This window comes from Pteronotus mesoamericanus, unplaced genomic scaffold (genome assembly GCF_021234165.1).
Source record: "Pteronotus mesoamericanus isolate MK-2021 breed Mesoamerican mustached bat unplaced genomic scaffold, CSHL_Meso_final contig_78, whole genome shotgun sequence".
NCBI classification, from domain to species: Eukaryota; Metazoa; Chordata; class Mammalia; order Chiroptera; family Mormoopidae; genus Pteronotus; species Pteronotus mesoamericanus.
The window spans coordinates 4,465,564-4,675,300 of record NW_026555258.1 but is presented as its reverse complement, the minus strand read 5'-3'; the positions used below and the strand labels follow the sequence as shown (position 1 = coordinate 4,675,300).

The 209,737-nt window shown below is 59.9% G+C and overlaps 2 protein-coding genes across 2 annotated transcripts; both read left to right on the top strand.

Annotated features, from left to right (window-relative positions):
* The first annotated feature begins 15,380 nt into the window (after positions 1-15,380).
* NCS1 (neuronal calcium sensor 1) lies at positions 15,381-58,354 on the top strand. Its single transcript, XM_054584226.1, has 8 exons — positions 15,381-15,491; positions 37,816-37,840; positions 43,713-43,851; positions 45,051-45,129; positions 46,666-46,754; positions 47,095-47,172; positions 49,583-49,696; positions 54,250-58,354. Exons 1-7 carry the CDS (start codon positions 15,428-15,430, stop codon positions 49,679-49,681), a joined length of 573 nt encoding a protein of 190 aa, XP_054440201.1. The 5' UTR covers positions 15,381-15,427; the 3' UTR covers positions 49,682-49,696; positions 54,250-58,354.
* A 13,616-nt stretch (positions 58,355-71,970) lies between these two features.
* Positions 71,971-204,823, top strand: HMCN2 (hemicentin 2). The gene is made up of 99 exons (XM_054584723.1): positions 71,971-72,001; positions 72,367-72,804; positions 86,741-86,811; positions 87,944-88,102; positions 88,937-89,059; positions 95,617-95,788; positions 96,433-96,539; positions 97,394-97,514; positions 99,513-99,776; positions 102,390-102,534; positions 103,125-103,246; positions 105,050-105,322; positions 106,407-106,548; positions 106,989-107,116; positions 107,759-107,872; positions 109,623-109,772; positions 116,197-116,385; positions 117,037-117,132; positions 117,369-117,496; positions 118,849-118,993; positions 120,986-121,098; positions 121,220-121,379; positions 122,758-122,923; positions 131,444-131,571; positions 133,491-133,745; positions 134,392-134,478; positions 137,310-137,504; positions 138,193-138,323; positions 138,618-138,765; positions 139,154-139,280; positions 139,972-140,126; positions 141,352-141,630; positions 142,666-142,947; positions 143,463-143,571; positions 143,807-143,976; positions 144,776-144,930; positions 145,347-145,443; positions 146,000-146,095; positions 146,850-147,026; positions 148,433-148,590; positions 149,440-149,563; positions 150,847-151,022; positions 152,058-152,154; positions 152,307-152,426; positions 153,487-153,648; positions 154,317-154,598; positions 155,646-155,813; positions 156,826-156,939; positions 157,447-157,533; positions 158,163-158,354; positions 159,191-159,364; positions 159,460-159,573; positions 160,082-160,224; positions 160,570-160,720; positions 161,560-161,784; positions 163,550-163,663; positions 164,040-164,227; positions 164,859-164,955; positions 165,770-165,931; positions 166,071-166,184; positions 166,970-167,172; positions 167,829-167,910; positions 169,448-169,579; positions 171,211-171,354; positions 171,444-171,603; positions 171,695-171,819; positions 172,198-172,381; positions 175,058-175,155; positions 175,608-175,874; positions 176,367-176,557; positions 176,971-177,052; positions 177,142-177,278; positions 177,893-178,034; positions 178,119-178,263; positions 179,055-179,182; positions 179,763-179,919; positions 180,697-180,818; positions 181,640-181,804; positions 183,262-183,369; positions 183,669-183,803; positions 184,161-184,295; positions 185,441-185,631; positions 186,342-186,555; positions 187,611-187,745; positions 188,737-188,927; positions 189,918-189,999; positions 192,033-192,302; positions 195,278-195,427; positions 196,756-196,893; positions 196,992-197,113; positions 197,368-197,605; positions 198,681-198,743; positions 198,841-198,984; positions 199,631-199,765; positions 200,717-200,845; positions 201,270-201,581; positions 202,398-202,517; positions 203,389-203,515; positions 204,481-204,823. The coding sequence occupies exons 1-99, from the start codon at positions 71,971-71,973 to the stop codon at positions 204,821-204,823; spliced, it is 15,456 nt and encodes a 5,151-aa protein (XP_054440698.1).
* The last annotated feature ends 4,914 nt before the right edge of the window (positions 204,824-209,737 follow it).

Sequence of the window (209,737 nt, the reverse complement as noted above, 5' to 3'; positions counted from 1 at the left end):
GTGTTTTGACAAATGCATATACAATTGGCAGCCTCCACCATTAGAGACACGGGACGTTTTCCATCACCCCAGGAATTCCCCTGTGCCCTTTTCCATCGATGCCCCCCCGCTCCCCACTCCCGCCACGCCACTGCTCTGGTTCCACACTGCAGGTGAACGTGCGCCTCCCGAACCTCACGTGTGGGAGCATGCACCGTGTCCTGTGTGTGCAGCCTCTTGCACACAGCCTGCTGTTTCTATGGTGTGTGTGTCCACGCAGAGCAGCGGCCACAAAGCTGCAGATACCGGGACCTGGAGGAGTCTGTGAGACACACACCAGGTCAGCCAGCCAGTGAGTGTCAGAGCCGAGAAGAGAATCCAGGTCTCCGGACTCCAGCCTGGTCAAGTGTCGAGTCAGGGGCCTGGCCCAGCGCCCAGCACCGTGAGGGCTCTCGGTCACTGCCACTGTGTTCATGATGTCAGACTGACCCTCAGCTCGCCCTCTCCAAGGGCCAGCACAGAAAGGTCCGGTGTCCGTGTCCGGTCACCGGCGTGCTGTCCCCAGCCCCTGCCTGTCCTGAGGTGCTGCGTCACCCAGGGCTTCCCCGGTGAAGCAGCAGGAGCAGGACGGGGCCTTGTGGGAGCGGGGAGCCCAGGCGGCAGGCCCGACTCCCAGCGTGGAGACCCTGGGGCAGCCGGGGAAGGGGACCCTCTAATCTGGCATGGCTCAAACCTGAGTGGGCGTCAGATGGAGAGCCCGGGGTCCCTGGCGCCGGAGGTCTCCGTGGGGCCTGAAAAGATGCTTTTTTGCTCATGAGCTCCCAGGCAACACCGGCTCGCCTGGGCCAGGAGCGCACCTTGAGAACTGCCCGTGGGACCGGCTTTTGGTCTTGGCCCAGCCGTTGAGCAGGACTGCGCCCTGGTCCCTGGCCTGCCTGATGGGCGCAGTGCTGGGGGGTCGGGGGAGGGATGGGAGGCAGGGGCTCGCGGGGTGCCTGCCTGAGCTGCTCCCTCCATCAGCACTGGCTGCTTCCTCCCCACAGCCGGGCTAGAGTTTCCCCAGTTACAGACACCGCCAGCCATCCGGGAACCCTGTGAGCTCTCTCACCCACAGAGCCCTTGTCCCAGAACCTGGGCTCGGCCTGGGGGAGCCCCGCCTGTGAGTTTGACCGCAGCTCCCTCGCCTTTGGTTTCTTTAATGAAATGGCAGAGCCCGCGAAGTCAGGAGCGGGCATCTGACCCAAATATGCCTCGCCGAGGGCAGCCGGCCACCCCTCCCCCGGCCCCCAAGCCCCAGGACTGGTGTCCAGCCCTCCCTGCGCCCACGTGGGCTCCTCACCGTGGCAGCTGCCTTTGGTGTCCTGTCCTCCACTAGGAATCTGTCGGGTCAGCAGGCTGACAATGAGGCTGGTGAAGACGAGGTGTAAGGAAAGGGCTGACTTCTTTGCAGCCGGCGCAGGCTGGTGTCAGTCCTTGTTCTTCGCCCTGCAAAGCACAGGCCTACTGGGGTTTCTGAGAACTCTCAGGAGCCCCTCAGCCCCGGCCGTACCCCTATGCGAAGAGAAGCTGCCCCCACACGTTGGGGGCTGGGGCTCAGCGGCCAGTGTGACCCTCTCGGGCTGTGCCTTACACGCTCGCTCATGCCCACGTTGTAAGGCGATGCTGACCTGCATCCCAAAGAGGAATCTGCTCGTGGAAACATCTACGGGAAGGAACTTGAGGCTCCTCACCAGATGGAACATTCTAGCTTGCTTACGTAGGACAGCGCCCCTTACAACCCGGATGGCTCGTTGCTAAGGGCAGAAAGTGGTTCTGAACTGGGGTTTGTGGCGCCATCTGGGGTGAGTCTGGCTCACACTCCATGGCGGGAGAGTGGTACCCGGGTGCACTGCGGGGTGCGGACTCGGCTGTGGGGAGGGACTGAGCGTTGCCTCCACTTCCTCTCCTCCTTCCCTCCCACCCTTTCCATTTTAACTGGTCCCTTCCCATCAGCAATGTAGCGTATTCAAATTTTTCCTATTAAAAAACCCAAATCTCCCTAGGCTAAGCAGCAGCCCCGCCCCCCACAGGCCACACCTCTCAGGTCAGCTTTTTAACTTTCCCGAACTCACTGCAGTCTGGTTTCCATGTGCCAAAGTCACCTGCCACCTCTTGGGGCTTGGCTATTATGTGCTGTGACTTTAGCAGCTTATGACACAATGGGACTCTTCTGTCTAGGTGCTCAGCCTGGGCTCCCCTGACGTGGTGCCCTCCACAGCAGCCGCATTAGACTTCCAGCAGTGTCCCCCCATGTCCCTTCCTGTGGTTCCAGCCGACCACCTCCCTCTCCCCGCTACCACTTTCAGGGCCACCGCCCCACCCCTCAGCTGGATTACAACGTGTCCTGTCGTTGCCACCTTCCAGCCAGTGACCAGCCTTCAGTCTTGCCTCCCTCCCAGCCTTTGGCCATGCGTAAGGAAAGCAATCTTTTCAAAGTGCCTGCCTGCTGGGTTAAGCACGGGCACATGAAATTGAGCAAGAAAAAATGGAAGATCAGTATACAAAAATCAACCTGTTTCTATACACTTGCAATGAACAATCCAAAAATGAAATGAAAACAATTCCATTTACAATAGCATCAAATTCTTAGGAACCAATTTAAGGAAAAGAATGCAACACTTACACCCTGAAAACTAAAACACTGAAAAAAAGAGCTAAATCAATGGAAAGTCATTCCATGTTTATAGATGGGAAGACAGTATTGTTAAGACGAGAATACTCCCCAAATAGAGCTACAAATTCAGTGCGGCCCCCACCCAGATCTTGCCTGGCTGCTGCAAAAATTCACTAGCTGATCCGCACATTCACACGTGAATGCGGGGGATCCAGAATGGCCAAAACAATCTTGAAAAAGAATAACAAAGCTATGGACTTAACTTCTTCATTTCAAAACTAACTGCAAAGATGTAGTAATCAGGAGAGCGTGGTACTGGCCTAAGTATGGACATATATATCAGTGAAATAGAATTGAAAATCCAAAAATAAACCTAAACATTATGGCCAGTTGATTTTCAGCAAGGATGCCAAAACAAATCAGTGGGGAAGGAATCCTCTTTGTTTTCAACCAGTGGGTTCTGGGACAGCTGGACGTCCACGTGCAAAACTTAAGTTTGTAGCCCTGCCTCACCCCATATACCAAAATGACCTCAAAGTGCCTCATACACCTAAAACTATGAAACTCTTAGAAGAAAACGGGTAAATCTTCATGACCTTATATTAGGCCGCGGTTTCTTAGAAATGACAGCAAAGCACAAGCAACAAAAGAAAAAATAGATAAACTGGGCTTGACCAAAATTAAAACTCTTGTGCTTCCCAGGACATCACCAAGCAAGTAAAAAGAAAACTCAAATATTTGCAAATCATAAGGTTCTCATTTCCAGACAAGAGAAGCCTTACTACTCAATAAAAGGATAACCCATTTTTAAAATGGGCAGAGGGTCTGAACAGGCACTTCACTTAGCATGATCATTTTAAGGTTGCTCCAGGTTGTAATGTGTATCAGAATTTCACTTCACAATGTTCCATTGTGGAGATGGACCACATTTGGTTGGTCCGTCACCCATTGATGGACTCCTGGGTTGCTTCTGCTTTTTGGCTGCTACGGATGGTGCAGTTGTAAACATGGGTGTGCAGGTAACTGTTCAAGTCCCTGCTGTCAGTTCTCCTGTGTATACGCCCAGAAGTGGATCCTAAGATAGTCTTGTGTTGACGTTTTTGGAGAACTTCCCCTCTACCCTTTTGCACAGCAGCTGCACCATCGACATTTCTGCCAGCTCTGCACAAGGGTTCTGATTTCTGCACAAGTGCTTTTACCAACACATTATTTTGTTTATTTTTTGCTTTTTTTTTATTGTAGCCATCTTACGGCTGTGATTTCGTATCTACTGATCTTGATTTGCATTTCTCTAACGATTAGTGATCTTAAGCATCTTTTGTGTGCTGATTGGCTACTTGTGTTTCTTCTTTGGAGAAATATCTATTCAAGTCCTTGACCCATTTTTATTTTGTTTTAGTTTAGTTTTAATTATGGTAAAATATATAGAGCACAAAACTGCCATCTTGACCATTTTTAAGTGGGCAGCTCCACAGTGCTCAGCACGTTCACACTGCTGGGCGACCGCCACCGCCACCCGCCTGGAGAGCTCATTCATCTTGCAGAACTGAGACTCTGTCCCCATTAAACGCTGACGCCACCCCAGCCCTTGGCACCCACCATTCTCCTTTCTGTGCCTGTGAGTTTGACCAACCTAGATGCCTCGTATAAATGGGACTGTACAGTGTCTGTCTCGTTGTAACTGGCCTATTTCACTCAGCATCATGGCCTCTGTGTTCCCATTTTTGAATTGGGTTTTTTTGTTGTTGAGTTGCAGGAGTGCTTTATAACCTCTGGATACTACTCCCTTACCAGGCGTATGGCTTATAAATACTGTCTTGTACCCTGTGGGTTGCCTTTTCACTCTTGATAGTGTCCTTTGATGTGCAAGAGTTTTTAATTTTGATGAAGTCCAATTTGTTTTTTGTTGCCAAGGCTGGTTGGTGTTATAGCCAAGAAATCATTGCCAAAGCCAATGTCGATAAGCTTTTTCTCTGTTTTTTTTTTTTTTCCCTAAGCATCTTAGCTCTTTGATTAGATCTTTGATTCTTTTTGAGTTCATTGTTCTCCATAGTGTAAGGTAAGGGTAACTCCCTCCTTTTGCATGTGGATATCCAGTTTTCCCAGCCCCATTGATTGAAAAGACTGTCCTTCCCCATTGAATGGTCTTGGCATCTGAATGGGCGTTTCTGCAAAGAAGATACACAGATGGCCTGCAAGCACGTGGTGTATTGCAGCACCACTAGCCGTCAGGGAAATGCAAATCAAAGCTAGTGAGACACTGCTTCCCTGCCACTAGGGCAGCGAGAGTAAAAGAGACAGAACAGTGAGTGTTGGCAAGGATGTGGACAAGCTAGACCCTCATACGCTGCTGGTGGGGATGTAAAATGGTGCAGCTGCTTTAAAAGTCTGTCAGCTCCCCAGAAGATTAAGCATAGAGTTACCATGGGACCCGGAAATTCCACTCCTAAGTACATAGCCCAGAGAAATGAAACGTACGTCCACACGAAAACTTGTACTTGAACGTTCATAGCATCATTATTCCCAATAGCCCAAAATTGGAAATAACCCAAATGTCCATCACTGATGAATGGATGAATGAAATGGAATATTTATAAGAAGGAATATTATTCAGCAGCGGAAAGGAATGACGTACCGGCATGCTACCACACGGATGAACCTTGACAACATTACACTAAGTAAAAGAAGCCAGACACAAAAGCCACCTATTGCATGTTCCCATTTATATAATACATGTCCAGAATAGACAAGTCTACAGGGACAGACAGTAGATTAGTGGTTGCCGGGGTCCGGCGGAGGGGAGCTGGGAGGTGTGGCTGCTGAAGCGTATAGGTTCCTTTTTGGCAGTGGTAAAAAGGTTCTAAGAGGCAGGGATGGCTCTGCAGCTCTGTAAATACACCAAAACCCATTACATGTCCCCTTTCAGTGGGCGATTTGTATGGTATGCAGCCTATGTGTCACTAAAGCTGTTTAAAAAAAAAAAAAATAGTGATCCAAGCCAAGATGTGTGTGTGGGAACACAGAGCCGGTGTGCCAACCCTGGTGAGGTCAAGGAGGGCTTCATGGAGGAAGCGCCTTCCTGTATAGCTGAAGTAGGGGAACAGCATGTGCTAAGGCCAGTGGTGAGAGAGAGCCTGGCCCATTTGGATGAATCCAGTAGAGCTGGAATCATGAGTGGGAAGTGAAGAGAAAAGAGATGAAACAAGAAAAGCAGGTGTGGGCTGTATGGGAGGGGCCCTCTGCCAGGGAGTTTGGCCTTGACCATGAGGGTAGGGGGAGGACATCGGCAAGGTCTAACAGGGAAGTCACACGGTCCGACTGCACCAGCTTGGCTCCCTAGTAATCACGGCGCAAGGGAGTGAGGTGGGAGAGAACGGCCGCGCCTCTCCGTCTTCCATCCTGTCTTCTCTACCCCACTGGACCGCAGGTTTCTCAGCCTTGTGTTCTGGGTGGGACTGAGCCCACACTCCTAGCTCTTGGCTTGAGCCTTGATTGATTTAAACTGATCAGCCTACCCCTCGTGTCCCCACCCCCCTGCATTGATTGGTTCAAGAAGAGACACATGACCTCTTCGGGCTCTCGGGGCCAATGAGACAAGGCCTTGGAGTCCTGGTTGGCAAGGCAGGAGTGGGGAAGAAGTGGGTTGCCTTCAGCAAGTGTGAAGAGCAAGGGGGAAGCCCTGAGCTGCTCCCGCAGCCCGGCTGGAGAGCCTTCCTGAGAACGGCCCCAACACTGAGGAAGCAGAGCCAGAAACAGAAAGAGGAAACCCAGGTCCTCTCACAGCCTGTGCGCCTGGACCAAGCCTTGACTAAAGGAAGAACTGCCGGGCTCCTGGGTTACATTAGTCAACAAGCTCCCTTTTTTGCTTTAGCCAGTTTGGGTCAGGTTTTCTGTTACTATAAAGTGTGCCAGCTGATAAACCCTCGGACAGAAGAGATGCATGAGGCATCAGGGAACGCCGAGGGGCCTTTCCAGTCTCCCTAGAGGCTCCCAGAAGGCTCCCCGGAAGATGAGAAGGAGGTAGGTAGCAAAGGACATGGAAGAGCTGCCACAGGACAGGGGGAATGACTTATACGAAGAGTCCTTCCCAAGAATCAGCTAATGACGTTCGGTCATCATCAGTGTCCCGAGGGCAGGCATTGGGTGTGATTCCAGCAGCCTGTCGAGAGGGGGGTATGTGACCTCAGACCCAACGCTTGGAGTGTGAGAGGAGGCCAAATCGGCCATGGCCCCCACGAGCTCATCCTCTCGCTGTGTCCCACACACGAGGCATTCAGCGTGAGGCCCCAGGCCACGGACCCGCTCACGGCCACACAGCAAGTGCCGGACCTGGGCTCAGGTGTGCCCGTCTTCTCTGCCCAGCGCTGTGCGGCTTGCCTGGAAGTAGCCAACCTTCCAGGGCTGGGCCTGGGGAAATACTCATTTTGCTGTTTTTGAGAAAGAGCTCACCCACCCCACCTGGAATTCACATGGGGGCTCCTGAGCCTACCCTCCTTATGGAGTGTGGGGGCCTGACCATGGCTTCTTGCTTTTTGCTGTCCAGGCCACGTGAGACCCATCAGTGGGGGGCCCATTGATTTTCTACCATGTCTCCCCTCCAGGCGGGTCTCTCCAGGTGCCTGTGAACCACTCCCAACAGGAGCGTCCCGCACGCCGGCGCCTGCCCGTGACTCGGAATTACTCACACGGCTGCGTTTAGCCCCACTGAGGGGGCTGCTGGGAAACCGGGCACTGAGGCGTCCCGCTGGCTCCCACGGCGTCCAGGGTAAGGGCCAACATTGCCCCTGAGACAGGTTGACAAGGACTGGCCCATAGGTCACCCCCAAGCCCCTTCCCACGGAGGAGGAGCCAAAAGCTGCACCTCTCCTTCCCTCGAGTATGTTCTTTTCCCCAGGCCCCGCCGAAGGGTCCCCAAGGGGCACCTGGTGGCCACCAGGGCCCTGCAGTTAGCTTGGCATTGGCAGGTTTCCTTCAAATGGAGCCCAGGGACAGTCACCAGGAGCAGGAGCAGCTGGGTGGGTGAGAAGGTGGAGAGGCCGCTGTCAGGGACCCTGGGGTCTTCCCTACCTTCCTGCCCGCAGCCCGGGCACCGTGTAGGGCAGGACTGGGGTTGAGGGCACTCCCCTTCCTGCTGTCAGCTGACGTTTCACTAGAAGCCAGTGGGCCTGGGGCCCAGGTCGGGGCCTGGCTGTGGGTGGACTCCGTGTGAGGCCGACCTCAAGAGGATGGGTGGACTTAATGGAAAAGCCAGAGGGAGCTTTCGGGGGTGGAGAGTCACTGCACATGCGTCCATCCGCGTTGTCCAAGCTCCCACTCTGGGCCGGGCCCTGGGCAGGCGCGAGGGACAGGACAGGCCGCCCTGCCCTCGGGGGCCCCGGGCGGGCCCAGAGATGGCTGATGTATGGCGGGTGGGAGAGCGGGGCCAGGCCCGGAGGCCGGCAGAGGCTCCGCGGAGCTGCCCCTCGGATCCGCCCCCGGGAGTCTGCAGCCGGGCTCTGGCCTGGCCTCCCCAGGAAGGGCAGGGGCTGGGCCTGGCTCGGACACCCGCCGCCATCTTGCCGGTGGGCTGCGGCAGACCCAGAGCTGAGCAGCGTCCAGGCGCCCCGGTGGAGGTGGGTTGGCCCCCGCGCTTGGCCTCCAGAGAAGCTGCTCTCTTCCCTGCTCCCGCTCTGAGCACGTGTGAGCTGGACCCTGGGGGAGCGCACCACGCAGTTGGCAGGAGCCGCGGAACACGGTGTACCCCCTGCATAAGAAGCTCCGCCAGTCCTCGTTTCTCCCACCTGGTGATCTTCAAAGCCCTGTCTTGCAGCTCTGAGGCCTCTCGAATCCTGTGGTCACTGGATTTGGGGTGTCTGTCCAGCCCCCCTTTCCCTGAAGGTGGACCTCTGAAGCTGCGTGACCTGACCCTCGTTGGCCAGGCCTGCTTGGACCAGGGCAAACACCTGACTCCTGCTGGCCAATCCGATGCTCTCCCAGAACTGGGCTGGGGCTCACTGGTGGGGGCAGGCGGGTTGCCGGGGGTGGGAGACCCGGCCCAGGGCACAGGGCAGGTGTCTGTAGAAACAGAGGCTGCCTCAGAGAGGCGGGCTCCTGGGGCTTGACTAGATGTTGTCCCCAGCCCCACCCAACATCCATTCCCCATTCTTCTGGAAAAAGCGCCCACTTTCCTTTGGGAGGAGACACTCCTCCCCACACCGGGAGTGGCTTTGGAGGAACTGACCGGCAAGCTGCCTGCCCACCGGTCCAACGCAGTCCGAGGCCCCAGCGCGACCCACCAGACAGTCTCCCCAGGACTGAATTTTGAGCAAATGGTTGCAGAGAAGGGAGCAGCAAGAGGCCCTGCCACCTGAAAACAAGGCTCCTTGTCTCCATCCTGGAAATTCCTGAGTCAGGACCTCCAGCGGCTCCCTGAGCCCAGGAGCGCCCTGCAGGCATGTTGCCGAGTCTGCTGCAGGCAGCATGGAGCCAGGGTCAGAGAGGGCCCGGCCGCTCCAGGGGCACCCCTTCCTCAGTGCTGGATGTGTCTCCTGCCCTATGATAAGCCCCCCTTTCACTTCAGCCAGCTCAGGGGCAAGCAAGGATTCCCTGGCCCTCCCTCGAACCCGGGCAAGAACTCTCAGTGGGGTTGGAAATGACAGGCAAGCGCTGCAGAGCACAGCCCGCTCCCCTTTGCCTTTGGGGGATGCTGAGCTCAGCTCACGGTGTCCCCAGCTGGGACAGAGGCCGTGGCCAGCTGCCCACTCTCGGAAAGAGCCTCACCTGAGACCCCACTGAGAGCTTCACTGAGGAAGGTGAGGTTCAAAGGCAGCGCGTCTCCCCAAGCTCACTGGGCAGCAAGGGACTCTGGGGACCGGAGCCCTGCTGCTCACGGTAGTCCTGGGTGAGGCGGTCACAGCCCCAGGAACAAGAGAGCCCCTCTTGCTTCCAGGGCGCCCGAGAGAACCGAGCGGGGAGGGCTCATCCCCAGGCCAGATGGGCTTTGCACCTGTTTCTCATTCACAAATCTACTCTCTCAGCTGCTCTGTGTAATAACCGCACCTTCGGCGCTGGGGGAGCCCCACTCCAAGGCCCACAAATAGCCCTGTGAGGCAGGAGGCTCCCCAGCGTGTAGAGATGCTGACTTACAAGTGAGGGAACTAAGGCTCGGAGAGGCCAGGCGCAGGGCCCCAGGTCCCCCAGCCAGGACTAGTGCTCAGACTCTGGGGTTAGGGTTCCTTACACCAGGGGTGCCGGCCTCCGGGCCGAGGACCGGAATCAGTCCAAGCCTGTTAGGAACCTGGCTGCACAGCATGAGTGTCCTGTGCTTGAATCATCCTGAAACCGTCCCCCCACCCCGCCCCCATCGTGGAAAAATTCTCCCATGACACTTGTCCTTGCTGCTAAGAAGGTTGGGGACTGCTGCTTTACACAGAATAAATGATTTCTTTCTTCCTTTGTCAAATTATAATTATAATATTAAGACAGCTACATTATTATTCATCAATAATAATAATAGACAACATTTACTGAGTAGTGCTAAGTGTTTTACAGACATCGCCTCACTTGGTTCTCATCCTGTAGAGAGGTGCTATTTTTATTACACCCACGTTCCAGAGAAGCAAACTGAGGCTTCAGGCGCTTAATACCATACCCAAGGCCCCACGACCAGTGAGTGCGGCCTGCCTCCTGGGCCTGGGCCCGCCACTGCTCCCCGCTGCTTCCCTCAACGGCGGGGAGAGGGAGCGAGTGGCCACTTCCACCGGCCCCTAGAGGCGAGGCTGGCCAGGGGGTCTGGGGAGGGGTGGGCGGCTCTGCTGTGGATGGAAGACCAGCTCCTGGCCCCCCACCAGCCCTGTCCTGCCGGTCACCGTGCGCCCTGAGTGGGCAGGCACTGACTTGGGGTGAGCGGTGCAGCCTGCCGCCGGCAGGCCGGGCGGGTGGGAAAGCCCAGAGAGTTCTCCCTAGGAGTGCGCTGAGCTCCAGGTGGCATCCGGGTGCCGGCCGAGCCCGTGGTCACCTGGGATCCCCCCCAACACTCCAGGTCCCCGCCCAGGGCAGGCTGATGAAGAGTGTTGTGCAGACAGGCTCAGCGGCTGAGCTGCCTGCAGCACGTGGTGACCCAGCTTTCAGTGGGGAAGGATGTCTGGGACAGCGAAGGAGCTGATCGCCGGGGGCCTCCCAGCTACGTTCACCCTGTGCATATGCTCCCTGAGGGCGAGCTGCCTCGCCTGTGTCCCCTCAGCCCTCATCAGGGCCAGGGGTCCCCCTTGCCTGGAGGAAATGCTCTCACCTCCTTGAGTCATTTCCCGAGGGGAGTGGAGCTCATAAATCAGTGGGTTCCCTGTGGGCGCTTCTTCCACAGGACACTGGCCCTTCAGATGCTGACTGGAGTTAAGAAAACACAAGTTAATGGCTTTTTTTTTACTTGAATAATGCTTACTTAAAACAGATTTTTCTTGCAGAAAATCTCAGAGCCTTTGCGTGAATATGAATCAATGCGCGTGTGCGCTGTGGCTCTTGGAAAGAGTGGCGATCGTGGGCAACGATCCCCGAAAGCACGGGACCCGGGAGCCTGTCTTCCCACGGGGCATGTAAACCACAGGGACCTGTTTTCTTCTTTAGGAGACACTGAAACATATATTTTGACCATCTTTTTGATTTGAAGAAAAAAATTTTAAAAATTACAATGAAAATACGCAGTGATGTGCCCAGATTCCCCCCCTCACACAACTGGGATGGCTCTGCAGGTTTTTGAAACCCTTCTGTGCGCCCCGGGCCGTGCGCAGAGGTGTGTGTGGGAACCGGCTCCCAGCGCGCTAGCATTTCCTGCCGCTGTCCAGGACGCCGCGGTACGAAAGCCTCGCCCCTGATTCCGGATATGTAGGTCGCTTGCACTTTTTCGTTGCTGTTTTAAAGGCTGCTGCAGTAACGTCGCTGAGCCTTGACATTTGTACAGATCTCCAAGTGTTGGCTTAGGATAGTTTCCTAGAAGTGGAATTGCTGAGTCAGAGAATATGGACATTCACTGGCAAACTGCTCTTCGGAAAGGTTGCACTGAAAGCGCCCTGCCCGGCAGTCGGGACGCCCCGTCTTCTCGCTCCTTTGCCAATACTGGGTATTACCATTAGCTCTGTAATTTTTCCCCCCGTTGGTTCTGTGCTTCTTCAACTTATAAGGAGCATCTCTCCTGTGGACTGGTGGCTGGCATTTGCTTTTGTGTTACCTATTCAGGTTCTTGTCCCAACTTTCTATGAAGCACTCATCTTTTTCTTATGAGCTGTCTTTCTTTTTTAATTAAAGATTTTTATTTATTTCTTTTTAGAGAGGGGAAAGGAGGGAGAAGGGGAAGCAGAGAAACATTGGCATGCAGTTGCCTCTCGCGTGCCCCGCACTGGGGTCCTGGCCCGTAATCCAGGCATGTGCCCTGACTGGGAATTGAACCGGCGACCCTTTGGTTTGCAGGCCGGCACTCAATGCACTGAGCCACACCAGCCAGGGTGAGAAAGTTCTTAATAGGTTAAAGATAGTAACTCTGTCATGGGCTTGAGCAAAGTAGTTTTTATCTTTACAAACCCTCCCCATGAGAAGATGGGAAGCGATTTGCCAAAAGCCACAAGGTGCATGAGGGCAGCCCCGGCACTAAACCTGGGCCTCAGGGCCTCGCGCTCTGAGCTGGGGGCTCAGTGGGCCCCCCGCTGCTCTCCCACGCCCCTCAACTGGGCTAGCACCCGCCCTGCCTCGCCCCTAGCCCCTGGACACACCCTCCTTCCTTAAGTGACTTAAGAAGCTCTGTCTGAGGAAGTCCTTAAATCACATAAAATCCTGCAAAACCCCGGGTCTGGGCGCTACGTGGACAGGTGCAAACACCGGGCCTTGAGCTCACCTGGGGGACTGGGAAGGCGCTGCGGAGGTGAGGTTTAAATGGAGACTTAAAACTCGTCCAAGACAGTGCTGTCCCACAGAAATACAATGCGAACCACACGTGTCATTTAAAATTTTCAGTGGGCAGTTAAAAATATTAAGAGAAACAAGTGGACTACATTTTCATAATATAGCTCCTCTATATCAGAAACCATCCGTGTAATATGTAATCACGTTTTTAAAAATATTAATGAGCTACATTTTATTCTCTTTGTTCAACCCTTCGAAGTCCGATGTGTATCTTACGCTTACGGCCCGCGGGTCACCTTTCAGCGGCCACGTGTGCACAAGTGTGGAGGGTCCCTGCAGGACCCTGCGGGCCTGGGCGGCGCCCGGGGGGACAGAGAGACGAGGCAGGAGAGAAGGCGGCCTGAGGGAGCCTTCGGCACAGCCTTCTTCAGGTCCTCGTTCAAACTGGCGCCTTCTCAGGGGGCATCTCCTGTGGGTCAAACTCTCCCGCTCCCCACCCTCCTCCCCTCCCCTGCCTTATTTTAAGGTTTTCACCTCTGACATTGTATATTGACTCATGCATTTTGTTCATTGTTACGTCGCTCTCCCCTGGATAAATCGTAACCTCCATGGCAGCCCCCGGGAGCCGCCCTGACTCCCCCCACCAGGCGTTGCTCTGCCCGCCCCCCCCCCAGGGCCCTCTCTGTTCCCCTTGCGGAGTTGTCACCCCTGTGAGGCAGGCCGCGGGGCAGCGGGGAGGTCCGTGAGCTGCCAGAGGACATGGACCACGGTGGCCATGGCCGCGCCTGGCACCTGGGCAGGGAGGGAAATGCTCCGGAGCCCCTGGATGGCTATCGGTCTTTAATGCTACAGCTGTCACTGTCCTCCTGACAGGTCCCCGTGCAGGGTCCCCCACTCCCAGGCAGGATGCTCAGGCTGGCCTGGCCAACTCGGAGCCCCTCACCGTGGGTCCCACACTGGTGTCCATTCTGAGTCAGTATCCCTGCACCTGGGAAGTCCTGTTCCCAAGTGGAAACGAGGTCCCTGCAGCTGTGGCCCGGCCCCAGTTCTTGGGGCCCGTACCCCACCCCCCACCCCTGCCCCGCAACGCCCTTTCTAGAGTGAGCTCTGGCAGGGCGGCAGGTGCTCCCTCACCAGAGGGCCCCTGGGGCCTGGGGAAAGCTAGGAGGGAGCACGCGTGGAGGCCGGGGGTGGCGTTTGGGGGCTGGGAACCACTCCTGGCACAGCTCCTCTGTGCGTCCTGAGCCCCGGGGGCTGAACACTGGGCCACAGAGCAGAGAGCCCCCGTCCGCACCTGACCGCTGCCCCATCCGCCCGCGCTCCGGCCGCTCTCGAGCCCCCTGCACTGTCCTTCCCTCCTCATTCGCGAGGTTTGTGGAGTGGCCACTGCGAGGCAGGTGCCCTGTAGGAGCCGGGGATACGACTGCAACTGAGACGAGCCCCCGTGCACTCAGGGGGCTCCTGCTCTGGTGGAGGAGACCCAAGAGCACAAGGAATGAAACACGTGAAGCCTGTGAGAATTGCTAAGGACCAAAACGTTACAGCTGGGAGGACTAGGAAAAGTCGCAGGGTTCCGACGCTGTGGACGGGGTGGCCAGGGAGGCCTGGCAGGCTCTTTCCCTGGCCCGCTGCCCACCCCCCTAACCCACTGGCCTCAGTGCATCCAGCGGGAGCCCCGGCCACGCCGCAGGCCTGGCCTCAACCCCTGCCCAACGCCTGCTGCTTGCACACGCCAGCCGGAGGCCAGAGCAGCAGAGAAGGCAGATCTGACCCTGGCACCTCCCATCTGTAATCCCAGAGGCCCCACTCCGAGGGGAGGGGGGAGGCCTGTCGTTCCCCCCCCCCCACGGCCCTCCAGCTTCTCTCTGGCCTCAGATGCTACTCCCTGTCCCTGGAGCTCCCTGCAAGGGAAGCTCTCCCTTTGGGCCCAGGCCCCCTTCCCTTCTCCAGGTTTTCTGGACCTTGGTCAGTTTCCCAACCACCCACCTCCCTCCCCCGGGGCTTGGAGGTCACCTTCTCCGAGGCTGTGGTATGTGCCCCCACCGTAATATGTGACATCCTGCAGAGCAGTGCCCTCCCCCGTCCCTACCCCCCGTTCTCCTGTCCCGTTCACTGCTGTGTCCCCAGCGCCCAACTAATCCGTGTCGAATGAATGAATTTCGCCAGGCAGACACTTGGCCTCATTCACGCCAGATCTTCAGGGCCCGGCCCGCTCCTTGGTGTGTGTGTGGCGGGAGGGGGGCCCTCTGGAGCGCTCGAGACCGATTCAAGGTGGGTGGCGGGGTCACCTCCCGCTTCGGGCCCGGGACGCGATGAGGCAAGGGGGAGCCCCTCGGTCGCCTCGGCTTGGCGCTCACGGAGCTGAGGTTCCGCGGGCGCAGGCCCGGTGGGGCGGGTGCGGGGCGGGAGGTGGTGCCGGGCGCTGAGTGGCGGCTCCGGGTCCACCCCTGGCGCGCTGGTGCGGGCGGGAGGCGGGAGGCGGGAGGCGGGAGGCGGGGAGCGCAGGGGCGGCGGCGCAGGGAGCGCAGCAGCGAGCATGTGCCGCGGAGCCCAGTAACCAGGGACGACCGGGCAACACCGCGGCCGCGCCGGCGCCTAGCCCAGCGCAGCTCGCGCCGCGGCGCTCAGAGAGGGCGGCGGCCGACGGCCGGGCCTGCCCAGCGGCTGCCCCGCGTCCCGGGCCCCGCGCCGCGCCCAGGGCGGCTGAGGCGCCGCCAGCCGCGCAGCGCAGCGCGCCGGAGCCCCGCGCCCGGGCCGCGCGGGCACGGCTCAGACAAAGGCGCGGCCCGGGCCCGGCCCAGCCCGGCCCGCCGGCCTCCGCGCGCCCCGCCCCGCCCCGGCCGCCCCGGCCCGCGCCCGCCGAGCCGCTCCCGCTGGGCGTCCCGCCCGGGTCCGGCCCGGGGGCGGGGGCCGCGGCCGCCGAGGATGGGGAAATCCAACAGCAAGTTGAAGCCCGAAGTTGTGGAGGAGCTGACCAGGAAAACCTACTGTGAGTGCGCGCCCGGGACCCCCGCCCAGCGCCCCAGCCCCCTCCCCCACGTCCCGTCTCCCCAAACCCTTCGTCCTGGCTCCGGGTCCGCTCCCCACACCGTCAACGCCGCAACCCTCCCTCGGTCGTTTCCTGCCCTGCCTTCGCCGCGGCCCCAACCGCACACCTAGCCCTTTTGTTCTAGGGCATCTAGCCCCCACGCCCGGGCGTGTGTCATCTGTCAGGGAGCGCGGGGCCACCTCCTGGCCCGGAGGGAAAGCCCCAGTGCACCCGCAGCCCCCTCTGGCGCTGTCGAAGCGGGCAGGGGTGCTCCTGGGCCGGGGGCGGTGGTCCCGGCAGGGGGCGCCCAGTTGCGAGGTGGTTCCGGCTGCGGGGAACCGACAGGCACAAGCGTGGCGGGCGGGTGATTCATGCATCACGATGCCACTGCTGCCGCCGCCGCCGCCGCCGCCGCCGCTGCTGCGAGGATGGCCTGTCGCCCCCTCCCTGGCCCCGATCGTGAATGTGTCGGGGGTGGTGGCGAGACTTGTCAGAGACTCGTGGCAGCGGGGGCGGCCAAGGGTCCCGGGCGCCCTGCTGTATTTGTGCGCTGACTTCTCTGGCTCCCACGTCAGCCTTCCCCCTCTGTCTCTGTGTGCCACACCGGGAAATGGGCTTACGCAGCCGGGGGTGATCTGGTCATCTCATCACTGAACCCCCTGGGGGCCGTCCTGGGGGCAGTCTGTCAGCGTCAGATTCTCTAGGTCTGCCCCAGCGCGACGCCCCACGCCCCAACTCCACAGGCCCCTCGCACCTCCGGTTTCTCCAGACCACACTCCTCTCTTGCGGCAGCCTCCTGGGAAGTGCTCGGCAGGCTAGGGGCTGATGGCACTGGGTCCTGGCCCACCCATTTTCCTTTTGGGGGATGGGACGAGGGACAGCGCATCCTCTGGTAGGGCTTCTGCCCGTACGTGTGACTTGGAAGGGGGCTGTGGCCCTGGTCTTGGGTTGGAATTCAGAGCCCAGCCCAGCCCCTGTGCACCCTCCCTGGGTCAGCCGATTGACTGCCAGCCCCGTGTGCGGATGGAGGCTTGGGAGGCAGGTTCTGATGGTGCATTGCACAACCCCTGCTCCCCGCCCCCTCTATGCACATGCACTCCCTGGGTCTTCCGGGCACATTTGCAGGTCTGCCCAAGCCCAAGCTTCAGCCCCGTGCCCCTGGCCCCCATGTGCTTGGAACAAAGGGGGCTTTCCTGAGTGGGCGCTGGTATGCTGAGAGGTCCTGGCCCTTCCCCCGTGGAATTCTGCAGCAGGGAGCTCGTAACCCTGGGAGTCGCTCCTCGAACGAACGGGTGAGGCCTGGAGCGAGGACCAGGGGCTCCTTCCTTGCTGCCCTTAACCCTCTCGCCAAGGTGGGTGGGTGGGCCTTCCCTGTTTGGCTGCTGTTTTGTGAGATTTGCTTGCTGGGCCTTCCTTCAGGCTCGGTCCAGATGTGGCCCATGCCGTCAGCAGGCGGGCTGCAGGGGGCACTCCCCGGGCTCCTGTGCTCAGGGAGGCGGAGGGCACGGTGGGCTTTGCTGGGAGGCCTGGGCTTGGGCTGCAGCGGGGGTCTCCCTCCTGGTGGGGCAGGGGAGCCGCCTGTGAGCCAAATGAAGCCAGGCTTTCTGCTCATTGGGCACGGCACAGGTCGAGCTCTTTGCACTGTTAACGCATAGAATCCTTGCAACAGCCCTAGGCATGGGGGGCATTGTTACGATCCCACTTACAGATGGGGAAACTATGGTTCCCCCAGGTGAACGGCAGGCCCAGGATCCCACGGCCAGCCCTGAGGCGGGGTCAGGGCTTGAACTCCAGGCCTGTCTGTTCCCAGAGTTATGTCCAGTGCTCACACCTAGAAGTTGGTTGGGCAGCGGGGGGCGGGGGGGGGGGGTCTTCTCTTCTATGTGTCCCTTTTTGGTTACTGCTCTGAGCCACGGTGGTGGCTTCAGCCTGGGAAGGGGCCTTGGCAGTCATTTGGCCTCCTCCCCTTCTTCTAGGCACATCCATCAACTTTGGGAGAAGTTGAGTCAACAAGGCTCTGTTAGGAACTGGCCTGGGGGTGCGGGGCTGGGCTATTTTTAAAGGCCTTTGGAGACAGGGAATAGTTTCTATCAGGAGAGAGTGAGCCGGGTTCCCTTCCTAGACTCCTTATTAGGGGTGGTGTGGTGGTGAGTTCCCTGCCGCCCGTGTGTCCCTTGCTGACGCCAGCCCCCTTGGCGCAGGCCCTCGTCTGTTTGGTTGTGTTGGCACTGACCAGGTCCGCAGGTATTTGTTGAATGGGAGGCCTCCCGGCAGGAAGAACAGAGACAGCCTCCAGCTGGTTCTGTGGCCCCAGGCAGGCTTCCTTCTGCGGAGGAGCAGAGCCTCTGCTCCTTGTTCAGGGGACGGTGTGCAGGGGGTCGGGAGAGGAGCGAGCAGGAGGAAGTCTTGAATGTCCGAATCCCCTGAGAGCTTGTTAAATGCCAAGATGTCTGGGTCGGGTGGCCCACCCAGCCTTCTGATTCTTCAGATCTGGTCCGTGCCCAGGAACGTGCCTCCTTGACAGGTCTTTGTCCTGTAGATCTTGGTTTCGAGGGGCCCCAGCTGAAGACCCACAGCTGGTTCGGGGGGCCTGGCGTATGTCAGCATCACCTGGTGTCCGAGCCTGGAGGGAGTCGCCTGACTCAGTCCTGGCTCCCACCCTCAGCGGTGATCTCCTGCCTCTGGGAAAGGCTGTCCCACTGGCCTGTGTGTGTGTGAGGAAGCAGGGGACGGTCTAAAAGCTCCAGCTGTGTGGTCCTTGCTAGACACACCTGGACTCAGCTTGGCCGCGGCCCTCTGTCTTTCGGGCTTAGCACTTCCGGGCAGAATTCTCCCTCCTCTGCAGATGAGATGTTGTAAGTCATCAGCGCATCGTAACCTAACCAGTCCTGCCCCTCCCCGGCACGGGTCGCATCCAGCAGCAACAGGAGGTTCCAGAGAGGTGGAGCCCCCGCCCAGCGGAGGCTCAGAGCAGCAGCCAGTGTGGCCCAAAGGCGGCTCCTTTTGAGGTCTGGCCCACTTCCTCCCACCTTGTCGGTGAGACTGCCGTCATCCCTGTGTGCCCGGACTGTGGGACAGGCCGGCCGCTCACTTAACAGAGCCTCGGTTTCCTCATCTGCAGAATGGGCGTGCTCGTGGTGCCTGACTCCTGGGGTATATAGGCGTCGACAGGATAATTCACGGACAGCCTCCTAAGTGGCAGAGGGCAAGGAGCCACCCGTGACGCGTGGCAAACACTTGTCAAGGATGCGAGGAGGCATGTGAGTGATTGTTATGAATATTGTCGTTTTGACAACACAGTTCTACTTCATCATGAACTGGCCTTCAGTATATCTTGTGGATGAGTTCACTGGTCCCCCCGGTCCCGAGGAGCGCCTCCCCCTGGCCCTGCAGGGTCTCTGTGCCGGACACATACAGGAAGCTGGGCTCTTCAGTTTGCCCGAATCTTAGCAGGATCCAGTTTTATTCGCCGCCATCCGCCCCCCACCCCCCCGCCCCCCCGCCCCCCTGGTACTTGTTAATTTTTAGGCTGCCCTGACCTACCTGTCACTGACTGCCCGGGCACAGCTATAGAGATGTGACAAGAGAGATGTCATCCTGCCCTCAGGCAGTAACCAGCCAGGTAGACCGAAAAAACGAGCCGGAGGGCCGCTGGCCGAGCTGCATCTGTTTCGAGGCTTCTGGGCCCCAGTCAGCGCCCCCAGGAGACAGAAACCCCCACCCACACTCTCTTCCTCCCCCTCCCCCCGTGGTGCTCATGGTACTCCTCAGGGACCCTCTGGCCAGGGCTCCGAGGAGGCTGCCTCCTCCTTGTTGCTCTGGGGCGGCCCAGGCCCTGTCTTGACCTTGTCTGCCAACCTTGAGTCTCTTTGGCCTTTTTCCTGGTGCCCGGCACGGTGCCCGGCACACGCAGCTTGTAGAGGCGACGAGTGTTGTCCTTAGCCGGCAGCTAAGGCCTCTGCGCCCCAGAGCAGAGAAGGGGACCCCTGCCGGGGTCGGGAATCAGGTTAGAGATGCTGGGTGTCACTGGTTGAGCTCTAGGGTCTCTTGGGCTTTGGGAGGGGTCCCGCAAAGGCCCCCCCCACGCAGGATAAGGAATATTCTCTGATCACCGTTCCCTCCCCACAACTCTGCTCCACCTGAGGGGATGAGACGCTGCCTTGGCGGGAGGCTGAGCCAGGCCCCCATCTTGGAGTTGGGGTGCGGAGGGCCCCACAACCATGTGTTTTTTTGAAGGTGTGGCCTATTTTCTTCCAGCTTGTTGGGGAAGCCAGGGAGCCAGGGCGAAGCCCTCCGGGAGAGGGAAGGCCTGGGGGCAGGAGGTGGCGCCTGCCCTCCCCGCAGGTCCTGTGTACGGGGGGTAGGACATGGGAGGCTGCTTCCTGTCTCCAGGGGGCTCAGCAGAGCAGCAGCAAGAGGAATCGCAGTTAGACTCTAACACTAAGCTGGGCAAGAAACCTCAAGTCTGTTGTCAGGAAAGCTCTCCATATTCTGGAGATTGGGGCAGGGTCCTTCCTACTCAGGGTCTGTGACCTCGGGCAGGTCACTAACCCTCTCTAAGCACCGTTTGGCTCCTCTGTAATCCATGGTCACGTGACTCCAGGGAGCCAAATCGGGGAGGGCTGTGAGGTGCAGGGTGTGGGACAGAAACGGCCTGGGGACTGCTTGGCACCAGCCTCCGGGACGGAAGGAGGCCTCGGTGGCCAGGTGGGCAGGACTCTGGCGCTATCCTTGGGCAAGCCCTGTCCACGGAGCTCCCCTCGCCTTTTCTGCAAAATGGGGGTGTATCGGGGAACCCCAAAGATGGGGAGGATTTGGGGCACGTGAAAGGTTTAGCATAGTGCCTGGTTCTGAGGGGACCCTTTAACCTCTTCTGGTGGCAAGTGGCTTTAGGATGCCAGTCCTCTGTCCTCCAGAGCAGAACGGGCTGTGTGGGCCTCCATCCTGACCCCTTCCTTGTAGAGAGAAGCAGAGGAGGCCAGAGAGCGGCCGGGACCACAGAGCCAGCTCACTGCGTCCTGGCTCTTTCTCCCACCCCCAGCTCTACACTGCATGTGACCTGGCTCCTTCTGTCCCCTCCCCCACCCCAGAGAGTCCTGGCCTCTCGCATCTCACAGTGTCGGGTAAAAGCACTTTCTCCTGGCCCGGCCTTGGGACTGGACCGAGCGTCCTCTGCTCCCAAGGCCCTCGGGGGCAGGCTGAGGGCAGTGGGAGGTGCAGCCGGCCGCCCGCTGGGCCCGGCTCACGTCACCCCCCACCGGCGTCCCGTAGGAAGGGATTTGGACATTTTTCGAGAGGGGGGCACACGGACGGAGGTGGTGGAGACCTGTTAGGTTGGGATTTGGAGGTCGTTTTTGCCTCTAGTCCAAAGGATGGATTGGAGCAGAGGGCTGTCGTCAAGTCCAGGGGATCGCGGTGTCAGTGTGTGTGACATCAAGGACAGAGGCTGAGCATATTTAGGAGGAAGATGAAACAGGACTTGATATATAGAATTCATTATCTTGTATATTTGAGATTATATATTCTTTATCGCCTAATTTATGAAAATCTGACAATTGTGAGCCTTACCCATTCTTCTAAAAAATGATTTTTAAGGGGTGCCTCAGAGGAATGCAACATTTCATTTAATCACCTGCCATTGGACAGGATGTTGCTTTTATTATGTAAACCATGTTGGGACAGGCATCTTTGCACCTATCTCATCTTACAGATATATTCCCCTTTAACAGAGTTAAAGGCTGGGAATACCTTAAAATGCTTTTGATTGAAACATTGTTAAATTGCTCTCCAGAAAGTATGTTCCCATTTATATTTTCAGCAAAAGTGGACCAGATGCCCATTTCCCTGCATCCTTGCCAGCACTGAGTATTGGTGTTTTTCCTCATCACTGCCAACTTTGCAGGGAAGGAGAAAGTAGCTCACTGTTTTCAGTGTTCATTTCCTTGATTACTGCTACAAAGAATCCTAGAATCTTTGAGCTGGAGGAGACTCGGGGTCATGTAGTCCAATGCCCTTGTTTTACAAATGGGCAGATGGAATACCAGAGAGGTGAAATCTCTCGCCCAAGTCACATGGCAAATACGGGGCAGGAACCTAGGACTGTGCCTCTTCTCAGGGTGCCCCCCACTGTGCTGTTGGGGTCCAGGTGGGGATGTCTCGCTTTCTTCATTGAAGTTCCTTCTGGTGTGGTTCATCGTGTCCTAAATATCTCTTGCTGTCAGATAAAACAACAACAAAAACCCCAGATTGTCCCCTTTGCTATCATTCTAAGATGCCACACTTTGCATATCCAGGGTGCGGTCTCTTTACCAGGGCAGAGACATGTGAGTTCCCAGGTAACTTGAAATCGGGTCAGATTCCCCGCTGGGGCAGGACGGCAGTGCCGAGGGCTGGAAGGCCAGCCTGTTGCTTCCTGGCTGTGTGACTCTGGCGAGGCCCCTCCCCGCCCCCAGGCTCTGGGCGCCTGGTGCGTGAGATGGGGACAGACAAGGACGGTGCTTTTCCCGCAGGTGGACGCCGGGACCGGCATGCAGTCAGCGCTCGGCCAACGCTCCTGCAGAGAGGGGGCTGCTTGGCCTCCGGAGTCAGGAGCCCGTGGCCCCTGGTCCTGGGTGGTCGCAGGGCGACCTGTCACAGGTCCTTGGCTGCTTTGGCCGTGAGTGGCAGCTGAGCGCAGCCCCTGTGGCTGGCCTGGCTGGTGGATGGCCGCACTGGCCCACGTCGGCCCCGGCTCACGTGGTCGGGGAGGAGGCCCACTCTGGAGCGCTGGGTTCTGGGATCCGGCGTGGGTGTGGGCGTGGAGGGCTTGAGAGACACCTGTCTGGGCTTCACTCCCAGAACAAGCGTGGCCTGGGTCATGGCTTTAGAGTCACCGGTGCCCCCAGGACTCAGTTTCCCTTTCCGTACAATGCTCAGGTTGCCAGATGGTAAGACTTGTATGGGGAAGGTGCACCAGGCCCCCGGACGGCGTGTGCTTCGGCCTTGGCGTTGGCGACCAGGCTCTGGGGCCGTCTCCACCATGGGGACAGTGCTCAGTGTCTTTGTGCGTCGCATTTCTCATCCGTGAGCTGGGGCAGACAGAGCCTCGTAACGGGGCTGCCGTGTGTGAGCGAGGACTAGTAGAGGCTCCAAGTCGGGTGGCTCATGCCGAGTGCTCCCCTTCGCTCATCCGTGGTGATGGGGAATCTGTCATCCTCACGGCCTGAGTACCAGAGGCTGTCACCATGGTGAGAGTCTGCTGTGAACCTCGCTCGTGTGACCCAGCCTCCGCTGGGCGCTCACGTGTGTTTATCCCCTGCTGTGTTCATCCCAGGAGCCCTGTGTGGTTCCCATTTTACAGATGGGGACACTGAGGCTCAGAGGGGACCAGAGCTGGCCATCTGGGGAGTGGCGTAGCTGGAGTTTGACCCTGAGTGGTGGTGAGGGGTCCCCTGTGGGGGAGGGTGCTGAGAAGCCACTGTGGAGGTGTGCGGGTGAGTGTGAGCAAGTGTGGGTGCCTGGTGTGGGCGGGCAGGTGGGGTGGGGGCTGCGAGTCATGTGTGAGCCCCGGTTCCCGTGGGCATGCGCCGCGTGTGAGGGATGGGGTCGTGGCGTGTGTCAGGAGTGGGTGAGCTGGCATGTCTGTGCCCGCACCTGCGCACTGTGTGTGTAGCTCTGTGTGAATGTAGACATGCATGGAGGGGGGCGGGGCGCTTGGGTGGGAGGCACAGACAGGCCACGAGCCTGGGTCTAAAGCTGATTGCGCAGCCAGCTCCCTGTTCCGGGACCAGACAACGTGGCCTCCATGTCTGCCCTGGGCACAGCGATCCTCGGGCAGTAATGACGGTGGGTCCTCGGTGCCAGGAGTGCTGAGTGCGGGTCTCTCCCTCTGTGACCTTACCACAACCCTGGGAGGAGGGACGAGGTGCCCATTTCACAGATGAAGAAAAGGGGGCCCAAGCAGGTTCAGGGACATGCCCAAGGCCTCCCAGCTGGGGGCCAAGGTGGGGCTCAGGCTCAGATTTTCACCTGGACATTAGCCACGCTCTCCCTACCACATGTCCACCTCCCAGGATCTCTGTGAGCCTTGGAACCTTAGAGCTGCTGCATAGGGTGGTGAGCGCCCCGTCACGGGAGGCATTCAAGCAGCTGCTAGAACAGCAGACTTTGGATTCCTAGCACCCTGGATTCCTGGCAGGATGTGAAATTGGACAGTAGGTGGGATCCTTCTAGCTGTGAACACACAGCCCTACAGGTGCCAAATGCTCTGGTTGCTGGAGGGGTTTCAGCGCAGCCTCGACTAGGCTTCCTCTGGGGAGGAGGCGCAGCTGAGGCCTGTGGGAAGGCGGCAGAAGTGTGGCGGGAGGCAGGGGCGTGCAGGGGGCGGCTGCCTGGTACTCGGGCCTCTGCCCCATCCTGGCAGAGCCTTGGGTGCTGACCCCACCAAGTCCTCCCAGCCCTTGAACTTGAAAGCCTGCGCCCCCTCAGAAAGGGCCGGCACCCTCCCCGCTCCCGGGGAGCCTGCTGGCTGGGTCTAGGAGGCAGAGGGCGGTCGAGGCCGAGGCCGAGGCCGTGGAGAGCCGAGCCCCTGGTTGTCCCGGCCCGTCCTGCCCTGCCCTTCTCACACCTGGCAAGGCCCAGCTGCCTCCGGGGTGTCAGTGTCCTCACAGGTACATTGTGGGGCTCAGGCGCACGGTGCCAGATGGGACCTCGGGACATGGAGGTCTGGCAGCAGCAGGCTGGGCAACTGTAACTCCCTGAGGGTTGGGATACACCTGGGGTGGGTTTGGATTATTATGCGGTGCCCAGGGAGCCTCACACGGAGCAGGGGGAGGCTGGGAACACCCCTCGCTGGAAGGCTGTGGGCTTTCCAGAGGGCTCAACCAGGTGCTGCTCTGCTTTGCTCCTTGGCTGACCGGGACGGGAGCCCACCCGTGGGTGCCCCTGACCTGCAATCTGATGGGCAGGGGAGTCTCCAGGGAGTCAGAGCCTGGGGTCCGGGCTCTAGCTGACGTGCTGTGGCCTCCGGCGGCCCTTCTCTGGGTCTCCATCCCCCCTCTGCCCCACGCTCTGTGAGATGGGCCGTCTGCTTTTCTCAGCCCCGGGGAACCCTGATGGTGCCATCGGCGGGGAGGTGCCCCCTGCCCAGTGCGTCCGGCGTGGGGGTGCCCAGGAAGGGATGCAGGGCCCGGCCAGCTGTGGCATTCCTGCCTCACAAGGTGGCCTCAGGAAGCTGGCGGGGCGTCCAGGCCACCAGCTTGGATTCCCTGGCAGGGGAGGAGGAGGAGGGCCAGAGGAATGTGGTTTTGAGGAATGTTTAACCCAGGGCAGAAATAGCTTTCCGCTCTTATTTCAGGCTTTAGTTTTCAGCTAGAAACGGGCTCCAAGTCTCGCTCTCCCCCTGGCCTCCTCTGGCTTCCCCGCTGCTCTGGCCTTTTGGGGACAGAAAGTGGCCTCCTTTTTTTTTTTTTTTTAAACTCAGGAGCTGCTACGGGAGCCAGAGAGGCCCAGGATTTGGAGGCTGACCAAGCTGGGTCCAAACCCACCCCTCTCCACGCCCCAGCCCCGCGGCTGCTCGCTGCCGCCTCTGAACCTCTGGGGCATCGCGGCAGCTGTCAGGCAGGCTGCATAGTGTCAGCTCCTGCGAGGGACCCCCGGGCCTGCGCGTGAGCCCCTGCTGCTGTCCTCCACTCTGGGACCTTGGCCTTGCCCTTGCCCTTGAGCCTCCTTGCTTTGTCTGTAAAATGGGCAGACGATCATCCCGCCTCCCAGGATTGGGGTGAAATGAGTGAAAGAACCGGCCAAAGGCCCTGGCGTGTCCCAGGCTCTGGAATCCCAACCCTGAGTCCCGGTGGCCTCCCACCTCCACGGGGAAACGCCGCCTGTGGGCTGGCTGCCAGGGTGAGCGAGGGTCCATGCCCTGGGCGCCCCTTCCACTTGCCGTTCCCCACCGGGGGCAGGGCCACCCTCACCCACACTCGGCTTGTGCCAGCGCCCACCGGGCCCTTCCACGGGAGGTGACAATGACCACCCCTATCTGGTGGTGGGGACGGGTTTAACTCTCCCCCTTCCCATCCGCCTTGAGCCCCGTGAGGACCGGGCCGCATCTTGTCACGTGGTTCACTGCTGTATCCCAGGTCCTGGAATAGAGCCGGGCGCACTTCGTTGGAACAAACGAAAAATCGAATACATAAACGAATAAGCTAACAAAGGAACGAACTTTCTTCTCATCCATCTTGGGTCCTTGCTTTCCGTTTGCCTCCCTCCCACGCCTGCCTCCTGGGCTGGGGGAGGGAATGTTGGCTGTGTCCAGAGCCCCCGAGGAAGTCAGGTGCTGGGAGGCTGGCTCACAGAAGGACTGGCAGAGCAAGGGTCCCAGGCCCCTGTCACCTTCTGGGGCTGGGGAGACGAGGAGGGGTCCCGGCTGCCCAGCCAGCATGGCCCCTCCTCCCGGGCCCCTCCTGTTCCTGCCTCTTTGTAGGAACCAAAAGATTCCTGTTCAAAGGCGGGAGATGCGGCTATTTTTGGCACTGTGGGGGAAAAAGCGAAAGCCTCCCTTCTGTTCAAAAATACATGGTGCACCAGCCGGGCAGACGAGGAGCTCGACGGGACTCAAAGCCCGCGCTGGCTGGGCTCCTGCTCCGGTCCCTGCCCGCGGACCTGCCTGTTCTGCGTGGCTCGGTCGCCCACATGGCCACGTTGGGCAGTTATTGTTCCCAGCCCGCCTGTGATGAGGCCCTTGCTGGGCCTGAGCAGAACAGGATATTAATTAAAACTGTGAGCAGCCGTCAGTCACAGTGAGGGACAGGAGCGAGCCTGCGGCCCGCCCCCTGCCCCCTGCGCAGGCAGCTGGGGGCGGCGCAGAGAAATGTTCTGGGTGCAGCTCGCAGGAGGAGGACCAGCCCGGGCCCTCTGGCCACCCCGCACCCCCCTCCCCGATTCAGGAAGCGTGTGTGGAGCACCTGTCTCGTGCCCAGCCCGGCAGGCGCCAGGACGCAGGGCAGATGGGACGGGCGGATTTGCGGTCCTCTGGCATCCACAGTGTGGCGGGGGGCCAGGCGTCAGGCCAGGACGGACGCCCTGACAGCGGGCATCGCACGGCGCTGTGCGAGTCTGCCTGGTCTGGGTGCGGCTGAGAGCACCTGAGTCTGGGGCATATTGTCCCCGTGGTCCCTGAGCCCAGTGCAAGGCCTGGCCCACCGAGAGTGCTTGGTGACTGCTGGGTGGAGGAAGGGTGAAAAATTCAGCTTGCTCCTTCTAACCACCCTGTAAGGAAGGGGTTGTCACTGCCCCGCCCTCATTTGACAGGCGAGGAAACTGGGCTCAGAGAGGTGAATTCAAGTTTCCCAAGGTCACACAGGGGCTAAAGGATGACTCCGTTCAGAAAAAGCCCCTTCCTGTTGAGCTGGGGCGTCAGCGCCTCCCACAGCGTCGGGCCTGCGCAGCCGTTAGGGAAATGTTCGTGGAATTGGGCTGAACCGAATCCATGTCTGAGGGGTTCTCTGCCGGGAGACCTGAACAGGTCCCTTACGCCAGCCCTCCCCCAGCATCCCAAAGGAAGCAGAAGGTGTGGTTTACCTCCTCCAGGACCCGCTGTGCAGCGAAGATGGCTTGAAGCGGGGAGCAGAGCTTGGAGCCTTACCTTGTGTGTATGTTTGCATGAGAGAGAGAGAGAGAAGAGAGAGAGAGAGAGAGGCCATAAGGGCAAAGGCATTTATTAACCAGGAATAACTAAGTTCCAGGAAATAAAAGTAGCCATGCGTACTTGCCACTCACCCACTAAAACAAGCCCAGCACGTGCCTTCTGCAAGAACAGAAACACACGGAGCAGCTACTGTGTGTCAGGTGCTGTTATGTGGCTGTGATTGAGGCAGACACAGGGCCGGCCCCATGGAGCTCCCAGCCAGCAGAGGACGGATAAAATGGGACAAAGACGAGGACAAAGCCACTCACGTTGCTTCCCTGAGGTCGCTGTGATTAACACTTTCAGCCAGTTCCTTCCGGTCTTTTTCTGTCTGTGTAGCTATGGCGGGTTTCATCCTCCTCAGTTTTCTGACAAGGAAATCGGGGCTCAAGAGGTTAAGTGAGCCACCACACAGCTGGAACTCTGGGGAATCTGTGTGCCTTGGCGTGGGTCATTTGGCCAAAACCTGTCATTAATAGATCAGCAGATATTGAGGACCTTTGCTCTCCATCCCCAGTGGACCTTTGTTGGGCAGTCAGAGAAACCAGAGATTTGATGCCTCTTTGAGGGAACCCTCCCAGTCTGGGAGTTGGACAGGACGTCCATATAAAAGGTCAGCTCCCAGTGTGCACTTGTGTGATGGTTCAGACGCCTCACTTCTTCAACAATGGAATGACAGAGACACTCTGGCTCTGGTCCCAGCTCTGCCTTGGGTTGGTTGCTTCACCTCCAGGAGCCTCAGTTTCCTCATCTGTACAATCAAAGGCCTTGCCTCACTGCCCCATGCAGCGCCGAACGGGATGAGTGGGTGGAGTGCTCAGCCCAGGATGGGCAGGCAGTGAGTAAGCGACATTTCTTTCACCTTGCCGTTCCCAGGAGCCACAAGACAAAGTGCGTTGTCCTGCACTTCCCTTGAGAATTTTTTGGGGGAAAGTGTTTAACTTATATAGCAATTAAAAATCATTGTAATGAAGATTAGAGTATCAAAGCCAATCTGCTTGGAACATGAAAATTTCCCATAGAAGCATAGTTGCATTTTTAGAGCAATCTACAAATTGTCTATTGGTCTCTAACCTAACCCAGTGTGGTAACACCTACATTAACTAAATATTTGCTAATTTGAAGAACTGTAATAAATACTTTACATAAAAAAAAAATCAATGTCTTTTGTAACTTTATTTTTAGCGTAAAACAAACACCTATAAACGATGGAGCGGAATGCAAACTTTGTGGGGATGTTGGAGCTAGAACACCAGGTTTGGAACTGAACCTTGCTTTTGGTGGTGGCCTGGGACCCCGCCCCCACTTCCGGGGGCACCAGCCCTCTGCCCCAGGGGCTCTGTGGAGGGCATCTGTGGGGAACCTGCGGTCTCCGCGCGCGTGGCTCTGCTCCAGAGTGAAGCACTTCGACCTACCTGTGAGGTAGGTGGAGCGCACCTTCCTACTCAGATCGTCCGAAGGGCAAACCGAGGCCCGAGTGGGAAATGCTCCAAGACTCAGGCCACACTCGGTACACCTGAAAGTGAGAAGGGCCGCAGCTCCAGGAGAAAGGTGGGGCTGGCGGCCGGCTCTGTGGGGAGGTGCTGCCAAGGGCGCTGGGTGGACAGGGCGGCTGCTCCCTGCTGGGCTGTGCGCCCCAAGCCTCATGGACCCGTGTTTGCCGTGACCCTGGGAGGTCAGCGGTGGCCCCCTTTCTGGGGATGACTGCTGCCAGGCGGAAGCCTTCCTGAGCCCGGGCTTGGGACCCAGGTGGCCCTGGGCACCCCCCTCGCCACCGCCACCGTGGGCCACATGACCTCGGGCAAGTGCCTTTGCCCCTCTGTGAAGCCTCCTTTCCCCCCTCAGCGGTGTGGGCCGGGGTGGGCGGGGGTCTGCCTCTCAAGGCCGCGGTGCTGCACGAGAGCTCAGCCGTGGGGCGGTCCGGGGCAGGGGGTCCTGGGGAACTTGCATTGGGATTTGAGCGGCTCCGAGCTACGTCCCGTACCTGCATTTCTCTGTGTGTCTGAGCTGCTGTCCCTGCCAGCCGCATCTCCTGCTGCCCCAACGCGTTATTCTGATACTTTCGGTGCCCTCATGATGGCCCATGTCTCCATGTCGAGCACCTGTCACAGGCTGCGCCGCTGCTTTTGACCTGCGTCCTCCTGTTGACGGCTATCCCATGATGGAGGAGGAAACCGGGGCTCAGAGAGGGGAGAATGTTGTCCAGGTCACACAGCGTGCACCATGGTCCACGGCGGGGAGCGGGCCTGGCTTCTGAGACTACACGCAGCTCAGCCGGGCCTGAGCTCAGGGTGGCAAGGAGCAGGCCCCAGGGGCTGGGAGACTCAGCTGGCCCAGCCTGGGCCCCAGCTGTGACCCCCGTGCTCTGTGAGGCTCTGTGCAGCTCTGTGCATGGAGGGCTTGTTGCTGGGCCAGCAGCCACACAGCATCTCCCGGGTGGCATGTGGTTGGCCTGTGGATGGCAGTCTGAGGTCCTCAGGTCCCGCCTGCAGGGAGCGGGCAGTATGTGCGAAGCAGGCAGGGCCTGCCCTGCTTTCCTGCCAGTCCGGGGGCGAACGGTCTGTTGGGCTGGGCTGCTGCCCCCCACCCCATGGTGGGGAGAATGGGCCTGGAGCCAGGAGGGAGTAGCTCAGCCCTGAGTGCCCGGGAGTTCTAGGCCGTTCTAGGCAGGTGGCCAGGCCTCCTTCTGCTGAAGCTCAGGCTGGCCCTGGGGCCCTGCTACCCTGCAGCTGGGCATTTATGGAAAGCAGGAGTGGGGCAGGGGGAGGGCTGCCAGTCTCCCTCCCCGCCCTGGCAGAGGCGTCGAATACTAATCACAGCTGCGGCGACCTTGGTCCTAAGGCCTGTGCACGTGTGTGCGTTACGTCTGATCTTGGCAGCTCTGCGGGAGGGCTCCGTGTCACCCCTGAGCCTGAGGCCCCGTCCAAGGTCAGCCAGTGCTAGTGCATCTGGGAGCTGCCTGGGTTGTTTGCCTCAGCGCACGCACGCCCTCCTGTGTCCACAGCGCCCCTCGTGGGTGTCCACGGGCGGCTCCCTGGGCACAGGGACTGTGGGGCTCCTGGTCCTTGACTTGCCGCCTGCAGGATGGTATTGGGGTGCGGGGGCTGGGGCGTCTGGAGACCGTGGGAAGCGGCGTGGCCAGTGTGGGAAGCCGGAACCCCGGCCTGCCGGCCCCGGCCCCGGCCCCAGTGTGCGGTCTGGCCTCCAGGGCTGGGATGCGGGCTCTGCCACAGCTGGGGGAGGTGGGGTGATCTGAGGCAGGGGAGCTTGTGGCACCTGGAGGCTTGGACAGCTCCTGGGTGTGGCAGGACCAGGCAAGTGGGAGCCCCCCCCCCACAGACGCTTGATTCTCTTTCTTATCGTCCCCCCTCCTCCTGTGTGCGGCCCCTCCCAGTGAGCACAGCCAGGTCCTGTCTACTGTGAGTGGGGGGACGCGCCACTTCCTCTTTCACAGAGAAACTGAGGCCAGGGCAGGGGAAGCGACAGGTGACGCAGCAAGGGAATGGCAGACCTGGGGATCCAGGACCCATGAGACCACCATGCTGTGCCCCCTCGGTGGGGGGGCAACTGTCTCTGGGAGGGAGGGAGGAAGGGCAGGCAGTGTGGGGCGGGAGGGTGCGTCCTCGCCCGCCACAGGTCCCCCACCTCCTTAGAGACTTGTTAAGAGGACAAGGACATGAACTGAACCAGGGATGTTGGTGCTGCTGGTCGGGGGACAGATGGGAGGCTGGGGCGTGGTCGCTGTCGGGGACTGCGGGGCCCTGGGCAGAGGGGTGTCTCCGTGTTTTCCCGGCAGCCAGGCCGGTGGGACTGTCGGGTGGGGCGGGAAGAGGGGTGTTCACGGGATGGGGACCCAGGAGGGGAGGTCTGATCTGGGGAGGGCATCCCTTTGGGCCCCGTGGAGTGGGGGAAGCCTGGGCCATCTGACAGGGGCGTAGGCAGGGGCCGAGCTGGCAGGGGGCCCAGCTGGAGAGGAACCCTGGGGCGGTGGGTGCCAGGGGGCCCTGCAGCGCCCCGCGAGCACATAGAGAGACTTGGGGACCAGTATTGGGGGCTGAGCAAAGAAGCCCGAGGCTTGGGGAGGAGCTGTCCAAGGGGCGCAGCCCTTCTGGAAGGGGGACGGTCAGTGGTCAAAGCGTCCAGACTAAGGGAGTTAGCGACAAGGGGTTGTCGGTGGCCAGGAACAAATGACCATTACCTTCTCTTGTTGTCTTAATCGAATTCGAGTCCCCCTTGCTAACCTGTAGCTGTGATGGGGGTTTGGGGGGCATGTGACGACACTCGACGCTCCGTATAGCCTTTGTCCCTAGAGATGGAAATAGGGCCTGGGTGGCTGAAGAGGCCAGAAAGTGCTTGGAGTCTGCCCTGTGTCCCCCCCCGCCCCCCAGCGCTGCTACCGGCCCCTTTGGGGAGGCTGCCGGCCTCGCTCCCTGTTCCCACTGTGTTTGCGCTGAGCTTCAGTCGGGAGAGAGGTATTTTGCTTTAGGGAAATCAAAGTCAGACTTAACATTTATTCTGGGCTCCAGGGAGCGGCTTGCCTGTTCGTTCCTGATAGACAAGAGCTGCGTGGAAGGAGGAGGAGTCGGGGTCGGCCTCAGAAGCAGCTCCGGGGTGGGCACGGGGACGCGGGCTGGCCGCAGGCAGGGGCTGCGCCTCCCGCTCTGCACCCCGGGTTCCCCAGGTCCGTGGCGGGGCGGGGTGGCGTGGGTGTCCGGCCCCTCGCTCCTTCGGGCTCTGTGCCGCTCCGAGCTGGGAATGGTCTCTGCCTCTCCAGGAACCCACCCTGGGGCTCTGCTAGGGAGGGGTTTCGTGCCCCATCCTTCAGATGAGGACTCTGAGGCTCTGAGGCGTTAAGTAACTTGTTTGGAGTAACCCAGCCTATAAACAGCCAGGACAGGATGCCCAGCCACGTGGAGCAAGGCCGGCCCCCTTGCGGATGGCCGACACCTGGCTGGAATCCTGACTTCCTAAGGAGCTTGGCCCCCTGGCCCGGAGGCAGGAGTGGGCTAGAGGAAGGCAGCTCGTTTTTTATTATTATTTTAATTATTTTTATTGAAAATTTGTAAAAATTATTTTTCAAAGAAACTTGGTGCCCTCTTAAAGCTGGCTTTCTTTTTCTTTTTTAAAAAATTTATTTATTGATTTGAGAGAGAAAGAGAGAAAGAGAGAGAGAGAGAGAGAGAAACACTGATTTGTTGTTTCACTTATGTATGCGTTCCTTGGTTGATTCTTGTACGTGCCCTGACTGGGGATACAGCCCACAGCCTTGGTGTATCAGGATGATGCTCTAACCAACTGAGCTCCCCAGCCAGGGCAAAGCAGCTTATTTTTTAAATCGGCCAGATTTACGAGTAAGATTTACTCTCACTGTGATTGTGAGAGTAGTTGTGTTGCAAGAAACAGGTTTTAGGATGTGTTCCAAACCTGACCAAGTAGCTTGGTGACCACGGGGGTGTCAGCCGGGGTTTATCCCCGCCTCCGCGTGCAGGACACTGGCCGGGCTCCGAGGGTGATGCTAGGACGTGCCAGGAGGAGTGACTTGGCCTCTGGGGGCTTAGCGTCCAGCTGGGAAGATCGGGGGGAGTGCTTCTAATGAGGAGCTACTGGGTGCCAGGTGTTGTGCCTAGCACTCTATGTGCCCCGTCCTCCTGTAATACGGAGGTGGCCTGTCCCATTTTCAGGTGAGAAGCCAGGCCTCGGAGATGAGGGTCTCACGGTCAGCCCTGGCCGGGAGCGCTGGCTGGGCGGTCCCCGGAGCCCTTTCTGTGGGCCACTGTATTTTACCGCTGTCCCCTCCCCGTCTTGGCCTGGGTAGCGCCCTGTCTGACGCTCTGCTGTGGAGCCTGTGGGAAGACAGACTCCTTATAAGGCGCCGATTCCCAGATGTGAGGGGGCTTCAGAGGGGCCTGGCTCGGGCGAGGACGGTTCCCTGGAAAAGGGACGTCCCGGCTGGCATTAGAAGGCTGTGCAGGGGCAGTGGAAACAGTGGGTGCAAAGGCCTGGAGGCGGGGCCGGTGGGAGGAGCTGGAAGGGGTCATGGGGTTAGGCGTGGGCGGGGGACGTGGGTGGGGGACCTGGGGTGGGTGACCGTCCCTCCTGCCCAGCCCTCAGCTCTGACTTCTGCGCCCTGAGTGGGGCCCCACCCAGGGTAAAGGCTGCCTGTTAACGTTGGATGGCGGCCCCAGGGTGGGGCGGGGTGGGGGTGAGGCCCAGCGGGGGAGCCTGAGCCTCCGAATGTCACTCTGGTTACCTGCACAGAGTGTAGAGGCAGAGGGACCCCAAAATTGTCCCCTGGGTCCCTCCTTCCTCAGTGCCTGTGGTGGTCGGAGCGGCTCAGGGGACAGGACCCCGGCCCTTCTGGCCCGGGGGGATGGGGATGCACAGGGGGTGGGCTGATGAGAACGCACGTTTCCTCCCAGCTTTTTGTTTTGAAAAATCAAGAGAAACATTGAAATAATAGTGCAGCGAGCACCTGTGTGTCCTTCAACAACAGACAGTCCCCAGCTTCAGATGGTGTGACTTCTGAGTTTTCACCAACGGCGGGGAAGCGATGCCCATTCAGTAGAGGCTGGACTTCACGGTTGGAATTTTGCTCTTTTGCTGGGCTGGCGCTACTCGAGGCGAGGGTCTCCGGTGATGCTGGGCCGCGCGCACGCGGCGGCTCCGGTCAGCCACGTGGCCGCGAGGGCGAACGGCCGGCACCCCACCGCGTAGCGTTATACGCATTTTCAACTTGGAATATCTTCAGCTTACAATGGGCTTATTGGGATGCAACCCCACCCCAATCAGGGAGCATCTGCGGACTTTCCAGCTGTCAACAAATTTTCCACACATTTGCTTCCTCTTTCTAAATATTCGCTTGTGTATTTCTGCACCTGTCACAAGAAACAGCAGGCGTCCTGACCCGCCCCCCCTCAATACTTCAGGGCACATCTCCAAGGAAATAGGACATTTTCTCACACCACTTGCCTGGTGTTCTCACTCCTGAGAAAATCAACCGTGAGTCCTGTCAGGATGCCTAACGGCCCCCTCATTGTGTGGTGCACTAACCGCCCCCCCGCCACAACACTGTCCCAGCAAGATCCCTGCAGCTGGTTTAATTCCAGATCCCGGGCCCAGTCCAGACCTTGCAAGCTGCTTTCGGTGCCGTGGCTCTTTAGCCTCTTTCTGGAACAGTCCCCTGCCTTGTTTTACCTTTCAGGGCGCTGACTTACTGAAGTGTCCTGGCCACCTATCTGTAGAAGAGCCTGGATTTGGGCGATTGCATCCTCGTGAATAGGCTCAGGTTGAATCTTTTTGGCAGGAGCACTCCGTGGATAACATCCTTCCGCCGCGTCACACGGGGGGTGGGGGGGGGGCACACATCCGGGCGATTTATGATGCGGAGGCCAGGTTTGATCAAAGACAGGCTTCTTTTAATAGTTTGTCTTTATTGTGTTTGGAAAAGATACGACTAGCACATGTCACTGGTAATTTTACAGATGTTATTGCTTAGACTGAAGCTAGATCAGGCAGGTGAGTGAAAAGAAACATCTGAGTGAATGATCGGACAGGAGGGCAGGGAAGGGTCCAGAAGGTGTAGTGGGAATGGCTAGAAACCCAACTGGGTGGTGAGAACGCAGGTCTCCACGTGGGGCCGAGCCGGGTGGAGGTCCTGCAGCGCCTCCTTCTGGCCGTGGCCTTGGGTCCTTCCCCCGGCGGCCGCCCTGCTCACTTCCTTCCTCGCCTAAAGAAACAATGAGGGAGGCTGTTCAACTCCAGGTTGGGATGGGAGCAGGCAAGTGGGAGGCTGGGATCTGGACGCAGGCCCGTCTGACTCTGGTGGAGGCGGGGCGGGTGGCCAGGCCCTTGGGTGCTGCCCGCTGCCTGCCCCCTGCCCCCTCCCGAGACTCTCCCAGACTCCAGGCAGGGAAGCTGGGGAGGGCAGCAGGCCTTGGCTTGGTGCCGGGACACCAGACAGACTCATCTGTTTCCCAAAGGTTAATTAGCTGCTTACAGCCTCAGGTGGGGCTTGTATCCCTCAGCCCAGGTCACGTCCCCTGGAGGTTGGCCGTCTGCCATTCGCCCTGTGTTCTGTACTGGGGACTGGTCTAATGCGGGAGGGGTAGCCAACCATACTCCCTCCCCCGCTTGCCTCCCACGGCTCCTGCTTCCCCGGGGCACTGGGGAGGCTGGAGGCTGGCAGGCCCCGGGGGCAGGCTGCTGGGGGCTGTTTGGGAGTCAGGGAAGGGTGAGCACTGTGGGCTGGGAGATTCCTGGACGCCTTCTCTGGCCCTGTGTGGCCCCGCCACCCAAGCTCTGGTCACCCAGCTCCTGCTGTTTATGTCACATGATACCAAGGTCACACAAGGTCCCGGAAATCACTGAATGACTCAAGATGGGGGGAGGGTGGGACCTTAATTGGCAATCCCTGCTGGGCCCTGGAGGCACAGTCCTGGCCCTGCCATTTCCTGGCAGGTGACCTGGGGCGACTGTAGGCGAATTAGCTGACCCATCTGAACCTCAGCATCCTTATCGGGGAAACAGGATCGTACCCACCGACGGGATTTTTGTGCAGGTGAAGAGCACCGAGTACTTGACTCTTCACAGTAAGCGGGCTCGACGGATCAGGAAACTGAGGCTCAGAGAGGGCGAGGGGACGAACTTTGCCTGGGGCACACAGCTCGTGAGCTGTGGAGCGGGATCTGAGCCCGGGTGGTCCGGTCCGGCTCTGTAGTCCACGTCCCTGAGCTCCTGGCTGTGCTGCGAAGGGTGGTCTTGGTCTCCAGGTTCGGTCTTTGAGCCCCAGCCCCTCAGCCCCTGCTGCCCGTCACTGCCAGGTGCAGGTGGCAGGTCCAGGGCAGCCCAACCCTGTTAGACCAGGGATGCCCTCCCTCTGTGCCGCATGCCGGACCCCCTTCCCAGCCCCTACCCTCTGTCCAAACCGTCTTGGAAAATTGCACATTTTTACCCCAGGCCTGGCCGCTTCTGGGAGCCCACATCTCCCATCGGTGCCTGGCTCTCCTTTTGTCAGCCGCCTACTGGTGGGCAGGTCTCCCCCCCGCCCCCTCCCCGTCTGACCGGGCTTGAGGGAGGGGGGTGCTGATGCGGAGCGGCCTGGCAGAGGCTTCCAGGCCGAGGGTCAGGCGGCTGAGTTCAGACCCTCTCCGTACCACTTCATGTGCTGACCCCTTTGTGCCTCAGTTTCCCCATTTGGAGCCAGGACAGAGTAATGCCGTCATCCCTCAGAGCAGCTGTCAGGGCCGCTGAGCCAAAGTTCGGAGGCCCCGGGCGCCCAGGCACAGATCTGGCTCGCGGTGGGCGCTTGGTCCTTGGCACCTGTTAAAAGCTGGCTTTTAGCCGTTTTTGAAAAGCGGCCTCAAGTCTGATCAGGCACAGACAGTGCAGGGACACCCCCTGAAGCCTCTTTCTCCCTCCCCAGAGCTTCTTTACTCACCGGACCGTCACCTAACACCTACCTTTCCACCCATTTGTTTGTCGTGCATTTATTCATTCACTCACACACTCATTCATTTGTTCATTTATACGTTCATTCATGTACTCACACATTCATTCATTTGTTCATGTGTTCTTTTGTTCATTTATACATTCGTCCATGTGTTCACTCCTTCATGCATTCATTCCTTCATGCATTCATTTGTCCACTCATTTGCTCATGCATTCATTCATTTGTTCATTCATTCACCAGTGGGTTCATTCATTCATTCATACACTCGTTCCTCAAGCCTGTGTGGAGCAGGCGCAGGTGCCAGGCTGGGTGCTGGGTTTCAGGAGCTCTCACACCTGTTTTAATTGAATTCTCGGGACAGCGTCTGTGGCAGGTACTGTCACTCTTATTCCCACTTTCCAAACGAGGAAACTGAGGCACAGGAGCCGGAGGTGCTCTCCTGAGGTTACCCTTGCAGAAAGTGAGCGTGGCCTGGGAAGGGGTTTAGAGAGGACATTGGCTTTGTTCCATCTTGAACCAATTCAGTAATTAAAAAACAAAACAAAACATTTCTGTTCGTTTCGTGGTTCGGTTAAGAATGACTCTTTGGGCCTGGCTGGAGGTCTAGCCATTTTATTTGGCTCCTTCCAGCTTCTGGTTCACGTCTCCGTTCTCCCCCTGCTTGTGAGAGAACTCAGGACTGGCTCCTGCGAGGGGCGGAGGGACAGGCCGAGGCAGGGGATGCTGGGCGCTGCGGGGCCCGGGGAGGGGGGGCTCGGCCTTTCGCCGGCCCCCCATGTGCAGGCGGGACCACCAGGTGCCTGGGAAGCCAGCCCCTTGTCTGACTGTGCCGTGCCCGGGGCTGAGAGATGGGAAGAGTGTATGCTAACTGTTCACCCAGGAGGGCAGGAGGGGGCCTGGAGAAGCCAGCGCTGCTCGTGGGAGGCTGTTCTGGGCGCCCTGCTGGCAGCACAGTGGGTGTTGGGAGGGGGCGGGCCAGCGCTGTCCCCTGCTCGGGTGTCCCGACACTGAGCTCCTGACTGGGACTGCTCAGAGCCACTGGTGCCCGGACACAGGCGGGCGGGCGGGCCGGCCACAGGGTGGGGTGGGAGCACAGGGAGCGGGCGCCCGGTGTCTGCCCATCCCCTGGGACACCTCCCTGAGCTGAAAGGCTACTTTTCTGTTTTCTCTTGCAGTTACGGAGAAGGAAGTCCAGCAGTGGTGAGTAGATGCTCTTCCCCCGGTGCGGTGTGGGTCGGGGGTGGGGGCTTTGGGCTGGTGGTTCAGAAGCCCTGCTGCCCAGGGCAGGGGCACGGGGAGTGGCCTCTGAGCACGGCCCACCCACAAACCAGTCCAGGCAGCCTCTGTTCCCGAGGACGGGCTGACAGAGATTGAAATAAGCTGGGGGGGGGGGGGGGGGGGGGTTGATACCTCCTTGTCTTGTGTGACATCTGTAAGGATCACCAGGCCCTGAAGGTTGTTAATTCAGGCCCTGCTCACCAAAGAGGGGTGGGGTTTGGACCAGAAACAAGGATATAGGGTTCCCAGGCCCGGCTTTGTCACTACATCGTCCTGTGGCCTTAAGAAGTCCCTTCCCCTTTCTGGGCTTCGGCTGTCCCTCCATAATGCGATCGATTAGACTGGGTCAAGGATGGCAAGTAGACTCCCTCTCGGATGCCAGCTCTAATCAGTCCTCCGCGGCTGCCTGGGTGTTACTGAGGCTGTGTGTCCTGGTGCAGATGCAAAGCGTAGCCGTGAGGGATTGAGTCTGTAATGGATTAGTGATGCCTGCCCGGGCGGGGCGAGGAGACGGCGCGCTGTCTGTCACTGTGGGGTGAGGAGCAGCCAGGGTGAACCGAGCTGGGGGCATGGTGAGGGGAGCGAGGAGGTGAGCTCGCTGCACGTGCAGACCTTCGAGCAAAGTTTGCTGGTTCAGGGATGAGCTCCAGAGCCCTGGCTGTGCCCTTCCCATGCGAGGGACCGTGGATGACCTGAATCTGGAGCCTCAGTTTCCCTACGCGTATGACAGGAATGAGGACGCGTTGGGGAGTCACTTCCTACCCAGGTCACAACACAGTGCCCGAGACATGACAGCCATCGCCAACGGTCTTCCGTCCACCATTCAGGTGGGGAACCGAGGCCTGGAGACGTGTCCTCACTCGTTGCGTCCTCACGGCCACCTGCCCCCTCAAGGCACTTCATAGGCGAGGCCTCTGAGTCCCCAGAGATACAGGACCCACCTGAGCTCCTGCATTCTGCCCTGCTCACACCTGGGCCTCCCCCCGGACAGGCAGGAGGCAAAGTGGCCAGGTGGGCTCCAGAGTCAGGGTGCCAGGCGTGATCCCTAGCGTCCCACATCCTGGCTGAGTGGCCGCGGACAGGCTACTGAACTTCTCAGTGCCTCAGTTTCCCCATCTGGAAAGCGAAGGTAACAATAGTCAAACTGTAGTGGAATATCGTGAAGAATAAATGAGTTGATTTATAGAATATGTTCAGAACTGAGCCTGGTAATCATCTCTTCGTTGGTGTTGTTGAAACAGCAGCAATAATAATACTGGTAGCAGCAGCAGCACAACCCGCGGAGCAGCCCTGAGATTGGGGGCCCCCTCCTCATGATGCGGATGGGGAAGCTGAGGCCCGGAGGCTCAGCGGCGGGCGCAGGCTCAGCGTGTTTGGGGACCGGCTGGGAGGGCAAGGGGGTGGGCCTGTGGGGGGCCGTCGTTAGGGCTCCCAAAATAACACTGGGACCTAGGCCTTGTGACACCCTGTCCTGCTGCAGGGAAACTCTCTCTAAAGAGCTTATTAAAAAGTGATCTTTAATTTGCCAGAAAGTTCCATGGACATCACATAAGTGTCCCTGGGCTCATTTTGGTGGTGTCTTCAAGGCTAGGAGGGAGCTGAACCAAAGCATTCCTCTGGCCCTTCTGGGTCAGCCCACCGCCCACCTCACTGTTTATTCTAGAAAGGCCGCATCCCAGGGGGGTCTTTGGACCAGGGACGGTTGAACCATGGAGCTCATGCCGCCACCCTCCTTGCCTGGGCCCGCGCAGACGTGGGTAACGGATCGCAGAGTACAGCGCTCTGGATCGGTCTGCTGCCGCGCTCGGGACAGCCGCTGCAGTTGCTGCTGGCCTCCAGAATGGGCCCTCTTGTTACCCTTCCGTTGGCCTGCCTCACAGGTTCTCCGGGACTGTCTCACGAGCCCTTTGGATCAGAGGCCAGATCCGTGCAGCCCACTGTCCCCTCGTCCTTTGCACAGGAGGCAAATGGAACGGCCCCTGCCTCCCGATTGCTGGCCCATTTTCAGGGGACCCTTTCTCGCGAGGCTCCAGCCAGTGCCCCTTTGCACACTCAGTGGGTCTCAAGGCCCCTGTAGCTGGGGAATGCGCGATGCCTGCCCTCTCTTGGGAAAACTCAGGGTTCCTGAGCCCCGCCTATCAGAGCGGCAAAGAGTTTAGGACCAAAGTCTCTGGGGTTGGGTCTGGGGAAACAGGAGGGAGGGCCATGCCGTGGACAGAATTCTCCTGTCTCACCCACAAAGTTTCCAGGTAGGTCCAGCCAGGGAAGTGGCTTTCATTTCATTCTGTGGTTTTTCTTTCTTTTTTTTTTCTCTCTCTCTCTTGCTTAAAGTCTATTTGCGGCTTCCACGGCACTTACAGGAAAGCCCAACCCCTGGCCTGGCTCTCACGGCTCCCTAGTTCCGTGCTTGCTCCCTCTGCCCCCTCCCTGGACAGCAGCCACAGGGGTGTCCTTGTCCCTGCTGAGCTCATTGCAACCAGGGAGCCTCCTGCCTGGCTGTTCCCTCTGCTGCTCCCTCTGTCCCCGGGCCTTGGCATCTCCACTCCCCTGTACCCTGCTCGGGGAGGTCCGCACTGGCCCCCGGGGCCCCGTGTCCCCACCATGAGTCAGGGCTGTCTTGTTTTGTGCCGCCTTTTAGTAGCTGCTAAAAGGAGAGGAACCGAGCCCAGGCTCTTCGGTGATTCCATGATTTGTCCCCGGGCCACGCAGGAAGCAGAAGCAGAGCTGGGACTAGAACTCGGGCTCAGGGCTGGTCAGGGCCCAGGTGCCCCGGGAGCGCCCAGGCCCGGTCACAGCAGCGTGCCACCTGGGCCAGCACCCGCTGGGCGGTCGCCTCTTGCCAGGCCTCACGCTGGGCGCCACGCAGCCTGCTCTCAGCAGCCCCAGCTCGGGGCTGCTGGTGTGGCTGTCTGTGTCCGGCAGGGGAAGGAGGCTGCAGGCTTGGAGAAGGGGGGCTGGTGTTGGGTCCGAGACCAGCTTGGGCCACCTCCTGAGTTCCAGAAAGGCCGAGCCTTTGGGGGACCAAGGCCCCCAGCAGCGCCGGGGCTTCCCTGGGGTCCTCAGAGAAAAAGACACGGAGCAGGAACTAGAACTGTGCGTCATGGCGAGTGCTCACTCACTCATCCATTCATTCACTGCCGTTCATTTGTTCATTCATTCGTTCACTCAGTCATTCGTTTGCCAGTTCGTTTGTTCAGTAAATCTTTGCTGAGCACCTACCATGGGCCAGGCCAGTGCTGGGCGCTGGGGCCGCTGGGACGGAGGGACACGAGACAGGACAGGATCAGGGGCACAGGCCCCGCGCCCCCTGGGTGCCGGGCAGAGGAGCAGGATTCCTGGCGGCACCAGGTCTGAGGGAGAGCGGGAGGGGCCGGCGGGGGGAGGGAGGAGGCCCGGGCCTGTCAGAACCGGAGGCCCGGCCCGGCTGGGGGCGAAATTTCTGGGCATGAGCTTCATTACGAGGCAGCAGCTCTCTCGGGCGCCCACAGTTGGGGGTGTGCCTGGTGCGGGGTGGCCTGACTTGGCCAGCGGATGGGGGATGGGCTGCACCTCAGATTGGACCTCCAGGGTGTGGGAAGCTGGCCTCGGAGCTGTGATGACTGGCGGGGCGCGTTGGGGCTCGCGTCTGGGACAGCTCAGACCACCCGCCTCTCTGTTCCAGCGTGGCAGGGTATCCCCCGCCTTCTGATGACGAGCAGCGGGGTTGTGCCATGTCGGGGCAGCAGGCGCTTCACCCCTGTGCTGGCGCCCGGATGGTGCGGCCCGGCTCCCAGAGCGGCAGGCGAGTGGGAACCCGGGAGGCAGGAGCCTTGGGTCTGAGCCCTGTTTCTGCTGCTGACATGCTCTGTGGCTTTGGGCCAGGCTGTCCCCCTCTCTGGGCCCCCACTTCCCCATCAATCCATGGAGGGGTCTCTAACCGTCTGCAGGGAGCTCTCTGTTCTGGCCGGGGACCCTGGGGCTCAGGAAGAAGGTGCAGCCCATTTGGGCTCTTGCTTTCTCTGGTTGGCAGTTTGTCTGTTCACTCATTCATCCATTCCATTTGTTTATCTCACTGGACACTTACTAAGTCTCCATTATGTGCCAGACCCCAACCCAGGCGTTGGGGCACCACTGCATCTGAGAGCGTGCGTCCAGGTCGGGGCACAGCCTGGAGGCATGGTCCGTACCCTGCCGGGGCACACGGGCAGTGTGGGAGTGGAGGAGCCACGTGGGCTCTGGGCGGCCTGGGGTGACTTGCTGGGGAAGGGACATCTAAGCTGGGACACAGCGGGGAAGTGGATGAGCCCAATGAAGAGGAGGAAGACGCGTTCTGCAGGCAGGACGGCCCACAGGCACAAGGGTCTGGCGGCTGGCCATCGCACGGCAGGTTCTAGAAAGTGCGGCTGGGTGTGGGATGTGGGAGCGGTTGGCTTGTGTGACCAGCGCCCACCCCAGGCCCCTCAGTTGTTCTCCAACAGGTAGGGAAACTGACTTCTCCACATCTCCCTCCATCTGTGGACCCAGTTATGGTGCCACCAGCAACTTCCAGCACAATCCTCCCAGAACCCCTTCCTGGCACGGGAGAGGGGAGAGAGAAACCTCCGTACGGGTCTTGGTGACAGCAGAGAAGGGTGGGACAGGTGTGAAGGTCTTCAGCGATCTGGTGTCTCTGAGCATCTGGCTCTTCACCTTTGACCCCCACTCAGCTCCAGCCTGGGCTGCAGGACTGATGTCTGCCCTCTCGGAGCCTCCGTTTCCCCATCCTCACAAGGGGCCCCATGGTAGCGCCTGGCTCTCAGCCGTGGGTCGTTCTTCCCGGAGACGGAGGCTTGCCAGGCTGCCAGCCCAGAGCTGCCCGAGCAGTAATGGCCACAGCCGCCGACAGCCGCTCCCTGCCTCTGGCTTCCCTTTGCGCTGGGGATCCTCCTCAGAGGACTGTGCGTCCCTTAAGTGCGGAACGCAAACAATCCTGCCGTTGACTGTCCTTTGTGCCAAGTGTGCCACAGGCACCATCCTGGTTCCGGCAGAAGGGGTGTGAGAACTGGCCCTCTTTATGGATGAGGAGACCGAGGCTCAGAGGGGTGAGGATGCTGGCCCGAGGTCGGCAGCTTGCAGATGGCAGAGCTGGGATTTGGGCTGCCAAGCCATGCTTCCGTCTGCCAGGTGTCTGGAGCGTTCTGTGCTCAGCACTGGGAACACACGGTGGACAAGTCGCCTGGAACAAGCCACGTTCCCTCCACGCTCACACTGCTGCTCCTGCGTCAGTTACATGGTTCTCGGGAACAGAGGCTGGGGGTGGGGCGTGTACTGGGGTGCAGGCACGTGGTAGGACCAGCTGCCCGCTCCGTCTGGTGGCTCTGCCCACTGGCTCTACCAGTGTCTCCAGCCGCCCAGTTCTGTGGGGCCAGGAGGGGCTCAGTGGAGAAAGTGCAGGGTGGGGGGCGGAATAGTTTTGTGCAAGAGTGTGGCTTCGGGGACATTGTTGGGGTGAGTTAGCTTTTAGCCCCCTCTGTGGAGCACGGGCTGAGGGGCCACCTGCTCTGTGCACACTATCTGGGTTAATTTTCACATGACTCTTACTCCCTGTACAAATAAGGCTCAGAGAGGTACAGCCACCTGTCTTTGGTCGCACAGCTAGCGAGAGGCAGAGATGGGATGAGCCCAGGCCTGTGACGTCCGGGTCTGTGCCCAGGACCCCGTGTGTCACTGTCTCCTTGGACAGGGACCCACAGGCGTCGGGGTGCCAGGCAGGAGCTCCTGGCAGGTGGGTGAGGTGGGCATCTCTCACCCTTACCCGCCTGGTCTGCTGCCTCAGGTACAAAGGCTTCATCAAGGACTGCCCCAGCGGGCAGCTGGATGCGGCCGGCTTCCAGAAGATCTACAAGCAGTTCTTCCCGTTTGGAGACCCCACCAAATTCGCCACGTTTGTTTTCAACGTCTTTGACGAAAACAAGGTGAGCAGGGGCGGATGGGGACTGGCCGGCCGAGTCCCTCGCTCCCACGGCAGCCTGCCCCCTCCCGCGGACCCCACAGCGTCTGCGCACCCGCTGCTCCTGCTGATGTTCCCTGTGGGGGGAGGAGCACACAGGGGCACACACTCAGCCACGCGCGCACACACACAGACACACAGACACACAAACACACGCGCAGGTGCACTGCACCAACATGCACGCTCACAGATGCACATATGTGTCCCTCGATCTTGCCAGCACCAAATGCAGACGCCTCCAGGGACAGTAGTAACAGGATGTACGATGAGGACAGACATTTACTGAACATTCACCGTGTGCTGAGCCCTTTCTGTGGATTATTTTTAGTAGGACTTACAGCCTGTGGGGTACGGCCTTTTAATACCCCCGTTTTACAGATGAGAAAACTGAGGCCCTGAGAAGGAGACAGTATGGGGTCTGTTGGGCCTGGCGTCTCTCCCTGAGCATTCACGTTTCCAAGGCTGACCTGTGTTGCAGCGTGTCCCCTTGTGGCCACAGCCACGCCGGCCGTTGGCATGTCCACTTTTGAGGTGTCCACAGTCCTCTGGACTCTGTCCCTCGCCAGCATTTTTCTGGCTCCTGTGTGTTCACGGTGGATTCACTGTGGCTTGTTTCCACACTCCCTGCTCTTGGGCACGAGGGTTGCTTCTGCTCTGTCGTGCCCTGGCCTCCTCCCCAGGTGACTCCCAGCTGACAGTCACACTGTCTGGCCGTGGGGAAGGCTCTGCCCTCCCTGGGCCTCAGTTTCCTCATTTGTGAAACAAATAGGCAGAATGAAACTGTCCAGAGCCCTGTCCCGTTTGAGAGCCTCCGAGCCTGTGGTTCCAGGTTGGGGAAGGGGGCTTCCAGGCAGCTCTTGCCCAGAGACAGTGCGTGTGTTGGTGGCTCCCTGGCTTTCTCATGAGACGTGGCTTTGGGCTCTCCCTTTAGCGTCCCCTCTTCTCCCTGTCCCTCCTGCCCGACCTGTCCCATGTCTAATCCTACTCCTGGCCCCTCCCCCTTCCTGGTACTGTCCCTCATCCCTTCTCCCCACCTCCACCCCAATGTGGGTGTCTGTCTGCCACCGTATCTGGTCCCTGCTGCTGCCCGCCACCACCTGCCAAGGTCTGGCCTGACCAGGTGGCCCGGCTGACAGGGGCCACCCTGCCCCCCCCTCTTGCCAGGACGGGCGGATCGAGTTCTCTGAGTTCATCCAGGCACTGTCGGTGACCTCAAGGGGAACGCTGGATGAGAAGCTGCGGTGTAAGTCCGTCCCCGGGGCTCTTATTGGGCAGCTGCTGGGCGGTCCTAGGCCGGGGGGAGGCCGGAGAGCTGGGCCAGGCCATCTGTCCAGGGCTGAGAGAGTGGCCAGACGTTCTGCCTTTTCAGGTCAGAGGACGGTTCCCGCAGGTGGCCTGCGGCAGGAACATGGCTTACGTAGGCGGGATGGCAAGTGGGGCATGGGCCTAGGGGACCCCCGGGCAGGTGCAGACATGGGACTGCGGGCCGTGCCGCCTGGGGATAAAGACCCAGGTCCTGCGCTGGGCCCGCTGAGGAGGCCGCTGCTCTGAGGGTCCACCTGATTCATTCTCTGATTCACTCGTTCACCCAGCAGATCCCAACCAGGCAGGGCCCCAGGCCCGTGTGGGCGGGAGGCCAGGGGTCCCAGGGTCAGACAAGCAGGCACCTGCTCCCTCGGCTGGCAGTCTAGTGTGGGGACATGATTTTTTCTTAAGCCCCATAAAACCAAGACAGGAAGAGGGAGGTGAGAGCTGACCCGGCAGTGAGTCAGAGCTGAGCGGGCCTGGAGGGGGCGGGGAGAGGGTTCCGGGCCGCAAGGGCCTGTGCGGGGCCTTGCGGAGGAGGGAGAGAGAAGGGGACAGGGGGCAGAACACGCAGGCAGGCCCACGCTGGGACGGGGTGGCGGCGGGAGGGAAGCTGGGGACAAGATGAGAACAGCCGGGCCAGAGCTCACTGAGACCTGTGCCCTGTGCTGTGTCAACTGCCAGAACACCCCGCAGTTTCTTTCTCCTCTTCTTCCTCCTCCTCCTTCTCCTCCTTCTTCTCCTTCTCCTTCTCCTTTGAATAAAAGAGGATGTTATTCATGCGAAAGCTCCCCTGTTCTCTGGGCATATGGTTTTATTTTCTGAGGTGGCCCGAGGGACACCATGTGACTGGCTGGGAAGGGGCTGAGAAGCAGCAGAGGCTGGGGGGCGGGGGGAGCGGGCGGGGGGAGGGGCAGGGGGCAGTACCAGGACGCCCTGGGGCCAAATCCTCCCCCCTGCCAGCTCCAGCCTCAGGCCTCGAGCTCGCCAGTGCCCCCTCCTTTTTTTAATTTTTAATGTTTAAATTTTTATAATTATTTTTTAATCCTCCCCTGAGGACATGCCCACTGATTTTAGAGAAAGGGGAAAGGAGGGAGAGAAACATTAATGTGGGAGAAATAAGGATTGGTTGCCTTTCTTACATGACCAAGCAGGGACCAGACATGCAACCTAGGCATGTGTCCTGACCAGGAATCGAACCTGCAGCCGTTCGGTTTATGGAACGGTGCTCCAACCCACTGAGCCACACTGGCCAGGGTGCCCCCTCCTTTTTACTCTTAGTTTCTTTTCTTGTAGTCCTAGTTGAAAGGGTACGTGTGTGTGTCCCCGTCTGTCCCAATGTACACGTTCATTGGCCGAATGAGTAAGGAGCATGGGTCCCGGCTGCGTGTCGAGGTGCAGAGGGCAGAGGGTGGGTGGCAGACCTCCGCTGCCCTGGGCCCGGGGTGACTCCGCCCTGGCTGGTCGGTCGCAGGGGCCTTCAAGCTCTATGACTTGGACAACGACGGCTACATCACCAGGAACGAGATGCTGGATATTGTGGACGCCATTTACCAGATGGTGGTGAGAGGACTGGGTCCTGGGAGGGACCTGGGGCGGGGGAGCCGCTGTGTAACTCGGCTTGGCCTGGAGGGACCGCCCAGTGCGGCCGCTGTCCTGGGTGGGGCAAGAGCTGGCCAGGCGAGGGTTGCTGCCCGGGGTCACTATGCACATCCTGGGAGGAAGGTGGGGGCTGTGTGGGCGGGACGCCCCAGAGCCGAGTGGCAGAGATGACGGAGGTGCTGCGAGGCGGGGAGAGGCGGTCCTCGTCTGGAAGCGGCCCAGGTCTGGGGGGCAAATATCTGGCCCAGCCCCAAAGCCCAGCGTGCCCGGAGCCCAGCCCCCACCGCGCCTGTCCCCACAGGGGAACACCGTGGAGCTCCCGGAGGAGGAGAACACCCCCGAGAAGAGGGTGGACCGGATCTTCGCCATGATGGACAAGGTGAGCCCGTGGGGAGGCTGGGCCTGGCTGGGGATGGGGCCAGGACCTGGGTCCCAGCACACGGGGAGTCGGGACCTGTCCCCACAGCGGCTGCTGACCCCCTGTGGGCCTGGCTCAGGCAGGTGGCACGTCCTCTTGAGATGCTCACTGGTCTAATTGGCCACCAGCCCCATCAAACATGGCTTTCAAGTAAATTCACCCACCGCTTTTTCTTTTATCAACTGAGATTCATCACCACTTTTTTTAAAAAGATTTTATTTATTTATTTTCAGTGAGAGGGGAAGGGAGGGAGAGAAACATCGATATGCAAGAGAAACATCAGTTGGGTGTCTCTTACACGCCTTCAGCTGGGGACCTGGCCCACAACCCAGGCATGTGCCCTGACTGGGAATTGAACTGGTGACTTTTCAGTTCACAGGCCGGTGCTCAATCCACTGAGCAACACCAGCCGGGGCGATTCTTCATCATTTTTATTTTTTGCCATGGACCCCTTTGGCATTCTGGAAAATCTATGAATTTGTTAGAATAATGGTTTTAAGTACATCAAATGAATCCATAGGGTCACAAAGGAAGCTCATTATTTTGGAATAGTATGGTCAACATTTTTTATAAAGAATCTGTGATGTAGTACTATAGGGGCCTCTTTATGAACACTTTAAATAATAAGCTGTAGCACTGGCCAGGTAGCTCAGTGGGTTAGAGCACCATCCCCGTACACCAAGGATACAGGTTCCATCCCCAATCGGGGGACATACAAGAATCAACCAATGAATGCATCAATAAGTGGAACAACAAATCGATCTCTCTCTCTCTCTTCCTTCCTCTCTCTAAAATCAATCAATAAAAAAATTTTAACACTTACAAATAAATGACGGATAAGCTGCAGCATTGGGTTTAGCCACCCCATGCTTTCACCGTGTACATGATGCGGGCGGCAGCCGGGATGTGTTATGAAAGGGCCCGTGACCTCCACGGCTGACAAGGTCACAGGTACCGCGGGCTCTGTGGGGACCATCCCCTAGGTTCCTCGTGGAAGGACAAGCTAAATTTCAGTTAGAGGTTAGTGAGAAGAACCACCTCATTTTTCCCATCCGAGGTCACAGACCTGCTGCATTCCATCCACAGACCCAAGGTTAAGAAATCCTATATATCGAACGTGGTTTTTTGGCTTTTTTTTTTTTTTTGTAATTCATTTTTAAACATGGGACTCTGCTATCAGGGCGGAAAGAACACCCAGCATGGCTGGCCTTAAATAAAAAGAATACAAATGACAGCGACACGGGGCTTATTACAGCTACTGCAGGTACGTGCTGGCTGGAGACCGGCCCGGCCCTGGAGGCGTTGGGCCCGAGGCCGGTACTTCCTTAATTAAATGGGGAGCTCAGCCCTGGCTGAGGGGGTGCAGCCACGTGGGTCGGACGGCACTGGTCCCTGGGTAGCCGTCAGAAGCTGTGTCCAGAGTGGGGGGCGAGGAATGCCCGCTTTTCCACAGGGCGTTCCAGGTGGTTTAGCGCCCAGGCCCACGCTCCTTGAATTCCCTGATTCATGGGTCCCTTAGGCAGGGAAGCTTAGCCCGCCCTGGGGCCAGACTGGGGGCTTCCTTGGTTGTGGGACCTGGGTAGACGATGGAGCCTCAGTTTCCTCGCCAGTACAACGGGGCTAAGAGCAGCACCCCTTCTTGAGGCGGGCCTGAGGGTCCCCAGAGATCAGCAGGTGCACCCGGCACATGTGGGCATGTGGTGGGCGAGCCAGGAGGGTGACCTGCTGTGCTGGGGGACCCCTCATCATGCTTCCCACCGAGGCGGGGTGGGTGGTCTCCGAGGCCTTTTCTCCGCTCTCAGGGGTCTCCTGGAGAGATGCCCCAAGGGGAGAGATTCCGGCCCAGACCACCCCCTCCCCCAAGAGACCGACTCATGTCCCTTGGCATGAACCCTGCCGGCCTCCCCCCAGGTCTCCAGGGTCGGGGTAGGCTGCTCCGGAACCGTTTAAGGACCCTTCTAGAAGTGCCTGGGAGGCTCTCAGCTTAGGGGCACCTGTCAGGAAGTACAGCCGTGACAAGGGCAGCTGTGGAGTTGCAGGCGCCTCCTGTTTACTGAGCACGGTACACAGCTCGGGCTTATGGAGCGCTCACCCCTGTGCCCTGGGGTGGCCACGTGGCCACCTCCAGGCCCCTTTTGAGGAGGTGGACCCACAGAGGTGGGTCGCATGCACACGCCCCCCCGCCGGGACGTGCCCAGCCTGTCTGATGCCCGACTCTTCTTACCTGGTGGCGCACATCGCCTGGCTCCTCACCTAACTGTGGGAGCTCTCTGGGGACCGCCCGGGGCCTGGGGCCGGGGGCTGGGCCAGAGACGCCTGTCCTGGGGAGCTCACTGTCCCCTGCCTGACGCTGCCTCTCTCTGCCGCGCAGAACGCCGACGGGAAGCTGACGCTGCAGGAGTTCCAGGAGGGGTCCAAGGCAGACCCCTCGATCGTGCAGGCGCTGTCCCTCTACGACGGGCTGGTGTAGCCCAGGCCAAGCTGGGTAAGCTGGGTAAGCGGGGCGGGGCGGGCGGTGGCCAGCCGGGAGCGGGTGGGGAGAGGGAGGGACCCCAGGCCGCGGCCCCGGGGGCTGGCAGGTACTTGCCCGCCTCAGGGTCTGCCCAGGGTGGGCGCAGCCGGTGGAGGCAGGGCCTTCAAACAGCCAGAGCCACCCTGCTCTTTGATATACCCAGATTCAGCCTGAGGGTTTGCTTGGAGAGAAGCTTCCCTGGGTTGAAACCACTTAGACAAGCCGGTTCTCAGCAGGGACGGGGCCTGGGAGAGCAGCAGCTTCTCATCCCTTCTCTGAGGGGCCAGCCAAGCCCCTGGCTCTCTTGATCAGTAGCTCGGATGTGGTTTCTCATTTTGTGCAGTCAGCGTTGGGGCAAACGCAGAATGATAGCATGCCCCCTGGGGCCTCGGCTGCTGGCAGAGAACTGTCTTCCTCGATTCTCTCTCTCCTACATCTGTCCCGCCTCTCCCTGTTACATCCCCTTTGTTGGCCGGGGGAAGGGAGTGGAGGAACCCCCGAGGTTCTGCCCAGCCATGAACTTTGTTGCACACATCCTCTGTGGACAGATGGGATGTTCTCTTGGAATTTACCTAAGAGCAGAATTACTAGGACATGGGATCTGTTCACGGAGCTTGAGTAGACGTGACCAGTTTTCCAGCGCAGGTGGACCATTTCGCATTCCTGCTAACAGCGTGCGAGTTCATATCGTTTGGCCTCCTCGCCAACCCTGAACACTCTGTATCTTTTCAGTTTTAGCCGTTTCGGTGGGTGTAATTTTAATTTGCATTTCTCTGACGGGCATGGAGGCTGGGCACCGTCCTAGGTGCATCGTCCGTGTTAATGTCCCCTTTAGTGAAGTGCTGTGTCAGTTACCTATTGCCCCCTGCTGCGTGACCTCAAATCAGCAGCTAAAAAGAGCAAACATCAGGGATTTGGGCACAGCTCAGCTGGTGTCTTGGCTCAAGGTCTCTCCTGAGGATGCTGTCAAGCCGTCGTCAGGGTGACCAACCAGCCCAGTTCGCCCAGGACTTTCCCAGATTCAGTGCTGGAAGTCCCCTGCCTGGGGAAGCCCCTCAGTCTCAGGTAACCTGGGCTGACCATCAGCTGGTGGCCGGGGATGCAGTGTCATCGGAAGGCTTGGCTGGGCTCACCCACTCCCTCGCTCACTCCTTCGGTTTGGCAGCCTCGATCCCTCGCCCCGTGGGCCTCGGCACAGGGCTGCCTGACACCCTGGCCAGTGGCCTCTCAGGGTGAGCTTCCCAGGAGGGTGGGAGAGAGAGAACCCAAGATGAAAGCCGCAGTCTTTTTATAACCTAATCTTGGAGGTGACACCCACCACTTCTTTTCAAGATTGCCCCGGCTGCTTTAGGCTATCTGCATTTCTGAATAAATTTCAGAGCCAACATCATTTGCGCAGACATATATCTTACCCTCACCAGCAACATGTCCACGAAGAAAGGGCAGCTTCATTGCCATGACAAGCTTTTCAGAGTGACAAGACCCAGCTTTCTATAGCTCTTCCCCATCGCCCTCCCCTTTTCCTAAGGCTTTCCCAGAACCTACTAGACAGTAATTACATCCAATTTGTATTCTATCATCTTTGTGATTTATTTGCCTTCTCAGATTCCTGATGTATCATAACTCCTGGATAAATTACTGTTATAGAATTCACTGAATTATTCAGGAGCTGAGATCATGCATATTTTCTACATGGGCAAATGTTGTTTGAGACTATCATTTTTAAGAGCTGCATAGTATTGCCTTATGTATTAGCTGTGCCATAATTCAACCCATCCTGTGGTGTGGGACCCTGGGGTCGTTTAAATCTGGGGGTAGAATAAATAAACGTTTTATTCTGGAAGCGTTCACGCACAGTGGTGGAGAGAATGGCGCAACACCATGCACCCATCTCCCAGCTTCAGAATCACCAACTCACAGCCTATCTTTTGCCATCTCTGCCGTCCTACACACACTCCCACGCTGGGTATTTTGAAGCAAATTCAAGACATCATATTATTTAATACATAAATATTTCCAAATGTGTTCTAAAAGAACGATTGTTGAAAAAATCTATAATAGCCAAAAAATCAATATTAATTCCTTAATATTTTCCAGCCTTCAGCTGGTATTCCAGTTTCTTGTAACCTCCCCAATTCTTTTTCACTTTGTTGATTGGAATCAGAATCTGAATGGATAGGTCTCTGAAGTTGATTTTCATCTACAAATTTTCCTCTTCCCTTTTTTTTTTTTTTTGCTGTTTTGTCCAGAAACACATTCTGCCGTGTTTCCGCAATGTGGGGTTTGCTGGCTGCACCCCGTGGTGTTGTCAGCACGATCTTCTCTCCCCTGTTCTTCCTGGAAATGGGCCGTAGACCTACAAGCTTGCTGGGCGTTCAGTGTGATCCACTTATGGGGAGAACAGCGCGGGGGTGGGGTCGTGTGTGTCCACTAGGCGGCAGCACTGATGGTCTCCTCTGCGGATCATTTGTTCGTTCATTCATTCACAGGTGGTTCAGAATGGTGACGTCGTATGCTGCCTTCCCTCCCTCTTTGCTGCTAGCAGCATCGCTCCTACAAAGGCAAACTTCCAGTGTTAACTATTGGCTTACCCTGAGTCCTCGTTTTTAACAGGAAGGGCAGGAGACATACTTGATTCTTTCTCTTTACCAGTTTTCCAGATGAGCTGGATTTCTAACATCCTTTAGAGATGACCAATGAAGTTTAAAAATATGTATGTACATTCTGGATTTAAATGCATTCACCGAGCTTCCTATTGTATGCGGCTTTCACCAGCAGATACAATGCTGCTTCACTGCGGTTCACAGATCACAGCACAGGGGAGGAATGTGGCTGGAAACTCAGCCATACCCCCGGGGGTCGGCAGGGGGCGCTGGAAGGCAGGGAGGCCCCAGCCGCTCTGTGGGGGCGCTCTGTCCTCCCTCTGGGCATCTGCTCCCATCCTCTCTCTCCCGTTGCCCTTGAGCCACGTGGCCGCCCGAACGCAGGTCCTTGGGGGTCCTTCGGACTCCTCCAGGGCCACCGCCACATGGCTCCTGACTGGCCCAGAGAAAGCTGTTGGGTCACCTCCCACAAGTCAGGGGAGTGGCCCTCTCTGCGTCAGACACTGACACCTGTCCAGTGTGGTGGAGGGGACAGCGACACGAGATTTAACACGGATGTGGAGCAGGTTATGGGAAGGGCATGTGGGAAGAGCACACACCAACAGACTGTCTCTCATGCTCCCCTATTCTTAATTTATTGAGGTAAAATTCCATGGCATAAAAGTAACCATTTTAGAGGGAGATGGGTAGAGGGAGAAAAAGGTATGGGGGAATAAATGGTAATGGAAAATATACAATTAAAAAATAAAGCTGGAAACAAAAATAATTTTAAAAAGAAGTTATAAAGAATTCACAAAAGATAGCAGAGATTATATAATCCTATCATGGCCTTTTAATCCTAATTAAGTAATCTCAAAAAATAATTAACCATTTATAGGAGAACAGCTCAGGGGCACTGAGCGCATTCTCCCTGCTGTGCCGCCGCGGCCTCTGCCTCGGTCTACCAGATTTGCATCGCTCCAGGAACATGCCCGTCAGCGGAGCAGTTTCTCCCCACCCCCACCCCGGCCCCGCGCCGGCCCTGTGCAAACACTAATCTGCTTTCTATCTCTATAGATCTGCCTCTTCTGGAAGTTTCTTAAAAAAAGCCCACTTGCGCCTGGCTCCTTTTGCTCAGCGTGCTGTCCTCGGGGTCCTCCACGGGGCAGCAGGTGGCGGTGCTCCCTCCGTGGCTGTGGCTGAGTCCTGTTCCCTCGTCGGGGTGGACCGCGTTCTTACCCTTTCTCCTGGGTGGACATCTGGGCAGCTCCCACCTTCCGGGCCTTGTGCCTCATGCTGCCGTCAACATGGGTGACACGGATTTGTTCGAGTCCCTGTTTTCAATTCTTTCGGGTTGATACCTCGGGGTAGGTTTGCTGGGCCGTGTGGTAACTCTGTTGAACTTTTTGAGGAACTGCCCAACTGCATTCTCCCGAGGCTGCACCATTTACACGCCCAGCAGCCACGGATGAGGGCTCCGATTTCTCCCCACCGTGGCCAGCACTTGCTCTTCTTGGGTTTCTGAGGACAGCCACCCTGTGGGGTGACGTGGTGTCTCCCCTGTGGTTTCGATTTGCATCCCCCCGACGGTGCTGTTGAGCATCTCCTCACGTGCTTCTCGGCCGTTCTCCACCTTGTTCTTAGTGGCTACGAACGCTCTCCTCCTGGGGCGACGTCCTCCTTTACCCACCAGTGCCCTGAGGGTACGCCCTGGGCTCGCTCCCTCCCTTTTCATCGTGGTGTCACAGACGCTACCACAGGAAACCTTGTCTGCGCTCCTGAAGGACAACTACAAAGCGCCGCCACATGGGCGGGTGGGAGGGTGTGCACAGCGTTAGGACTTCTGACTTCACGCCGCCGTGCCCTCTCGCCGGCTCTCCCGCCTGCTCTGTGCACGTCCCGTTGGCCCGCTCCAAACCCGCCTCGCCTCCTTGTGTCTTCCAGATGCCTGGGAACCGCTCACGTCCTCCCGTGCCATGAGGCCGCCTCGGCCCCGACACCGCCCTCCTGTGTCCACCCAGCCTTTCTCCGCACCCACACGCAGCGGGCTGCCCCGGATGGCGAGGCCCCTCCGCCCCCTGCCCTGCACCCACCCGCCGCCTGAAGCCGCCGGCTCCAATCGCCAACAACCTCCGCTTGTCCAGAAAACAACACGAAACGAAAAAGGCTCCAGCCCTCTGCAAAACCAAGGACTCAGCTGCTTCGTGGGCAGCAGTTGGCCCCCTGCTCTCCCGCGCGTGTGCTTTTGTTTTTTATTTCAAACAGACATTGAAAAAAAAACCCAACTACCTTCTATTCTAGAAGATTCAGACTGAGCGATGGGGAGAAGGCCTCGGGACCTCGGAGAACTCTGCCTTGTCCTTTGGCCACCAGAGAAGTCATGGCCTGGCCGCGGGTGGGCTCACGCGTCAGGGGGCTGCCTGGTGGACGTCACCTGTCGTCCTGCCCTCGAGCCACCGACCACCTGTGTGGCCTGGAGGATTGATTATGATGATGATTTTCTGTGATAACAGTATTGTGATTTTTGTGGGGAAAGTGAGCTTTGTTTTTTTTTTGTTTTTTTTATACATATATAACTGATACCTTTTATTTATTGGTCCTTAAGTGTTGCTGCTGCCTGTGTGTCCGAAGCTCCCGGATTGCGGGGTCCACCGTTTACATGTGCAGCCCCCACCCACCTGTCCACGCGCTTGGGACGATGGTGGCCGGCAGCGGCCAAGAAGCCAAAAACTTTCTTTTTTCTTTTTTTCCAGATACTGTGCTTGATGTTTGGCGAGGGGAAAGGTGGGCTTTTTAACTGGCTGATGCACTGTTCCCTCCAGCCTGGAATGCCCCCTCCTTCCATCCCTATCCTCTGCTCCTTGTCCAAACCCTGCCCGCCCTCTGTCCTCTTCTGGGCCCATCACGTCTTTCCTGGGGACGAACACGGGACATCTTTCGGTTTCTCAGCTCTTGCTTTGGTGTTTGTAGCAGCGTGGGGAAGGGAGGGGCTGGTGCTGGGCCTGGGGGCCAGGGAGGGGGTTGGGTACAGAAGGAAAGAGTGAGGAGGCGCAGGCAGGTCTTTGCAGGCGGGTGAGCTTGCAAAGGCCTGCTGGGTTCGGAAAGCAGTCTCTCCCACTCTGCTTTCCTGTCTCCCCGGCTCCCTGGCCCAAACGCTGGGAGGGAGGGGCAAGAAGGTGCACGTCGTCCTGTTCAGGTGGTGGCCGCTCCTCTGGGCTGTGGCCCCCCGGCGTTCGTGGGGGAGGTTTTTAGCTTTATCTGTTCCTAGAAAGGGTGGCCCCAGAACGGCCACCAGGAAAGTCAGAGACCCGCGGACCCCAGGCCAGGAGCCTGAGGCTGGCTCTGGCTCTGAGACTGAGGGCTACCACCTGCCTCTCCGGACACCAGCTATCCCTGTGGCAGAGCCAGAAGGCCTGGCTGGTTGCTGTGGGAGCCCCTCCACACTGACGGATGTAGTTCTGAGTTTCCTGCACTTGGCAATTCTGTGATCTGGGGCTATGCGTGCCAGACCCCAGCCGACACGGGGACCGTCTGAGTCATTCTTCTGTCTCTTGGCACAAGTCTTCAGGGACATGGCAGCCACTGGTCATGGTGTGTGGGGTCAGATGATACACTTTGTCCCTCCCTGCAGTGCTTCCTGTTCCTCCTGGACCCTTGAGCGGTCTTTTTGGTCCAGAACTGGTCCTGGCCCAGGGGAGGCGGCTGGGGTGAGGAGCAGCCCCCCAGGCCTGTTTAGGGCCTGAGTCTACAACTCCTGCAGCATCTTTGCAAAGCCAGCAGCCTCCCCGCCGCTGCTTTCCCCAGCCCCAGGGCAGCAGTGCGGCCGTGGTTCCCACTTTGAATTGTCCTTTTGGTCTCCACTTTGCACTTCCCCGGGAGGCCGGAGCTTCTCCTGCTGATTAACCCTCAGACCACGGACTCTCCCCAGAGGGTGCCGTTTGAGAGAGGGGCCCTGCCGGTGGGGCCGCTCCCCTGACCCCAGCACCCGCCCTCCTTGCGTAGGCCGGCCATTGGGCTGCACGCTGCCTCCACTCTGAGCCCCCCAGATCCTGTGGGGACAGGAGCAGCCGTTCCATGTTCACAGGTGACTGAAGGCTGGACTCTTTGCAGCCCCGGCGGTCACCTTTCTGCTCAGGCTACTGGCCCAGGAGGCCCAGGACTCATTTCCACATCCTGCAGTTCCTTCCTGTGGCTCTGACCTGAGACCCTATGAACTTGGCCACCTGGGGTCAGAGGGGAAGGGAGAGGGGCCCTTCCCGGGTCAGATTGCTTTCTGGCCTCTGCCTGAGCCTCGGCTGCTCCTCTAGTCCATGGAGGGGATGCTGTTGTAGAGCCTGCCCTGGAGGCATCACAGGAAGGGGACTGTGGCTGAGCGTTATCCAAGGTTAAGCACGTGGACCCCTCAGGCTGAGGTATCGACTGGTTGCCAGCGTCGGCGGGCAGGACATTCCTCCTGCCTTCCAGGGAGGCAGTTTGGCCGTTTGGTTTGGAGCCATGGGTAGGCCTTTTGGCCTTAGCAGGTGGCACTGTGGACCCGTGCCTCAGGCACGCCTTGGGTACTTGCCCTGAGACAGCTCGGGGCTGCCAGAAGGGCCACCCCTCTTCCTGGCAGCGTGCTGGACACTGGCCATTTGTGCCTGAGTTTGCCAGGCAGGGACAGGTCTGCTGCCACCCCTCACCAGGCCTCTGGCTGTGGCGCGTTGGAACCCGGAGCAGCCTGGGGGCCTCCCTCCCCAGCACCCTGTTCCGCCTGAGGCCCAGCCCCATCAGATACTGCTCTCTGGGGACCCAGACCAGCCAGCAGCCAGGTTCTTGGTCCCAGGGCCAAAGAGCAGGGTCCAGCCTCAGGCCACTGTCTGCAGCGGCCCTGGCCTCTTCCTCGCAGCGTCTGCCCCCTACTTTGTGTCGATGGTACTTAGAGGAATGTCATGAGTTTCCAGGATTTAACCAGACAATGTTTAAGTCAAGGCAAACATTTGTGTTCCTCTCTTACCCTGAAATGCTTTTGACAGCCAGTGACCTAGACGACAGACGCACCTGAGCTTTCTGGGACATTGTCTCTTTGTGTAGGGGGAGAAACTGGGGTATGGAGTTTCCCGGGGAGAGCCCGGTGCCCAGGTGGGGAGCCACCCTGTTCCCACCGCAGCTTCAGCTTCTAAGGAATCCAAGAGAATGTGGGCGCGCCCCCTGGTGGCGGTGAGCTGCAAGGGCATGTGGGAGGGTCCCAACCGGCCAAACGGGTGATTGCCGAGGGCGGGAGGCTGCAGGTGGTGCGGAGGTGAGTAAGGGGCTGTGACCTCCCCTAAGCCGTGGGCCTCCAGCCCCACATTATTGACAGTGTGTTCCTCAGATGCCCCTTTTCTAGGTGAGCCCCGGGAATAACAAGTTAATTAGCATACGGACACTTTGGCGAGGAGCCTTGTCCCCCAACATTTTTTTTTAATATCTGCAGAATAAACCCAATGGTTGATTTTTGAATGAATAAAAGGCTTTTGTTGAATAAACAGCTGGTCCCATCTCTGTCTTGGCATCTAGGCTCAGGCTCTGTCTGCTCCCCAGGACTGTGGCAAATGCAACGCCCCCGTCCGCAAGCCAGATGTCGTCATTTCCCCCAAGTCTTTGCAGTGGCCCGTGGCCCCAGGGAGGGCCACACGCTCTCAGTCTGACTCAGCGACGGGGGGCTTTCCCCGGGACTCTGGGCAAGTCGCTTTGGCTTGGTGGGACTCAGTGTCCCCATTCTTCGGATGGAAGTGAGAATTTCTGCTCAGCCACCTCACAGGGGCATTGTGGGGAGCAGAAGTGAGCGCAGTCACCAAAGCACCTTGCAGAGGCGTAAGGCCAGCGCAGGGGTCGGAGCTGCCGTGGCGCCCCCACCAGGAGCCTGCAACCTGGGAAGGGAATTTGGATAACTCTCACCCAAACAAACAAGCAAGACAGGGCTTCCGGTCTGTGGTTGTTTTCTTTCTGTTTGCCTCCCCAGCCTGCTCTGAGCCTCTTTTTGGGGCACTGTTCTGTCTGAATCGGCTGGTGTATGTCTCTGGGGAAGGGGCAGGCCCTCACCCCGAGGGGCGGGGCAGGGCGCGGCCCGGGGCCGGGGTGGGGGGGTGGGGGTGGGGACAGGCGCCATGCAGCATGCCCAGGCCACCCCGTGCTCCTCTGTATGTCGTCCCTGTCGCACCAATTAAACACACCTCTGGACTTGTCCTTGCCTCCCTTGTGTGGACCTGTTGCTTTGTCTGTTTCTGTTCTTTTTCGTTTCCTCTTGGGTTTCTTCTTCCTCCTGTGACACCCTTTCTCGCTTTCGGTGTTGTCCACCCCGTGTCCCCCAGAGAAGCCACGTGCAAGGGGGCAGCCTTCGGCATAATGGTTCAAGCAGAACCTTTCAAGGAGTGTTTCCAGGGGGCCAAGGGCTGAGCAGGGTGAGCCTTCCACCCGCGTGTCTCGCCCAGCCTCTCCGTTCCTGCCTGTCTCACCTCTCCAGGGCCTCTAAAGGGCTTTTCTAAAGATTTACACATGTTTGAAAACAGTCGGCCCAGTCCAGCGGTTGTGAGACTGTGTGCGCCGGCGTCCCCGGGGAGCTGGGTCAAACCCACGTCACCGGCTTCACCGCCAGAGTTGTGGATGCCACTCTCTGGGGACCGCGCCATACACCCCTGGGGAGCTTGCAGGACAGGGCACCCAGCGGGGTCTTGAGGAGGAGTCCTGCCTCCATCTGCCCAGATCCAGGCTAATCGTCCACTCACCTGGTGTGACCTGCCCCCGTGAAGGGCCAGGCGCTGAGGACCCAGAGATTTGTTGCTCACCGCATGGAGGGGTGCATGGGCAGGGGAGCTCTCACTCAGAAAGGCCCCCCGTGATTCGGCAGCTGGTGTGGCTGCCCTCTGCCACGGTCCCTGCCCCCTGGCCTGGAGCCTGGGATCTTGGTAGGGTTCCCTCTTTCCCTACCAGGCAAGTAACCAAGTGTGTGCTCAATATGCAGGGGCCCTGCTGTGGGCTCGGTGTGCATGGAGAGGGGGGATCAGAGCAGGCACAGCCCCTGCTCTCCGGAGCTCGCTCAGGAAACATTCAGTCAGGGAACAATAAAGGCAATGTCACCTCAAGTGCATAACTGCCGGTGAGAAACATATTACTGCTCTTGAGAGACATGTGAACGCACAGGTTGATGAGATCAAGCAGCCAACATTAGAACAAGCCACCCACTCCCTGCAAAAATAGGTCACATTTCAGAGGTGGTTTTGTGAAAGGAGTTGTCAGACCAACACCACCCGTGAGACAAAGCTGGGGGGCCCAGCGTAACTTCCACTTGGGGCTGAAGCAGCCACAGAAAGGGGGTGCATGCACGGCCTCCTGCCTCGCTCCGGCGGGGCTGAGGCACGTGGGAGCCCATCAAAGGCAATGTGGGGAGGCAGTGTGGGGCAATGGTTAGAGGTGCAGGTTCCAGAATCAGACCTGCTTCCGCATGACGCTGGGCATGTGTTCTCACTGACAAGGTTTTCTGGTGAAAATGGCCAGCGGCTCAGTGGGTCGGAGAGTCGTCCTGCACACCCAAAGGCTGCGGGTTCGTTCCCCGGTTGGGGGGCGTACCTGAGACAGCCGATTGATGTATCTCTCTCACCTCTCTCTCTCCCCCTCTCTCTAAAATCAATAAACATATCCTTGGGTGAGGATAGAAAGAATGTGGAACCCCCACTTAGAGGCAGGCCGTGGCTCCATTAACCCTCTCGACAACAGTTGAGCAAAAGCAGATCTTGCCCTGACCAGTGTGGCTCAGTCAGGTGGGCATCGTGCTGCAAAGCGAAAGGTCACCAGTTCAGTTCCTGGTCAGGGCACATGCCCCGGCTGCAGGTTCAGTCCTCAGGGGTGTAGGAGAGGCAACCAATCGATGCTTCTTTTTTATCGGTGTTTCTCTCTCTCTTTCTCCATTTCCCTCCTTCTCAAACAAACAAATAAATAAATAAATAAGAAAAAAAAAGAAAAGGAATAAAGAAGAGGAAAAGCAGGTCTCACTCTGCCAAATGTCCAAATATTTACTAGCACACAGGTGCAAATGCAGTCATACACCTGTGTCTGTTCCCCCGAGGAGCGGGGGACCTAGGACCCGGGGGACGCAGCCCCAGAGCGCTGCTCTGAAGGCCTTGGAGGGACGGCGGGCCGAGCTCTCTTCCCTGGGGGGCAAAGGCTCTGAGCTCCAGGGATTCTTTCCAGACACTCATTTATCTCAATCACCTCACACTTCTGTGCAAAATAATTTCTAACATCCTTTTGCTCATGAACAGACTCTGTAGTGTAGGTTTTAATAACAGCATGTATTTAAAATGCTAATGTGACCCCTTCTGGAGAGTGGATTCCTGAGCAGGGTATTTCAAATACTAAGGGGCTGTCCCTGAAGCGGAGATTGGAGGTGATTTGCATGCACACGCACCTCCAATCGACAGAAGCATTCAAACTAAATGCGTTCCCAGGGACACCTCTCTCTGGGAAGACCCAGATCTGATTCAAAGAGCTCACGTGAGGGTGGTTGGGCCACTGATTCCCACGTATGGTGAGCTCACAGTGGGCGTTTGCTGTTACTGAAGGTGGCTCAGCCTTGAGAGGTGTCTATGGGGACAAGGTTCAGCGTCCCTGCTGCTGTTGGCACAGGACGGTCATTGTCTCTTGCTCTGGGTCAGGCTGCCCGGGCAGCTTACTGTGGGGTGAGATCCAGTGAAGGGCCACAGCACAGACCGCAGCACATTTGAGCCGCCTGCTTTGCTGGGTGGCACGGGCTGGCTGCCATTTCCTGGGTACGACCGCACGGGTGAACCCCAGGACAGCTCCGTTTCTCCCCACTGCGAGCCTTCCGCTCTGTCCCCCTGCTCTCCCAAACCGCGAACTCATATTTGCATGTTAGAAAGTACCTCCCTAAATGTCACTCCCCAAAGCCCGGCTCAGGGCTTCCCAAGATACAGAGAGAAGAAATGAGCGCGATGCGGACCCCTGCCCTGCTGTGTTCCTGGCGTGGGACCCCTGCAGCCTGCCCCGCCCCGGGGGCACGTCCTATGGTCATAGTGCCCAAGTCCCTGGATGTGGAGGAAATTTTATGTCCTCCAGGGTCCCTGGTCAGGAGGAGCCTCGTCGGGGTGGCATGCAAGGGGGCCTTGAAGGCCGCCTGAGTTAGGAAGAGCGAGCTCGCATAGGTATGGTAAAGCACTCTGCTTGTTGCCATCTCTTCAACCCTTTTTAGCAGCGCACAGGGCTCCAAGGAATAAAGGACTACATTTCCCAGCCTCCCTTGTAGCTGAGTATGACCACGTGACTCACTGCTGACCAATGAGGGGAGAGTGATGAGCACCACTTCCGTTCCTCTCACCCCTTCCAGCTGACAGGACCAAAGACTCGGGAACAAGCCTTCCTGTAACCTGGGTCCCCAACCCATGGAGCTGCCACTCCAGCCCTGAACCACTTACACTGGTACTGTTAGGAGGGAGAGAAACACACCTCTAACTTGATTAACCCATTCTGGGTCTCTGTGTCAACAGCCGAATTTATATTCGATCTAATATACTGAGTGATCCACTAGGTCATTTTAAATGACCAGGCGCCACCTACAAATGTTTCATCTGAACTCTCAATGTTTGCCAAAGTGATTTAATAAAAACCCGTACCATGTAACGTGCTCGCTGCGTCACCTCTTCTCGCTCTGTGCCCTCCGTGGGCTCAGGGTCCCCCGGGGCCCTGGGGGAGGCTTGCTTTTGCTGAAGGACTCAGGACCTTGAAGGAGGGGGCAGAGGCCCCAGATAAGCTGGGAGGCCCTGGGAGACGAGGCCAGGTGGATTTTCCCTGGGAAACCGGGCGAGGGTCCTGGGCAGCCTGGCCTCACGTTGGACTCAGGACCCTCCAGCGGTCTGGGGGCTGGGAGGCCAGGGCTCATTGTGGTCTCTTCAAAGTCCCGCCTTAGAAACTGCCCTTTCCTCGGCATAAGCAGATCTTAGAGGTAACAAATGTGGAGAAGAATAAAACAGCATTGTTCAAAGTGTGAGGAAGGGCAGGGAGGAGTCACTTCTTTTTTAAAAAAGATTTTATTTATTTATTTTCAGAGAGGGGGAAGGGAGGGAAGAGAGAGGGAGAGAAACATCAACGTGCAAGGAGAAACCCTGGTCCCATGGCCTTTTGCTTGGCAGGACGATGCCCAACCAACTGAGCCATACTGGTCAGGGTCTTTTTCTAGCTTCTTAAAGTAGAAGCCTAGATTATTGATTTGAGACCTTTCTTCTTTTCTAATATGAGCATTTAATGCTATATATGTTCCCCTTCATCCCAAATGTTTTGATACATTGTCTTTTCATCTTTCTTACTGATTTCCAGTTTAATTCCACTATGGTCAGAGAACATACCTGGTATATTTTAATCCCTGTAAATTTGTTAAGGCTTCCTGTGATCCAGATATGGTCCGTCTTGGTGACTGTCCCAGCTGCAGTAGAAAAGAATGTGTATTCTGACATTGTTGGGTGGAATGTTCTAGAAAGGTCAGTCAGGTACTGGTGGTGGATGGTGCTATTCTGTATCCTTGCTGGTTTTCTATCTGATAATTCTACCAATGACTGAGAGAAGCTGAATCACCATTATGTAGGTGTTGGCTAAGTAGGGGACAAAATGTCACTTATGTAGGACATGACGGCTTGTCACCAAGAGGTCGATTCTCACAGTTGCATCGGCATCTTCATGGCACCATGCTGGGAGGCAGATGCACACAGATTCGAGTCCCCCCAGGCCCCCTGTGCCGTAAGGGGGGTTCATGGTTAACGGCTGAGTTTCAGACACCACCTATGTATGTCCAAGCACACGCAGGCCCAGAACTTTGTCAGCGTTTTAAAAGGACTCATTGTTATTGGAAGGAGAAAAGAGTCGCTTTGGAGGGGTGAGAAGAGCTGGATTGAGGGAGCGGAAACGGGGCGTGGAGGGGGACCGGGAGAGTCAGAGGCTTTCGCGTGTGTGAAGGGACTGTCCGGAAGTGGGGCGGGGCATCGGGAGGTGTGAGCCCCCTTCGCCAACACCCCAGGAGTGAAGACCGACTTGACCCTGATGCTTCTGAGTCACCCTTGTGTTTCTTTTGTCTGTGACGTCCCGCTGAGCTGGGCCTGACAGTTGGACAGAGGCCGAGCTGTCCCGTTCAATGTGCTAATTTGGGGGATACCCTACAGGAGCTTGGGGGGGAGATTTTCTCTCTTTCCAGTCCCAGAAGGTAGGGGACTGTGTCCCCCTGCCAGCAGAGAAGGCTTGGCAAAAAACGTTCCAAGTGGAATTCAGGGAACTCCTTGATTTTGAAAGTCCTGTATTTAAAGTAGATTGTTTTCTCCAAGAACAGGTCGTCAACTCCCTCGATGAGCCGTTTTTTGGTTCTAATCAACAAGTATCTTCTTCCTTTTAACAAGTGCACAGGGCTAGAATGGACCACTCGCGACCTTCCTTGGAGAAGTTGGGAAACAACCGGGAAACAACCTATCCCGAATCCTGAGCCCGTCTTCTCCTGTCCCTCCCCTCCCCCAGCTCCCTGAACCGTAAACGGGAAGGAGAGAGCAGGGCCGACGTAGTAATAGCCTGTCGTACCCAGCAATTATTGAGTGTTTGCTGGATGTCAGATCATTTCATCTACCATGAAAGTGCCTGGCCAGGGCCTGGCATTAGGAAGAGGCCCGATACATGTTTGCTGACTAATACTGACCTGTCCTGCTGATGGTGTGTCAAGGCTCAGGGATTTTGCCCCCTTTAACTGTAAATCGGTTGCCATCTCAAGAGAAAGGCTCATGGAGCCATTGCCGGAATCAAGCAACATTTCTCCACCTTCAGCACTTAGGACTTTTGTTAATAAGTGGTGGAAACCCATCCAGCCCAAGTGAGCCTAAGCAAGAAAAGAGAAATGATCACTTCACAGAACGACACCCCAAAAAGTACGGGGAGAGCAGGGACTCAAAGGATGCCGGGCTTCTCTCTCTTCCTCTCCGCTTCTTGTCTCTGACGGCGGACAGCCTCCTCCCTGGGTGTGGGAACAGGGCTGCGGGCAGCCCCCATTCACCACCGTTGAGTCCTACCCCAGAAACAACAGAGACTTTTCCCCAGGAGAAACATCCCAGGGAAGGATGTTGATTGGCTCTGCTGGGGGTCACATGGACATCTCTAACCCAATTGCTGCAGCTGGAGAAACGGGAGGGCACCTTTTGGGGCAGCCCGGGTCACATGACCGCTCTTTGGCTGGAGACGGTTCGCTGGAACCCTTCCCGGAAGGGACGGAGCAGCGTTCTCCACCACGGACAGCCGAAGCTAACTTTTGCAGCACGACCGGGCGCGCACACCGAGCTAGAGAATTCTGCTTGGTGCTTCCGTCGCAGCCGTAGTCTGACCCCTAGAGACTGTGGCCGGTACTACTGCCCCTGCCAAGCCAAGAAGTTGATCTGGCTGCCACTGCAACCGAGGGACCTCCAGCTTCTTTGGGTCTGGCTCTGGACCCAAAGGCCAGTGCCAGTGTATTTGATGGGTTGGGCCGATGGCGCACCCGTACCTCGGCTGCAAGGGAGGCTAGCAAGTCCAGGAAGTGGCATTGTAGCCTTTTGGGAGGCCGCCGCTGCAGGGGATATATTGAAAATTTTGTGCAGAAACCACTAACCACTTGGTTCCTAGGGCTTTTGTTTCTGCGACGTAGGCCTGTTTTTATTAAATGTCAAAGGAGAGGTAATCAGATCTCCTTTTGCGATGCAGTCCACCCCGTAAATCTCAGCACTTGGCAAACAGCTGCTCTCCCTGCAAAGAAGGTCACGGCCCAATGTCTGGGCAGAGGAGCGTCATTTCTCTCCTTCAGATTTTCCAAACGGGGTTTCTGGGGAAGCAGCTCCAGGCACCATCAATTTAAACGTCTTTGATGTAATTCCTTGTGCGATGCTCTGCTTTAATCAAAGGTCAGCTGTCATGGTGCAGTTGTCAGTCTCCATCTGTTTTCTTGATTGACATCATGTTAGTGGCATTGGATCCTGCAGTGGAGATTTCCTGAGGGGAAATTGAGTTGGCAGGAAGTAAAGGGAGACTTGGGGAGTGGGCAGGGCGGTGGGAGAATCCAGCGCCCCCACTGCAGGGGCCGGGCTCAGCCTCTCCAGGGGCAGAGAGGCCCCAGCTGGCGTCCCTGGGCCTCCGGTCATGAGGAGTGCCTTACTCTGGTTTCCCACCCGCCCTCCCCGGGCGGCCACGCCCTGCGTTTTTCTTTTTAATTGTAGTGAAATACACACAACATAAAATCCACCGTTTAACTTATTTTGAAGTGTACACATCAGTGACATTTAGTACATGCGCAATGTTGCGCAACCGTCACCACTGTCTAGTCCCAGAATGTGTTTATCATCCCAAAAGGAGACCCCGTACCCACGAAGCTGTCACTCCCCATCCCTCCGATCTCAAGCCCTTGGCAAATCTGCTTTCCGTCTCCATGGATTTGCCTAGTTCATATTCTGGATCTTTCCAGATCCCATTTATGTGGCCTTTGGTGTCAGCTTCTTTCACGTACCATGATGTTTCTAAGTTTCACCCGTGTGGTAGCATGTATTGTTCCTTTTGATTGCTGAATACTATCCATTGTGTGTGTAGACCGCACCTTGTTCATCCGTCATCAGTGGTGGACACATGGGCCGTGTCCACCTTTAGGCCGTGGGGAGTGATGCTGCTATCAACACTGGGTTACAGCCTTTGCGTGAAGATCTGGTTTCAGTTCTTTGGGGTATATGCCTGGGAGGGGAATTGCTCGGCCACATAATAATTCACAGACGCTGTCCCGTCATATGTTCCCACTGTCCTGCTCTTCTTGACCTGGCATCTTCAAATGCTTGGCAGTGATTTTTCTTGGCCGTCATGCGTCGCTTCCATGACCTTGGAGACAGGCTCTCAGAATCTTTTGTCGACTAGAGCCAGCGTGCCGAACAGTCCAGGCTAATGTTCTGATGGGAAAGAGCTAGGATGTTGCATCTGAGCCAAGTGCTGCTGCGTTGCAGGGGCTTCTGCATAAACCCCTCTGCCTTTGCTGCTTAACACAGGGAAGCGGTGCCCAGTCGGAGGGGAACCCTAGCAGGGGCAGGTGGGGTCCTGATTTGGGGGCAGGTGGGGCCTTACAGAATCGCTGGCTTTAATGACTCTGTGTCCAGGACGAACACTGTCCAACTCTGACCATGTTCTTCAAACACCTGGGGCAGATTTCACATAGCAGGAAAGTATAAATTAAGCAGTAGCTTATTGTGTTTTAATTGCACTGATTGTAAAACTTACAAAACGATGAATGCCAGGCCTTGGGGTTTTCTGGTTTGATTCCTCATCATTTATTGAGCTCCTTCTCTGTGCCAGGTGCACTGCGAGGGCCTGGGGAAGCATGAGACCGAGTTGAGTGTGTTCTCTGTCCTTTGGGGACACTTCCTCGGGGGTCACTCCCTGCCATGGACAGTCACAGCTTTTTCTCAGGGTACCTCAGCCCCTTCCCTGGGGTTTAATTCCAAAGTCAATTCATAAGATGAAACCTAAGTAGAGAAAATTGTTTGACAACCCCTTAAATTACTCATGAAAAGGAGTACACTTGATTTTTTGTTTGCTGCCTGAGTACAAGACAGTGTGTAAATCTGTATACTACATGAGGGAAAAACAAAAGGACAGGCATGTCTCAGTGAAAATGCTTTTGGCTGCGACTAATTGAGAACACAATGCACCTGGCTTACCTCTGCAGGAAAATGCGTTGTTGCACACGAAGAGAAAGCCATCCACAGGGCAGCTCCAAGGCTCTCTTCTCTTCCATGTTCTCTTCTCGTCAGACTGGCTTGCTTCCTCATAGTTTCAGGCTGCAAAGTTCCAGAGATCCGTGCAGACACGTTAGGTGGAAGAACAAGAGCTCTTTCTCCCTTATGCCTCTTTTTTTGAGAAGCTTTTCAGCTTAGTTTTTACACTGAGGCCCGTGGATCATTGCGAATTGGTTTTTGTGTATGGCGTGAGGTAGGGATCGAGGTTTACTGTTTGTCTGGGTGGATACGCAGCTGCTCCAGCATCACTGGTTGAAAAGACTTTCCCTTCCCCATGGCCCCTCTGTCAAGAATCCAGTGTGTGAATCTATTTCTGGACTCTCTTTTTTGTTCTATTGGCCTGTCCCTCTTTCTTTTTGCCTGTACCATGCTGTCGTAGTTACTGCTGCTTTAGAGTAAGATTTCAAATAGGGTTGTGTGTGTCCTCTGACTTTGTTCCTTTGTGCCTCATCTGGAGACGCACTAGCACACATCCCTTCGTGTCCCATTGGCCAGACCTGCATTAAATGCCCCTTCCCAGCCCACAGGGGTAACCTGGCCCATCAGGACTTCCCTTGAAGAGGGGAAAGGGGTGGCCCTCCCTCAGGTCACATGGAAGAAGAATGGACACCTGAGCCAGAAGGTTGGGGCAAAGCCAGGCTCTTGAGGAAGCAGGTGGCAGGGGGGTGGGGGGGAGCCTTCAGGGTAAGAAGGCAACAGGGTCTGCCAAAATGTACAAAGCAATCAACTGGAATTTTCAATTATGAGAGAAAGAATGAAAGGGCCAGACAGTAAACCTTGACTCTGGATATTCTTTCCAGCCACCGATGACAATGATAAAGGTGACATCACGGCCATAAATGACAACAAGGCTTACTGCTATACAGCCCAGTGATCAACGACCACCTGCTGATGAGACTGGCTCCTTCTCCACCCAGTGACAGCATCAGGGGCTCAGGGACACATGAGCTCCATCCCGTGGCCGATGGGCCAGGTCTCAGTGGTGGGGAGCAAATCTTAGCTGCTGGCTCTGGTTTAGCTCATTTGTTTGTTTCTGAGAACATGGGGATGGGCAACAGTTCCTGTGTCTCTTGAGCTGCTCAAATATTTCTTGGGACGGCCTCAAACCATTCCTTATGGTACATGTGATTTGGAGGCTGGTCCCATTGAGGGATCAAATTCAGCAGTAAATCACTCGGAGCTCACACAGTGGTGCTGAGTGGAACTTCCTGGCTCCCCCCCCCTCCTCAGTAGCTCCTTCCCTGAGTTGTTTGTCTGAGTTGTCTGTCCATTCCTTTGTTCCTTTGACTCCCCGCTAGTCCTGTTCTGCAGGGCCCTCACTAATTTTTTTACTTCCTTCCTAGAGAAGAGAAGTGAGGCTGTGAGACTCTTTCTGTCTCAGGTCTGGCGCGTCAGCGCTGAGCGCAGACTGAGCGGCAGACTCACCTGCTGTCTACATGGTGGTTTCTTCCTCCTCTCATTTGGCCCGGGGAAGTTTGGTTAAAGGTGGGTAGGAGAAGAGTTTTCAGTGTTTCAAAGGTGCTAAATGTCTGACTCTCGAGTCCCAGTCCAGCCTGAGTTGCTGCTCCCCAAGAATCATATTCGTTCTAGAACTTCAGCTGCTGGGAACCCTGTACCAGCCACCCTGACGAGGCTGAGGCAGCATGGAGGGGTGGGTCGGACCACAGCCTCTGTGGAAAGGCAGATGTGAATGCGAAGTCCAGCCTGGACGCAGGACCCTCGCTCTCTGCCTCAGTTTCCTCATTTGCATGTGAAGAGTTAAGATTGACCTAAGCGGCTCTTCGAGGGGAAATACTGAGAAGGGTTTGTCCTTCAGCACGGCTGGTGCTCAGTGAGGACTGGGTGGATGCTCTCTCTCATCAATATTTGTACGCTTTCCTTCGGAGGCACAGAGCAGGTGCCCTCAGGCAGAGGGCCGGGTGGAGCATGGTGGGAGGTGGTTGACAAAATCTCAGAGGATCTAAGGTGTTGGAGACCAGGAAGCATTTAGGGGGCAGGACACACAGAAGCATAAGAAAGGCCCACTGGTAGGGAGGGGTCCCCTTTCCTTGACCGGCCAAGTCCTGGGTTCTGATCCAGCCCCTCAGCTGGTCTTGGGTCCCCAGTGTAGACAGAGTGGACAGGCCTGGATTTCCAAGCCAAGGCTGAGAGCGGCGGCGTGCGCAATAACACACGTGCATCCTTTCAGTGGACGGGCCAGGCCCACGGCGCTCTCCACAGCAAACATGTGGCAAGTTAGGAAACAAACAACCCTGCTGAGACCACAATTCTGGAAATAGGAGAAAAACAGGGATTGTCTTGAGTTCCAAGTGTGGGCCCCCAGGCGGCCTGGGGAGTCGAAGTACTGAGATGGAGTTGACTGATGGGGTTTGATTGTATCTTCTCTGGGCCTTCTGTGCGCGCACCCAGCGCTCCCATGGTTACGTTCTGGGAAAGCACTGAGCCCCTGGAGAGGCCCACACTTGGGCAGCTCCCCTGGCCACCCTGGACGGGAGGTGGTGCCCCCCAAATCTCCCTTCCATGGCAACAGGAGGAGGCTTTGTCCTGATGAGCTCAGATGGTCTTTTGCATCTTGCCTGTGTCTCCAAGGGACCCCCGGCGGTGGCTCTAGTGTGGTGGGGCTGCAAGAACCATGGGAGGGCACCTGGTTAGCCCCATCCATCTCTCATAATTCTACGAATGGGGGAGGGAAGGGCCTTGCGCTAGGTCACAAGGCTATTTCGGGACGCAGATTCATGACCCACTTGCCCTTGGGGTCAGTCCTAGGAGAAGCATCTCATTCTCTTTAGGGCCGGGTCTGCTCTTACATCCTCCTCCTCAGGGAGTAGAGTTATGGCTTCTTGGTGTTTACAAGATCTACCCTTTGAATTTTGCTGCTGGGACCGTTCTGAAATGCAAATTGGATCAGGTAGCTTCTCCGCCCCCCCCCCCCAACCACCCTTGCGCACGTTCCTCAATAGCTCCTCAGTGCCTTTGGAGAGATCCCACACCCTTCCCCAGACGTTCAAGGTCCTTCAGGATCTGGGCTCTGTCCTCCGCCCTGCTGTCACCCACGACCGCACTGGGCAAGCCGGAGGTCGCTCCTGCCCTCCTGCCTTTGCACATGCTGTTCCTACTCCTCAAATGCCCTTCCCCTCTCGTTGCTGACCTCTTCTCAGGCTCACTCCGCAGCCTCCTCTGACCCCTTAGGCTCAGACACTCCTTCCTTTGAGCTCCCAGAGCTCTTGGTAATTCCTCTATTAGCACTTAGGTCATTGACTTGGAATTATTTGTTTACATGTCTCTTCTCCCCAGGGTTGAAAGCATGTCTTGCGCATCTGTATGTCCCCCCTCCCCCAACAGTGCCTAGCAGAGTGCCTGACACCCAGCTTTGGCTCAGCCAGTGTTTGTGGAGTGAATGACTGAAGGCCGTGTTTGTCCCCAAAGGTCCCCTGTACTAAGCCTCCCATGTCTCTGTCTGTGAGCCCTGCCCAATTCCTGGCTCCTATTCGCCTTGGCCTTCCACAGCTGGGGCCTCTCTTCCCTCGCCAACAGCTGGCCCAGCCCTGCCCAGGTCCCGGGGCCAACCACGGCCTTCACCCAGGGAGATTTAAAGAGCCAGTGTCCAGAAGTACAGGTGACTCAGTCCCCCACGAGCTTGGCCCTGAGTTCTACTCTCACCGGGGGCTGGGCACTTGGCTCCCCACTAAGCCATGAGGCAGGCAGCTCCATGGAGACCATTTCTTCCAGACCCCAGCCTGGCCTAGAACAGAGTCCCCGAGGATGTGTGCGCCCCCCCCCCCCCCGCCAGGGCCAATGCTCAGCCTCCAGGCCCCTCTGACACCTGCTGACCCATTCATGTGCGTGCCTGCCTTGGGCACCTACCACATGCCAGGCACCTGATCTCAGCTGCCCCAGAGCGCACAGTTGGGGACAGCGTGATCAGTGCCCGACAAAGGGTCACAAGGGGCTGCGGGGTCACAGGGCAAGGTGCCGAAACAGCCCTGGGGGGAGGGGTGTGACCGGAGATGGAGGTGGAAGCAGGAAGGACAGGGTGGGGGCCTCCCTGGTTGGGGTTCTGGAAGGGAAGGGCTGGAGAAGCCTCCCCCCTGCACCCCAGCCGGACACCATAGAGCCCTCAGCCATGTATGAGGGGCTGCGTATGCCTTACCTGGGAGCCTGGCCTCAGGGAAGGGGCTGAGGAAGGAGGGGGCAAACTGCCCTGCCGCCCTGAACTCTCAAAACCTGCCAGTGCACAAAAGCTTCTCTCCTTTATTCAGGTAGCACTTGGTGAAGTCCCTAGCATGTGCCAGGGAACTGGGTTGGGAACTGGAGACTAAAGGGGGGTGCCGCGGGGACGCGGACCAAAACACAGTCCCGGCCTCAAGGGGCTCACAGGCCAAAGGGGAGAGAGGCCTATGGCAGAAATAAGCCAGGAGAGAGCCGCCTGAGGGGAGCAAGGGCGGCAGGAGGGTGCGCCGTGAGGGGGGGATGGCTGAACCGAGGGCAGAGGCACCGGCGGCGCCAGCAGCGCCTCACGTGTGTCCCAGAACCTTCACACGCAGTCCGTGGGGCCTGGTGCGGGACATGGCAGAGGGGCATCTCCCATCCTCCGGAGTCTTCAGCTGACCTGATCCAATTTGCATTTCAGAACGGTCCGTAAGCTATTGTCAGGATGGTCAGGAGGCGGCAGGGGCGAGGGTCTTTGGAATCTTTCTAGGCCTGGCTTCTAGTCCTACCCTGACCACTTGGGAGCCGAGGGACTGCAGGCAAACGCCTTCCCCTCGGTTTGTAAGTGACCAAGCCTCCGCTGGCTTCTCTGTAAACTGGGTTTAGTGTTAGTGCCTCCCTCTGGGGTTGCAGCGAGCACACAGTAGGTGCTCAGCGAATGGTGCTTGATTACGACAGTAACGATTGCGGTAACTGGGAAGCACAGATCCCTGCAGAAGGAAGAAGCACTGGAGTTCCTGCGCGGGGTGGGGCACGCGGGGAGCTGGCTGGAGGGAGGAGCCCGGCCTCGCGGCGGCCGGGCTCCGGCCCAGGGGCAGGCGCGTGCCCCCTCCCCCGCCGCCCCCGCGCGCGGCGCGCGTCCGCAGGCGCAGGTGTCCGCCGCGTCCCGCGCGTCCCTGTACGTCCACGTCCCTCACCGCGCTGACCGCGGCCCGCCCCGCGTCCTCCGCTAACCTCGGGTCTGGACGGGTGAGCAGCGGGGCCGGGAAAGTTTGAGTCACGGTGTGGGGAGCGGAGGAGGCGGGCCCGTGACCCTGAACGGGGTGGGCTCTAGGACCCGCCTCGGGCTCCCAGCAGGCGGACCCCGCCGCGAGCCCCTGTCGCGAGCGCACCGGCCGCGGCCCGACGGAGCGAGGCGCCGCGCTGCAGCCGCACGCCGGGCGGCCGCCGAGCACACGGGACGGCCGCGCTCGCCGCGACCTGCGCCTCCGCCGCCGCTCCCGAAGCCAGTCGGCCGCGCTCCGCACGATGCTCCGGGCGCTGCTCCCGCGGCTGCTGCTGGCAGTCTCCGCCGCGGCGGCCGGCGCGCCCAGGACGGCGCTGCCCCCGACCACGGGGGACGCCACCCTGGCCATCGTCTTCGACGTCACTGGCTCCATGTGGGACGACCTGATGCAGGTGATGGACGGCGCCTCGCGCATTCTGGAGCGCAGCCTGAGCCACCACAGCCAGGCCATCGCCAACTACGCGCTGGTGCCCTTCCATGACCCAGGTAGCGCCCCGCGGCCCCGCCCGGCGCCCTGCAGCGGCGCTCGCCGGCCCGCCCGCCCGCTCGCGACTGCAGCGCGGGCGCACCGCGACGCCCCAGGGCTGAGCGACGGCCGGGCGGGGGCGCCTCGCCACGTGCGCGCCGCCCGCCCCCGGGCACCCGGCACAGGCCTTGCTGCCGCCCCCACGTTCCCCGGGAACCTGCTGCGCCTCTCTCGCGTCCTCTGTCTTGCCGGGTCAGGCGAGTGACAGAGAATTGGCGGGGGCGGGGGCAGGGCCACGGCGTTCAGCTGCTGCTCAGCCACCTCCTGGCTGTGGTCGTTCGGCAGGTGACCCGACCCTCCTGAGCCTCGCTGCCCTCGTTTAGGAAATGGGTGAGAACTGCTCCCCAGACCGGCCGAGACGCTGAGTTGAGGCCTCAGGAGCAGAGCCGGGCACGCGATGAGCCTCTGCGGGGTTCGCGTTTTCCCTCGTTACGAGTCGTAAGGGTTCGCTCCCAGCATGCCCCTTCGGGGGCCAGAAGAGCCCGCAAAGGCAGGTGCACTCCCCGCGGCCGCGTCTGGCCGGCTCACCTGTTTTGCCGAGGAAAACAGCGGCTCCCCGGGCGAGCCAGGTCGCCTCCGCGCCACCCGCACGCACTGCCTGGGCCCCTCCGCACCCCAGCTCCTCGGCTCCCGCAGCCCCTAACGTTCAGCGCAGTGTTAGGGACCCGCCTTTGAAAAGGGTCCCTGGGAGACCCCACTGTGGGGAGTTTCGGAGGGCAAAACAGCTGCTGAGAATAATCCCCAACCTTCTGAGCAACAGGACTGCTTTTTCTCCGGCATTTTTTAATGAAGAAAAAAATTCGGCCGTGGAGCCCAGTGGGGTGGGGGAGGGAACACACTGCAACCTGCCTGTCCCTTCCCACGCCCCGGGGTCGTGTTTCACCGGTTGCTTTATCGCGCCTCACCATCTAGCCACCTTTCTAGCCAGAAGGATAGCTTTATAAAGCCAAAAAATAAAAATAAATTAAATTAACATGGCAGATTTCTTGGAAAATTGTACTGCAAGCTGTTTTTGTGCTGAGAAAATGCACACAGTGGCCCAAGGCTGTGCGAGACAGACCTTTCAGGAGAATTTGCCTTTATCAATCACAACGCCATTTGAAAAATGGGCCCCAGCGGGTGTGACACGGTCCTGCGACCTCGGGCTGAGGGTGGAGGGACGGCCCTCAGCTTCCAGGAGCTCTGGGTTCCGTCGGGTTCTGACGCCCAAGGCCCAGAGCCGGGGTCTGGAAGGGTGGAGAGCTCCCGCCCGAGCGTCAGCGGGCAGCAGGGTGGGGGTGGGGTGGTGAGCTGTGCGGCGTGTCCCGGGGCTTCAGCTCAGACGCAGGTGACAGACACGCTCTCTCCCTCACTCTTTCACTCCCTTTCTGGATCATTCTTGGACTCCCAATGACATCACCCTGAGAGAGCTTAGAGATCATCTAATCCACCCCCTGCTCTTACAGTTGGAGAAACTGAGGCTCAGGACGCGGAGGGGAATTGCCCAAGGCCACCGGCCAGAGTGATGTAATTTGACTCTAAAATGTGTTTGGCTGCCGCCACAGGGCAGGAGAGCAGCCTGCTGGAACCGGACATCAGCCCCGGGGCCCAGGCTGGGGCTGCCCCTCTCCAGCCACCGGCTTTCCCCAGCCCTCCGTCCACCCCCACCCCTCCTGTCCTCTCTGGGTGCTGAGCGGGTGCACAACTCTTCAACCTTCATCTTCTGTGAAACAGAAAACCCACCCCCCTCCCCTGTTCCCCAACCCCCCTCCCCACAGACACCCCCAGGTCCGGGCGTGGAGGGGACCCCATCGTTTATGGAGCGCCTGCATGTGCACGGCCTTGGGAGGCTCCCAGTGTGAAGGAGGCAGGGCTCATGCCAAGGGGCCAGCAGCCTGCTGGAGACAGGACCGGCGGAGGGTAGAGAGTGTCACAGGTGGCTCAGGTGCCAGCCCCTGACTTTGGGTCCGTGTGGGAGGGGACTAACCGAGGGCTCTCTGAGGAAGCAGCGTTGGAGCAGGGCTGGAAGAATAGGACTGAATGTCAGCTTTTGAGCGTTTCCCCGGGCCGATGCTGGGTCTGGGGACTCTGCGAGCTTCCTGACCAAGCCGGGTGGTGGCTGACAGTTAGGGACAGGTGTGTGTATGGGAGCCTGGTGGTAGGAGGGGCGAAATAGAAAAGTGAGGAGAGGCCAGACCGGTCTGGGCTGCGACTTCGGACGGAGGATCTGGAGCACTTAGATTTCCTTCTATGGGCTGTGAGCGGCCACCAGAGGGTTCTGAGCAGGGATTGGAGCTGAGGTTTAGATTTGGCTGTGTCTTTTGAATCAGCCAATGGAATCCCTTTGGTGGAAGAGGAGCTGGAGAAACGGGGGTTTTAGCCGAGGGTTCGGGCCCCCCAGGGCTGCACGCCTGGAGGGGCTTCTTAAAGGAAACCCCCATCCTACACCCGAGAACCTGTGTTTGCAGGGCAGACGCTAGCGGTTCTGGACCGCTCTCGCCTGGAGATAAACCAGGATCTGCGCGTTGGAAGGACTTTTAAAAATATTTAAATGAAAAAAGTGGGATGTTCCCGAACTAGAAAGTTAGAATTTTGCTAATGATTTCATTTTGGCTGAAAACTTAGATTGTTTTCGGTTTTTCTCTATTAAAATATTGCAAAAAGCATTCTCATGTAAACCTTTGCATCTGATTGGTTTTTCGCAGGATTAATTTTCTCAGAATGGAATTCGTAGGACGTCCTTAACACATGGAGTGGCTGGGCGACTCTTCGGATTGTTTTGCAGAGTGTTCGGGGAGCTGAAACCTCTCCCAGAAGCATCTGAGGGGCCCTTCTGAGAGGCTGCCCCGGATGCTGGGGATTAGGAATAAAAACATTATTTTCCCCCTAATTCAAAAGATGGAAAATGGTGTCTTCCTGTTTTAATTGCTAGTGAGGTTCAGTATGCTTCACGTGTCGCGAGACCGTTTTTGGTGTGAATTTCTTCTTTTGTAAATTGTGAGTTCCTTTGCTCATTGGTGTTTTATTGGTTTTCTTAGCAATCAGTATGAGGACTTGATATTAATGATATTAATCGGTTTTTGTTATGTGGTTAGTATTTTTCCTGGTTGTTGGCTTCCCAGTATTGTTTGTCATTCCAGATGTCCTGAAGTTTTAAATGTTTGTGTCGTAAATTTTAAATGGAGTGAGAGCTGCTGACTTTTTCCTTCTGTGATTTCTTCACTTTTATGCTTAGAAAAGATTTTTTTTTTCTATCACGAACTCAGCCTTTTGCATTTGTTCTCTCTTTTTCTTGTTATATTCAATTCTTTAACCTGGCATGAAAAAAAGAGATTGTTGCACGGTATAAAAAAATGATCTACTGTAATTCTTTTAGAACAGGATAATGAAAGTGTCAGGTACCCCTGGTTGAATAATCCTTTCTTTTTCATTCATTTGGATCCTGCCTTTATCTCTGATTACTTGATCTATTAAGAATTTATCTGGGTCTTTCATTGTGTTCTACTGCATGACAGTTCTTCTGCCAGGAGCATATTATAGCCATTGTTTGGCTTTGGAATATCTTCTAATAGGACAAACCCTTCTTCATGTTGTTTTTTCTTAAATTTTTTCTCCCTGCTTTACTGAGATATAACTGACACGTACTAGTGGGCTTGTTCCGGGTGTACAAGCGTTGACTCAATAGACTTATAAATTGCAAAATGATTACGACCTTCGTGTTGGCTAACTCCCCCATCCCATCACGTAATGAGCATTTCTTTTCTGTGGTGGGAACACTTCAGCTCTACTCTCTTGGCAACATTTAAGTATGTGACACAGTATTATTAACTATAGTCACGGTGCTATACATCGGAACTCCAGCACTTACTCGTCTTATAATTGGAAGTGTGTGCCCTTGACCGATGTCTCCCCGTGTCTCCCAGTCCCCCAGCCCCTGGTAAACACCTTTCCTGTTTCTCTGAGTTCAGCTTTTTCAGGTTCCACACGTAAGCGAGATCAGGCAGTGTTTCCTTCCTCTGCCTACTTCTCTCACGTAGCACAGTGCCGTCCCTGTTGTCACCAACAGCTGGGTTTCCTTCCTCCTTTTAGCTTTATCCACGCATCAGTTCACAGTTTACAAAATGTAATAAAATTTTAAATTTTAGAACAGCTTTAGATTTATAGAATTATTGCAAAGATAGTACAGAAAGTTCCCCCATACCTAACAATAGTTTTCCCTATTATTAACATCTTGTGTTATTATTGTACAGTTATCACAAAGGACCAGTTAGATATGCTTTTTATTACTAAAGCCCATCCTTCATTCACATTTCTCCAGTTTTTTCTTAATGTCATTGTTCTGTTCCGAGGTCCCATCCAGGGCCCCCCAGTACATTGAGTCATGTCCGCCTCGGCTCCTCGTGGTTGGAACATCTCTCGGACTTGGTTTGTGATGACAGGGACAGCCAGAACCAGCATTGCTCTCTTATTTTGTCCCTCAGTTGTGGTTTGTCCGATGTTTTTCCCCAGTGAGACTGGGTAACGGGAGGGAGACCAGGGAGGAACAGGCCGTTCTCCTCGCTTCGTATCAAAGGCACGTGCCATCGACATGACTCATCACCGATGGCGTTGACCTTGACCACCTGGCTGCGGCGGGCAGGCGTGTCTGCTGAGCAGTTACCTGGGACTTTCTCCTTTTCCAGGCCGTGCTCTCGGGAGAAGGCCGCTGTGGGCAGCCCCCCGGGCGACCAGGGGGTTGGGCTCTGCGTTCCGAGGGTGGAGTATGTGTGTAAATCACTCGGATCCTTCTCCACAAGAGACTTACGTCAGTATGAATCACGGCTATTTATTTTATACTGTATTTTGCCGCGTAGAATGCGCACCCACATTTTTGGCCCAAACTTGCAGGGAAAATATCTTTTGTTTTAATTTTTAATTCAATTATTTATTTATATTTAGATACTTGTTTTTTTTGTCTCATAAAGGAATATACATCTAAAGCTGTTCTGAAATTTAAAATTTCAGGACCTTTTTTAAACCATCAACTGATGCGTGGATAAAGCTAAAAGGAAGAAGGAAATCCTGCTCTTTGTAACAACATGGACGGCACTGCGCTACGTGAGAGAAGTAGGCAGAGAAAGAAAACACTGTATGATCTCACTTATATAAAGGAATGTGGGCGTTTATTTCTGAACATATTATGGTACAAGAAATGGTGACGTAACAAACATTTACAAAATACAAGAGCAGATACAAGGTACAAGAAATTTTAAGCACCGGCAACAGATTTACAATATTTATGCATCGTAGGAGGCCAAGAACTCTTCGACTGTACTAACATGTATAATGAGCACCCTCATGTTCCCCTCGAAAATTTGTGCAGAATGTGTACATTATACAGGCAAAATACGGTGCTTTGGACTATCATCTAATACTGCTTTATTTAGTTGCTCAAAAGTTTTCAGCTGAGGTCATTGGAAGCCCTTTCAGTTGCCTCTGGTGTGGCTGTGACGCCCCCACATTGTCGTGTGTGTGTTCGAGCGCTTTCTTACTCTGTGGCACCACGAGTTGTTCGTGACGCAGGGCTCTCCTGCCCAGTCCTGGAACCAGCGATCTCCCTCAGGCGCCCTGGTTCCTTTGATTGAAAAACAGTGTTAGAAACTAGGATCTGAGTGCTGGCTGTGTTTGTTGCTACTAGGGTGTCGCTGCTTCTAGAGCCTTGGCTGACAGAGCAACATGTTGCATATCTGACCCGTGTCTATCTGTAAATATTTCTCTATGTAACCATCTGTATCCAAGCTAAGCCGATCGTGAGTTCATCCCGATGTCTCCAACTCGGATTGATTACTGTGTGGATCATTCTAACCTCCCACCCTAGCTTACCTATAACCTTCCACCCCAACAGTGACAAACCTGGTCCCCGACGCCCATTCACCACCCTTTCACTTACTGTTCCCTCCCAGCGGGCACGGGTAGTGGTTTTTGCATTGTTAGCTCACACTCGGCTGGAAAACCGCTTTGCTAAATGGAGTCCAGTCCTTGTGCTGTTAGTCCTAAAACTACCCATTTCTGGAGTTACTGAGGTCAGGCCCTTATTTATATTCTTTTTTATTCACCCTCATTTTTAAAATGTTCTCGATCCTTTCTTCCTTCCAATGAAAAATAGAAAAACTCAGTCAGCTTCCCAAAAAATCCTCATCGTGATTTTGCTTGGAATTGTATTTAAATCTTGATTAGGAGAAGAAGTATCATTTTTTAAAATTGCGGTTGTTTCCTTCTAGGACACATGCCTCTTTGTTTATTCACAGACTTACTTCCTTTAGTACAGATTTACAGTGTTTTTTCCTCTCTCCATCCATTTCTTTTTAAAATCATTTCCAAATATTTTGGTTTTTGTTACTATTTGACCAGTAATTTCTTTTCCCTCACATTTTTTGCAAATGAGTATTGCTCGTATGTTGGAAAGCAATTCATTCTCATATATTTATTTTGCTTCCAACTTTCTTACTGAAGTTTTTTTTTTTTTTTCAAACGAGTTCTATTTTTTTGGTGTAATGTCTTGGGTTTTCTAGGTTGACACGCACAGGCTGTCCAAATTACAGTGCTGTCTCCTCTTTCCCAAGGACCTCACTGGTTTGAAATGTGTCACGGCGTCCCCAAGCTGGACTCTCGGGGCACCGACAGTAACGAGGCGGCTGCGGCCACTCTTCTCCTGCCTCTGGTCACAGGCGGTCCTGTGATGTCGGTGCCTTGTTTGCGTGAAGGAGATGCTTTCGTTCCTAATTCCTTAGGGGAAAACCAAACCATACCACCCCCAAACGGAAAGAATCACCAACCGGGATGGGTGCTGAATTTCAGCCAGTGACTTCCGGGCTGTGTTGCACGGTCCCCTGCTGACCTGTTGATGGGGTACCTTCCTTCTGAACTCTTCCCCATTCCTTGCCTAAGCCCTGCTGAGTTGTGGTGGGTCTTTTTTTTTCTTTTTAAGATTTTATTTATTTATTTTTAGAGAGAGGGGAAGGGAGGGAGAAAGACAGGGAGAGAAACATCTAGGTGAGAGAGAAACATCCATTGGTTGCCTCTCATATACCCCCTGATCGGGGACCAAATCTGCAACCCAGGCGTGTGCCCTGACCGGGAATTGAACCCTCGACCTTTCACTTTGTGGGACGATGCCCAACCCACTGAGCCCCACTAATCAGGGTTACTTCTTTAAAATACAGCTGGATTCTATTTTCCAGTGTTTTGTTTAGGAGTTTTGCATTTTATTTCAATATGTATGATCAGTAAATGATGTTCTTTCTTTGTGTTCTTTGTCGATTTAGTATCAGGGTTTTTAGCTCTTTCAGTGAATAGCTTAAATTAGTACTTTCCTCCCAAACTTGCAAAATTATTGCATGCTTGTAAAATATTCTAATAATTCTAGTCTCGAGGTGCAAACACTTTTAATAATTTTGTGTCCTTCCAGAATGTGTGTGTAATTCATTCATCTACATATACATGCACACTTACTTTTTCTATTACATAGAAAATGGATTGTACAATGCATTCTGTTTGCAGCTTGCTCCCCCCTCCCCCCACACATCACGTCATTGACCTCTTTCCCTGTCAGGAAATAGAGGCCCACCGCCCTGTTTTTAATGACTACGGGAGATGCTATAGAAGGGACCTCAATTTTTCTTAACCGTATCTTTATATACTCAGCCATTCCCATATTGTGGCAAATGGGTTGCTTTCCGGGTTTTTATAATAAGCACACACACATTTGCAAACAGCTACAGGATAGGGTCCCAGAAATGCAATTGCCTTATTAAAGTATCTGATCATTTTCAGTGTGGGTAGATAACACCAGACTGTCCTCCAAACGTGTTGGACCATCTCGGCTTTCTGCTGACAGAGTTTGAGATGGTGTTTTCCCCACACCCTGGCTGGCGTCTGGGGACCTCACTCTTCCCTCTGGCTAATTTGATGGGTGAGAAAAGGTGACTCTTTTCGATTTGCCGGTCTTTGATTGTGGGTGAGCTGGAGCACCTTCTCTGGGTCCCCAGGTCCACCGTCAGCTGTCCTTGGGGGTTGTAATCCGTCAGGGGCGCGGTGCAGGCAGGCGGAGCGAACGCGTTCGGCTTACAGGATTGTCTGGGGGCCGGGCCCTCGGCTTCGGGATGTTCGCTCCCCTGTGCGCACGCATGTGCGTGCACTAGGACATCGCTATTGACTAGACTCTCATCCTGGAATAGATACCCTGGGTCTTGCTCTGAGGGGGAGAATCCAGCCCCTGGACCTGGCCGCGGGGCTTCTCTCCTGGGGGACTCGCTGTCTGAGCCGTGAGCTGGATTAGGCACGTCTCCGTCATTGATCACAGTGCCTCCAAGGGTGCGTTCCTGCCTGGGCTTTCCAGGCACGACTGGGTGCAGGGCAGGGGGTGGTGAGGAGAGACAGGCTGGGTGGGGTGCCCTTGGGAAGGGCGCAAAGGTTAGGGCGCAGTGGGTCTGCGGGTGGAGGCTGCCCGGGCGGGGGGGGGGTGGGCTGGGCATATTAGTTTGACCTCACAGCACGAGTCTCCCCCAGAGGGATCCCCAACGGGCCCGTTCTTCACGCTTTCAGTGCTTGATTCTCGAGGGATCGCCATGGGCCAGGCAGGGGGCCAGCTTGCCGTGGCAGCTCCAGTGCAGCCAGCCCCACAGCCCAGGGTCAAGGTCACTGACCGCAGTGTGGTTCCTGTCACACGGAGGTGCAGGCTGCCCTGAGAGGTAGGGAGACAGGAGTGACGACATTTGAGTTGGGGCGAAGAGGAGCCAGATGGCTGGGCAAGGGCCCCAGTGGGACGGGGCCGTGGGCCGAGGAGCAGCAGAGGCTCTGAGGCCGGCAGGCACGTGGGTCCGAACCTCTCCTGGAAGCCAGGGAGGGGCGGCTGATGGGGACAGACACGCTGCACGGGGCCAGCATCCACTGGGTGTCCCGGGCAGGACTCCTCCACAAGGAGGCCCTCAGAGATGCCAGTTCGGGACCCTAGACACTACGGAAGAGGCCGAGGAGGGTTCTGGGGCCGTTCTGGCTCGTTGGACAGAACCACTTGCCCAGTTGGCTCCCGCGCACCATGTCTGTCCTTGGGAGGCGTCTTCAGGGGACTCATACAGACCTGTGCTCGGGAACTGTCATAATTCTAGAAGGCTCGACTTCATTTTCTCCAGCCCCTGTCTTAGAAATGGGGGAAGGGAGTCCCGGAGAGGGGACGCGGTGTGCCCAGAGTGTCGGCAGACTGTGGCGTCCTGCCTGGGTCCCTGCAGCTGGAAGCGGGGGTGCTGCCGCCAGGGTCGGCCCCAGATTCAAACCCCACCCTGGAGAAGGGCAGGTCCCCGGATGAGTCCTTGAGGTGAGGTCTTTTTGGACTGGACCCCGGGTGCCTGGTTGGGGCCTAGACCCCCTCCACGGGGACCCAGGCGGCTGGGCGAGGGGCCGGCGCACCCCCGGGTGAAGGGCGGGGTCCTTCCGCCCATGTGTGCTTCCCGCATGGCCCAGCGGCTCCCTTCCCGCCTCTTGTCGAGTGGAAAGAATCTGCCTGTGAAGAGATGGGCCAGGCTTCTGGGGCTCAGAGGCTTGGGGCTCGGACAGGCGGAACCAGGCTGTGCTCCGAGGGGCCGCACACCACGTCTGCCTAGCTGTTTGGCACGGGTGCGCCTACAGGTCATGAACCTTCCCCCTCACTTCCCCGCTCTGGCCCAGGATCAGGAACGAGGGGCTGGGGAACAGGTTCCGAGCACCTGCAGCTTCATGGGTGGTTGAGAGCTTGGACCTGGGGTCAGATGAACCCGGGTTTGAATCCCATCGCTGCTGCTTCCTTGTGGTAAGACCCCAGGCAGGTCGTTCTGCCTCCCTGGGCCACAAATTCGTGTGTGTGAAAAGGGGATAATAACATAGAAGGCTTCATAGGCTGCTATGAAGTCTTAGTAAGGGTTTTCTGAGTGAGTGAATGCCAAATGCATAGAAGAGAACCTAGTGCTGAATAATTATTGAAACAATGGTAGTGCCCTGGCTGGTGTGGCTCAGTGGATGGAGCGCCGACCTGTGAACCAAAGTGTCATGGGTTCAAGTCCCAGTCAGAGCACAGGCCTGGGTTGCGGGCCAGGTCCCCGGGAGGGAGTGCGTGAGAGGCAACCACACATTGATGCTTCTCTCCCCCTCTTTCTCCCTCCCTTCTCCTTTCTTTAAAGATAAATAGATAAAATCTTAAAAAAATAAAACAACAGTAGCTGCCCACATCATCATCATCGTCATCATCATCGCCATGGTGTGGCAAAGGGCACAGGCTTTGGAGCCAGTCATGTGGCTTTGGACGTTGTTCTAAGTTGAATAGTGTTCTCACGAAATTCAAGTCCTTTTTCTAACCTCAAAATGTGGCCTTATTTGGAAATAGGGCCATCGAAGATGTAATGAATTAAAATGAGGTCATGTGGGAGTAGAGTGGGCCAATGTGACTGGTGTCCTTATAAGAGGAGAGGAGAAAGTGGCCGATGCAGGGAGAAGGCACTGTGACAGTTGGCAGAACTGGAGTGATGATGTGTCTACAAGGCGGGACAGTTTATCCTGCCAAGTAGAACCGTGACCGGAATCAATTCCCTTCTTGACCTTCCACGAAAAAAAGTGCAGCCCTCAACCCTCAGCCCCCCCAAGTAGGAAGCACATAGACCATCGGAAAAGGGGGGGTCCTTCTGGCTGGAGGACGTTTCATTTATGATAACCCACGTTTCCACTTCGTCTCTCACATTGCTGCAAACGGGAGAGAACGTGGTCAGCCCGGCACAGGCCCAGCACTGGGGACCGCCAGGTAGTCCCCATGCAGTGACCAACCGGAGTGACAGCTGCGCACGCCTCTCTCAGTTTGCAGGCCACCAGCAGTGGCTGTTGATGCTTGAGCAGGGTCCCATGAGTCAGTGGGGCACGACGGTGGTGGCGCTACCTTGGCAGGTCGGCGGACCAGAGGCAGGAGCATCTGGGGACGGGGCGGGGGAATGGTTACGGGGTTACTGAATATGCATCCAGAGTCTCTACACATGGCCTTGTCGTGGGCCCAGCCATTCTGCTTCTGGGAATGTCTCCAAGGAGACGAACCAGTGCTTCCACGTGATGTATGTAAAGACATTCTTAGTAACGCTGTTCATGATAAAAATTGGAAACAAAACAAGATGGGATTGGGCAAGTCCATTACTAGACATTTATACAAAGGAAATCCTTTGCATCCATTAAAAATGATTTTGAACCAAGCGTTTGACCGTCTGGAAGGCTGCTCGGTGAAAAGAATCAAGTTAAAAATAGTAGGTTATGTATACTTAAATAGAAGTCCTGCTTATATAAGAGTCTGCATTTATGTGAGAGAGATGTCTACAAATGTGCATAAGAGTTTTGAAGGTTATATATGAACACAAGGTGGACGAGTTCTGGTTGGTAGGGTCCCCTCTGTTTCCACCGGTCAGGAATCCCTGTGTTCAGCTCACAGGGGGCAGCTGTCGAGAGCTCCGACTCGGGAGTAGTACAGAGCTAGGCGCCTATCTCAGCTCTGCAGCTTACAGGCTGTGTGACTCCAGGCAAGTGACTTAACCTCTCTGGGCTTCCATTTTCTCCTCTGTAAAATGTGCCTGAGACTTGACCCCACAGGTGCCAGGGAGGAGTCGGTGAACTAATACTCAGGAAGCATCTCAGCACATGGCCCCGGGCTTAGTAAGTGCTTAGTAAATGTATCACCCCTGTCAGATATTTACAATGAATGTGTATTATTATGTGGCGGGAAGAACAAAGGTTGAGTGTATCAATTGCTCTTCTCAGTCAAAGCAGAATGTGAGGACCTCGCGTCGGAGTGGCTGCGGCTGGAGCAGCGGTAGTTCCGTGTCCCCAGCAGCCAGTGGGGCTCCCATTTGCTGAGCCTTTGCTCTGCGCCCCATTCCCGGCCCGCCAGGCGCTTCGCGGCCTGGCTTCACTGATCTCTCAGGGCCAGGCCTCAGCAAGGAGAGATGCTATTATCTGCCTCATGTTACAGATGGGGATTCTGAAGCCCGGGACAGTGAAATCAGCTCTGGGAGGCCCCATGGCTGGTGCAGGACAGAGCCAGGATTCCAAACAGATCTGTGTGAGGTCAAAGGCCGAGAGTTTGGCTGCATGTGTTGCCGCAGAGTCCGGAGAGAGGGGGGCAGTGGGGAAGGCTCGGGGAGCGGAGCAGGCGAGGAAGGGGTGCTGGACGGATGAGAAAGCACAGAGCGCAGAGGCTGGGGCTCCCCGGGAGTGGGGGTCACCCTTCAAGTGTGTGGCAGGAAGGTTGGTGTCTAGACCCTTCTTTGATAACTGTGGCCGGGGTGCTGGATCGTTCCACGGGCTCCCTTTCTACGAAGGATGCCGAGGACTAGCTGCCGAGGACGGGAATTTTTTTAGGGTGACCGGAGTTTAGAATTCTTGAACTAAAAATAGCCTATGACTGGAGTTCACCAGGGGCCCGCGCGGACAATTTTCCGAAGAAATTGGGTGTCCGCACAACCTTGCAAATCCCCGTTATTCACGTTGCCACACAGTGAGTTGAAATTCTAGCTCCATTTCAGTCTTGTGTAGCTGTGGCTTCCAAGAACTGTCATTAAAGGAAAAAAACACAAGAAACCAAACCAAAAAACTTTTACTAGGAAACATTTCAAATGTATACAAAGTAAGCAGAAGAATGTAATGAATTCCCACGTGCCCATCGCCCAGCCTCGCTGAGTATGGGAACACACTGCCATTCTTGTCTATACCTCCTCCCACCCGCCACCCCCCACTCAACTGAGGATCACTTTTATATTCTTTTCTTATGAGCTGAAATTTACATACATTGAAATGCACAAATCTTTGCTTTACAATCAGACAAAGGGATTCAGCCGCGGATCCCACACTCCTATCACAATATAGGAATCTCTGCTGTCTCAGACGGGCTCCCTTGCCTCTTCCTGTCCCCGAGACAACCTCTGTTCAATTTGCTTCACCTTAGGCGAATTCTGCCTATTCCGGAACCTTCCGTAAGTGGAACTGTATGGCTTGCATGCCCGGGTCTGGCCACTCTCTTGCATCGTGGCGTCTGTGAGGGCCGTCCATGTGGTCACCTATACTGGTAGCGTGTTTTGTTTTCCTTGTGAGTAGTACTTGATTATGTGAATGCACCCGAATCTGTTTATTCGCCAGTGATGGACAGCTGGCTTCTTTCCGGTTCTGGGCGATTGTGAGTGCAGCTGCTACGAACATTTGAGCACAAGTCTTGCTGTGGACACGTGTTTTCATTTCTCCTGGGAAGGACTGGGTCGTGTATGGCAGGTGCATGTTTAACTTTCTGGAAGTTTCCATTTGTCTTCCAAAGCGGTCAAACCATTTCGCACTGTCGCCAGCAGTGGAGGAAGGGTCCGGTCGCTCTGTATCCTCCCAGCTTTTGGTGTAGCTAACCTTTGTGATTTAGTCCTGCTCTTTTTAAGTGAGCTAATGTATGGGCGGAGTTTCTGGATGACTTTATTCTTGTTGATCAGCCTGGTGTGGCACGGTTGCTCTGAGGTCCAGAACGTTATTTGCTCCATTCTCTGTGTCTTTGTCCGGCATTCCTTTCCCACCGATGATGGGGGTGGTGGGCTGGTAGAGTGGAGTCGGGGTCGCGAAAGATCAGGAACTGCGGTTCCGCAGGAGGAGCTGGGGGTTGCCCTCTGTCTCATCTCTGCCTTCGCCCGGAGCCCGGGGCCTGCGGGGAGCGAGGGACCGAGGGGCCTGACCTCCCGTACAGGTTGGACACTGGCCAGCCTGGGAGCTGCTCCCATACCACATCCCGTTTTGTGGGGTCTCTGAGGAGCCGACCCTGCTCCGCTCACCTCTGGTGGCACGTTGTGTGGCTGCCATGCATCTGGGGTCCACGCCCACCTGGGCCTCTCTCTCTCCCCCCTACAGATATTGGCCCCGTGACCCTCACAGCGGACCCAGCGGTGTTTCAGAGGGAGCTGAGAGAGCTCTACGTGCAGGTGGGCTGTCCTGCTCCTGGCGCTGCCTCCCCAGTCCGTGCCGGAGGCCAAGGTCCTCGTGCCACCACCCCGGGGCCCCGACGGTGGCTACCGCCAGCCGCCGGCACCGGCTCCCAGCTCCGCCTGTGGCCTGCAGCGTGTGGCTTGGGGATCCTGCAGATTCTGTATCTTGGGGCTCTTTCCTTTAGTCAGCAAGCCAAGGACCTGCAGGAGGCCCTGTGCCTGGCGCATAGTGGGTGCTTGTGATTTAGTGAATGGATGGGGGTGGGAGGAGGCAGTGGTAGCTGAGAGGGTCGGAGAGGGTCTAGCCCAAACCCAAGCCTGAGGCGGGTCACACGCCCCATGGCCTCCTGGGCTACTTTGCAACCCTGGTTCAGCATCTGCCCTTGCCCGGCCCCTGAGGCCAGCAGCTTCCTGCAGGCAGGGACCCCGCCTGTCGGTCTAGTTCACTGCAGGTCCCCCCGGGCCCAGGACAGGGCCTGGACAGAGAGGCTGAACGTGGGGTGAATGACTGAACCAAGGAGAGAGGCCTTCACTGCAAAGGAACCACGTGCAGACCTGCGGGCGACACAGGGCGGGCTCCCTTCTCCTGCGAGTGCCCGTCTGGTGGCAGGGAGGGGAGGCACGTGTGTGTGTGTGGGTTCCATCCCAGGGCAGGCTGCACAGAGACTTCGGGGCGGCGGCTTTGAATGCTTTCCCAGCGCCCCCTCTACCCCTCAATCCTCCAAGCCTTGTCGGACACGTGGCTTCTTCGGGGCATCTGTTAGATGTCCCCGTGGCTCCCATCCCTCTTCCCCAACTTGTAACACTCATCACAATGATAATTAAATCATCGTGTTGTACTTGTTACTGCAGCGTCTGCCTCCCGCACCCGAGCCCGTGGGCGGGGCGTGCCGCTCTTGCTTGGGTGGGTGACTGAAGGGCGCCGCTCGACCCAAGTGAAAGCTGCCTGGATGCCGCGCTGCGTCTGGGGGCACGCGGGTGACAGGGGGCCTGACCTGACCCCTGGGTGGGCAGGTCAGAGGCAGCTCAAGGGATTCCGCCCGCGCTTCCTGTTGGTTTCGGAGGTGTCCCCGGTGGTCCCCTCCTAGAGGAGGCGGGCAGCCGCCGCCGACACTCCTCTGTCCCCCAGGGCGGCGGCGACTGCCCTGAGATGAGCGTGGGGGCCATCAAGGCCGCTGTGGACGTCTCCTACCCTGGCTCCTACATCTACGTCTTCTCGGACGCCCGGGCCAAGGACTACCACCGGAAGGACGAGGTGCTGCAGCTCCTGCAGCTCAAACAGTCGCAGGTGGGCGGACTGGCCTCGGGGGCTTGAGTGTGGGCGACTCGAGGGGGTGCTGAGGAAGCTGGGGTCTCCGGACGCGCAGCCCTGGGCCCCGACGAAAGCGCAGTCCGCGTGCTTCTTGTCCACCACCTGGGGTCCAGCCTCCGCCAGCCGCGCCGGCCAGCCCCCGGCCCCCCGAGCCGGTCTGGTGACTTCCAAGTGTGTTCTCATGCTCGGTCCCCGCCCAGCAGGGCTCACGCCTCCCTGGTGAGGCCTGCTCTTGATAAAGACCACACCACCCTCGCCATTCACACCCTGTCAACGTCTGCGCAATCCATCTTCCTCCTGGCGTTGCCTCTGCTCCCCGTGTCTGCCCTGGACGCACGTCGCCCTTTTTCCGTTCTCTCAGGGTCTGGAAGATGTGCTGCGGCTTTTGCCTCCCCGAGGATGGTGGGGGAAGGGCTGTGTGTGGGGGGAATGCAGGAGGGCCGGCCGTTGGACATCCTCGGGCTGGGACAGCTTCTCTGTTCTCCTGTCTAGAGCAAGCTCGATTCTTCTAGGTCTGCAGCCTCCAGGGGCGGCTCGGAGCGAGGCTGACCCCCCCTCCACCCATCTTCTTTGTGCATTTAATAACGGCCCCGTTTACTGAGCACCTTCTGCATTCCCAGTCCTGTGCTGAGACCGTGCCTGCCCTGGGGCGGGCACCCTTATTATTCCCATTTTATAGATGCATCACCTGAGCCCAGAGAGGGGGAAGACCTGGCCCCGCCCACTCCTCCCTGGTTCAGCCCCTGCCGCTGACACCTGGCTAAGGTGGCTGGGGGAAGCCATGAGCCAGGCTGCGTGTCCCTCTTCCAGGTGGTCTTTGTGCTGACGGGGGACTGTGGTGACCGCACGCATCCTGGCTACCTGGCCTACGAGGAGATCGCTGCCACCAGCTCTGGGCAGGTGTTCCACCTGGACAAACAGCAGGTGACCGAGGTGAGCCTTCCTCAACCACCGCCTGGCTCTGGGTGGCTCCGCCAGGGGTGGGGTCGCCATCCCAGGTGAGCATGCTGGGTGCTCGCCGGAGGCAGGCGCTTGCGAAGCGCTGTGCTTCGGGCTTTACGATGCTCTCCCGCCGGACCCTCCTGCCCTCCCGCCGCCACCCCCCAGGACAGGTGCTGCGGGTTTCCCGATTTTGCAGGCAAAGAGACTGGGCCTTGAAGAAGCTTCCAGGCTAAAGCAGCCGGCCCATGCTGGCCGGACGGACTCGCCAAGCTTGGCAGAACTAGGGTTTGCAGCGAGCTTCTCCCCGGAGACAGGGGACTCTGGAGGATTAGCAGCGGCCACCAGAGTCAGGCTGTGTGGCTGGGACTGGAATTCCTGCCGGAGGACTTGGCCAGGAGGGGCACGCTTGTCCCCGCGGCCTGGCATGGGGGGCCGGCGGTGGTCTGGATTCCCTAAGGCCGGCACTGACCAGGTGTCGGCGTCCTTGTCCTTCCTCGGACCCGGTGCCTCCCCTCCCTGTCCCGCAGGCCCCACCGGCCGCCCGGGGCTCTCCCTGCCTGCGCTCTGCCCCACATGTCCATCCCTTCCCGGGAGCCAGAGCGGTGCTTCCAGGGGCGTGCCGCTCGGTGTTTCACAGCTACCTCCCTGGAAAGAGCGAGAACACTCATTTCTGTAGTGTAAATACGCCCGCCCTGGACGGCTCCAAGCTGCCGTCCTGGGCTCTCCCAGCAGAGCTGGAAAGTGGCGCTCACCCTGACCTCCTTGGGCCTGGGGGAGCTGGCTCCCGCGCACCACTGGCTTCTTCTAAAAACAAACCTGACCCGCAGGTCCCTCCTGCTGTCTCCTGGGGAGGTCCAGACCCCTGTCCGACCTCTGCCTCTCTAATCCCGTAGCCGGTGCTCACCCCCTTGCCCACTGCCACCGCCCTGCTGGCCTCTGATATTTCTTCAGGGCCCCGGGTCCTTCCTACCCTGGGGCCTTTGTTCACACAGCTGTGTTCTCCACTCTGCCTCGCGGGGCTCCTTCTCATCTTCCCAGTCTTAGCTGAAATAAATGTGCCCCTTCTGGGAGACCTTCCTTGATTTTGTTTTTCTTTTTCTCTTCTTTCCTTTTTTTCTTTTTTTGACCTTCCTTGATTTTCAATCAACATCAAGTCTCCTTTCCTATCCTCTGGAGCCCCGCCCCCTGCTGCTTTACATCATTGTACTTTTACGACTGTGAACTCCCTGAGGGCCCAGCCATTATGGGTCCTGTTTGCTACTGTAGCAGCAGGTCCTCACGCAGCCTCCAGCACATAGCAGGTGCTTGGTAAGTAGCTGGTGAGCGGACAGAGGAACGGTCCCTTGTGCCGGAGGCCCTGGGAGGAAGAAGACAAGAGAGGCCCCAGCCTGGAGGCAGCCCCGCCGGCTCCTCCTGGAGGGGGTGTCGTGTGTTATATATTTACGGGCTGAGGAGAGCCGTCCAGGCCATGTTGAGATTAGCGTGCCTTAACTCCTGTTGACAGATGGCGTTCATGGCTCTCTGCGACACGTGAGGCTTTATTTTTTGGCACGCCCGTCTGTTCTGGCACTGAGCCGGCGGAGGACGGGTGGAAGGCACTTCACAGCGCAGGGATGGCTCGGCCCCATCCTTGTTTTGGGGGAGACCTGTGTGGGCAATTGCACGGGAACTGGGTTCCTGCCAGGGGCCCACCGGACAGCGGGGCCACTGGTGGGCAGACGGGCAGAGGACGGTTCGCTGTGACCTGGGGTGCCCTGTGCTCTCCCTCAAGGTGGGGAAACTGGGGCAATTCCACCCGCCCTGGGCCACGGTGCCAGGTCTCTGCCCTGGCTGGGCGGCGCTCGGAGGGACCTCTGGCAGCCAGGACAGGCCGTCTCCGGGCAGAGGCCTGGATCCCTCTCCTTCCTGGACACGCAGTGCTGGCGTTACTTAGCTTAATGCCTTGGACCCGGTCCCTCCCAGATGGTCCCAGACATTCGGCGAGCCTGGGAAAGTGGCCGCGGCCGCCAGGGCCGTGGCCATCCTTCAGGAGCGGGGTGCCTGCGCCCCACCAGGGGTGCGTGGGCTGGAGACGGAGTTCTCAGAAGCTGCGGAAGTCCCCAAACCACATAGGTGCCGTTTAGTCCTTTTCGCTCTCACAGTCGGCCTGGTGTGGCAGGAGCGCCGTGTTCCGCGCTCTGGCGGGACTCCTCAGGTCACCGAGCGTCTGCCACGTGCCAGGGCGGCTTCAGGGGCTGGCACGGAGGCCACCCCGCCAAGCTGGGGTCCCAGCGCGGGGAGCGCTGTGCTTTTCCACTTGGGGGCTTGGCCTCCCTGGTACAGGGGTCCCCTTTGGGGCTCGGGGTAACTAAAGGAAGGTGAGGACCCCGTGCCCCTGGCAGGGGGCGTTTGGAGGCTTTGCCGTCCTGTAGCGGACAGGGGAGGCAGGCCACGCGCCCCTGGGGCCTGTCCCTGAGGTGAGCAGTTTCGATTAAGACTCAGGTCCAAGAAGCCGCTTGCCTCAGCACAGCTGTCCCCGACGCTCCCTCCCTGCTCACTGTATGTACTGTCACCCACCCCAGCAGACGGGGTCCGAGTTCCTGGGCAAACCCCATCAGCCGGCAGCCTTCCTGGGTCTTGGGAAGTCCCGTTCTGGGGACGCAGACCCTTCCCGTGCCTGGCACCTGCAGGGACAGATACGGTCAATTGCCCAGATTCTGTGCGTTGACTAGGGGAAAGGTGAATGGCCTTCGAAGACAGTGAGCGGTGGCGGGAGGTCCGGCCAGGTGGTTCTGATTAACAGCCCAGCAGGCAGAGGCCCCGGAGATGACTTCATCCTGGACCCTTCCCAGAGGGGCGGGGGCGGCGGGAGGTTAGGGCCGCATGCTGGCTTCGGACCGGCCCTGCCACCTACCTGCAGTGTCCCTGGGAGCGCCGTGTTCACGTCTCTGGGCCTCCGATGGCCCGCGTGCACAGTTGGGTCAGGAGAGCCCCGGCTTACTGAGACGACGGTGAGGGCGCAAGGAACCCTTGCTGGGGGCCGCGAGCCCTTGGGGAGGCTGGCTGAGGCTTCAGCTCCAGCTCCGGCGCTCTGACGGGGAGCCCAGAACGCGCCCCCGGGCGCCCGAGGAGCCCCCGAAGGGAACGCGTTCTCTCTGGACAAGGTTCTCAGGCAGGGAGAGCCTGGGACAAGTGCCTGGGGTTCCCAGTTGGCAGGAGCTGGAGCTCTCTCTCCACCAATGCCCACGAGCTCCCTGGTGCTACCGGGCCTCAGGTAGGGCCCTCAGTTTTCCGATCTGTGGCTCTGGGGCCCGTTCAGGCCCTGGGTTCCCCTCCCGCTTCCTCAGCCGCCTTGGTGGGCAAGTGAAGGAGGATCCTCGGGTAGGGGGAGGGGACGATTTCTCTGCCTTGCACAGCGGAACAGCAGCCAGCTGGCCAGGGTAGCATTCCCAGATTCTTTCATTTCTTCCTCATCAGTGACAGAGAGATGAGCCCCAATGTGCGGCTGGCTCCCAGGCGCCCCCGGTTTCGCTAACATCTGGAAGCCATTGCTTTCACCAAATAAACACTAACCTTGCTTGCTGAAGGCTCTCTTCTCGGAAGGCTCCCTGGATTCCCCTCTGAGCCCTGGGGGCTTTGCAGGGGCCAGGAGACCTCGTCCCCTGACCCGGGCCGACGGGGTCTGGCCTTGCCGTGGGCAGGAGGGTCAGCCCACCGCCCAGCTCCTGTGTTTACAGGGCAGGCCCATGGGGAGGCCGCCTCCTGGTGGGGTCGCTGGCATTCTGTCCCCTCTCAGCCCTCCCCATGGTTCAGTAGCCTAAACTCCTGGGCCTCTTCCCTCCCTCAGAACATTCTAGAATGAGCTTATAATGACTGTTGCAACACAGTAGCGGTGTGACTTCTCTAGGTAATTGTCAGCTGGTACTGCTACCACCCCCTGGCCGCTTTGCTCAGTTATGATTTCCTCCTGACCCCTGACAAGGCCTGGCTCGGGGGAGGGCAGCGGTCGCAGAGCTGTGACTTTGCGGCAGGAGGCGTTGCCTCACTCTGCCAGCTTCTGTCCAGCTGGGAGCCTTGGCCGCTGCTCCCTTCCAGCCCTCCCCGTCATGGGTGAAGAATCTTGCTCCCAGTCCTCGGTGAAGACAGGTGGGACCTTTTCAAGAGAAACGTCACTTAGAAAGCTAGGCAGAACAATGGAGGCGTTCCAAGCAGAAAAACAGATGCGTTTTTCAGAACATGGGATTCTTATCCTGTGATGACTTAAATGTAGCTATAAAATCTAGGCGCATGTGTTCTAGCTCAGTCTGAACAAAGCATACGCAATTTCTAAATCTTGGGCAGTTCTTCCAGTTCCTTTCCTTTCCACGGATGGTCACACGGTAGGCAGAGCTAAAGGACGATGACTTAGAGCAATGACGGTCAATATATAGCGGGCAAGACACCGCTTTCTAATGCCGTATCTATGGCAGACATTGCTAATCAATTGCAGAACTTTAAAAAATTGAGGCAGAATGTGGCTTCCCGTTTCTTCTTCCAACAGTATTCCTGGATGCTGCTTCCTGTTGATAAGAGTTGCCAAGCTACAGGATACCTCTAAGGTTGCTCAGGTAGATGCAGGGGGGGGGACCAAGGTAGGTTTACAGTTGTTCGTATGGAAAATAATACAGTGCACGTTCTTTTAAAGTGACTTTTACTTTAAAAATGTTGAAGGTACAGAAAAGTAAAGAGAATCTATGTACTAGCTAGGTTCAGCAATTAAATTTTGGCTCCGCCTGCTTCATCTTTCTCCATACTTTGTGCCGAATCATAGCACCTTACCCGTAAGTAATTCGGCACGCATTTTGAGAAAACAGTCTTCAATGTACCTGACAATGCCATCTCATTAATAGCACATGGCTGATGTCATCTGATGTTGAGTGCACATTCCCATGTTCCCCAGGATGCCTTTTCTAACCGTGTTGTCCCGTGGGGGTTCAATCAAGGGTGGGGGTGCATTTCACGTGGTGGTTAGGCCTGCTAAGCCTCTTACATCTGGGGCAGCCTCCCTTTTCTCTATGGCACTAACTTGTTGAAGAGGCATTGATTTTACAATGTCCCATGTTCCTGATTTACCTGATTGTTTCCTTATGGTGTTAACTTGTTCCTTTTTCTTCTGTTATTTCCCCTCACTGGGGAGTTAGCTCGAAATGACTGACTGATGGAGGCCAGCATTTTTGGCAGAGGGCTTCCTAGTTGGTGCTGTGTGTCTTTTCTATTACATCACACCAAGAGGCAAATAATGCCTGATTGTCCTACTACGGCTGATGACAGGTTTGATTACTGGGTTGGGGCGATGACAGCCAGCTCTCGGCGTGACAAGGCCACGTTTCTCCCTTCATGACTCAGGTGGTCTGAGGGGGAAGGCTGGGCGCCACGTGGACGCCCAGTTCCCCACCGGCCTCCATCGGACCGTTTTAGCACCCGCCGCGGAGGCGTGCCTGAAACGCTTTTTTCACTAAGGGGTACAAGGCGACGGTTTCCTAATTGTGTCATCCTGTCCACGTTTCTTAGCGGGCGCCCTTCCACGAAGAGGAGTGTTTGCTCAGCAAGAGGTGCGATGGGGGTTCTCTGAAGCACAGTCCCATCGAAAGGGCAGGGGTCGCCCTTAGTCCTTTCTCTTTAATGAAGAAGTCACCTGCGTAGGTGACAGTGAGGTTGTATTGTTTTGAATTTTGCTGTTCTTTTTGGAGCGTCACTATGGGCACGTGAACGGCGTAACTCACTGGGTTCCGATCAATCACAGCTCTTCGACTTGGGGCTCCAGGTGTTCCAAACTCAGCCCATGGCAGCTCCGGCAACCTGGCTCCTTCCCGTGCCCGCTGGATGTGTCCCTACTAGACTTAGGGAACTTCTTTGCTCGATGGGTCACCAGCCGTCCCAGGCTTACACTGTAAGTTGCCTGCCCTGGACTCAGAATCAGCTTCAAACGAGGAGCCCGAGAGGGGAACGGCACTAAGAAGCCACTGGGTTCTGCAGTCGCTTGGAGTGAATGGATATAGAAATAAAATACCTGTAGTTCTTGTACACGCTTGGCTGTAAGAGAAAATCTTGTTCAGAGAACATTAACATCCTTTCTTCTTTGCTTTATCCTACACGATACATGAAACCATATCGTAGTCACAATACTGATAGTTCTGCCAACTGAAAATGACTAAAGGAAGGTTTCTTTGCTGCTCCATGGCCTTCCCTGCGCCTCCCACTGAGAAAGGCTAGTCGCACCCCTGGATTTTCAATTCACTTGAAGTGATTTTGTTCTCTCGGTGGTTATGGTACCAGTTTGTCTTTCAGTCAGGTTGCTGTTCCGTTGTGCTTCAGTTTTAGGGTTTGCACAGGGTGCTTCTTGAAGTCACTTGGCCGGAAAAGAGAGGTGCTGACTACAAGACCCCTCCTCTCCCTCTTCCCTGGTTCTCTCTCTGTCTCTCTCATTTATTTTTAGAGAGAGCCTGTTAGGGACCCGTTGTGGGTGGGCCAGACACAAGCATGAAGTCAAGGTCACGCCCTGGCATCAGCTTCTCACACCTGCCTCCCAGGTGCTGAAGTGGGTGGAGTCAGCGATCCAGGCCTCTAAGGTGCACCTGCTGTCCACGGACCACGAGGAGGAGGGTGAGCATACGTGGAAGATCCCCTTCGACCCCAGCCTAAAGGAGGTCACAATCTCCCTGAGCGGCCCGGGACCTGAGATCGAAGTCCGAGACCCGCTGGGTACGTGCACCCTGGGGCTGGCCTCCTCTTTGCTCCTGAAACTGAACTGGGAGTCGGAATGGGACAAAGAGAGAGACCAGGGGTGGCAGGGGGTCTGGACACATGGCTCCAGGAGGCGGGATGCCAGGGGGAGGGCAGAGAGGGTCCCCGTGGCGGGTGAGGAAGCAGGGAGGCTGGTAGAAGCCAAGTGAGGGGAGTTAAGATCAGGACAGTCCTGGGGCGGGAGGCTGCCAGGGAGCCTTCCCCAGTGCTCTCAGGGGTCCCGCCGGTGGCCTGGCTGGTCAGTCGGGGCGAGCATTAGTGGCCCATTGTACAGATGGGCAGCCGGGATTCTGGGAGGTGGAGCGGCTTGTCAGGATTTCCCAGGGTCAGTGTGACTTGAGCCTGGCCACCTGGCTCCACGGTGCTCTGAGATGTCGTGCGCACCCCAGTCTGGAGGCCAGGTGCCCATCCCGCCCCCGGGGAGGGAGGAGGGCGGAGGGCAGAAGGAGGTGGAGGCCCGAGCACCACCTGAGGCCTTGGTCAGTTTCTCTGGGAAGCCTGAGGCTGGCGTTGGGAGAGCCACGGGTTCCTGGCGACAGGGTGGGGCCTCTGTCACCCCCAGGAAAGTATCAGGGACTGAGCCGTCACTGGGGCTTCCACAGGGCGGATCCTGCAGAAGGACGAGGGCCTCAACGTGCTTCTCAACATCCCTGACTCAGCCAAGGTTGTGGCCTTTAAGCCTGAGCACCCTGGGCTGTGGTCGATCAAGGTAGGGCCGCTGGACTGCTGGGCTGCGGGGAGCCCAGCTGCATGGAACTGAGATGCCGCCTGGGGTCCCGGGGAGCTGCAGGCTGGAGCGTGGGTGGTGATGTGGGCAGAGCAATGGCAGGAAAGGGTCGAGAACCGAGGAGAAGTAGTCTGTTTTGCATCAGTAAGAGAAAGTGCAGTGGTTTGGGTTAGTTAGGGAATGTTTAAGAAGGACTTGGAGAAGTGACCTGAGTGTCCCAAAGCACGTGACTGAGTCAGCTTGTTGTTCAGAGCCCTCCTCACAGGAGAAGCGAGGGTGACCCTGGAAGAGGGCTTCGAGGCAGAGGGCTGGCGGGCACTCGGGGGCTCCGGCCTGCACGGTGCTAGAAGCCAGGGGCTGGCGCAGGCTGGAGTCCCGATGGAGGGTCCCGGGATGGTGCTGGCTGCTGCCTGCTGCCTGGGAGGGACGTGTGCTTCTGCTGACGAGCACGGACTTGTGGAGCATGTGCTGGGTGCCAGGCGCTGAGCTAGCTGCTGCATCAACCCCTGCCCTTCACACTCTGAGCATCTTCGGGCCAAGGTCTCTCCTGCCCGCAGGGAAGGCAAGGCTGGGATTAGACATGCAGCGGGGACAGAGAGGTCTTGCGGGCACTGGGGACAGGGCCCACTCAGGACAGTGGCGTAGCTGGGCTTCATCCACTTCATGGGGGGGGGCATGCTATTTGGCCCCCAGGGAGCAGGTAGGCTGCCCACGTGTCTGCAAAGGTGGCAGGATTCCGGGCACTGGCCCCGGGCCGGGCTGGGCTGGCGCCTCCTCCCCTGGAGGCGGGTGCCGGCGTCAGGCCCCACAGTGAGGTACGCCTGGGCTTGTGCTAGGTCTACAGCAGCGGCCGCCATTCAGTGAGGGTCACGGGCATCAGCAACATCAACTTCCGGGCCGGCTTCTCCACGCAGCCCTCTCTGGACCTCAACCACACCATCGAGTGGCCCCTGCAAGGTACCTCCCCCTGGATCTGTCCTCTGAAGATGTGGGTCTAGCCTTTGGGAAGTGGCGGACGATCTGGGGGCATCTGTGAGTGTGGGCCTGTGGAATGGGCCCGCCCAGGCCTGGTTCCCACGCCACAGGACCTGAGTCCCAGGCTCGCCCCAGCCCAGGTGACACAGGGACCGTCACCTTTAGAACATGCTCCCTGCCCCTGAAGGCCGCCAGGGCCTTAGGCTGCTGCCATTACTAGCCAGTTCATCCCCACCCTTTCTCTTTGTCCAAGCTCCTTCATCAAGAGCCTCACTGCCTCAGTTTCCCCGTGGACGTCAGGCAGGGCCGATGAACTAACAGGTGCCAGGGGGTGGCTCGCTTCCCCAAACAGGAAGGACACTAGTGCCTTGCTCCAGGGAGCCAGCGTCCTGATGGTCGTGTTGGTGCCCTGGAAGCTGACAGTGTTGGTAGCCGGGGGGGCAGGGGGCGTTGAGTTGGAGGCAGAGGGTCAGTGTTCAGATGGGAGGCTGCCCCATGTCCCACTGCCACCCTGCCTGGAGGAGGCCAGCCCCGGCGCGGGCGGGGGCTTCTGGCTCAGGCTGCCAGAGCTCTAGGCCGGAAAATACTGTCTGCTGGCCAGATCGGGGTCCTAATGCATAGTCCGGAAGATATGGTCCCTTGGCACGGGGCCTTTGGGTGGATTTTGCTGGGACCAGCTCAGAAGAGAGGTGGGGAGGGACCCAGTCCAGGTCTGGCAAACTCTGGACCACGGAACAGTGACCCAAAATGGTGCGTGCCAGGCCCCCCGAGCTTCCTTCAAGCCCAGGTCTCCTTGGCTGTTTGTCCTTCTTACCAGGCCCTGCTGGTTTCCCTGCCAGGACCGGTAGTGACCTCTTCACAGCGAATAGGGAGGGGCTGCTCACTCATTTTGTGTTTGTTTTTGCCGACAACAGGAGGGGGAGAGGCAGTTTCTGTCCTGAAGCCAGGAGAGAAAAGGGGTCTGTAATGGGAACTCTTTCGTGGGCTCTCGAGTAGGGACTGAAAACTGAACAGGCCGCAGGGACAGAGCCCAGTGTAATCGGGGATGGGGTCACACGTGACCGACCCGCTGGGTTTCTCCTTTTGATAAAGATGTGGGTCCAAGATATTTTCTTTAGAAGAGAAAGATCAGGGCAATTGCAGATGGTACATTGTGGTCGGCACTTGGTCCCGGCGCCAGGAGCCCCAGGGGAGGCTGCGGCTGCCGGCACAGTGGGCGCGGGACTGCAGGGGCCGCCGCCGCCTGCCGATGGCCGATTGTTGGGACCCCGCGCCGACGCGCTCGATTTTTTAGAGGAACCTGGACTTCTCGATTTGTGTATGCCTTTTCCAGATTGTTCGGTGTTTCTTCAAAAATGTTAGGGCGTTTCCTGGGCCACACCAACCAGAGCCACTTGTTCCTGGGCTATGATGTCTGAGAGGGGAAAAAAAAATCAATAACTGGCTGAAAAGAAAGAGACCAGAGAGAAGTTTGCAGATTAACTAAGGAAATTGTGAACCCCAAGTCCAGTTCTGTGTTCTCCGGGGTAGTGTGAAAAGTGCTTTTCCAACAAGATAGGAAAGAAAAGCAAAGGAACGCCGAACGCGGGGAGAGGAGGGCAGGGGTCAGGAGCTGGAGTCCCTAAACCAGGGCGTACTGTCATGGGGGTCGGTCCCAGGGCCTGCCCGAGGCCGGCCCCTTGCCCAGAGTTCACGGGGGGGCGGGGGGGAAGGACGAGAAAAACACCCCCGCCCACTTACACTCCATGGGGGCTAAGCATCCTGAGCGGAGGGCGGCAGCCATGGGAGAGCGGTGGTGGACGAACAGTGGCCTTTCAGGACCACGGACAGTAGCAAGGCCCCCTCTCTCCCTGTCCACCCCCCCCCGCCCCCGCAGCGTGAATGCTCACGGCAGGCAGGTGAGGGAGGTGGAGCTCGGTGAAGGGGGCCCAGCAGGCTGACCCCTGACGCCAGCCCTTGTCCTCGCCCTCCCCTCTGCAGGGGTGCCCATCTCCCTGGTGATCAACTCCACGGGCCTGCAGGCTCCCGGCCGCGTGGACTCGGTGGAGCTCTCGCTCGGGTCGGGGCGGTCCCTCCTGACCTTGCCCACGCACCTGCTCTCCAACGGATCCGCCCATCAGCTGTGGGGGGGGCCGCCCTTCCATGCGCCCCAGGAGCGCTTCTACCTCAAGGTGAAGGGCCAGGACCACGAGGGGAACCCCCTCCTTCGTGTCTCCGGAGTTGCCTACAGTGGGGCGCCCCCAGGTGAGTGAAGGCTCTTATGGACCCCCGACTTCTGCCTTGCGAGCCCCCCCATTTCTGCTTGGAAGCCTTCCTTGACTGCGTTGGATTAGATTGGATTGGATTAGATTAGGGCGTGTTTGTCCGTAAACCTCTGAGGGCAGCGAGCTCTGCAGGGCCTTATGCTGAGTGCTGAGATGCCTCGGACGTAGCCCTCGCTCGCAGTCACCGTCCGCCCCTGCAGGCACTCATCTGTGTGCCACGCACGTGTCTCTCCATCCTTACCCGCCCATCCACCCAAACACCCACCCACCCACCCACCCATTCCTCCATCCAGTCATCCACCCGCTCATCCATCCATCCAGATACCCATCAGTCCGTCCATCCATTCAGATATCCGTCCAGCGTCCGTTTTGTCCCATTCCGAGTGCTGGGCACTGCAGACACAGCAGAGGGCAGGGCGGTGGGCTCTCCGTATTAGAGTCACTGTCACCACCATGCTCGTGGGGATGCTGTCCCCGCCATCATTTTGAGCGCTTCCCATGGGACGGTCCTGGGCGCAGCACTTGCCGTGCATTAGCCCGTGGAGTCACTGAGTGCTCGTAGCGTTTCTGAGATGTGTCCCCATTCTGTGGATGAACAACGGAGGCCGCCCCCTCACAGGGCTGCGTTGGCGGCTCCATAGCTCATGCCCCCAAGGAGGCAGCTCTCGGGGCCCTCGGAGTCTGCGCCCAGGGCGTGGGACTGTGTTGTGGGTCAGGGCCCTCCCTGCAGGGCAGCGGCCACGATGTTATGCCCGGTGGACACGGGTCACTGTGGGGTCGCGTCTTTGGTCATGCTGTGTTGGTTCCCACGTGTGTGGGCGTCCCGCTGGTTTTCCGTATGTCCCCGAGGTCTCGCGTCCAGGCTGGACGCTCGCCGAGGACAGGGTGGAGCCGCTGGCTTCCCAGCTCCGCCTCTGGTCCCTGCAGGGCCCTCTGAGTTCACTGCCATTGGCTTCCTGGGGGGCGCCTGTCCCTCGTCTGGCCCGCTGCCCCCTTCGCCGTGGTGGTGGCCTGGGAGCAGCTCATAGGGGCAGATGCCGCTGCTGTTCCAGCGTCTTCCTTGCTGGGGATCTCAGCGAGGGACGGACTCCTCTGCCCACTTCAGCAGGGCTGCCGGGGACACCAGGAGAGGGGAGGACTTGAGGACACTTCTATCCAGCCTCCCGGCCACCGCTTCCCCGCACTGACCCCCAGCCACCCTCTCCCTTGGTCTTTACAGCTTCAAAAGAAATTTTCAGAAAGGAATTTCAACAGAGTAACAGCCCTATTTCTCTCTCCCCTGTTCTTTGAGACTGATCCCAGAGTTTGGGGTTTAGCTCTGGCTTTTGGCCTCCACCTCCGCTCTGGACGAAAGTGTGTCTGTGGGGCAGGGAGAGTGTGGGCTGGCTTTTTGCTTCTATCTTTACCCTCCAGGTTCCGGAGGCTGGGAGCCGGGTCGAGAGCAGGGGGCTCCGGGCTCGGAGACCCAGGGGTGGTGAGGGCCGGGCCTGCGATCCCCAGGCCCTCGCAGTTCGAGAAGAGAAAGCCTGGGCTGGCCTAGCAGAGGCTTCCAGTGTGTGTTGGGGGGCGGGGTGGTGAGCGGTGGCTGCTTCGCACACAGCTGAGGACGTGGCTGGATGGTCTGCCACCCCTGTCCCCTGGGAGGGAGCCTGTAGTGTGATGTCACCCGCCACCCTCCCACCCCCAGCTCTGTTGTCAGAGGAGGTCTGGCCCGTGGTCCAGCCCTCACGGCAGCCCTGGTGGGGACGGGGAGAGGGCAGGACGGGGCCGAGTGCACGCTGCTCCCCCTCCCCCGCCAGGCCCAGGCGCGCCACCACCGACCCTGCGGGGCAGTTCCCAGACTTTTCCATTGAAGTCACTCCAATGGCCAAGGAGAGAGTATGTCACCCTCAAGACCGTGTCAGGCAAGGGGACAGCGGTGTCTGCTGGGAGCCCCAAGGGGCTCATCACAAGCTGCGAGATTCCATTGAAGCCTCTTATTTTATCTCAGAAATGTGTGCGATTTTGCGTCCACAGCCATGCTCCCACTCTGTTTATTTTTAAGTAAGAGAGGCTGCCCTCCAACATCCTTGGGTGGAAGTGACCCTGAAAGCGGACGAACAGTTAGTTGCCCAGCCCCGCCCCCACCCCGGGAGAGCCCAGCTGGGGCGGCACTTCATCCCATTGCGGATGATCCGACTTCTCTGTCTGATGCAAGTGAGAAGCTGGTGGCACAGACTGGCCCTTATAGGCCGGTCTCGTCACAGACCGTAAGAACAGCCAGAGCTTTCACTAGCCAAGCTGACTATGCTCTGTGCACAAGCCCGGCGCTTTCCACGCGCCACCCCGGCCTCTCCTCGCGGCAACACGGGCAACACGGGCAACACTGGCAACACGATGAGGTCAGCACCACAATGAGCCCGCCTCACGGAGGTGGCAGCCGAGGCTGGGGAGTGAGGCGGCCGCGCTCCACGACCGCCCGACAGAGGAGCCAGGGGCTGCCTCCCGGCTCTCTGGCTCCTGGCTCATCCCTGTGGGTCTCTGTCCCTGGGCATCATGAGGGCAGGCTGGGGGGAGGCGGGGAGGGCTCCTGAGCGCTGGTCCCTGCCTCCAGGTGCCCCCCTGGTCAGCATGCCCCCCCGGATCCACGGCTACCTGCACCGGCCCCTGATGGTCTCCTGCTCCGTGCATAGCGCCCTCCCCTTCCGGCTTCAGCTGCGGCGGAACGGAGCCCCGCTGGGCGAGGAGAGGCACTTGCAGTGAGTGGCCGATGGCCAATGGCCGGCCTGTTGTCCTCAGCCACAGGGCACCTGGGGTCCTGGTGCCCTTTAGGGATCTGAGGGGAGTGGGTGGCAAGAGAGGGACCTTGGTCTCAGTCATATAGCTCTCCAGGGCAACCCCGCCTAGCCACTGCCCAGCGTGGCCAGGGATGACGGAGTGTGGTCCCTAAGCTCCGACCACTGCAGGCTCATCGCCCCCGGGAAGGAGTCACGGGCCTTTCTGAGCTTCCAGCTGAGCTATCCGGGCACAGATGACCCTTCCTGAGCTTCCAGAAAACTCACCCCATGCAGGGCCTGGCTCCCTGGGGGTCAGGGCAGGAAAGACCCTCTGCGACCCTCCCCTGTATGGATGGAAGTCGCTTATCCAGAGAGGGGAAGGGGCTTGCTCGAAGTCACACAGCGTAACGTGGAATTTGCATGTCCTTGGCTGCCCGCCTCTTCTTACCCAGCTCCCAGGAGGACTTGGGGCCTCCCCGCCGCGCAGGGTTCAAGGGAACGGAGCCCCCGAGGACGGGACGAGGCTGGGGGACCCTGGCTGGGGTCAGTGCGGTTGTGTGATGTGTTCGCAGGGAGTCAGGCAACAGCAGCTGGGAGATCCCGCGGGCCTCCAAGGCCGAGGAGGGCACGTACGAGTGCGCAGCGGTCAGCAGGGCCGGGACCGGGCGTGCTGAGGCCCAGGTCGTCGTCACAGGTCTGTCCCTCCGAGGGTCTCCTCTCCACCACCCCCTCCCTGACTTGCCCCTTTAGAGTTTCCTCCCAGGGCGTCCCCGCCCGTGGTGGAGCGTGCCAGCCAGCGGCTGGGACTGTCCGTCACCCAGAGCCTGGCTGTGCACGCGGCCACCTGCCTGCTGGCCCCGTCTGGGCTGTCGCTCCGGGGTGGCCTGCGGGTCTCGGCGGGAGAAAGGCTGGGAACCCCGCCCGGCTCAGGCCACGCTCCCCCGCCAGCCTGCCTTCCACCCCTGACTCCTCGGTCTGGCCTTTGGGACTCGGCCAGTCCCCAGGCCATTTCAGGGGCCACGCCATCTTGCAGTCCCCATGCCTTGGGCCTCCACGTCCCCCCAGGGTGGCGCCACCCAGCTTAGGAAGGTTGGAAGTGCCAGACCATCTCAAAATGGAACTGGCTTTATTTTTAAACCTACGGGCCTCAGCTGCCTGGAGAAGAGAAGGGGCCGGGCAGCTTGGAAAGTTAGGCCCCGTGCATGCCCTACTGCACACGAGCCGCCGCGCTCTGGGGACCCGGGGTACAGACAGGCAAAGGACGCTGAACCACCTGGGCTGCCCCTCTGTGGCCCTTGGGTTTGTCCCCTTCCTCTCAGACCTCTATCCGCATGTGCCTTTCTCCAGAAAGGGGAGGACGGCGTGCACACGCACACCAGCGCAGGTGTGTGTTGCCTGCCATGCAGTGTGGCAGCAACGTGCTCGCGGTATGAAGTAACAGATTTACTTTTCATAAACGCTGAGCACGGAGAAGTAGAACAGGGCCAGGAAACGTGTCCACCCGTTACTCACACTTGCTAATCGTTTGCTATTTCTGATTTTTCTCTTTCTGGTGAAACTGTTAACCTCAGCTGAGGGCTTTCAATTGCAAGTCCCTGTCATTGTCTGATGCACTACAATCAGCTTCTACGCCAGGTTCCCCCCCCACCCAGCCCCAACACAGTGGTACCCCAGTACACATGTTGGCATGTTGGGGTGCATTGGCATCAATATATTTAAAGGCATAAATACACTTCGGTGTTTATCTCTTTTTTAAAAGTAGGTTTTCTTGCATAACGTTCTATGATCACGCCTAATCAAATGAACAGGAATGCCTAACGCTGTTGAAGTTTGTTCCTAGTCACATTTCCCCACGTGCCCCAGCGTGTCAACCTCCAGCTCATTTCTACGGTTTTTAGCGGCTGCAGAGGTCAGACGCTCTTCCTGCCTGGGCGTCACAGTCGAGGGCTCGTGTGGCCTGTGTGGATCCAGCTTTCCCCCTGCAGGTCCTCAGGCCCACGCCCCCGGTGAGAGGAACGGTCTCTAATCCTGTCACTTCTTGTGGCTTTTCTTGTGGAGACAGCGGCTTCTCGGCCCTCGGCACCCTCGGGCAGAGGCCAGCGTTCTACACGCGGGTGTTACAATGGCCCTGCTGTTTGCTGGGCAGAGAGCAGCTTTGCACTCGCTGTTCTTTCCCTCCTGAGGGTTATTTTAAACCCAAGCTCCACAACCAAGGCGCAGACATTGGCTCGAAGGGCTGTGGAGTGGTGCAGCTCTTGTTAAACGCTGAGACTGGGTGCTGGGTGCAGAGCTCATACTCGCTGCGCAGCCCTCGGGAGCGTGCCCTGCCCGGGGGGTCCCCGCCCCATTGGGGACCGGGTGCTGGTTAACGTCTCTGCTGGCCGAAGCGCCCCGAGGGGCACAGTGCTGAGTTTCGGCATCCGGGCACCGCCTGGGCCTGCAGGTTGGCACCCTCCCGCGTCAATCCCCAGAGCCTCCTATGTTCGCGTCCCTGCAGACCCTCCGCCGCAGCTGGTCCCAGCGCCCAACGTGACCGTGTTCCCGGGGGAGACTGCTGTTCTGTCCTGCCGTGTCCTGGGAGAGGCCCCCTACAACCTGACCTGGGTGCGGGACTGGCGAGTCCTGCCAGCCTCGACAGGCAGAGTCACACAGCTGGCCGACCTGTCCCTGGAGGTCAGCGCCATCGTCCCCAGCGATGGCGGGCGGTACCAGTGCATAGCCAGCAACGCCAACGGCGTCACAAGGGCATCCGTCTGGCTCCTGGTACGAGGTGAGGCTCTCCCCACCTTGGCTGTCCTCCCAGTTCCTCACACTATCTAGTGCTCACCCCGAAGCCCATTGATCAGTCCCTCTGCCCAAATGTCACTGGTGGCAGGAAATGTCACCTGTGGCAGTCAATGTCAACCCTTTCAGAGTTTACTGAACCTTCAGAGACAGAGGCATCTGAGGGTTCTAGCCTATGTTGGGGGGGGTCTCTCTTTTGGGAAGTTCATCCTCTTATCTAACTGAAGTTTCTACTGCTGTAGGCCAAGCCAGTTTCATTGTGTCCCGACCTTTTCCCGCAACTTTGAGCACCTCATTGTCCACCACACCCCAATATGCAGCATAGGGATGAATACTAGAAACTTCTGAAAGCCCGGAGCTCAGACTTGCTTGGTGGGGGTTGCACAGACTGACAAAGACAGAGATGGAGGAGACTGTTGAGGGGCACTTGTCTGGGAGTTTAGGACCTAGATGTGGCCTCCGGTCTACCAGGGCTTAGACAGCCCCTCCTCCCCGGGCGCTCTTTCCCCAGGTGTGAGGGGAGCGTGTTGAAACAAGGGTGCTCTCTGGTGCCCGTGGCGCTGGACTGGCCGCCTGGGTGTGCGGAGAAGGGCTCTGAGGCCATATTGAAGCCACTGGTTGGGGAGGGGCCTGTTGGCCATTTCTAGATGCGGGGCCTGTGAGGTCCGTTTGAGCCTGACAAGTCTGTTGTGCTTTGAGCACTCTGTGGGCCGGGGCAGAACCTCAGTTGGGGGCCAATACTGTGCGGGCCTCGCTGCCACTCAGGGTCATTGGAGGTGAGCGCCCTCCCAGCCCTGGCATCTCTGCCCGGTGGGAGCCCCAGGGAGCTCGAGGCTCTCCTGGCCGCGTTGGGAAATCAGTCCCCGTGTTGCCACCCCCCAGGCCGGGGATGTGCCTGGTCGGCCGCCTGGTCGGCCCCCGTCCCCTGGGAAGCCCTCGTGGGGATTCAGGCTCCTCGGGGCCTTTGCTTCCCAGGACTCTCCCCTGTGGCTGTGGGAGGGGCAGGGTCCCCGGGCTGGGGGTCTGGGACTGCCTGGCCGCCCTGACAGGCTCTTCTCCTTGCATGACAGAGGCCCCGCGAGTCAGCATTCACACCCGGTCGCAGCGCTTCTCCCAGGGCATGGAGGTGAGGGTCAGCTGCTCGGCCTCTGGGTCCCCTGCACCCCACATCTCCTGGAGCCGTGATGGTCACACCCTGCAAGGGGACAGCAGGTGAGGGGCCCGGGGTCTGGGGCTCTGGGACCAGGAACAGGTAGACAGGGACTCCCAGGGGACCTGTCCCAGCCTCAGTCTCCGGGGGTCATTTGAGACTCAGGAGCGTGGTCACCTTGGAATCATGAACGGTGCCTCGGCGTGGGCTCCGGGGTCAGGAGCTGCAGCCACGGAAGCCAGCAGCCCTGTGCTCGGATCCTGCCTCTGCCACTCAGGCTCTGTGACCTTGAGCAAGTCACCTTACCCCTCTGAGCCTCCCGCACGAGAAAAGACAATGTACGTAAAGTGCTGAGCACCCAGCTCGGCGCAGCGCAAGCAGCGTAGAGTGTGGTCGCTGGAGACGTTAACTAGTTTCTTGTTAACGACGCGTGGAGCCGCCCTCGCGCCATCCGCCCTAATCAACCCCTTGCTGTCGACTGTGTTTTACGGTGTGACTCCAGAATCCACGTGGATGGCCAGGGGACCCTCGTCATTCGGGGAGTGGCCCCAGAGGATGCCGGGAATTACAGCTGCCAGGCGGCCAATGAGGTCGGCACGGACGAGGAGACGGTCACCCTCTACTACGCAGGTACTCCGGCCGCGGGCAGCCCAGGAGAGGGGCTTCCCTCCCTCCCTCCCTTTTCACTCGCAAACCCTGATCCAGCACCCGCTGTGTGCCAGGCAGTGGGGGCACCGCCGTGAGCGCATGGTCCCGGCCTGGTGGGGAGGCACAGAGCAGATAAGGCACTCTGGGCGATGAGAGTGCGTAGCGCAGTGAGGGGTGGCGTGCAGGTGGGGGACCAGCCGAGGCCTCCGTGAGAGACAGGCATGGGACAGTGCTGCCGGCAGACGGGCCGGTGGGGTACAAGCCCTGTGGCCAGAGTGAGTGCTGGTACGGCGTGGGGGGCGGGGCGGGGCTGGCATCCAGCGGAGCGTTTGAGCACCTGTGGGGCTCCCGCGCTCAGGGCAGCTTCAGGGAGGAGCAGCCGCGTTTTGGTCAGGGAGTCACTGGCTCTAACTTGAGGTCCTGGGTGGGAAGCTTGTGAAACACTGGCTGTGGCTCAGTTTTTCTGGGGTGTCCGGACCGTCTGACTGGTGGGGGACGGGGAGAAGGCAGAGCACCCGGCCCCGCCCCTTTCTCCAGCCCCCTCTCCCCAACGGTGGGAAGCCACATTCTCATTCTCGGGAGTTTGGGGGTTGGTCCCAAATCCCCCCTCTGCTCCCCACACAGACCCGCCCTCCATCGCGGCCGTCAGTGCCGTGGTCCTCGCCGCGGCCGGCCAGGAGGCCCTGCTGGCCTGCGAGGCGTCCGGAGTGCCGCCGCCCCGGGTCGTCTGGTATCGAGGTATGTGGTGGGGGGAGGGGCCCGTCAGGGCCCTGGAGGATCACCTTTCCCGGACGGTCACTGGGGGGCCACTTTGAGTGAGGAGTCTGGGGAGAAGGGCTCATTTCAGCAGCCCCTGCCCCTCCCCCCAAAGCCCACGCTGCTGGTGCAGGACGGCTCAGGAGTTAGGAACCCCCGGGCGGCCTTGGGCGGGTGGCCTGGCGCCTGTGAGCTGGCTTCCTGATCTGGAAAGTGGGCAAACCCAACGTGGTTGCGTGAGGGTGAGAGGAATCCACATACACCAAGTGTCTAGAGCCAGCCCGGCACGCGGGCCCAGCGCTCAGGGTTTGTAGTGACAACGATGCCAGTGATGTGATTATCCGAGCGACCGGAGAAATAGCAACAGGGCTGTTTGAAGGCTCTTGTGAGTTCACGGGTACAGGGCGTTTGCTCTGTGCCGGATGCTGAGCTGAGGTTTGATTGGCGGGCGTGGTTCCCCTGCGCCCACCAGGGGACGTGGGTGCTCGGCCACTGCCTCAGGTTTTCTAGGAGCAGAAACTGGGCTCCTGTTGGCCAGAGTCCCTAGTGCTGCCCCCTCCCACCTGGGCACACCCCCTCCTGTGCAGCACCTGTCTGCGATCTTGTCAGAGCCTCACTTTGACTTTGAGAAACACAGGTATTAGCTGAGTCCCAGCAGGTGGTATTAGCTCCCCGTTGGAGCATTTTGTCCAAGGTCACCAGTTAGTGGGTGGCAGAGGCCTTGGGACCCCCTATTCAGAGGTGGTGTCACGGCATTTCTGGCCAAGAGCCGTACCAGCCCCGGGGCCTCTTTTTAAAGAGGGAATCTTTCAGTGGAATGTCATTTTCCCTTAAAAAGGAATGAAATTCAAGTTGTAGGGCAGTGTAAATGTAGTCAACGCCACTGCACTGTACCCTTAAAATGGTTAAGATGGGCTCCCTAGAGCACGCAAACCTGTAGGGACAGACAGTGGCTGGCGGCCACCAGGGGCCGGGGGAGGGGAAGCGGACAGTGAGTGCTCCGTGGGGACAGCTGCCGTTTGGGAAGATGAAGAAGTTCTGTGGACAGATGTGGCGAAAGGTGCACGACAATGTGAATGTGCTCGGTGCCACTGAATTGGATGCTGAAAATGCTTCAAACGGTAAAAATTTGTGCCATGTCTGTTTTACCACAAATGAAAAGTTAAGTGAAATTTTAAAAGAGGTTCGGAATCTGGGAGTCTGTCAGGCCTCGGGAGCCTGGGGGACGAGCTCCGAGGGGCAGGCAGGGGGCGTGTGGGGCACCCCTCCCAGATCTGGCCCAAACCTCAGTCGGGACCAGGGTGGAGGGCGGGGCCCAGGAGGGAGGCCCAGGCAAGGAGCACTTGGGTGATGAGCTGTCACATGTATGGGGACAGACTGGGCCTCACTCCTGCTCCACAGAGGGGCTCAGGGAACTAGCCCTGGCAGTACTGACTTAATTTCTTTTTTAATTGTGGCAAAGTACACATAACGTACAATATACCCTCTTCCCCATTTTTCGGTGCGCAGTTCAGTGGCGCTAGCTCCATTCACATTGTTGTACAGCTGCCACCGCTGTCCACCTCCAGAACTTCTTGCACCTGGCAAAACTGACACGCTGCCCCCCGACGTCTGGGGGGACCCTTCCGCACTGTCCCCAGGCCCCAGCCTTGTGAGTGGGGGGAGTCCAGGGCCAGGAGGTCGCCCGCGGCGACCGTGGCCCTCGCCCGATGCTTCCTCATCGTTGCTCCAGGGGTTCTTGAGATGATTCCGGGCCCCGAGGGCTCCAGCTCCGGGACGCTTCGCATCCCGGCGGCCCGGGAGAGCGACGCCGGCGTCTATACCTGCCAAGCTGCCAGCGAGCTGGGCGTCGCCTCTGCGGAAATCCGGCTGGAGGTTGGACGTGAGTGTGCACCGCTCCCCACTGCCTGCCCCCCTTCACGCCCCCTCCCCTGAGCAGGGAGGCGAGAACTCCCGCAGGTCGCCCGGCCAGCGTGGGGTTTGCGTCGCGTGGCTCCCGAGCACCTGGGGACCAGGGCGGTCCGAGGGAGGTGGTGCATGCGTTACCTGTTTCTTTTTTTCCTTCATATTGAATTTACTGGGGTGACGCTGGTGAACAAAATTGTACAGGTTTCAGGTGTGCAGTTCCAAACACACCCCCTGTACTCCGCACGGTGAGCTCACCAGCCCACGGCAAGTCTCTGTCCGTTGTCATTTATCCCCTCAGGCCCCCCCTCTACCGCGCCCCCCCCCCCCAGTGCATTACCTCTGCCGTGTCACGGTTGCCCCAACACTTTGTGGCTTAAAATGATAAACATTTCTTCTCTCTCAGCTCTGGAGGGCTTGCATTCTGGGCGTGGCTTAGCCCGGCGGTTTGGGCCCAGGGCCTCCCAGGGAGGAAGGAGCCACTGGTGGGGAGGAGCCACTCCACGCTCGCTCACTTGGCGCTGGTGGGAGGGCACAGTCCTCACCCTGCGGGTTTGTGCAGAGGGTTTGTGCAGAGGGTTTGTGCAGATGGCTTCCCAGGAGTGGGGAGGTGATGGAGAGAGAAAGGAGAGGGGGAGAGAGAAAGAATGAATCTGCGTCCTTAGAACCAGCTGCAGCCTGAGAAGTGACCCGCCATCACTTCTGCCAGTTCCAGTCTGTCGGTGGCACAGACCAGCCTCGGGGCACAGAGGCGGGAGGGCTCCACGGGGTGCGGATCCTCGCTGGGGCCGTCCTGGAGGCCGCCCACCACAGGGGCGAGTGTGGCCGTTGCTGTCCCGAGACCCGAGCTCTGTCCCGGTCTTGTCTCCATTGCTCACCGTCTACGTGTTTTGGTCAAGTTGTCCACCCTCGGTTTCCCCCAGCTGACCAAACCACTTTCGCTCCTGGGGGGCCCGTGAGAGCTCAGTGACGTCAGCACAGAGTGCTTAGCATAGGGTCTGGCCCATCGTGAGGGCTTAATAAACGGTGGGGCGGGGGGAGCGAGCGTCCCGGTTCACAGACAGGGAGTCTGGAGCCCCCGGCGGCTGGTCCAGGGCCTGGCGGTGAGCGCCAAGGTGTCGGAGCCCCAGGCCTGGGTCCTGGCCCTGGAGCGGTGCGGAGGTTGCAGGCGCAGCTCCTTGGCTCACCGAGTGGGCGGATTGGGCTTGGAGGGTTTGCTGCAGCTGCAGTGGGAGGGACCGGTGCTGGGAGAGCCGGGCGAGTGTGGAGAGTCGAGAATAGGCTTCTCTGGACTGTGTGGGCCGGGCGGGGCCAGGGCCGGGCGGGCCGGGCGGGCCAGCAAGGCGCTCCCCCAGGAGACAGAGCCCTGGGTGGAGCAGGCATGCCCAGCGAGGGGGGCCTGGCCCTGGGGGGACAGTGCCATCTCAGGGTTCCCCCCAGGTGCGGGGTGCCCTTCGCCTTCATTCTCTTGTTCCACTGTTCATTCCTCCAACACGCAGTGACCCAGTGACCAGGCCCTGTGCTGGGGACACAGTGGCATCTGCCTTTGTGTTGCTGAGGGGTCATGGAACATGCTTCGAGCACTAAGTGTTTGGAAGTGGCATCCTTGGTGTCTGCAGGAAGGGGGCCACCTCCATACCGGGGCCTTGGGAAGGCTCCTTGGAGGAGGTGACATCCAAGCTGAGCCCAGAGCAGTCAGTCGGGCGACAAACTGTGGCACAGCGTTCCAGGCCAAGGGACCCGCATGTGCAGATGCCCCGGAGACAAGAGAAGCTAGACAGGGAGCAAGCCTTAGAGAGGGTGGGGAGAGCGGCGGGGGGCGGCTGCTACCGGCCGTGGGCCACTCCTGGCTTGGCCTCGGGAGCGGGGCAGAGTCCCAGCTTTGTCTTGCGGGGGCGGCCAGAGGTTGTGAGGAGGACAGCTATGTGCTCAGACTTTCCCTGCGTGGCTGGGCTCTTTTGGGTAGGGTGGGTGGGTGTGGGGAGACATGGGTTTAGAGCTTTTACTACTATAATAGTAAAGACATAAGCTGACGCTTCTGTGAATGTGTCATGTGCCGGGCCAGCTCTGAGTGGGGTTCATGTACCAGCATGTAATCCTCTCAACCTTTTGGCATGAATGCTGTCGTTAACCCCTTTGTAGATGGGGAAAACGAGGCACAGAGAGATTAAGTAACCGGTCTATGGTCACACAGCCGGCAAGGGGCATAGCTAAGAGCTGAACCCGGGTCCCGCCTTGAGCCCTGGGACTTGACCCTAAGGCTCACCAGCAGGGTGAGCTCGGACGTTGCTTCCACCCTGAGCCGCAGGCTCCCTGTCTACACGATGCCTCAGATGCCGCGTGAGCGAGCCGCGAGAGGGGCCTGGAACTCTGCGGGTGTCCGTCAGTGCCACGGTCCTAGTTGTCAGTCAGTGGGGCCTGGGCGAGCGGAGAGGGTGCTCCGGGGGAGGGGGGACGCTGCCCTCGGCCTTCCTACGGGCAGTCGCCTGTTGCTCCAAGTCTGCTTTCTTGCCAGCAAGGCCTCATTTCTTTGGGGCCCAGGCTGACGTGCCGCCTGGTCCTGTCATTTGCCTCCGACCACCTCCCCACGACAGGGGTAGGAGCAGCTGGCACCCTAGAAGGGGTCTTCTGGGGGCGCCGGGCCACTGTGGCCTCTGGCCGCCAGGCCAGGGGAGGGTGGACCGCGGCCCGGCACCTGTGTGGCCTGGCGGCAGTGGTGGGAAATTGAATTTCCTGCCCATCTGGGTGGCAGCTGCAGTCCAGCCTTTGTGGCCCGTCTGGCAGAGCCTTCCCGGCCAAGAGCGGGTGGGCGCCAGGCCCGCTTCCTGCCACTGAACCGGAAACCGTCTTCCTGGTGGCATTGGGGGCCCCTCCAGGAGGGCAGCCCCCGGCCCCCCGCCCCGTACGACAGCAAGTGACTGCGTATGTGGACCAGCCCGCAAGAGGCTTTTGCATCGGCTCAGGACCTGGCATGTGGCCGCCGAGTCCTGGATCCCTGTCCAGGCCCTGCTGCTGGTTTGGTCAAGTGATTTCCCTCCCTGTGCCCCGCTGTCCTCAGCTGTGAAGTGGGGTGATCGGAGCAGAGCCTGGCGCACAGGGTTCTTGAGAGGTGTTGGGAGACCGTAGGTCCTGTCCGGGGCCTGCATGAATTAACACTCAGGGCACTGGCCGCAGGCGGGGGCTGGCGACAAGGCCCCGCTGAGGCAGAGCGGGAATGCTGACTGGTGCCCTGGCTGGTGACCGGGCCCCGTGGTGGCCACCCCGCCCCAAGTCCCGCGCCCTTCCTGTTAAAGAGCCGTCCTGAGGGGCGCTGTCTTCGCCCTGCTGGGCTTCTCTCTCAATGGACGTGTGCCTGTCCCTCTCTGCCCTCTGATCTCAGTCCCTGCTTCTTAGTCCCGACCTCTTCTGAGGCCCCCCTTGCCCATCCGTACCGTCTTTGGGCCTGAGACCGCTCTGTCCTCCTGGCCAATCGGAGTCCAGGCCGACGGGGCCCTCCTTCCCTCTGGCTCTGCCCCCGGCCCCTGAGCCGCGGAACCTGGCAGTGGCAGCGGAGACTGGGGGGCCACAGGGTCTCGGGTGATGAGGAAGAGCCCTGGAACGTTCAGGTATTTGAACCGGGGTAAAAATAAGAGTCACCTCTCTACAGGTGGGGAAACCGAGGCCCGGAGCAGTGAAGGGGCTCGCCCAGGGGCTCCCGGGCACCGAGGCGGTGCGGGGGCCCCACCAGGTGGTGGGCCCTCCTCCGGCCGGTGTCCCTGGCCCTGGGACTGAGTAGGAGAAGCGGAAGCCAGCACTTCTGTCCTGCTCACTTCCCAGCAGCTGTCAGAGCCCACGGAGTCTTTCCTGGGAGGCAGAGTGGCCCCGCCAGCCGGGTCCAGTTACCAGCAGCCCCAGCTCCCGAGAGGGGGGAAGACAGGGGGAGCCTGGGAGGCCCAGCAGGGGGTCCAGGGCAGCCCTCGGGGTGGCCAGACCCCACCGTCCGGCGCCTTCCCAGGATGGGGGCCGCATCCTTCAGTGGGGCCGATCTCTTCCCGGGTCTCCGGGATCCCCCCACGTAGCTGCCTCCTCACGGACATGCGGCTGCAGCCCTGGCTGGAGAGACCTGGGCCTACCCAGCTCCTGCCCCAGAAGCCTGCCGAGGCCACCACGAAAGGGCAGAGGGCAGGGGAGCCAGCTCACTGTCCCTCCCTGGGCTACTGTAGGGGGTTGCACCTGGGAGGCTTGAGGAGGGGGCTCGGAGCCTGAAGGCTGAAGTGGCTGAGCCTCGAGTAAGAGACCCCAGGAAGAACAGCAGGTGGGTGCCCAGCCCCCGACCCCCCACGTAACCCCCTCCTCTGGCCAACGAGGGGACCAGAGGACCTTCAGCTCTGGCATCCGAGGGTCCCGCCTTATTTGGGAGCTCCAGGTGAAGTGTGGGCGACAGCCGCAGAGAAGGGTGAGTCATAGTTTCCTGGTCAGAGTCTGAGTCTGGGATCTGGCACCTTTGGGTTTCACCCTGAGACAGGACAAGAGAGCTGGGTGAGGCTCTGGCTGGGGAGTGGCTGTGCTGACCCGAGCACACGGGGGTCGGGCGCAGCGGTCGAGGGCCCAGGCTGCAGCCGCAGCCGGACCTGGGCCCTGGACCCAGCTCTGCCGCCGGCCCTGGGGCAGGTTCTTTAACCCCTCTGCCCCTCGGTTTCCTCATCTATATGGCGGAGGTTGTGGTAGCACCACTTCACGAGCTTGTTGGGACCATTCATGAAATCGCGTTCCTGAAAGCACTGTCCCCGCGCGTGTCACTTAGTAGGAGTTGGAAATGCTACCCTTTGTATCTTTCATTTGCTTGTTATTGTGAGGGTCTGTCGCTTCTCCGGGAAGGGGAGTGCAGACCAGGGAGGAGGACGCAGAGGAGAGGGCCTCACAGTAGCCCAGATTTGGAGACGAGGCCAGGCCACGCGGGGTCTGAGGAGGGAGTGGGAGGTCGTCGATGGGAGGGCTGCCAGGAGGAGGAGGAGGTTTGAGATGGGCGCAGTGGGGAAGGCAGGCTTTGGGGGCGCCGTCCCTGGGGTTGAGCCTCAGCCCTGCCCAGGGTGGGGGTGTTGGCCGAGCTGTGCCCCCGGAGCCAGAGCCCTGCAAGCCCAGTGACCCCGCCTGGGGCGAGCCCAGGACAGAGGCTTTCGGGACTCAGTGCAGCGGCAGCCAGGCCCCGAGGAGAGAGGCGCGCGGGTGGTGTCTGAGGTTGGGTCCAGGACTGTCTTCCTCCTTGTTGTGAATCTTCTAGTTGTGTTTACATCTCCCCAGGACATCTCTAACCCCTGAGGCCAGGAGGGAAATCTGATGTCACGATTTGGAAGGGCAGGGAGATTGCTGGAAAGAGTGGAAAAAACGGAGCGGCGGAGGGTTTTCCATGGCGCTGGATGTGAAGCGATAGCAAAAGCCGGGGCAGGGCGGGGGCTTCCTGGCCAGGGGTCTGAGGACCGGGGCCGAGGCCGGCGTCCCGAGGCGGCGGGGGGGCAGGGCCGGGACCCGGCTGGGGCTGGACCTGCTTCTGGCCTGCCGAGGGCCGAAAGGGTCCTGAGAGTCTGTTTTGGGAAATAACTTATCTCTCTTTTCCGACTATAAAAATAAGACAACGCTTGGGGAAAAACATTTGGAAGAAGCACTGCAGTCTATTAACAGTGGGTAGCTTGGGGAGGGGCGTGGGATTTGGGGACGTGTGGAGCAAAAATGAAGGAAAATACTTGTGTGTGTTTACATTTATTATAACTCAGGCAAGCAGAGAAGCCTTGCTCGGAAGTGTCCCGGTGCAATTATTAGTACGGCCCTTTTCACTCTCACGTGTCCCTATTTGGACTGTAAAGTGTAAGGTCATGTTATTTATATAAAGTGTGTTTTGATTTCATAGTAGCGTTTTATGTGCTCGTTGCAAAAAGTGCAGCGAGACGTGCTTTTTGACAGAGGAAGACGTAGAGAAGCGATTAAAGCTCGCCTGTGGGTGCCCCACGGAGTGGTCCTTGCACTGGAGGGACCCTGGAAATGGTTGCTCAAGTCCAGGACACCTGCTGAAGGAAGTGCCCTGTGGCCTAGGAGGGGGGCAACGGGGTCTCAAAGGCTCCTATAGCCCCTCAGAGGTGGGCTTCCCCCGGGGCGTCACTGCCAGGAGCCGGAAAGTTGCCTCCTGTGACCGCCCCCCGCCCCCCGCCTCCCCCACCACAGGCCTGTAAGAGTGTCGGCAGCTTCACGCTCCTGAGAATTCTCCAGGGGCGGGCCCCCGCGTTCAGGGTGGCCTCGGAGCTTCGGGTGTGCGTCAGCCCCCAGGTTCCCATGGGCCAGGCTGGAGGAGGGGGAGCCTCCCCGCGATGGGGAACAGTCTCCGGGGGGCTGGGTGGGTCCAGCCGCCGTGACCGGTCACCTCCCTGCAGATGCGCCCCAGCTGATGGAGCTGCCCCGGGACGTCACCGTGGAGCTGGGCAGGAGCGCCCTCCTGGCGTGTCGCGCCACAGGCCGCCCGCCCCCTCTGGTCACCTGGCGCCGGGGAGACGGCCGGCCGCTGGAGCCCGGGCGGGGCAGCAGGCCCCGGCAGCTGGATTCGGGAGTGCTGTTCTTTGAAAGTAAGAGGTTGGAGCTGGGTGGGTGGGCAGCGCGGACAGGACGGCCTCCGACACCCTGAGCCCCCAGGCCGGGGGGCTGGAGCAGGACCCCGAGCCCCAGCGCTGACCATGGGCAGCGCAGGTCACGTTTAGCTGGGTGACCCTGGTCAAGTCATCGCGCTGCTCTGAACAGTCGTAAGAACGATGACTGTGCTACCGCCTGGGTTTAACAGCAGGCCACCGTTAGGGGCTGCTGTGTGGGTGACACATGAAACGCTAGCACAGTTCCCGACGCATGTTGTAGTGTCAGCCGTCGTCGGCACGACCATCTTCGTCGTCACTACTCCTGCCGGCGCCTCTGATGACTATGTGCCAGGCTGGATGCCGGGCACCGTATTCATGCCATCTTCTTGACCCCTCCCAGTCACACTGCAGGGCACTACAAAGTGCTGATAGAGGATCCCCATTCTACAGATGAGCAGGCGAGGCCTTCTGCCCCTCCCACGGCCCGGCTCTGTGCCCGTCCCTGCCCCTCTGCCGAGCGGCCCGCCCGCCTGACCTCCGCAGGGCTGGCTGTGCCGAGGGCTCCCCCTGCACCGGAGGACAGGGCCTGTGGGGGCTGGGGCCATGGCGTGCCCCCAACAGTCAGGCCTGCCTCTCCCCTCCCCCCAGGTGTGGTCCCTGAAGACCAGGCGCCGTACGTTTGTGAGGCTCAGAATGTTTTTGGGAAGGTGCAGGCGGAGACCCGGCTGGTGGTGACTGGACATGGTTCGCTGGGGGATCTGGAGAGGCGGGGGAGGTGGGGGGGGTGGGGACGCCCCAGGGGGTGCCCCCATGGCCACCCGCCTTTCGGGACTGACGTGCCCCTGGCCAGGTATCCCACGAGGAGCATCTGGGGGCCTGCTTCCTGGGCGGGTTCCCTGGGGAGGGGAGGGCGGAGCCTCTGTCCCCATAAGACCACCCACAGGAATCTAGCATGACCAACACATGTCCTCTCCCCACAGCCCCGCCACAGATCGCCAGCAGTGCCGCCACCGTCCGGGTGCTGGAGAGGCAGCCCGTGTCCCTGCCCTGCATTATCCTGGCCGGGCGGCCCTTCCCGGAGCGGCGCTGGCTCAAGGCCGGCCGGCCGGTGAGTACCGGGCTCCTCCCAGCGCGGCAGGGTGACAGAGGGGGCTGTCCCACGCGCGCCTGGCCTCCGCTCTGCTGGTCCCCTGTTCGAGAATAGCCTCTTCCCTGCGCCCTCTCTTTCCTGCCTCTTTCCAGCACCTTCCCTGATAACGTGCTGAGAGCACCGTCACCCTCCGAGGCCCTGCCGAGGCTGGTGTGGCCGCCCGCCCCTGGCACTCAGCAGGAGGCCCTGGCCTCCGGGGGCGCTGGGGTCTGGGAGGAGGGGCGCGCTGGGGCACGGATGCCATGCACCGGTCACCCCGTCCTGGCTCCAGGGCGCAGCTCCGACCTGGGCACTTTAACATCTGCCCCACTGCCTAGTGCAGCGCTGGGCACGCGGCAGCTGCCTTATCCCTGCGTATGGATTTGCTTCTCTCTGTTTTCCTCTCTTCCCTGTCCTGCTCTACTTTGCCACACTCCCCCTCCATTCTTCTGCCCTGTCCTCAGCCACGATGTGAGTCCTTGTGCCCTCGAGGCCGTGAAGAGGAGCCTCACCCCCATTTGACTTCAAGGCACCAGAGACACCGGGTACCTAGGGAGGCAGCGGCTGTGTGGCCGCCTTTCCGTCCCCGCGGCCCTGGTCGGGGCACCCTTGCCCCGGCCGCGGGGCGGTGCAGTGTGGAGGCGTTGCAGAGGCCAGCTCTGACAGTGGCCCAACCCTTGGTTAGATGTGACCCGGGGCAGGCCCGACCAGGGGGTAGGGGCTGGGCGGTGGGCGCTGACACGTCCAGGCGCAGACTGTGCAGCCAGGCTCATGGAATAGTGAGGGGGACGGGGAGGCCAAGGGAGCGGCCCGGCCTGGTCTGGCTGGACACGTTCATGGAGGTTGCTCGAGGCCTGTTTTGGATCCGTGTCCCCTGCCACCCTGGTGCTGATGGGGCGCTGGGCAGCCACCAGGAGCTGCTCTCCTTGCTTCTTTCACTGGGATCCCATCTGAAGTGGCCACGCCCCCGCTCTGTGTGCCCCTCCTCTCTCCCTGGGGCCTCGGTGTGGCGGGGCCTCAGGGCTCCAGCCCCTGTCCCACGCTCCCAGGAGAGGCTCCGCCGACCCAGCTGGGGTCAGGCGTCTGGCCCTGTCCAGTTGGCCATGCGAGTGGGGTGGGGCCTGCTGGGGGTCAGGCCCGCCCAGCGTGGGGGTCTGTGGGGGCGAGGAGGCCTAGGGAAGGGGCGGGGGCTGAGCGGTCCTGGCATCACCCCTCCACCTGCCTCCACCCGACCGGCGCCCCTGGGTGGGCAGTGTGGTCCCCGAGGGCTCTCTCCTAGCTGGCTCTGAGAGGGGCCGGGGGTCCAAGCTGGTACTCCCTCGCCTCCCCAGCTCCCGCCCGGCAGCCGGCACTCCGTCCGAGCCGATGGCAGCCTCCACCTCGACCAGACGCTGCAGGAGGACACGGGGAGGTACAGCTGCGTGGTCGCCAACTCGGTCGGCTCTCAGCACAGGGACGTGGAGCTCATTGTCCACGGTGAGTCCTGGGACCCCAAGGCTGTGGGGGAAGATGCTAGATCTTGAATACCTTTGTTTAAAGAGAAAATTGCACAAGTAGTAGTCACTGTAGGAAATTGAGAGATTGGACAAGTAATAAAAAATACTCCTATAATGCTAACAGCTAAGAAGAACCACAGTAATTTTACCTCTGGGTATGCATCTTCATACTGTAGACATCTTATCTGTGAGCTTGCCCACACACCCCTATATATAATAAATTGTACACAATATAAACTATATATTTTTACATCAGTCTTATATGCATCTACATTTCCATCGATCTGCAGATCCTTTAGAAACACGTACATATTTTAAAACCAAGCGGGGACCCCATTATCACATCCTTGTTTTGCAGCCTGAGTGCCTCCCATTGCACTTTCCTAACCATTTGCCGTCAATGAACCCCCAGAAGCATCTGTTTAAGACTGTGTGCCTAGCCTGTCTCCGCGTGTGAACACCCTGGGGATAAATGCCCTGTGCCCCCACCTTCGCCCAGGGGACCGGTTCTTTTCCTTAGGATGAACCCCTTAGTGTGGAATTGAGTTTCGAGTCACAGAGGTCGCACATTTTTAGGGCTCTTCGTGTGTTTTGCCCGGTTACCGTCCCATGCACAGCACGGGAGTCCCTGCTTACCTTCCCCCACCCGGCCAGGTACCACTGTCCTTTTCCATGAAATACGAGATGTTTGATTATATTTTGTAATTTACCAAGTATGTTAATATCCTCTTTTAAAAAGCTTTTGTTTCACAAACGCCCCAAAAGATGAGCAGGAATCCCATGTTCTTCCCCATTTTTTTAGGGGAAAACCAAAGTTCGGGAGGAGGCTGAGTCTAGAGCCCGGCTGTCTGTCTCCCCATAGCTCCAGTGGTGGGGGGGTGGGGCGCGGGCCACTCGGAGACCACTGTGGGGTCCTCTGCGGTGTCACTTCGTTTTCGTAACTGCTGCACGGCCTGGGTTTGGAAAGGCCCCCATTCTGGGGATGAGGAAGTGGAGGCCCTGAGCAGGGGGTGACTGCCTGGCCGCCCCGAGGGCCACCCCAGTGACGCAGCCTCTTCCGCGGGGCAGCGGGAACAGCTCTGCTGCTCTGGCTTCCCCTCCGGACTCTCCCCGCCTGCCTCCCCCTCCCCCGCTCCCCTTAGAGACCCCCCATCTGTATGCCTGCGACTCTGGATGGTGGCCAGAAGGGTCGTGGCACTTGTTTCCAAGTTTACTTGTGCTGTGACTATTCTCTGCCATTTCTCATCTGTCCATTCCCAGAGAGCGGGCAACGAATTGGGGTTCATGTAGCTTTTTTCGCTGATCGAGGAATACGGCTGCCCGTCGAAAACGGTTTTTCCCAAGGCCCAGGGCACAGAGAGGGCAGGGCTGGCCCGGGCACGGCCGCCCTCGGGGCGAGGCCTGAGCGTGCGCAGTGGCGTCAGGGAGCACTCTGCTCTTTGCCTTCTACTGTTGAAAGGGGCTTTTTCCCCACTTGTGGTGAAACACACAGAACAGAGAGTTCACTATTTTATCCACTTTTACGGGCACAGTCCCGAGCACTGAGGACCTTCCCGGGGCTGCATAGCCCTGCCCACCGCCCGTCTCCAGAACGGCCCCGCCTCCCCAGCCTATCCCCTGTCCCCGTGCAGCCCCGCCTCCCGTCCTCCCCGCAGCAGCTCCCCGCGGCTGCCGTGCGCTGCGTCCTGTCTCCAGGCATTTGCCTACTCCAGGCACCTCAGGTCGGTGGCGTCAGACAGTTTCTGTCCCTCTGTGTCTGGCGTCTCTCACTCGGCGTCATGTCTCTCAAGGTTCGTCCGTGCTATCGCGTCAGATTTGCACCCTCGTGAAGGCCGAACACTGTTCCCTAGGCACACACTGGGTACGGTTTGTCCATCATCCGCGGATGGATATGTAGATTGTGTCCATCCTTTGGCCATTGTGACTAACGTCGCCATGCACTTTGGTTTACGAAATCGGTTTGTTTTGAAAGTGCCACCTAGAATCCAGTCCCCTGCCACCCACCACGTCACCAATGAAGGGGTTCCAGCCTCCCTCCCCTGTGTCGCCTCAGGAGTCCCCACCCCCACCGTCACCTGGACCAAGGTAAGCGGAGCCTGTTACCACCTAGGGTGGCAGGGGCAGGCCCAGCCTCGTGGGGACGGGAATGATGCCACAGTGCCCCGGGGTGGGCGCTCTGCTGATCTCACCTGTGGCTGCACCACAGGAAAGCAATGCCCTCACCTCCAGTGGGCCTCGCCACAACGTGAGCAAGGACGGCACCTTGGTCATCACCCAGCCGTCCGCCCGGGATGCAGGGGCCTATATCTGCACAGCCACCAACGCCGTGGGCTTCTCCAGCCGGGAGATGCGGCTTTCTGTCAATAGTGAGTGATGGCTGCCTGGCCTGGGGGGCGGGGCCTGGTCGTTGCGGCCGCAGGCGCCGGGACCCTCTGACTTTACCTGCGTCTCCCTGTGCCCAGGTCGGCCCTGCTTCTAAATGCTTCCCATAGGAAGGACACATGGGCCAAAGCTCAGAGCGCTGTCCCTGGTCTGTGGGCATGCGCTGAGAGCAGTTCCAGCTCGCACGTAAATGAAATCATACGGCTTTTGTCTTTCTGTGTCTCAGCCCCGGGTAACTGTGGTAGGGGCCGCGTCACACCCACCGGCCTAGGTGACACTCAGCCCTCCCCTGGGCCCCCGCACCCTGCCACCGTGGCTGTCCCCTTGCCAGGCCCTCTCCCTGGTTCTTTGCGCCCAGACCCTGACTTCCCATCCATCTTTTTCGAAGTCCCGCCTGCCTCAGGGCCTTGGCATGCACAATTGCTGCTGTTTAGGGTGCCCGGCCCCCACCTCTCGGCCCGGCCGACTTCCCCCAGCCGTCCGATGCCAGCTCTCCCTGACCCCTCAGCCCAGGCCCAATCGTCACCTTGCGGCGGAGGGTGGGACCTCCGCTCCGTGCCCCCCATCACAGGTCTAAATGGACGGGCATGTGTGAGCTGTGCGGCACCGGTGCTCCCACTGAGGATGGGCAGGACCCGTCCTGGCTGCTCGGCCCAGCCGTTGCCGCAGAGCTGGGCACTCGGAGCTGTGCGGACGTGAGCAGGCGCAAGGCCCCCTTCCGTCCCGGGCGCTCAGAGCCTGTGCTCTCAGACCCCCCGACTCGGGGTGTGCAGGGACACGCATGAGCGCCCCTTGGGCCTCTGTGTCCCCAGCTGGCTGGCTTGGTTATTTGTTGGCGCTTGGGCATGTACTGGGTGCCTTCAGTGTATGAACACATGGCTGGAAATGAAGAGGGGAGTAAGAAGGAGGGGGTCGGGGTACTCTCTGCGATCAGGAGCCTTTCGCTTGATACGAGAGTGAGGTGATGATGGGCACAGATTAGTACGACCCCCCGATGGGGCTGGAGAAGGCCAGAGGGAGACCGGGTGCCGCCTGGTGGACAGGGTAGTGAGAGGAGGACAGAGCCTGCCCCCGTGTCCCCAGGGAAGGAACAGCAGGTGACGAGAAGCCAGAGGAGTGTAGACGTTGGGACCGGAGCAGCCACGTCAGCGTCGTTGCAGCGTGGGGGGCACTGGGAAAACCACGGGGCCCCAGCCCACCCCAAAACCGGCACCCTCCCAGCACGACAGAGCCACACCCATCTCCACACCTCCAGGGTGACGGTGCCACCTCGGCTTCCTGGGGGAGCTGTTCTGGTGCCCTCGGGGCCCCACACCATGGCGCCCTGACCTGCTCATGGCTTCTGCCTGTTTCCACCAACAGCCAAGCCCCGGATCCAGGCAAATTTCTCACACGATACAGACCAGCCCCTGAGAGTCACAGCCAAGGCTGGTGACGAGGTGACCCTGGACTGCGAGGCCCAAGGCTTCCCACCCCCATTGGTCACCTGGACCAAGGACTTCCGCCCTGTGCCAGCCGTCACGGACAGGTAACCCCAGTTGCACGGCTTCATCATGGGGAAGGGGAAGAACTTGGCGTTTAGCAGAAAACCAGCCTCAGGTGGTCGGTGACCTGGGAAGTGGGGGCAAGGACCCGGTGGATGCTCCCAGAGGGTGTGTGCTCACCTCTGCACACAGCGCTTTTGTCCCTGGGTCCCCTGAGGGTCCACGGGTGCCCAGGGCGAGACCCTTCGGAAATAGCAGGCCCCCCAGTGTTTCCCGCCCCGCCACTGGGAGCCACAGGCAGACTCGCCTGCAGCCTGCGCGGCAGCCCTTGTTGTCCGAGCCAGACTGAGCTCAGGGAGGCAGGGCGAGCCACTTGTGCTCCCCGCTGCAAGGCGCAGCGCCGTGGTGGCGGCGGCATCCCGACGGTGACTGGGGCTCCGTCCTCACCCGCGCTGCTGGCCACGCGTCTGGCGGCCGGGCTTTCTGACTCAGCGTCTCCCTGACTGTCACGTATCCTGGGAGCGAGAGGAGGTGGGCCTGGGTGTCCTTCAAAGCCAGGCCGTGCCCCCGCAGACAGGAGCGTGGGGGTGGCGGTTCCTGACAAGAGGGCCTCAGAACTCCGGGGGCCCTGGACCCGTGGGGGCGGGGGAGGACGGCCGCCGGTCTGGCCAGTGACATCAGCGCTGGCGAGGGCTTTGAGAAGTTCCAGACCGAGGAGGCCTGGGCAGCCCCCACCGCGCCGACACCCACACGTGGGTCTCTGCGTCTCAGAACATCTGTTGGGTGAGCCCTTCCAGTCCTCGAAGGCCGCACCTCCGAGTGCAGCTGGGGTCCCGTGGCCGGGCTGGGCTGGCAGCACCCCCACCTCCGGCCCTGCGGGTGTCTCCGCAGCTCCTTGTCCCACATGCAGAGCAGGGCAGGGGGTGGGGGCGGAGGGGCGGGAGCCAGGGGAGCCTGCCTGTGTCTCTCCCCAGAAAGCCTGGTCCCAGCCCCTTGGCTGGAGCGGGGTGGCTAGGGGAGGGTGGCCGGCGGCCAGGTGCACATTTATTTGGGACTCATTGCTGAAGTGGGAACTGCAGTTCCCATTTGTTCACTCTTCTTGTTGTGATGCATGGAGGTCGATCAGCAGGGAGCCATAAATTCACGAGAGCCGCTTTTGCAATCCTTGAGCTGTGTTCTGTTCCTTCTCCCCTGCCCCCTGCACTTCTTGCTGGCTTCCAGCTTTCTCTTGAGATTTATGAGATTCCGGGGGTTTATCTAAATGAGGAGGAAAAGAGGCCGGGGGCGGAGCTGGGCTGACAGCTCAGACTGCCGAGCCCCACTGGGTGCGTCTTAGTCGCGCGGCCTCAAGTCTCCGTCTGTAAAGTGGACCCCGTTTAAACGATGTTCACGCGACACAGCAATGCATGTGCGCTGCTTAGCGTGTCGTAAATCACTCCTTTTGACAACACTTGTCTGCTGCTCTTCACAAACCAAAGCATCATGTCCAGCTTTTCAAAACGAACTCATCTGTCATCCTATTTCATTCTCACTTTTTAAAAAATTCATGTGCGGTACAATTCTAAGTGTTGAGTACATCAGGAGTTGTGTATTCATCACAGTCAATTTCAGGACACGTCCAGTGTCCCAGCCCCAGCCCCTGGCGACCACCAGTCTGCTTTCTGTCTTCAGGTTTATCTCTTCTGCACGTTTCCTGTAAATAAGATCATACTGTGTGTTCACTTGGCATCGCAGTTTGTCGGTTCACCCGTGTTGTAGCGTGTGTGTCAGAACTCCATTCTGTTCCTGGGGCTGCGTAATACTCCACTGTGTGGACAGACCACCTTTTGCTGATCCACTCACCAGCGGAGGGCCGTTTGGGTTCCCAGTTGCTGCGACTGTGGGTAACCTCGCTGACTTCGGATTGCATGTTCACCGCACCTTCCCAGGCTCCGGGCCTGTGGTTCCTGGGCCTCCCCGTCCATCCATGTGGGGAGCCCAGCAGTTGTTGGGCAACTTCCCCACACAAGCCCAGATCAGCCTCCTCGCAGACGTAGCTTCCTGTGGTCTCAGGGCCACTTGCCCAGGAAACGGAGTGTAGGAACTGCATGGACCACACATACCCGGGGGTGGTGGTGCTGGCGTGGTGGGGGGCTAGCTCTCCTCGTCTTCCCCCCACCTTCCTTCCCCGAGGGAGTCCCGAGGCCCCGCTGCGGAGCTGCCCTCTAGAGGCAGGCGGGCTCTCGCTCTCCCCCTCTCGATGGGAGGTGCCAGCCGCCCACCCTTCTCCTCCTCAGCTGGGCCCTGCTCCCCCTACCTGGTTGAGCTGCCCCCTCCTCTGCGGCGGCCCAACCTGCAGTCCCCACTGACTGTGTGGTGTGGCCAGGCTGCGCACCACGAAGTGCCTGAGCCCCTGAGGCCGCCTCCGCCTCCGTGTGGGCGGGGCTGGCCCTGTGCAGCCCGGAGGTGGGTATGGGGAGCACATTGTGCCCGGTGCGCTGAGGATGAAGCAGAAACCCATGGGGTGGGAGAGAGCGGGGTCCTGGCCTTCCACTCCCCGGGCTGGGCCTGCCGCACAGCCTCCCACACACAGGTGTGCACAGACACGCACAGGTGTGCACACATACATGCACAGACACGCAGGCACACATGGATGTGCGCACATACAAACACGCACAGAGACACCTGGACATGCATGGAGGGACACACAGATACAGGCACACACAGATATGCATGTGGGTCCCAGCGGACACACAGACACACACACAGCAGGCTTCTGGGCCCACACTGCTCTCCCTGGAGGGTCTAGAGAATCCTCTGAGCACTCAGGGGTCCGTGACACCGTGGGAGTTAGAGTGGCCACGACGCCCTCCAGCACCGGCCGTGCGCACGACCCTCTGCCGTGTGCTCGCAAAGTGCTTCTGTGGAGCTAAACCTGGTGCATCTTCTGCGCGGTGCCCATCACGGACCCTTTCCTCCATTGACCCATTTTCGTGATTCATCCTGGCCCGTGTCACTTGCTTTCCACACGGGACGGCATACCGTTCCAGGGCGTGTGCTGCTGGGGGCTGCTAAGCCGCTCCTCCGGGGCACGGGCTCTGCGGCCAGCTTTTGGCGGGAATAAATGGGACTCCTGGGATGTCTTTGGTCAGATGCTGCTTTTTATCTGCTGGCCCGTTTCCTTGGGGGATGGTCCCATAGCAAAGGGCTGAGTCAAGGGTGGGAATGGTCACCGAGAACTCCTGACCCTCTGGACGGCTCTTTGTGGAAAGCCTGTGTGAGCTGTGAGTTCACAGCTGAAGGTAGCGGGGTTTCTTGAGCAACTCATGGGCTTGGGACTGTGGAAACCACGTCGCAGAGAGAGGCCATGAGAGATCAGGGTCAAAGACCTGGGGTCCCCTTGCAGCCTGGCCCCCACGCGCAGAGTGAACCTGAGCAAGACCCTGCCCCTCCCTGAGCCTCAGTCTTCCCATCTGAGAAACAAAAGGGCTGGACAGGCGGTGGTGGCCAGACAGCCCTCGCGGCCCTGGTCCCACGGTTGCACCCGGGAGTGCTGGGGCGAGGCGGCGTTTCTAGGCAACAGTGTTTGTTTGGGGCTCTGATGTGTAGCTGGGACAGCTGCTAGCACTCCTGGCCCAGTTTAGGCTCCCGGCGGCAGCCAGCCAGGGTCCCACATGGGGGCCAAATCCAGCCACATCGGGGGAGGGGGGATGAGGCGGGTGGGGCGGGGACAGCTGGTGAGGAGCAGGCCGTCGGCACCCCCAGCCCTCTCTGGCTCGGTTACCCCAGGGCGCAGTGGCAGGGCCGCAGCTGGCGCTCTCTGACCCAGCAAGGAAGCTGCTTGCCCACCGGCACGGCAGGGACTGCCTAGGGGCCCCTCGGGGATCTTCATCTCGGTGGACCCTCACAGCTCCTTGCCGCTTGCTGGCCTGGCGGCTCTGAGGTCTTGGTCTTGTCAGCCTATGGCCGGTGGCTCTCTTTCTGGAAAACTCTGCAGTGAATCAAAATTCTGAGCGAACCATTTAGGTCACCACAGTGGCTGGCCGGGCGGTGGCAGAGCGCAGGGCGAGTCCAGGTCTGCCCCAGGCAGCTGGGTGGCCGCGGAACGTCTGCAAACGGGACGATGACAGTAGGCTCTGCCTGCCGTGCAGGTTGGGATGTGGGCAGTCGCAGGTGAGAACGTGCGTGGAGGGAGCCCAGCTGCAGGTGGCACACAGGACGCGCCCCACAGCTGACAGCCACCCCAGTTAGCGCGGCTCGGTGGCCGTTTCACGGGCTCGCAGGGACGGCACCTTCTCCCGCTCTCTCATGTGTTGTCATTTGGTGGGTATCGGGCCCCTCTGCCTGAGTTTTCCAGTGGGACTTGTCCACGGGGGGCTTCCTTATAAGGGTCTGTGGCGCAGGTGAGGCCCCGGCAAGGGGAGGAGGGTCAGAGCGGCCACGGGTGGGCGCAGGTCCCCGCTGGCTGGTGGGCCTTGCCCTGCGCAGGCTGAGGCGCCGCCCCGGCCCCGGCAGACAGGGGCGCAGGGTGCGTGTCTCTGGTGGGCTGGGTAACTGTGGGATGGCTGTGCATCCACAACTACCGATCCTCCTTCTGGAAGTGTCTGCACCCTTGGGCTGAGGTTGTAGGTAGGTCTCTCAGAAATGGGGACAGTGCTACAAGCCACATGGGACACAGCAAGAGGTAGGCGCAGACAAACCAGCCGGCTGGAACAACCGGAGGACAGGAGCATTTCCTCAGCCCCTGCCTGCGGCAGCTGGCCCACCCAGACCCCCGTCTGTCCAGGGAATGGATGAATGTGTGAGCAGTCGGCTGGACCAGGCTCCATGCAGCCCAGAGCCGGGGGGGCTTCATGGAAGAGCGGGGGGCCTCGCTGCCTTGAGGGGGTGTGCAGGGCGGGAGGGTTCCTGAGATGGGCCAGGGGTGGGACACAGTGTGAGAACGGTGGGAGAGGGGTGTGTGTGCCAGGCCGCTGGGATTCGCTGCCAAAGAGTTACTGAGCACCTACTGTGGGTCAGAGCCTGTTCATTCATACGGGCTGGGACGCGGCAGGGACCTGGGCACGCCCGGCCGCTCCCCTCACTGAGCCACCTGACCGTGACAGGCGCCCACAGGTGTGATAAGTGCCGTGGTGGCTTTAGGAGCGTGTGACCGGGAGCAGGGCTGGTTTCCCGGAGCCACAAAGGATGAGAGGGAGCTGGAAAGGTGGCCTGAGCGAGAACGCAGGGAGGTGTGTGCTGGGAACCAGGGGCACGGCGTGGCCCGGGATCTGCGTCATTCCGAGCACTTTCTGTCGGGCGACTTTCGGTCCCTCTGGGCAGGTAGGTTCCCCCTTGGGGCTCACGGGACCAGAGGGACCACACGCCCTCCTCTGCGTGGTTGTGTGAATCTTGAAGCTGACAGCCAGCGAAGGCTGAAGCCCAATGGCTGTCATAAACAGGAAATTCCCTGAGAATCTGGGCGCCACACTGAGCCATCTGGACACTCAGGCCGCCACGGTGGACAGCTGCTGCTGATTACGCCACACGCACACAGCAGCAGCGCGTTCCCCACTTCTTCCCACTTCTCCCTGGCCCCCGGCCGCACCCCTGGGCTGCAGCCCCCACACCTGCCGGAGTTTCTGAGAAAGTGGAGGGGGAGCTGGGTCACAAGCCAGTTGCAATGGGGCAAAGTGCAGGCAGCTGTGGGAGTTCATAGGACGCACCTACCAGCCTTGGGGCATCAAGGCAGCCTTCCTGGAGGAGGCGGTGTCTAAGTACTGAGGTTTGAGCAGATGCAAGCCAGGTGAACAGGCGGTTCCTATCCTTTTAAGGGCTTGGTGAGGAAGGAAGCAAGGGGTTCTGTGGTCTTCAAAGTTGCAGCAGGTAACTCCTGAGATGAAGGAGTCCAGGGCTGCCTTTTTGAGTATGAAGTAATTGAGGTTCAGAGATGTTGCCTGCTTGCCTGAGGCTGCCCAGCATGGCTGTAGCAGACACGGGACCGCAGATCGGGAACCCTGCTTCCCAGCCCAGACCTCTTTGCACAGGTCCCCGTTGTCCCCGCTTTGCTGGCTGAGGTCTGCTGTGAAGTCCTGGAGGGTGCCGTGCCCCTGCCCCGAGCGCGATGGAGTGTGTGCTGCAGCCTCCAACCGATTGGCCCTTGTTCGGGGGATGTCAGTGTTCTTCGACTTAAGAAAAAAGCCACCTCGGGGGAATGCAGCCCCGCAGGGGACAAACAGGAAACTTGGAGCCTTTTTCTCCACTTGGGATCTGCCCAGGGCTGCCCAGCTCATTGGAGACTGGGGACGGGGGCCCAGACCCTGTTGGGGGGGGACCATTCTTACTAACAGCAGGGCTGTTCATTGACCGAGCGCTCACTGTGTTCCGGCCACTGTGGCTTTGTGTGCGTCATGTGACTCGGGGCTCACCACCCCCTGTGACTTCCGATGAGGACGCGCCGACTCAGGGAGATGCTGTCCTGGCCCCAAGGTCAGCCTGGGAAGGCAGAAGGCCGGTCCACGCCAGGGCCACCTGCCGCCACAGCCCCGCTCCCATCTGCTCTCTGTGCTGCTGCTCAGGGTGGGGCTCCCTTGTGTCCTTGAGCCGTGTTCCCAAGAGGTGGTTGCTGACTACCTGTCTCAGAGCCACCTGGGGTCTTGGCAGAACCCCCCTTCCTGGCCCCCCGCCCCGTCTGCCTCCGGGTGGGGCCTGGGGGTGTGCGTGTTTCACAGGCGGGCAGGAGACCGCGATGAGAAGCCGTGCCCTGCAGGGGAGGGCCGTGCCGCCTCTACCTGTAAGAGCCGACGGCGTCCCGGCGGAGGCCTGGGGGTCCTGCGGCCGTGCGCGGGGGCACGTGCCACACGGCTCTGTGTGGAGGGCTCTGGCGGTGACAGGGAGAAAGAACAGGAGAGTGAAAGATGGGAGGAAGGAAGGAAAGAAAAAAAGAAATGTTGAAATGTCCACCGAAAGGGGACGAGATCAATCAATGGCGGCATGCTCACACAAGGGGACTACTCTAGAGCAGTGAAAATGGAGTCGACCTACAGGCATACACAGGATGCCGTTTATGTGCTTTAAACAATACAAAACTGCATCACGTATTGTTTATGGATGCACTGTTGTCACCATGGTAACGGCTGACCTCGGTTGAGCACTACCCTGTTCCGGGCGCTGGGCTGCGAATTAGGTCATTCAGCTGTCTGGACAGTCCTCTGAGGGACGTGAGCACCACTGCTGTCTCTGTTCCACAGGAGACGCCGAGGCCCATAAAGGTTACGTGTGGGCCAGCCCCACACAGCAAGCACATGGCGGAGCAGGGTTGGCCCCGCGGCCGGGCCCACTGCCGGGGCTCTGGGGACCGCTGCCCCACGCACCACTTACAACTGGCCCCGGAGAACTTGCCCCAAGTGCCTACTGGCTGTTCCAGACAAACCGCAGGAGGGGGAGGCCAGACAAGGGATTACTGCCCCACTTTACAGATGGGACACGGGGGCCCAGCAGGGCAAAGCTAGTGGCCCACGGTCACACGGAGCGCCCACTGCCCGCCTGAGTGACGCCCAGCGCTTGGCTTGTGGCTGCCTGGGAGGTGGGGATTGCTGTCAGCCCCGTTTTGCAGAGGAGGAAACTGAGGCTCAGCAGGAAGGGGAGAAGGGGCAGGCCTGGAGCCTAGGCCTCTCGGGCCGCAGAGCCCGGCCGTGACCTGGTGAGCACAGGCTGGGGGTTGGTGCTCAGCGTCCCCGCCCCCAGCAGGCCGCCTGCACTCGGGGCCGGCCGGGGCCAGCGGCAGCAGCTGCCCTCTCCGTTTATGGTGGCAGGGGCTTCGAGGAGCCCGTGCGCGTGTGGGCGGCGACGTCATGTCTGCATGGGCCCCCTGGGGTCCGGCCCCGCTGCACGCGCTGGGCGGGGGTCCTGGGTTCCTGCGCGGTGGGGCTGCGTGACTCAGCAAGGTGGGCTGGCTGCGGGAGGGCACCGATCGGCTTCCACGGCTCCCCCGGGGCCCCACCCAGTGCTGGACAGTGGGACGCCACGGAGCCCTGGATTCGGAGTCTGGCTCGCCCTGGCACTTCGCTGCAGAGGGCCTTGGGCTGGTAGGTTCTCTCCCAAAGCCATGCAAGGGGCCTCCAAGTAAAGCCTCATCCCCCCCACTCCTCACCCCTACTCAGGGGAGGGCAGTGCCGAGGAATGGCATGTGTGTGCATCAGAGGAGGAGAGTCAGCAGGTGCCCAGCCGCAACCAGGTGCTGGGCCCTGGGCTGAGCCCGTGGGGGACCTGCCCACCAGCCCCGGCACCTCTTAGGATGTCCATTTTACAGACGAGGAAATGGGGGCTCCAAGGGGTGAAGGGGACTTTCCTCATCCAGCTAGGGAGGGCTCAGGGTTTGGACTTGAACCCAAGCTGGCAGACTCCCAATGCAGTGCTCCCCTTCTCCGGTGGGGATGGGGCCTGGCCTTGGCCTGGCAGTTCAGGGAAGTGGGAGTGGGGGGGAGTGAAGGATGGGCGGTGAGCCCTTCTTCAGTCCCAGCAGGCTTCCTGGGGGAGGTGGCGGGTTTGATTGGGCCTTGAGGCCTGGGCTGGCGGGGGCCTCACCAGTGCTCCCTCTCCTGCAGGCATCACCTCCTGCCGTCGGGCTCCCTGCGTCTGGCCCCAGCCCGGGCCGGGGACAGCGGCGTCTACGAATGCAGAGCCAGTAACCCCGCAGGGTCAGCCTCCCGACGCTACATCCTCGGGGTGCAAGGTAGGGCCCCGCCGGCGGCTTCTGTCCTTGTCACGCTCATCGGCCCGCCCTGCCCTTCTGGCCTTCCCAGTGCCCCTCCCCAGCTTCATGTGCCAGCTCTGCCACCTCTTCCTGGAGCCCCCCAGCACTTCCGTTGTCATCCCTACTTCCTGTCCGTCTCGAGCTGTGTCTCCCTTCCTCCCGCCTTTCCCCTTCTTCTGTCCCCCCTGGTTGGGGCCTGGAGATGTTGCTCAGAGGCCCTCTGAGCACAGAGGGCAAGGCCCCATGGGGGCCTAGGGCAGTGGGGACTTGGGGGTTGGGAGAGACCCATTCAGAGAGGCCTGCAGTGGTCACGCCACCAAAGAGGCAGGGAGCCTGTCATCTGTCTCCAGGAGCCCCGAGGAATCACGGTGGGCGGGGGGGCTGTGGGGGTTGGGGGTGCAAGGTAAGCCCCCCAAGGCCCTCCGGCCACATCCGGCCCACCTCCTGTTTTTATGTGGCCCAGAGAGGAGAATGGTGTCTACTCTTGTAAATGACTGGGGGGAAAGGACAACGTTTTGTGACATGGAAATTATATGAAATTCGAGTTTCAGTGTCTGACAGTACAAGCTTTATTGGCACGTGGCCACACACCTTCCTTTACCTGTTATCCGTGAGGCTTTCGCGCCGTAAGGGCAGAGCTGAGTAGCTGAGACAGAGGCCACCAGGTCTGCAGAGCCTGAAAGGTCTGCGCTCTGGCCCTTGACAGAAAAATCCAGCCCCGATCCAAGCTAACTCCCCACTTTACAGGGGGCAGGTCAAGGCTCAGCGATGGAGGGGCCCCAGGTTCCCCGGGGCTCTCCAGCCCCGGCATGAGGGACGCGGCAGCCGGGGGCAGGGCTATGGGCAGGGCCAGGTTGAAACCGGGCTCTGCTGCCCACGAGCTGTGTAGCCTTAGGCCGGCCGCTTGGCCTCTCTGAGCCTTCGTGCCCTCCCCTGTAAAACACCCGTCCCGCGGTTGTCACAAGGGGTGTTGATGATGTCGGACGCTCAGCCTAGCAGAAGCCGTAACTGTTTTCAGCGAGTGTGGGTGGTGTGGACCGGCGTGCACACCCTGGGCCCTGGGCCAGGGTCCCACACGGTGGTTTTTCCTGAGCTTCTCCTCCAGAGCTAGGAAGGGAGCGGGTGTCCCTCGGCTCCCCCCGAGGGTCCAGAACACTTGTCCCAGTCTCCTGTGCAGCAGGGTGACCTGGAGCGGGATGGCCCGAGGGGTCTGAGAGCTTCCTTGGACCCACCTGGTCCAAACGCCCAGGAGGCTGCCCGGGCCCCGGGTCACACACACCCAGCGCTGGAGCTACTCCGGCTGAGCCCGAGTTGCAGAACCTTTAAGAGCCTCAGGTTCATCACCTGCAATTGGGTGTGGCCTGACCTGCCCCGTGGGAAGGATCCTAAGAGATGAAGGGTGGGACAGTCACTTGAAAACACTGATGAGATAGAAACCAGCACCACCGCCAGCTTCCCCGAGCTCAGCTGGGGCCAGGTGGGGACGAGCGATGCGAGGGACCTGCCACCGCATTCCACGCGCCGCTAGGGGCAGAGCCCGAGGTGCTGTTTCCATCCCCGGGCGACTTGGTGAGGAGGGGAAACTGAGGCTCCGGCTGTGCGGGGTCCTGTGGCCGTGAGGGGCAAAGCCGCCTCCTCCGTGCCTGCTGCCTCCCTGCTGTGCCGTCTACCCCGAGTCAGTCCCGCCACCCCCTGGGCCTCAGTTTCCCCGTCCGGCTCTAACAGATTGCCCAGCGGGTGGTTACCAGATGGTGTTGGGTGCACTTGGGCCCGGGGTGGGGACGAGGGGTCAGGGGTGGGAAGGGCGAGAGGGGTTGGGGGAGTCTGCTCCATGGGTCAGGGCTCTGGGCCCCCCCACCCTGGGCCCCCGCCTTGAACCCTCCCCGTGGCCCTCTCAGTGCCCCCACAGGTGCATCCAGGCCCGCGGGTCCTGAAGGCCCTGGCGGGGGAAGCTCTGGACTTGAACTGCGTGGCTGAAGGCGCCCCGCGGCCCAGGCTGCGCTGGTCCAAGGACGGGCTGGCCCTGCGGGGCTGGGGGCCCGAAGGCTCCGTGCATTTTGCAGCCATCCGAACGTCCGACGCCGGCATGTACCGCTGCGAGGCCTCCAACAGTGCCGGGGTGGACTCCTGGGACCTGGAGCTCAAGGTGCTGGGTGAGTCCCTGAGCCCTGGAGCTCGCCGCTCCCCACCTCCCCAGCTGCAGCGGGGCCTCTGAGGAGGCCTGTCCGCTCTTGGGCCCAGGGCCTGCTTGGCCCTGGCCCTCCTCCCGGCCCCCAGCCCCTGAGGTGTCGGGGAGCCTCTGTCAGCCCTGTGGGCACTCTGTCCTCTGGGGTGGACAGAAGGCTCCGTGGGAGAGCAGGGGGTGCGCCCCAGTCCACCTCCCTCCGCTTACCTGCTGGACAGCCGTGGCCAGTCATTCACACTCTCTGCTCTGACCCTCAGTTTTCTCACCTGTAAAGTGGGTTCTATAACATGTGAGGTCAGCGAGAGAAGGTGTGCAAAGCGCCTGGTGCATGGGAAGGCCCAGACCATTTTCACTGTTATGAAGTTAAAACAAACGTGGGAAGCGCAGCTGGAGGGGAAGGGCAGGGCAGGGTGATGCTCACCCGAGGGGGCGAGAGCCCAAGCTCAGCCTCTCGAGCTCGCCCCACTCGCGCTGAGGCTCAGGCCTGGAGCATGGAGCTTGCACCCTCTCATGTCCGGCTGGGGCTCTGGACGGGGCGCCCTCCCCACGGCCCTGGGGGGAGCACCAATCTTTGGGCTCAAGGGTTCGAGTGTGGCCCCATCACCTCCCACCAGAGCCGCCGTACTGGGGGGCCGATGACACCGACGGGCTGCTGGAGAGAGTGGCAGGAGAGAACGCCAGCCTGCCGTGCCCTGCCAGAGGTGAGGCTGGGCCGGGTGGGCGGGCTGGGGAGCAGCTCCCTCCCATGTTCCCGTGCCCCGGGTCACACGCTGTGGGCAGTGCCATGGGTTACGGTGGGTTATGTGTCCTCACTTCCAGCCAGAGCCACACCAACCATTTCATCCCATCGACACCCCATAGAATGGATGTAAACATTAGTTCTTTTTTGTTAGGGGCAATCCAGGCCCAGAGGGGTTAAACAGTTTGCTCGAGGTCACACGGCCCGAAGGTGACTCACAAAGTGTGGTGCGGTTTGGCCCCAGCCTCAAGGTCCTTTGTGCCTGGGGATGGTAACAGCCAGGGCCCAGGAAGGCCCAAGGGTCCTTGTGGCTGGCGGCTGGGTGGCCCCTGCCTCTGCCCGCGCCCCAGCCTTTCTCATAGAGGGTGGAGTCACAGGTCCTGGGCAAACCCACTCCGCCCGAGGCCCGCTTTGGGGCAGCAGCTCAGCGTGGGGCCGCGAGAGCTGCCTCTGTGGTCAACTGCACAGCGGTGAACCCTCCCAGGCTGTGTGACTGGGGCCAGTCGACACCTCCGCCCTGTGCTTCCATTTGCTCGTCTGCACAGTGCGGTTGTGCCAGTCCTTCCGTGCAGGGCAGCTGCCGTGAGGGCTCTGTGAGGCCACTTGAGTATTAGGTGCCAGCCAGCCCCGTGGCGGGTGCCTAGCAGGGGCCAGGGAAACGCAGGGAGTGAATGAGTGTTGAGTGGCTGAGCGATGTAACCGACTGTACCTGGCCGATCGGCTCCCCCTGCCCACCCCCCACCCAAGTTGCTTCTGTTGGCTTTGGGCTCTTCCGAGACCGGTGAGAGGACACGTGTCTTGCCTGTGCGTGATGGCGCTGTCTGGGAGGCTGGGCGTCTGGCTGTCCGAGGGGCAGCTGGCAGCTTCCTAAAAGCTGGGCAGGAGCCAGAGCTGGTTCTGGTCTCAGCTGTGCTTCCTCGGGCCTCAGGGCCCAGGGAAGTCCCTGGACCAGGACCGAGGGAGAGGCAGGCACCGGGTCGGAGTGGTGGGAGCCGGCAGGTCTCTTCTGTAGAGCTGCCCAACTGGAGGGAGCCAGCAGCCTGGCCTTTGATGGTGGCGCCACCTTGTGTCGGTCTCTGGTAACAGTAAGCAGCTGGTCTGCAGTCTCGGGAGGTGGGACCCACCCAGCCTGGCCTGCTATCTTACGCACCTCAGGGCCACCCACAGTCCAGGGCGAGACTGCAGCCTCCTCAGCGCAACCGGAGCCCCCTCCGGCGAACACTGCCCTGCCCTGGCCAGCGCCTGCCCCTGGGCGTGGCTCTGTTCCAGCCCGCGGCTGCCTGGAGGGCAGAGTTGGGCGCTGGCAGTCAGCAGCCAAGCGACCATGGGCTTGGACGGCTCCAAGGGCTGCAGGAGGAGGTGCTGAGCCTGGAGGAGCCGGGACGTGGGAGCCCTGGTGCCTGTGGTGGGGGGCCCCACTCGCCGCCTCGTTGGGTGGGGTGCGGGCACAAGGCTGCTTCTGGCTTGGCCCCTGAAAAATGAGAACGCAGAGGTGAGGGGGGCACTTCCAGGGACAGCTCGGAGTCCCCCGAATCTCCCCCACACCCCAGAGCAGCTCTGTGGTTAGCGCCCCCTTGCAGGTTAGGGGTTCCGTTTGTTTTGTTTGCATTAAGAAAAGCTCCAGTTTAGGCACTTCTTCCCCACCCCCACCTCCACTCTCTAACCTCCATGCCGCCAGCTAGGAAGGCCGCCTCTCTGGTGTGCCCCCTGGGTCCCCTATCCTCTGTATGACTGGACTAACAAAATAAAAATTAGTCACATAATTAATGGGGAAAAAAGTTCCAGGTTCAAAACCCGGTGCCCCTTCAGGCCAGCAGCTCTAAGCCCTGGTCCCCTGGGCGACAGGAGGGTGGGAGGAGAGGGGGGCACTGTCAGAGAGGCTGAGAGTTCTGGGAGAGGCGTCTGGTGTGCCGTGTGTGTGCGCGCGCACGGCACTCCGTGTGTTTGCACATGGGCCCCCACCGTAGGGGAGCAGGCCCCCAGCAGCAGGACACTCTGGCAGGAAACCGCAGAGGATTCTACAAGGAAACCGACCCTCGGGCATGATCAGCTTGCCCCAGGTGCGCAGCGGGGGCTGCCGGCAGGGCCCCGGCACGCGAGGGAGGAGCAGCCGGTGCAGGGCGGTGTGGGTCCGGGGCCCAGGGTGTTTTGAACGTGTCATATCTTGATCCTGCCTCCCAAGCCCACCCCCTCCCTCTGAAACAGTGACAGAGACAGAAGGAGCGTGTCTACCAAGGGCACCCGCGCTGCCGGGGCAATGGCAGAGGAAGCGTGGGGTGTTGATGATAATTAGTATTAGTGACGATCAATCACGAGCCCCGATGATTAGTGGTGGCAGAGATGGAGACGGGGGGGTGGGGACGAAGGTGCCGAGGACGCTGACCTGTGAGTGTGGGGGAAGAGCGGTCCCGTGTAGCGCCCCCTCTTCCTCGGCACCTACTCTGCCCCAGGCACTGGGGGTGCCGCTGGGGGTGCAGCAGGGAACAAAGCAAAGACCCCAGCCCTTGTGGAGAAGGCAAGGGTGCTTCTGTCCCTGAGGAAGGTGGGGGTGGCGGCAAAAAGGAAAACGCCCACGGGCGAGGGGCCTGGGCATGCCGGGGCCTGCAGTTCCAGGGGAGGTGGGGGCTCTGAGGACGGCGAGCTCTTGGCTCCTGTTCTGTGGCCCCCCCAGGGCCCCGGGAGGCGGCAGCCTCCTGGGTGGAGGGGGCCAGTGATGTGCCCCCAGGGGACAGCGTGGATGTGGAGGGGGAATGGGCCAGGCCTTTGTGCTGATGGCTCCCTTTGCCTGGCCAGGGACACCCAAGCCACAGGTCACGTGGCGGAAGGGCCCTTCCTCGGAGCCCCTGCTCGGCCGGCCGGGCCCGGCGGTGCTGGACGATGGCTCTCTGTTCCTGGCCTCAGTCTTGCCCAGCGATGGCGGAGACTACGAGTGCCAGGCCACCAACGAGGCGGGCTCTGCGTCCAGGAGAGCCAAGCTGGTGGTCTACGGTGAGCAGGGGCCCCCGAGCTGGGCAGCCGGCACATGTCCCCGGCTGGCACCGAGCTCACCGGAGGGGCCCACGGGTGGGGAGGGTTCGAGGGCACTGGGACAGCGGCAGGCTGAGTGGGCACCCCTGGCCTGAGAGACTCCCCACAGAGACAGCGTGAGGGGAGAGCCTGAGCTCCACTAGGGGCTTTAAAGTGGTCCAGCAGCGACTTGGTTTTAAAACGATCACCGATGGCCTGCCTCTGCTGAAACCTGCTAGAAGTGACCTGCGGTCCCTCAGCTCCCTAGAGCTCCCCCCAAGCCCCTCCTTAGTGCTGCGTGCAGAGGGTGGGGAGCCCTTTCCCTCCACATGGCCGCCTTCCGCCCCCTGTGAACCGCCACCTCCCCAGCTTGCCCTGCGGTGATTTGCCTGGGACGTGGGTTACAGAGACACACCCAGGCCCCGCCTTCAGAGATTCCCACTCAGGGGGGCCTCGCAGGTGGCCCTGACCACAGGCTGAGTGTAGGACTGGATGGATTGGGCCTCTGTCATCCCGTGAAGCTGAGTGTCAGCCAGGGGCGCAGGGCCTGGGCACAGCCGGGGCCCCCGAACCTGGGGCTGCCTGTCCAGGCGCAGCAGAGCGGCCCCGATGAGGTGCAGCAGCTGGGGCTCTCGGGAGGGGAAGCTCCTTGGCCTCTCCCTGTTCCCAGTGCCCCCCAGCATCCGGGAGGACGGACGCCGGGCCAACGTGTCGGGCATGGCTGGGCAGTCCCTGACGCTGGGGTGCGACGCGAGTGGCTTCCCGGCCCCAGAGGTCGTGTGGTTCAAGGACGGGCAGCTGGTGGGTGTCCCTGGGCAGCCCGGCTGCGGGTGGGATTGGACAGGTTCCTGCGAGCGCCAGGGTGTGGCGGGGAGATGTGACAGGACTCCGGGGATGTGTTGGGGTTCCAGGCAGGGAGGACCGAGGGCCACGGTGAAGCCGGGGGGCTGCTGGTGGGGAGGGCAGGCACTGGTCCAGGCATCGGAAGCCCCGGGTTCCGTCACCGCCCAGCCCCTGGGCCTCAGGCTCCTTAATGCTGAGGCCAGGGGGCAGCCCGGCCCTGCTCACCGGCTCCCTCTGACCTCTTCTGCCCAGGTCCCCGAGGTGGGCGACCACCGCCTCCTGAACGGGGCCCGCGCCCTCCACTTCCCCAGGATCCAGGAGGGCGATGCTGGCCTCTACTCCTGCCGGGCGGAGAACCAGGCCGGGACCGCCCAGAGGGACTTTGAGCTTCTCGTGCTCGGTGAGTGGAGCCTGAGCCCCCAGCTCCCACGTGTTCTGCCCCTGTGGCCCCGGCCCCGGCCCCTTGAGGCGGGCAGGGGAGAACGGGGACACTGTGCTGCGGGCAGGGGCACGGAGGGGCCCGCACCTCACGCAGCTGTCAGGGCAGACGTTAGACAATCACGTAGTTACCCACGTAATGACTCTCGTGTCATGTGCCACCAGAGAGCAGTGCGGGCCGCTGAGGAAGCCAGCGGGGGGCCCGCTGCAGCCAGGGGTTTGGGGGCGCTGCCCAGGCAGGACGTGGGAGGAGGGAAGGGTGCACTGGGGTGGGGGCTCCACAGGCAAAGACTCTGCAGCGGTGGGGCTTGCAGGTTTGAGTGGGGTCGCCCCCTGCCCTGTCTCCGCAGTCCCACCTTCTGTGCTTGGAGCCGGGGCCGCCCAGGAGGTGCTGGGCCTGGCTGGTGAAGAGGTGGAGCTGGAGTGCCGCACCTCGGGGGTCCCCATGCCCCAGGTGGAGTGGACCAAGGACAGGCAGTGAGTGGCCCGCCTAGCGGACAGCGCGGGGGTGGTGCCCGGGCCTGGGCCGGGTGGATGGGGGGCCTGACGGCCTGGGCGCAGGCCGAGGGCAGCATGGGCACTCCCACCCCAGCCTGGGGTCTCCCTGGTGAGACCCTGCCCTCACCCATCAGGGTTTTCTCATCACCGCTCAGCCTGCCTTGTCTTTTTTTAGGTAAAATCCACATAACCTGAAATTAACCATCCTAAGGTCCACACTTCAGTGGCACTTAGCACATGCGTCACCTCTGCCTAGTTCCAGAACATTTCATCTTCCCAGAGGAGACCCCGTAGCCATTAGCAGCCCCCACCTTACCCTTCCCCGCCCCGCCCTGCTCCGCCCCTGGCGACCTCCTGTTTGCTTTCTGTCTCAGCAGATGCACCTGTATGTCACCTCAATTTCGTGCAGTTACACAACACAAGGCCGTTTGTATCTGGCTTCTTTCACTCAGCACATAAGTTTGGGGTCCCTCCGTGTCGTAGCAGGTGTCCACTCGTTTCTCTGAATGCGCCGTGGGGATCGGCCCCGCTTTGTCTCTTCGCCCGTCCACGGGCACTCGGACTGTCCGCACCTCTCGGCGGCTGCGAGCCTTCAGCCTTCCTTGTCGTCCATGCGGCCTGCCCCGCCAGCCCCTCCGCCTGACTGGCCCCGTTCTGACCACCCTTCCAGGCCCGTCTTGCCCGGAGACCCACACGTCCAGCTCCAGGAGGACAGCCAGGTTCTCAGAATCCCCAACAGCCACCTGGGGGACGAGGGACGGTACCAGTGCGTGGCCTTCAGCCCAGCCGGCCAGCAGGCGAAGGACTTCCAGCTCAGGATCCACAGTGAGCAAGGCGCTGCCCGGGCCCTCCCTGGGCCACTTGCCAAGCTTCCCTGGGAGGGCAGAATGCTCGCCAGGCTGCCCACTGCGTGGAGGAGGGGCAGGGCGGGACGGGGGCCTGAGCGGCGAGCCCCCGGTCCGGTGAGGTTCAGAGGGGTTGACAGAGGGAGTCTGGACCAACATTTCCCAAACCCCATGGGCCCATCCCAGCCTTGCAAGTTTTATGTCTCCCGATACCATGTGGGGTGACTGTTTCTTTAACTTTCTCTTTATATTCAAGTCACTTTCTTTACACCGAAGTACAGTTATTTAAAAAGACATTTAACATCACAGCTGGACGTGGGATACCAAGTCCACTTGGCCTTGATGGGAAGGAACTGTAAAATCAAATGCATTGAAAGAAAGAGACTTATGTCCTGGCTGGTGTGGCTTAGTGAGTGGATTGAGCCCTGGCCTGTGAACCAAAAGGTCACTCATTTGATTCCTGGTTGGGTCACATGCCAGGGTTGTGGGCCAGGCCCCCAGTAAGGGACGTGTGAGGCGATTGATCACCCATCGATGTTCCTCTCCCTCTCTTTCTCCCTTCCCTTCTGTCTAAAAGTAAATAAGTAAAATCTTTAAAAAAGAGAGACCTGGAGGCGCTCAGGCGCGAGCCTCCTGGAGAGGGTGCTGAGCTGTGCTGCTCACCCTGATACAGGGCACCAGGGAGAAAGTGCTAGAAAGGTCGAGTCTGTAGACCCAGCAGCCTTTTCCTTTGTTGTAACCCGGCTGGCAGGAGGTTGGGGAGGACGTAGCCGGTCCACGGTGAGAAGCAGTGCTATTCATGCTGTGCTCACGCACCCTGACGGTCACCGTGGTACCGCTGGTGGCCTGCGACCTGCCTTCTGGGAGCCCCTGATTGAGTTTAGCCCCTCATTTCACAGACGGGGAGGCAGAGGCCCAGAGAGGGGAAGTGGCCGACGGGGGCCTTACAGCCAGTTAGGGGCAGGGTGGGGCCCAGAGCCCAGCTGTGCCCGCCACCCTCAACCTCCACACCTGTTGTGACGGCCGGCCGGCTTTCCATGTCAGCGTGTCCCAAGCTGGCCTCTCCTTCTGTCCCCAGACTCAGCCTCTCTCCTGCAGTCAGAACCCGTGATGCGTGACATGCTTGTGATGTGCATGCCACCCCGGGAGGTGGGACACCAGCTGCCTCGGGGACTCCCCGTGACTGTCCCCTTCGTTGTCCTCAGCACCTCCCACCATCTGGGGCTCCAACGAGACAAGCGAGGTGGCCGCCATGGAGGGCCACCCGGTGCGGTTCCAGTGCGAGGCCCGAGGAGTGCCTGCTCCTGACATCGCCTGGTTCAAGGACGGGGCCCCACTGCCCCCCAGCCCAGAGGTCGTCTACACCAGGGGCGGCCGGCAGCTGCAGCTCGGGAGGACCCAGGGCTCGGACGCTGGCCTCTATACCTGCAAGGCCAGCAACGCCGTGGGGGTCGCGGAGAAGGCCACCAGGCTGGAGGTTTATGGTGAGTGGCCAGGGGCCCTCAGCGAGCCATGGAAGGGCTGCCGTGGCTTCCACCAGTCTCTGAGGGTCAGCGAGGGGCGTGGCCCTGCGGCCTTGCGCAGCTCGGAGCTCTCAGGGGCAAAGGCAGGTGTAGGTGGTCGGGGGTGGGGCCTGAGCGGGGCTGCTGAGGCTTGGAGGGCAGAATGCAGGCCAGTGGGCTCCTCCTGTCCCTGCATGAGGAGCCAGCTCAGGAGCTCTGGCCCCAAAGATGCTGAGGGCTTGGGGTGCTGGAGCCCGGGGACCCCCCAAGGGAAGTTGGGCTGTGTGGGGTCTGTGGGACGAGCCAGGATGCAGCTTGGGGACTCTTACTCGGGGATCTGCAGACTTCCTGGAAATTGATTGAGAAGTGTGTGTGTATGTGTGTGACAGAGATTAAGTTTTCAAAGGGGCTTATGACCCAAACCAGGCGGAGAGGCCCATCCCGGTCCATTATCGCCCTGGGTCCCTGCGATGGCTCTGGGGGCTGAGCCACATGGGGCCCTGCCCCGGGAGGGGGAGCAAACAGCCCTCCGGCGTGACTACTCCCGTGGCTGTCACTGGCCATCTGGGCTGGGCTCTGCCCTATTCGTCGCATCTGCCACCACAACCAGGGAGGGGACTTGTGGGAACAATAGCTTTGATCGGAAGCCTGGGGGGGCCCATCACTTGCAGTTCAGCAGATGCTGAGACCTACTGTGTGCTGTTCCTAGACACACACACACACACACACACACACACCAGTCATTGTTCTACTTACAATGAGCCAGGGGTCGCAGGGCAGCCCGGAGATGCAGCGGTGCCGGGGAGGGGGTCCCACCAAGAGGCAGAGGAGGAGAAAGAATGCTTCCAACCAGGGGTCCCGGGGCAGGCTCCTGGGAGGGGCTGATTTCTGAACAAAGGCTTTCAGTTAGTGCGGGGGAGGGAGGAGGCTTGTCACATGGCACGGGGTCTGCAAGGGGCTCAGCCTGGGCTGGTGTCGAGCTCTGGTTCCTGAGCAGCCCCCGTGCCCTTTCCCTAGTCCCGCCCACCATCCAGGGTGCTGACGAAGGGCCCCACTTAGTGAAGGCGGTGGCCGGGAGACCCTTGGGGCTGGAGTGTGTGGCCAGAGGCCGCCCACCCCCGGCCCTGTCCTGGCACCGTGAGGGGCTGCCCCTGGCGGAGAGCAACGGGACGCGGCTGGAGGCGGGCGGCAGCGTGCTGAGCCTGGAGAGCCTGGGGGCGGCGTCTGGAGGCCTGTACAGCTGCGTGGCCAGCAGCCCCGCGGGCGAGGCTGTGCTGCACTACGCCGTGGACGTGCAGGGTGAGCCCGGCCCGGCCCGCCGGGTCCCCCGGGCTGTGGCTGCTCCTCACACACCTGCATACTGTTTGCCAGGGCCGGCAGCCCCTTCTGGGAGCTGCTCCTGATCCCTGGGATGGGCGCTTGTCGAGGACTCCCCGAGACCCAAGGCTGGGTGGTGGGCGGTGGTCCCGTCTTCTTCCTCCCGACAGACGGTTCTCAGGCCTTAAGTCTGGGCTGGCCCGTGGGGCGGTGGGGCTGGGGCAGGGAACAAGGCAGGCGGGGTCCTGAGCCCTGCCTCTGGTGCCCAGACAGACATCGGATAAACAGGACGAGCCTCGTGGGAGGCCAGGAGACCACCCACCTTGTCTTGGGTGGTCCTGGAAGGCCTCTTGGAGGAGGGGCCGTTGATGGGGGAACTTGAATGGTGGGGAGTGGCTTGAGCCTTGCTCTGGGGACCCTGGGGACTCGGTGGGGGGGGGGGGGCTTTAGGCCTGGTTTGCTCAGCTCTAAACACCTGCTGGGGGACCTGCCGGCAGTGCCCCCACAGCTCCTGGTGGCTGAAGGCTTGGGCCACGTGACCACCCTCGTGGGACAGCCCCTGGAACTTCCCTGCCAGGCGTCCGGCTCCCCGCTGCCCACTGTCCAGTGCGTATGGGGTGGTGGGGGCCCGGCCGGGGATGGGGCTGTGGGCAGAGAGCGCCTGCTTTCGGGGTAGGTGGGGAAGGACACTCCACCCCTCCCCGCTTCCCAGAGGTGTGAAAGAGGCCACCAAGCCACAGACGCCTGAGCAGGGGGAGACCCGCCAGGCCTCCTGGCTCGCGCTGCTGGCCCTGCCTTCGCTGGCCTCAGGCTGACCTGTCGCCCTCCCCACCCACCTTAGGTGGCTGCAGAATGGCCGCCCAGCCGAGGAGCTGGTGGGGGTGCAGGTGGCCTCCCAGGGGGCCACGCTGCACATCGACCACGTGGAGCCGGGCCACGCAGGTCTCTTCTCCTGCCAGGCCACCAACGAGGCAGGCACAGCAGGGGCCGAGGTGGAGCTCTCTGTGCACGGTAAGAGGGCAGGAGGACCGTGGCCAGCTGTGCCTTGGGCGGGCCCAGGGGGCCTGGGAGGGACACGGGGCTGCTCTTCGCCAAGTAGCGCTTCTGGGCTGGACATGGCACGAGCGGCTGATCGTAGCTGTTCACAACGCTTGCCGTCCGCCCGGTCCTCAGGCCCTCACTGTCCTCAACCTGCCTTCATTCCCCACTGACCCTGAACTTCTTTCAACTCTTTGAATACGTCACCTCTCTCACCTGCGTGCCTGCAAATGCTGATGCCGTGCCTGGAATGTTTTCCTTCTTTGCTTGTTAGCTCCTCCTTATCTTTCATGTCTGTCTTTAAAAAAAAAACCCAAAAACCAAACACCTCTTCCTCCAGGAAGCCCGCCTTGATTCCACTGTGGTGCTGATCCGCACTGCCCACCCTCTCTTGGCTCTAGCTCACCACCCCCTGTATGGGGGGTGCTTGTCTGGTTGTCATCTCTGCAGCCCAGCTCTGGGAGTTCTGAGATGACAACACAGGGGCCACCATTTTTTGCTGGGTCCCTGTGCCTAGTACAGTTAGGGCACAGAGTAGATGCCCAATTAATGGATGGGCAGATAGATGGGAGGATTTTTAAAGAAATGAAAGGCCTGCCCTGCCGTCTCCCAGCCTGGCGCTCTTCCCCCAGGCCGGGGGGCTCGAGTCGGGGGAGGCACTAGGGCAGCCCTGCGAGATCACTGCTTATTCCCCGGGTGTTAAGGGGGTTGCTGGGTGCCCACTGCAACCCCCTGAACCTGACCTCGTCCCCCTGCCTCTCCGCCTGCCCAGAGCTGCCATCGGTGGTCATCATCGGGGGTGACAACATCACAGCCCCTTTCCTGCAGCCTGTGACCCTCCGGTGTGCAGGGACTGGGGTGCCCACCCCAAACATCCGCTGGTGGAAGGATGGGGTGGCCCTGGCAGCCTCGGGGGGGACCCTGCAGGTATGAGCGGCCCTAGGGCTGGCGGGCAGCCTTGCATAGGTGGCGGGGCTGCTTATTAGAGGCCCTGAGGCCCCCACAGGCAGCCTGGGGCCAGGAGGAGCTCAGAGCCCACCCAGCCTGGGAGAGCTCAGTGGACCCGGGTGCTGGGCCTGGAGAGCCGAGTCCCAGTCCCCGGCACTTCAGCTGTCAGAGGGAGAATGTGGGGAGGGAAGGGGAGTATCCCCAATATCAGAGGGATTCCCTGGAACTTAAGTGTGTGGCTCAGAACCCCAGCCCCAGAGCCAAATGTGTCCCCATGCCTCTGGGGTCAGCAGCAGCCTGGCCACTTGCCATGTCCCAGCATCATTGTGACTGACTTCCGGTCCTGGGCCCCGGGCCCCCGCCCCCTGACACACCTCTGCCGTCCCCGACCCCAGATTGAGAAGGTAGACCTGAGGGATGAGGGCGTCTACACTTGCGCCGCCACGAACTCGGCTGGGGAGAGCAGAAGGGATGTGGCGCTCAAGGTCCTGGGTGAGTGCGCGGGCGCTGGGTGGTGGGGATCCCTTGAGGGTGCTCGAGGCTGCTGTGGGGGTCGGGGAGGCACAGGAGGCTTTAAAATCGCAACTGTGCCCTCGACTTCAGAAATGGAAGGGCTTTTGCTCTGTGGCCCCTTTGGGTTGTATTCTGTGGGATTTTTAATGGACACTCTCGGCCAAAACCCTGCTTACCTTTGCCCGTCTTACTCATTGTTGTGGTTCCTTTATGCCTTTGCACTCATGGGCAGGTCCTTTCACTCGCCACATTTGGTGGCCGCTTGGGGTTCTGCCTCCCGGCTGCTAGGCTGGGGCTCGGTTGTCCCCGGTGGTGGGCGCTGGGGTGGTCCTTGGACAGTTGCAATGACGGTCGCAGCCCAGTGCTTTTGTTCTTGTGTGTGGGTCAGGAGTGGGGTTCCTTGGTCAGAGGGCATGAACCATTTGGGGGCTCCCATTGCCCAGGACCCTTTAGGAAGCCTGGGGAGGGGTGGGGATGGCTGAGACTTGACCTACTGGAGGCCACACCCACCGGGGACTCCCCTTGTCTCCCCTAGTGCCTCCCAACATTGAGCCGGGCCCGGCCACCAAGGCAGTCCTGGAAAATGCCTCAGTGACCTTGGAGTGCCTGGCCTCGGGCGTGCCCCCTCCAGGTAAGACACCCCTCCCGGCCGGCCCCAGGTCCCCGTCTAATGAGCCTGGCCCGTGCTGCCGGCCTCCCTCTGGCTGGGGGCAGAACAGGATGAGATCAGCAGGCCCTTGTCCCTGTTTCTTGCATCTCCTTCTCATCCTTCCCACAGCTGCTCATCCAGTGCCCAGCATATGCCGGGCACTGCCAGGGCCCAAGGCCTTTGCTCCGGTGCCTGGAGCAAACCGGCAGGGCTCCTGTCGGGAGGCGTAACTTCCCAGGGCTGGCCCAGGGCTGGGGGCGAGGGCTGGGGTCTCCGAGTCACTACCTGTCTGGGCCCCTTTTCAAGACCAGCAGTTGAGGAAAGGGCCAGGAGCTTGGGGCTGGGTATGAGTATGTGGCAGGCAGCCCCTATCCCCAACTTGAACCAGGTCCCACCCAGTTCTTCCTGGGGTCATGAGCCCTGGGGGTCATTGCCCCATCCCATGGGGGCAAACGCCCTGTCAAGTTCTGGGACGGGCCCTGCAGGATGTCAGGAAGCTGGACATACAGTTGGTCCACACCTATGAGGCTGCTGTTTTGGGGTGCACCAGGTTCTCCTCTAAAGGAGGAGGCAAGGGGGCCAGGCTGGCTTTGACTCTGCTTGCTCCCGGCTGTCCCCGCCCCTGCCCCCGGGGCTTCCTCTCTGCCCTTGGTGCTGTCTCAGGCCACACTGCCCGATGCACAGGCACTGTCTGAAGAGCTAGCAGGACCACCTGCATCTCCCTTCTCTCCCCCAGACATCTCCTGGTTCAAGGGCCACCAGCCCGTCTCGGCCCGGAAGGGAGTCACGGTGTCAACCGGTGGGAGAGTTCTCCTCATTGAGAGAGCCCAACTGTCTGATGCTGGGAGCTACCGCTGTGTGGCATCCAACATGGCAGGTCACACAGAACTGCAGTATGGCCTACGGGTCAACGGTGAGCTGCCCTGGACTAAAGGGGTCCTTGCCGAAAAAGTTGTCGTCTATCCATTTGCCTATCAGTCTACTCATCCATCCATCTACCCTCAACCCAATGTCTCTCCATCTATTCATCTGTTTTCCTTCCTTTCTTCCTTCTGCCCATAATCCATCCACCTTCCATCCATCCAGCCTTCCATTCATAATTCAACCATCCATCTATGCATCTATCCTTCCTTCCTTCCTTCCACCCATCATCCATCCATCCATCCATCATCACCCATCTATTCATCCATTCTTCCTGCCTTTCACCCATCACTTGTCCACCCATCATCCATCTACCTATTTATCCGTCCGTCCTTTCATTCATAATTCATCCATCATCCATCCTTCCTCTGTTCATCTGTTTATCCATCCTTTTTTCCTTCCTTCCACCCATCATCCATCCATCCAATATCCATCCATCCTTCTATCCATGCATAGAAATACCCAACTGTCTACCCATCGATGCAACCTCCATCCAATTGCCCATTCACCCACCCATCTACCCATCCATCTGTCCACCTACCCACCCACCCATCCATTCAACCGTCATCACCCCATCTACCCATCTTCTATCCAACCGCATTTATTAAGCACATGCTCTGGGGCAAACCCTGGTGCTGCAGCCCCAAAAAGACAGACCCAGGAGCTTTCTGCTAGTGGAGGACACAGCAATTAGGAAGTTACCCAAAGCACTGTTTCCTGGCTGTTGTGACAGGGGCTAGTAAAGGTAAGGTACCTATGTGCCTGGAGCCGGGCACTGACCTGGCCTGGGGCTTGCCGGAGGCCTCTCCGAGAGCCGAGTGCCCGCATAGAGACCTCCTGCCCAGGCCGGAGGCTGCAGTGGCCTGGGGAATCCGAGGAAGCGAAAGGAGGAGCCCGGGGGCCCGGAGATTACAGAGCGAGGGGAAGAGGGGTCAGGCGGTGCTGGCAGCCAAGTGGGAGCTGGAGGGGCCAGGCCCTTATCCTGAGAGCAGGGGGCAGCTGGCAGGAGCCCTGGGCATCCTGGCTTGTGTCTCTCACACACAACTGATTCGTCTTCTGTCCATGAGGGCTGTATAGGATAGTGTTTGAGCGACACCTCCGAGCTGGAAAAAAAACCTGCCCACACCGTCCCCATGATAGGCTGACCAGAGGTTCAGGCTCAGGTGCTGCTTCTGCCACGACCTACTGGTCAACCCTGGGCGGGTGACTTGCCCTCCCTGAACCTCCGTTTCTCATCTGATGGATTGGAGAGAACGAGAGCCGTGCAGTAGTGTGCCCACTTGGAGAGTGGCCATCCCTGTGCGTTCGCGGGGGGCCCGTGGGGCTGCCCAGCCAGGTGCCCTCTTCTTATTCCCCACCGGGGCTCAGCCTGTGTTCTGTGTCACCTCCGCCCTGCAGTGCCTCCGCGCATCACGCTGCCGCCCCGCCTGCCAGGCCCCGTGCTGCTCGGCGCCCCGGTCCGGCTCACCTGCAACGCCACCGGGAGACCCAGCCCCACTCTGATGTGGCTGAAGGACGGAAACCCCGTGTCCACTGCGGGGACCTCTGGCCTCCAGGTCAGTAGGGCCGGGCAGCCCCAGCTCACCTCCCCGCTGCCTGAGGAGATGGTGGGAGCAGAGGCCAGGCCCTGGGAGCTGCGAGGGCAGGGGAAGCAGCCATCGCTGGGGACGGTTGGCAGGAGGGAGGAAGGCGGGCTGCTGAGCAGAGAGTCTCGGGCATGGACTCCGGAAACAGAGCGCTCCACTCGAATGCGAGCCACACGAAGGCGGTTTAAAACTTTCTAGCAGCTGCACCCTGGCCGGCATGGCTCGCTGGGTTGGAGCGCCATCCTGTAACCGGAAGGTTGTGGGGTCTGGACGCGTACGGAACGCTCCCCATCGATGTTTCTCTCTCTCTCTTCTCTGTCTCTCCCTGAGAACAATTGAAAAAAATGTCCTCAAGTGAGGATAATGAAACATTTTTCCCTGGTAGCTGCATTAAAATGAGTAAGAAGAAACAGGGGTGAAACCAATTTTAATAATACATTTTAGTTAGCCCAAAAGTATGTCCCAAAAGTATCATTTCATTATGTGATGAGTATAGAAAATTATTAACAAGACATTTTCTGATACATTCTTGTACTGACTCTGGAGTCTGCTGTGCGTGCTCCGCCTGAGGACAGGCCCTGTTTGAAGGGCCCAGTAACCACAGCAAAGCTCCAGACGGCCCTTCGGAGGGCCGATGGGATTGCCCGCCGGTCAACAGCGGTCCTGAGGTCCGGGTGCAGCTCCCGGTTCTGCCACACGGGGGCTCTCGGGGTCTGGAGCTGGCTGCCAGGCGTGCCCAGCAGCAGGGCCAGCTTGGAGGGCGTGGTTGCTGGCCACCGAAGTGCACGGCCTCACGTGGGCTTCCTTCTGGGGGCGTAGGTCTTCCCCGGTGGCCGCGTCCTCACCCTCGCCAGTGCCCGGGCCTCCGACTCTGGCAGCTACACCTGCGTGGCCGTGAGCGCGGTGGGCGAGGACCGCCGGGACGTCGTCCTGCACATCCACCGTAAGTGTCAGGCCCCGGAGGCCGCCGGGCCCAAGCCAGCGGCTCAGGAAGGTGGGGCTGGGGGTGTGTCCAGCCACCTCCAAAGAGAGGAGGGGCGGCTGAGAGTGAGACATGCCGGCCTGGGACTGTGAGGGTCCGTTGGAGTGTGAGCTTCCCCCATTGTAGACAAGTGGGCAGGCAGGCAACCCCATGCAGCCAGGAGGTCCAAGTTCAGGGAACAGGAAGAAGCCCAACGTAGCAGGAGGGGCCCACGGCCACGAGTCCGGACCGGGGCATTGCCTCTGTGCTGGGTCAAATGGGGGCGACCCTCCATTAGGGAAAGGCGGTGTGGGGTGGTGGGTGGGGACACTGGCTCTGGAGCTTATGGACCTGGGGTTCAAACCCCTCCCCCATTGCGTCCAAGCTCCGTGACCTTGGGCTCGTCCCTGTGCTTCTCTGGGCTGCCGTTCCTTTACCTGTGAGATGGGAGAAGGTGGCTCCTACTCAGAGGGTGTCCCGGGGTCCGCCACACTCATGGAGAACTCAGTCACCATCGCTCTTGTTTAAACTTTCCTCGTACGGGGTGGTGTGGGTCTCCCTGGGGGTGCATGAGGGAACGCTGGGACGCGGGGAGCCCTGTAGCAGGGGGGAGACGGTGTTCCATGGCAGCTCTTTCCCATCGCTGTGGCCAAGGTCATAGTTCACAGGCATCGTGTGCCCCGGGGCTCACCCACCTGTGTCACTGCATTGGCTCCGGTGGCCCTCTGGCGGCTGCCTTCATGGTCCGCAGGGAGGCTGAGTATCGCCTCCCGAGCCTCACACGGTGACCCAGTGTTAGGACGCAGGACTCCGGCCAGGAGCTCTGACTCCAGACCCCGCCTTCCTGACCCCTACGCTGCGCGGGCTCGTTTTGACTTGGAGAAAAGGTGGCCTGGGGACCTGCTTTTTAAAAACGTTTTTAAAAATTAAAATATTTAAAAAGATAGCGAGAGAAGTGTAGGTCCACATGCAGTTGTAAGAAGTAATACAGAGAAATCCAGGGTCCCCTTTACCCATTGTCCCCTGGTGGTAACATCTCGGATTAGGTACAACTAATGTACAGCCAATCCAGAGAGGCGCTGTTGTTACCATCCACTGCCCCGCTCGGATTTGGGGCCTCCCTTGGAGGCCGGCTCTGGGGGACGTGGAGGGGGGGTGGGAGGACCCCGTCCTAACAGTGACTCCCGTGGCCTGGCGTGTGCTCCCGGCTGTGGGCCCCACCCACCTGCTCAGTCAGCCCCTCTCCCATCCCTGCCCCCCACCAGTGCCTCCCCACATCCTCGGAGAAGAGCTGAACGTGTCCGTCGTGGCCAACGAGTCAGTGGCCCTGGAGTGCCACAGCCACGCCGTGCCCCCTCCCGTGCTGAGCTGGCGGAAGGATGGCCGCCCCCTGGAGCCGCGGCCGGGAGTCCGCCTCTCTGCAGACAAGGCCTTGCTGCAGGTGTGTGGCTGCAAAGGCCGACGGCGGGGCCTCCATACAGAGCGGAGCTGAGCCCCCGGCTGGGCGGGGGCTTTGGGGACCCCACGGGATGCAGTGCAGCTGCCTGTGCCCCGCAGTGCCCTCCAGGCCCAACACCCAGGCCCGTCCTGCCGACCTGTCGGAGCCGCCTCCAGCCAAACGGGGACCGAGAGCGAGCGAAGCCCAGGACCGAGCCCTCGGCTCTCTTTCTGTTTGGCGCTCCTTGTTCCAAAGCCTCCTTGCCTTTGGGCATTTAAGTTCCTCACCTGATGGGGCCTCTGGCCCAGCAAGGCAGGGGGTGACTGGGGTTGGGGACTCGGGAGTCAGCCCGGATTTAGACCTTAGCTCCGCCTCCCCCTGGCCGGGCCACCTTAGGACATGCCCTGACCGCACGGGCCTCGGGTCTCTCGCCTGCGAGCACGCTGGTTGCCTCTCTCCTGGGGGGGCTGGGAGAATTCCAGGGGGGACGCCCGTGAGGCCCGGGCCGTCAGCGGGGGCGGGGAGGCCCACGCCTGCTGTCGGAGAACCCGCCGCTCCAGCCTGCTCCTCCCTGTCCCACCCGCTCTGCACCCTACGATAAGATGGTCCCCAGCGCCGGGCGCACCTCCGTTTGGTCCCCTGTGCCCAGGATGCCTGACTCTCCTTGTCTTCGCTCTTCAAAGCGGCAGCCGCCACCCAGTGCGTCAGGATCTGACGCCTGAGGACAGCGTTCCCCCCACCCCACTCTCTTCCTCGTCCCCCTTCTGCTCTGGGCTGTGGCTGTGAAGTGGGGCGAGGCTGGCAGAGCTGCCACTTCAGGAGCCCGTCCCATGCGCCCGGCCCACAACAGGCCAGCGCAGGCTTCTGGGAACGTCATGGTGCGGGAGGTGCTGGAGGCGCTATCATGCCCCCCAAAGTTCCAGGTGGGGAGGTTGGGGCACAGTGAGGGAAAGTGACATGCTCACGGTCACATGGTCTGTCCAGGGGGACCCCGTCCCTGGGCTGCCCCTGCTGACGGGTCGTGTGGTTCTCGGCCAGGTGGACAGAGCGGAGGTGTGGGATGCAGGCCGCTACTCCTGTGAGGCGCTGAACGAGGCTGGGCGCTCGGAGAAACACTACAACCTCAATGTCTGGGGTGAGAGTCGGCTGGGCTGGGCTGGGCTGGGCTGGGCTGGCGCCCCACTGCATGCCCTGGGGGAGGGCCGCCCCGGCTGGGACCCAGGGCGCAGCCCTCTCCACTCCTGTCCCTCCCCGCCCCCGCTGCCCCTCATACCCCTCTTCTCTCAGTCCCTCCAGCGTTCCCCTCCAGGGAGCCCCGCACCCTGACTGTGACCGAGGGGCACCCCGCCAGGCTGTCCTGCGAATGTCGCGGCGTCCCTTTCCCCAAGATCACCTGGAGGAAGGACGGTAGGGCTGCTGCCTGGGCAGGGGGCTGGGGCTCCCAGCAGACCTGGGGACCGCGCAGAGAAGGGCTGAGGGGAGCGTCGCTTCTGCACCCAGCACCCCCACCCCAGGGCCGCAAGCCCACTCATTTCACCCCAGCGAGGCCCTGGGGTGGGGCGCTCAGCGAGGGCGGGGAGCAGCCGCCGCCTGCGGGGCAGTGAGGGCGGGACTGGGCGAGTTCCTGACCAGGGGCAAAGGGGACTAGAGCGACGGAGGAGCGGGCTGACGCGGGGATTTGGCCTGCCAGTCGGGAGCACGGCGCCGCTGTCACCCAGACGGAAAGGCTGTGGGGGCAGGCCTGGGGGGCAGACCTGGAGGTGGGGGCGTGTTAATTTCGAGGTGACGTAGACACGCAGTGAGATGTCTACTGGGCGGTCAGAGGCAGGGGTGCAGCAGAGAGGAGAGGCCACGTTGAGGTCCCCAGGAGACCTCAGGGGGTGCAGCCAGGCAGCGAGGAGACTGAGGAGGGTGCCAGAGGGAGGACGCATTGCCCGGTGGCCGTGGCCGTGGCCGCAGGGCCCTGCCCCCTTCCCGGAGGGCTGCCGCTCTGTAAACGGGCAGGATTGGGGGACGTAGGGTTCAGTGCAGCACCGGGGGCTCACAAAACCTTCTTAAAATCCTTGTTGCTGCCAGGCGCACCCACTGCTTGGTCTCCATCCTGAGGCCATGGAAGGGTCATTCATTCAGTAGCCTTCACTGAGCCCTCCTGTGTGCGAGGCCCTGGGCTTCTAAGGATCCCGGGTGGGCCGGGGCGGGGGAGCGAGGCGGGGTGTCTCAGGTGGCCCAGGCTGGGCTGGGCTTCACACGGCCGCCTGCAGATAGATGTGTGGCCGGGAGAAGCTCAGGGGTTGGGAGAGTTCAGCAGGGAGCCAGGGTCAGGTCCGGTGCTCAGGGAGGGCTTCCTGGCAGAGGTGGCATCTCAGTGGAGACCCGAAGGGTGGGGAGGAGCTAGCCAGGATGGCGGGAGGACAGACGTCCCCGGTGAAAGGACCAGGAACCAGGGGCTTTTTCTTGCTGCTCCCAGGTCAGCCCGTGCCCGGGGAGGGCGCCAGCCTCGGGCAGGTGTCGGCGGTGGGGCGGCTGCTGTACCTGGGCCACGTGCAGCCGGACCAGGAGGGCGAGTACACCTGCGAGTGCAGCAACGTGGCGGGAAATAGCAGCCAGGCCTTGCAGCTGGAGGTGCTTGGTGAGCTGGCCAGGCAGGAGGGGCCGGGCGGGGTCAGGGGGTGCAGCCAGGCAGCCTGGCGGGGAGATGCCGACCCCAGAATCCACTCCAGGACAGGAACAGCGCGATGAGACTATTCCCATGGCCTCGCTTAGACCGGTGGCATTTTGTTAACTGCCCCTCCCAGACAGCTCCCTCCAGCTTCGGGAGACAGTTGGGGACTGAAAGGAACAGAGAATTTCTATGAAGCTGAGGCCCACAACGCAGGCCTGTCTCCAGCTGCTTGGCCTGCAGTGATGAAATATTTCAGTCTTATAAAAGTCATTCTGGAAAATAAAACCAGAAGCAGACTTTTGGAGAGAATAACCCCCGACCCCAGCCAGCCCCAACACTGTCTACGCTCCAGGAAGCCCCTGCTTCTGAGGAAGGAAACCTCCCACAGACCTTAAGGGCTGCGCTGTGAGCCTGCTTCCCAAACAGCAGGCCTCTCCCCGGGGTTCCCAGGATGGGGGAGGGGCAGGGGACTGTTAAGACCCCATTATAAGGATGGAAAATGGAGGCCCAGAGAGGTGAGGTTACCTGGCCAAGGCCATGCGGACAGTGAGTGGCAGCGGGGAACAGAGGCCAGCCTGGGGCCCCGTGTGAGTGCCCGGTGCCTGGCAGCCACAGCAGCTTTCGCTCCACCCCAGTTCCCCCTCAGATCGCTGGTCCCCGGGAGCCCCCGACACAGGTCTCCGTGGTCCAGGACGGGGAGGCCACTCTGGAATGCAACGCCACGGGGAAACCCCCGCCCAGCGTGACGTGGGAGCGGGACGGCCAGCCGGTGGGGGCCGAGCCGGGCCTGCGGCTGCAGAACCAGGGTCAGAGCCTGCACGTGGCACGGGCACAGGCTTCCCACGCCGGACGCTACACCTGCGTGGCCGAGAACGTGGCTGGGAGGGCCGAGAGGCGGTTTGTGCTGTCCGTGCTAGGTGAGGACCGGAGGCCGGAGGAGGGCGGGCTGGTGGGCGGGCTGGTGGGCGGGGCCCGGATTGGAGAGGACAAGGCCAGCTCAGTCTCCTGCCTTTTCTCCCAGGAGGCAGGTCCCTGGGGAGAGCGGGCTGTTGTTGAAAAGCCGTCCTGGCTCTCAGATCAGGACTGGCTTCAGACAGCCCTGCCTGCCCCACCTTCTTTCCTCCCCCTCTCCCTTACTACTGTCCCCTACTCTGTTCTGGGCACTGGGAAAATGAGCAGTCTCTCTCCTGTGTGGCTTATATGTGATGGGGGAATTCAGGAGCTCGGTCCCTGTTGCGCACGGGAAGTCAGGGCAGCTTCCTGTAGGAGACGGCCTTCCAGCTGCGATGTAAAAACAGAGTGGGAGCTAACCAGGTGCCAGCGTGAGGGCAAAAGGGCCAGGCAGAGGGGACAGGCTGCATGGAGGCCCGGAGGGATGACGCGTTCAGGTTTAGCTAGAGCAGCCCTGCGATGCCAGTCTTTTATTCAGCCTCTCCTGTGTGCCTCAGGGCACAAGCAGGGAGTGGTAAGAGGGAAGGTGGGAGAGGTGGGCGGGGGCCGTTTAGGGAGGCCCCTCTCTGGGACCCCCGCCCCTGCCCCGGCCCACTCATCCCGGCCCGAGGCGGGTGGCTCCCTTCGGGAATGGATGCGTCAGACCCCGCAGAGGACCACGGGACTCTGATGAGTGGGTCTAGGGGACGCATCGGTGTCCGTTTTTGTCTCACCCTCAGTCTCGTGTGCTCAGCTCTGGCTCCGTGCCAGGCACCGTGCCGAGCGCTTCACCTGTGCTCTCGTTCCATCCTCCCGGCCTCCCTCTGAGGGGCCGGGGAAACTGAAGCCCATGGTGGTGTCTGCCGGATGCCAAAGCCCGGCCTGTGGCCGCCACTCCCTCCTTTCTGGGGGAGCAGCTCTGATCGTGTCCCTTCTGCTCCTCAGACTGCTGATCGCGGGGGTGGGGGCGGTCGTTGGGCGTTGGGGACAGAATCCTGTCTGTACCCTGAATGAAGCTTCTTCTCTGTGTCTAGTGCCCCCAGAGTTCATCGGAGACTTAGACCCACTGACCAACGTCACCGCTGCCTTGCACAGCCCCTTGACGCTGCTCTGTGAAGCCACAGGCATCCCACCCCCGGGGGTCCGCTGGTTCCGAGGGGAGGAGCCCGTCAGCCCCGGGGAGGACACCTACCTCTTGGCAGGTGAGGTGCCAGCCCGGGGGGTGTCTGATGATGAGGCCTGGCCCCCTGCTTCTGCCTCTGCTCATCACACGCCCATGACCTCTGACCCTGAGCTGCCAGGCAGGCCTAAACCCTGTAGCTGTCGGTCCCCCAAGAGGGCGCCCCCGACACTGGCTGGGTGTCAGGCTCCAGGACAAAATGCTAGATGTAAACAAGTTTGGAAACAGGCCCCGTTCTGGCTCCCCCACAGAGACTCACAGTGACCGATGACAGAGCCAAGGGTCTGCTAAGTCCTGCAGTGAAAATTCTCATGGCACTTGCCTACCATCCTACAAAGCAGTAACAGACTTCTGGAAAGGGTGATCTAAGCGCCTTCATGCTGAATATTCATCCTCCGCACAAAGTTGCTTTGTGACGGCTCTTGCCGGCACACAAGTGAGGAAACTGAGGCCCAAGAGGCAGCGTCCCTGCCAAATCTTGCAAGGACTTCAAGGCCCCTTGAGGTTCAGCTTCAGTGACCCATCAGTTCCTCCCCCCAGGGATGTTCCAACTATTCCAAAGCTGGGAGGGCAAACGAGCATCTCCCTCTGCGCCGCTTCTGAGCACATGGCGGGGGCAGCCTGATGCCTTGTGATGATCTGGGAAAGGAAAGCGGGGATCGACTGGTGATGTCTGTCCCGGGTTCAGGAACAGCAGCGATCACATGCGTGCTGCACCCGTGCCTTCCCTGGGCCAGGCCCAGTTAGCCCCGGCGGGCCTCCAAAGCAGGGCTAGCCAGGCGGCAGGCCCCTCTCCCTCGAACAGCATCTCAGCCTTCCCCTGGTGCGTGCCTCATGTCTGGGGGCTCCACCCACCTGTTTGCCCTCATGGGTCTCAGTTTCCCCATCTGAAGAATGGAACACTGGGGGAGGCAGACACATACACGTCTCATTATGATGCCTGGCACGTCCTGTTCTGGGGAGTCAGCCTGGGCTCAGCTTGGGACAGAGGCTGCTCGGGGTCATGCCTGGAGCCCACCCTGCTCCCTCCCCAGGTGGCTGGATGCTGAAGATGACCCGGACACAGGAGCAGGACAGAGGCCTCTACTCATGCCTGGCAAGCAACATGGCTGGGGAAGTGCGGAGGAACTTCAGTGTGGAGGTTCTGGGTATGTCCCAACCCCGCGTTCCTAGCCCATGGATCCTTTTCCTCCTGCCTGGGAGCTCGGGGCTGGGGGTCGGGGGTGGGGGAGGATTGGTTGGGGGCGCAGGATGAAGGGCTCTTGCTGTAGCAGGGGTCCCGGCCCAGGAAGGAGGGACAGGCCAAGGTTGCTTTTTTTTTTTTTTTTTTTTTTTTTTTTGCTTTATCAGCCTGTGCTGTAAGGCTGCCATGGAACTTTCTAGAAACAGGAGGGACTAATTCCATGTGGAAGAGAGAATATGTTTTTCATGCCACCCAAACTGCCTTCCTCGATCAGGGCCTTCTGCCAAAGGCCCTGGTACTTCTCTCGGCCAGGAGCAGAGCTTTGTAAGCTCACGGCCCTGTGGAAGCGGCATGAGGGGAGGGGAAACCAAGGAGCAGGGACTTGAAGCGAGATGCTGTGGACTCTTGGTGTCCTGCTTGGTGGCTGCCCAACTGAGTGAGCCAGTAACCAGCTGTCTCCCTGTTCTCCCAGTTCCTCCCAGTATCGAGAATGAGGACCTGGAGGAGGCAATCAAGGTCCCTGAAGGTCAGACAGCCCACCTGACGTGCAACGCCACAGGTAAGGCCACACACGGCAGCTGGAGAAGGGTGAGAAGGCAGTGTCGGAAAGCGGGGCTGGGGATCCGGCCTGCCTGTCCCCAGTCCCTCCGCTCTCCATCCCAGCACTGACCGCACTGGTCCACAGTGGCCTTGTGACATCTGTGTGCCCCAGCTGGGCTCTGAGCTTGTAGAGGACCCAAGATCTACCTTGTTGCCATGGTCCCCCAGTGCCTGGTGTACTAGGTCCCCTTAGTGCTTGTGGGTTGGGACAGATGGATGCGTGGTGGATGGATGATGGGTGGGTGGGTGGATGGATAAGTGGGTGGATCAGTCGGAGGATGGATGTGTGTGTGTACATATGTATGTTTAGATGGATGGATGGATGCAGATGGATGGATGGGTGGATGGATGGGATAGCTTGTGTTCTGTCTGTACCAAACCACCTCTGCCCGCTCGGTAAGGAAAAGGCAGTCATACCACTCAGGAAAAGGCCCAGGCCAGGCCCGGTGGCTGCTTCTGCTGCATGGACCTCTGCCTGAGATGGAAAACCCACGTCCCCCACCCATCCCCAGAGCAGCCTCCAACCTCTGCTCCACCCTGGTCAAGTCCTGCTGAACTGTCTCACCTGCCTCTCTCCTCTGCGCACAGGCCACCCACAGCCCAAGGTCACATGGTTCAAAGATGGCCGGCCCCTGGCTAGTGGAGACACCCACTACATTTCCCCAGATGGAGCCCTCCTGCAGGTCACCCAGGCCAACCTGTCTAGTGCCGGCCACTACGCCTGCATCACGGCCAACACCGTGGGGGAGAAGACCAAACATTTCCACCTGAGCGTCCTGGGTAAGTGCCGGGCATCTCCTGGCCGCGCTGGGTGCCGGCAGGAGGGAGAACCAAGCTGACCAGCTCCTGCAGGCCTCTTCCCCCAGAGTTCCCTACTATTTTTTCTTGCATCTCTCCAAGTTCAACAACAACAGCGGCTCTACTGGTTCCACACTTATCATAGGCCAGGCATTAGGACAGGCCTTGTTGGTTGAAATGGCACAACAACCCTAGGAGGTGGGTGACGTCCTTGTCCCCATGTCACGTATGAAGCCCTGTGGCTTAGAGAGATGACAAGATTCCTTCCACGCCCCCCGTTTTCTGTGGGCAGTGCAGCACCAACTGTCTTGCTAGGCTGGAGAAAGGGGTTAGGAGACGGATTAGAGACTGGTTTCCTACACTGTTTCCCAAAGTGCCAGTGTTGGAACGGAGAGTTCCCTGCAGGGGCTGCAAGAGGAAATTTTAGGACCAGTGAAAGCAGAGCTGTTTTACTCAGCAGGGAACAAACCCCACCCCACCCCCCCGACCCCCCTCCGCTCAGAGCCTCAACACGAACGGAGCTGAGGAGGCCCTGGTGAGGGCAGTAGATACTCAGGGTGTTAAGAGGCCGTGGAGGAGAGGGAGGCAGAAATCGCCCAGCCGCCCCTGTGGGCTTGCTTAGTGGGAGGAGCGGGGCCACTCAGGCCGGAACTCAAGTGTGGCCGCCCCGCCTGGGCCGCTCCGAGCCTCAGTTTCCCATCTGTGTGATGTACATAGCAACAGCACGGCGGCCAAGCCCCAGGTGAGGCTTTGCTGGGTGCTCAGGCCCAGGGCGGGGGCCCTCTGTTCACGAGCGCCCTCCCGGCCCCCCATCACAGTGGTCCCCACCATCCTGGGGGCAGCTGAGGACAGTGCGGACGAGGAGGTGACCGTGACCGTCAACAACCCCATTTCTCTGATCTGTGAGGCGCTGGCCTTCCCCTCCCCTACCATCACCTGGATGAAGGACGGGTCCCCCTTTGAGGCCTCGAACAACATCCAGCTGCTCCCAGGTGAAGCCCTCCGGGGGGCGGAGCGCGGGATCAGAGGACGGGACTGGTGAACCTGAGCTCATGCCGGGGGTGACCCTGGCCCTCCCCGCAAGCAGGCACCCACGGGCTGCAGATCCTGAACGCCCAGAAGGAGGACGCGGGCCAGTACACCTGCGTGGTCACCAATGAGCTTGGGGAGGCCATGAAGAACTACCACGTGGAAGTCCTCAGTGAGTCGGGGGCCCTCCGGGGCCCTGGCCAGGTAGGCCCGAGGCTGCCCAGACGCCCTGGGACACCGGCTCCTGGGCCATACTGGGCACCCAGACACTTCCATGGGGCTTGTTTCCTCTGAAAGCCACCAGGCAGCCGGGCTGGCTGTGTCATTCCTCGTTAGGGTCAAGGACACTAAGAGGGGGGAACAGTGAGTTGGGACTTGGGTCATGTGGAGGCCCAGTCCCACTCAGATTGTGGCTTCTTTCAGCTGTGATGTAACCACAGGCTCCGCAGCCGCAGACCTGGGACCCCAGAGGTCACCCCAGGGATCCCCCTGCCTCAGACCCGCCCCGTAGCCATCGCTGACAAACACTCTCGCCCCTGAGTGACCAGCCCCAGGCGTGGGTGGTCTCCAGGCCCCTGTTCCTCTACTCTCCTGAGCCAGTACCCCCCCATTCCTGGCCCTGGGACCAAGGAGAGGTGCACCCCCCAGCCCTGCCGCTCAGACCCCCTTGTGATTTTCAGTCCCCCCCTCCATCTCCAAAGACGACTCCGTGGGGGAGGTCGCTGTGAAGGAAGTGAAGACCAAGGTCAACAGCACCTTGACCCTGGAGTGTGAGTGCTGGGGCTCACCCCCGCCTGCCATCAGCTGGTACAAGGATGGACAGGTGAGCTCGTGCCCCCGAGCAGCCTCGGATGCTCCCCCCGGGCCCCCTGGTTCTGCGGGGAGCCTTCCAATGAACAGCCAGTGCTCCTGGCCCCAGAGCTGGCCTGGCCCAGCCTTCCCCTTCACGTGTTCATAGGAAATCCTGCTCTGCATAGGGAACAAGTCTCATAACCATTAAACTCTACATTCACCCGTTTAATTCCCTTCCAGTTGTTAAGTTACACGGATTTGGTTTTACAAACTTGTCCGGGTGTCCCATCATCTTGTTGTATTTTTTAAACCTTATTAAAATCAAAGTGGGCGCCCCCTGTTTTGTGATCCCCATTCCCCCTCTTGCATCCCCCAGTCTGTGACCCCCAACGAGCGGCTCCACATCCTGGGTGAAGGGCGGCTGCTTCAGATCCAGCCCACGCAGGTCTCCGATTCGGGGCGATACCTGTGCGTGGCCGCCAACGTGGCTGGCGAGGATGACCAGGACTTCAACGTGCTCATCCAGGGTGTGTGGGGGCCAGGGGGCGGCATGGCCGGGGGTGGGGAGTGGCCGCTGCTGGGGCAGCCTGGCAAGGGAGCTCTGCTCGGGGCTGCCTGCCCCCTTTCTCAGGCTGCTGGGCACGTCTGGCCCCCAGACCCCTGGCCTAGGTTCTTCCGTGAACTGGGGACATCCCTGCCCTCTTAGTTTTGCCTTTGTACAATGGGGGTGATTGAATCAGGTGGCCTTGAGGCCCCCGCTTCCACCCGAGTTCTAAGAGCCCATGACTTTATGCCTCCGCGCTCTGATCAGCACTCTGGCTGAAGCTCAGTACCTGGCTTCCTCCCCTGAAAAATATCCCCCTGTCGTGAGAAATCTTTTCGTGTCCATTAGACGTGTGCTCCAGAGGGCAGGAACCGTAGTCTAGTGCCCAGAGTAGTAATTGCTCGATAAACACTAGTTGAAGGGCCCTGGCAGGTGTGGCTCAGTGGATTGAGTGCTGGCCTGCGAATCAAAGGGTCACAGGGTCGATTCCCAGTCAGGGCACCTGCCTGGGTTGTGGGCCAGGTCCCCAGTAGGGGGCGCACAAGAGGCAACCACACATTGTTGTTTCTCGCCCTCTCTGTCTCCCTCTCTTCCCCCGCTCTAAAAATAAGTAAAATCTTTAAAAACAAAGAACTAAAAATAACCCCACTGGTTGAAGGAATGAGTGAATTTTCAAAACACCTTGACCCATGGGATTGGCCCAAACGGTGCAACCCCTACTTCTGGGGGAGCCTGGGATGGGAGGTTCTTGGAGCGGAGGTGTCTCTCCATCCCTCAGCTTTGTGTCCTGATGGCTTTGTCATTTGTCATCCCCGCCCCCAGTGCCCCCCATGTTCCAGAAGGCAGATGATGCCAGTTCAGCCTTCGAAAGCCTGTCCCAGGAGGAGGAGGCCGAGGCCCGGGGTGGGGTGACAGAATACCGGGCGATCGTGGAGAACAGCCCTGTGTACCTGTACTGCGACACCAACGCGGTCCCACCCGCGGAGCTGACCTGGTACCGGGAGGACCGGCCCCTCACGGCTGCGGATGGGGTGTCTGTGCTACAGGGTAGGCCGGGGCTGCGGGGAGAGGCCCGGGTGCATGCAGGGGGGGACCCGGGCCACCCCCATGTTGGAGGGGGTCCCCTCAGCGGCCCTTCCACAGGTCCTCAGGACTCCTGAGTGCTACTTGCAGTGTGACCTGGGGCAGGACAGGAGGCCACTGTGGACCTTAGCTGACTTTTGTAAACCTGTACTGGGTGTTCTCTGGGCTTCGAGATCCGCGATGTCTGGAAATAATCGGTCGAAGCTGGCACCCTTCTTGGAGGGGGAGCTGCTTCTGTGTTAGCATCCCGTGACCCCAAAAGTGGAGGGACCTCCCCCTGGGCTCACCGGGGTCCAAGGTCATGGTTCATGTGGCCGTTTCATTTTTGTCTTTTTTATGACTTTAAATATTTATTTAAGGTGATTTAGTTTTTAAAACAACCCTTTTATTTTAGGTGTTTTTTTGTTTCTTTGTTTGTTGTTGTGGGAGGATTTTGAGTGGAAAGTGTCCAGTGTGGGGCTCAGAAGCGCCCAGGCTTCCTGGGCAGCCGCCCAGGCCTGGGCCAGAACTGGCCGAAACCCCAGGCACAGAGCCCGGTAGCGTCTCGTGACGCGGGGTTCGGTGGTCCCCCGGTGTGGGATTCGCCCCACGTCCTGTCGGGCTGAGCCAACGGGGGCGTGGGCGTGGGCGGGTTGAGAAAGACGAGGTGTGCTGCGCGTGAGTGGGTGCCGCCGCCGAACGGGGCCGCTCCAGGGCTTGCACTTGGGCTCTTGCGAAAGCAGGCGGCCCCCGCAGGTCTGGGAGAGGACCCTTCCGGAAAGCTGTTTGCTCCTGTCAGAAACCCCTGGCCTGACCCTTCGCCTGCCCTCCGACCTGGACGCTGACCCAGATCCTGGGCACACGGCTCAGTCACATGCTGCTCCCTGGCTCCGACTCTGGCCGTAGATTAATCCCAGCCACCAACCGAATCCCGGCCACAGCCCCTGACCCCCCGTCCTAGCCATAAACCTCTAACCCCACCATTGATCTCTGGCCCTGGCCACCGATTCCTAATCCTGAGCATATAGAGGAACTATACGTCACAGCTAAGCCACAGCTAAGAGGACGTTGATAATATAGGGGTTACAAGCCTGGGCTCTGAAACCAAACAGGACTGGGTTCAAACCCCAAGTGAGCTGCGTGGGATTTGACCCCGACTGTGGCCATGCCCTGGCTCTGCATGCAATGAGCCCCTGGTTTCGACCCTGGTTGCAAGCCCTCCACGGCCTGGGCCAGCGAGTCCACAACCCAGAATGTGAGCACACAGCAACCCTGACCGGCCCCTGCTAGAGACCAGCGCAGCTCCCCAAAGATGCTGGGGTCTGGCTGGCCCTGGCTGACTCTGGATCACAGAGGTCCCAGGTGACCCCGCCCCACCAACCACCACAGCCCCGAGCTGCCTCTTTGCCTCCTTAAGCCCTGCCCAGCTCGCCTGCCCTTCCCTCGGTCCTCAGCGGGGAGCCGGGCCCAGTCAGCCCTGCTGGGTGCCCTTGGGAAGCCTCAGTTTTTCCGTCTGTAAGATGGGAGGGTTGACCGCACCCGGAGTCTGGGAGCAGGAAAATGCTCGGGCGGGCCTGGCACACGGCAGCCTCCCTGTGCTTTACTTGTCGCAAGCTGGGTCAGGCAGGCAGATCCTCTCCATTTCACAGATGAGGCGGCAGGGGTGGGGGGTGATGTGTCCCAGGTCCCTTCTAGAGGGAGGAGCAGGTCTCCGTGCCTTTGCTCAGGCCTCTGTCCCCCGGCCCTGCAGGAGGCCGGGTCCTGCAGATCCCCCTGGTTCGCGCAGAGGATGCCGGGAGGTACTCGTGCAAGGCCTCCAACGAGGTGGGCGAGGACTGGCTGCACTACGAGCTGATGGTGCTGAGTGAGTGGCCGGCCTGGGGGTCAGGGGAGGGGTGTCTCAGGCCTGTGGGCCCCGTGCAGGCTTCTCCCGAAGGGGGTCACCATGGAGAGCGGGTTCAGTTTGGCCGCGCTTGGAGGTTGATGATGTGGGGCTTACGAGCCTGGGCTCTGAAGCCAGTCGGGACTGGGTTCAATCCTCAAGGGAGGTGCTCCCTCGCGGCGTGACCCTGAGCAGTGCACAGCCCACTCCGTGCCCCAGGTTCCTCAGCTGCATCAGGGCCCAAGGAGCCCAGCCAGCGCCTGGCACCGAGCGCCGCTTTCGCCTCCACCCCTTCCCCCCGCCCCAGGGACCTGTCCCGGGGGCGGCCTGCTCCTCACCCTCCTCTCCCCGACCCCAGCCCCACCTGTGATCCTGGGTGACACGGAGGAGCTAGTGGAGGAGGTGACCGTCAACGCCAGCAGCACGGTCAGCCTGCAGTGTCCCGCCCTGGGCAACCCCGTGCCCGCCATCTCGTGGCTCCAGAACGGGCTGCCCTTCTCGCCGAGCCCACGGCTGTGCATCCTGGACGACGGGCAAATCCTGCAGGTCAGGGCATCCCCCGACTTGGGCTAAGGGCAGCGGCTGCGGCGACTCAGCGCTGCTTGTGCGGGAGCCCAGGAGCTGCCGTTCTCGTGCCCTTGGCTGGCACGCGTGCGGGGCCCCTGGGAGGGACGGCGTGCAGCCACCACAGTGCCTGGCTGGCAGGCCCCGGGCCACACACAGCGCTGGGAAGGTCTGGTGACATTGCAAAGGAACGCACGATTGCCACACCTAGGGCCGCCTCCCAGGGGAGTGCCACCTGACACGTACAGAGCCCTGCCCAGCACCTGGGACCTTGGGCAGCACCCTCGGCCACCCAGTGCCCACACACAGCTGCACAGGCCCCCGGAGCCCCTCACAGCACGGAGCAGCCCTCCTCGGCGGGGGGGGGAGACTGTTGTCACCACCTCGCCTCCTGTAGGGAATCACCAGCCCCAGGCTCACACTCCCTCCTGAATGTCATGGGAAGCTCTAGAAGGATGTAGGGGGTGCGTGCCCATCAGTGGCGCCCCGTGTAGACAATCGTGGCCTTCTGAGGGGCTCCTCCGGGTGCTCGCCTGCCTGGGATGGAGGGAGGGATCACCCCCAGTGGTTCCCGGGGAGGGGCCCAGACCCGGCGCTGTGTCCCTGCCCCTAGGTTTCCACGGCAGAGGCAGCTGACGCTGCCAGCTACATGTGCGTGGCCGAGAACCCAGCAGGCTCTGCGGAGAAGCTCTTCACGCTCAGGGTGCAAGGTGAGCCGGGCTGAGCCCAAGGCCCCTTAGGGGTCCCCAGCCGAGGAGAGGCTGGTGCTCTGGGCCCGCCCTTCCCGCTCTGTGAGTCAGCTGTGCAGAGCGCACACAGCACCTCATCCCTCCCCAGGGGGCACCACCTTGGTGCTTCCTGGGTCCTAGGCCCCGGGGCTGCGCCCGGAGGTTAGGGATCCGGGCCTGGCACCAGCCACATCCCGGTACAGAGAGCACTGGTCACTGAGGGCCAGCCCCTGAGGGTTTTAAGCAGCTTTGGAGATGGTCAGGGAATGGCTCTTCTGAGGCCTACAGCACCATTATTAAGCACTTCCTGTGTTCCTGGCAGGGGGCCGACCCCTTCCAGCAGAGCTGGGAGGTTGGCCCAATCTCACAGCTGTGGGGACGCACAGAGAGGTCACAAGGTGGGGGTCTCACCGCCCCAGAGCTGGCCCTCTGGACCTCAGCATTCTTGGGACACACGCACCTTGGCGGCTGTGAGCTCTGCCTCCAGATGTGGGGCGGCTGTGGCGTCAGGAGCCAAGGGATGACAGTGTTGAGCACTCAGGGTCTCGGACTCAAAGCTGAACTGGTACTTCGGCTGTGCCCCTGGCTGGCTGGCCGAGTGGCCTTGGAAAAGTGACTCTCCCCTCTGATCTCCAAGCCCTTGGGCAAAGGGGCTGCTGCACGGCGATGTTTGACGATGCGCCCGGGTGAAGCGGCAGGAGCTTGGGAAGGCCCTGGGCGCCACTCTGTACCTCTCTGCTCCCTGCCGGGATGCATCCTCAAGTGTCTTTCTTTGTCCTTGTGTCCACGGGGACAGTCCCGCCACGAATCGCAGGCCAAAACTCAGAGCAGGTCACAGCTGTCCTCAATAGCAGCGTCTCCCTCCCCTGCGACGTGCTCGCTCACCCGAGCCCCGAGGTCACATGGTACAAGGACGGCCAAGCCCTCTCCCTGGGAGAAGAGGTCTTCCTCCTGCCTGGTGGGTAAACTGAGGCTTGGGGTCCAGCCCTGTGGGGACGGGACTGGGAGTCTGGGAGGGAGTTAGGATTGGGGGCGTGGGCCTGGGGACCTGCCCATTTGCTGGTGTGAGAGGCTGACTCCCCATCCCCCTCCGGCAGGCACGCACACGCTGCGCCTGGCCCGGGCCCAGCCGTCACACTCCGGGATGTACGCGTGTGAGGCCCTCAACGCCGCCGGCCGAGACCAGAAGCTGGTGCAGCTCAGTGTGCTGGGTGCGTCCTGTCGGTCCCCCAACATGCCCTGTCCCCTGCGCCTTCATCCAGCCCTCAGCCCCACACCCCTCGGGCAGCACGGCGGCAAAGGCCAGGGTCTGTGGAGCTGGATGCGCTTGCGTTTGCTTACTTGCTCTGTGACCTTGGCCAAGCCATGCCCACTCTCTGTGCCTCACGTCTCTCATCTGTGGGTGACAGATGGTATAAGGACTAAATGACAGTAGGTGTGTGCCTAGCCCAGGGCCTGGCACCTGTGAGCTCTGGCATTGAGGAGGGGAAGCGCCCTTCCCCAGCCTGATCAATTAGGAGTTGTTGGGCATGGAGCCTGTTTCCCGGCGTCAAGATGTCAGGAGCCAGGGCGCAGTGGAAGGTTCTTCCCAGGCCCAGGGCTGGTTCACTCATTTGTGTGTGTTCACCTGCTACGTGACAAACAAGGTCCTGTGGACTCGCAGCTGGGACAGGGCTTCCACACGGGCTCACTGGAGGGATGAGGCTGTGGGGACCCCGCAGGGGATTCTAGCACAGCTGGGGCCTGTCCTGTGTAGGAAGCAGCCCCAGAGGGCCAGAGTGCTGCCCCATCCAGGGGGCTGAGGCCCGAGAGGACAGGGGCCTTTCCCCAGGTCGCCCAGCAGGCCTCTTCCCCCGAGCCCCTGGGTCTGCGCCATCCCCTGCATTGGGGTCCGCCGCGTGACCCTCCTGGGCCCCAGAGGCTGCTTCCCTGCGGCTGGGGCCGGGAGGGCACACAGAAGGCCGCGGCCCCTTACTCTGCTTGTCCCCTGCCCCAGTTCCCCCCACCTTCAGGCAGGCTCCCAGCAGCCCCCAGGATAGGCTCCTGGTGAAGGCAGGGGACAAGGCTGTTCTGAGCTGCGAGACAGACTCGCTCCCTGAGCCAGCTGTGACCTGGTACAAGGACGGGCAGCCCCTGGTCCCAGCACAGCGGACCCAGGCTCTGCAGGGCGGACAGAGGCTGGAGATCCTGGATGCCCAGGTGAGCGACCCAGTGGCGTGGGCTGCCGTGGTGGCCGTGCAATGTCACCTCCTGGTCCTGGTGGGCGGCTGTGTGCCGGGGGTGGAGACTGGCACTGCCGCAGCTTGCCAGACCCTAAACCAAGCCAATTGGCAGCCTTGGGGGCTGGAGAGTGGGAAGGGCGCTGGGCTCCACGTTGACCCACAGAGTGACCTTGGGCAGGTCCCTTCCCCGCCACCTGCCTCAGTGTCCCCGGGATCTAGATTCTTTCCCAGGCCCTCTGGCTATGACTCCCTGGGAATGAGTTCTGTCCCCCTCCCTGGGTTAGACTCTCACAGAGTTTCGGGGGTGTTTGCTGCTCCTCCCGAAATGCATCCTGGGCTCTCCCGCCTGGCCCTGCTCCATCCCCGCAGCAAGGGGGCCCTTTCTCCCAGGCTTGCTGACACCCGAGCCCGGGACAGGGTGGGATCTGGCACCTGTGTATTCACCTGCCATGGGCCCTCCTGCTTCTTGAAGCTCTTGGGGAGGGACAGAGGGTCAGGTCTCCCCTTGGCTTCCTGACCCTCTGACCCCAGTAAGCAGGACCAGCATATTTGGGGGTCCCTGCTCTGGAAGACTCTGGGACCTGGATGAGCCCAGCCCCATGCACACTGTCACCAACTGCTGTCTCTGTCCAGGTGTCAGACAAAGGCCTGTACAGCTGTAAAGTCAACAACGAGGCTGGAGAGGCTGTGCGGACGTTTGTCCTCTCTGTCCAGGGTAAGCGGGGACCAGCTGCAAGCGTGGCGCGGACTCCTTAGCCATGTGTAGGGCTGCTGAGGGTGGGAAGGCAGTCACTGGAAAGGGTGGGTGGGTTGCCGAGTATCGCAGGGACAAGGTCTGGAACTGAGAAGAGCGAGACCAAAATAGGACTTGCCGGAGGGCCTCGTAGAATGACCGTCCCACTGAGTCTCAGGTGTGTCTTCCGTGAAGAAGCTGAACACAGCACCTGCCTGCTGGGCAGCCGGGAAGCACTCGGTCGGTGGACCGATGAGACCCGTGTCCGTGAAGTGCCGGGCACAGGGCCTGGCACGTGAGCCCTGGGATGGGAGTCCTCAGAGGTCAGACGCTGGGGCAGCCTGGGGCCATATCACCTGTGCCTTGAGCTCTGAGGGGCCTGTTCCATCAGCCCAAGGATGGAACACAGATGACATTTGATGGGATGTGGCTCCAGTGGGGGTGAGGGGGAGCTGTAGGAGCTGGCGAGGGAGGCTTGGCCAGATTTCCTCGGGGTCAAATGTCATGTCATGTCCGCTAGGGTATAAACTCAGCCGCATAACAAAAACACCCCCAAATACAGTGGATTAAACAAGAGAGAAATTTACCTCCCTCATCCATAAACCTGGAGGCGAGTGTTCAGACTGGGGAAGGGATGTAGCTGGGCTCCCTGTAGAAATTTAGGGACCTAGGTTCCTTCATCTCGTTGCTCTCCTGTCCCCTAGTGTGTTGTCCCTGTCCATGTGGTTGAAATTGGGACACGTTGCATCCTGTCCTAGCCCCCGGGAAGCAGAAAAGAGCAGCAGTAGAATTGTTCCCTGTGCTTGAGTCCCATCTGATGAGGACTTAGGTAGTTGGCCACACCAGGCTGCAAGGGAGGCTGGGAAATGTAGTTTGTACCCGAGCAGCCGTGTGCTCAGCTAAAATCTCTGCACGAGATGGAGAGGACAGGTTGGGAGGACACCGGCTATTGGCCACAAAAGGCAAAGCAGTATCCTGCTCATCAGGCCAGCAGTGGAAGGATCCAACCCTGAGCCACCTTGAATACCATTGTTAAAAATTAGTGATATCATGCTTGCTGTTCAAAGCTCACAGCCTTTTCTCCTGATGGCTGCCTTGATGAATGGTGGGCAGGGGTCCCTGAGGGCAAAGACATTTCATCCTCAGCACAGCCACCTCTGTTCCACGGGTAGTGGCTGCATGGGGTGCTTGACTTTCTCCTGGCTGAGCCCCAGAGTGCAGGGATTGATTAGTGATGTCTGTCCTGGCATAGGTTAAGAACTGGTGGTGCGGGAGCCATGCATTTACCATCCTTGGGCTAAGTGGACTCCTCCTGGGCGCTGCTTTGTAGATCTTTTGAAACAACCAGATGCTGGTTCTAATTATGAATGAAACAAGGCACATCTCCATCAGTGGCAAAGCATGAAATGTCCACTCCTAGCCACAGAGAAGGGCTTTCTCCAACATCTCTCATCTGCCTGAGAGGGAAGGAGGGAGGCCCGTGTCTTAAGATTCTGGGAATCTGGCCTTTCTCCTGCAGTGCCGCCAGCGTTTGAGAACCCCAAGGCGGAGACGGTGAGCCAGGTGGCTGGGAGCCCCCTGGTCCTGACCTGCGATGTGACCGGGGTTCCTGCCCCCACTGTCACTTGGCTGAAGGACAGAATGCCTGTTGGTGAGTGCATCACCAGGTCCTTCTTACCTTTTTAGTGCTAAATGTTCCTTTCTGTAATGCAGTGACGGAGGAAGCCAAGGGGAGTTGTTGGCCTGGAAATCCAAGCATCAGAAACTGTTCTCACGGGGACTCTAAGGGTCCTTACGTTTGTGCCCACAGTCAGCTCCCAAGACGGAAGTGCAGGGTTGGTGCTGAGCACCCAGCCGGCCCAACCCTGGGCCTGGCATTGGCCCCAAAGCTGCTCCTCCTGCAGTAACTCAGCTTGGTCCTGGCCTGGCTGTCGGTCACCCCCATTCAGGCCTTGGCCTTGGCTCCTCTCTCTGCCTCTCTCCGCCCACCTGACAGACAGTGGCTCCCTGCTCTTGTGGGTGGGTAGACACCTCTGGGGCCAGCACCCTGCTCTCCACCCACAGCCTTCCCGGTTCCGGCCGCCACTGTCCCTCCCACCCTGTGCCCCCAGCGCAGGCTCCACGCTGGGCAGACAGGACCCAAAGTGCAGCCCTGAGTGGGCCATTTGTCAAAGCCCTTTCGTGGCTGTAGCCCTCAGCCCCAGAGCCCGCGGGGCCGGAGGCCAGCCCACCTCGCACTGCCCGCTGCCCCCTGCCCACTCCGGACAGGCCGGCCGACCCCGGCTCCTCACACACACTCGCACCCTCTCAAGAGCTTTATTGGGTTATAATTCACATACTATACAAGTCACCCATTTAAGGCTTAGAACTCAATAATTTTTAGTATATTCACAGACCATCCCCACAATTAATTTTAGGACATTCTCATCACCCCAAGTGAAACCCCATACCCGTTACTCTCCGCTCCCCGTTCCCCCCTGACGCCCCCGCCCGGCCCTAGGCAGCCGCTAACCTGCGCTCTGTCTCTGCCGACTGGCCTCCTCTGCACAGTTCATATAAACGGAGTCACACAGTCTGCGGCCTGGGGTGACTGGCGTCTTCCGCTCAGCACGCTGTTTTCAAGGTTCACTCGTGTTGTAGCATGTCAGTTTTTAAAGTTAAATATAAATTCTGACTGGCTGGGCAGATGACGTGGGCGAGCGTGGATCGACCTGGCGGGCACGGTCTGAGAAGGCCTCGGGGCCGGGGCGCAGCTGGAGAGAGCGAAGGGGGAGGCGTCCGACGATGGGGTGGGCATGCAGCCTGAGCTGAGCCCCGGCCGGCCGGAGCCCCTAGCCGACCGGTGTCGGGGTCAGTGAGCGGCTGGTTCACCCTGATTGGAAGGCTGGATCCGCGGGAGGGGGCGGGGTGAAGCCGGAGGGAAGGTGGGAGGTGAAGTGGGCCTGGGAGGTGACGGAGAGAGGACCAAGTCCCAGACACGAAAGGGGAAGAGACGTCCCAGTGGAAGGAGATAGGGAAGGGCCGTGAGGACTGGAACAAAGACCAGGCTGAGGAAGGTCGTGGTGCAGATGGGAGGAGGCCCTGCCTCTGTCTGGGCCTCAGTTTCCCTACGGACACAGGAAGGGGCTCAGTGATTCCAGGGCTCCTGGGGCCTTTCCGGCTCTGTGAGCGTGGGCGCTGGACTCCGGCTCAGGGAGTCACGTGACTTTTGTGTCTGGCCCAGACGCAGCACCTGGGGCGGTGGGCCTGCAGGTGACCGGCTGGCACGCTCTCGCCCCACAGAGAGCAGCGTGGCGCACGGCGTGGTATCGCGCGGGGGCCGCCTTCAGATGAGTCGCCTGCAGCCGACCCAGGCTGGCACCTACACCTGCGTGGCTGAGAACGCCCAGGCCACGGCCCGCAAGGACTTCATAGTGGCCGTGCTGGGTACGTGCTCGCCCCGCACCCTTCCTGGCCTCCCACCCCCATGCCAGCCCCTGCCACTGCGCGGGGCCTCACCGAAGCCCCTGCTGCAGTGGCCCCCCGGATCCGGAGCTCGGGTGCCACGCAGGAGCACAGCGTCCTGGAGGAGCAGGAGGTGCGGCTGGAATGCGAGGCCGATGGGCAGCCACCGCCGGAGGTGACCTGGCTGAAGGACGGTGGCCCGCTGGGCCAGGGTGTCGGCCCCCACCTCCGGTAAGGCCTGGCCTGTGCCCTGTCCCCGCCCCAGGCGGCAGGGCCTGCGGACCCTCACGCACCTGCTCTCGGTGCTCCCTCCCTGCGCCAGGTTCTACCTGGAGAGCAGCTCCCTGGTGCTGAAGGGCCTGAAGGCCGCGGACTCGGGCGCCTACACCTGCGTGGCCCACAACACGGCCGGGGAGGACGCCAGGCTGCACACCGTGAGCGTGCTGGGTGAGCAGCCCGGGCGCGGAGAGGCGGGCGCCCTGGGCATCCAGAGGGCGGTGCGGGGGCGGGACTCTGGAGACCTGGTTCAGGCGGCAGCCTGCGCTGTGAGCCAGGCCGCGTGTGACCTGTCGGGGCCCCACCCTGTCCTCAGGCTGCAGGCCCACCGCCGCAGCGCAGGGGAGACCTGGGGGAGAGGGTGATGAGAAGGGAGCCCCAGGTGGGGGCGGAGAGGGGGCTATGCCCCTCGGGCAGTGGCCTTCATTCCTTCCCGGGGGAAATGTGGCAGAAGCCTAGGCGTTAGTGCCTCCAGGATCCACCTTAGAAGAAGACCCCTCCTCTCCCTAGACCCCCTCACTTCCCTTTTTTTCTCTCTGCCCACCCCAGTGCCTCCCACCATTGAGCAGGGGACAGAGGGCACAGGGCCCCTGGTGCACAGGTCTGGGGAGGTGGTGACTCTGGCGTGCCCTGTCCAGGGCTCCCCGCCCATCCACATGAGCTGGCTCAAGGACGGCCTGCCGCTCCCGCTCTCCCCGCGCACGCACCTCCACGGCTCCGGCCGCGTGCTCAGGTAAGGGGGCGCTCCCGGCCCGCCGGCCAGCGCGTTGCTGGCCGCAGACACACCTTCTGGCCCCTTGGGCTTGTGGGCCTAAAAATAAAAGGCTCTCAGAGTGAGAGGCTTCAAGCCTTTATTGATCGGTAAGAAGATTCAGGCAGAAGCCCAAGTAGCATTCTGATTAGGAGACAAGGCCACAGGTACTTGTCAGAAAGGGAAGGGGGACAAGGTCAACCACAGGAGGAAGGCATTTCTGTTGGAGCAGAACACGTAACAGCGATGTCAGTTCTAACCAGTGTTTTTACTTGTCAGTCCATTGGCCATAATAACTGCTTTCTTGTTATCTTTGCAAACAATTCTTCAGGATACAGGGTTGCCCTGGGCCCAGTCCAAAGGTTATCTTGTCCTGCTTTAACATTCTAAAGATTTGAGACAAGGGACGAACAGGCAGTTCCCCTGGTGCGGCAGCACCCAGCTCTGTTTTTAAGTGGCTCCAGGATTAAAAACACATCTGAATGACTTTCAGAATAAAAATAGTATAAACATACGTTCTATGATGAGGAAAGTGAGAGGACCCCACCCCCAGATGAAACCCCAGAAATGAGAAGGGGAGGCAGAGATCCAAGGGATGGCATCTGGTTGTACCCAGCTCAGCCTGGCCTGGGGTGAAGGAAATCAGGGAAGGCTTCCTGGAAGAAGGTGCATGAGCAAAGCCTTCATGCCTTCCGCAACACTTCCGGGTGTCTACTGTTCCAAGCATAGGTCTGGGCACCGAGATAGAGCCACGAGCAAGACAAAGACCCTGCATCTGAAGCTTTGGGGAGGGAGGGGGATGGGAAATAAACAGATATAGCAAGGAAATCTCACCAGGGATATGTGCTCTGAAAAATAAAGTAAGGTGAGGGGGTGGGAGGTGGCCGTGCAGGGTGCTATAGTTGGGTGGTCGGTGACAGGCACTCAGATAACGTGACGCTTGAGCAGAGGTCAAAGTAAGTGAGACGGCAGAGTGAGTGGGTTCCGTGGGGAAGGGCACCAGGCAGAGGGACAGCAGGCTCCCCGGCCCTGAGGGGCACGTGCCTGTGCTGGCCCAGAGTGCGGAGGGGTACGGGGGGCGGGGAGGGGAGTGTGCGCGCGCGCAAGTGAACAAGGTCAGGTGCCGTTGGGCTTGTCAGCCCTTGGGAGGACCTGCGTTTTCCTGCAGAGCGATGGATGCAGCCAGGAAGCACATGATGGGACTTAAACATTTTTCTGTTGTGATCAAATGCACATAATATAAAATTTCCGATCTTAACCGTTTTCAGTACGTAATTAAGTACAGAGTGGCATTAGGTGCACTTACACTGTTGTGTAACCACCATCTCCATCCCTGTCCAGAATCCCCGGAACTTTCTCATCTTCCCAGACTGAAGCTCTGTCCCCGTGAAACACTAGCTCGCAGCCCCTCCCCCGCCCCAGCCCCCACTGTTCTCCCTTCCGCCGCTGTGGGTGTGACCACTCCAGGAACCTCACGGGAGGGGAGTCACATGGGATTTGTCCTTCTGTGTGGCTCATGTCACCCTGCCTAATGTCCTCCAGGTGGGCCCAGGGATAGCGGGTGTCATGGTTCCCTTCTTTTTTGAGGCCGAGTGCCATTCCATCGTGTGCACAGGCCCCGTTTTACCCGCCCACCTTCCGTCGATGGACCCTTGGACCGCGTGCACCTTTGGCTATTGTGAATAATGCCGCCGTGAACATTGGTGTACAAATGTCCGTTTGAGTCTTTGCCTCCGCTTCTTTGGGGCTGTGAGTTAGGCTTTTAGACGGTCCTTCTGGCTGCTGTGTGGACCACAGACTTGGGGTCAAGGGCAGGGCGGAGCGGGCAGGGCAGGGCGGGGTTCTGGCAGCCCCTGGGTGAGGCTCCACGCAGCCTGGATCAGGGCTCTGAGGCGCAGGTGGTCGCAGATGTGAGATGGGGAGGAGCTGAGTGAGGCCCCGGGGCCTTCACCCGGGAACCCGGAAGGCTGGGGTGCCCGTTCTGAGGTGGGTCCGCTGTGGGAGGGGCAGGCTGAGGGAGGAACCCACGTTCTCTTTGAACAGGGCGAGTTTGAGAGGTTCGCAGACACCTGGGCGGGATGGCAACCCGACCTGTGTTACCGCGCCTGGGAGTTCAGGAGCTGGACGTTCGGGGGCTGTCAGCCACCAGGCGGTGTTGGGAGCCCGGACTGGCTGCAGCGCCGGCCACCAGCGTTAGGGCCCTGTGGGGGGCCACTGGGGACGCTGACAAGGGCGGCCCAGGCGGGGCGGTTGAGGAGGGGGTTTGAGAGAAAGTGGGGGGACAGACAGCGGAGACGACTCTGGTGAGTCCGGAAGGCAAGGAGGGATTGTCTAGAAGAAAGGGGGCGGGGTAGGAGGCTGTCCTTGGATGGGGCAGGGCAGCCCCCCCCCCCCCCCGGGCCGGGGAGGCAGGAAGCCTGGCTGCTGAGTGAGGTGGGCCAGAGACGGAGGCAGCAACGGGGCCGGGGCAGGGAGACGGGGGCTTTGTGCTGGGGGCGCCGGGGAGCCAGAAAGGGGATGTAAGCAGAGGCTGGGCTTGTTCAAGTTCGCGTTTCAGAGCCGCTCTTTGAGCTGGCAAGCCTTTGGAGACAGGACAGGTAACTGAGCCTGCTCTCTGGCTCTGTCCTCTCTCCCTCCCCCTTCTCTTGAGGGGTTCAGGATTTCCCAGGTGCAGTTGGCAGATTCCGGCATCTTCACCTGCGTGGCCGCAAGCCCAGCTGGCGTGGCCGACAGAAACTTCACCTTGCAGGTGCACGGTACGGAGCAAGGGTGTGGAATCAGCCTGACCTTTGGCCTCAGGGTGTAAGACTGACAACCCTTGTGAGCAAACTCGGTGACCCCGTCTGATTTGTTCATCTCACAAGGAGCCGTTAGACACCGTGGTGTCCCAGGGCTTTGCCAGGCTCTGGGGTACGGCGGTGAGCGGGGGTGGCCCCTGCCTCCGGGAGGTCAGCGCAGGACACAGCTCTACAAAGAGATCATCACAATTGCAGGGAACTGGCGTTCCCGGGGGAAGGGCCGGGTACTGTGAGGGCACAGGGCAGGCACTTCACCAGGCCACAGGGGTTCAGGGAAGGCTTCCTGGAGGAGGTGAGGTCCAAGTTGAGCATTGGAGATGAGAAGGAATTGTCCAGGAACAGAGGCCCAGGGGCGAGGGCCACCTGGCATGGAATGAAATGGCTCATGCCCCCTCCTTTGCCCCGTACAGTGCCCCCTGTTCTGGAGCCAGAGGAGTTCCAGAAAGATGTGGCGGTGGTCCGCGGCTCCCCGGTGGTCCTCCCCTGTGAAGCCCAGGGCCACCCCCCGCCCCTCGTATCGTGGATGAAGGATGGGAAGCCCTTGCAGCCCCAGAGCCTTGAACAGGGGCCCCGCCTGCAGCTGGAGCGAGCAGGAGCTGGGGACTCGGGGACCTACTCCTGCGTGGCCGTGAGCGAGGCCGGGGAAGCGAGGAGGCATTTCAAGCTGACAGTGATGGGTGGGTCCTCGGCCCCAGCACAAGCTTTCCGGCGCCAGGAGGAGGGGGGCGGGCCCCTGGGGGTGATGGAAGAGGCGGTGAGGGAGGCCTGGAGTGGGCGTGGGGAACAGGTAGCGGGGATGTGTCACTCTCCTGGGCTGCGCTCCTCAGCCTTGTCCCCCAAACCATGTAGAGCAGGGACAGGAGCCACTGAAGTTTGGGGGAAGGGAGCAGAGCCCCAAGTCTCCAGCACAAGAGTCTTCCAGTGTTGTTATGTATTAGAAGGACGTGTGTCATTGTTGCTTCGTCTCCATACTGCGTCCTTGTTGGTTTTAAAGCAGAAATCATTGCCCTAGGCAGATGGGCCGTGGTTTCCCTTGTTTGAGGACCCTCTCGTACAACCCCACCTGCCTGTGTGTGGCTTGTCTGCTGTTGGAATCTGGGTGGTAGGGGAGGGGCAGCCCCCCACGCCCACTGCTCTGAGCCCCCAGGCTGACCCGTGGTGCTCTGTAGATCCCCCCCGCATCGAGGACGCAGGCCAGCCTGCAGAGCTGTCGCTCGCCCTCGGCACCCCCTTGGAGCTCCGCTGTGATGCCCGGGGCACCCCCTCGCCCAACGTCACCTGGCACAAGAACGGACGGGCCCTGAGCAGCCAGGAGGGCAGCAAAGGGGCTGGGCAGCTGCTCCGGGTGGAGGCTGTGCAGGTGCTGCCGTCTTGCCTGTGGCGAGTCTGGGGGAGGGGAGGGTGGGGGGGACCCAGAAGCATCTGTCAAGGTTTGGCCGAGCTCCTCCTGTGTGTAGGGTAAGGACTTAGAGATGACCCACCTGGGCTGTCCCCTCAGGGACTCCCCGCCAGGTCAGAGCCAAGGCTGATGCAAACCACCAGGTAACCCGAGGAGGGCTAGTGCAGTCAGGGGGAGCTTCCTGGAGGAGGCAGGCTTTGCCCTAACAAGGGTGAGATAGAGATAGAGAAGAAACATCCCAGAGAGGGGAATGGGTTGGGTGGAAAAGCGGGAAGGCAGACAGAGCAGGGCCCTCCGTTGTAAAGGAAGGAAACCAGGTCAGGAGGTGGGCAGGCTGGGGCCAGAGGCGGCCGCTCACCCTGCTCCATCCCCAGGTGGGCGATGGTGGGCTGTACACTTGCCTGGCCCAAAGCCCGGCCGGTGAAGTCGAGAAGAGCTTCCGGGTCAGGGTTCAAGGTAGGGGTGTCAGAGGGTGGACAGGAGAGGGAGGCAGGATGGGATCTGCAGGGGCAGGTCCGTCACTCATGCCCTCTCTGGGCCCCCAGCCCCTCCGAACGTCATTGGGCCCCGAGGCCCCCGCTCTGTGGTCGGCCTGGCCCCGGGGCAGCTGGTTCTGGAGTGCTCCGTGGAGGCGGATCCAGCCCCTGAGATTGAGTGGTACCGAGACGGCATTCTGCTGCAGGTGGGTGCCAGGCTGGGGACCCTGAGACATCGCCCTCTGTCCCCCTCAGGCCCCAGACCCTGACCGGACTGGCTGCCAGGCGCTGAGGGCCTGCCCTGTGCCGGCACTCCGCATGCCTGCTCTCCCCGCGGGCTCTGCCCTTACTGTTGTCACCCCATATCACGGAGGGGGACACGGAGGCCAGGCTCGGAGCTGCATGCAGTGCATCCGACGCGTACCTGTGTTCCTCCCTTCATAGCTTTGAGCTACGCTTTGTGTCCGTGTGACGCGGGGCCCGTTCCTGAGGTTCTCTGTGCTCACCCCTGAAAGGGGACGTGTGCTGCCATGGCCCCGAGGGGTGCAGACCTGCTGGGAGCGCCGGCTCCCCGTGGGAGCATGAGCCCCCTCGGCGTCCTCCCCAGGAGGCGGGCGCTCCCTGCCTCCCACAGGACCCTGCTTCCCAGGAGGGTCCTCAGCTGGGCATCGAGTCGGGGCGGCAGGCCAGCCCACAGTGGGGCAGGGGCCGCTGTCGGGCCCCACGGGCTCCCTGCTCCTCTTTGGCTGGAGCCTGGAGGCTGGCCCGACCCGGCCCGGCCCCGCACCGATGAGGGTCTCTCCACCCCGGGGCTCTACAGGCCGACGCCCACACCCAGTTCCCAGAGCGGGGCAGGTTCCTGCAGCTTCAGGCCCTGAGCACGGCCGACAGCGGCGACTACAGCTGTACCGCCCACAACGCCGCGGGCAGCGCCAGCCTGGCCTTCCACGTGGACGTCCACAGTGAGTGGGCCTCCTCCCCCGCTCCCCGCCCCCCCTCAGAGCCACAGGCTCCCCGACCCCGCTCCTTCTGTGCCCCTCCTGCAGCGGTGCCCACCATTCAGCCGGGACCACCGGCAGTGAACGCTTCTGTGAACCAGACAGCCCTGCTGCCCTGCCAGGTGAATGGGGCTCCCCCACCCCTCGTGAGCTGGCGGAAGGACGGGGTCCCCCTGGATCCCGGGAGCCCCAGGTAAGAGCTGGAAGGGGAGGGTTTCAGGTCCCTCTTTGCAGGTCATCACCGGAAGCCCACCTGGGCAGCTGGAGCAGGAGGTAACTGTGTCTCAGGACACGGGTCTTCCCGGAATCCAGCGACAGGCACGTGTGTTTGTTAAGGGTATTGAGAATCCCTGGTGGCTGTCTGTCTGTCTGGTTTGACTCCTCATTGCTAATCTGCTTCTTTTGGGAGTGAGTTTCATGCCTCTCTCCAACCAATTTTCTACGCCGACTTTCTCATCATGGCAGAGGGGACACCCCGTGGCCCCCAAGTTAGAATCCTCCGTTCACACAACCTGCAGAGCCTAGAGAGCTGTCTGGGAACCCCAGTTCCAAATTCCCAGGGCAGGGAACTCCATTGGTCCAGCCTGAGTGACGTGTTCCTCCTCAGTCCAATCAGCTGTAGCTGGGGGCGGGGTTACACAGAACAGCTGTGGCCCTTGGGAAGGGCCCCTTCTTAGATCTCAGGGCCATTCTCAGAAGGGTGGGGGTGCCTCTACCTCCGACTCTTGGGGAGAGGCTGGGTCCAGTTGGGAACCCAGGAGCCCTGAAGCAGCCTCTCTTGCCCTTTTCTGATGCTGGCCGGGGCCCATGGCTGTGGCCCCAGGGACCTCCGCCTCACGGATGCGGGACTCCTGAGTTGGCACCCTCCTCCTGGGAAAGCCGGGCACAGGGGATGGTCGTGCTGGCGACACCTCCGGGGGCCCAGTCCTTCCCAGGGTCTCGCTGATATGCTCGTCTCCATGGCAACCCCCCCTCCAGTTCCAGGTTCCAGGTTCTGCCTGAGGGTTCCCTGAGGATCCAGCCGGTCCTTGCCCAGGATGCCGGACACTACCTCTGCCTGGCGTCCAACGCTGCAGGCTCCGACCGGCAAGGCCGTGACCTCCAGGTCTTCGGTAGGTGGACAAGGGAAGGTGCACTCTTGCCTTCAGCATCCACCCTGAGTCTGGGCCAGGTTCTGCTTAGTTTCTGGGTCATTCTAGCTGTCTGGAGCCAGCAACAGTCTTCTCCAGATGTTTTTGACAATGAAGCCCATTAGTAAAAATGTTTTAACATCACACTGAAAGATGCACATTTACTTTTATGCATAGTTAGTGGATATACCCACTACTAGGCTGCTGTATTGAGTGAGTGATAAAACACGCAAAAGAGGTAAACTGCTTGAAAGGGTGAGGTTCAGAACCACTGAGCAGGGCGTTCCCACCGGCTCTTCCCACGCCAACCTCACCCCTCGGGGGAGGCTGCGCTGCCGGAAGCAGTGACGCCCAGAGGCCTCATCCCAGAGGTGGCCGGAGGTGCCAGCCGCCGGGGTGAGCAGAGGCCCCTCACCGGAACTTCAGGAGCTGTCGGGAGGTCCCCAAGGGGAGTTTCTCCCGCCGCCTCTCCGCTGCTTCCTTGGGTGGGTTGAGGCGGTGGGAGTAGCCCTGGCTGCCCCCGACCCTCCACGCTGTCTCCTGACCACTGCTCTCTCCCCAGAGCCTCCCACCATCGCCCCCGGCCCCTCTGACCTGACCCTGACGGCCCACACCCCGGCCTTGCTGCCCTGCGAGGCCAGTGGCTCGCCCAAGCCCCTCGTGGTCTGGTGGAAGGACGGACAGAAGCTGGACTTCCGCCTGCAGCAGGGCGCCTACCGGTACTGAGCGGCCCTCCTGGTAGTCTCCTGAGCCGCTCGGGGTGGGGGATGGCACCCGACCTCACGGAGGACGACCCAGGTCGGAAACGAGGCAGGAACGTGCTCCGGGGCTCAGCAAAGCCGTCACCAGGGCTTCTGTCCCGGCCTCGGGGGGCCAGGACGGCCTTCACACTGAGGCGTCGGGCATGGGTGGGGGCGGCTGAGATGTACAGCCGAACAGAAAGTGCGTGGCCTTTAAAACCAGGGCTGCCACGGTTTGAAAACGTTTTTGGAAGCCCAGGTTCCTGCTGGCGGAGCCTGGACCCAGGGCCCCTGCCGCAGCCTAGTTCTCCCTGCCTCTCAAACGTCGCTGGCCCTGGGACGGCCCCTGGGAGCCCAAGAGCAGTCTGCGCACCAGCTCACCGGCCCAACCGTGGCCGTGTCAGGGGCCAGCGCCTCGTGGGGCCTGTGGCTACAGCAGGTGTTCGTTAGACAAGTGGCCTGATCCGGGAGGCAGGTGTGGTTCCCATCGTCGACATCACCACAGAGGGTGAATGCAGGAGACGTGCAGGGTTACAGAGAAACTGGGATGGAAATCAAAATCGCCCCCAAACTAGACCTTTGGAGGTGGAAACTTCTAGAAGAAGCCAATAAGAGGGCTGGGGGCCAGACACAGGAAAGGGGAATAGTCATGAGGCTCCCCCACCCCAATCCCCCAGGCAGGGAGGCCATAGCGGGCTGGTCTCAGGTCAGTCAGGCGAGCCACTCCGCAGCCCCTCGTCTGTCTGTCCGCCCCAGGCTCCTGCCCTCCAACGCCCTGCTCCTCGCAGCTCCCAGCCTCCATGACGCAGTCCAGTTTGAGTGCGTGGCGAGCAATGAGGTGGGCGAGGCCCGCAGGCTGTACCAGGTGACCGTCCACGGTGAGCTGGGGGCGGGGGCCGAGGAGGAAGCCAGGATGGGGCGGCCACCTCCTCTCCGGGTGCTCTCTCACCCTCAGGGACTTGGCCAGCTGCCTGGCAGGCTTCCTGCGCCGCACAGCCCACCTCCTCCAGGAGGCCCCCTCTGATCCTGCCCTGCCCGCACTGACATAACCCGGCCCCAGCGCAGCCCTGGCATGCGGGAGCTCTCAGGAGAGACCCCTCCCAATCTAGAATGTTCTAATCTGGCCTTGTCATCATCCTGGGTAAAATCCACCCCCTTCCCCCAGTGTCCCCTGCCCTTGGGATAGAATGCAAGGTGTCACCGGGGCCCCCAAGGCCCCCTGTGGGCTGGCTCCACTGACCCCCACTCCCGCCCCAGGTTAAGCTCACACCATGGCCGGCCTGCTCTGGGATCCGGTCTGCTGTTCAGTTTTATGTTCCTTGCCTCTGGGCCTTCACAGATACTGTTCCCTCTTCTGTGAACACTTCCCTTCGCCCTTCACCCAGCCAACACCTGCTTCCTCAGACCTCAGGTTCAATGCCATGTCCCCTGCTCTGAGCTGCCACCAGCTCCCAGCTCCCTGAGATGCCTGGCTGGTGTCTCTAGGGAAAGCAGTTTGTAGCCATCCCCGTGCCCAGCCAAAAATATTTCCGGAGTCAGTGAATGTGACCTCTCTCTGTTGCACCTCCCTTCCTGGCCCTTTGTCACTAACATCGCCGTGGGGCTCGGTCTCTCTCTATGGTTTTCGTCCACCTGGCCCGTGCCAGGCGTTGTTCCCCACGGCCCTCAGCGCGGCCTCATGCCTGCTTTTACGTCTCAGTGCCCCCCACCATTGCCGACGACCAGACGGACTTCATGGTGACCAAGATGGCGCCCGTGGTCCTCACGTGCCACAGCACCGGCGTGCCTGCCCCGGCGGTGTCCTGGAGCAAGGCAGGCATCCCCCTGGGGGTGCGGGGGAGTGGCTACCGTGTCTCGCCCTCGGGTAAGGAAGGGGGAACAAGCTGCTGCTGAGGGGACGGGGCTGGGCGGAGGCGTGGGAGCGGCCCGCGGCCCGTGCAGTGGGGCACGGCCCTCCCCTCCCCGCTGTGGGGCCTGGGGGACGCCCCCTGCCCTCCCTGCGCCTCTGTGGCCCCACCCGTGCACCGGGGTGTTGCTGCCCCTCAGGGGTCCCCTGATGCTGGCTGGCAAAGCAGCGCTGCCTCACGGCCCAGTGAGAGGGCAGCAGCCGTGCGAGAGTCCACACAGCGAGCTTTAGCTCCGGGACGGGCTGAAGTTGCCGTATTCTGCCCTGTAAAATGTGCACTTTTTTGCCCGAATTTTTGAGGGAAAAATAAGGATGCTCATTATACACAGGTAGTACTAATTCCACATCTATATAAATGTTTTTCATTATTTTATTTATGCATATGTGTTAGAAGTCTAATTCCAGAAAACGATAATGATGCCCGTATGCAGAATGATACCCTGGAAATACGATAATCAGTTTTGTTTCTAAATACAAATACATAAAAAATTGAATTAAAAAGTCAAAATGGAAGATTTTTTTTCCCTGAAAGTTTGGGCCAAAAACAAGGGGTGCACATTATACACAGCAAAATAGGATATTCTGCTCTTAATGTTTCGGTGTTCAAAGTTTCTTTCATGAAATTAAGGTGCTTGTAGACAGTGACTTTTTAAATGTCTTAATCGAAATAAAAAGTTGGTAACTTTATGGGGATTCAAATTAACTTTATTCATTGGTTAGACAGTGAAATCCTGAAGCCTGAGAACTACTGGCCAGTTCTGTGGTGTTCAGACGCTTCCAAAGCGATAGAAACCTTCCTTCTGACCAGGGGTTCCGGGAGGCCCAACTCCAGATGGGTCCGGGACCGGGGTGGGTGCTGCGGGTGGCCCTCCTTCCCCTTGCCCACCCCGCAGGCCCTCATTGTCCACAGAGGACAGTTTAGAAGCCATGTTACCTAACTGCTCAGATGCAGCCTGTGGTCTCGGAAGGGTAACCTGCTGCTCTTTGAGAACCCAAGGCTGAAGGAGGTAGGACAGGGGAGGCAGTAATCTGGGAGGCTTCCTGGAGGAGGCACGTTTTGAGGGTGGACAGGGATTCCTGGCAGGGCAGCGGCAGACCCCGGAACATCACAGCCAGCAAGGTCCTGAGACCCTCCCGTCTGAGTCCTCACTGCATACGGGGAAGCCGGGGACCTGGGGGCGGAAGGGACTTGCCCACAGTCACGCGCTGAGCAGGGAGCAAGGCAGGCCTGGAGCCCAGGTCTGCCCCCCACCGCCCCACCGCCCACCACTGCTCAGCAACGGGCAGTGAGGCAGACGGAGGGGCTCAGGCCAGAGGCAGCAGGTAGCAGGCGTGTGAGGCAGGCTGGCTCCATGGCTGAGGACTTTGGTTTCCAGGCGCCTCGCCTGCCCCTTCATGCCTTGCCCTCCCTGCAGGCGCCCTGGAGATCAGGCAGGCCCTCCCCGTCCACGCTGGCCGCTACACCTGCACGGCCCGAAATGCTGAAGGTGTGACCCACAAGCACGCGGTCCTGACCGTGCAAGGTAGGGTCCCGAGGGCCTTCAGCTCAGGCAGCCCTGGCCCGGGGGCAGGGGAGCAGGTACAGAGCGCGAGGCGGGCAGGGCTGGGGCGGGCGGGGAGGACCCGGGGCCCAGGGGCCCAGACCTGCCTCTGCTCCCACTCCCCCGTGGGACTCTGGGAGGAACTCAGCCCACCTGTGCCGCAGTTCCTAGGGCCTCCTGTTCTTTCTAAGTCCTCTCCCTCCGGTGCTCAGAGGCCCCTGGGTGGAGGGGCCTGGGTGTGAGGCGTCCCCAGGGACTTCTGCAGCCCTGTTCCTTCGCAGCCTCTCCCGTGGTGAAGCCTTCGCCCAGCGTGGTCCGGGCCCTGGCGGAGGAGCAGGTGCTGCTGCCCTGTGAGGCCTTGGGCGTCCCCCGGCCGAGCATCACCTGGCAGAAGGAGGGGCTCAGCCTCCCTGCAGGTGAGCCTCCACCGAGACCAGAGACCAAGACCGAGAGCAGCACAGAGGGAGGCGGGCAGAATGGGCCGGGGCCGCCCTCCTCGCGGGGGCCAGGCAGCCCGACTCCTCGGCACCTCCGGCCTCGCGCTTCCTTTCACCACCCGCAGCCCGAGGGTCTGCCTCAGCGCTTGGCGGCTTGGCTGGGAGGTCAGGGAGGGGACAGCCTGTGCTCCCTCTGCCCCCCCTCACGTGGTGACCACAGCAAGTCACCTGCTGCCTGGCCAGACCGCAAGCCACGCCACCCTCCTACCCCTCTGCGCTCCTCAGGGGCCCTGCGGCCCTAGCCACTCGCGCCCGGTTTTCTCCCACCCGATCCAGGGGGGCACACCCAGGTCCTACCCAGCGGACAGCTGCGGATTACCCATGCCAGCCTGAAGGACGCTGGGAACTACTTCTGCATTGCCCAGAACAGCGCAGGCAGCGCCGTGGGCAAAACCCGGCTGGTGGTGCAAGGTGGGCCCAGGTGGGGCCAAGCGGGCGGGCGAGCGCGGGGCTGTGAGGCGCCCGGGGCCTCGCCCTTCTCTGTGGGGCTCAGAGCTCAGGCGGCGCACGTGCCTGTGTCACCCCATCCCAACCGCCTGTGGGTCCGGAAAGAAGTGGGAGGAAATTTTGCAGCCAGGTCTGACTTTAGACCATAACTCCGGCCCTGGCCGGGTACTCAGTTGGTTAGAACAGTGTCCCGATAGACCAAGGTTGCAGGTTAATTCCTGGGTCAGTGAGCGCAGTAACTAAGTGGAACCACAAATCAGTGTCTTTCTCTCACAAACCAATTTTTAAAAAAGAATGTTAAAACATAGAGAGATACACAGATAATAACTCTGGTCCCCCGCCTCCCCAGCCCTTCCTGGGACACCCAGCACGCTGGTCCTCGTTCATTTCAGCTGTCCCGGAGCAAGCCTTGCTGCCCCTTCTGCACAGGCACACAATGGAACTTGTCCTTTCCTTAGTTTGACCAGTCATTGTCTCCCAAGATAAAGGAGACATCACTGGCCCCAAGTCTGCAGGGTCTCCTGGAATATCCAGTGTAGGCCACACTTGCTCTGACCCCAGCGTCCTGGGGGGTGTCTCAGTGGCTGTCCCTGGGGGAGGCTGGGTACGGCTGGGGTTGGACTTTGGGGTTCCATGCCCTCTCCCTAGCGTGCTCCTCTCCCCTGTTACCTGGAACATCGCTGCTGGTCACGAGAGGGCCAGACGCCAAGCCCGTCCGGCCAGTGGTCTGTGCTCTGCTCCAGCACAGCCCCCGCCCAGTGGAGGGGAGCGCCCAGGCTCTGCAGCCCTGGAGGCGGCCTGATGGGGGGCCGGTGCCCACATGGAGCCTGGTTAGGGAGGCCTCTGCCTGGAAGCTTTAGTCATTGTGTGTGTGGATGTGTATACACGCAGGTGCACACGTGTGCAACCAGGTCAGCCCATCACAGCTCTTCCCAAACTCGAGTCCCCAGTGGTCCAGACCCTGGGACAGTGGTCAGTGACCGGGGAGTCGGTGGCAACAGCAGCGGGGGGTGAAGGAAGGGACGGAAGGATGTGCCAAGAGTCCCGGGGGAGGGACAGCCCACCCTAGCCCAGCCCCAGTCCCTGAGTGGACCTTCCTGTCCCCATAGTCCCTCCCGTGATCGAGGATGGCCTCCCCGACCTGTCCACCACTGAGGGCTCCCACGCCCTCTTGCCCTGCTCCGCCAGAGGCAGCCCCGAGCCTGATATCACCTGGGAAAAGGACGGCCGGCCTGTGTCTGTGGCAGAGGGCAGGTTCACCGTCCAGCCCTCCGGGGAGCTGCTGGTGAAGAACTTGGAGGTAAGACTCCAGCCCCGGAGCGTGGAGGGGAGTCCCCGTGACAAGGGGAGCAGCCACCGTCGGCTGCGCACCCGCCGCCTCCCGTGTGTCAGGCCGAGCGCTGAGCACCATGCGGTCTTAATCCCAGGATCCTGGGAGAACAGGCGTCACCATCCTTGCAGACAGATGAGGAAACTGAGGCCCTGAGGGCACCCAGTGTTCCCAGAGGTGCTGCTCCCAGGCACTTGTCAGAGTCTGTAATTACAACACGGGCTGCTCCCCAGATGGACGTGCGGCTGCTCAGTGGGCACGCCTGGAGGGATCAGGGCGCCTCAGACCCTGCCACACGGGGGGCCGGGTAGTGCCATGGGGAGTGCGCCGGCCCGGCTGCAGCGCACGGTGGATCGTCTCCTCTGGGAGAAGACACCGGAATAGGAGCCTCCCCAGGGGTGATGTGAGCACGGATGAGCAAGTGCCATGCCCAGGGCCCTGCACGTGGAAGGTGCTCGGTTAACAGAAACCGTTTGGGTGGCGTGGTCAGGTCTTGGCGTATGCAGCCGCGGAGCCACGGGGCGCTCCGGAGAGGCGCCGAGGTGCGAGGGTGTGGCCTTGGGCGACTCACTGGGCCTCTCGGGGCTGGGTGCTCTGTGGGAAGCTGCAGGGCAGTGGGTGTCCGGGGACATTCAGGGCGTGGAGGCAGTCCTCAGGCTGACCCCGCCCCTTGTCCCCAGAGCCGGGACGCCGGCACCTACACCTGCACAGCCGAGAACCCTGTGGGCCGCGCCCGCCGCCGTGTGCACCTCACCATCCTGGCGCTTCCCGTCTTTACCACCCTGCCTGGGGACCGCAGCCTAGGCCTCGGGGACAGACTGTGGCTTCGTTGTGCGGCCCGGGGCAGCCCCACCCCTCGCATTGGCTGGATTGTCAACGACCGGCCAGTCACAGGTCTGGGCCTGGGTGGGGCGTGGGGACAGGACCCGGGACCCTGGGAGGTGCCGGAGGGCGAGCAGTGGAGAGCCCCAAGCTCTTGGAGAGGAAGAGGGTGTTAGTGCTGTGGGTCCTGGGTCTCCAGACTCGGTCCTGTGCAGGGGGCATGGGGCAAATCCAGGTGTGACCATATGTGACAGTCACACATCAGACCTGACCAGAAGCCACCTGCAAAACTGACTCAACCCAGGAGACCTCGGGGCCAGGGGAGGGGCCTGTGCTCCAGCCCAGAGCAGTGAGCCCCTCAGTAAACCACTTCCCTGAGGGTTCTCTCTGCCCGCCTGGTCCCCGGTGATGTCCAGGGAAACACGGGGCCCAAAGGCTACATAGTAGGTGCTCAATAAATGTCTGCTGAATTGCTAAAATGCAAAAAGTCACTGCAAAATGGTATTCTCAGGACCCCCAGAACCCGTGAGAAGCCTTTCTCCCTCCTGCTCCCTGGGGCGGGAGCTTGGGCGAATGACTCAGTCTCTCTGAGCCCCACATCTTCATGCTAAAATGCAGAAAGCAGGGGTCCCATGGGCGGGATGGTTTAACGCAGCAGACCTGAGTGAACAGGCCCCAAAGACTTACCCTTGACCATTTGTCCAACCCAGCGGGAAAACGAGGAATGGCAGGCTCTTCGACCACATCCTCCAGTGCGGCCTGCGCCTCCTGGGAGTCAGGCCTCCACCAAGGAGAAGGGCCGCTTGTTTCCTGTGTCTTCATTTATTTATTTTTTAAGATTTGGTTTATTTATGTTTAGGGAGGGAAAAAAAGAGGGCGAGAAACATCAATGTGCAAGAGACTTATCGATTGGTTATCTCTCGTGTGCCCCCAACTGGGGACCTGGCCTGCAACCCAGGCCTGTGCCCTGGCTGGGGATCAAACCAGCAACCTTCCGTTTGCTGGACGATGCTCAACTGACTGAGCCACACCAGCCAGGGCCTCTGTGTCTTTGTGAAGCACCTGGTGGGTACTCAGGCCTGAGTTAAGTATGTCGGGGCTTAAGCATGTCTCTTTCTCTGCCACAGAGGGTGTGTCCGAACAGGATGGGGGCAGCACACTGCAGAGGGTGGCAGTCACCCGAGAGGACAGCGGGACCTACATCTGCTGGGCCGAGAACAGAATGGGCCGTGTGCAGACGGTCAGCTTCGTCCACGTGAAGGGTGAGGCACGCGCCACATGGCTTTTCTCTGGAGACATGCTGAACTCAGTCTGTTGGGGTTTTTTCTGAAAGTCTACGAGACTGGCCTCCTGACCCCTGAACCAGTACGTCTGCACCCCGGCACTGTATAAAATACTGAGGCCCAGGGTCCACCCAGGCTCCGTGACCCAGCCTCCCCGGGGCGCGGCTCCGGCGTTAGCATTTTATAATCTCCGCAGACAGCCTGGCTGCAGGTCGAGTGGGGATCTGACCGCCTGGCCTGCAGGATTGCTCTCCGCTGCACGGTGCCAGTGGGGGAGCCAGGCATGGGGTCAGGGCGCTCTGGCAGAAAAATGCATGGCGCTTGCCAGCCTACCCGTGTCCCTTGTGCAGCCTGGAGCAGCACAGTGGCCCTTGGTGACTCCAGGACTTCATTTGCTCCCCTGCAGGATGGGTCGCGTGGGGCTTGGGGGAGGGCGGTGAGCACTGGGCCGCGGCGGCCGCTGTGGGTGGTTTCAACCTCAGGACACCAAGAAGGGTAGGCAGTGGTACGGCCGTCCAAGCGTGGTGTAGGGTTTGAGTGAAATGAGGACCAGGCACGCCTCAGCGTTGCTGGGGACAACAGAGGTGTCCTCATGAACCGTGGCCCTTGTATTCCTAAGTCCCAAGCAGGTGCTCTGTAGCTGGGGTAACCCGCCCATGGGAGCAGGTATAGGACACTTGTTATGTTGCCCCCCACCCGGCACTCGTCTCAGACATTGCGAATCAGTCCCAGCACTCTTCCCGCCCAGCTTCGAGTCCTTCTCAGCGCAGTGTTCCTGGCAGCCGCTGCCAGTCTGTTTCACGTGGCCCACAGCCCGAAAGCTGTTTGCCAGCCCCAATACATGGGCTATACACAGCTATGCTGGGCCAGGCCCAGGGGTCTGGGGACAAGCCTTTGGGGACAAGATGATGGGAGGCTGAGCCTGAAGGGAGCTTCTGACCCCTCGTCTGATGTCACCCTGTCTGTGCAGAGGCTCCTGTCCTACAGGGGGAGGCCTTCTCCTACCTGGTGGAACCTGTGGGGGGCAGCATCCGACTGGACTGTGCGGTCCATGGAGACCCGGAGCCTGATCTCCTGTGGATCAAAGACGGCCTTCCGCTGCGGGGCGGCCGACCCTGGCACCAGCTGCAGAACGGCTCGCTGGCCATCCACAGGACAGAGGCGAGGAGGGGCCCGGCACGGGGGGCGGGCACGTCTGGGGCCACCCCGGGCCCTTCCTGATTGCTCAGAAGGCTTCCTTAGGTCAGCACCGCCCCCTACAGTCTGCAAAGCACCTCCCTGCCCATTACCCAGAGAATCTCCCCCCACCCCCCCGCCAGCTCGGGTGACCTCCAGCCAGTGACGTCACATCCCTGTGCCTCAGTGACACCACCCGTTTGGTGGGGCTGACGAGCATTTCCACCTCATGGTTTACGGTCAGAAACCAGTGACATGACCCGTACCAGGTATTGAGGAGCGACTGGCCCCTCTGTCACACCATGAAATGTCACTAATAACAACCACCCCACGGGGCAGGGCAGGCAGGCCGGAGCACCCATTTGAGAGAGGAGGACACCGAGGCCCGAGAGGCCCACCAGCAGTAAGCGCACGAGGCAGGAACACGCCCAGCCCTCCCGACCGCTGCTCCATGCTGCTGGCAACACCTGGGCACCGGCAGCCCCCCTCACCTCCCCTGTGCGTCCCAAGTCCCAGCGGCCCTGCAGAAATTCACAGTTTGCTCCTGTCAAGCGCGCCTTAGGGGTCCTTGTTCTTGCTCCTTGGGGAGCTGTCAGGCTCAGCGTTCCCGCACTTACCCGACATGGAGCACTTTCTCAAGGAATCCCTAACTGTGCCCTGTGCTTCAACGTACACGTTGGGAGGGGGCGGTCCTCCATCATCATGTGCGGCGTGGGGCTCCACCCCTCAGTCGGCACCCCCAGCTTCCGGGGCTGAAAGGGGCTGGATTCCCTTTGGACGTCTGTGGACCGCGGAGGCCCCTGCGATGCGTCATTGTGAGGGGTCTGCGAGCCTCCCACTTCTTTGGGCTCTCAGTTCCTTCCTGGGTCAGGGGTCTTGCTGCAGCCCGTGCCCCCCGGCCCAGCTGCCCCAGGCAGCTCCCCTCCCCATCGTGCTCCTCTCCTGAACGCCATGCCCCCCTCGCGTGCCCTGCAGATGGACGATGCGGGGCAGTACCAGTGCCTGGCGGAGAACGAGATGGGCGCCGTGGAGAAGGTGGTGGTCCTCGTGCTGCAGAGTGAGTCCCGGCCTTCCCTCCGCGGGCCCTGGGTGGGGGCCGTGGGAGGCGGGCACACAGAGGCAGCTGGGGTGAGGCTGCGGTCGGCGTGGCCCAGGGGGTCCGGTAGGAAGCGGGGGGGGCAAAGAGGCAGGGCCAGGGACTTGGAATCCTTTCACAAATAGTCGTTCACAACACACAACCCAAGTCCCGTGGAATGTCCCCCGGGGTAGAATGGGAGTCAGGGTAGGGGGCGATTGAATACCAGGGACCCGACAGCCAGGCCTGGGGGACCATTCATTCAAAATGCAAAGCTGCCGTCGAGCTCAGAGCGACAGCTCTTGGGTTTACAGGGCACTGCGTGAGCCTCAGTGACCTAAAATTCCACAAAAGACGTAAACCTACACATGCAAGAGGCTGAGCAAAACACAAGCAGGATAAACTCAGAGAAGACATGTCACAGCTGGGTTTGCTGAAAGAGGCAGAGACAACAAGGTGTCCTCAGCACATCTGCATGGCTGTGGAGTCCAAGTCCAAGCAATTTGGGGAGGGCGATCAGGAAAGGCCTTCCAGAAGGGGGGGGCATTTAAGTTAATATGCAAATGATGAGAAGGAGGCATCTGTGCGACAATGTGGGGGGAGCTGTCCGAGCCGGAGGGACAGCCCGTGCAAAGGCCCCGAGGCAGCCGCGAGCCGCACCTGCTTCGATCTCGCCGTTCAGAGGGCTCAGTCCACATGGGGTCCTTATGGGCTCAGCCACCTGCTCCGTATCCCAGGGAAAATCATTCGCTATCTCTGCAGTGCATAAGCTTTCTTATCTCTGATGACAGAACAGACTTCACGAGCAGCTGTGAGGCTTAAATGAAAAAATGCATGTCGGGTGCTCAGCCCCGTGCCTGACACATAGCAAGTAATCCATAAATGCCGTCTATCATGGCTCGCTCTTTATTCAAACTTTCGATATTTATTAAGATTTGATTTTTCAAGCCTTTTCAAGCCACTTTATTGAGGTATGATCAAAATGATAAATAAAACACCTTCGAGCAGTGTCCAAGTCGTCCAGGACCCTCTTGTTCTGATCTTGGCAGCCCCCTGGTGCCTTTGAGCAGGGCCTGGACCTCAGGCCTGCAGAGCTGCCAGTTCCCTGTTTGCTTGGCTAGTTCGGCTCCTTTCCTGGACCACACCCTGGGTCCTCGGAGTCCACCTCCATCCCTACCGCCCGCCGAGTCGGCCCCTTGTACCAGCAAAGCTGCAGTCTTCGCGGCCAGCCCCGCCCTCCGGGACTGCGCAGGGCTGGGGTGGGGGCAGGCCAGGCACGAAGGCCGCGCACCTCCACTGTTCTTGCCCAGAGTTCTGGAAGCTTTTCTTAGATAAATGATTCTCAATTTGTTGCTTGTATTTTAGTTGGTTTCTAGAGCCCAGAAATGGTTGGTTTTGACGATTTTGTCAAATTCTGTGCTTGTTTTTGGGGGGGCCGACTTGCTGGCCCCTCGAGTCAGCCTGGACTGCAGGCTGGAGTTATTCTTGACCCTCCTTATGTGGAACGAAGCCTGTACTGTGTGCTCCGTGGCACGCTCCTTGGGCACGTCCTTGGGAGATGGCACATGGAATCAGTTCATTCATTTCCATGCCGTTTGCCTTTGCACTCTACGAGTAAACCAGAATTTGCTTATGCTTTCCACTGTCGGTCACCCCCAATTTGGGGCAGTTAAGGACCATGCTGGGGTGACATTCTTACGCATGCCTCTGGGTGAACGTGCATAGACGCTTCTTTTAGGGCATCGATCCAGGAGGGGTGTTGAGGGGTCACACGGAACAGGAGTGTCAGTTGCAGGAGGTACTATGCCTGTGTCACCTGATGAACGGCTCCCAGAGATCGGGCCACACCCCGTCTCCAGGACCTGCGAATGTTTCCATGTTTGGCTGGGAGGGTCACACATGACTCTCTTTTTCTTTCTGTCTCTACGTTTTCTATTCTGTCAAAATGAGTTTGTGCCTCTTGAACACCGGAAAGTAGTAAAATATTTCTAAAAGCCGCCCTGGGCCTCCCACAGGTGCCCCGGTGTTCCAGGTGGAGCCCCAGGACGTGACAGCGAGGTCAGGGGAGGATGTGGCGCTGCGGTGCCAGGCCACCGGAGAGCCGGTGCCCACGGTGGAGTGGCTGCGTGCGGGCCGGCCCTTGCGGGCCAGCCGGCGGCTCCGGACCCTGCCGGACGGGAGCCTGTGGATGGAGCGAGTGGAGCTAAGGGACGCAGGGGCGTATGAGTGTGTTGCTCACAACCTCCTGGGCTCCGTCACTGCCCGGGCGTTCCTGGCTGTGAAAGGTAGGCGGCGTCCCTGCACAGACCCCAGGCCGAAGTGGCGTCCCCTGCAACAGGGGGGTCTGTGCATTGCCTGTGGGGGGCCTGGCCCCCTGCCCCGCTGGCCCCCCGACTCTTCGCTGGGACGCGCACTTTGAGTGAGCCAGCTGGGAGGGCCTCGTGGGCCGTCTTCTCTGCCTGCCCCATGCAGTCAGGGAAACTGAGGCTCTGACGTGCTCAGTGTTTGCATCTCCTGGTGGACAGGAGACTCGGGCTCTTCCAGCTCACCTGGCATAGATATGTGTCCTCTCTTTGGATACCTCGCATCCCCATGAGGAAGGCAGAGTAAAGCAAGGGCCTCCCTGGGTTGCTATGAAAGCGTGTGAGTTGGTGCTTGTCCTGGGCCTTGCCTGGCCACGGGGGGTGCTCAGTAGCCACTGCCACTCACTGTGTTACCACCCCCACTGTCTCGAGTCTCCTCCTTCAGCGTCCTTCTCCCTCGGGTCAGACCGAGCTTTAAAACTGAGAAAACGACTATCCTGAGAAGCCGTAAAATGACCCAGGCTGACTGATGGAAAGTCACTGAATGTTATTTCTGTGCCTCTGTTATTTCCGTAAATACTTTATATTTGTGGCACTTATCACCATCCCTGCCCATGGCAGACATCACTAATCTATCACCGTACACAATGCCAGATCCCTTCTCCATAGAACCCCTCTCCAAGGACTAACTGGACCTGGGACTTGACACTCGGCCACTTGAAACCCACTGCCAACCACGCGGGACCCTCCCTGCCACTGGTCTCCCCATCTCCTACAGGCAGAGTTGGAACATCAACACATGCAGCCCTGAAAATTCAGGGCTCCCTGACACCCAGCCACAGCCGGGGCACATCGGGCCCGAGCAGGCCCTCCCTTCATTTCAGAGCTTGGTCCCCGTTCTTACCCCCTCCTGTTGAAAAACCCCCAACGCAAACGGCATGGCTGCTGGTTGAGTTTCCTCTGGCCGCCATAACTGAGGACCGCAGACCAGGGGCTGCAACCACGGAGACTTGTTTCTCACAATCCTGGAGGCTGGAGGTCCGAGACCATGGTGTTGGCCGGGTTGGTTGCCGCTAAGGTCTGGGGACACAGGTCAACCCAGGACGGCCTCCTTACCTTTCTAATGGATACAACTACCTTTTACTTCATATATGTTAATTGTAGAAAGGCCAAATAATTTAGAAAAATCTGTGAAGCAAGAATAATAATCAATTATCTCTCATAGTTTGATTACCAGAAATAGGTCTGACAATTACTATTTGGGGAATATCTTTCTCCGAATGTAAAGAGAGATGTTCTTGGTTTCTTTTTACAAAGAAAATCAAATGTGCAGTTGTCTTTACAGCCTGCCATCATTACTTATTCTACAATATTTCAGACAGCATTCCATGACAATAAACCCAGTCCACATCTTTTTTTTTTTCTTTTATAAAAACATTTTACTTTTAGAGTGAGAGGAAGGGAGGGAGAAAGAGAGGGAGAGAAACATCGATGTGCAAGAGATATCAGTTGCCTATCACTTGCAACTGATCCTACCAACTGGGGACCTGGCCTGCAACCCAGGCACGTGTCCTGACTGGGAATCAAATCAGTGACCCTTCAGCTCGCAGGCCATCACTCAATCCACTGAGCCACACCAGCCAGGGCTGCATCTTCTTTAATGGTTTCCATAGGAACATTTTTTTTTAAAAAAACTTAATTGCTGTTAGCTTTGTAAATAAGCAACAGGTTTGGGTTCCCCCCCCCCCCCAGTTTCCCCTCCAAAAACTATACTGAGAAGTGCACCTTGTGTGCTGGTGCTGAACATTTCTATAGGGTAGATTTCTTCAAGGGGCACGGCTGGGTAAAAGGTGGGCGAAGGATTTGAGGCTCCCTAACTATGGACTTGTCGTTTCTCCATCCTTTCCCATCTGTCTCGGGACCCATCCTGGCCTCGTGGGAAACCGAAGGCTGCCGAGTCACCCCATCTGAGAAAGTCGAGGTGGCTTGTTGTTCCTGGCCTCCAGTTCCCTTTCCCTTTTGAAAGCAGCCAGCTGCTGCCTTCTCATCCGCAGGGCCAGTTCCTTCCTCAGCTCCCTTATTGCCAGGCCAAGGGTGGGTTCGTGGCCTTTCCCTGTCTCTCCCGTAAACTCCAGAGCAGCAGCTATTGACAAGAGACATCCCAGATGGGCACCAGACCTCATCAGATCCCAGCACTGGGCTGCAGGCAGCGGCCCTGCTTCCTGGAATCCAAAAATGAACCACCCCCTGAATTTACCCATTTAGGGTCCTGGAAGTTCTGGTTTATGTTATTTTTTTGACAGATCATGGGCAATTTGTTGCTAATTTCCCCTGAGGGCTGGGGCGCGAAGAGGCAGGCTAGCTTCCTTCTCTTGCCCCCTGGGATGCCATCTGTCCAAATGAGACAGCTGGCCCATTAGCCAGAGGAAGCACCCCCCTGTGCCCACGCCATCCACCTGATTAGGGCCGAAGAGCATCTGCTGGCAGGCAGCCCGGCAGCGCCTCCAAACCCAGCCCTCCCTAGCCAGGCAGGTTGCAGGGCGGCTGAGCCAGGGCCACTGCTGGAATGGGGGACGTTCAGGTGGTGGCATTCCGCTCCTGGCTTGGTGCCTTGCCCCTTAGCCCTGGCTCCTTCAGTACCCCAGCCCCGGCCATCATGGGCTCCTGATATCGTAGACCCCAGCAGGTTTGGGGCGCATCTTTGGTCCCGCCTCCTCATTGGACAGCTAAGCCAACTCCAGTGTGGCTTGAGGGCCTGGCTAGCCCAAGTTTCCCGGAAGGCGATGGCGGAGCCAAAATTAGAAGCTGGTACCATCACCCATAAGCTGGGCGCCCTTGGGCACGTTAGCTCACCTCTCTGAGCCTCAGAGTGCTCCTTCGGGAAATGGGTAACAGTAACTGCTTATCGTGAGGCGTGGAGTGAGTAAGGTCACTATCATTCTCTTCCTTCCTCCCAGAGGAGCCCCGGGGGGGCCGGGGCAGCATGATCGGGGCGATCAACGGCCATGAACTTGGCGTGGCCACCCTCAACACCAGTGTGCGGCAGGAGGCCCGCTCTGGGCTCACCACCTTCCGGAGCAGCATCGGCCACGTCCCTGCGAGTGTGGGTGAGTGGGGCCCGCCAGCCAGGCCAGAGCCCAGAGCAGGCAGCGCCTGCGTCCCGAGGCTGCCCAGGGCCTGATTCCCAGGGGACAGCCAGCCGCCTCTGAGAGCTAAGTCCGAGCCAGAGCAGACCTAGGCGTGGCCACTTCCCCACCTCCTCGCCCCACCGTACACCCCCAAGTAAAACAAAAGGACTGCGCTGAAAAACAGGCCGAGAGCACGTGGAATGATCGGCCCGGGGAAAGCAGGTCGGCTCGTGAACCGGAAGCCATGGGCCGCCGCATGAGGTTGTTTTCCACGGCTAAAGCAAGAGCTGAGAAAAGCGAAGGTGGCATTTGGGCAGGAGGGGCGGGGAAGGGAGAGACGTGGAGAGTAAAATTAGCCAGAAGGTCCCGAGAACCCAGAAATGCCTGTTTGCAGACAGATCCATAAAATAGAGTGTCCTAAACAGATAGGATGTTCTGGAAGGATGCTGCAGACCCTGAGGCCTCGCCCTTCCCAGGACTCCCTGCGTCCCCTCGTGGGGGTCCTGAGCCAGGGAGAGGGCGGTGCTGAGCAGGCCTTTGCTGAAAAAGCTGCTCTGGATGACAGACCTGGGTGAACAGTGCGGGGACTTTGGCGGGGGGGCAGGGGTCACTTGGAGCTGGCCATCAGCAGAGAGTAAAAAAGGTGAGTCACTGCCCAGATGTGGCTGCCTGTTCCAGCGGCAGGAGCCAGGGAGAAACATCTGGCCCCAGGCCAGGTAGTCCAGGCTGCGTCTAATGGAGACAAAGGCACGGAGAGGTTGAGAAGGTTCGGCTCCCACGCACGGGGCCCAGCTGGCTTCTGGGAACATGGGTCTGAGAGCCCGCCGTTGAGCTGAGAAGCTCGACTCTTGGGACCCCAAGCAATGGGTCTTTCTCCTTCCCTAGTCCAAACCCCCCCAACCCCCCGACTCCCGCCCATCCCAAGAGGAGAGCAGGACGTCGTGTGAAGGTCTGAAAATCCACGTCCAGGGGAAATGTTGGCTCTATTTTCAAAGTCAGTGGTTTAGAACAATTCTTCCTCTCCCGGGCTGTTCTGGAAGGTGTCTGCAAGGTGGAAGACTTGTTTGACTTTCAGCTCGGTCCTGTACATACATGGTGATGGTCTGTGGGGTCTCCGGCTCTGGGGCGACCTTGTAGCCCTCAGTGTTTGTAGAACTGAATTGAATATCAGCAGGTTACATGCACTTCTTTGTATAAATATGTTTTGGCCTCCTGGGGGTGGTAGCGAGCCACTGAGGGACCTGGAGCAGGCGGGGGTTGCCCCAGCACCTGGGCCTCACCTGGTCTCCGCGCCCCACCCCACCCAGGGCCTCTGATGCGGGCGCTCGTGGTCACCATTGCCCCCATGTACTGGGCGCTGGCCGGAGAGAGTGGAGCTGCCCTGAACGGCCATCATCTGACGGGCGGCAGCTTCCGGCAGGAGTCGCACGTGGAGTTTTCCACAGGTGAGTGGGGCTCCCCCCAGGTGGGCCCGGTGGGGCTGGGGCCTGAGCCCAGGGCCTAACCCCGTGGTGACTCCGGGCTGGGCGGGGATGGATTGCAGGGGAGCGGCTCAGGATGACGCAGGTGGCCCGGGGCCTGGATCCCAACGGCTTCCTCCTCCTCGATGTGGCGGTCAATGGCGTCGTCCCCGAGAGCCTAGCTGGCACAGACCTTCGAGTGCAGGTGTGGGGCAAGCCCTGGGGGGCACAGACGAGGTGGGTGAGAGACAGCAGGGCGTCCTGCCTGCAAGAACTGGTAGGACAGTGCTCTGGGCCCGGCCTCCGAGGCGTCCAGAAACAAGAGCGCCGGCCACCTGCCCGAGGCCACCCCGCCGGTCTCCTCCCTGAGCCTCCGGCGAGTGGGGCCGAGGGTCCCGGGCCCCAGGCTGCCTGCAGGTTGAAATTCCAGGTGTCCTCCCCGCCCGCTTCCTCCTCCAGGACTTCCAGGAGCTCTACGTGCAGACAGGGCCCGGCCAGCTGTTTGTAGGCTCCACGCAGCGCCTTCTGCAGGATGGCCTCCCGGTGACCCTGCACTGCAGCCACAGCATCCAGTACGACGCGGCCCGGGGCCCCCAGCCCCAGCTGGTGCAGCACCTGCGGGCCTCGGCCGTCAGCTCGGCCTTCGACCCGGAGGCGGAGGCCCTGAGCTTCCGGCTCACCGCAGCCCTGCAAGCTGGTGAGGGCCCTGCCCCGCCCCCCGCTGCCCCCGCTAAAGCTGTGCACGGCCCCACAGGCGCCTACTGAAGGCCCGGGTGACAGTGCACCTCACGCACCCGCTGACCATGGAGCGGAGACTGGGGACAGAGACAGCTCACCCCCTTGTTCCAGTCCATCTGTCCACACCCCGACAGGGACACAGCTCTTCAGGCCACTCCTGTCCAAACCCTCCAGAACCTTCCCCCAGGCCCCAAGGGAAAGGTGCAAACCACCCCCCAGGCTGATGTTCAAGACTGGAGTTGTAACCTACCCTCCTCTCGAGGGCGCCTGAGACCCCACCGAGGGGGCTGGGAGCCACCCTTGGAGCCCCTGGAGACCCAAGGAGGCTGAAAATATGCCAGTTGCCCTGCTTTGAGGTCCCAACACGTTTTTAACCTGGAACGTAAGACAGTGGCAAGAGCATAGCTTTGAGGTCAGGCAGACCCTGGTTCCAACCCAGCCACCCCACGTCCCGGCCGTGAGACCTCGGGGGCGGAGCCCTGGCCCTCTCCGAGCCCCCGTGTGCCCACTGGGAAATGGCATGTCATCGCCTGCCCCGCAGGGAGCTGGGAGCAGAGGCGCTGCCTCTGAAACCCCCACTGGCACCCAGTGACTCCTTTATCGAGGTGCTGCCCTTGTGATCATTCAGGCAGTTGGGCCTCCCTCCCGTCTCCAGGGACACAGGCTGTCCCCACACTGCCCTGGGCTCGCTGCCAATCAGACGCTCCCCTTCCGCAGCCGGCCCCCTCCTCGGGATTGTCAGGTGCACAGTGTTGCGTGTGTGGATCTCCCGCTCTGTGCTCATTAATGATTTTGGGGCCAGCAGCCACGATCCGGCCAGCCCGCCGTGAGGCCCTCGGGATATGACCTGGGCTGGGAACAGGCTCCCGGACTCGCTGGGCCCCGGGCTGGCTCAGGACGGGCGGAGCACCTGGCTGAGAGGGCCTCGGCCGGGCCAGGACAGCGGAAGGGAACAGTGAGCCCGGGCTACGGCCAGGGCTGCTCTCTGTCCCTTGCGCCCTGTGTCCTGAGGGCCTGTCCTGTTTGCCTTGCAGAAGAGAATGGAGCTGGTTGCCCGGAGGGCTTTGACCTGGACCCCCAGGGAGAGTTCTGCATGGGTGAGCACCCCGTCCCTGCCCTGACATGGGTGAGGGGGCCCTCAGCCTGGGATGGGCGAGCTGTCCGGCCAGCTGCCAGGAGGGCCTGCGAGCGCAGACCACCGGCTGTCCCCACCCCAGACGGACGAGCGCGCCAGTGGCCCCAGCCCCCGCTCCCACTCCTGCCACAACGCACCTGGTCGCTTCTCCTGCTCCTGCCTGGCGGGCTTTGCCCTGGCTGGGGATGAAAGGAACTGCAGAGGTGCGTGGCCCCGCGGAGAGGCCCTGGCCCAGGTGCGCGCGGTGGGTCTGGGGCGGCTGAGCGGCCACGCTGTCCTGAGGGCTCCGGGTGCCGGCGCGGGGGCTCCAAAGCCCTGTTCCTGCCGGAGCTTCCCGTTATGATAGCCACAGATGGGAAAGACTCAAGCCGGGGTCGGGGAGACCCCCCAGAACATGCACGCAGCCACCATGTGCTCACGGCACTCGTACCCACTGAGCCTGGACACAGCGGTCATTTCTGGTCACCTGGGCTGGGAGGGGAACGGACATCTGTCTCCCCTGCTCGCTCTACTTGTCCCCTCCATGAAGTTGCTGGACCACAAATCTGACCCTAGGACACTATCCAGACGCTGACCCCCACATCTGCGTCCCTCTGTTCCTACCACTGGGACCTGGCACTGCCGTGTCACTGTTGGGTGTCCACAGGGCATTGTCTGAAAGCTCACATCAGATACCGCCCTCTGGTCCCTTGGGGTGGGCTCTGTGTTTGTGGGGACACCAGGACAAGGGGACAGCCAGCGGGAGGGGTGGAACCTTCATCCCTGGGGCTCCTGGCTCGGCCAGAGTCGGGGGGAGGAGGGGGCCTGGGGACATGGGTTCACATTGCCCTTGTTCTCATCTGCCCCCAGATGTGGACGAGTGTGCAGGGGACACTGGCTTCTGCCCAGAGGGACAGCGCTGCGTGAACCTGCTTGGTTCCTACCACTGCCTCCCCGACTGCAGGCCTGGCTTCCGGGCGGCCGCGGATGGAGCCGGTTGTGAAGGTGACAGGGACATGGGGTGGGGCGTCCGGGACTCCGCAGCCGGGCTATTGTGTCACTGGCGTGCCGGGCTGTCGGGGAAACTGGCACCCTCTTGGCAGCAGGAGCCCAGGGCAGCCAGGGAGGGAGCTTGAGCTGGGCTTGAGGGGCTGGTCCGGACCTGCAGCGGAGAGCCTCTGACAGCGGCGTCCTTCCCGGGCCTCGGGCTCGCTGTCTGTCCCGTGAAGGGGGGGACCAGGGTGGGGTGGTGAACCTGTGCTGTCTGCTGCCACCCACCGGCCGCCCTCCGGGATCCCTGTCGCACCGAGAGGCAGCCTCCGAGTCCTTCTCAACGGCTTCTCGCACGGCCACTGGGAGCCGTTTCCGCTGGCCTGTGCAATGACGCCTAGGTGCCCTCTGGGGCCCTTCCTGTCCCGCCGTTTTGTGGTTTTGTGATCATGGCTCTTCCTGGCTCCTCCTGGAGAGGCCATCAGTGGAGCAGAAAAGCGCAGTGGCACTTGAACTCAGGGGGGGCTGCGGGGGCCCTCGGGGCGCCCCGACTATCTGTCGGCTCTCCTGCCTCCTGCCTTCCTCCGCCCCCGATTCTTCCTTCCGTTAGCCACGCGCCAGGCTCCTACGCCCTTCACACGCGTGTCCAGTTTCCTCCCCATGGCCCATGAAGAGGTCTGATCCCAGCCCTTCCTTACAGATGAGGAAGCTGAGGCTCAGACAGGGTTATTTGCTCTAAGACCAAGAGACATGGCAGGGCTCGGGCCAGACCTGGGCTTCTGCCTCCAGAGCCCCTTTCTTCTTTTGGACCCATAACCCTTTCACCTTCCAAAGTGGGCAGACTTGGGAGGCCCTGAGGTTGGAGAGGGGGCAGGAGGGGACCCAGACATGGAGAAGCAGGGTACGTTCCTTGGGGATGGGGCCTGAGGCTCAGCCCCGCCCCTGCCCACGCCCCTGCCTCCCCAGATGTGGACGAGTGTCTGGAGCAGTCGGATGAATGTCACTACAACCAGATCTGTGAGAACACCCCGGGCGGGCACCACTGCAGCTGCCCCAGGGGGTACCGGACCCAGGGCCCTGGCCTGCCCTGCATAGGTATGGGGACACCAGCCCCCAGCGGGGACCCTGGCTCACAGGCAGGGAGCGTTCACGGCAAGGGCAGTCTTCTACGAACAGCCAAAGGCGGCCAGTGCTGCCCATGCACTCACCACGTGCCCGCGCCTCTGCTCTGCCCGTTGTACCCCCAGAACCTCACCCCTACCCTGCAAAGTCACCTTCCCAGGAAGCCCACGGGAAGAGGGAGGAGAGCAGCAGCCCATGGCTGGGGCAGGTTGAGGCCTCTTGGAGCCGTGGAGGCTGGAGCAGGAGGGGCAGCTGGCTGGGCAACCCAGCCTGTAGGGGAGTCGGGAGGCAGGCCTGTGTGCAGCCGGTGCGGCAGCCGGATTCTGGGGAAGGCCGGGGGGCTGCGCCGGCAAACCCCAGGCCTCCTTAGCACCCAGCCCGGTCCCGCTCCTTCCAGACGTCAACGAATGTCTGCAGCTGCCCAGGGTCTGTGCCTACCAGTGCCACAACCTCCCGGGCAGCTACCGCTGTCTGTGTCCGCCCGGCCACGCCCTCCTCCCGGACGGCAAGGCCTGCACCCCACTGGAGCGCAGTGCACTAAACAGGACCTCCGTGGGCGACTTGCTGCCTTGGCTGCGGCCCCGCGCCGCCATCCCCAACGGCCCCTACCATGCCTGGGTCTCCTTCCGGCCAGGCCCCGGAGCCCTGAGCAGCTCGGGCCGGGCCTGGTGCCCTCCGGGCTTCATCCGGCAGAATGGCGTCTGCACAGGTGAGATTGAGCGCCAACCACGCCACTGGGACACACCCCGCTGTGTGGTCTCAGGGACCAGGAGACGTGGCAGGGCTTGGGCCAACCCCGGACTCTGCCTCCAGAGCCCCTTTCTTCTTGGGGACCTGTAACCCTTTACCCTCTGAAGCTGGCAGACTTGGGAGGCCCTGACTCTAGAGAGGGGGCGGGATGGGCAGCGCGCCCTTTTCGGGAGCTCGGGACTCAGGCTGGTGCGGTGGGGGTTGCCTCTTTGCTCCAAGGTGTCTGGGGCCCTGGCTGTGCTGATGGGCAGGGGGCTGCCTAGAGGGAGGTAGAGTGTTTTCCAAACCATTTCAGCTCGGCCCGCCCTGCCCAGTGCCCCGGGAACCCGCACTGAGAAACGCTCCTCTGGAGGCACAGAGGCGAAGCGGCGGGGCGGGGGCTTTGCAGGAGCGCAGGCGTCTGTTCCAGGCTGACAGCAGAATGTGAACAGGGGCCAGTTGGGGGGGGACCCTGCGGTCAGCACCCGGCTGCAGGGGGGTGACGGGGAGCAGCCTGAGCGGTGGGCATGCTCCTGCACTCCTGCCTGGGCAGCGGGCTCGGGGCTGGGGCGGTGCCCCCCGAGGCCATGCCAGGTGGACAGCACGGAGCCCCCACTCTTGCCAAGCCCCACAAGCCCCGGGCCCTCCTACCCCCAAACCCAGGCAGGGACAAGGGGTGGGCCGCCTAAATCGGGGGCTGCCTCGAGCCGGGCAGGCGGGCAGGCGTGTGGCCTCCGGAGGGTCCGTGACTCAGCGTGTGTCTGCCCCCATCACCCCCCCGCGGATGCCCGGCCAGACCGGGACGAGTGCCAGGTGAGGAGCCTGTGCCAGCACGCCTGCCAGAACACCGAGGGCAGCTTCCGGTGCCTGTGCCCCGCCGGCTACCGCCTCCTCCCCAGCGGGAAGAACTGCCAGGGTGAGCCTCGGCCGGGGGCCAGAGGGGCCCGGGCAGGGCTTCGAGGGCCGTCTGCTCTCTCCATCCCCTTCTCTACCACCTCCTGCGGGGGAGGGGCAGGGAGTCGAGCTCAGAGCGGTTAAGTGACCCACCCCCCCAGGTGCCCACAGCCAGGCCAGGCCCCACACTCCAAGCAGGAGCTAAGTGCCTGCGTGAGCAGGCTCAGAAGGCAGCCGCGGGGGTCCCTCACGGCTCGGCGGTGTGTCCCTGGGCAGCTCACTTCGCCTCTCAAAATGGGGCTAACACGGGGCTCCCCTCAATGCCCGGCTGAGGCATGTGGAAGGTGGGCACGGGGCCAGCGCTCCCAGCAAGGCCGCCGCTGCTGTAGTGGCAGTGAAGTCCCCTCACCCCCAAGTCAGCGCCCTCTCCCTGCTGTGTGGGGCTGGCCGGCCAGGCTGCCCCGCTACCGTGGGGATCCTCCTGCCCTGCCTGTCTCCGTCCCTCACTCTGTCACGGGGGTCAGTGAGTGTCCTCTGAGAACGGGGGGGGCATCCACCAGGACAGATGAGGACGGGGCACTCTGCCCAGGGGCCGTGGGCACTGCGGGTCTGAGGGCGGCCCTCCTCTCTCCACCCCAGTCCTAGGCTCAGGGGCCCCAGGGAGCCCACCGCCCTGCACAGGGAGCGGGGTGGCTGCTGGGGGCCTGTCGGCCGGGCCGACACGGGTCAGGCTGGCTGGGGACAAGTGGACAGGGGCTGTGCCCCTCCTGACCTCCGCGGGCATTCCTCTCCTCTGAACCCGTCCCTAGGCCTTCTCTGCTTCTGCCCTTCCCCTTTGCTGCATCTTCTCACCCTCTTCTCTCCTTCACCAACGGCCGCCCCTGCCCCCACAGACATCAACGAGTGTGAGGAGGAGGGCATCGAGTGTGGGCCTGGCCAGATGTGCTTTAACACCCGCGGCAGCTACCAGTGCGTGGACACTCCCTGCCCTGCCACCTACCGGCAGGGCTCCAGCCCAGGGTAAGGGCTGAGCTGGCTGGGGGGCGGGGTTATGAACTGAGGACAGGGATGGGGCGTGTTATCTGTTCTCTGGCTCCTCTGTGGCTGGACCCCGCCTCCAGGTTCTGTCTCCCGCAGAGGTCCCCCTGGGGCCAGTGGGGTCCACCCTGCCCGAACGCCAGGGCCTCTGGCCCACCGGGCAACGCGCCCTCAGGAGGAGTACCTGCCTGCTGGTGCAAGCCAGCCTGGGCACTCTCGTTCCCTGCAGGGTGACGTGTCATCGGGAGCTGGGGGCACTCGGGCTGGGGGAGGGCTGGGGGAGCAGGGCTGAAAGGTGTGCACGCATGGGGACACGTGCACACACACACAAAGCCCCCGGGCCCAGGAACAGAACCCCAGGGCTCTGCACGCACAGGCCCGCAAACACAAAACGCGTTTCCACCACACCGCCCACTGGGGCTGCAGATGCTCATAAAGACGCCCAGACTCAGGGGTCTTGGACGGCAGGAGGCGCCCCCGCAGCAGTTAGGGAAAGTGTCCAGGGTGGTGACTGGCCCTGGACCCTAGGCTTTGGGGTGGGGGTGGAGCGGGGTGACCTTGCAAGGCTGAGCACGTGTTTTTGCAGCTCCCCTTCTCACCCTCAACCCCCATCCAGATCTGATGACTCAGCTCTGGGGCTCTGGAGGGACCCGGAGGGCTCTAGGTTTTAGGGCTGCCCTGTGCTTGCTGGGCTGGTGGGGAAAGGGATTGTTGGCAAAGGCCCTGGGGGGAGCACCTGCGATGGGGAAAGGCAGGCCTCTCTGGCTGCTCTGGGCCTCAGTTTGCTGATCTCTAAAATGGGCTAACAGTGGCGCCTATAGAGAAGGCATTTGGGCTTCAGGGATGGCGGCGCACAGGAGAACTGTTGAGGCTGGGGTGAGGTCCGGCTTCTGGGGCCGGGCAATGCTGAGAGGCAACTGGGGTCCGTGCGTCTGTCCCTCCCACAGGACGTGCTTCCGGCGCTGCTCCCAGGACTGCAGCGCCGGCCCCTCCACGCTGCAGTACAAGCTGCTGCCGCTGCCGCTGGGCGTGCGCGCCCACCACGACGTGGCCCGCCTGGCCGCCTTCTCCGAGGCCGGCGTCCCCGCCAACCGCACGGAGCTCAGCGTGCTCGAGCCCGACCCGCGAAGCCCGTTCGCGCTGCGTCAGCTGCGCGCAGGCCTGGGCGCCATCTACACCCGCCGCGCGCTCACCCGCGCAGGCCTCTACCGGCTCACCGTGCGCGCAGTGGCACCCCGCCACCAGAGCCTCTACGTCCTGCTCATTGCCGTGTCCCCCTACCCCTACTGAGAGGCGGGGTTGTTGGCAGCAGCTGTGCAGTCTGTGACCTGGGGGTGGGGGGGGGCGGGGAGATGAGAGGCAGGAAGGAGCCGAAGTAACCCCTTACTGCCCAGGCCAAGGGACTGGGTGGCCCATACACACTCCATCGACTGTGGGGAGGACCGTCATCTTCGCCTGCCTCCATGCGTCATGCGGACTTTTAGTAAACACGACCCTGCGTGCAGCCTTGACCCCAGAACCACGCAGGCTGATCTGCCCCTACCTTCCCCATTCCCGGTGGGGGTGGAGCACTGCAGGCAGGTGACAAAGGCTACTTTAGGTGGCAGAGCCCACAGGCAGGACTGGGCTGAAGCCTGCAGGTCTGACCTGCTCCTCCACGCTTGCCCCAAGCCCCCGGGGAACTTGGCCTGGGACACAGCTGTCCCAGGACACCCCAGGGGAGGGGCAGACCCTGGCGGTGGCAGCAGCTGCCACCAGCCCACACCTGCACTGTCATCTTGGGCTTGGGTCGGGGTGGGGGGAGCGGTATGTGTGTGCCTGTACCATTAAAATGCTTGTTTTTAACCAACTTGATTTCTTCATCCAATTCTCTGCCTTGAGGAGGAGGGGCTGTAGCTGGGAGGCAACCGCCATCCTCCATTCCAGGAGCCCGGGACTAGGAGCCCAGTAGCCTGATTCCCAATGGGCATGGTGGCCCAGGCACCTCTCTGGGCTGTTTTTTCATCCAAAAATATGAATATGACAGTAGCTGCTCCTGCATTGGGCTGTGGGGAGAATCACACGACAACGAAATGAGTTACATCAAGAGCAATGCGTGGTAGCAAAAAGGAATTCTTCATTAAGAATAATCCTTCATTATTTTTTTTAAACTTTAAAAAAAATTGTATTGATTCTAAAGAGAACGGAAAGGAGGGAGAAAGAGAGGGAAAGAAACATCGATCTGTTGCCTCTCGCACGTGCCCTGACCGACCGGGGACTGAACCTACCACTCAGGCGTGTGCCCTGACCAGGAACAAACTGGTGACCTTTCAGTTTGCAGGACGACCCTTACCCAACTGAACCACACCAGCCAGGGCTGTAATTATGTTTAATGAATGAATTCACTTAGTCATTGACTCAGACAGCAAAGCTTCGTCTGCTGCTACCTACGTGCCAGGCAGTGGGCCTAAAATCATGTGCATGTGACTCATGTTCCAACAGCAAAGGGTTTAGGATCCCGGGGCCTCGGGCAGGACAGGGCTTGGCGGTGGAGGTCTGTTGAAGAGGCAGGGGAGGCTGGAGCTGGGGGGGCATGCGGGGTGGGGGGCGGGGAGGAAGAGGGAGGTGCGATCGGATAGACGCAGGTTGAGGCAGGGCCTGTGGGCCACCGCAGGGACGTTGGCTGTAAGGAGCGAGGAGGGGAGGGACAAGATATGCACACCTCCGTATGCACTGGTGCATCTCCAGTGTCCTGGGACAGGGTCTGCGTCTCAGCACCGCTTTGCCGCCTACTCACCCTGTCCCTGGCCACCACCCTGTCGCCAGCTGCCCCCGGACAGAGGCTTTCTCTCTCACGTGTGGGCTTGGAGAGGAGGGATCCTTTCTCCCCACTCCCCTTGCTCAGCCTGACACTGTCACCTACCCCTTAGCACCCCATTCTCTCATCAGGTCGATGACAAGGGAAGCTGTCTGAGTGTTAAATGTCCTTTCCTTGTTAAACGCCCGGTGCCTTATGGACCTGACTTTAATTTATTTAGTACTGGGGCCCCAGGAGTTCCAGAAACAAAATACACTGTGCCCATTCCACAGATGTGGGCGTGGGGGTTCAGAGAGGGGGAGCCCCTTGTCCAAGCCCCCACAGCCAGAAGGGGAAAGGACTCGACTCAGGCCCACCTGACTCCTCGGCCCAAGGCCTCCGGCCTCCAGGCTGCCCTGCCTCCACTCTTGAGGAAGGAGGAGAGAGGGGGCTGGGGGCTGGATGGAGAGGGACCACAGCAGTTCAAGACCTGAGGCCCTGCCGAGGGCCGGCAGTCCGGCCTCCCTCCTCCCCCGCTTTCTCTATGTTTCCCATGTGAGGACGCTGGTGAAAGCAGCGATTGCTCAAAGTCACGCAGCAAGGAGGTGGCAGACCCAGCCTGGACTCCAGGCCGCGACTCCCCGCCTGACGCTCCCCCACCCGCCCACCCCGCCCACATCCACGAGGATCGACGCCCGACGCAGTAGCCAGCTCCGAGGGGTGTCTCCACTTCTACCGCTCCAGCTGCTGGCCTTCATTGGCCAGGGCCCCGTCCAGCTGCCCAGCCCCCGGTGCCGCCTGACCTCCGAGGCTGTCCGAACCCTCCGGGTGGAAAACAACCCTGCAGGTCACTCATTAAACTCTGTGATGCAGCTTTTCCAAGAACCCAGCTACTGGACTCTGTGTTCCCTCTGGGTGGGGACTGGCAAGCCAGGGGCTAGTCAAGAGGACACTCTCTGTTCCCGAGGCTGGGTCCCAGGCCTGGGCGGTGACAAAGTGGCTTATGGTGCCAACCATGAGAGCGTTGCGGGGCAAGGTGCTTGGACTCCCTACACACCCAGGCCCCTCCACAATCTGCAGGTGCAGAGCCCTTGGTGGCAGAGGGGACACAGAGGACAGGTGGGGCCTACTCCTCGTCTGCAGGTCGCTGGGGCATTCAGTGAGGTCACGTTCTCTTCAGCAGGTCAGACAAGCAGCCACAAAAGCCAGCTCCAGCCCTGAGAAAAGCCACCCTGGCTGCGGTGTGGAGGGTGGGTTGGGAGAGGTGGTGACCCGGGGGGGAAGCCAGGTGACCTGTCTCCTGCAGGGGCACAGGCGAGAGGAGATGGTGGCCCTCGTTTTATTGGTGGAAACTTGAGGCACCTTCCCTCTCCTGCCAGCGGGGGGAGGGGATATGACAAGGGACCAACCTGGTGGAGGAGGGGAAAGGGCCAGAGGGGTGTCCCCAAGGAACAGTGTGTGCAAGGACCACAAGGCAAGAAAGAGCTCAACACGCGGAAGAAACCCCAGCTGGCTGGTGCGGCTGGCGCACTGGGGGTTAGGGCAGAGGACGGAGGACAGGGCTCGACCCTGCGGGCGACGGGGGAGCGGCCAAGTCTTTTTAATTAAAAGTCGTGTTAATTCATTACTATTTGAGAAGACATCTCCAGACTTAAAAAGCCTTTTAAAACACAAATCCATGATACCATTATCATGCCTTAAAATCATCAGTAATGTCTTGTTATCATCAAGTAGCCTATCAATTTTCAAGCTTCCGGTTGCTCATAAAGATGGTATTTCTTTTATGCTTAAAAAAAAAAAAATCAGGATCCAAATAAGGCCTGCACATTGTGATTGATTATGTCCTTTATGTGTTTTTAACACACAGTTCCCCTGTCTCATTTTTGTCTTAAAAATGTTTAAATCAACTTTATGGAGATATAATTCCAGGAACACAAGGTTGGTTCAACACCTGAAAATCAATGTAACTCACACTTACAAAATAAAGAAGAAAATCATAATATCACCTTAATAAATGCAGAAAAAGCATTTGATAAATTCAACCCCTACTCATGATAAAAACTCCCAACAAACTAAGAATTAAAAGGGATTTCTTCACCTGATGAGAAGCGTCTATGAAAAATCTACAACAAACATCATACTTAATGGCGAAAGACTGAATGATGAATGTATGCCTTCCCTGAAGATTCTGACTAAGGCAAGGGTATCCACTCTCACCACCTTTGTACTAGGGGCCCTCGCCTTTGCAATAAGGTAAGAAAAAAAGCACAGAGATAAAAAAGGGAAAAGTAAAACTGTCCCCACTCACAGACAACAGTATTGTCTAGAAATATCCTAGAAAACCCTAAGATATTTACAAAAATCTACCAGAATCAATCAGTGAACTTAGTAAGGTTGTAGAACAGAAGGCCAATATACCAAAATCAATTTTATATTTATACACTAGCAACAGAAATCTGGAAAATGAAATTTTAAATATTATTTACAATAATAGCAAAATGCATAAAAAGACTTAGAAGTAAATTTAATGAAAGATACGCAAGATATACAACTTTTATACAACTATAAAATCTATAAAACAGTGCTCAGATACCGGGGCCAGGACGGACTTTGGCACTCCAGTTGAAATTGCAGGCTTTTGTATCCCTCACCAAAGATGCTCCAACCTGCCAGGTCCGCTTTCTTTTGCTTTTCTAAATAGGCCTAACTAGAACAGGGCTGCACCTGGTGATTTATCTGGAGTGGCCAATAAAATGTCCATCTCAAAGCTGGGCTCTGGGACAGCCATACTGATGACCCCAGGAAGCCCTATCTCTTTGAGCACAGGAGGTGACCTTGTTCACAGGGATGCCACAGACTCCAGTAACCACATGTTCTTCCCACAGTAACCACATGTTCTTCTCCAACTGGAGTGTGTCCATTGCTGCCTGGTCCATTTCGAAGCCTCATCCCCTGCAGGGACCTAGGAAACGCCAGCTCTTCTGGCTCTGGGACCTGCTGGTCTATATCCTTCAAAGAGCCTTCCCTGGGGTTTCACATCAAATAAGGGAGCCGTTTCGTGGCACTCAAGGGGAATATTTCAACACTCGTGAAGGTACACCTCTGATTTGAAACAAAAACTGAATTCACTGCAACCGAGGATCATCCAAGGTATAGCCTTTTAAAGAGCGAGCCAACTCTTTGGGTTTCCTCCCCATTGCTCACGTAAATAGCAATGGATACGTTTGAATAAACAGTTTCAAGGGTTTGTTTGGTTTTTTTTTCTAGTTCTAGAAAATTTTTAAAGATATAAATACATGGAGCTATGTTCTATAATCGCAGATTGAAAAGTTCAGGATTGTTAAGATGTCCTTTCTCTCCAATCTGATATGATATACGCAGATTTATTAAAATCCCCAATCAAAATCCCAGGAGGTTTTTCATGTAAA

What these genes read in the sequence shown, in the direction of transcription:
- NCS1 (XM_054584226.1), top strand. Translation starts at nt 15,428, where the DNA reads ATGGGGAAATCCAACAGCAAGTTGAAGCCCGAAGTTGTGGAGGAGCTG. An exon ending in GCTGGATGAGAAGCTGCGGT is followed by an intron (nt 45,130 to 46,665) that starts GTAAGTCCGTCC and finishes GGTCGGTCGCAG; the next exon opens with GGGCCTTCAAGCTCTATGAC. An exon ending in ACGCCATTTACCAGATGGTG is followed by an intron (nt 46,755 to 47,094) that starts GTGAGAGGACTG and finishes CTGTCCCCACAG; the next exon opens with GGGAACACCGTGGAGCTCCC.
- HMCN2 (XM_054584723.1), top strand. Translation starts at nt 71,971, where the DNA reads ATGGTGCTTGATTACGACAGTAACGATTGCG. An exon ending in TTTCCACCTGAGCGTCCTGG is followed by an intron (nt 158,355 to 159,190) that starts GTAAGTGCCGGG and finishes CCCCCATCACAG; the next exon opens with TGGTCCCCACCATCCTGGGG. An exon ending in TGGAGATCCTGGATGCCCAG is followed by an intron (nt 167,173 to 167,828) that starts GTGAGCGACCCA and finishes GTCTCTGTCCAG; the next exon opens with GTGTCAGACAAAGGCCTGTA.